The sequence below is a fragment of the Xiphophorus couchianus genome, chromosome 17, assembly GCF_001444195.1.
Source record: "Xiphophorus couchianus chromosome 17, X_couchianus-1.0, whole genome shotgun sequence".
NCBI lineage: Eukaryota > Metazoa > Chordata > Actinopteri > Cyprinodontiformes > Poeciliidae > Xiphophorus > Xiphophorus couchianus.
The window spans coordinates 12,691,845-12,972,218 of NC_040244.1; the positions used below are offsets into that span (position 1 = coordinate 12,691,845).

A 280,374-nucleotide genomic window follows, 5' to 3' on the forward strand; every position below is an offset into this window, starting at 1 on the left:
GCTCTTTCAGTGAAGCCATTTGATCCGGATCCCCCCCCAAAATCCGTAATTCCCATAACACCAAAACCACAGTACTTGAACCCTGCAGCGCAGCTGGAATTTGCCGCTACGGTGTCCCATTAAGGACAAACTACGCATTAAAGTCAGCAGCTTTAAATTAATCAATTTCCTACACACGTATATGGGGGGGTGGAGAAGCGGGCATAGCTGGGTAACCGGCAAAAATGAATAAGAGACCGACAAAAACAGATTAAAGGAAAGAAAGACATTAGTACAGGAGGCTGCCAAATGTGAAAGACTCACAGACATATCTTCCAACAAACTCTAGAGGCATTTGGGAGATATAATGTTAGGTCTAATTTAAGTACAATATTAGTCATGAAGCTAACAGTCCATTATGCTACTAATTATTACCCGGGCATTTAAATGCCTATCTGCATATTATTCTAAGCAGAGGTAATTGAGCAAGTTTTTGGACAAGTTTGTTGTTCTGGTCTTAATTTCTCTCTGCGAATTCTCCTGAGACATTTGAAGGTGACAAAGATACAATAACCTATATATTGTCAATAGTTTTGAAAATAAATCTATCTATCTATCTATCTATCTATCTATCTATCTATATTCTTATTTGGAGAAGTGTTTTTTTTCTGGTGTGATTTTATATTTTGTAATTGTTTGTTTTTACATTTTTGTTTTAAAAATATTTGTCTGTGAAATACAAAACTTTCCACATATGCTTTTAGTCCTTCTGACATAATTTAAGAATATTAAATTAGATGCTCTGATCAGTTATTCGGAAATTGAGTAGCATTTCAAGTTGTTTCTTGGGTGGATACTTATTATTGATGTAAAATATATTGAAGTAGTGATACTCTATTTTGTGGATACTACATTCTGGTCCTAATGTAATTTTCAAAGCATTGCATGCTTTAAAATGTCGACATTTGTTAAAATCGTTATTGTATTTGTTTATTTGAAAGCCTTCAAATCCCACTGCATTCAAATCGATGTACCAGTTACATTTTCTAATAAAAGTTTTACTGATAATGCCTCTTATTTACATACAATTGTAGCAGAGTACAGTTTTTATAATTGCTTCTACCTTGGTAGTCCTTAATGTAATTAATACAGGTCGAGTTTGAGGTTCGGCGAACGTAAAAATCCAGATGAAATTGAACAAATTGCCGGTTGGTGTGTATGTCAGCAAACGGACCTCCAACGTCCGCAAGCACCGTTCAGCGGACGTTAAATTCTTTCCATGGCTTTTCTTTTCTTTTCATTTTACTTTCATCGTTCAGTTTCATTCATTTCGTTTCATTTGGACCCTCTGGCGAACGTTCGTGGCAACAATCGGGTGACTGAACGTTCAACGCGAGCTGGGCGTGTCCCGTCTGCTTAGGAAGTGTGTCAGATACTTCAGGTTTATCAAGTCTGTTTGTGCAGGGGGAGGCTGTCCGCCCCGTCTGGGAGGAGTTATTTGCCTGATCACAAGAGGAGGAAAAACTACTCGGCAGTTAGTGTGATTGGCACACCATTGTTGAAGGCTGTAGCTCTAGAAACGGTGTTCAGCAAACCCATTGGTCAAATATGGCACTGACACCCCAAAAACACTCAATTCCTTTGAGTGATGGAAACAGCATACCTTTGATTGGACTGGGTACCTATTCGAATCCTCAAAACGTAAGATTGTTATGTTGTCGGACAGTTTAACGCCATGATGCTTTCTTGGAGACTGTGTACTCAAGGAGGATACATTTATTGACAGACTCCCAAAGGAACCGCCTTGGCAGCTGTCAAACGGGCCATTGAGGTAGGATACAGACACATTGATGGAGCCTTGATCTATTGCAATGAAGACGAAGTGGGTCAAGCAATCCGAGAGAAAATTGCAGATGGCACTGTAAAGAGAGAGGACATCTTCTACTGTGGAAAGGTTTGCCTGTTTGTGAATTGACCGTTGAACATTTTCCACCCTCAGGATAATGTTCATGGTCACAGAGATTACCTACTGAACACCTAACACCCTTTTTGTTTTTTTTGGGGGTCGCAATGATTTTTCACAGTTGTGGAACACATTCCATCCCCCTGAGTTGGCACGACCTGCTTTGGAGAAAACCCTGCAGGAATTACAGCTGGATTATGTGGACTTGTACATTATAGAAATGCCCACTGCTTTCAGGGTTCGGAACATGTTTTGTGACGTGTATAGAGTCAAAAATCTTATTTGTGAGTTGTTGTTTACCAAATTGAAAGTTTCTGTTCATTTTTGAAGCCAGGAGATACGTTCTACCCACAAGATGAGAATGGGAAGTGTGCTTATCACAAGTCAAACCTCTGTGCAACATGGGAGGTGAGAAATCCTTGTCATTTAAAACGTTTCATTCATACTTATGGTCCAAATTTGAGACTGTAAAAGACAATAGTTTATAGCACTTGCAAGTTAGAGATCCAAGGTCAAAGAAGTCACCAAACTTCTTTGTTTGATATCAAACAAAGAAGTTTGTCTTCAGGATTTATGATCTTTGTTTCTATAAAAATATTTATTTTACATCTTGTACAGGCTATGGAAGCTTGTAAGGACGCTGGGCTGGCAAAGTCAATCGGCGTGTCCAACTTCAACAAGCGCCAGCTGGAGCTGATCCTTAACAAACCTGGACTGAAACATAAACCAGTCATAAACCAGGTACTCCATCATAGCACTGATAATATAGTTAGAAATTTTTAAAGATGGGAAGAAAGAAATGACAAAGGTAGATCACATAATACTTGTCTGTTACCAGGACATTTCCAGATTAAAATATCTCTTGTAAAAGCTTAGAAAATAGTTAATAAACCTACAATAAATAAAAAGCATTACTTATGCTCTAAAAACTTGTAAGGTGACATTGTCACGACAGCTGCAAAGTTCAAGTAAAGCCATAAACATTGTTGAGTTATTAAATGTCATAGTCTTATGTCATATATAATTAATAAATAAGGAATAAACCACAAGCTACAAGTAGGCTGTAAATCCATATAAAATCTGTAATAAGATGCTACATCAGGTGCAGTTACATCATTTGGCTTCTGCCAGCTTTAGACTAAAACTAATTACCAAAACATGCCTTATAATTTGCAAAAATTAAATAACAGAACAGTCTTAATTAATAGAAACAAAAAACATCCTTCATAAGTTAATAAATAGTTCATAAACTACAAGAAACCAGTAGTAAGCAAATAGTTGATGTACATAAATCAACAAGTATCTACAGGCATTTGTTCTGTGCACTTTACACTATAGTCAGAGGCGGTTCTAGGAAGAAAAACGGCGAGTCACTGAGGGTCATTGCGCAAAACAGAAAACCTGTAAACTCTAGACACTAACAGGCACCATAGAATTGCACAAAAATCCGTGAGGGACGGCGAAGTCCCTGCTCGAAATTCTGTGAAAGAGGTGAACGGAACCTGGTGCCAGAAGCCCATTAAAATGCTGTCTGCATCGTTTTAAACTGTGTGATTGTGAGCGTGAGTGGGAATAAAAATAGCAACAGGTATTTTGCTCCATATAACACAATAGGAGTGTAACAGGTAAACCTTCTATGGATGCAAACTCGGCTAAAAACCCACCTGTTTAGGATTGTATTTGAAACATAATCAATTACAAATGTATTGATGGAACCTTGACTTAATGTCATGTTTTGATTGTTGATTCTATGTTGCTTTGTGTTTGATATGATGTGAAGCACTTTGAAACGCCTTGCTGCTGAAATGTGCTATACAAATAAAATTTGATTGATTGATTGATTCTAGCCTGCTTGGCACCCCACCTTTTCAAGCCCCCCCCCCACCAACTCCCTTAAAGTTGTTGACTGGGGGGTTAATGGTGCTTTGTTTGCATTAGGCACTGTTAACGTTCAGATCCTCCAGTTGTGAGAACAAGGAGTGGATGGAAGGTGGGAGGTTGAGGCATTTGAAGACCTGGCGCTCATTCTGCCAGGTGGCCATCATCGCCTATATCAGAAACCACCACATGCTACCTGCGTCATTCAAATAAAATAAGATGCTCTTCTGGAGATAAAAGGACAATTGACATCATGCATAGCAGCAACATTGACCATGTGTTTCCATTTACAAGAAGCAAGAAGAGACTTCTTATAAGGCGAATATCGAAGGGTTCAGGTCAGCAAGCAAGAGTGCGGTTGAGGGCAACAGGACCAATGAACTCAATCTGTTTTTAAATATATTTGACACACAGCCCCTGCACCTCCCACCCACACTTCCATCAATACCACTGCTGCTCTCCCCTCTCCCTCCTCAGTCCTTCATCCCCATGTGAGTCTCACCTTCATACCTCCCTCCCTCCACTCTTCAGCCGGCCACCTCTACGGTAAACATCACCCCTGAAGATGTTAGAAGGCAGCTGGTGAAACTCCACCCTGGCAAGCTTGTGCCATCCAGCTCTGTGGCGTCCTCCAGCACCTGCAGAGGGTCCCTGTGATGTAGCAAACACCCTGCATTGTTCCGCTGCCGAAGACACAGCGTCCTTGTGACTCCAAGGATTACATCCTGGAGAGATTCGTCCTGGAGCAGCTCCGGCCTCTGGTCCAACCACATCCTTGCAGTTTGCCTACCAGCTCAAGCTTGAAACGTAGGAAGCCATTATCTTCCTGCTCAACCGTGTATACACTCACCTGAACCAGCCTGCGAGCACTGAGAGAACGATGTTGTTTTGACTTCTCCAGTGCATTCAACACCATCTGTCCGGCTCTAATGGGTGAGAAGCTGACGGTGAGGCAGGTGGATCCTCTCCTTGTGTCCTGGATTGTGGACCATCTGACCGGCAGACCACAGTTTGTGCGCTTGCGACACTGTGTGTCAGAGAGTGTTGTCAGTAACACAGGGACTCCACAAGGGAACCTTCAACCTCTATACACCCAACTTCAGCTATTGCACTGAGTCCGCCTGTCGTCAATCTGTCCAATGCATAAATAAGTAATAAAATCAGTAATAAACAGTAATCACCCATTGAACTGTTACAAAAGAACATGCACATATTCAATGTACTACTAATGCCCGGTGCTATACCTTTGCATACTGCCGGCTGTTCTAATAAAACATTAAGCTAAAAAGGAAGCAAGCTTGTTTCTGAAGATACAAAGAATTAAATAACAAACATGTACCATACAGAACACTATATATTGGCAAGTCAGTACCATTTTATTATAAACCCCCTTTTATATGATAAATACATTGTAAATAACTAGTAATAAATAGTAATTAACCAGTAGATAGCCATTAATTAAGCTTTAAACAGTATTCATATTTAAGCAGTAACAGTGAATTACTCAAAAGTAGAGGCAGTATGTTGCTCTAATAGCTGCTTTACAAATACTTGAGTGTCAATAAGTGTACAGTCTAATACCAGGGTTACTAAGTAAAGTATTTTCTCATTTCCAAACAAAATGTATTTTTGCTCTTTCCAACACAGGTTGAATGTCACCCATATTTCACCCAGCCAAAGTTGCGTGAATACTGTCGGGAGAAGAACATCGTGATTGTTGGTTACAGCCCACTTGGGACAAATAGGGATCCATCGTGGTGAGAACTTTTAAAAAAATTATTATTTATGATAAAATGCATTGTTCTGTTTACCAAAAAAAAAAGAAAAGAAAGAAAACTAAGCTTGCCCCATAGATATATTTAAATTAATAAACAGATTTTCATTCATAAAGTGGGGATGAGAAACGACGTTCTAACTATCAGGTCAGTAGTGACAGCATTGCTCTGCCTACATCTCCCATGATGCTGTGCGGTTCTGGAGCGACACTGCCGGATCGGAGTGCGGTGAAATTATCGAATATTCCATCAGACGTATAATCTATCGATATTAATCACGTATCTATCGTCCACATGCCCACTTCATACTGTCTGGAACAGGTTTCTTATAGTATAGCTTCTTTTTTAAAAACAGGGTAAACTTAGAATGTCCCCCGATGTTAGAAGACAAGCTTCTGACCTCAATTGCCCAAAAGTACAAAAAGACCACAGCGCAGGTGTGCCTTAGGTTCAACATGCAGAGAGGAGTGGTGGTCATCCCAAAGAGCTTCAACCTTGATCGCATAAAGGACAACTTCCAGGTACACTTGCATTACGGCCCGTTTATTGACGAATCCAAACTGGTTAAAAACAAGATGCAAGAAATTAAGTTCTGGCTGATTTGTCAAAACTGCAGGTTTTCGACTTCTCTCTGTCAGAGGAGGAGATTAAGGCGATCGAGGGGCTGAACAAGAACATTCGCTTTGTGGTACTCCCCTTGTAAGTATATTATTAATTAAACTTATATTTTTGCCTTTTTTGAAAACGATATTCACATTTCTTTTTACTGACTCAACAGTTGGGCTGATCATCCAGAGTACCCCTTTCATGAGGAATACTGACATCCCAGACATTGAATAAAAATATTCAAAGCAGGATTATTGATTTCTAATCGATTCAGCTTTACTTGGGGATATTTTTTTCTTGCACAGTCAACACACAATTCCTTGTTCCTACTTTGCAAATGCAAATATATATATTTTCTGGAGCTCTTGCATAATTCAAGCGGTTCAAAATTGATAACCGAGAAAAACTATGTTTATCTTCCATTGTAGTGATGTTTTTTTCATTTACTGAGGCAAATGGTCTTACAAAATGCCCAAATCTCACAAATGTATTATCTAAGTCTTTATTTGTAATTTGGATCCGGTGTGGGAGATAACCTTGTGAGAATCCAATTCTTCTCTTTAACTTGGAAAAAGAAATGTACAAATAAATCAATAAAAGCCAAAAACAAATGCAGCTTCCAAATACATGATGTACCAATCACGTATTTACATGATACATGTAAATACACATTTATGCAAGACACACGGGACGCTTCACACAACTTTATTGTAGATTGTGTATAAATACACATGCACAATTCAAATGTAAACCCAAGTGAACTCAAGTGCAGCCAAACCTGGAAACCCCCATACATCATCATGCAAGAACATCTGAGTAATTTTTACAAAACAAAAAAAAGTCCCAAAAACAACAGGGCAAAAAAAAAAATCCTGTTTTAAAAAAATATTCCCTCCCTGGACAAGACTTTGCAAACTATTGTATAACTGAATGCCCCGACTCATCCGGGTCTTGCCAAGGTTTTAAATATATTGTCTGTTCATTATTAAATGCTTACATATAAATAAATAAACTTTATCAAATGTGCACTCACAGAGTGAACTCTTCTGTACAATATCATATAAGCCTATTGAAGCCATCGCGTCTCACTCAGTCCGGATGGGGTGAGTCGTCCTAAAGGACAAAAAAAAAAAAAAAGCGAGGCGGCCCGTTGAAGCCGAAGCACAAAGATGCTCGTAAAGGCGTGGTCTTCTACTCTGAGGCAAGAACAGGTGTGTGGATGTCGTCTGCAACAAAGCACTCGCGTCGCGAAGAACGGCTTCAACACGAGTCACATGGATGGACGATTATCCTGCCACGATATAATGTCACTGCATCATGGTCCTACAAGCCGAAAGGTGCGTTAGGCCGACTCACCCCACTGTTTTCAGTTGATTCCCCGCAACCCACCCGCCCACCTCCCCCGTTTCCCTGCTTCAAATCCAAGAAGCACACACACACACAGACACACGCGCGGAAATATTTTCCCAAAAAATTCATACAGCCAGCATCAAAGGCGGAGAATCTGTTAACGGAAAGCATGAGAGAGGGCCGGAAAAAAAACCTGGGGGAAAATTCGTAAACCGAAAGGCATCATTTCCATACGTGTGGTCTTTGTTCAGTTCGTTCAGTTCACGGTACATTCTGGCCCTCTTGTGGGTTAAAAAGACGAGACTTCGAGGCGATGCGTACGCGAGGCGGCAGCAAGCAAAAATCGAACGGACATTCGTCACGCGACGTTTTTGATGTGAGAAGTGGGAAGAGGGGGGTCGTCGTGTGAACAACAAGGCGACTGGTTTCACATTTCAAAGTTAAGGCCGAGGTGATTTCAACGACGGACGATGCATCGGATGTCTGTGAGAAAAAATGGATGAACGCAGGAAACGGACAATTATTCAGCACCGATTCTTTAGATGTCGGTAGCAAAAGAAAAGAAATGTTACTTTTTTTTTTGGTCAGTAAACACATCATGTGAAGTTATTCTTTAGTAGTTAGTTTGGTGTTTAAAGTTAAGAGGGAGCAAACGGATGTGTGACAAAGAGCAAGATAACAAGAATAAAGTTAGTTTGTTTGACCTTTTTGAGCTTCCATCCTCTAGGTAATGGATCATGCTTTATATGGAAATGTTACACATCCACAATCTATAGGGAATACACAGGAAGCGCTAGCCGTGCTAACTGCTAATATAAAAAGGCTAGAGACGGTTTAAAATGTCAACAGTGCAATCATTTTGTCCCCGTTTTAAATGAGTAAAACCTTGTTTTACAGCGCCTGCTCTCACACACGGTGTGACGTCACCTCTGCTCAATAATTAGCGTTAGCTCATGACAGGATGGAAGGAAAGAAATATTCTGAATCTTAAAATATTTAAAATCAGCCAGAATCACGTCTAAGCAAGGAAAAAATATCGGAAATCGGCCCAAAAATTGTGATCGGTGCGTCTCTGGTTCTTAGTCTCAGCACACCTTGAAGATGAAGACAGGAGAATACAGAAAAGGACTAAAGCTTCAGATAGATACATTTACGAAAAGATTGGCAGTGTGGAACTTTCTTTCTAGCAGAGGTTTACTGCAGAAGAATGCACAGTATTGGCTAACACAGGCTGCTTCATCTCTTAACAATGCAGCCAATCACGATGAGGAATACAATTATGGGCATCGCTTGTCTACGTAAAGCCTGGGTTATAGACCAGGAAGCCGGCTCGCTAAAAGCAGCTGCTGCAGTTTGTCTGGAGTTACCAGAAAATGGGAGAGGTTGTGTTTGTGCAAGTTCAAAAATGTTTCAGAGCATCGTGAAAACTCAATGCAATTCAGTGTTTTAAAATATTTACAAAATTGAAATAATACTAATACGATATGCAAAACAATTCACTACTCAAATGATAAAAAAAAGCGGAGATTCAGAGCGCGGCGCCTGCTGGAGTCGCCGTCATCGGTCTCACTTTGTTCTGTTCACACAGCAGATGTTCAATGAGTTAACGTGGCAACACACTCGCTCAAAAACACACACACACACACACACGCACGCACACAGTGATTCACCCACATGAGGGTCCTGATTTCTTAGAGTCGCGTATCGAGGCAGCTCCTCTCCCCGCCCCCCCCGCCGAACATTCGTCGTCCTGGCGGCGGTTCAGTCCGCGCCGTCGGGCAGGAGCGGCGGCGCCCGCTGCCACGCCATGCGTCCATATGGCTTTTTGATGGATAGATCCCTTTCTCTCTCTCTCTCTCCACTTGTTCCTGTAGGCATTTACCTCAGTTGGTTTTCATGGTAATGTCTCGATTGGATACCTGTTCCTCTTCCTCCTCTTCTTCTTCCTCCTCCTCTTCCTCTTGTTCTTCCTCCTGGTCGATGTCATTTTTACTGCTCTTGTTCTGGACTGGCTCCTCCTCCTCGTCGCTTTGCGCAACGGCGCAGGCACCCTGAGAAGACGAGACAGTCCTTTCTACCAGCTCTTCCGCTTCGTTCTCCTCATCATCCTCACCTTCCTCTTCCTCCTCCTCGCGGTCGAGAGCAAAGTAGCCGGTACCTTTAACAGTGTCCTGGCGCTGGTAGAACAACACATAGCCAGCTTTGGACTACACAAACACAGAACAGGGGACAGTTAACAAGAATGCCAAAAATGTAAAAGAAAAGACAAGAAAATTGTTAGCTTTTTCCTAGAAAAGAAGTTTCTGTAGTCTGCCTCTTAGGTTAGCAACATTTTGTGCACCAAAACTCCTGTTTGTTTTTTTTACCGTCCAGTTTTATGCCAAAAAGAACCAACATTATATTCTACAGTGGAAACTTCCTGCCTGTACGCAGAGGTTTTCCCCAAAACCAAAGTGACACCTAGTGGCAGAAATGAGGTAAGACATAAAACACAAATCGGCTGCTTCTCTGATTGACGCTCTTTTCCACCTAGTTTAGGTGGATGACCATGTGTTACCATTCTCTTTCCATTTTCATATGATATTTTGATCAGCGCGATGTTCAATGAGACGTTCATAGCACCCAAAGTAAAATTAAAGCATTTTTCAAGCATTTCAAAGTAAGTTGTCAAACTTTTCCTTTAAAAAAACTCCTCCAATTTTAGTAATCTTTAATTTTAACTACACATACCAATAAGTCACTGTGTCTTTAAGAATAATACATATTAGTCAATAATTGAAACAATATAAATAACTCGTGTTCAGGTAAATGACCTTCCTGCTCAAACAGAATATGCAAAGAAAGTTAGAAAACAAAATCTCTAAAATATGTTCATGCCAAGTTTTCTGGCATTTAGCAAATGGAAATAACTCACATAATTCAAATCAGGTAGGCGATTCAACCTAAGCTAAAACAATAGACGTTTGGTCTAATTTAACCTCAAGGAAAAAAAGTGGACGTTTTTTATTAGGTGTATGAAAATATCAGGTTTCAACTGTAAATCGTTTCCACGTTTTTATGTGAAATAAAGTGAAACTAAGGACACTCACCACTATTTGGTCTTCGCTGGCAGGAGACACACTACTGTCATCAAAGTTGTACCACTTCCCATCTTCCTTGTTCTTAGCATATGCAGTGTCTGGGAAGAAAAGCTAATCTTAAACTACAACGGAATAATATTACTAGACGCTAAAACATTTACCTGGCTTGACTTGTTATATTTTCCAGATTACACAAAACAACACAGTTCAGAGCAATTTCCTAATTTTTCCGGGATGTGGAAAAACTCTTAACTTGTTGAAATCTACAATACGAAGAAATCTGGACTGGGTTGTCCACAAATAAATGCAGAAACCTTAAAATGAGGTTTGATTCGGTAATATCTTTATCTCACTAAATTAAATAATAATAGAAAACCCAGATCAGGTCAATGAATTGAACATAAGACTCAAATTGTGAAATGCACCAAACAAAAGAAAGGTCATCATTTAAATAGAAAATGTTTTTTTATTTTTCCAGATTTTTTTCTTGCTTTCAGATAAAGAAGTGAGATCTCCAACTTTTCATTTTTCTACACCCAGAGTTTGGATCTGATTAAATGCACTAAGATTTTTACCCAATTCACTTTTACTTTTTCTCACTAGAATTTTTTTCAATTACATGTTTAAGAAGTAAACCTATTCTAAACACCTTCAAGTGGAGAACATTTCAAGAGTTTTTAATAAAACAACACATCTGTAGGGATTAAATTAAACAGAAATGATTGTTTTCATAAACCAACATTTTCACCATGTTTAACCTGGCAGTAATCAGATTTTTTTGTTATATTTATAATTCATGTCTAGGAACTGCCTAAATCGGCACAAACATCTTCACAGACAATCCTTCTACTTAAGTACATTGTTTGAGTACTTTCTCCACCACTGCTTAAAAGTGAGTTATGTTATAAAATAAACTATAAATCTGTAAATTTAAAAAGTAAATAAATAAATAATGCAAAGGAATTCAAACAGAAAACTGGGTGAAAGTCTTACAATGGCCGCCTCCCATCCCGCCATAGTGGTTGGACACGGCGATGAGGTCATAGCGACAGGGCCCGGCGTTGGGGTTGATCAGGAACTCTGACATGTCCAGATCTCTGAAAATAAAAAAAACAGCAAACAAACAGTTTTAACTGGTGACTGACAAGGGAATACAAAGCAGCTTCTGAGGTGTCATTTATTATCGTGTACGTCCAAAACAAGAAGAAACATCATCTAGAAATAGTATCATATTAAATAGGTGCAGGACTGGATGTGTGTGTGTGTGTGTGTGTGTGTGTGTGTGTGTGTGTGTGTGTGTGTGTGTGTGTGTACCTGAGTGGGAAGTCGACCAGCGAGTCCAGCTTGTCCCTCATGTAGCGACTGTAAGAGAAGCGCTTCAGATGGACCACAAGGACAGGCGGCAGAGACCACAAGTCCAGCTTCTTGGTGGCCTGCTGATGCTGCTTGCAGTTTGGACAGTACCTGTAACATCGGGACACAGGTCACCAAGCGGTTTCTGGACTATTATGGAAACACAAAGGTGCAAAAAATGGGTCAATTTAAAGATGAACAATAATTTGTTGCTGGCTTGTTTTTTCATTCAGTAATATATATATATATATATATATATATTTTACTTTTTACTTATGCAAACTATAGTGCTTTAATAGTTAGGTCTTCACATCAGCAGGTCTAAAGCCATGTGAGATGGCTCCGTGTTGGCCCCCAAATAATGCATTATTAGTAGGGGTGCAACTAAATTGATCAATTATTCTGACAATTAAGAGAATAAAAAATGGCACATTCTACAGACATCACATACGCCTTTTCATACAATATTAAAAAAAAACATTAAAACACAAAAATAAAATAAAAAAAATCAATTTTCTTTAAATAAGAAAAACATTTTATTGCCTAAAATGCAATAATATAGAATTCCTTCTGAACTGGATCAAGCTGCCACTTGAGGAGTTCTGGGTAGAACCGAACATGGATTTAAAATTATTTTCAATCCTCTGCTTATAGAAATGTGCTTTTGTGACTCCAACAAATATCATCTACCAGCATGAAGTCACTTAGGTTTTTAGTAATTTTTCACCCATTTATTGTAGTTTGTTCACAGTTCAGAACCACAATTAATGGAAATAGGGTGCAACATAAAATCTTCAGTAAATAATATGCAACAAAGCTGAAAATCATACTTTTACATTTCCACTAATCATCAAAAATATGAAAAAAAGGCGACCAATGGTTTAGTTGATGAATACATTGTGGTTTGTTTACTTGTACGAAATTAGGTAAAAACTAGTAAACAGAATATTACATATTTATGTTTGCTCCTGAATCTCTGCCAAAGCCAACCGCAAACAACGTAAAATTGAAGTTGGTTTACAAGTGATCAGTTTCATGGTTTCGCTTCTCACCAGGGATCCTCTGCTCCCAGTTTCTCCTTGGTAGTGAAAAGCTCGATGCAGTCCTTCAACTTGAAGAAGGCTTTCTTCTGAGGCTTGTACTCCATGCTCTCGTGCTTGTCATAGTCCTGCACAGATCCACAGGTTTACATAAAGATTTAGCACTAGAGAAATATCCACCCTACATTCCTGTTAATACATCTAAGAGGTGATATGAAGATGCATCAGGCGTAAAATCAGCCAGTAATGCTGGAGTCGGCCTGAACAGCAACAGAACGCTGAAGACAGCTTGCGTGTTCGCTACACGCCGCTGGAGGAACCGATTCTGATTACATAAGACACTTTGTGCACTGGGCTTGAAATTTAATTTGCCTGCACTGTAGGTGGCTGATGGAGTAGCGAGATGTGACGGCAAGTAAGCACACGCTGGTTAGAAAAGCTAGTTTGCATGTTTCTTTAAGGCCTTCAAAGTACAAACTTTCTCCACACTGCAAAAACACAAAATCCTACGTTTTTTTAAAAAATGTTTTATCTACTTTCTATTACCGTATTTTCCGCACTATAAGGCGCACCTAAAAACCTTCAATTTTCTCAAAAGCCGAGAGTGCGCCTTATAATCCGGTGCGCCTTATATATGGACCAATATTGAGCCACAACAGGTCTTGCAACTACGGTAAGCAGCTTCATTTTCCCCCGTAGAAGAAGAAGAAGCGCGCGGTGCACGCCGGGTTTTGTGTAAAGACCCCAAAATGGCTCCTATTAAGAGACACGCTTGCGACGCAGAGTTTAAGCTCAAGGCGATCAGTCAGTCAGTAGAACACGGGAACAGAGCAGCAGCCAGAGAATTTAACATGAACCAATCAACGGTGTGGAAGTGGATATATATTGTGATGGCACTAACGTTTGATTTACCGTAACAGCATCAGACTGTTTTTTACGTGTTTATTGAATCGAGGAAAAGTTCCCTTCCACTATATGTTACACCTTGCTGTTGTTAAAAGATAAACTGTGTCACGAAAATACCACGTCACTTACTTTACCTCGGGGAAAATAATAAAACGGCTGTTTATTCATTTTGGGAATGAACAGAGTTTTCAGAACGCTGGCTTGTAATCTATTAATAAAGTTTGACTGACCTATCCGACTATTTTGTCGACATTCCCTTTAGCGCAGCTCCATCTAATGGATGCATAACGTAACCCCAGCCTCTACTGTAGCGTCTATTCTATGCGCCTTATAATGCGGTGCGCCTTATATATGACAAAAGTTTTAAAATAGGCCATTCATTGAAGGTGCGCCTTATAGTGTGGTGAACCTTATAGTGCGGAAAATACGGTACAAATATCTTCGCACACTTCAAATAAACTCCTTTTCGGCATCAGAGCTCGTTTAAGTCAGTGACTCATTAATATTGTTAAGGGCTGCAACGATTAATTGTGTTAATCGTGACAATCAATTATTGAAATGATCAGCAACTAATTTAGCAATCGATTAGTCACTAATAAAAACCATATTAAGACAAACTGCACAAAAAATACATACATTTTGAACACCTTTGTCTATAAATATGTTTTAGCCTGAAATCCTCAAGCGTCACAGTTTTAGCTTTACCCAGTTCTGATTTACTAAAGGAATGCCATGATATTGCATTCTGGGTGATAAAATGTTGTATACAGAAGGGTTAAGCAGCTAAATGAAAATATGTCAAAAGTGCCATATTTTTTTATCTGATTAATTGTCAGAATAATCAATTGAATAATCGATTACCAACTAAATGTTAGCTGCAGCGCCAATATTGATTTTAAAAAGTATTAGTTCCACTGGCAGATTTTTTCTTATTTAAATAAGATATTTTCCCATGTTTTAAGTGAAAAAAATCTTCTTGTAAAACCAGTGTTTTTTTAATAATCATTATTACGGAATTATTGACTTAAAACAAACTCCTACATCTTACTGAAACGTTACTTGTAGGTTAGTTTCACCTTATTTCAAGTGTCCTACAAGATTTACATACGAAATTAGGCAAAAATACTTTTATGTTTTCATTTTGATTGAGCTTTTAAAAAAAAAAAAAGCTTTACCTCAACAACAGTCTCGTCAAAATACTTTTTCTTGATTTCTGGTTCCCAGTCCAAAGACAGGTATGAGCGGTCTGAAAATAGATGAAGATGTAAAAACCAGATAAATTCAAATAAACCCAAATAAACTCTGGGCTGTTTCCTACCGCTCAGTCTGAGGTGCCCCTCGTCAAAGCGGATCAGCTTGGTGTCCTCCTTGATGAGCGAGAAGTCCATTTTGCCCATGTTGTTGAACTGGAATGTGAAAAGCCTCTTTCTGTGGAGGCCGGCCGTTTGCTGGCCCTTAGTGGAGAGCTGTGGCGCGACCACGCCGTTCTCCAGCTCGTTGTCGCCTCCCACAGAATCTTCCGACTGGCTGTTCTCGTTCTCAGACGGCAGCTCCTGATCCTGGCTCGACTCGTCGTCCTGCTCGTCTGTCTCCATCTCGCCTGGAAAGGGGGATAACGTTTTGGATCAGTTTGCTTTTTGAACCGACACAAAACTGAAGTTAATTGTCTTTGGATCTAAACAGCAACAATCTAGAGTCATCACAAAGCTTCAGGTATTACAGTTAGAAACTGGTGATTAGACCCAAAATCTAGGTGTAGTGATGGACTTAGACCTGAACCTTCAGAATTACATACAGATGGTTACAAAGTCGGCCTTCTATGACTTGAATACCAAATCCAGGAAGGTAGAGCACATCACTACACTTCTTAAGTCCTTAAACTGGCTGCCAGTAGCTCAAGGAATAGACTTTGAAATATTTCTGTTAGTTTATAAATCGCTGAACAGCGTAGCAGCAGTTGTGGCATCAACCTTCCCGACCTCTCAGGTTTCTGGTTCTGCTCTGCAGCCCCAGATCCAAACAAGGAGAAGCAGCATTCAGCTTCTGTGCACCTCAAATCTGGAACAAACTCCCAGAAAACTGCGAAACGGTTGAAACCTTGACTTCCCTTAAATCAATGCTAAAAGCCTGCCTTTGATTAGCAGTAAGTAGAAGATTGGTCAACATATTTGATGTGCACTTGCTTGATAACTTTGATGATGGGATTTGATAGAACGTAATGTTTATTGCTTGTTTCATAATTGATGGCTGTATGATGTTTTCATGATGTAAAGCTTTGAACTGCCTTCTTGCTGAAATGTGCTATACAGATAAACTCACTTGGCGAGCCCTCCTCTAGCAGTCCGTTAGTGGCATTTCCGTTGATAGCGTGCTGTGTGGGCGGTTGCGTCTCTTCGCTGTCCTCCTCGTCTTCCTCTACAGGAGACCGTACGAACCGGCTGCAAGCAGAGAAGCGGATGGGATTGCAATCATTTGGGTCCCATCCTGGTTATCACTTGCGCTCGTTCATCTGAAAACCCACCAGAGACGAGAGAGGAGCATGTTGTAGAGTTTGTCTTCGCTTAGTGTTCTTGGGACGGCGATAAGGAAGGGCAGTCCGAACAGCGGCGTGCTGGTGTGGTTGTAGCCCGACTGCTTGTATTTTTCCCTCAAGTGCACGGGGATTACTACGTGATCGGCATCTTCGACTCTGTTCACTGCAACCTCGAAGCTACAGGGAGGAGAGGAAGTCTTAAAATCACACACAGTCAATGTTTTAAAGCTGTATTATAAGCAAAAAAAACCCCCAAAAAATATCGCTTTGAACGATGAAAGGTTAGTAACATGAATATAGGTACGTTTGTTAACTCGACACTAACACGTAAATATCGTCCCGCTCCATGATGCTGCTGAGGTTTTCGTTAGTGGCAAAGATCCGGTGGAAACGGTGGTTGTAGATGTCGGTTACAATCATCTGAGGGACAAAAACACAAAAATAGCAACATGATCGAGAGCATATAGACATATGAAACTCCTATTTTTATTCCATCAACATGATTTTTGAAGCCAACACGTCCAAAACTTTTAACACTCAAACTCGTCTTGAAATTAGCATGTTGTGTGACAATCGCTGTACCGAGTCGACGCAAGTGATTACTGCCACTATTACGTTCATTAAATATTCATATTCAGATAAGGAACGTTAGCAAAATGTAAAGTGGTTAAAACAACTGAGGCTATTTTGTCAATTTTGTTTCGAATTCTTAGCTAGAAATAGCCCAGAAAGTAAAAAATTGGTACAAATCTGTCTGCAGCTTTAAATGGAAAATGTATTGGTGGGGCGAGCAACAGGGTTGACAAATGGTTTTACTTTTTTACTCCTTGTCCTTTTTTACCATCTACAAGAAAAAGATTAGACCTGAAACGATTAATCATATTAATCATGATGAATTGATTATTGGAATAATTGTCAACCAATCCAGTAATCGTTAACTGGAGCAAACAGACTCAAAAAAACCCAACTTGCTGAAGAAACAACACACCCAGAGCAGCAACAAAGACTAAACTGTACAAAGAATTTGTACATTCAACCCATAACTCCTCAAGTGGCCTAGTTTTTGCTTCAAATACTGCAAAAAATATCTCTTATTAAGCACCCTTTGCTATTCAATTATTAAATAGTTAATTTAAAAAAAGAATCAACAAATAACTATTTGTTGATGTTAGGTCAAGCAGAAAGGGATGAGCTTTTCACATGTTAGACATATTTTTTTAGCTGCAGATGCATCAAGTGTTCAGTAAAGAAATGCTGCTACTGCATATTCATCAAATGTTTATTTTCTTTTGCAAATCAACAAATAATTCAGTTACTTTTTAAAATCTTTTAAAGTATTTCTAATACCATATAAAAAAAAGACAAAAATATCTGCAGAATGTGTGAATTTTTTTTAACCAAAAAAAAATAAATAAATTTGATGGGATTTTTATCGACTAATTGGATTAAAAAAAAAGTCTGATTAATAGATGTTTGGGATGCTTCCCAAATCAGACTGATTACCAACTATTGATTGATTTATTAATGTAGGTAAAGATGACATTTACCATGTTTTGACTGCTCAGAAAACAGCTGACAATGACGTCCATACCTTCTCAGCAGGCACGGCAGACAGGCTGGAGAGGGAGGTACAGAGGTCAGAGATGTAGCCGACCTTTGGCACGGTCAGCTTGTACTGAAAAGCAAGGAGCACGGGGTCAGAGCTCCGCATCGCTGCATGGTGTCATGACGCAGCGCTCAGCTTCTGAGTTCTGCTACCTGCGTAGGTTTAGCAACTGGGTCCAGTCTGACGAGGTACACCTCCAGAGTCCGCTCTTTCTTCATGGGAAGCGGCAGGGTCAAGTAGCAGAACGGGTCAAAGGTCACAGAGACCTTGGCGCACACGGGACAAACCAAAGTTGACTTGAAGAGACCGTGGAAGATGTCCACGATGATGGAGTCGTTCCTCTTGATGTGGTTCTCCCACGCTTCCTCGGCCACCACCTGGAATTTTAAGCCGGAATATGAGGATAAAAATCAGAATTAGGAATACAAGTTACCGATTCATCTTTTAATCTAAAGTTGGTCAAGCTTATCGGTCGACTAATGATTAATTGGTAAGCAGTTATTTTTGTAAAAACCTGCGTTAAATAATAATAATAAAACACATCACTCAATTTTAATATTTTTGTCAGCCTACCAAATGAACTGAAAATTGTGGTTTTCTCGCGTTATTAAACTTAGACCTATTAATGAAATATTACAAAACAGAAACCTATTAGGTTGCTGAATAAAAAAATAAAAGATAAGAACTGCTTTTTTCCCCACATTAACAGAGAAATGTTTATATAGAAGTAGTCCATGGTTGCTCGTGAAGGAATGTTAAAACTTCGCTCCATGAAGTTTAACTCACAACAGCATTCAAAATCAAACGTACTAATTGGCATGTTTTTTTTTTCCCTCCATCATGTTCCAATTTTTCTCAGTTATGCCCTCCACTTTTCTGACATTATTCTCGCCTTCGTAGCACATCAGTAATTTTTGAATGAGAAGTTGACGCAGCTCCGTTATGCTGCACGGTTTATATTTCAAAACAAAACCACACAAAGTGATTTTGCATCCCACGCGGGACTCTGTTTGGACCGTTTTCTCTTTCCTGTTCTGGTATGGCTCTGCCATCTTTAATTCTGTATCAGACGCTTTAAGTCTGACCAGCGGCGCCCTCTGCTGGATGGTGGACAAACTGTAACGCTAAAGCAAGGTCTAAGCAGACGTTGGTAGTTAATCGACTGAAACTCAATTGAACCTAGTACACCGCTAATCAACAATTCATCGTAGGTCGATTAATTCTCTGCATCAAAGATTTGGGAAGATGCACCATTTGCGAAATCCGACCTTGTCCGGACGTCCGTTGGCGTCCTTGAGCTGGATGTAGGGTTTCTTCCGGATGCGGTTCAGGTCCTCGTGAAGGCCGTCCAGGAGGAAGGCTAGGAGCTCGTGGGAGTCCTGCTGCTGGTATCCTGAGAACTGCGGGGCAAAGCGCCCCACTTGGGTCTGAAAAAGAAACAAAGAGTGACTTCTAGGCTAAAATAATTTGCTCTTTGCTCTGGGTTTGGTCAGTTTTCACTTGCTAATATGAATGCTGTATGAATACCAGAGACGCTATGAGAGTTAGCCATCTCAAGGCGGTTACCTTGAAGGGTCTCGGGGTGACGTAGCTGTATTTGCCCGACCACAGCTGCTTGATGAGCTCAGCGTAGGCTCTGGCGATCTCCCCTTTCATGCCCAGGGGGTTGTCTTCATTCAGCTCGTCTCGGTACTTGTCTTTGAGGAAGTACTCCGTCAGGGGGGTGATATTGCTTAAACACTGTGGGGAGGAGCAGGAAATGAGAAACTCCGGACAAAGACGTGGCTGTGAGAGGCGACCGATGGCCGATACCTGCACTGCAGAGTTCATGAAGCAGGTGTTTCCCAGGTTGGAGAGCCCACAGAGGCCTGAGCGCTCACTCTGCCGGCTCTGTTCTGAATAGTCATAGCTGTTGCTGTAGGTTGGGTACGAGGAGGGCAGACTGTAGCTGGAGTTCTTAACACTGCAGAGTAAAAACATGCAGATACCTATCACACGAAGTTCAAAAGACATTTAAAAACGTCTGTACGATTTAGCGATTTTCCTGATCATTTAAACCACTGGAACATTTTTGCATTTTTTCCATGTTAAAAACCACAAAATTCTACGTGTTGCTTCAGGATTCGGCCCTATTAAATACAATCTAATCAAGAAGGTAGTGGCAGGGCCATGCTGTGGGGATGCTTTTTTGAGGAAGGTGGGTAATCCCAGAAGAAAGCCTTGAAATTGTTTAATCAAAGCAAGAATGTCAGAATGGCCTCGTCAAAGCATATATGTTTGAATACCTTTGTGAGTGGCTGGTATAAGCACATCCGGAAACACATGGATAGTCACAGCGAAAGGGGGTCCTATTGGATATAAATGCATGCCACACTTTTCAGATTTTCCTCTCTTTTTAAAAAATTAATGTAATGCCTTGCAATGTTTTTCCATCATGTTATGCCAATAAATTACATTGAACTTTATGTCTTTGGGTTTTATTTGCAAAGCACCACAAATACAAATATATTCACTATTTTAGTTCACTAAGGAAAAAAAAGTTTTACTTTTAGTACTGCAGTGTTTGCCATTTTTATGAAAACATCCTGCCCTACAAGCTTCCCTGAAAGTACACAACAACAAAAAAAGTAAAACTTTTAAGCAGAGCCTTTAAACCGCAGCGATCAGCAGACCTCTGGGAGGCGGGCAGCGCAACGTGAGACGTCTCCGGCTCCCACTGACCGAACGATGCTGTCGTGATGGTGGGGGACGTTGGGGCTTCGCAAGTTAGAACGCGGTGGTCCACCCTCCGGCTGTCCAGCTCCACCGCCTCAGACCTCAGGCACCACCAGCAACACAGGAGCATGACATCTCAGCCCCTCCCCATCCCATGCCGGCCCACATGTCAGCACGGAAACAAATCGGCTCGAGTCCAAAAGAAAAATAAAGAAAAATGTGCGAGTCGAGGTTTTTATAACCACAGGAAGGTAAAGTCCTGCTACTTCCTTCTGCTGTCGACTCCAAATGTTGATGTTATTCCTCTGAACTGATCGAGTCTTCTGTTTTCTGCGCGCATGCCCTTGTCTTGTTGTCCTCTGTACCTCGGATCTTCCTGGCTCTGTCCTGTCCACCGCTCCTCCCTTCTGCTGCTCTACGGGTCCCCGCAGATATTTATAGCAGCGACAGCAGCAAGGATGCTCAGGACTGCTACCGAAGCACGGGGGTGTACGGGAGAGAGGAAGAGGAAGGGAGGTGGGGAGGGAGTCAGGGGCTGACGGAAGAGAAACGAGATGAGCAAGGAGGGAAGCAGCTGATTCACTGCATTCAGCTGAGGCTGCAGTCTCACTCTCTTCTGCTATATTGCTCTCTGCAAAAAAATCTGAAGGTGGTTTTTCAATTCAATTCCCTCACGCTGTCCGACCCTTCCTTGCAAATCCCTTCCGTTTCTGTCATGTTTGTGTGACGAGTAAAAAAGAAAAAAAGAGGCCGCTAAGCAAATCTCTAAACTGCCCGATCAGTATGCGGGAGCAAACTCTGACGACGAGAAGACCGAGCGGATGAAAAGGCGCGCTGAAGGTCGGCGAGACTGCAGAAGGTGCGGTAAAGACACCGAAAGGAGGAGGCAGAGAGGGGTGGAGGTGACGTGGGGAGGTGGGGGAGAAACTTGCTGCCGGGACTTGAGCAGGACCGCAAAGTCAGGGAGACGGATAGCACGCAACACGGGAGCGCTTGATATGAAAAATAGAGGCCGCATGCATAATTAAGAGGAAACCACAGCGCTGAGTGGAGTGAATCAGGGATAGGAGAGCTGCTGAGAGCGAAGATCCGATTTCTCCAAGTCATCCCGTTTGTGTCTTTAACGGCAAGCAGAAAAAAGCCCCCCAAAAAACGCAGCTTCGGATGCACACAATGCAGAGCTGAAACAGGACGATTTATGGCCACCGTCTAAGTACGGAGCATAACAAAAACCTTCTCTGTTTATCACTATTGATCTCTTCTGAGAGTTTTTATGCGTTTCTACCTGCCAAGCAAAGCACAGATACAAACACGCCCTGAAATGTGCAATATATCTCACATGAGTCCGGTCAAAGGTCAAAAAGCTCTGGCAAACAGCTCATTCAGCCTGTGGTTGCCGATTTGCAACTAATCTTCAAAGCAGGTCAGAAGTTTACATACACTCATGGTGGCCAGAAATACATTTTAATATTTAAAAGTTTATGATGAAGCACTTGGACTTCTCTTTATTTCCAACGTGGAATAAAAAATAAAACATGCATCTTAAACGAATCAAAGTGTTTGTGACAAAAATGTTCTACTTTCAAGTTTGAGCGCCGGTAGAGTTATGCCTTTCACAATAACAAATTTTGCTAGATGAAAAATTCTTCCAGTAATAACTGCAATTAATGATAATATATTAATAATGGCATAATAATGCTGGTTGTATATAACATCCAAAATAAAATGACAATAAAACGTAAATAAAATACACACACAATCCGAAACAATAAATAAAACCAATCATGAAGTCGCCATAAACTGAATTGCAGTTCAAAAAAATATTAATCATCACAATTAAAATGATCAAGCTCATCTTAATTTATCATGTGATTAAATGATTAAACTTTTAATGCGACAGGCTTAGACGGAGTTTAGGTTCAGGCTCAAGTTACGCCTGCCGTATCCAATCATAAACTATAACTGATGTGTGTTTGTGATCATCGTCTCACTGGAACCTCCAACTGTGTCCAGCTGCTCAACCAAAAAGCTGTACGTCAGAAGATATAGCTTAGATATTCGGGTGTAGTCTCCCTTATTTTGGCTCCATCAACTTTACTCCAGTACCACCAGGATTTATGATTCACCGCATTCTGAAATTCCTCATGCAACTCTGTAAAGTCACGTTTAGGCATTGTTCTGTAGCGGAGATTTTACAGGAGGGGAGAATAGAGAACCGTAGCAGATTCAACATCCAAACACCCAAAAATCCCACCCACCCAAAAACATCTCCCAGCTATTCAACCCGCAACTATGCCTTACTTCCTGCTGTTGAAGCTGCTGTTATGATTGTTTGTGAGAGATGAAGGCGAGATCTTTGGCAAAGCAGAGAGATTGGAAGCGCCAGATGACCTTCAAAAGATAAAAGAATAGATCATGAGTTAGAGCAGAAAAAGAAGGTGTGCGCGTGTCAATCAAATTAAACTGGAATGAATTGGAAGCAGAGGGGGTGTGTCAGCAACAAAGGGTCAAGCAAAGGGAGGCAGGGAAACTTTGGAAGATGGTGCACTGGCATTAGATGAGCAGCTTAGAGCTGAAAGCTTCGTAAAACAGGAGAGAATAGCAAGGATGAGGCCATTTTGTTATTGAACGGCTGCAAACAGGCCATTCAATAACACTTAATCTGCTGTTATCTGCACATCGCAGTGCAGGTACCTGCAATCTGTTTTGCTGGAATATTCACTTTAAAAAAAAAAAAAAAAAAAAGCTGAGGTTTGTGTTCTTTACTCACTTGGACGCCATGGAGCCTCGGGGCCACGTGCCATCCTCGTTCTTCTGTTCTATTACGAGCACCTGTGGGAGACGATCCACAGAAGAAGAATAAAAGGTTCTCCATCTGTTGGTTTGAAGGTACTAAATGTTTAACTATCTGCTGTTAAGCTGAGGATGTCTATCCTCAGCTTAACATATGGCGCCATATGTCTTTCTAAGCAAAGAAAGACATATGGCGCCATGACAAAAGGACTCCACACAGATTTTGTATTTTTGTGTTGTGTTTTGTTTTTTTTAGCCTATTTCCTGTTGCCGGGCAGGATTTATTTCAATCAGAAATCAGAAGTGGGCGTGGCTGGTAGGGGTGGGCACTTCATTTTATCAATTGTCATTTATAGTGAAAAATTTCTTAACCTGACCTGATGAGAAGTTTGATTTATTAGTGTCTTGATGAATTTCTATCAATGATGTTAAAGAAAAAAACTAAAATAAAGGTATTATCGCAACATAATTTTCTCCACAAAAGCTGCAATAAATTCAAAACTATGATTTACAGCGTGCAGCTTACTGATGCAAATCACACGTCTTTTATCAGTGGCGCCTTAAGGAAGCCTGTGATTGGGAAGGTTTTTCAAGAGCTGCATTAAATTCACTGCCATACAGTTATCTAAAACAAAAAAGTAGTAAAAGTTTTTTAATTCTAATTTGTATAATTTCAGTAGAGTGCCACAAATGTTTTGCAATAAAATTCCAAGTACATATTGCCCACCACCTTGTGGCTAATAAAGTTGAACCAACCTTGTGGTTAATCTCAGGAAATTCAAAACTCAACATAAAAATTCACGCAGTGCTTGGTTGGTTTGGAAAGCTTTTTTCTCTTAATCATGTAATCATTTGAAAAACTGCTTTCTGTATTCTAGACCAATCTGCTCTGATGTTAAACTAAGTTTATCTGAGATCTACAAAGTGCTCATTCAAACTACGCGTCTACCTGTAAACATTAAAATGACCTTATTCCTCTAGTAAATGATGCAAAATAGCAAAATGATCTTAAACCTTCTCTACAGCAAACTGTGGGAAGTTTCTAGCAGAGAGCCACTGATCCAATATTAATATTGGTATCGGTCCCAATATTGAAAAAAATTCCAGATCAGGTATTGGTGACACTGTGCCCGGCCATAAGGGCAGATCTATTCAGTATATTTCTATGCTCTCTGCTCTGAGCGATGTTATGCTTTGTTATTTCTTTTAAATCATATTTAAAAACCCCAATTACACTTTCTGAACCATTTGGAAAAAAAGTTTGTTGCAGTTTATACTACGGTAGTCAACCTTTTGCTTTGGCCAGTTTCAATTTCTTTGTCATTTATTTTACATTTGCTGTTATGCTCATAATTGCACTAACTGAGGACATTAAAGTTGTGTTGTTTTTACATATCTGACCAATCTTGTGTATTTAAATGTGCTGTACTGCTGCAGAGTTACCAAATAAATTTGTAATTCAGTACATTCATGTCTGTATTTAAAAGAAAAAGATAGGTTTTCAGTCAACTCAGCATCGTTTTTCTGTATCGGATCGCTATCGACCGATACTAAACCTCACATATCGGTATTGGAAGTGAAAAAAGTGGATCGGTACATACATCCCCAGTCTCTAGTACAGTGGAGAAGCTCCTACCTGTCCTTGATAGAGGCCGGCGTCCTGGATGGTGCTGTCAGGCTTGTTGAGCGGCTCGAAGGTGTTGCTCATGTACCTGTTCCACAGCCTCGTCTCCTTCTCATCAGGGATGCTGAACAGTTTCCGCATCTCCTTCTCTATCATGTCTGCAACATCACAACAGTTCTTTGATGTAAAAGGATCCCAGTTGGGTTCTTATTTGACCATATCATTCTGAAAACTAAAGAAATACTCAAACTAAGGTGTTATTTGTTGTCTTTTTTTAAATATATATAAATACTCTAAAACCCAACAGAATAAAATTGGAAACATTGAAGCACAGCAAGTAAACTTAACTAGAATGTTTCTTATCGCCATAATTCAAAGTCTTGTTGTCTAGAAGAGCATTTTGTAAAAATTTTAGTTAGTGTCCACAGATGACCCACATATGAAGAACTCCAAAATCCAACCACTTTAGGGCAAAACTACATTTTTGTCATGAAAACCTAGTTGCATTTTTTTAGTTTAATAAACTACCTAAACATACGAAAGATTATTTTTCTTTTTAATAAATAAAAAACACGAGAAACTTCCAGTATATTCGGGTCGTTTTGCACCTGTTTGTCAACTGATGATTCAAAAACATTTTCAGAAATGTGCACATATAAACAATAAATATCAAAAAGCCGTTGGTCTGAGCTGATTTGGTTTAATTAGCTGCCAAAATCTTGACGTTTTAAATGAGTGAGTTTATTATGGAACAAGTGCTTTACTTGTTACATTCAAACATTGTTTTATTGAAAATGTGCTCACCTCAGTGAGCATTGCAAAAATACCCATCTTTATGGTTGAGCTTTGTAAGAAAGAAAAGTGTTTTACATGAAAATTTTGTTATGAGACTGTTACAATCTAAATAATCCAGAAATTAGAGATTTATAGAAGTCTTTTTAAATGGATTCTTTACAGGGAAATCAGAATAGGTTAAGATCGGCTTCAGCAGAAACACCGAGGATCGCCACCGCCGCTTCTTTAGCAACTTAACCCTGAGCAAAGTGATTATTGGAGCCGCAGATACTCCAGACAGGATAACCACTGGGACTGTAATGAGTGATTCAAACTGATCAACTCTGAAAATGTTTAAAAAAAAAAAAAAACTCCAAATAAAAATACAAAACAAACAATAAAACATCTGGCCACCATTTTCAGATGACTTTGTTTGAAAAAGAAAAAAAAATCTAACAAAACAGATCAAAGTATATCTATGTGCTGAAACGGCCCTGTCAAAACCCAAATTTGAATAAATTACAATCAGGGATATGGAGCACAACTGAATAAAAAATGTGTTGGAACATAAATAGCAGCTTGCAGAAGTATTCATATCCTTTGAATCATTCATAGTTTGTCAAAAGTGACAACAGCCTAAACATTCCCACTGTAAAACATGGTGGTGGCAGCATTATACTGAGGACGCTTTACTTCAGTGGGGACAGGAAAGCTGGTCAAACGACCCTAAACGTCAGCCAACAATGCAGGGGTTCAAATCTGTGTATACATTTCAATGGCCTAGTCAAAGTCCAGACTAAAATCCAATTAGAATCTGTGGTCAGTCTAGAAATGAAGCTCTCCATATAATCTGACTGAGCTTTTGAGCTGCTTTGGAAAGAGGAATCAAAGCTCGACTGGTGGAGACAAACCCTCAAAACTGTTCTGCAAACCATTCAGGACAGAATACAAGTTAATAACAAAATTCCTTCCACTTCAAAATAACTGAAAATATGCACAGAAATCTGAGGTAAGAAGACAAAACGTCAAATAGTTCAGTAGCTACACATCTGCAAGGCGCTGTAAAAACACATTCAAAAAAGCTGAAATTCAGTTTAATGGTGACCCGGAGGATCCTGATGCGTACCTATTGTGTCGGCTTTACTGAAACGTCTGGTGATCACGTTGTCCATGTTGCTGTCTTCACAAAGCTTCAGCTCTGTCAGGTACACCTCCACTTTGCAGTGCTTCACGAACATACCCTGTTCCACCACCTGCAAACAAACAAAACGCAAACACATGATTATATCCAGAAGACTGGAAACTTTATCTTCTTTTTTGCAACAAATCCAGCATCTTGTTTGTTCCTATGTAGACCGCTGGGTTAAGAACTAGGATTTCTCCGCTAAACTGAACAGATAAGTTGTTTTTTTTGTCTCTCAAGCAACTCGTCTTGCACAATGAAGCGAAATCTGCTGCCCTGGTTGAAACCTATCATTGCTTTGACAGAATCAGAGTCGAATGCTTAATTTAGCTGCACCTCGCGGAAACAGCTGAGGAGTCCCAGCCTATTTATTTCACCGCTGAGCCCCCTCTCTAACACACGCATGCATAAACACACGCAGTACGAAGTTCACAAATGTCACCGGGGCCGGCAACACGCAGCTTGGGTTCTCTCCACAAACCCAGAGATATTTTAGATAACTGAATCGGGGTACAACCGCTGTACGTCTGAGAGTTTGGGTCGACCAAACTTCTGGCCCGAACTCGGGCCAAAACAACTGGTCTCGCCCTCCTTCACTCCACCAACCCCCCACCCATCCCCTCGAAGTGGTTATGCCTCTTCTGCACTCCTCTTGAAAGCTTTCTCTCAGTGTGACCTCAGCTGGCATTCCTCCACTTCAAAAAAGAACAACAAGGACGCAGCAGCTCTCCGCCGGTGTTGGCAGTCAAACCAGTAGAGGACTGCGTAACGGACCTCAGAGCCAAACCTCTGACCACGGCCCTCCTGAGACTTTGTCACCCACTTATGCTGCCTTCTCCCCACAACGCAGGAACACAAACCAAACAAAATCAGAGAGAGAGAAAGAGAGGGAGAAAAAAAAAAAACTAATGATGAACCTCCTGCATGTTGTGTCTTGTAGCCCGCTCCATGTAGCGTTTCTGTCACCCAGAACCGTTGCCTGAAAATAGAAACCCTGCGGCCACCCGATATGAGCCGTGGCATACATGGGAAAAGGGGGAGGGTCAATGGATGGGGGAGAGAAAATGAAAGAGAAAAATACATGAGAGAGGTGACAGCAGATAGGACCTCATCCGGGGGGGATAATGATGCCACGATTAGCGAGATTTATAGGGAACAACTTGAAGACAGAATAAAATGAATGAGGTCAGCATACTTCCAAAAAATAAAAAAATAAACTGAAGGAGGAAGCACTAAACGAAGGATATATTTAAGAATTTTTTTAGAAGACATTTTAACAGCCTGCTAAAACAAATACTGCATTTTGTGCTAGAAAGCACCTTTTTTCCTGAACCACACAAGCTGTCATGGTTTTCGGACAACTGACAGAAAGTCTACCTTGCGTGCGATTGGCTCCTGGCCTTCTGTCAGCCCGTACCAGCCGACAAGCTTGTTCCAGCCCTCTGTTGGGACCAGGATGTAGTCGAGCTCGTCGATGAGGTGCTCCTTGATTGCCAGCACGTCCCCATCTAGCGAGGAACAAACGGGCAGACAGACAGCACATTTAGTGAGGGACCCTTACATCACAGATCCAGCGAAACAAAGCAAAGAAAAGAGGGCATGCTGGAGAGCTTTCTATGAATCCACCACTAAAAAGGCTACTTTGAAAACTCAGACAATGTTCTCTGCATTTCCAGAATGATGACACTGGCTGCAGGTTTTATTTTAACCGTCAAAATATCAAAAGTCGAGATGCAACGAGAAATCGGCTACAAGATAAGAGAAGGCGCCGTACCAAAGCGATACCAAGTCATGCTAATGACAACCCTCTTTGGTGAAGAAGTGGTGGTTGAAGGAAGAATATTCCAAGTTAGCCTTTCTCTGACTATAAAATGATGCAACAGGAAGCACAGAGATGAAAGAAGCTATTTAAAAAGAAAATCACTTTTGCCAAAACATGCTTGCAATTCAGTCAAACCTTGAGAGGAAGTAAAATTTCCAACAGGTAGCAGGAATAGTGAATAGGAAATAGTACAGTTCCTCTGATTTGTCCTTCTGAGGGTTCAGCCTCATTCTGCCATGGAACATGTCACACCGGGGAAATGTTTTGCAGGCATTTGGGAATCTCAGGTAATGATCTACACAGTCTCTTAAATTTCAAAATAACATGATGCTAATGCAAAAACGTTCACCAAATTGGTTTAATAAGACAAATGGCATATTTATTAAGAATATACATAGATCAGCTGTGCTTGTTAATATAGCCTGTTTAAGTGTTTGGAGCAATGTTTGGATAATCCAAGCAGTGATAGTCGAGGTCACTCGGCTATCTGTCACTGATTTGGGAAGCATTGCTATGGGGACAAACTCTTGTTTACTCTCCCCATCCTAATAGCTAATATACAATGCTATAGATAGTTGAAAACACTCTCTAATCATATTGTACATTTTAAATATCAGCAAACCCTGATTTATAGGTAACTCATCTCTCACACACAGAAAGTTGCCTCTGATACTAATATGAATTATCAATTCACAGCAAGGAGTAAAGGAAAAAATATTCTCATTGTTGTTCTTATACACCAATCAAACGGGTGCAGATAAATATTGATGATTTTACCTACTGATTAACAGTAGGGATCACCTGATTATCTGATGAATTTTTTTAAATAGAAATTTATTGTTCCATATTCAAAAAAATGTATAACAACTATAAACTCAAACTATTCTTAAACACATAAGTCAACACCATGTACTTCCCCTACTGATGCAGGTTTTAATTATTACAGTAAGGCACATTTTTGTTATGCACCTTTAAACGAAATTGAATTAGTCAAATATGGAGATGGCAGCTCAGACCTCAAGGAAACCCCGAAATCAGGATCGACCAGAAAATATTCTTACGTTGCAGCTTTTAGAGAGCAATCGGAGTGCGCTACCTTTGAGGAGACCAGAGTTGTCCACCGGTCCTGGGTAGACATTCTGATCTCCCATTTGGTACTTATCCCAGCTGTCGAATCCCACATATTTCTTCCACTGTTTGAACCAGCGACTGTCCGCAAGATACCTGGATAGAAAGCACAATCTACTGTTATAAGATGACCGACAGAGCGTCGAAAGTTTCCTGTCTTTGCCATACTTTAAAAAAAAAAGAAGCTTCTTTAAGAGGCTTAAAAACTGTAGCAGCAGCCTTGTGGACACAGGTCTCAGTTCAGGTTGCTGCGAGCCCGGCCAGCTGGCTTCGACACTTTGACAGGTGCTTGTTTTCCGACTCCGCCCTGCTAAAGTAGTCTGAGGAACCCTCTGACTGGAAAACCACTCGGAACGACGGTTGCTAACCAATTAGCTATTAGCTTTCTACTTAGCCGGAGAAAAGCAGCCGGCTCTAAACTGTATGAGAACGTGTTAGCCAAAATAAGACAAACGGGTGGGGGTTTTTTTTTTCAGCGTTTAATATGACAACACAGGCCCGTCATTTAATAGTTATGCGTGAGTTTAGTCGTTCTTCATTTAAGTGTACCAGCCAGGCTCCCGTTAGCTCCCTTGGATTCAGCTCACTGTCAACACGGCCCGTTGGCTTTCTCGCACCCTTCGAGGCGTTGTCAGCCCCAGCCGGGCCTGCAGGCGGCCGCGCAGCAACACCAAATGCGATTTAACTTGAGTCTTACCAAGTGTCTCCCTTCCGTAACTGTGTTTTCAGCAGCGCCGCAATCTCTCCTCTCTGGGTATCCAGATCAGCCGCTCCGCCTTCCGCCATCTTTCCTCGGACATGACGCGTCGCATGGTAGGGAAAGCGTGGGGGCGTCACTGAGGCACGCACGGGGAGACGCTGCGGGCAACAGCCAATCCGGGAGCTCGGCGGACGAAAATGAGAATTCTAGAACATTGGTTCAAAACTGCTCTATCATTATGGCAAGCAATTGTATCATATAAATGTAAACCCGATAATACCATTCATTGCTGTCAAAATTACGTTGAGGTCAATCGCCATTGGCGGGGGGTGCAAGCAGGAGTATAACTAACACTAAAAACGCTGCACAAAATATTTAGGAACAGCAGCAAGAATGCTGTTTGTCCTGTCCTCACTTATTTAAACCATCCAAAACATGACTTTAAAGGCATCTACAGTGCAAATATTTCGACACATAGTCATATTTTATGAGTTACACTATTAAAGGTTCTTTTTTGCGGTAACTTCATCACTTAGTGAGATATGCTTACAACACATTAGAGTGAATATTAAATCAAACCACATTTTGATGATTATCAGTGTAAAGTCAGTTTGTTGTTTAGGTCATATTTGAAATGAATACAAAAGCAGAGTTGGTAATAATTAGTTATATTTATTCAGTCAAATTTACTCGAGTAACCTTTTGGAAAAACGTATACTTTTAGGAATATCTTTACTATGTTGTGCTTTGTACTTTTACATGAGAAATTTTATTATGAAGTATTGCAACTCTTACTTGAGTAATACTTCTGGATACTCGACCCATTACTTGTTCTTCATTCATGCTTCACTGACTGAAGAACAAGTTTGACTTAACCAAAAATTAATCGAATACAGACACACACCCGCAGTTTTTCTTAAAGTTTCATAAGTATTACATTGGAAGAAATTGATTATTTCTTTGCCTGATTTTGTTACTTTATAATATTTTATAATTATGTCCATTTTGGTCCTAGCCAATTCCAAAATTTCCACAGCAAGTTACTCAGTAGCTGAGAACCTTTTTATTTGAGTAATTTATTGGACTGCTACTTTTTTTTATTTTTGCTTGAGTAAAAATATCTTGAAATAGTGCTGCTCTTACTTAAGTATAGTTTTGGGTACTTTACCCACCTCTGACCAAAAGCATCGTGAAAAGTATAAAATCAGAGTTAAAGCCAATACAAAATATATATATTTTTAGAGGCTCAACAGATACTACTTGAAATGTGAAAGTTTACTACATTAGTCCAATTCAACATTTTTATGTTTCTGACACAATTGGATTTAAGCGCAAATTTAGGTTTTTACAATTTGCCACAGCGTAAAGAAACATCTTTAGCAGAATATTGTTATTGCTAAACAGTGAACTCTAACTACTCTATGCTTTCAAAACAGTAATACTGGTTTTAATTTACATTTTTTTAAAATAAATATCTGACAGCCATCTTCGATTTTTTCACAATTGTTTTTCTGAAGAGATTTTTATAGTATCTAATAAAAGTTATACATTTTATTTGATCTCCCCCTATAGGACGAGAGGGAGAACAGCAGCCAGAAAATCCCCGTTCCTGATAACTAATAAGAAAACCTGATTTTAGCCTGGCTGAAAATAAAAGCAGGGTGTGTGTTTTACCAAAAATATAACCAACATTTACAAAAAGAAAAAAGAAACGGTCAAAGACAAGTTTATTTAACACCATACTTACAGAATTCATATTTTTTGCACAGTCAACATATGTTATGTTATAAAAACAAAGCTACAGTTTATGCCTCGTGTTAGCCTTGTGCGACGTTGCAATAGAATAATGTCTATAGCTACTTTATATTTGTGTTTATACCCATTTCTACAACAAAGGATAAACTAACTCTAAATAGTTCAAACGCCGCAGAATGACTACTGCAAGCATATTTTAAATTAGATAAAAGATATAAAGATTATCCAATATAAAATAACATTATGATGTTTACTTTATCAATCCAATATGTTGTCAATATTTCTTTCAATTTAAATAATTTAAAAATGGCACATTGCTTTTAAAAAATTATTTTCATCCCTACTTTTACTGTCAGTGAACAAATACACCAAACCCAGCGCTGAACTTCCTCTGTGTCTCCTGAATCCTTAATTTCACTTTTAGGCATGATTTTGAGTAAAGATGGTGACGTTTTTCCTTCTTCTTCTACTTAATGCTTCTGCATTTGTGAGGAGAAGCAAAGAACTCTTTGTTGTTCTTAGTTATTTTTCGTTAAGACAAGGTGCTTACGAAGCACCTATGGGACTTCACAAGGTGGAATCGCTCTCTGACACAGGAAAGTAGCCGTTTGTCGTTGCGGTCGAGTCGTCCTCGGGAACAAAGATAGCCAGTAACCTCTCCTGCTCCCTTTTGGTTTTAGGTAAATCATCGGATGGTGTGACGAGTGCCTGGATGCGCTGCAGATAAATCAATAAATAAATCAAATGATACATCAAATAGCAACTCAGAAACCACTGAGAATCTTTGGCTATCTTACAAAGATGTATGAGGAATTTTTTTTCCTAGTTCTGCAAAGAAAGAGGCAGATTTTCCACGTAGCCCATATGGGCATATGCCCAGGGCGACATCTGAAAGGGGGAACAAAAGTACCATATATAAAAAATATATCTAAAAAAAAAAAAAAAGGAGTCCCCACCCTTGGTGCCATTCAGACAAAAAATTAGGTATGGATGATACGGATTTATAATTTTACCACAGTATATTTCGATACTATTATAACAACAAAAGTGTTATTTATCAAATCTTTTTAGGTAGCTGTACGGCAGTGACTGCAAGCCATCGCCTTCATATTACCACAAACATGGCTCTTGAAAAACAAATATTTTTGAAATAAGCTTCTTTTGTACGCCGCTTACATAAAGAAGCATGATTTATGTGGCGACCCACAGAGACTTCCATTAATCATATTTTTGAATTTACTGATATTTATTGACGCTCTTCTGGAGAAAAAAAAAACAAAACAGGGGGATAGGTAGCAAGAATAGCACTGTAGTCAGCTTTTTTCAACATTAACTGAAATTTATGGAAATCAAAATTTGTATCATGATAAGAAATTTTTCACGAAACATGATAAAACAATACGATAAATGCCGACGCCAACAAGAGACGTAACCCAAAAAGACTTAAGAGGGTCGGTGAACGACTCAGGAGGGCTGAAGACAAACGCATGTCACTTTTTTTTTAGATTTTTATTTGCAAAAAGAGCGTAATTACTTTTGCAAGACACTTTCGAGTTAGTTTAATCTTAAAATAAACGCATCAAGAGAACCTGCATACCTCTTTGAGTGTTCCCTGTGCAGTGCTGATCTTGTAAGCCATCCATAAAGGAATGCAGACCATGGAGGAAAGGGCAAGCAGCCAGCCTATGAAGTATCCCCACCACGGATACACGTACACATTGTTGTACTTCAGAGGAGTGTATTTTATGAGGGAGAAGGCAAATGTCCCCTGTAGAGGCAAAAAGACAAGAATTTCAAATGTGACGCTGGAAAATCGAAAAATCCCAGCAATTTGAAAGTTTCCTCAGCAATGATCCTCACAATGCACGTGGCTGGGGTGAAGAACAACCAGCAGTACTTGATGTAAGGTCCCGGGCGGTAGCCAATCATGTCCTCAATGTTGTCATAGAAACGGTCCGCACCTGCAAAGATGCGATGAGGACGCAAGTCGCAACACACGGCGTTAAATCTCTAAGCATCGAGTCTCCAGAGACTAGTTTGTTGGTTGCTTACCATAAACCCAGGCGATACAGACGGTTTCAAAGATGGACATGAGGAGAAGACACATCCCGCTGGCTGCATAGTAATCAAACAGCTGGAAAACATACATTCCTCCCTGGAAATAAATACAGCCGCGGGTCACCTTGTGACAGATTTATCTTTCGGAAGGCATACAAAGAAAAAACGTTGAAGAACTAAAATTTAATTTTGAATTCATTTCCGTGATAAGGAACCTTATTTGCAATACATGTCAAGGTCAATGGATTTCCCTCATTGCCGCTTTCAGAATCTCCTGCTTTTTCTGAAACTCCGTCTCCATGAAGTCATCGCAACATCGCGCCGTTTTGAACCATTTAACAACATTTTTAACCTGAGAAGTAGGTCGTGTAGTGAACTCAGCTGATGCACAGTTCCACCAGGTGTCTGCTAATTGCTGCTTGCTAGTCTGAAGGAGCAGGTGAGTCATAGGAGATTCAAGAATTCGTCAAACACGCATGAAAGAATCAAAGCAACACCCCAGGGAATGTTTTTGATGAGGGAAACCCATTATAACATGATGCAGTGCTCAAAAAAGTACATTTTAAACAATAATTACCCTTTAAGATATAATAGTTTAAGACATACAATGTACAGAATATAGTCATTGTTCACGTGAATGCATTTGTTAGCCCCGCCCCTACCTCCATCAGCATGATGAGGCCCATCAGGAAAGAGAAGAGGACCACCCCTAGCAGGAACAGTTCCCTGCGATTCTTGCGCCGGAACACAGTGGGGTACATGTCAACGATGGCCGTTACCAGGCTTTCCACACACACAAACTGTTAAATAACCAAACAATCAGTAAGTATGCAAGAAACCGAGGAGCCCCTTTTGTCACGGCGGAAGAAAAAAGTGCAAAGTTGCCTACCTGGCTGTCCAGACCCAGAAAAACTATCATGACGAAGAAGAGCCCGGCCCACAAGGAAGAGAAGGGCATCATGGAGACGGCACGGGGGTAGGCGATGAAGGCCAGGCCGGGTCCTTTTCAAAAGACAGAAAAACATACTAATACATCGTCAACTTTTTGTTGAGATTTCATGCAAAAAGTTGACTCTTTTTGCATGAAATCTACTGGAGTGGTCCTTGGTCTTCTACACAGGCAGAAAAAATCTGTAAACTCTGAAGGCAATGGCTTGAGTTGGATTTTTTTTTTTTTTAGCGTTATCAGAGTAAAACGGGCTGAATACAAAAGGACACCTATTATTTCAGACTTTTGTTTGTAAAGAATTTTGAAAATGTGGAAAACTTTCTGTTTTAATTTGTGGTTGCAAGCGCGATTAGGGCGTGGAGGTTCGCTGTGGCTGAAGCGCAGAACGAAATGCCCGTCGATGCTCCGGTGCCGTGTTTCTAGTCTCACCGGACTCTGCCACTTCGGAGATGGGAACATTTTGCTCGTAGGACATGAAGCCCAGGATGGAGAAGATGGCAAAGCCTGCCACGAAGCTGGTGCTGCTGTTCAGGAAGCACAGAGCCAGGCAATCTCTGCCAAAACACACACGTTTGCATCATCACAAATCTTCACAGCGATAACACGTTTGAGATGGGAAATGAGAATATTTGCTGTGAAATTTATGAAATAAATTTTAGTACAAGTCGAGACACCTGTAGCAGTTGTTGTTATATTTGTTGTAGCTCCCCAGAGCAGTCAAGGAGCCGAGGCAGATGGCGTAGGAGAAGAAGATCTGGGTCCCGGCATCCATCCACACCTATCAGCAATTTCATTTTAACGTGCAACGGAAATTCATGAACTTATCTTAAACATAAATTATTATCAACAGCTTGACCGAACCTAGACTTTTTGGTAGTGCAAAAAACCCCAAAAAACAACAAAAACAAACAACTCTTGATTAAATTCAAAGCCACATTATTTTACACTAAATTAATAAAAACGTAATATATTTGTTCTAACTATAATAGATTTTTACAATAGAAAATGCATATTCTTTTGTTGATGACCAATGAAGAGGAAACTCTTCATCTGATTTTTTTTTTCCCTTTAACATTTGACACTGTAAGTAAAATATCTAAAATGTGTGAGTTATGCTACTAGCAAAGCAAAGGATCAAAAATGATTCCAGAAGAAACAAAAACAAAATTTAGCAGATTGAATTCTCCAGCTGAGATCTTTTCAAAAGAAATTATCTTTTCAAAGATAATGAAGTACCGATGCTCCGACTTTTTCCTTTATTTTTTTCTTTTGTCAAACTGCAAAGGACTGAAGATTTGTTATATGTCTCGTGAAAAGTAGCTCATCTTTGGCTAAATAATTGGCTACCAAATGAGGATGGAAATCAACACAATAAACACCAAAGAACAAGACAAAACACCTCATGTCTTAATCATTGACCCATTATGCCTTAAAACAAATCTTACTAATCTTGTCTCAGCAGAATCTTTGCTTCCCAGCTGAGAATCATGGGATGTATTTATCAATCTGATTAGAGGGTTTTTCAAACGGATTAATGACACGTTTCTTTCTCGAACCGTACCTGTGGATCAGCCAGTCGGCCCAGATCGGGGTACAGATAGAACTGAATGCCAATCCCGGCACCAGGCAGAGTGAGTCCTCTGACTAACAGCACAACCAGCATCAGATAAGGAAAGGTCGCGGTGAAGTAGACCACCTATAACGGCGAGGGACATGAGGGTAAGAGACATGCAAACACGAGTCCTTCCAAAACAAACAGCAGATGTTTCCCTTGACGTGCCTCCCAGCCCCTCAAAGGCACATCTGCGTCTTGTAGTCGAGTTCAGATTGGGACAGTGCTTCATTTTCTGTTCCCGACCAACCTTTCCTGTGGATTTCACCCCCTTCCAGATGCAGAAGTAGCACATGACCCATGCGATGAGCAGACACAGCGCCATGTCCCAGTTCAGAGAGCCCATTTGGTCGATGCCGGAGGAGATCCTCAGCGCTCTCCTCCTGCACGGTCGGGAACATTCAGATGAGAAACAATCGACGAGAAAGAGTCGTCCGGAACGGACCCGGAAGCAGCAGCTCAACAACTCACTCCCAGAACTCCATGACAGCAGAAGTCGTGTTCAGGTTGACCTCTTCGGCGACGGAGGCGTTTCTCCTCTGGAACTCGACGCAGTTTTCTGCGAGGGGGAAAGGTCTAGAAATGATGGCAACTCGATGCTACGAATGGGGCATTCGAGGCGGTTTCCCCCACATTCCTTACCTGTGTTCCATGTGTTGTTGCAGGACGACCAAGGCAGGTCCCAAGAAAAGGAGTAGTAGAGGTAGAAAATCCCCCAGGCCAGGACAATGATGTAGTAGAAGTTCAGCAGAGTCACAATCACCTGAGTACCGTAGCCAAGACCTGCGGAAAGGACGATCAAGTAAATGGATCAGCAGGCATGTCTAGAATGGTCCAGTCAAAGTCCAGGGCTAGAAATTGAAAGAATACAAAGTCTACAACATATCTCAAAAAAATTATTGTTCACAGATGGGCAAAGAATCCAGAAGTGCAGAGCTTGTAGAGACAGATTTGTATTACATAAAGTCCCAATAAAATAAACTTGTTTTTGCAACTGTAATCTGAGAAAATCGTCGGGAAGTTCCCCGCTCTTTCCTTACCTTCGAACAGGGGACTGATTTTTCTCCAGCAGGTGATTCCTCCCTGGCTGGTGTACTGACCCAGCGCGACCTCCAGGAAGAAGACGGGAACGCCGCAGGTGAAGAGGAAGATCAGGTACGGGATTAGAAACGCACCTGAGCGTAGCAGACAGGAGGAGCTGGATTATTTATTGCACACGTTGCCTTAATGTTGCAATGTTGTCTTTGTACTGAAACTTTATGTATAAAAAAAAAAGGAGGAAGGTTGGAGGTTACATTTTTTTTCCCTCTACAAAACTTTGGGTGTGCTCAGATTTCCGGCTCTCTGTGGGAACAGCTGCTGTGAAAGCGAGGGGCAACAACAGCTGTCTGACCCCGCTTTATCCTGAACTCTGACCCTTCCTGCCGCCCCGTGGAGGGACAGAGAGACAGGAGGGGCGTGAGGGGCAGGGAGGAGGCGGTGTCCAGTTCGGCAGCTACACGAACAATCTCAACCAACAATTTCTTAAACTAAAGAGGAAAATTTGCCCTTCTTCAACTTCTTTTAGTTTCAATGCCAGTTGTTGACCCTTAACCTTTTCCTCAAAGCCCGCGTCGTGCAGTAGGTGTCTCTACTCACCTCCTCCGTTCTTGTAGCAGAGGTAGGGGAAGCGCCACATGTTGCCCAGGCCGATGATGGAGCCGGCCACGGACAGGACGAACTCCAGCTTGTTGCCCCACTGACCCCGCTCCTCCATCTTCTCCTCCGAGGCCGGAAGCACCTCCTTGACGCGGTTGCTGCGGTTCGGATGGGCTGCCTTTGCTCCTGTGAGACCAACAGAAACCGACGGAGAAAAGCTGATTCAGGTTGGGAAAAAAAAAATCAAATAATAATAAAAGAATGTCTACCTTTCATTGCGGCGTCACCTCTGCAGCGTCTCTGGGGGTTGAGGGCGTTTGAAGATCTTTATCCAGAAAAGCTCAACGTTTTAGTATTTAACGTGGCTGGGAAAAGGCGCGGGGGGGGCGGGGCTTTGTAACGCTAAACCCGAGGCTGGCCTTACACTCTCTTTCCCCTCCATCTGCCCCCCTTGGGTGCAAAGTACATCGCCGACCACATCTCGACAGTTAAAATAAGGCGCAACATAAGAGTCAGACAGGGCGACCTTTGACCCCGCCCGGTCTCCTGTGTCTGTTTCAGCTGCAGCGCACCTCCGCTGAATAAACGTGTTATGAAAGAAATTGGAAATGATGGAAATTTGCAGAGAACAACCACGTTTTAACTGGGCTTGGTGCTTTGGATGGGAACTGGTGAAGGGTGGTGACATAAGCAAAGGTTGGGCATTCTTATTGTTTATCACATGGACGATTCCTCCTGTCAGTACATTGACAGAGGTGAAACCGTTCACACGGAGGAGGACAGAAGCAGCTGAGGTCAGTTTCCGCCGGATTGGACTCGGATGAGTCGGCGCCGGCACAATCATCAGGCTCCATCTAAAACTGTGTGTTGTGTTCTTTCAAAAAGTGACACTTGCGGCTCTACGCAACTTTTATTTTAATTGTATTAGTATTTTGAAGCTACTGAAGGTATAAAAGAAATAACTTGCTTGTGACCATGCGGATAGGTTGTGACCTTTGACATAGTTTAGTGTCTTTATAATTTTTTTTGATGCAAACAAACCACAAACCATTGATAGCATCATGTTTCACACTGGTGTTATACTGAGGTGCAGAAAGAGGAAAGCAAATGTGTACGATTTGACTAGGAATCGTTTATTAAAAGGTGAGAAAACAAAAAGCCACAAACCATTTTTTTTTAACCGTTTAAAAGTTATATACATTATAAATAATTCCCACTACATTTTAACCGTTTGTTTCCTCCTAGTCTCGAGTCCTACATACTGACATGTTTTTTTTTTCTTTTTTAAATCAGAGAGTCAGAGGGCAACAGTGAGCGGGACAGAATGTCCCAGGATTGGGAACATGTTCATCTCTTCTGACTAAACCAAGCAGCTCGAGGAAATGTGTGAGTGCTTCACTGTAAATTCATGAAACCAGAGTACTATTTAACCCTCCTGCAGTGTTAGCGCCATGTTCCGGAAGAGCGCAGTGGATATCACAGCTCCGTCAGTTCCTGAAACCACAAGAGGAAAAAAAAAAAATCCTAAAAGCGAGCGTGGGGTCCACTCGACCTCTCTTAGGGCTGCGGGAAGGTTAAGGGAGGAAGTGTTGTTGTAGACCGACACCTTTTACAGGAGGAGGAGCATCACCACATCTCAGACGTCAGAGAGAACCTTTTTCTTATTAAGCCATGGAGAATTCATCATTTCCTGTGCTTCATAATCCATACGGTACCAGAAATCCTCCGAACAAGCCTCTACGAAGAGTTCTTCTAGTCGTGCACGCCCCAGCTTTAGCGCTAGCTGTCCTGCCGAGGCTCCTGCTGTTGGTGTGAAGCCGCCGGATTTAAGAGGGACACGGCGGACCACGGAGCCATGGCCGCCGCCGTGCCGCACGGAGACAAGACCACGATGCTCTCCCCTGCCACGTCCTCCAGGGCAACTCCGTCGACCGCGCCCGCCGCCTTCTCAGAGCAGTCCACGCAAATGTAGTCCTCGTTTTCCGCCATTTCGCACGACACGCCCACGCAGACCTGGTGGAACCACTCGTCACAGCCGCCGTCGCACTGCACCCAGTCCACCTGGAGACGAATAGAAACGCAACTAGGATGTTTGGATAAAAATTTTAAAAAGGAGGAAATAAAAGAAACATTTTTTCTCCCAGCATGTGTGGATTGAAATAAATATATACTGTATATATATAAAAACGTAGTAGGCTAGCTGTGATTGGCTGATTCAATGAATTTATTGAGCTTTCTTGAGAAAGAAAACCAGAGAGAATGAAAAAAAACAAAAAAACGAGAAAAGACAAAACGAAAACAAGAAAGAGGAAGAAAACAAGACAGCAAAGACAGAAAACAAGAAGGGAAAAACAGAACACTAGGAAGTACAGAACTTAAATGACCTACTCTTTTATAAATTCTTGCATATTAATATTTATTGAAGGAGTTTGTATTCATAAGCAGAGCTTCAGTTTTATTGAGCCTGCCCTGTCTGCCCTCTGAGCTCCCTGTCTATCAATCATCTATGTTTCCCTGTTGTGCCACTTTCTCAGCAGGACGGGTCTGGATCCACAGCAAGGGAAGTGACCTTGTCCTCACCTTGTCTTTACACGGCCTCTGGCAGTTCTTCGCCGCGCACACCGCGTTCTCATCGTTGGAGTCCTCGGCGCCCGACCAGTCGTATTTGGACGGGATGTCCAGGATCTTCTTCTCCTTCCTCTTCTCCAGGACGTCCTTGATGGCCTCGGCTTTTGCGGCTGCCTTCTCCTTCCTCTTCCTCTCCTTCTCCTCCTTGGCCAACCGCTTAGCCAGCTGTTTCATCTCCCGGTTCTTTTCCAGGTTGAGCTTCAGCTTCTTCTTCTTGGGCTTGCTGCCGAGGCCGAGCTCCAGGCCGACCCGTTTCAGCTCCTTGGACTTCTGCAGCCTCATGTCTCCCATGGCGGCGGCGCCACCGGCGGCGGCCATCAGCAGGTGGTGCTGCTCGGCTCTCTCCAGCTTCCGCTTTCGCTTCTTTTCGGAATCTTTAAATTTGATTTTGAGCGGTTTCTCCAGCAGCGAGTTGTCAGGCTGCAAAAAGGGATGGAGGGGAAAAAAGGTTCAGTATTCTGCCAAAGTTTGACTTGCAGAAGTAGCCACGCCCCTAAAACTGCTCCACATTTGGTCTCGTTCCAAATACATACTGGAGTGTAGCTTATTTGCGTTCTATATTCTGACCAGCCAACAGAACGTAGATCATAATTATAACATAGAAAAGTATCAGCGATATTTCGAAATGTTTTACTAATAAATATTAGAGCAGCAAACTAATGATTATTTTAGTAATCAACTATCCTGACAATTAATCCATTAATCGTATATATAAAAAAATTTGAATGTTCTGCAGATTTTCCATTTAATCACTTAAGCCTCTATACACAAAATTAGAAATAAACTAAAAGATGCAAATAAGCAATTACTTTTTTGAATAAGAAATAAAAATATATATATGACCACCAAGGATGCATCCCTGGCAAAAAAAAACAAACAAAAAAACTCCACTTTATATTAGTCTGTTGAATATCTTTTGGATGAATAAACGGTTCGCAAAATATGATTAATATGAGATTTGTTTTTTATTTACAAAATTTGAAACTGAGGAGTTCTGGTTAGAATATATTGACAGATAATACAGACTGTATATATTTGTTGTACAGTTTAGGCTGACTTACTGCCCACACTGTGTTGCTCTTTCAACAAATGACCACTTTTAGAGTCCGCATACTTCAGTTCACAATTAATCGATTACTAAATTAGTTGACAATTATTTCAGTCGCTGATGAATCACAATTCATTCCATTAATCATTTCAGCCCGAATAAAAATCTGAAAATGTATCGTGCATTTATAGCTCAAGACGTACGGAAGTGCACATAAAGAATTTCAATTCGTTCACACACAACCCCAGCACTCTCCCCCGAATATTCCTCCATTTTTAAGTTGTTGCAACTATTTGCACAATCGATGCGCTCCCTTACCTCCATGACCTGCAGGAATCTCTCCTCAGAGGGAGGGTGCGTGGCTTGCAGAATCCTCCAGATGTGCTGGGTTTCATCCAGGGACACCTCCAGCAGGTCTCCCAGCATCATCAGGTCCTCCAGCTGCGCCTTAGCCTGCAGGGACAGTTCCAGCACCGGGGGTTCCAGGCTCCGGGGCACCAGGGGGGTCTTCCGCGGTTGCTTTCTGGGTGTGCCGAGGTCTGAAGGGCAAAATATTTGGAAGTGAGACAAACTAGGCCTCTGAATGTAAGGAAAATGTGTGTAGAAAAAAAAAAAAAAAAGCGAGCACTCACTTTGCACGCAGGACTTGGAAGCTGACGAGTAGGCGTGTTCGGCGCAGAATGAAGGCGTGGCGGCGGGCCACATGTGACTGACCACCTCCTCAGACTTCACGGGGATCTCTTCATCGCAAAACAGGTAGGGCTTCACCTCACCTGGGTCCTGGACAAGCACACGTCACAATTACAGAGGAACTTCGGGACCGTTTGAAGGCAACTCGGGGTTCTGACATGCTTTCCACAAATTACACACTCCACTTTCCAGAGTTCTCGGTCCTTCCTGTTCGTTTTATAGCATAAAACAAATAAAGTTCATATTTAAAGTTATGGCAAACTGTAAAAAAAAATAGAGCCGGCCTGTGACAACAAAGAAAAAAGAAAGAGAGGAGGAAACAAAAGAAAAAAATTAAAGGTAGAAAGTAAAAGGAAGAAAGAAACAACGGAATAAATAAAGAAACTTATTTTCTTCTTTTAAAAGAAAGAGTAACGAAGAAACAAAAATAAAGGAACAAAGAAAAAGATACACAGGAACAAAGAGCAAGACAGAGAGAAAGAAAGGAACAAATAAAGAAAGGAAGGTTTGAAACAAGAAGAAAACAAACAAGGAAGTAAAGGACACATCTAGACAACATTACATGCAGTCTGGAAATACAAATATCTTCTGTATTTCCAGACCAAGAAAGTAAGTAATTATCTTACTTTCTTTTGCCATACTTTTCCACAACTGGAAAATACTGAGATCATATTCCAGACCTTTTCAGGCGGTGTAGGAAATCTTTCACCCCTCACTTACCTTCATGTCGTAACCATAAGTCTCCCTGATGTCCTCATCTGAATCCGTTTCCTCGTCATCGTAGTCCACAGACGGCCGTGGTGAAGCCGCTCGGCTGAAACCGGACTGCTGAAAGGTCTGGATGTGACCCTGCAGAACGGAGAAGGTCACAGAGTCTGGTTTCAGTTCAAAGCCGGAAAACTCAGCTGCATTTCAAATCAATTAATCGCATGATAAATTAAAATGAGGTCAATAACTTCCATTCTGACGATTATTATTTTTTTAATGGTATTGATGTTTAGATATTTCATCGATTTCATTTATGGTTTTGGTTGTGGTTTTTAATTTCCATTTTATTTATTGTTCTTGGTTAAAAAGCTTAACCAAACAGCGGTGACGTCTTCACAGACGTTAAAGGGTTTTAAAGGCTCACCTGGAGGTCAGGGTTGGCGGCCGCTTTCAGCAGCTCGGCGTTGATGATCTTCTCGGTTTTCTCCCTCGCCGCCTGCTCCACCATGCGCTGGCTGAGCACGGAAAGCTTCGCCAGAGCCGAGGACAGCTCTTCGGTAGCCAGAGCTTGACGTGCTCGATCCTGAAAAGGCAATTGGGCGAAAAGATGCAGGTTAATCTGAAAGCCAACACTAAAAAAAAAAAAAAGAGAAGGAAAAACAAACAAAAAACAAAAAAACGTAGAAGGAGAAGAGTTTGGCGTGAATACCTGCCAGCTCATGGCCCGCTCCGTTAAACACTGCAGCGCCTCTCCTTCCGGCAGACGCACCGGCAGCTTCTGCAGAGAGACCAACAGGGACAGGATGGTCTCCAGTCTCGGCCTCCTTGACCTCTGGCACAGCGGACACAGGAACTTGGAGTCTTTGCTGTTGCTCTGCCAGCTGACGCCCACTTTCTTCTGCGTCCCCGTCTTGGGCAGAGGGACGCAGGCACCGTGGAACCAGTCCTTGCACAGCTCGCACTGCAGCATGAAGCCGCTGGCCGTCTTCCGGCACAGGCAGAACTTGACTTCCTCGATGTGGTCCGCCATGGCCATCTTGGCTAAGTTGGCGGCGCGGAGCGAGTGGATGGCCTCCACTTCCTTCTGCTCCTTGGCTTTGAAGGCGGCCACCACGGCCGAGGGGTCTCGGGCCTCCTCCAGGTTTTCCTCCAGGTCGCTGAGGGCGTCGGGGTCGTAGCCGCTCCGCTCCTTCTCCATGAGCTCCTTGACGCGCTTCCGCTTGCTCTTGCTGTTGCTGTACACGCCGATGTCCACACGAGGACTGAGAACCTTCAAAAAGTAAAAAATAAATAAGAGAATATTTTATTTTGTACCCCATAATCACACCGGATGTAACCTGCTTTTTATAGTTTAAAAACACACTGAGAAAAATATCAAAATATTGATCATTTTTGTTGAGAATTCTATATGATGAATAAATAAATCCAGGTACACAATATTTAAAGAGGCAGTATTATGTATTTTTCAGGCACATAGTGCTATTTTACAGCACAATAAAGTAACCAGAACACCTTCAGCTGTTTTAAAAATGCTATGACTTACAGGAAATTTGACTTCATCTTGAAATTGTTTAAGAAACTCCTCTGGAAACGGCTCCTTTAGGGACTCATCACAATTTAGCTCCTGTATTAAACCTTTGACGTCAGCGACGTACTCAGCAATGTACTGAGAAATATTCCAGCAGATACGCAGTTCTACCCGGTGTTTGCTAATTGCTGTTGGCTAGTCTGAAGGAGCTAGATGGGGGCTGCTCTGCGAGGAGGAAGCTCAGAACCTGCAGCTTAGAGGAGGAGCTGCACCTCGAAGGCATGGCTAGCTTCAGCCAGGCAGTTTGCACAGCTGAACAGTTGCCACGGGAGACTCCAAGTATGCTTTTGATGGGGGAATAAAATGATGTAAAGCTCAAAAAAGGTCAAATTTACATATACTGCCCCTAAGAGGACTAACATTTATAAAGACCATCACACTCATTAACATCATAGTAAATGTCTTAGAATGGCCTAGTTGAAGTACATATCTAAAATAGATGAACTTGAAAATAGATCTTTTTTTTTTTAATGACTGAGCTTGAGCTCGTTTATTTTGAGCTAAATTTTCTGCCGTTTGATGCGCAAAGAAATAACCCAAGAGTCAGGAAGTTCGTTCTACATCGTGTTCCAAATTATTATACAAATTGGATTTAAGTGTCATAAAGATAAATTTTTTGTTGTGTTAGTAATTTTATAGATGATATTGTGTGTCAGGGCTCTTTGAATCACTATAATTAATATCAGAGAGCTGGGTTGATTAGTTTGTCTGGTAAGCTCAATTAAAGGAAATCTACTGAAGAAGGATGTTCCACATTATTAAGCAGGCCACAGGTTTCAAGCAATATGGGAAAGAGAAAGAATCTCTGCTGAAGAAAATCATCAGATAGTGTAGTGCCGTATGAAAACATTAGATATTTAACTAAAACTGAAGCCTTATAGTACTGTGAAGAGATTTGTGGCTGATTCAGAACAAAGATGGTTTCTACAGATAAAGGCATAATGAGGAAGATTTCTGTTAGACAAATTCATGGGATTAAGAGAGCAGCTGTTAAAATGCCCTTACAAAGCAGCAAACAGTTATTTGAAGCTGCTGGTGCCTCTGGAACCTCAAGGTGGAGGATCCTCCAGAGGTTTGCGGTGCATGAACCTACTATTGGGCCCCTAACCAGAGCTCACAAGCAGAAACGGCCGCAGTGGGCCCAGCCGTACATGAAGATTAATTTTCAAACAGACTTGTTCACTGATTACTGCTGTGCAACCTAGGATGGTCCAGATGGATGCAGTAGTGGATTGGTGGTGGATGGCGACCACGTCCCAAAACGGCTGTGACGTCAGCAAGGAGGTGGTGGAGTCATGCTTTGGGCCGAAATCATGGGGAGAGAATCATTGGTCGGCCCCTTCAGAGTCCATGAAGGTGTGAAAATGACCTCAGCAAAGTATATGGACTTTCTGACTGATCACTTTCTTTATGGTTCAAAAGGAAGAGCCGTACCTTCCATAGCAAAACCATGTTTATGCATGATAATGCACCATCTCATGCTGCAAGGAATACCACTGTGTCAGTGGCTGCTATAGGCATGAAAGGGGATAAACTCATGGTGTGGTCACCATCCTCTGACCTCAACCCTACTGAGAACCTTTGGAGTTTCCTCAAGCAGAAGATCTGAGGGTGGAATGCAGTTCATATCAAAACAGCAGCTCTGGGAAGGTTTTCTGACATCATGCAAAGAAATTCAAGCAGAAATTTTCCACAAACTCACAAGTTCGATGGAAGCAAGAATTGTGCTGGTGATATCAAAGAAGGGGTCCTACGTTAACATGTAACTCGATCTGTTAAGTTGTTTTTGATTGAAATAGCTTTTGATTTTAGTACATGTGACCATTTAATGCTGCACATTCAAAGAATGACCGTTTGCAGTTCTTTATAGTCCATAAAATGTTTAGAAAACCTACTGTGCATAATAATTTGGCATTTTGAGTTTTTATTTTTGAATAAAATACTGTTCTCATGGGGAGTTTTGTTCAGTAAAATTTGATTTATACTGTAATAGTTCATGACTTGAAAATTGCATTGACCATTTAAGAAAATCTGAGAAAATATCACTTGCATAATAATTTGGAACCAGGTGTATTATCACCGTATCAACTGAAGAGGGTTGAACACAATGCATTGAACACTTTTTATAAAAACAAATCATAAATATTCAACAGAATTTTCCTTCCACTCCTCACTTTAAACAGAAATGTGAAAAAGTTCAGAGGTAGGGAATCCCAGGGTTTCCCTCCCTACCTGCAGCAGAGTGTAGGTGGAGTTCTTCTTGAGGAAGGTGCGGGCGGTCCGCTCCCTCCAGGCTCGAGCCGAGGCCACCTGAGACTCCACTTGTCCAAGCGGATCGAGCCGCACGGGGATGGAGCGGCCTCTGGCCAGCAGGCTCTCCAGCTGCTCCAGGTAGGCGTAGCTGCTTCCGCTGTGGATGGCCTCCACCTTACAGGTCCAGTCCTTGGCTTTCTGCAGGGCCTCTTCCAGAGCCAGAACATTAGGCAGATATGCTGGGATGTTCCTTGCCTCCAGCACAATGTTCTCCAGCGTCACCATGCTGTGGCGAGGCCTGGGTTTACAAGAGGACACACAGGCAGAGGGGCGGTGTTCTATATCGCTTCGCTTCAACATCCGAACATCAGGAATTCAAAGAAGTATTTTAGGATGGAAATCGTTACCTAGCCTGCAGGCAGGCCCGTGCTTTATCCTCCCATCTCTCTGAGACGGTGAGGACTTCCTGTAGCTCTGCCATTGCTTTCTCCACAGCGTGATGCGGCGCTAAGCCGACTCCAGAGTCTATCAGCCGCTTCATTAGCTCCAGAGTGACGCGGTGCGGCTCAGCAAGGGTGCCACGGACCTTCGGTTTCAGAAAGATGACAGAAGAAGCAAAAAAAACAAAGCAAAGAAAAATGCTTAGTTTGTTTTAAGTTATAAAAATATTGCACGACTCTGTCACTGCTAGCAATCAAAAAGAAGCATCTCCCCTCAGACACTTAGTTTCTGCAGGTTTCAAAAACTCAAATTTAAGACTTTTAAAAGCCATTGTGAGTAGAATGTCAGTACACTGGTGATGAATTTCCATTTAACCATGATAGATGCAAAATACAAAAGAGGTTCTCCTAATTAAATTCATGTTCATTTGATCGATGGTCTTAATTATGCTATTTGGGACAGAGGGCTACAAGCTGAAGATATTACTCTTGACAGACTTTTAATTTTTGTTTTATTAAATTCATCATAATATAGAACGGTCTCGCTGGAACCACAAGCTAAGTTTGGATTTATATTTGTTAATTTTGCTTACAACAGTTAAGCTAAGAGCTAACTAGCAAGGGTGTTTTAGCCACTAGTTAGCGGTGGCCTCAACGTCTCCAGTCACAGAATGCAATGAGGATTTCTGAGTGCGACTCTAACTTTTGCCTGACAGAAAAGTCCCACAAGAAAAAAAAACAAAACAACATTAAATGGTTCGGTCAAGAAAAAATCTTAGATATTAAAGGCCAACTTACTTTCTTAAATTAATTTAAGACATTTTAAGGCCATAGTTTTAGATACATACATATAAGACTGTTTTAAGATGCGTTGACACCCTGTGACAGAATCAAACCCTTTTCCAAACAGTATATGCCACATTAATGATTAGCAACACCAGGGGTTAAGCACAACCCACTTAAAGTGGCCTTAGTCCTCGACGCCGCTGTCGCAGGTTCAATTTCCGATCTGGTGACCTTTGCCGTTTGAATTCCCCCTCTCTTTCCTGTACTTAATACTTTCCTGTCTTAACATTTTCAAATAAAGGTCACTAGAGGCAAAAAACAACCTTAAAAAACATTAGCACCACCAGCCCACCTCATCAAGCCAGCGTGCCTGCTGCAGCTCCTGCTTTAGCTTGGGCAGCTCAGGAAGCTCCACATCCAGGCCGCTGCCCAGGTCCAAAAGCTCCTGCAGCTTGGAGGAGTCGGGCATCTCGTCGGATAGAGCCACCTGGGCTCGCTCGTGGAAGTCCTCCACCGTCTCCAGCAACTCCTGGAGACACGGAGAGCATTAAAAAACCCCCCCCAAAATAACAGGTGTTCGATGCTGCTGAATGAGAAGGAGGAAGGTTAAAGGATTTGAGACGAACTTTGACTTGTCGCGCCTGGCTGATGATGCAGGGCAGCCGGAAGAGCTGCTCCACAAAAGCTTTGAGCTCGTCCACAGTCAGCTTGGTGCGGTTGCGGCTACTGTCAGAACGAAGGCGGCTGCTGCAAAATCACAGAGAAAACTCCCGGTTCTCATTTAAAGCAGATGAATACATAACTAAACACGAGATAAATAAATTTAAAAAAAAAAGTCAACAACGCAGCACTTTCTTGATACAAATGTGACTAACCAAAGTAGATGTGATTACACAGAAACATCTTTACTGATGGATTCCATGAAAGTATGAATACAAAGTTTCACTCTGAGGGAATGGCAGATATTTTTTTTACATTGATCACAAAGTGAAAGAACCTGCAAAAAATAAACTGAGGGGAAGAAAGAAAAAGGGAAAGAGAATGAGGGATGGAATTAGGACCACTGAAAAAAAAAACTGAATTTAATCCTCTGAGACCAAAACACCAAGAAAAAAAAAATAATTAAAAGAAAAATTAGATTTTTTTTGTTTCAGTGGCCCTAATCATCTTCTGTATGGACAGACGAGAGGATGGATGGGTGAAAACGATAGATGGACTGAGGGTGGAATGGATGGAATAAAGCCTAGAAATAAAAACAAATAGTTTTCAGTGATTCTCATTTTCTTCAAAACACTTCAGACTCAGAGTTTTCTCAACCTTTGCCGTTTTGGAGCCCTGCTGGGAACCAACCTGTGCCTTTGCTTGCGGCTGAGCAGCAGCTGGGCCACAGAGGAACACGTCTCTGCCTCCTTCACCATCTCCCTCAGGCGGCGGAACAAAACGTTTTCGGGATACTTCCTGTCCTCGGCGTCCTCCAGCAAAACCTTCAGCTCTATTAGATCTACCACAGAGGAAGAAGGAGCGAGAAACCAATCAGTCTGGAAATCAGTTTACTGGTGTTAATTAAACTCTCATGCACCTCTGATTTTAATTTTTTTATACATATAAAAATATTCCAAGAAGGCTCCTGTTCTGCGAGAAACACTAAAATCAAATTCCGGTCTTTTCTAGACTCTACAGAAACCCTATAATATCCATTTTATCATCATGTGGATGTGTTTTTACAGCTGAATTCGGGTCTACCTTTCTTGTTTTTCTGGTCTGCTGCTAGCGCCTCTGCGACCCGCTTGGCCCAGGTGTCGTAGGACTGTGCCCGCGTCTTCACACCGTACAGCATGGACGGAAACTCCTCCAGACCATAACGGTACCTGAAAGAAACCACGCATTTATCCAGTAAGCTGAAGTTCCACAAAACCCATGCTGAGCCGTCGTGCAGGAACAGAAGAGGATCTCACCGGAGACACTTGCTGCCGAGGGGACAGTCGCAGAGGTCCTTAGCGTGATGGAGACAAACGAGCCTATCGGGGCTGCAGGAGCACGTCAGCGCAGACAGGAAACACGTCGTCTTACACTTGTAGCACTGGCGCTCGTCGTCTGGAACGAGTTCGAAAACCTCCTGCTCCGATGAGAGCACTCCCTTTGAGGAGAGACAACAGAGCGGACGATGACTGCATTCATGTCTGACGATTTAGCGTTCAGCTAACCAGAAAGAAAAGACTCACCATCTCCTGGACAGCCTGCCTCAGTTTCGTTTCCTCATCTATCATATCGTCCATTTCTTTGAAGACGGCCGCCGCCAGCTCCACGTCGAGGTTCTCGGGATCGGCCACCATTTTGCACAAGAGCTCCTCGTGGGAGAAGACGCAGTAACGGTGGAGGCGGCGGTAGTGGGCGACACACTGACGGCCCAACGGCAGCTAGGAAAGCAGAGAGGGTGTAAGCGCGTTTCCAAACAATGAATAGAAATAAAACCTACAAGAGGAGTTTTTGTTTTCCTAACCCAGTCTGCGGTGCAGAAGTTCACAGCTTCCGCAAAGTTGTAGCCCTGGTTGAAGCCGCTGTGGTAGGCCCTCGGGAAGGTTACCACGAACTCCCCTGCACACTGATTGGTTCGGTAGACCTGGAGTAAGAGATTTTTTTTATTCACACGAGACGACCCAGACACCTCATCGAGTCAAATATTTAGACTTCAGGTGTTTGGGTTACTTACGGGGACGCCGTGATCCATGAGGACGTTCGGATTCATGATGGTGACCAGCTGATGCAGGAGGTCTGGCTGAGAGTCAAAAAGCTCTGGAGCTAGCTTTTTCATGACAGCCTCTAGTTTCTCTGCTGCAGAGGCCGGCACTCCATACCAGGTTTTGGGTTCTCCCCTGGAGGAAAGATGAAGAAAAGCAACAGATTAATAAAAAATAAAAATAGAGAGAAAAAACATATAGTTTATTGAACAGTTATATTGCTTGTATTTTAAACGCACACTGAGATTAAAATAATTCCCACCAGATTCCCAGGCAGCCAATGAGGCTAAACAACTGCATTGTTGTCAAAAGCAATCCACAAACACCACAAATGATATCTAAAGGCGTTCCACAAGGAGCTATTTTAGTTCCCATTTTGTTGTTTATTTTTGAAAATGACTTAGAAAGTACAGATTGCAAACGAAGTCAATTTATTTGCCGATTATGCATTCATACATGTTTCCAAACTCAAATTTTTGACTTTTAATCATAAATTTTTTTTTAACTTCATTTAAAAATGTCTCCCCTCCGAAACGCCGCTCCAATGCAATAACGGTCACCTCTAAATCAAAAGTCTCTCACCAGTGAAGGAAATTGATAGAGTAGCTCCAGTGGTCCTCGATGTGCCAGCAGAACGAGGAGAAACACATGCCCACGTACAGCCAGGGCACCTTCATGCCTGATATGTCAACATTAATGTGTGTGAGAACGGACTGCTCCAGTACTGGCATGTTGTTCAAGTTCCAGCCCGAGTTTGCATATTCCTGTCAGAAGAGGAAACGAGGACTTCTTTACTAGTGGGTCAATATACACCGCCACTTTTTTTCTCTTCTTTGCCCAAAGTGATTTTGGAGAAAAAAAATTTAATTATCATCTTTTTCTTTCCAAAAGATGTTTTGAGCAAAAAAAAACAAAAACAAAAAAACAACACTTAGAAATTACTTATTTTAGCAAGGTGGCATTATTACAATTATATATTTTTTTCATCATAACTGATTATTGTTATAGAATAATAATTAACGTAACAGGATGAGAAATTAACAAAGTTGAACATATAACTTACGAGGAAAAACAGATTACATTTTTGTTTAAGCACAAAGCTTATAGTAATGCAGTGCCTTAAAATGAATCAGAATTTCCCTTCATTAAGTGGATTACATTGAAATATGCATTTTGTTATTTCTATTAGTTATTTTGTCATTACATCAAATTGAAACTAATTTGATCAAAAAAAATGTGTTACAGTGAAACAAGTTATAGCGCTTGCATGTGTTTATTGTTGACATTACTGCCGCCTAGTGGCTAAGAATGAATATTTCAGCAGTTTTTGTTAAACAGGTCAGGGATGATTTTTTTTTTTTTTTTTTAAATAGCAACTGAAACATATTAATTACATAATTCAAAGACCAAGGTCACGTACGAGTGTTCTCACCTCTTCATCTCCCAGAAGCCTCCTCTTGCCGTCCTTTATAGGAAAACCACTGCCCACGTCCTTGGAGCTGATGTCAGCGCCGTACTCTACGATGACGTCCTCCTCAATGCTGCTGACCAGGCGCCAGAACTCCTTCTCGACCAACTCTGTCGGAACCATCTAATAACACGCGGAGGACTTTGTTGAGCTTTCAGATTTGAGGTGCAAACTGCCGTGACTCCATTTCCTCACCAACGGGTCAAACACGCTAGCTCAAAACGTTTGTTCTACTCACGTGAACTGGCATGTTGAAATAGTCGGACTTAAAGTGGTCGGCCATTTCGCCAAAACTCTGCAGAGTGTACTCCCTCACAGCCTGCTCAAAGCCAAAAGCCTCTCGGGGCTTACTGCACTCCTGTGAGGGAAACAGAAATGCGCATGAATTTGAAACAAAATACACAACAGAAGACATTAAAAGTGCCCAGCAACACAAAACTCTGGTTCTGACACACAAAACTGGCTCAAATCTTATTTGGCAGACAGGAACTACTTTGTTTCATTTGGTAATTATAGTTCTGGCCAAAAAAAGAGAGAAAAAAGTCAATTGTGAGGTTCCCCAAGGGTTCATTGTTGGTTCATAGTTCTATCTCACACCAATATGACTTCATATCTCTGTGTCACCTCATAACCCTAGTCCTCTATGCTCACTGATATAATGTGTCCATAATATAAATGAGGCTCAGTGGGTTTACAGAACACAGAACTTGCAAGAGACCTGACAGTAAAAACACGTTGCCCTGCTAAATAAACACTTCATAGCAATTTTAATGGCTCTGGAGATCAGATGATTATTAAGTAAAATGGTTTTCTCTATAATTCAGTTAGTTTTTCTTGATGTAAAAGAGTCATTTTAAAATAGTTTTGGGTCATTATGTAACGACTGATCAGAGTAAATTAGAGTCGTCCCTGTTTTTTGGATCCAGTCTGAAAAAAGAAGCGTAATGAAAAGAAAAATAACTTTTGCTGGATGATAAATTGTCCAAAAAGTTATTGCGATAAATGATAGTATTGTTGTTTTTAGACCATTTTCAAGTAATATAATGGAAATGGCATAATAATGATAGAAACCATTCTCAAAAGATCAATAAACTTTAAATTCTAATGAACATTTAACACAGGAACTGGAAGACATTTTAAATATTCAAAATAAATAGAAGAACAGAAACAACAAATACAATGAATCACAAAGTCTCTGTAAACAAAATTGTTCTTAAAGAAAACAATAAATCATGCATATGGAAATCAATGAAGTGGTTTTAATTCATCATGCGATTAAATAATTTATTGATAATTGCGTCAGGGCCAGTTCTATAGCAGTAAGAGAGCACAAAAAAAACAATCCATACAGTGATAGCATACGAAATGTAAAAGGTCTAGTTGAAGGTTTGAACTTGTCAGTGTGTCTTGTAGCCTACCTCAGCGACACACTTCGGGCACCTCCAGTCTCCTTTGGGCACGTCCTGCAGGGGTGGAATGAGGCAGAAAGTGTGGTAGCTGTCGTCACAGCCGTCACACAGCAGCAGCCGGTCTTCCTCGTCGCCTCGTCCGCACACCAGGCAGAAATAAAGATCAATCTGGGGGAAGTAAAGAGGGCACAAGAGATATAAAGACTGTCACAGCTCATCTAAATAAAAAACAAAACAAGACTCAGATTTTGAGCAAAGATGACTGAAACTCTTACAAAGTTGACCTCCAGAGTCTCCTTGCGTGGCCTCATCTTAATGGCGAAGGCCTGGGCTTTGAGATGCCGCTGCTTCTTAATGAATCCATCGTCTGCGTAGATCGAGAGCAGTGCAAAAACAGATGAGTCCGCCTGATGTTTGCAAGTTGTATTTAAAAAAAAAAAATAAAAAATTTACCAGCTGATACAATCTCCAATCCGACCATCTTGGGACTCGTTCCGAAGATTTTGAGGCTTGTGGGCTCCTTGTTTTCCCTCTGTGGGGACAAAATCAGCAGAAAACTGTAAAACAGATGGATTCCAATGGAAGGCAGGAGCTTAGTACAACTTATACTGTATAGTGATTTACATTTTATCATCACAAGGAAGAGCAGCAAACATATAGTAGGTGAGTGAGATCATGATTTTCTGTAACTGGTCTATGTGATTGATGTAAACTGTCGCTTTGCCTGCTACCTCCGATTTTAGTCGTCTGGATCGCCTCTCTGAAGGAAGCTGATCTTTGGTTTGAGTCATGTCACCCTCTTTGTCTTTCTCCTTGTCGTTTTCATCCTCCTCTTCTTGCTCATCTTCCTCCATCGCCTCCTCCCCGACACCCTCATCCACTTCTTCCCCATCTGCTCCCTCGTCGTACAGCCGCTGGACGCCCTGATTTAAAGCAATAGGCAGAAACGAAGCAACGTCGTTTTCAGGTCCTAGGTGACCACTTGTGTTTTTAAACAAAACTACATCCGTAGAACGACGGGCGCCACTTACGGTAAGGGTAGCTCCAGACTGGAAGAGCTCATAAGGGTAAAGGAATCTCTCATAATGCGAACGTAGAAGAGAACCGGTGCCTTTTCCCGGTGGGAAGCCCATCCGAGTCGCCACTTTGGACCATCTCTTCTCTTTGCACACCGTCTCAAATCCGCCTTCAGACGACACAATCTGAAAGGGATGCAAGCGTCCAACATGAGGAGATTAAGTTATTTGAACGTGTCCAGTAACTTTTAGCTGTGTTCATTGTACCCGCTGAGTGCAGAAACAACTGTCTACTTAAAAAAGGCAGAAAATCTGGCTTCACCTTGCTGAGCTGATAGAGGTCCAAAATCTTTCTCTCTACATGAGGGAAACGAATTTTGGATCCTTGCAGCTCCCAGAACTTTGCGATCTGATCCAGGAAGTTCAGTTTTACTCGAGTGAGTGCCTGTAAAAAACAAAAAAATAAGTGATTAGAAATATAGACTAAAGAGAGAGTGTTTTATATAAAACTGGTGTAGACGTCCAGCTAGTTATAAAAGGCTTTAGCGGAGTGTTTCTGCTGACCCGAATTTTAACAAGGACAGTATAAATCTTCATATAATGTTCCCATCAATGGATGTGAGCTTTAGCATCTCAGCCACTACCAAACATTATATTTAGCGAGGACATTAAAGTTAATTTGATTTCATCTAACTGGCCAAATATATCCTCAATTTGCAAAACTGCCAAAAAAAAAAAACAAGAACAAACACTCACCTCAAGTTCATTGAGTCTCTGCACTCTGGGTGTGAAGCGAAAGTTGCGAACATCACAGGCAAACGGAGGCTGCCAGTCCTGACAGACAGAAGGGAAATAGTAGGTACTCCCAGAACTACTTGAGGAAAGAGGAAATGGAAACAATCCAAAATGGATCTAATGCTCAAAGCAGTAACGATTAAAAAATTAAATAATAATAATAATAAAAAAAACTTTAAGATACAAGGTTTCCCCCAGAAAACTTGCTAAGCCCGGTGGTTGGGTGGTAGGGCAGTCACTCATCCAGCGGCCCGTCGTGTTTTTGAGTTAAAAAAATGTTTTAAGTTCACAGGAAATTTGAAAATATCACTTGATAATGATGTATTATTGGAAGATTAATATCTGAACACCAACTATAAAGTCTTAAAAATATAACATAAAAAACATTAAAAAAAAAAAACTTAAATAAGAAATGCTAAGCCTGGTGGGGGCACAATTAAAGCCTGGTGGCCCGCCAGGCTTATAATACACAGGGGGAAACCCTGTTATAATAATAGCTATACACCCAATTTACAAGCGTCACACTGTGCATTTTATTGGAATGTTTGGTTGAGTTTGAATGAAATTAAAAGTAAAATCCTGGAGTAGCAGTTTCAAAATATGTAAAGCCATAAGAGCTGTCACTATTTCTGAGTTGACATGAGCATTAGGCCTGTATTTCCTCCAATGTCATCATCGACATTATTGATCTATAACTTAGTCGTCAGGACAACAAAAACAAAACATTAAATGCAGTAGCTGCATAAAGCTCTTTTTAAACAGTTTTCATGACAAAATACGGAAAGCAGACAAATGACACAAAGGGCTAAGAAATTAAGCTCTGTTTGACCTTTGTTAGAGCAGCCAACTAGTAGTTGAGTTACAAAATTCAAGCAGGCCTACAGTAAACCTCAGCTGCGCACTTTTGATATCATCACAAAGGATAAACCCGTGCAGATTTTCAAATAGAAGGCTTTTCTCGTGCTCAAATGGAAGAGTTTACCTGGGGAGGTCTGATCTTGCAGATGCCCGTTTTCTCTGCAATCGGTCGGATCTTGTTGATGAATCCTAAAGGATCCGAGAATTCCTCCCAACTCGGCTCAAACACCGGGCACTCGGGAGGGGGAACGAACTCGGCGAACGCAGCCATGTCGAAGTGAATCCGGGGGAAACAAGTCATTCACACACAAAAGAAAATACGCTCAAAAATAAAAGAGTTGACATCAAGGATCCATGATTTAACAGCAACCGTCTTCTTGGGGAAGTTCCTCCGCGTCCATGATTATTCTGCAAATCTTCCCTCGATGAGAAATGTATCACATAGCAGTGATCATGTCTTGATTCATAATGAGGCTTGTGAGAAAATCCAAAACACAGAAAAAGGTAGCAGCTAGTGATGAGTGTACACCCATCCTACGCAAACAGTAGGGTAGGCCTGGCCGGGAAGTGTTCACCTGAGATGTAGGGCAGGGTCAGTCCGACACGTTATCATCTTTCTTCCTTCGGGTTTGTGTGTTTCCAACAAAGTTATCAGCGCCTAGCTCACACTTTGCTTCTTCTTATTAAGAATACCACCCAAACTGGACGCTAATAGTAAGCTCGCGTAGCCGGGTGATGTATTCACTCTGTCCAACAACTCGTACTCAAAGGGGCAACAAGCAGGAAGCTAATTAAATCGGTGCTAGCTTAGCTTTAGCTGTCTGTTGCGCACCTAAACGTTACCGTTAGACGAATAAAGTCGCCTAAGCGAGCTATTCTTCTATTATGCAGTCTTGTTAAATTAACATACATTTTGAAAGCACAGACACATTTGTTTTATGCTTTAAAACGTTTAAGGGTGGTAGGTTTGCGCATAAATGAACGTCGTCTACGAGTAAGATAGCTGCATTAGCAGACATGCTAACTAGCACTAGCAAGGAAGAGAGAGCCGTTGTGATGCCTCCAGAGAAACTCGGAAAAAACATTTTGAGCACTAGTACTGATAAAGTTGATAACGAAAACATATAACTGAAGGTATTTTATCAATTTAAGTTCCAACACGTTTTTCTTTAAAAAAAAAAAAGATTATTTATTATTATTTTTTGGCCTTGCTGCGTATGCAAACGCTATACTGGGTCTGGATGTTGATTTTAAATGACAGAAATTCCGAAACAACACAGTGCAAACTGAGAAATAATATTGATTAAAAGAGACATATTAATAGGAAGAGCAGCTGTTTAATCCGGGACTAGAGATGCAGGAGTGCTATTATTGCTGTATTACATTTTGTTCTAGGGTTGTTTGACAAGACAAAACTAAATATTGTTTTGGCAGTACAAAAAAAATAAATTAGTTCCAAGTAGAGCTGAACTGTGCCATGGTGGGTTAGGAACATGCATCCTTATACATTTACCTTCTTTTAAAGAAAATGCAATTATAAGAAAAGCTACAATTATAAATAAATTTTAAATAAATACAAGAAAGTAGGCGGAGATATTGTTCTTGCTGAAAAGTTGACTATCAAATTAACAGAAGCTTTCGGTCATTTTTTTTCCTCTCTTCCATTGTTCTGTTTTGTTCGACTTGTACCTCACTTTTTCAGGTAAGAAATTAAGTTTATAGTGGCTTACATAGAACTATATCGGATTTCATAGCCTCGAAACCTATGGAGTACAGATGTATTTTATAGAAGTGACCAGCAGATGGCGCTCGCGGACAGTTTTCCCTCTCGGCTGGTGTTTGGAGGCTCTCAACAAGCCCACCCCTCACCTCACAGTCCTCAAACCTGTGACGTTCCCCGCGAACTTCATCCAGTAGCACTCCGCCACATCCGCCCATTCACAGCTGCACCGAGGATGCGGAGGGAAAACTCATTGTCACGTCTTCATGGTTTTGGTCGCATTTGGGCGTTTAGGTTCGCATGGACTTGGTGCTCTATCTGATGCAGACTACAAATCAAACTCTTGATGCAGCTGCAAAGGCGAAGACCTGGAAAGGATGATTCATTTGTAGACATGGATATGAGACATTTTGTGTCAAAACTCATTGAGCAAAGACTGTGCATTTTGTGCAAGGATTTATTTTTTTCCTCCCTCCTTTTTTGTTGGATTCAAGCATGCGTAATTATACTTAATATCTGCAGGGTGTAACATCGTCTCGCTCTCTTGGCACGCCTTGTTTCTTGTGCGCTTTTACGCACGGACGCAGATTAAAACTGGCGCAGGTTGAGGTAGTAGTTTGTGCTGTTGGCCGGGGCGACGTGCTGCCCCACATGGAGATGACTGCGCAATCTACTGCCTTGCCGGCGCCGGTGACTCGCTGCAGAGAAGACTGGAGACTTATTTGAACTACAATCTGAACTCGGGTTTTTTAAAAGATAAATATGTGATTATGGCGGGGTACAGAAGCGCCATTCTCGGTTAACTGGTGTAAAACTTGCACTAATTTCCCTTAGTAGTTATTTTCTTTGAGTTTTGGTCCTAATAATAAATAGTAATATTAAAAAAAAATATCCAAATGTTAAAACAGAAAAATGAACTTGTATTTTTGCACCTTCTGAAATAGTGGGGAACCAACAAGTTGGTGTGGAGAGATTAGAATAAGAACTACACCAAAAGGGTTTTTACACTTTACCTGTGATGGACATAAAAAAATGTCAATAGTGTTTTTTGTTTGTTTGATTATCTTTCCTTTTCTATTTTTTCAGCATTTTCCAACCTGCTGTTATGAATTTGTTCAATGTAATCATGCATGTGTTTGGTCAGCTACTTGCCTTTATAACAGTATAAAGTGAAATCCAGCTTAGCAGTGTTAGGCCCCTTCTGGAAAAGCATATTTGAACTGTCTGAAATTAATAAACAAAGTTTTGAGTAACACAATTTATGAACAAGTTTTCAAAGAGTACTTTTATGTTTACCCCGCTCTTTATTTGACACCTGCTCGATGACTTAAGACAGACCTAAAATAACTAGTTTTGCATGGATAAAGTCAACTGCAGTAGAGAAGTTTGTGGTCAAACGCACACATTCCTCTTGTGATTGAAGTTAAGAGAATCACTTTTAAACTTTAATCTTTAAAAGCTCTACATGGTAGTTCAGAGTGTTCTTCTGCAGAGGCCTGAATTGTAAATGAACGTAATTTCTTGTGATATTAACTCGACGTGCTTTACGCTGGAGTCACATTTACTGAATTGCACTTTCAGAGGAGGAGGAAGCTGGAACTGAACCAACAACGCCGCTCCGCCATCTTTCCAATCACTTTAACGGGGAGATGACATTTTAAGTGGATCTTCCCCGTGCACTGGAGAAGCTAAATGCCAGATTACTGGCACAGAGATTAGTTTCCCCCTTTCAAATTCAGATGTTTACATACCTTTCCTGAAATTACCTTCAAACTGTAAAGCTTGGGTCAAACATTTTGAATATTGTTCCTCAAGCTAGCACCTCTAAACACTAGCTAGCAGCAGATAAATCTATAGCATAAACTGCATCAGTAATGTACTGCACCTCCTTTGTGCTTGTTCTTTCTGAGACTGCCTGCAGCTGAAAGCAGGACAGATTTTAGCAACTCATTCTGATTAGTAGCTTTTAGTATTCAATTATCTGAATGAGACGAATTGTATTTTTTGACATGGATCTTTATTGTCTTTTTTTTTTTGATTCCTGGGTAAGAAACACTGAAGGTAAACATTGCTTGTCTCCTTCCGACGTCAAGCTTGTGCGAGGAGACATCAAAATAGTAGTTTATCACTCGATGAGGTCGTGTTCCTTTATAAAATCACATCTCACATTCACATTGAAGAAAGGGTAGCATGATAGTTAGCTAACAACAACCCCCAACTAGGCCTCAAAGTTGATCTTTGCTACAAAAAAAAATCCCCCTCAGCTTCACAAGTTTCCTAACCTGGTAGTGTCACGTAGGAAAATACAGAACAGCGATTATAGTACAGTAAAAACGACAACAATCAGGTAGATGGTACTGGATTAAAGACTTCATGTACAGCTAGTCGTGAACGACTGCATTCAGAAAACCAAACGTAGGTAAATCATGGCTGAACCTGAGCCGATGTGCAAAAGTTGGGTGATGACAAATAAATCGTACTTCACATTCTTCTAAGAAAGGGTCTCAATCACGTTCGGATGACTCGGGATGTAATACAAACACGTCATTAATTAGCAAATGAGATTTTCTTCAACGGAAGGTACAAGAGGAGCACAGCACCACATCATCTGCAGGAAATAAGAAAAACAGCTGCTGCTCTGATGTAATGCAGATGGTTTCAGTTATGTTGGGGAAAAAATGTCCACGATGGTTAACTTCAGAGGAACAAATATCTGACAGCAGAAGGAGTATGAACTGTTGGTAGTAAGTGCATTCATAAGAAATTAAATAAACCTTTAGTGTATTTCAGACATCAATAAATAGTTTAATTTTGATTTACCCAAATCTTAAGTCTTAACGAAGTTGAATGAGCTAAAATAAGCTATGCTAAGACATTTTAAGCTAAGCATCTGATTGTTTTATGGTGATAATGTTTTCAGTTTATTGTTCAGACACAATACAACTTTGAAAATACACTTCTGAGTTTAAAGTTCTGTTCATTTCAAAGACTATAAAGAGTTTGGCTTAGCCTCATCTTAATCTTAGGCCCAAACTATGGTTAATTAGCTAAAATGAGCTAAGCTAAGCTACACTGAGCTAAGTAGCAGCTTGCTGAAACTTTCTTTATAGTTGTAGGTTTTACAATACATTTTTGGAGATAATTCAATTTTGAAAATACACTTTGGATCTAAAATCTAACATTTTAATGCATTTCAAATAAGCTCAGTATTATTTGTTGTTTATTTACCCTTTCTCGCTCCAAGGGTTATACATTATTTATCTAAATAAGAAACTAAACAGTGTTATTCTGCTACAATATTTAGAGGCAATATTACACCTTGTATCATTACACTTTTTAACAGATGAGGAACAGGACGAAAAAGTTTATTTCAAGGTTGCAACCTTCCCCGATCTCAGGGCAAAACTAAGTTAAAATAGCTGATCTAAGCTACATCAAGAGAAACGTCTGCTTGTTGACATTTTAGTCAAAAGTTCTGTTTAATGACGATGAGAAACAATAGTACTTATTTAGCGTATATCGATGCTTTAGCTTCAGCAGGGTAACCATCAACGATTTAACAAAAATCCATCAAAAAGGCCTTTTTTTAACTCCTTATCTTTTAGCTGCTAATGCTATCAGCTTCATAGCCTTATTGCTTTCATATGTTTTATTCTCTGCAGATGCGCTCTAACATTCAGATTTATTCAACAATTTTTATTTTTTTCTTAGAATGGTTATTCATTTGAAGTTTATTTAACTGTTTAAAAAACATTTTTCTCATTTTTTTTGAAAAATAAGCTCATTTTAAAACTTAGCAATTATCTTTTTTTTTTGCTAATGGATGCTTCTCTTATCTCCGACTACACTCTTTAGACTCAGTTCTCCTTTTAAAGCCCAGTAAATAAACTCAAACTGACACAAGCATGCAAAAATTGTCTATATTAGGATTGCACAAATCCATAAGCAATTTTTTATGTCATCCTGTAGCTTTTGCAAGAAATTTCTGGATGCTTCCAAAGCTAGGAAATCCAACGGTCTTATAAACATCTTGTTCGGACATTCACAACAGAAATTACGAGATACATTACATAAATAAAAAGCCCATAAAAAAGAAACAGCAAAATTAAACCATTGCACCGTCGCTCATCCCAGGCCTAATATAAATTACTGCATATACTAAAACTACATCCACACATCGAGATACTTTCAGCCGAGGCAGTTAGTGTCGACCTAAAGCTTCTGAAAACATAAAACAGAACAAAACAGGGGAAAAAAAGCTTTTACGTATTTTAAGAATGATTATAATTTAGGTTCAGTTATTTATTACATTCTATCTGCTGCAGGGAATATTTTCCTCCTCGCTTTTCATATCTTGGCTCTTGAATGCAACTACACTGGCACACAAGTCATTCAGTCCAACATTGAGTCTTTGTAGGGATTTATATACCGATGGAAATTCGATGCGACGACTTTTGGATGGCTTAGATTGGCACGGAACAAAAAAGTGCATTTGTATGACGGATTTTGAAATGTACAAAAACTTCACTCTTTGTAGTTTTTGTAGTCATAAAATTAAAACTTGCCTAAAGTTTTAATTAGCATGTTTTTAACCAGTGATTCATGGGATTTCTTTTGAGCTTTTTCTATACAAGCGAACTCTGAATCATTCTAGCATGCTAAAAAGCTCAATGTTCACTGGCTTAATCGGACAGAACCAAAAACGTGGTACGTATAAATAGATCAGGCATCGGACCGATAATGATTGAATAGCCGACCAACAAAAATCAAAAAATCTTTGAAAGACTCTTAGGAAGCATGGAAAGCTTCAGTCCTAAATCACTTTGAAAGGTAACAAGAAAATCCGACGCTTGGGAAGGAAAAATACAAAAAATGAGGAGTAACAGTTCAGGTTAAAAAAAAAAAGTTTTTTTGCAAGACTCTGATTTTGGATCAAAAGTATTCATACATTGTTTTGGTTAATTTTGTACTAAAAAGGAGCTGAAGATGGAAGCTTACAAATAGTAAAAGGATGGAAGAGTACAAATGCATGCCATGGCGAAACATAGTAGTGGCAGCATGATGCTGTGGGGATGCTTTAATCCACAGGGGACATGGAAATGTTTCCTATTGAAAGGCTCAATCCAAGTCCAGACTCAAATCTAGTACAGAAACCACAGCTAAATTTTACTTCTTTTTCCCCCCTCACCCTAAACACACCATTCCCATGGTAAAACATGGTGGTGGCAGCATCATTGTAACAAACAACGACTTTGTGTTGGTCTGTTAAATAAAAGCCCATCCAAATGCAGAGAAGTTTGTTGTTGCAACATGAGAAAATGGGAAAAAGCTTAAAGTGCTTGGGATACTTTAACAAAGCGATGAAAAGCAAATAAGAAATATGATTTTTTTTGTAAAAAGTGCATTGTTAAAGAACATTAACTCATGTCAGATAGTGCGCAACACAGTGAAAAGATAAAACCGTAGACAAATTAAATACTAACCAAACTTTATATGAGCCCAGCAGTGTAAACTTTAGAACCAACTTTAGCACATAATGTTCCAAATGTTGGTTCAGGAGGTTTTATCTTCAACCAGGTTGCCTTCAACGATCGCGCCGTTTGTCCCAGGACGCCGTTCGTCCCAGGACGCCGTTCGTCCCAGGACGCCGTTTGTCCCAGTACGCCGTTCGTCCCAGTACGCCGTTCGTCCCAGGACGCCGTTCGTCCCAGTACGCCGTTCGTCCCAGTACGCCGTTCGTCCCAGTACGCCGTTCGTCCCAGGACGCCGTTCGTCCCAGGACGCCGTTTGTCCCAGTACGCCGTTTGTCCCAGTACGCCGTTCGTCCCAGGACGCCGTTCGTCCCAGTACGCCGTTTGTCCCAGTACGCCGTTCGTCCCAGGACGCCGTTCATCAGCAACTGAGCCTTCAAATGCCACATTGTGGCAAAACGGAGAGAAAAAGAAAAAAAAAAAGCAGCCGACCTGTCAGCCGGGTCCAAGTTCAGACGACGGTGGCATGATTCTTGAAATAAGATCGGCCAAACAGGACGGAAGAGAAAGAAAGGGCGAGAAAAGTAGGACAAGAAAGAAGTTTTTCTTCCCCTATTCCCTTATTTCACATAGTCCGGATGTAGTCGTTTGCATCGCCGCCTTTTAAAACCTTCAAACATCAGTTTCTTCAATTTTAAACCGATTCTGAGAAACGAAGCACCGGCAGAGTATGTTTATGTTTTTTTTTTCTCCTTCATTTTTTTTCTCCTTTTTTTTTTCTTTAAAAGGGAAATAAATAAAATAGGTAATCAGAAGGAGTTTTCAGTGTTCGGGACTTATCGATCCGGTTCGTTCATGTTTACGGGCCGCCCTGCGGGGACCGGGTCAGGGCTGCCGGTTGCCATACATCAAGGGGATGATGAAGACGGAGATGTCGTCTCCGGAGCCCAGCCGCTCGTTGGTGATCCTCCAGCCTCTGTCTCTCAGCACGCCCCGCGCTCGCATCACCAGGTCTTGCGCCGCCATCGTGTACCTACGAGCAGAATTACCGTTCGGACTCATTTCCGCATGGGAGAAGTGGGCAGAGAGGAAAAGGTAAAAGCCGAAACCACGCGGAGGAAAGCGGGAATCCTCACCTGTGCAGGTCGTCGGGGTCGCAGTTGGACAGGAAAGTGCTGACGGCTTCGGTTACCTCCTCATTGGTCAGGACGTCCCAGAGGCCGTCGGTTCCCATCACCATGACGTCGTCGGTCCCGTGTTCGTGCTGCGTCAGGTTGTACACCTTCACCTGTGGAACACCGCACGTCTTTGGTGAGTCCATGTCTTCGAATGATTTTGGATTTTTATCGAAGTAATTTAGACGCTGGAAGACTCACTCACTTCTGCCACCGTCCGCATCCCCGACGGTTCCCGTCAAATAAATCGAGTTAAAGCGATGTTGTTTTTTGTGAGATTGTAACTTGAAAGCCACGTTTTAAATCAAACGAGTTGTCCAAGAATTTTTAATATGTAATTAATGGCCTACTGTTCCCCCAAAGATATAAAAACAGGGCTCCCACGCATTTGTTACAGAGTCCTTTTCGTGAAAAAGGTAATATATAACTTAAAGGAATTTGTGTAGAGAGCAAACTTTACATAAACCCCATACCCAGAGGAAAAATGCAAGAACGGATGGACAGAAGGACACAAGAAATTAAATGAGAAATTAAGGGGAGAAGGAAGATAAAAAAAGACACAAAGGACAGAAGGAAATAAGGAAGGAAACAAGAAATTAACTGTGGAAGGGGAGGCGGGGAAATAAAGACACCAAAAATGAGGACGATTAACAAATTAAAAGGTGCAAAAAGATAATGAGAAAGATATGAAGGAAACACAGACGGGAAGAAGGAATTACATAAGGAAGGATACAAGAAAGAGAAGGAAGGAATAATCCAAGGGAGGGAGGATGGATTGAAGAAAAGAAAAGACAGATCAATCAGTGGAAGATAAAAGTGAGATGTTCTAAACTCGTGCCAAAAACTAGCAAATTGTATCACCAAAATGTTTTTTTTTTGTTGTTGTTTGCTTTTATCTTGTTTCTTATACAAACTAACTCCCTGTGTGTTTCCAAAGTGCCCGGTCCTCCACACGCCGCTTTGTTCTGGATGCTTCCATGACTTAAGGAATTGAACGGCGTTATCATAGCATCCCGATACAAACAACACACAGGAGGCTCCGCTGAGCGCCGCGTTAGAGAGTGCAGGAGGAGGCAGGAGGTTTGACGTGAACCCGCCGTGAACCCTGGTGATAATGAATTAAAGATCAAGCGCAGAGCTCAAGAGAGGGAAAAAGAAAACTCAATAAGATGAACTACTTCGGGAGATGAAAGCGCTTTGAATCCAGCGCCAGACGGTTCAGACAGGTGAGTTCAAGTTCTCCGGCGGCAGAGAAGCAGCGTGATGAGAGCGGTGCATATAGAGGAGGACGTCGTGCCTCCTGTACGGCGAGACATAAAATAAATACACAACTCTGCACGAGCAACTGGAGCAGAGCAGTATGGACCGGCGAGGACTGATCTCTGGAAGCAGATTCAGCTTCTCAGAAATCTTCCTTTCCTCCTTTTTCTCTTTTGGAGTTAAATAACAGAGGGGTGTTTGCTCTGACCTCAGGAATACAGGACAGGAACGGCTTGATGTAAATGTTGGAGTCGTGAACTTTGAGGTCGTGGTCACCGAGCCCCCGGGTCACTCCGATGGTTGCCAGGACCCGCGCCTGATAAACAAAACACGTGAATGATTGACTTTAGGCGCCCAGATTTCTGCCAATCATGTGAAATGTGAAAGCTCCGGGCATTTAAATATGAAAACTAAAATATGTGCAAGTCTAATATCTGCTTCTGAAGCCCTGGATCGACTCCTCTATGATGTGCTGACATCTTCTTTTGAAAATAGCAGCTTTCATTGGAAATGAGGCAAACTGGTTCATGCAATGTTTGCACTGGAGAGGTGACTGAGTTCATGTCTGGCTGCAGACTGCGCCGTCTAAAACTCGCCGTTAAAACCTCTTCCTGCGTCAAAAGTTCTGAAATGCAGCCTTAGGTTCATGAATTAAGTGGACAGAACTTTCCAAGATGGAAAATTGTACAATTTTTGAATATGAATCAACTCTGTTTGAGAAAAAGAAAAATCTTGTATGATCAAGTTTGGATCATCTGATGCCTGTTTACATAATTACCCCAATTTCTCTAAATTTCAAATCAAACTAGATAATATTTTCTTAACCTGAACCCTACTATGCTTGTTGATTCATACCTGGTTAAAATTATTTAAGAGTGATAAAATGTGTGGAAATTACTATAGTAAATATGTAGTAAATTAGAATACATCTGCTGATGAGTTTGTCAGACTAAATGTTTTGACAATAACAGACTTTTAGCAGCTATTAAACAGCCCAAGTTTTTAAAAATATATTTTTAACTGGCCTGATGTAATATACCAATGTTAAATGATTTGTTTTCATTAGGTGTTGGCAGAAAATCATTGTGACTAAGAGAAGTAAAGTTGTTAGACTGTCCCTCTTTGTCTAATTAATCTATGTAATGTGATGGAGTTACTGAAATGCATAAATGTGCAAAAATAGTCTTTTTTTTTTTTCTTTTTTACAGATCTGCATCTAAAATATTCAAGAAAAAACGCAATTGGAAAAGCTGACATATCCGGTTGCAATGCTACTTGGCCGGTGTTTAAAAGCAGAGTCAGTGAGTGAGTGGTAGGCATGCCACACTTTCCAGATTTCTATTTATTAAAAAAGGAGGAACTCGGTAGAGAATTTTGCCTCCACCTAACAATTATTACTACTTTGTGCATGTTGGTCATAAAAACATAAAGGCTAAAGAACCAGTTACCTTTTTGCCTTCGCCGTAAATAAGAGGAAACTTGAGATCTTCATCCTCAACAGTCTTGTAGGCCCTTGAAGATAATAAAAAAGACTTTTAAGTGAAGCATAACCTGCCATCCTTCATTAATGGAAGGTCAACAAATACAATATGGTTCAAATTTGAATTAATCTAAAGGCAAAGATAAAAAGGATGACTTATGTTGTCTGAAATCAATGCGTTTTCAGACAAGTAGAATTCTGATAAACATTTGAGACTAATTGATATGTTGGTTATAAATTAATGTAAGTTGGCATAGCTAAGTTATGACAAGTTATGCTACAAATATAATGATGGAGACACATAGCTAACTTATAAAAATGAAGTAAGATGATTGACTAAAAATTAGCATCAAACAAATGAGGTCAGCTTCAACAATATTAGCAACATGTCAGGAACAGCAGTACTTTAAACAGATGACAGAGTCATTTAATGAAGTTAAAGTTTATGGTGAACGTAAAGTATTCAACAAAAAAATAGACACAGCTTTTTTTGTTTTGTTTTCAAGCTAATAAAAAAGAGCTAATAGCGTCAAGGAATAGTATTTACAATATAGCATTTCTGCTATGACTAGTCTTTTAAATAGGAGCTAACCAAAAATTAGCAACACAAACATTTAAAACTAGTGACTATTTTACAACAAAAGGGACATTTATTGATCAAATGGGTAAAGACCAAAAACAGAACAAAAATATTTTATGCATGTATAAATGCTAGCTGAAAATTTAAAGGAAAAAGTAGCATTTGAAGCTTTTCATGCTAGCCCAAAGCTAACCCGTAGCTGTCTGACCACAACACACCTTTTTTACACGCCATTTCAAGTTCATCAGTCCTCTTTTTTTTTAAATATGTTCATTTTCAACACCTTTTTGAATTGAAAATGAACCAAAATGTGTTGAAAATGTGACTTTAAAATCTGTCAATTTTGTCCAATTTAGCCTAAACAAAGACCGATTAGCTCACTTAATACATCACTTTAGACGTTTATTTAGACTTCTATGTTTAGATGAGGTACTTGGAAAAAGAATATAAACTATAGGTCTCCTAGAGAAAGGTATGTATAAAAAGTTTTACTACAATTTTTTCCTGACAGCAACAAAATTACTATATATATATATATATATTATTCCAGCTTTTTTGACCATAAATTAATTCCTGCATACAGAAAACAAACATTTCGCAATTATTAAATATGCTTCACAACAACTTTTATTTTCGTTAGTGCAAATATGCTGCTAATGATATTTCCCATCCTCATTTTATACAAAAAATGAATAGATTGTTATATTAGGCTTGCTTTTTTTGGTCAGATTGTCAACAACTACAACAAAGGTCAGAGGAATTTGGTCAAATGAATACAAATAACACTTAATTCAGTTTCCCTTTAAAAAAACACCTTTGTTTGCAGAAAAAGACAATACTGAGAACAAGAGGCTGGGAGAGTATGAAGCGTTCAAAGCACAAATTCAAAGAGCAAGTCTGAAAAAACAGATTTAATACTTTGATGTCGGCTTCAAAAACCTCATAGCCGCTTGCTGATGTGCTTCAACCAATGAGATCAGATTTGGCACCAAAAGTCAGAGGAAAACATTAATAACTTCAAACGGCTTCACATCCACCCAGAGTTGCCGCTCTCTGTCAGACTGTGCTTCTGTCTGGCCATTAATCTTTCTTCGACGCAAGCGGTGAACTTTTCATGACCTCCCCGCGCTCAGAGCAGCAGATTCTGTCTGTCTTTCTTTTTTTGTGCCTTTAAGCAAGAAAGTGTGAAACACCAGCATCAGCAGTCCTCCCACCCCTTCTCGTTCAGCCTCTCGTCACACTCTGAGTTGTCTTCCTAGTCTTTAAAATAATCCCTGAGCACAATCCCGCTCTCGACAACGACACATCTTGTTTAAAACGCGTCATCTGTCTGTTGGCTTCTGCTGCGTGGACCGTATGGAACCGCATAAGAAAAAAAAAAAGAAAAGAAAAGTCACAACCAGACCTGAAAGAACTCCAGCTTGTTCTATGGGGGTGATGCAAATCTTAGCCCAAACATGCAACACTTGCAATGCTCAGAGTTTACTCCTCATTACGGAGAGGAGCTAGCTTGAAAACGGCAGCACTCTGCAGAGCCTTGTGGAAGAGCTCTGCGACGGAGGAAACTCACCATCCGTTCATGGTGAAGTCCCTGTAGAGCATCCGCTTGCCCACCTCCTTCCTCTGAACCCTGCGGGGGAACTCCAAATGCGTGAACTCGTTCCCCAACAGCTGCGGCTGCATGTAGCCCTGCAGGACGGACAACGACGACGCATCGAGTCAGGCAGAGAAACTTCATCCGCACTTTCAAACAACTCAGATTTTCTCGTTTAAACTTTTTCCACATTTTGTCGACCGCAAAGTACTTTATGTGACAGACTAACAAAAAGAAGTGCAAAGGAAATTCCTGAAAGTTTCTGAAGAGCATGGTGTGCATTTCTTAACCTTCATTTCCCCCAATGCCCCTAAATAAAATTTAGGAAAAAAATAATATAACACAAGAACCTTCATTTCCAAAGTGGGAAATGTGAATGTTGCATAAGACATAAAAGATATGCTCACAAAAAAATTATAAACAAAATTAATAAAAATCAATGTACCGTATTTTTCGGACTATAAGGCGCACATAAAATCCCTATATTTGCAAAGAAATTGGCAATGCGCCTTATATTCCGGTGCGCCTTATGTATGAACAGTGTACTGTATGTTTTATTACGACTTTGGTAAGCGACGAAGCCACTCCCCTTGATTGTCGAAGCATAATCGCTGCTGGTCAGAAACCTCGTGGAGTCAGCTTCCTATGCTGTCTAGACAGAATTGTTTTGGGGTGGGGAACCACTTTTCCTGATACGTATGGTGCTTCAATCGTCAATGAACAGCCAAGCAACAGCAACGAGACTGAATCGGATGATGACGAGAGGGATCCGGGCTTGCTTGATGCCGCTATCGCCCAACTGTTAAATTCCGACACCGAAGACGAGGAATTTGATGGATTCGTAGAAGATGAACGATTGAAAAAGTGAGTGTATTTTTTGTGTAATATTGACAGTTGTTGTTAATGATTTGAATAAAGTCTGACCTATCCGACTACCGCATTTTGTTTTGCTTTATGCGTCTTATAATCCGATGCGCCGTATAGTCCGAAAAATACGGTATACATAATATGCCGAAAATTTTATTTCTGCTCAAGTTACATTTGATTTAACTTAACACTGCAAGCTTGTGCTAAAAAAGTAAACGACGGTCTCACCAACTCCACTGTGAAATATGGTGGTGGCAGGATCATGCTTTGGAATTTTTTATACATAAAAAGAACCTTAAAAGTGTAGTATGGATTAATATACATTTATTCTGATGCCCCAAAATAAAATCTGGGCTAAACATCTGGAAATTTCAGGAGAAAACATACAAGACTTTTTCCTTCCCCTTTACAAATAATGCACTACTTCCCCCATAAAATACATTAAAAGTTTGTGTTTGTAATGTGACAATGTGTGGAAACGCTAACGGGTTGTAGGTACACTGAATTTACCACGTATAACAAAATATTCCATGTGTTTTGAAAAGAAGAATCAAGTATAAAAAACCACAACTGTCCAACCAGGAACTGCAGTCGCTGGCGTTCTGACTCTGGCGTGAACTCCGTCGACATGGAGACGATCTCGTTGCTTCTAATGATGATGGCCCTGCAGGACGCGGCGTGGAAGTTTTGCGATGAGAAACGACAGAAGCTTCTCAGTCATCAAAGAGGCTTTGACTTCACAGTCAAGTCTGAAACGTACCTGCTGTCGCCTGCGTTCCCGACGTACAACTTCCCCAGCAGGTAAACCACGGTGAGCGCCGTGCATCCGCCGCTGATGCTGTACACTTGCTTCTCCCTCTCGAGCTGGGCGTCCTGAGAAAAAGGAAACCAGCAGACGGTTTGATGACACACAGCATAAGAAGACAATCAGAAAGTCTCCAACGTCCACCCAAGCTCATGTAGACAGCAGGGGGGGGAACAAGTTTCTATTTTTGGCAGAATAAACCTTATATTTGATTCAAAATGTCCTGGAATTTCAAAAGGGTTTTCTGCCACAAAGTTCCCAGAATCATCTTTCGCTTCACAATAGATCCAACAGATGAGTTTGTTGCTAAAAAAACCCCTAAATGTAACCAAATGAGCTAAACTGACATGTGACTGCAGGACAGAAAAACATTCTCCTCTGTATAACATTGTCAAATTTATGTGAGTGGTAATTTTCTTCAACAGCAACATAAATAATTCAGATAATATATTTTATAAAGGTTTCCATTTTAAATATAAGAGCTTCTTTTAACTGTAAGAATAGCAGAAATGGGGGTTTAACTTAAAAGAAGCTTCACATTGATTTTATTTTCTGAGCCTCAGCTTGCAAAGCCTACCACTGCCATCTAGTGGACACACAGCAGAAATTCACCCCAACGCCTTAAAAAAAATCCCTCAACGTCTTAAAAAAAGGAACTCGCTAGTCGTTGTTTTAATGAGAAAATAAATATTTGAAACATCTGAAAAACCCCTTTTCCATGGAAGGAGAAGTGAGTGAGTGATGCAGCACCAGTAACGGAAACATGAGACATCTCGTGTTTGGGGTTTGCTTCGTACTCATAATTTGGAATACCGTCACAAATAAAGATTGGGGTCGCAATTTTCCAGCGAGGCTAACTCTTCCCAAAACCCAGGGACGTTTATGTGAATTTTCCCGCTTGATAGCACAAGACAAAACAGATAGTGAAATGTCAAAAGCTGCAGGGGCCATTCTCAAGAAGAGAGGAGATACACGAGAAAGTCAACACACTGACTGTTTTCTATGACAACGAAAACAGGGAGAGGTCACCGTAGTTCAGGGCTCAGAGATTGATTTAAAAAATAAAAAAGCTATGACAAAGAAGTGTCGGTCAAAACTGTAAATCTAGACTCCTTCAAAGGAACTGGCAAAAAAAAAAAAAACAACGTAATTTTCTTTTCGAAACTGCAAAAAGAGCTTTAATTTAAGTTAGGGAGCAGTATTTATCATGTCGCTGATCATCTAAATACATTTTTTTAGAAGGTTTTGATTTAGTGTTGTCACAATAAAGTCCAATTACTGATGCTGAAAACCCCTAAAACTCTCTGTATTGTCAGAGATTATAATTTTTTTTACTATTTTTCTAAACTGTTTGTTTTGATAAATATCAGTAAACTTGAAAATATGATTAAATGCAGCCACAGTGCATTTTAGAGATACAAATCACAACTGTTGATGTGACTGGTGTACTACAGAAGAGTATCATTTATTTTATTTTATTTTTCCTTTATTTAACCAGGTAAACCCCATTGAGATCTGGATCTCATTTTCAAGAGGGACCTGGGCAGAAGTCTGCAATACATAGCAACCTGGTTACAAAATTATAAATGGAAATGAGTTTTTAGAGCGTGATTTGTGTTTGTGTGGCTATCGTTGCTGTTCCATGCAATCACAGCAGTAATAAACAGTCTGTATCGTCGCTTTTTATCGCCGATAATATCGTGATAAAACCTGAAGTCCGTATTTCTAATCATTTGAGTTCCCTGAATGCCTCCAAAGCCTTGTCCTCCATCACGCACCATCTCCTTGAAGGCGTTCTCTATTGCTCCGATCACCAGGCTCTCGTGTTGGACCTTCTTCTCCATGTAGAAGCGCGGCGGAGGCGGAGTGCTGCTCGGCGAGCTCGGGGCGCCGGCGGCCCCCCGCAGCGAGGCGGCCCGCGTCAGGGCGCGGTGCGGCCCCGGGGGGTTCCCCTGCAGGTAGGGGCTGCTGTCGGGCTCCTCGCCCAGCATGGTGGGGGGCGGCGAATGGAGGTTGCGCAGGATCTCTATGACGGCTTGAAGCTGGCAGGCGATGTGGTGCTGCAGCAGGCGGGAGGCGACGACCGCCGCGCCTGAGCCGGCGTGACCGTCGAACAAAGCCCAGTAGTGGAACACCAGCCCTTCGCTCTCCTGCAGATGAAACGTGGACATGTAAAACTCTGTGCGATGGAAGCCTAACAATATAACTCACCATTGCTATAATGATATGTAGTGGAAAAATTTAGGATATGAAAGGTCGGGCACTTATCGTATTGTATTGTTTACATTTCATAGAAATTTTGAGTTATTGTTGCCACAAGAAATTCCAGTTAATTATGTTTCAAACTCCTCTAAAGTGACCCTATTATGGATAGCTTTGCTATTTTCCCTGCTGTTTGTTCAATGAAAGCAATCAATAAATACCAATAAATTTGAAAATAGAGGTACCCTGTGAAATGTACTCATACAAATCACTCTTATTTATACATTACAAATGGGAACGTTTTTCAAGAGAATTATTTGTGTTTGTGGGGCTGTAATTGCTGTGACACACATTCACAAAGTTACCTAACAAAGACGTAATAAAGACTTCTTATCGTCACGTTTATCGTTATAGCAACAGTTTTGTAAAATACTGTGATAATACTTTAAGCCCCTTTCGCCCATTCCTCCGCTGTACTCAGCCTGAGCAATTTTCAAGGTTTTGGCAAGTTTCAGTAGGTTCAATTTGAGACTTTTAAAAATCTTTTGGATTTAAATTTAAGATTGAAATGTAATAATTGATCTTAGGTTTGAACTATTTGATAGGTTAAATACAACTTTGTCAACCTTCACTGTTGCTTTTGTTTGTTCCGGCAGCCTGCTTCTGTATTTTACACCTAGATTTACTAACATCAGACTCTGGGGAGCCTCAGGATAGTTCCTGAAGCAGGGTTATATCGAAATATTACACCCTTCATTTCAAGGCAGCTGTAGACTTTCCCATGGTGACGGAGCTGTCAGAGAAAATGTAGCAAGATCATGTGCAAAACTGATAAGAGAATACCACCAAAACTCTTGCAAAAGGGTGACGAAAAGGGTGGTTCTACTAAACATTGATTTATAAACGATCATAACATTTTTATGACTTATTTTAAAAAATTTTGAAAACATTGCTTCATTTCTCTTCCACCTCAAAATCCAGCCCCATTTGAAACCACAGCGAAATATAAAGCAGTCTGTGATTGTGAAGTGACGTTTGCAACACACTTTTTGTAGGTAAATGGGACAAAATCATACCAGTAAATGTGAGCTTGTGTAATGGCAACGTTACGCAGAATTCCTCTGGGCTGTGGCTGCTAATCTCCCTATAATGTCATCGTTAGCAGCGTTGGAGGAGGTTGTAACCGATGACTAACGCTGGCTGGCTGGCGTTGCTGTGCAAGGAGACCCGCCATGACTCCTGCTTTCCAGCAGTGAGGGAGCCGGTGAGGTCAAATCTCCATGTAGGAGCCGTCATCATTTCTGCTCAGTGTTATCGGGCCGTCACAGAACAGAATCCCGTTTTTTTTTTTTCTGTCTGTGATTTCAGGGTGGAAGCAGGGTGTAGATGTCTGTGTTTTATCTCTGTTTGGATGAATCCTTGACTCCTACGTCTCTGTTGCTCCTATTACAAACACAAAGTGGGATTCAGGAAACGCTGCTAATTCGTCACAGTTCGGTTAACCGAATATCTGGAGAAGGTCAATGAACTCAGTCGCCTGCATTCTACCCCTATTAGGCTGGTTAAATCATAACTAAACTTTGAAGCGTAATGACTAAAATATGATGACGCGTTTATGTGATCAAAACATTTTTTAGAATATCAGAGTTTACTGTACTGTTGCACTTTGCTCAATTTTCAAAAAACCGCAACTATTTTTGTGTCATCTGACTCGCTCTGCGTACTTTTACACCCTACAGCGGATGTCTGTGAGCGAGAGATTTCCAGTACTCTGTCAATTTTATGACGTTCAAACAAAAGCATGAGAACCAACTTTTTCTGTAGGTATTAGAACTGCACTGGAATGAGTTAAGAACTGGATTATCAACAAGTCACATCAGAACAGAGAGTAAACATGTCAACGTCAGCCTAGCATTTTAGCAAAACATCGTTAGCAGGATCAAGAGTTGATTGAATGTCTTGCGTTGCGACAGATAGGTGGCATTTTAGGTGATCTATTGCCGGAAGCAAGTACAAATTTTTATAAAGCACTTTTCACAGACAATGTCACAAAGCGCTGTGCAACACAAGTCAAAGTTATACAAAGTATTTGGTTAAAAGCTGACCCAGATAATCAGGAGGCTGGCCATTCATAGTCTTGTAGGCGAATACAAGAACTTTGAAACAAATTCTAAAATACACAGAGCTGGTATAGGACCGGGGAGATATAAGTGACACAAACAGATACAACAGGATATCATCGGCGTAGATGTGATAAGGAATGTCACAAAAAGATTGAATAATTCAAGCAGGATGAGGAATCTTGAAAGAAAATAATAATGGGCCAAGAACCGAGTCTTGTGGAACCCCACAGATTAGAGCAGAGCAATCCAGCATCATATAGCGATCAAAATATTAAAGTGTCACTTAGATGAAATCAGTGTAACTTCAAGACACTTTCGAGAATTTAAGTGATAGTGATTTTTTTCACTTTAATGTATTAACCGATTGTTACCCAGTGAGGCACAATTTCCTCTTTGCCTTACCAAAGGAATATCACAACCACCTTTGAAATACTCGCTAACTCAGTCATTCTGCTTACAGATTCGTTTGAGGTCACATTAAAGCTGCATTTCATGCATCACTACATATCAGTAACGTGGCGTCATGTTAAGTGCCTATAATATCAAACAAGGGAAGCACATTAGAGTGGTATCTGTCTGTCTTTTTTGAAAGAGAACTACTTGTTCTCTGGTTTGCAACCATGTTCCTACCTCGCCCATCATGTGTTCCACGCGGAGGCCCAGGGCCTCGCCGTTGGGGAGCGAGTTGCGTCTCTTGGCCGTCGGGGTCTTGCTGGGCGTGGACGGGGGACAGTAGCTCATCGGTCTCCTTCTGGCCACGACCACCTCGCAGCAGGCCTGGTCCTCGTTCAACGCGCTCTTACCAGCATTGATCACCCTGAAAAAAGAAAGTAGAGGTTCTCAGGCGATATTTAACTGGAGGCTCGCCCTCCGCTCTTTCAGAAGGAGTTTAGAACATATTTTAGTACCCAGGTTTGCGCCACAGATCCCAGGTGGCTGTTTGTGGATCACTGCAAGGTCACAGCAATTACAACCGCTACATTTATCGGAAGCAGCTGCCTCTGCCAGTTTTTTTGTTTATAATCTAAATCAAACTGTTAGTCTGTGCTATTGCTCTGACTAGAAAGCTCTTCCTCATAGCTACTGCTGAAGTGGCCTGCAGAATCATGCATTTTCACCTGCACTGTAAATATTTGTGTGTCATGCTTAGATTAATATGTCTAATATTTGGAACTACACAGCTGTGACTAAGCCTGCCGCAATAGCCAATTAATTGCATGATAAATTAAAAGGTCAATAATTTCCATCCTGATGATGATACTTTTTGAAGGGCAATTTTGTTTACAAACTTCCTAATCAATTTCATTTATGGTTTCTGTTATGTTTGGGTTTTTGTTTCCTTTCTGTTTATTGTGTTGGGCCATTTATTTTTCTTTAAATTATTTAAAATATCTTCCAGTTTCTGCGTTAAATGTTCTGTACAAAATGTAGTGTTTATTGATCTGTTAGAGGGCAAACTTTGATTATTGTGCTGTTATTAACATATTACTTGAAAATGGTCTTGAAACAACAATGTTGCAATAATTTCTGGGACAATTTATCATTCAGTAAAATTTGCCACTGTGACTGTGGCCAGCCTCCTGATTTTCTGGGTCAGCTTTTAACCAAATACTTTGTATAACTTTAATGCACTTTGTTTAACTAGATATGATTTGCTTATCTAATAATATGTTTTATGGGAGGAAATGAAGCACATTGTGTGCCTGACTGTAACAAAGTAGTTAAATATTCATTAGCTTAATTATTCGGAACATAGATTAGAGGGCGCTCCTGTTGGAGGCACTTCAGGCACTTAGCTTGTTGATATTAGCGAATCTTCATCGGTACAGACAGAGCATCTGCATAGTGTTACATGACACTAAATATTATTATCAGTTAACTTACCACAGTCAGTTAAACTTCGTACTTTACACTAAGTACACTTATTCACTCCAGGATTGCATGGTGGAGCAGCAGCCCTGATGTGTTATCTCTTACTTCCACAATTTAAAAATATATTTTTAGAAATAATATACTGCTAAATCCTATTACCAAGGTTTCCCCCAGAAAACTTGCTAAGCCCGGTGGTTGGGTGCTAGGGCAGTCATTCGTCCAGTGGCTTTTTGTGTTTTTGAGTTAAAAATGTTTAAAGTTCACAGGAAATTTGAAAATATCACTTGATAATTATGTGTTATTGGAAGATTAATATCGGAACACCAACTATTAAATCTTAAAAAAATGCAAACATAAAAAACCCCCCAAACTTAAATAAGCAATGCTAAGCCTGGTGGGGGCACAAGTAAAGCCTGGTGGCCCACCAGGCTTATAATACGCTGGGGGAAACCTTGTAAGAAAAAAGGTAAAAGGTTATACACCAAGACATAAAAAATATATATTTAGTTGAAAGGTACAAAAAACACAGTCCTTCTGATTGTTGCATTGCAAAGCGTTCCTAACATACACCCTGCATAAATTTGTTTTAGCTACCCTCTCAATGTCATTAAACTTGTTGAAAAGCAGTTCAAAATAGCCAGTTTAATTAGACTCAAGAAAACAGAGGGGAAAAAAAAGAAAAAAGTAAGGCCGGTGTGTCTGACAGACGTATCTGGAGGCTGTTGTCAAAGTGTGATTGTGTGAAATTGGCAGGTCTATTAATAGACTCAAACTGTGGGCTGTTTTCTGCTCGGCGGCGTCCATCTCTGCTCCTCAACCCCAAAGATCTGTTAGCTTCAGATAGAAATAGAGATAACAGGAGGCAGAGGGCTTGGAAACCAACATCACTTAATTAATTTAATTCTGAGGTTTAACAGTTTTACACAATTAAAGGAGTTTCAGGTTTGATGTGAGTGCAAAGACTAAAAAAAAAGACTAAAAAGACGTGTAACTTGGTGGTGAAGATGGTCACTGTGTTTCTTGTGTGGCTGTATCAAAAATGTTGCCAACAATTTAAAGTGGGCGTGGCTACTGCACTGAAGTACGTTCTGTTGATAAAACTGGTGGCCTATCGCACTTATGGATGGAATATTTAGCGCTATAATAAGATCTCTCTTGGTGTTTTGTCAACCTTTTTAATTATTGTAGTAATTTGTTGTGTCACTCAGAGCATAAAAGCCTTCAGATATGAGAAACTGAGCACAATGACTCAGCCTGGCTGTCAAAACAACATGGACCAGGCTTTCTGATTTCTACCCTATTATCTGCTGTGCACACTTTGCACGTCTAAACGCTGAGTGCAAAATGGCTCTTCCCGTATACGCCGATGGTATATTGTCTCAGCTGTGTTGCACTGAGGCTGCAGCTGGTGCCTCTGTTTGCATTGGAAGTGCTCCCACAACTCATTTTGTCCTGACTTCAACATTGGCAGAAAGAAAGACTTCACTGCCCTAACCAGTCAAATTTTTAGTTTTACTCAAACCTGCCATTGTGAAACGCATCTCATTTTCTGCGCTATTGTAAGGCCTGTCATGCTTTTCTTTTTTAAGCAAAAGATTCGATGTAAAAGTTATTTTAGGCAAACCAGTAGGCTGTAAGATACAAAATCCACAAATACAGTTCTTATGAAATTAGGACATCTAGCCAAAGTATGTATGTTTTTTCTAAAGTATGTGGATATTTAACTTTAAGTAGCAGAAATAAATAATAACAGATTAGAAAAAAAATATTTTAACATATGCTTCTGGGAAATAATAATAAAATAAAAACTAACTTTTACCCACTTAAAATGACCATACAACATCTAAAATAAACTTAATTAGCAAAACAATCTTAATTTATGTTGTTTAAACTGATTGAATTCACTTCAATAAAAAAACAGGGTCCCACTGTGCCAGGTAGTGAGTAATATAGCAATCCCCTCAAATGTACACTGTGTGATAGCATTATAAAACAGCTTCTCGCGAGAACAACTTCAGTTCAGATGAGACGCTGACTTTTAACTTCTTTGTATTTTATTATCAGCTGGAAGGATATTAAAGTCCAATGTGCCTCCAGAGGCAAAATGGTTCCTGTAATGAGAAGAAAAGGGGCTTTAATTACAGATAAACGCTGATCTGAGCTGAACTCATTACCTCCAACAATCCGCTCGAGACCCTCCGTCTCTTTTCTGAGGATTACTGCGAGATGAGTGCGCGATAAATTAAAGAACAGACGGAAAGACGCTTGGTATTTTAGCATCAGGCAATTTAGGTTATTTCTCAAGGTTAGCAAACTTTGTTGCGTTATGCTACAAAAACATCCTTTTGATAGTTGGAAATAACCCCCCAAGCTTGTTAAAAGTAAGTGCAGGTCAGGAGTTGGCAGAGTTTTGTCTCCCAAGACTCCAGGTGTTCAAGAATAGTGTTTAAGATAAATTTGAAATTAGTGTTCACTACAATAATTTTCTGCCTGTTTTTATTTTTATTTTAAACCACATGGCCATAGTTAATAGATAAATCACTTATAATGGCAAAAATGATTAAGCAATGCCTTCAAAAATTAGAATTTTTTTTTTTATGGAAACTTTTATAGCTTCCTGCTGCAGGCAGCTGCAAACCGTTGGAGAAGTTGGACAGGCCAAAACAAAAGGAACAAGGAGGTGAACTGGAAGAAAAGTGACAAATGTTAAATAAATGTGAATTCATTTGTGATGTGCACATCAAATTGTGTCGAAAAATTCTCACACCTGTGGAGGTTTGCAGCTCCTCCAGAGTTACATTGGGGCAACTGATTAATGATAGATTGTCTTCCTGAATTGCTCCATTTATCTTCTCATTAAGCCTGACCAGTTTAAGTGTCTTTGCTTACAAGCATCATCACATTTGGAAAGATTTATTAGGCTGCAAAAATGCTTCCAAAGCCAATTTGACCGACGAAAAAAAAAAAAGACAAAACAGAATTTTTTTGACCACTCCCTAAATTTGTATTTTTTGTAGGATTTCAAACCTAACTTAACCTAAAACCTTAACTACCAGAATATTCAATAATTTTACTTAACTCCAATCCAAAACAGCACAGATTTCTGGGGGATGTAGGCAAAGGAAAGGTTTGAGACCCCAACCTCTATGCAAGGTTAGGTGGCACCAACTCCCTCACTCACTCTTTGGTTACCTAGCAGCAACCTGTTGAGTAAGGCAGCAGCAATTTCATGTGCCTAATAACTGCTTAAAAATAAAATCAACGTTGATGAGTGAAAACTGGGTAAAACAGAAAAGGTAACGTCACCATTGCGGCGGTATTTCGGACATTTAAAATAATAATCATTATTGATATCAGCCCATTATTAATATCGTCCCGATTGTACGTTTTTTTTTTCCAGCCATATCGTCCGACCCAAACTGATATTTGCAGGAGAAAAAGCATCACCAATCTGCACGTGAAAACTCAAGCATATGCTCAGAGGACTGTGGTCCTTTGGATGCGCTGCACCCAGCCAAAGGCTGCGTGGATGTGGGTCACAACAGGTGCAACCTGAGCCCCTGCAGCTTTACGTTCCCCTGGGGCCTCCAACAGCCAGCGCACAGCTCACATATTCAGTAAGATTCGCACAAAGAACACGGGAGCTGCTTTGAGGTCAGCTGCATTACTTACTCAGCGTATCCGGTGGCCCACGGTAATCTCCTGGTTTCCTTCAGGATGAGGATGGGCCGGGCTATGTGGTCCGCGGAGCACTCGATTTCATCCGCGGACAGTCCCAGGAACTCAGGTCTCATGTAGGGAAATTTCAGCGGCAAATCCGAAGACGAATTCCCGGCCCCACCGGAGCTCCCCCCGGTCATGATCCCACCCATGAACCCGGCCACGGCCGTCTTGACCCGGGTGAGCATGTTGTTGTTGCCGCCGCCGCGCCGCGCCGCTGTGTCCGTCGGCCGGTGCGCGGCGCCGCGGCTCCCTTTCCCCGGATTCCCCCCCAGCTCGTCCGCGCTGCTGCTCGACGACAGGGCTCGAAAGGAAGCGGTGGCTGCTGGGGGGATGAGGATGAGGATGAGATGGAGGAAGCTCCTCTGGTAGTTAAGGTCTCATTGATTCAGAGCAGACAACAGTCAGCCGCCACCGTGCAGGGCGATGATAACAACAGCAGCGACGCCGCTGCTGGTGTACCTCCATAAAGAGTCATTGATAACGGCGTGAACGCGGAAATACGGTGGCAGATTAAGGGGTCACGTGACGCATCCATGGATGAGCGCTGCAAAAAAACAAACAAAAAAAAAAACACACAGCCTGCACCACGCATAAACTGCAGGCGTTAGAGTTTTAATGCAAAAACGCACTATATAACCTACATTTTGACTCGCCACTTAAAATTTGATTTAATTATTCATAACAGATTAAAAAAAAACAAAAAACATCTTCAGTAGTTGACAATGATAATAAATCCCATTATTTATATTGCTCCCACAGCAGTGAGGTTTCAAAGCGTGTTGAATCCTCTCTGTGGTTAGACTTAAAGGCTATTTTTTGCAGTGCAGAGTGAGCAGCTTAAGGGACTTGACAGAAGGTCAAAGGTAAATCAGTCCCTGACAACCAGAGAGATCTGAGAGGACTCCCACTGCTGCCACTCATCGGATGATCTGAAAAACGTTGGCTGGTCACATCATGAATACGTGTAAACAGGATTTTATGAGGCCGGTATAAAACAGCGTGCAATTGTTAGTTGGTAGAGGTTATAGCAATATTTTTGTTAGAATAATTATCTAAGTTCATTTACTTGTGAGTTTATTTGAAAGGTTATGTTTTCATATTATTATTTTGTGTGTAGTTTAGTTGACTTCTTTTCTTCTGTGAAATACTATTAACCATTTGTAGGATGTTTGCCTGGAGGCTAGAGACTTTGACATTCCTGTGGTATCAGCTTCCATCTGTAATTGATTAGTTGTGGTCAGTTGCATGCCCTTGTAAGGGCATGTCCACAGGCGGTGCCAGAATGTAAAGACGGTTGGTCAATTCTCTGTGTGAAGAAGCCCAACCTCCTTTTTCTATACAATAAAGAGAAATGCAGAGAAAGATCTAGCAGAGTTGATCCAAGACAGTGTTTTACAGCGATTTGTCGCGTCTCGGATCTTCCCTCATTTTCTGCAGAAAAGACAATTGCCTTGGTCTGAATCTTTGCTAGATAGGAATTAAAATAAACCTATCAATTTTCCTTCAGAATCCGTTTTTAAATATGACTTCCAGACATTTCTGGCAGTTTTGATGTCATTGTGGACATTTGTGTACTAGACATTGCACTCATTTAGTTAGGTCAAAAATCACCTGTCCATATTTACATACATATAAAAACGGCGAGAATTAAAATGCTGCCAGTAATGATCAGATTTTGTATTTTTTCAGCATAAAGCAGGCAACCTAGTATTCACCAGCAAGCTCGTTGAAAGGACAAACAGATGAGATACATGTATTCTTTTTCTGGTTCTCGGGTGTCCCGCTCCCATCTAATGTCGCCCTGGGCAACCGTCACATCAAGAACCGCCACCAGTGATTAATAAAGCCAGCTCACACTTTGGGTGGATCCAAGTGACTTAAAAGCAAAATCCATTTATCGTCGCTAAAACATCCATTTGTCTGACTGATTGGAGCCACAATTTAAAACATCTATTCAGAAAATGTGTTTGAAATTTAGATTTAGTATCTTATATACCATAAATATTGAGAAAAGTGAGAACTTTATTTCAATTCCCACATTAGCTTTGGGGATAGAAGCAAAAGACGCCATATGAGCTCCTTCATTAATAGTTAACTTTAACTTTTAAGCAACTGCTTTCAAAGACATTCTTTTTTTAAGTCAGTATCTGGAAGCTACAATATATAATAATTATAAAAGATTCAGTGGTAAAAAAAAACCCTTTACATTTATAAATACTGTGTTGTTAATAAAAGATTTGTGCAAGCAAAATGTTTTCACTACATATTCCTTTTTGGAGCGGCACACTTTCTGCAGTACGCCCCAATTCCTTTAGAGGGCGCTCTAACAACAAGGTGCAGAGGGAAATTCAATATTAACCTTTCAGGGACAGTCGAGGGGCTTTCACAGCGTGTTTCCAGGAAAAGCTTCAGCCTCTTCTGTGAAACACTACAATAAAGAGGTCTTCCCTCAACCCTCCAGTCCGTCTGCTATGTTGTCTCAACAATTTATCAAATTTTTGGCTCTGAGCCAAATGAATAATGGTTTTTGTTTTGTTTGTTTTGTCCATTTAATCATGTTTGGAAAAACTGCCAGGTCTGTCTTGCGTTGTGGGCTTTCAGGCTTTCATCTTGTTCTGACATCATTGTTTTCACCACTATTATTAGAGCCACATGTGACTGGATTGCGTCTTTGTCATTGTATTTAAAAACTTTTTTTCCCCACACCCTCTGGGTAATGAAATGGTGAGAATGTAGCAATCTAGATAATTAGTTCCAGTGAAGCTTGTGATGGCCATTTATGATCTTTGGCTAGATTTAAAACACAAACAGCAGCTTCTGCTCCCACAGGTTTTTACCATGACCCATATTTCTTTTCATAAACTGATAACATGACTGTTTAATAATCTTTGATTACCCTGAAAGTGTTGGGTGCAACGTGTCACACTTCCTTTCCAGCATCAGGTTCGTGTGAGGATCGAGACAACTTGTGGTGGTTCCTTTCTCAAGTGCGGGAAAATACGGGCTTTGTGAGAGAATGGGGACATGATGTATTGCACACATCGAGGAAGGAGCATACGAGGGAGTTCTTTAAAGGCACAAGCATCTTTAAAAGATTTATAGCGAGGACATGAAGTGGCGTGACGCCCATTATGGTAATTTTAAGATTTATTCAAGGGGAAATGTCGGATATTATTGGCGATAATCAAAAATGACGTTCATGTGATTACTGTTTGAGTTGATGACATCATAATAGGTGGAAACAGAGGACCAGATAGGTATGCAAAAGTGAATACTATGGCCACTTTCATGTATTTCATATTTCAAGGAGGTATTTGATGAATCAATAATAAGATATCATTAGAAATATGTGTATAATAAAGTTTTTTTTTTTTTTTTAGGGAGATCAAATTGAAAGGCTGCTCACAAAATGTTGCATTTAAGGTGAAAAACTCTATCTAAAGGGACTTTGATTGAATAGTCTGGCTTGTAGTTTTAAAGGAGCATTTACAGGATAATTCACTTACCAACTGTTCAAAGGGAGCCTTTGAAGTATTTTGAGCATTGTTTTTCCATATCTCAGAAAGTAGAAGAGCGTCGAGCTGAAGAGGAAGCGGATTTCTTGACATTCATAGGGAGTTGCCAGAGGCAGCAGCTCTGACTAAAAGATGGAAAGGTTACATGTGGTTTGAAAAATTATCTTTTGATGGTAACCAAAGCAACACACTCTGAGATGTTTTTTTTAACCTTTAGGCAGTATACAGGAAATATGTCTCTTTGTACAGCGGCTGCTTTGCCCCGTGGCTTTGGGAAAGGTTTGCAACAATGAGCTCATCGTATCTGAACGTTTTGTCTCTGACAAGTATTTTATTGCATTCTTTTCTATGAGGTAATAGCTATATATATATATATATATATATATATATATATATATATATACACTGTATATATAAATAAACACAAACGAAGGTAAGTTATTGTGCTAAACCTAAATATTAAAATGACTTCTAACATTAAGATAATGAAAGACTGTTGAAGATTAAACCCTCACCTAGCTTACTAAAGCAGTAATATTTAGGTTTAAATCAAATTATTTGCAAGTTTATTCAAGCAGTATCAAAGAAATTGACTTCATACTAAAATGGTTGTCAACACAGCCCAATATTAACATAATTCTGTTTTTTTTTAAAGTTATTTTTAAACACAACTGGGTTACAATTTTTGACCCACTGTTTGTTTAAAGCTGCCCCACTTACCTTGTATTTGACGTAATAAACCATCAATTTTTCTGGTCAAATGTAGCTAACACTAGGTCATGCTAACCATTCTGCAAATAAAAGGCAATTTCTCTCCCTTTAATTTCACTCTGGGATCAAAAAGGTATTTTTGAATTCATAAATGTGTTAGCTTTAGCCAACACTTAACAAACCGTGTTTCCTGCTTTAGAACTTTAGTTCTTAGCAAAACCATCTGACATTAGGGTCATTACAGAGCATCATTTTACTGTTTTCCCAAGGCTGGGTGCGATTTCTGGTCCAGTATGTGGTTCAAACTAGCTAACCTTGTTTCTAGAAACATTAACTCAAAGCAACAACATATTTGTGTATGCTAATGTGAAGTACAGCTTGTCATCTTTGCTAAAATGGACAACTTTCTCCAGAGAGCCAATAGTAAAATTCCTAAGTTACAACAGGTTTACAACCTAATGATTAAAGGTTAGAGGATGTAGTGCAGTGGAGCCCCGCCTCCTCTCTAGCTGTCACTTCTTCATGTGCTCACCCACGCTCCAAGCACAGATGATATCCCCATCCTGCTGCCTAGCAGACCTCGCAGACCTCACAGACCTCGCAGACCTCGCCCAGTTGTGGATCCCGGCTTGACAGCACGTTTAAAAAGGAGCAGCAGTTCAAATCTAAAAAGATATGATTCACTGGATTGCCTTGTTGATTTCCTTCTGCTGCTTGAATGGAGCTGCAGCAGAAAGCCCTCGGCTGGAGAGAATCAAGAGATGTCAGACCAGGTGTTCTCAGGTAAAGCCTTGCTCTCAATTACTCTCATGCTGTCACCTGTTAACTAGCTACAATTAAGCCTCCATCTGCTGCTCAGTTCACTTAGAAAACAAAGAGATTTCCAGTAAAACTTATCCTTGTGTAGTTTCTCTTCCCTCTGTGGTCATACAGATACTGCTTGCTTTGGTTTTCGGGGATGTTTGCTTTACTTTCAGTAAATCTTTCTGTGGAGTTTGTAAGCGTTGAGGTAAGCACTGTGAAGTAGGGATAACCTTTCAGTGCTCTCAGTGACAGTAAGGAAAAGGATAATAATGAAAGAGCATAGTTGGAAGGTGACTTCCCCAAAACTGAGTCACTTGGGATAACAAAGACATTCTCATGAGGCAGCATACTGGGAAACATACCCAGGTGTTTAGGGAAATTGAGTTTGCTTACGAGTAGATAAAAAAGAAAAAAAAGAAAAGAAACAGCTGACCCGTGTCTGTGTTTACTTCTTTTCATTCTCCCTTCACTGGTGCTGTTTCAGCTCGCTCTTAAAACAACTTTTATGGGCTGTGCAAGTTTTATCTTGTGAGTTGCATCTTTAATCTTTCTTACATCACTGTTGATGTCTTCCTGAAATATGCAGCAAGCAATTCCCACAAAACGTTCAAACATTGTGACGTTTCATAACCCCGTAGGCTGACATCATCCTCCTGTCATCCACCCAAAGTGTGTGACTTACTTCACGTAAACCGCTGTTGGACGTTTGAATGAAGTTCAGACAGGTGCTGGTTGTTTAGTATCTCTGTGGTTTTCATTGTAGGAAGGACCTGTCTCTGACCCTTCGTTGTTTCGTAATTTCGTAGTTGTCGTATAAAAAGAATGAAAACATGTTTTTTGTTCTGACCACCCACCAGTTTTGGGTTTCTGTATGACTGACCTTTTTGGGTACACGAGTGCTGGTCGTTTTGCAACTTTTTCCAGTTTTGTAGCAGTTCTTTTTCCGAAAATACATTGATTCACTTTTTACTTGGCCTTTTTGTGGTAATTTAGAGCTTACTGCTTTTCCATGACAACTCTTTCCTGCCAGAAGTGATGCTTTCTGTGTACTTACTTTGATTTAAAGAACATAATCTGCACTTGGTTCACCATAGGAACATGTGGTTATATGACTTGAATAAATAAAAATTTAATAACGTCTCCTGTCGTAGGTCATAATCTGTCACGTTTTATGGGACTAGACTCACCCAGAGAGGGATCAGAAGTAAAACAAATCAATCTCCATAATTTATAAAACTGCTTAACCACCAAGAGGGAGAAACTGTTATCTAACGGTTTAGGTACATGCAAAAAAAAAAAAAGGCAAAAAAGTTTCAGGTCCAAAATAGGAGACCAAAAATGGGAATATCTACGTACTAAATGAAGGCATAAATCGTCAATGGGGTGACTTCACCAAGAGTCAGAATTTGGTGACTCTTGGTCAGAATTTCCAGAGGTCAAAACTCTCATGTCTCTGTTGATTTAGCCGACTTGTCACACATGAGTCGAGATGATAAAATTTTATTCCAGTCAATAAACACAGTCTGTCAAAACATCTGTGGCCAAAACAAAACAAAAGCATTTCCAGTCCGATCACTTCCCTGGGATGACAGAGTCAGGAGGTTTTTTTTTTAATTTATTGTACGTCCTCAGTACTACTCACTGATTTACCCCATTAGTAATCCAAAGCCGTCCTGTCACAGAAAAAGAACAAAAGCAGAAGGAGGCACCGGGCCAAAATTAGAGACATTTAAAATAAACATCTTCCTGGTTAGATTTTTACAAAAGCTGCGCACGTGTCCACACCTTAAAGGAATGAGGATGCGGAAAAACCCTTCTTCAGGTCACTATTTTTGTTGGCTCTACTGCTCACAATAATAATGGCAAAGGATTTCACCTGACCGCCTCCCTTTCTTTTTTTTCTCTTTTTTCCTCCGCAGGGACTCAGCTGCAGGACCCGTCCAGATTGTGAGTATGAATGACGCGTGCGCAAGCATCGTAAACGTTTCTGTACAACACCTCAAGACAACATCTCAATCTGTTGAGCAACAAAAGACTGTTGTTCTTTTGTACTCTGATTTATCCAGAGTACAAAATGATCCCAGTCATTTTACTAGGATCGCAACATCACCAAAGTTTCACTTGTATGCCAAATATGTCCTCCAAAGCATCCGACTCAGCGTCCTCGTCTCTGGCTTCAACAGATTGGTTCGCGCCTGCGTGTCACGACCCCGATGAGGGCCTCAACATCACCAGCGTGATCCACAACGTGAGCATCTCCACCGTCATGAAGTGCGAGGACAAGCAACAGTGCAGACTCCACCTGAAAATCCGCACGGTTGTGCAACTTATGGGTAGGTAGCGCCGACGACTACATTGACATCAACTTTGCCTATGCAAAGTTTGCCAAGTTCTGACGTAGCTTCCACATAAGCTGCGCACAACGCCTCTGAGAGGTGTTTATGTCCTTTGACCTTTTCAGGGTTCTGCAACGTTTCAACCACTACAACTCTGATGCAACTTACCTGGTTAGACAAACCGTGTTCTTTCGTGCGTTTCGGGAACAATCGACACTTTTGAGTGGGAGGCAAAGGAGAAAAGAAGCAGCAGAGTCATTCCTTTCATCCACAACAAACCCCAAACATACGGCCAGTACTATAAAGCATAGTCATGTGTGGTGGAGGGATCAGACCAGAATGCACACAGGGAAGTGGAAGTCTTGTGATAACCAAATTAAGGAATAGCTTCAGCAAAACTCTTCCAGTAACGCTCAACGAGAGAGAAAACCAGATGAACACAGGTAACATGGGGGAAAGTCTGATAAGGACGAAGGGTGGGCGTGCAGAAGCAACAGCTGGAGGAGCGATGAGGAGATAGAAAACAGCTGCGCTGAGAGGCAGGCCGAGCGACGGAACATAACCAGAGCGGAAGAAAGGAGAAAATAGACCTAAACGAAGGGAAAACGATGAAACTAACAAACGGTGACGCGAAGAAACTATGGCTGTAACGTCGTCGTTCAATCTTTGTTTCCGTCTCTCCTCAAATGTAGGTCTGTATGTAGGTCAAGCAAAAGGTGAAAGATAAGTAATAAAAAGAAAACAGGAAATGCTAATTTAATTCCCGGAATGAAGCCATAAAAGTTAAATATGGTAAAAACTCTTCGCTTTATTTGAACTATCCCGAGGGTCAGTTCCTGCTGACATTTAGCCAAAATCAGGAGGCCATAAATGGCCTGACGTAAAGTCGCCTTAGGTAACATTTGCCACAGATTTGACCTCCATGTAGGAGACAAATTGTGGCTGGATCTCAGAGAAGCACCTCCAAACAAGCCAGTTTTAATTAAGCCCCTTGGGCTGAGTTTAAATTCCCAGTCAGGTCAGCGTGCCTGCCACACTCCATGTTGCTACATGTGATGCATGCAGCAAAGATCCACTTAAGACGTTTGCATTGACTATAGAATTGGGCAAATTGAAATTCTGAAAATAAATATGCTTAATGGAAACACGGCCATTTTGAAACAGAAAAACCTCATGTTTTAGCGCTGCGATGAAGTGGTTTTTCCAGGAATATCGAAATAGATGGTCTGCAATGGAAAGACTATTGGCAAAAACCACAAAGAAGGCGAGAGGAGGTAGTCTTCTTTGTGGTTTGTAGTTTGTTTTTTCCCCCCAGACAATATAAAGCATTCCAACATGTTGAATCCCCTAAAAACGCTGCATGCAGTTCCAAGTAAAGCGGGGGCTTGTCGCTCCAACGCCCGAATAAGACGCTAACGTCTGATTCATCAGCTAGCATCGCATGCTAGCGCCATGGCTGAATGATGAATATATCTCACATAGCTGTTTAAATCCGTCGCTGCCGTGATTCTTAATGACTCAATGCGAGAACAGGCTTACTCAAGTGTGATTTTAATTTTATTTTTTATGTAATGGAAACACAGCAATTGCGAAATTTTGTGTCTTTGACATTAGCAGGACACAGACAAAGGTTTGTGGCCATTTGTGTTGAAAACGCAGCTCGTGAGTCGAGCTTGTAGCGTAACTGTGATCTTCCTGGAGAGTGGCTCTGTTCTTGAATTTCTTTATTGCTTTTCGAGATATTTTTGCCTGCTTCCTGCTGTCTGACAGGTTCTTTTAAGTGATTTCTGGCTGAAATCAGGCCCAGATGTGGCCAGTCAAATTGAAATATGTGATTCCTGACATGAATCGTTGATATGAATCGCATAAAGCGAGAATATTTTCCATCTAGCAAAATAAACAACCCTCTTCACTCGTCAGTATTTTTTTTCTTATTATAATTGGTGAAGCATGTTTTTATCAGTGTTATGAGTAGAAAGCCTTATGCATACAGTTGCAGTCATTGGAGCAAAAAAAAAATAAAAAAATTAATTAGCTGTTGACATTAATACATCTAATCATATCCTGATGACAACCAACTCAACTGCCATGTCTTGTTTTTCATTTTTATTCATCCTAAACAAAGACAAAGGTGTGGTGGAATATCAATCACCAGCTGGGATGATGGACTTTTAAAATAATGCCGAGTTCCTATGCACCACGTTCAGCTGCCGAAGCACACAGTTGAGTGAGAATATGCCTTTTGCACCCGGAATAGGCCCATCTCTTCTTATATAACCCGAGGAGGAAGTTGTAAGAGTAATTCATAGGCTGTAGTCAGGCAAGCCTGGAGATTAGTCAGGTTATGAACACATTTGGATGCAGGGGAGTGGAGGAAGTCTCCCCTGCGAAACCCGTCGCGCTCCAATAAAAATGGCCTTTGAAGGACAAAACAGGCCAAATTGACATTTCATGTTTCTGGCAGCACTAATAGTGTAAACAATAAGGTCAGATTCTTCTTCCTTTTTTTTTGTATTAAAAAGGGCACATGCAGACATATGCATTACATCCTTGTTTGTGTAAGAGACATCCTGCAAAGTTCTTCCCTGTTTGGACGGAAGTGGGGAAGTCCCTCAGGTTGGACTGAGTGTGCAGTCCAGTCATCCAGTCACTTGCCAAGGCTTAATAGTTTTCAACAGTTCGCTGACTAGTGAGCATTTTCTTTGTCATAACCGAGTTGTTTTTTCACTGACTTGTTTCCTTCTTCGTTTTGGATCCAGACTCCGTCAGCGGCGTTTCCATTTGCACCAGCACTGCTGGGATGATGACAAAATGCCAAATCGTGCAATTCACCAAAGCATCGAGGAGATCAATGTCTGGACTGCCGGTAATGTTTGCAGACACTTATGCTGCTCTGCAGTACATTTTTAATAACATACAGCATCCTCCAGGGTCCAAAAAGAAGCCTTGCGGTAAATCGTTGCTTCATCATAGCAACATGATGTTACAGAAAAGCATTTAAAAAGCCAACGTTTAAAGTACATTTTTCACATTAGCCTCACTTGAACGCCTTAGTTACTGCCCTACCATCACAAAAGTAAAATATTTATTGGAATTTTGTGTGCTTTATTCATACAAATCAGATTTTGACTGCAAAAAAGTTGAGTCGGATGGGTGTGAATGAATCGAAAGCTCAGCATGTAAAAAAGCACCTTGTCTCCATTGTTAAGTGCAGATGAGGACAGCTCCTCAGCAAAGTTTCATATGCAAGACAAATTGAAAGTTAAATGTGTTTTGCGAAGGGTTCGCATCTCGTTGCTCATTTAATGCCAGGAGATAGCAACACTCAAATTTCTATTTTGCATCGCATTCACATGAGAATAGCTGTATTCAAAAGATGGTGAAGTCACTGAAGCGTGACATGCATGTCATAACCGGAGTTTGTTTGTTTATTTTTTCCTCCCCATCTTTTGCCTGTAGGTGACAGTTGAGAATGACTACACTGAAGTGTCTCCAAACCAGCACCTACAAGTAACGGTGAAAACAGTCCCAAGTTACTGTGGCATAACTTGGGCTAGCAAGTACCGTACCCCTGGTAAGAAGAAAAAAACAAAACACCTCTTCCTCTTGGTTAGCCAAACTATAGCAACACAGAAATACTTGCAGGCATCCAACTGGAAGTGCAGATTACATTTCATTAAAACAAAGGTAAATGAGGTTCCAAGTATTTCCTTTATGTCACAAATGGAAACAGGAACTAGCACACTAAGAGTTAGTCAATTGGTAACCATGACTGAACATAACTAATTTGTAAAAATGAACAGGGGTGAATATAAGTTAGCCAAAAACATCACAACCAACTGAGCAATGACCGCTTTGGTGCCTCTTTTTGTTTTTTTTGCAACCTTTTTGTAATCTTATTTTGGTATGAGTGTTAACTGAGTATGCCGAATACTCCACATTGTTTGGTGTTGAGTCATTTGCGATATGATGTTCCTCAGAAGGGTTTGAGATTGTCCTGATAGAGTAAACCACAAAACACTGGCGTGGAAGAGTTGTTTTACATGTTGCACCATCTCTTCCGCTCTCATTTCATAGCTTTGTTTTTCTTTTTCCACAGAATGCTCGCATGAAGATTTGAGAAAAAATGTTCCTGAATGCATCAGTGAGTACATATCCTGGTTTTCTCTGAGTCTACAGAACATTTTATGTTTGCAGGATCCATCTATCCTCCCACTATTGTACACTTCATTCAGTTGTTGACGCAACAGGTCATGAAAGGAAACCTCGACGTCTCTCTCCCCCAGCAGTCTTCTTCAATTTATTCTGCTAGGCAATAAGGCATTTCTAAGCCATAAGGGACATGAACAGTTCATCTAGAGAGTTCTTGGTCTATTTTGGTCTCTCCACCGAGTTCAAAACCATTTCACCCATTCTCTAAGGCTGAATCCAACAGACCACCCTACCCAGAACAATCATTTCTTCAGACCATAGCAAGGGTTGTCTTCTTTTGCTCAAGATCCATATCTTCTTGGGAAAGTTGATTGTTGAAATAGAGACAGGCTGGTGAATCAAGAGCTTCTTATCTCGTTTTGCCATGACAGACAGGAGCAGCTCCCAGGTTACTGCAGTCACTGACCTCAAGATACTTGAAGAAATCCTCCTGACCCAGGAGGAGTGATTCATCTTTTTATGCATCCTTTGTGGACCACATTGTTGGAATTCCTTTTCCACAACATCTCAAAAGAGTAAATTTTCTTTACAAATTTTCCCCACACGACACTGACTCTACAGTGCAAAGGCAAAAAGTCGTAGGGTGTGTTAAGATGCAATTCTAAGAAAAAGAATTGCTTGATTGTTCCCATACAGCGGAGTCTTGAAGCCAAGAGTTTCTTTCAACAAGTACGGGCCATCTCTCACTGTCAGGGTCAATAGGTGGTGACAGAGTTGAAAGACTGAAATGTAGACTTCAAAGGCAGTGAGGCTACAGGCTGAGCAGGCGTCTCTTAACAAAACAAGTATGAAGGTTCTGCAGAAAGCAAGGACTTTGAAAATCCCAAACACTTAGCAGAGTATGCAAGTTGGACGTCCAGATGTTTCCAGATTTCGCCATATTGAGGAACAAAATCATCACTTTGTGTGATGACAGAGTGGCAGAGGAGATGGGATCTCAAGCGGAATATGGGGAAGAATGACTAACTGTGGAGCTGAGTAACGACCAGAGACAAAGTCATGTGTTGAGGAAAACTTCTTAATAAAAAACCCAGGAAACAAACAAGACACAAAACAATTACATCAAAGAAAGAGCAAGAAAATACCTTGTTGCATTTATTTTCTATGACTGAAGTGGATATTTGCTACATTTAAAGGTGCCGCTTAAACAAGCCCGTAAACATCTACGAAATACCAGCTGTGCAACTGAGTGTTCTTAACGTACTTAAAATGCAAAGACAGTGATTGAGTCTATATGTCAGGAAGGAATTACAGCAAGAAGTGACTTATCTCTGATCCTACAACCAGTACGTCATTTCTTCATCGCTATTTGTTTGACTAAAGCCGTGATCGCTGCAACCAGGCATATATTTGCTTGGAAGTACAAGACTGCACTGCAGATTTCACAGACCATCTTCACAAACAGCGTGGAATAGAAGGGTGGAGCTAAGTGGCTTGGTTTGTTCCAGCCTTTGTAAGAAAGTTGTTTTCTAATGATATTTTGACCAATGTGGGTTTTTGACATAGTCAATCGCGCTCATGTTCCAGAAAAGCACAACCTTGGGTGTACTCGATTAATTGTTGTGCGGGGGAAAAAAAACAGGTTTTCTACTGCTTTGTTGCATGTCTCATCAATGTCTTTGAATGCAAAAATTACTATTTCGTGTTTCAGAAAAGGGTTATTTTACTGTTGGCTGAGGAATCATTTCTTGCTCAAAATCCTAAAGTGCTGAGCTCTGTCACCTGAACTGGGGTTTTCAGGACTGCACATTCTTTAAAACACGGTTTGAGATGTATCCTATTTATGAAAACAGAAACAAAAACCATGTAGAATGCTTTCCTTGGCATTAGCAAAACATTTTATTATTGCTGGAGCAGAAAAGGCGGCTGGTGGAAGGCACCAGTCGAGCAATAACCTCCTCCTCATGCCAGGAAGATTACAGGAATTCAACCCCACACTTTCTATTCTCATTGCCAGCTTCGGTTTCTGATTGTTGCTTTGTTTTGTCTCTTTTAGCTGGCAAGCTGGCTTACACTGCAAACCCAGAAAAGAAGGAGCTGGCAGTCAGTGTGTCGGACATGCTTGAAGGTTACGACTACCATCTCCGACTCTGCCTCAAGGATTTCATCTGCTCTGGCACGGGAGCTTACACTCTGGTTAGAAACTATGACTTGTGTTGTCAAAACTAAGGGCAGCAAACCTTAAAAATCACTGCACGATGCTCTTATTAAAGAGTTAACAACTGACAGAATCACAATACACTGTTGGATAGCTTACCTGAACACAAAATGTGTTGTCGGATAGTCTGCAAACCTGCTTTTGTTGTGAAGTCATTCCTACCTACCTCACCACGCCTACATTTAAAATAGCAACTTAACTTTTTTAAGTTCTACTTTAGACTATCCTGTATTACTTGAATCTCTTCTTGTGACTCATCGCTCATACACTTTCCATACCTCTACTCTGACTCACTTTAATCAATGAACAAAGGTTAATGCCGCACTCACCGCACTGTTACAGCCCTCATAAGAAGTGCTTGGTAGAAACTACTTTATTGGACTTAAAGGGAAGAAAAAACAAAGACGGATTTTCTTCCTTTTCAGATAAAAAAGGAGCAACCCCTCGAGACAGCTGTCCTTCAATATTCCAGACCTTTGCCTTGTCTTTGTATTGAGGTAACTTCCTTACCAGCAATCCGGCCTTTGGATCGATGAGTAATCGCTTTCATGAAAGGATGCCAACTTTTATTACTCATTATGTAATTCCTTGTAGGGCTGGTCGGCTTTTATGGATGCCCCGAGAGTCCAGGTCTGCCCATTCAAAGACCGTGAGTCGAAAAACAATGGTGTTACTCATGCGTTATTATTTCATCGTGTCGCTGAGACCTTATTATACGCTTGACCCGATTTCCCTGCAGGTCTAGAAGAATTGTGGTTTGGAATCACCTTTGATCCGCTGGAGGAGGCGTTGATATGGGAACCAGCTTGTCCCGTCGCAGCTGTGGCTGGTTTATGTGAGAAACGAGAGGATGGCGTCTGCGTGGATCTGCCCGATTCATCACAGAATGTCAGCAGAGATAAGGTATAAGATACACATCGTTGTGCTCATGTTGGTGTACCACTACAGTTCAAGACAAACATTGAATTAAACATGACAGACATATCCTGAGATGGTTAAAACTTTCAGAATGACGGTTTTCTCATCAATGACAAGTTTGTGACGGCTTCTCTTCAAACGGGCAACAGCAAGGGGTCAGAAATGTGGACGTGGAGGAATACTGGTTCGCTAATGTAAAAATGGAGCATGATGTCAACATTCACACTACACTGTAAACAGTTTCCCTCTTGCCGAGCATTCTGGATTTCTCAAACCGAGCGGCTTTCAACAAGAACTGTTTACGTGTTGTAGTAAACTGCGTCACTTTGCACTTTACGAGGTTTCTATAAAGTAATGAGTTTATCCCGACATTCACTTTCAACCTACAAACGCTGTAAACACTGCAGCCACCTGTGTAGCCACAGGAAAGCCGGAGAACCAATCTTCTTTGGCTTAAAGCCCCAGGCGTGTCATTTGAGTTTCACATTCTGTATTTGCTATAAAAATAGCCAATGAAACAGAAAGTCCTGTTGGAAATTTGAGTAAAACAACCTAATTATCTAAGATGAAACTTAAGGTAAATGACCTTTGCATTCACCAATGTTTTTCAGATCACATTTGCTAAAGTGGATCCCCACCCTCAGCTGTGCATGAAGGTAAGGATTTCTATCTCTTCAGGCGTTTTTACACGACATAAATAAACGACATCATTGTTGCAATACCTCTTAAGTCAATATATACATGAACATCTTTCTGGTTGTTTAGTGAGCAAGTCCTTCTCTTTATTTGGCCCAGACAAATATGGAATGAAATGTTAAAAACTTGTCAGGCTAACAAAGTTAACCTAAACAAACATGTTTAAAGTCGGGCCTGGTTTGAGTCACTTGGGCTTACCAAACGTAAGCTAGTCTTTGAAATTCAGGCTTAGTTACTAACCAAGCTAGCTAACCAAATTTATCCCGACTTCATCAACTAACCTCCAGCCCGCCCCCGAATTTCTCCAAACTGTGGCTAAATGCCCTTTTATCTTTAGCTCAACCGGTGGATGGAGTTGGAAACTTTGAAACTAGAAACTGTGCGGAATTGGAACAATTAAGTTAATTTGGTTCTTTCCCAAAAAACAGTCAAATTGCTTCCATCAGGGTTTGGAGCTTGTTGAGGACATCAGGAATTTATTAGTGAGAGGAAGCATGCGATACTCATTAGCAATGACACCGAGCTGAAGTGCAAGGTGAAGCCTTCAACTGACAGCAGCCTGTTTTACAACTTTGTTAGTATCGCTGAAAAAAAATGAGATTCTAAATAAAACCAGAAGGGATTAGCCTGAGTTTTGGAAATTTCTAGGAAAATCTAAGTGAACTGGAGCCAAAGCTACCTGGTAATTCATTATCAATAAACCACATAAGGGAGATTTTTCTCAGCTTTCCAAAGCAATTTACTCCAAATGTTTTATGTAGTTACAAAAGTCTGAAATATTTTAAGAATATCATATTAAATGACACACACATGCAGGAGACTATTAAAATGTTTCAGAATTCTGTCTGCAATTAGCCACAACAGCTAGCTGGAAACAAAGCAGAAATAATGTTATTTCCTTTCAAATGTTTTCCATGTGTAGCGGAAATATTTTAGGACTTTTCCTGCATGTTTTTAACATTTCAAATCTATCAGTTCACGGCAGGCTCTCAGTCCTGGATCCGATGCCCCTTTGCTGACAGCATCAAAGGTGCGTTTTTGTTTCATATCATGATGCTGATGAAAATAAAAATGTTTCCGAATGAACTTCTGCATTAGGCCACATTTCAGGAACTCACTGTAACCTCTTTTATTTTGTTTTTTCATTTTTCTCTAGTCTGGGACGTGATCGTGTCGAGCCAACATGGCTATGAAGAATTGCAGATTCTATCACGAGTTACGGCGAAGTTCTCCGTGGAGCCGTGGGGGACGTCTGCAGAATCACCACTGGACCAGACGACCTACACAATACTTGTAGACGTTGTGAGTATCATCAAGTTATATGAATTTAGTGAACTCTTGTCCTGTTCTTCTTTTTGTTTTTTTACTAAACATGCTTGGACTTGTCTTTCCTGCAAGTCAATGTTTGTGTGTTGCTCCAAATGTCCTACATATGTTGCTAGGAAGCAATAGATTTTCTCTCGAGTGTCTCCGTTATCAACAGATCCATAAAAGTAATTACGCTTCCAAGATCGTGTTATGATGTGTTTCTGTCAACACGCCAGCCACGTAGAATATGCAGGAAGTTGTGGCATGAAGTGTAAAATTACATCTCATTTCCATGCAGAACACTGGCATGGATAATTATTATCGTGTCATTACTTATTATCGTGTCATTGACTCTAGGCTTTTGACCTCACTTCCAGGAGACATCGGAGAGATGTAAAGGTTAATCATAACAATAAGGAAATGTGTAGTTTAGATGTTGATCTGGGAAGTCTTGTTTTGGTTCAGGAGGAGAGAAGATAGATTTGAGCATTCGCAGATCTTAAAGTGCTCCAGCAGAGAGAAAACAGCAACACAAACAACCCCAAAGTCTGCCATAAAAAGGAAATACCCCCTCCCCCAGCAATTATGGGAACCTTTAAATCCCCTACAGGATCCGATTGTAATGTTTTTATTGTTTTCTTGTCTTTTAGGAGAAACTGAAACCTGTTGACTTACAGCTACGAGGCAAACAGTGCAATCTTTGTCAACAGGTTCGTTCAAGCTCTTAAAGATTCTTAAAAAGGAACGGTTTTTTCTGCGCCTTCCATCAGGCAACGGCGCTGAATGCTCCTTTTGTATTCGTACAGGTGAAGAGGATTGATGTGAAGTATGCCGCCACAGTCGTTCACTGCACCAAGCGCTGCAGTAAGTACGGCTTTTGTTACTGCCTGTCTCAGACCGTCAAAGAACCTGTCCATCTCTATTCATGGGTGGATTTTCTCTTTTCCTTTTAATATGAGGAAATGCTCCAGTTTGACATGCAAGTTGCTCCCAGAACTTATTTTTCAGGCATTCATTTCCATCTGATCTTGACGCTTTTTGAGAGCAATTACAAAAGCATGAGCCCCCAAATCTTTTTTCTTTGGTTGTTTTTGACTAAATAGAAGCAGGACGTACTGTACCCGAAGGTACTGGCGGAACATCTTGTTTTGATATTCTTCTTCACTTCGTAGTTGTAAAGAGCAGAATGTGCACAGTGTCTTCTTGCAAGAATTGAAATATATGCAAGAGTTTATTGGCATTATGGCCAGTAGTGTAGCTTAAAGAAGAAGTTCCTCAAAGCTTATTCCCTACACAGCTGATTCTCATTCGTTCAGTGTCAGCATTAAAAACACGGATCGTGACATCATGCACTAATTAGCTTGTTGATTATATCACTACGTAACAGTTGCAACTTTTGTTAATCTTCTCTTTGCTTACAAAAAACTGGGTTTTAATTATTATTACTTTTTGTCTAAATCAGTTTTTGGTAATAAAGTCATGGTGTTTTTTATGTTATGTCCCCCCCCCAAAACTAACTTACTCAAAAAAAAAAAAAAGAACAAAAAAAGGCTTAGGCCATTATTTTAGGAAGCCTGGTGGTTGGGGTGTTAGGGTTATCATTTAAAAAATGTTTAAAAAAGTGAAAAAATGTTTAAAGTCGACTGGAAATTTTTAAATATAACTTGATAATTACGTCTTTTTGGAAGATAATGCTTGAATACAGACTATAAAGTCTTAAAAAATGCAAAGATTAAAAACAAACCTAAAATAAATAAGCAATGTTTAGCCTGGTGGGGGCCCAAGTAAAGCCTGGTGGCCTGCCAGGCTTATAATACACTGGGGGAAACCCTGATACTATATAAAGTTTACTGGCTGTAAATTTGGGAAAACCAAAGACAGATTATAAGGAAAACAGCTGGATGGACGAAGACGTAGACAGGTGTGTTGGTGGATGAATTAAGTATGAAAATGATGTACGTCATCAACTTCTTCCAGATTTTAAACAAATTCCACAAAATACAATTGGTACTCTTTAATAAAATCCTAATTCCGTTTTTGCTTCTCAGCTGACAGAATCTCACTCGTGCAAAAAAAAAAAAAAAGGAAAAAAGAAGCAGTGAACTGTTGTTTCAGCTAATCTCTACTGAGGTGAGGGAGCAAAGTTAGAAAATACAAAACTTAGCTGCATTTTCATTCGTCCAGATTCATTTCCTTTGTCATTACAACCAGGATGCAGACACATCCTCACACACACGCCCACACACACACACACACCGCCCTACTGAGATTTGGACTTTAAAGGGGAACACTGCATATATTTTCCATGTGAAAACCGAAAAGTAAGCTGCATCATTTAAGTCATACACGGACATAAAATCTAGTCTTGCTAATTTCAAAAAGATAAAAAAAAACACGTGTCATATCAAGCTCAATTTCTCGTTCCAGTGTCCAAATTGTCTTCCCCGGCTCCTCCTTATGACTTGACACAGATTATTCTACCAGCTGCCGCTTGCCTCTCTGGCATCATCATCATCACTCTGGTGCTCTGGTTACTGCTTCGAGGTAAGTGCGTAGAACAAATGTTGCCGTTTGTGTTATCAGTTCTGCTGACACATCGCAGTAGGAGCGCTGTATTGGTTTGGGCTCGGCTCCAAATTCGCAACCTTGCAAAGTCATTAATCTTTTTCTTTTTTTTTTTTCTTTTTTCTGCTTGGTCACAATGAATGTACAAAAACTCAGCAACTCAAACAGCTCAAAGTTGTTGTTTGTGTACACCGGCGCTCTCCTTGCCAACCTTGTGAAATATTTGTATGCACATAATTGACTTCCTTTTTAAAAAAGGGTGGGTTGGCGGACGACTTAAAATCACCTCTATTTAGGTCAGCGTTCATTATAGCATGCACAGGTTTGTTCATCCAGCTCACCTGCTTTCTTCTCTGCTTCCCCCCCTGTGTGCTTTAGTTTATCGCAGTAGAAAAGGAAGAACAGGCGTCTCCCTCTCCGAAAAAACAGGTAACACTTTATTTGGTCAAAACCTTCAAAAGGTCAAGCTTCGCCTAAAGCGCATCTCTTCTCTCTCCCTCGCGTCGCTGCAGGCGCCGACGTGTTTGATGTACAGACGCAGCTCCCGGTCAGTCGGAGGGTCCTCAAAACGAGCGAGGCGAAGAGCGGAAACAACGAGAAGGCCAACTTGCTCCTGAACTGACCCCAGAACGGCGCTTGGGTCTGAAGCACCGGTTGCACTGTGCAGTATAGCAGATGTTACAAAAAAAAAACTGCCGAAGTTCTCCATTGAATCCATTTGTGTTCCTTCTTCCAACATTTCATGTTTTTCCACTGTAAATATGCTCAGTAGCTTGCTTGTTGTAGTTCACTGCCGTTTTATACTCGTACTTATCTATTTTTGTGCTCTGCTGTTTGTTTTGGTGAAAATGAACTGAACGCTAATGTCTTAAGTTAAAACCCGTCAAGAGGAAATGCATATTTTTTTTTGTCCTTATTTAAGAGTTTATTTTCAATAAAATGTTGAAATGCGTAAAAACGAACAAATTTGATTTTTACGAGAGGTTTTGTGCAAACTGTGGGAAAAAAACACAACACAAAAACTGGAGAAACACCTGGTCATATTCAGCATGTTCTCGAATTTCATGGAAGGTACGCTTCGTTTGTGCAGGTGTGAAAACGTAATTGAACTCTGATGGGGACCAAAAAAATTAATAATTAAGTCTGAGTATCGCTGCGGTCGAGTCCAGCACGATTCGAATTCACAAGCTCACGCAGACAGACCGGACAGACCGCTCCAAAAGCAGCAAACAAACTATATATAGTGTGCAGGACATTCTGGGTAAATACAACCAAAACAAACGCGCCCGCACTAGCAGAAGAACTCCCTCGTGGTCTTTTACAACCACTGCAGTCTGACGCCACTCCCTTTGTTGTTTACATTTTGTCAAGAAGGAAGTTGAGGCCACATCTTCTTCAGACGCTTTCTGTGATCTTCTGCAGATGTCGGAGAGCGTTTCTGCATAAAACCTGGCAACAAACCTTCGGCCAATCACACAACCCTTCAGACAAAGCGTTGTCAAAATAGTTCGACCCAGGCGTGAAGAGCTTTTCCGCACTTTTGTTGAAGTCAGTGCGAGGTTTAACACGCAACACATCAACAATAGAACAACACTTCCCACAGTGAAACATAGCAGTGGCAGAGTCATGCCGTTCCTCTTCTCTGGCTTGGACGGTGGTTGGTTGCTACGGCAGCTGCACTCGGAATAAAAAGGTCATCAGACAGATAGACTTTGTACAGCCTTAAAAAAAACAACCTTTGTGCGGTAAACTTTCCAGTTTCCTGGTAAAAGTTTCCATGTGTGTTTGTTAGGCTCTTGCTACTGTTTGAAGTGCCTCCCTTTTGATGCCTTTTGTCTTTACCCAACTCCCGTGCAACTGAATTTATGGAAAAAAACCCACATGAATCAGAAGACTCAGAAAGCCATTAGGAACATTGTTAAGTGGCACAAAGCAGATTTATGCCGTCATGCTGCTCAGATCCACCCCTCTCCCAAAAAACAAACTGAGTAATGTAGATTGGCAGGGGAGGAAACGTTTACACCCAAGGACGAAGACTGTCGCCACTCTTAAGTAATTCCTGAAGAACATGTTCTAAATTGCACACAACACAATGTTTCAGATGATCCACTTCTCCTTTCATCGCTGCTTTATTCTGCCTGCGCCTGCAGCGGCTCTGAAGAAAAGCTTTAATAAAAGACGCCCGAACAGACATGCACACGCGAAGTTGGACCTGTTCAGGTTTTTTTTGTGTGCCTGCAACAAAAGGAGCATCCTGGACGTGTTTTCTTGCTTTCTTCTATAGCCGTTAAACAGCACATTAAAAACAAACGCGGACTGATTCGTTTTTCCAAACGCACATCAAGACGGAAGAAACGCTTGTGCACAAACAACCATGACCTTCAAGCTGCAAACCCAGTAGAAACTGGGATGCGATGGAAATGAGTGCACCGACTCAGAACCGTGTCTGAATGCAGTTTTCTAGAGAACAAGCAGAACCAGGACCACCCAGTGTGTCTTCCCCCCCACGTAGGCAGTTTATGCATATTACTGCTATTGGTGCTCAAATGATTTTCCAGCTTATGAAACTCAAAACGCGTTCTCTTTTTATTTAACTTTAACAATAGGCTAAATATGACTTCCCCCCCCCTTTTTTTAATACTTTATTTTTGTCATTTTAGCAGTTTTAGAGATACACATACGTACATTGAACAGTTAGAGCCCCCTCTAACAAAAACGACAGAGCCACTAGTTTGACAGGAGCAGTTGAGTAATAATCAACAAAAAAAAAGACAAAAAAGAAATAAAAATAGGTAATTACATTAATTATGCCGTTGGTGTCAAGCTCCGATGAGTGTTCCATTTTTTCCAGTATTTATTGTTGTTATAAGTGGCAAGTCTTAATGAAAAAGTCAGTCTTTCCAGTCCAAACATGATGGCGGTTCCACCTCAAGCCACCTGCGAGTTATAGCTTTCTTTGAACCCGCTAATAATATTAGTAGGAGGTATCTATCAGACTTCTGCAGTTCCTGAGGTGAATTACCCAGGAAAACCACAGTAAAGTCACAGCGTAAATTTAAGTCCATTTTAGTATTGATTTCTTTTATCACTTCTGACCAACAGGGTGCGATCTCAACACATTCCCAGAAGACATGAAAATGTCCTGCAGACACATTCCCACAGTTCCGCGAACATTTTGCCTTTGCAGTATCGTTACAATGTTTATTTTTAATGTTAGGCGTAACAAAAACACACACCATACATTTCCAGGAAAATTCCTTCCACAGGCCAGAACTTGACGTGTGAATCACAGAATTGCATATATTTAACCAAACATCGTCAGTTATTGTTATTTTGGCCACTTCTTCCCATTTAACCTTAATATATGTTGTATAAAAAATTTTTGGGAGGTCTTCTGTTGCTTGAATCTAATAGGATTTTAAGTATACCTGTCTCGTCCTCCAAGAATTTTATACTTTTATTGTAATGTTGTCTTAGCTGGAGGTAACTAAAAAAGTCACATTTTTCCAGGTTATAGTTATCTTGAAGTTGTTTAAAACTTTTTAATTCGCTATTGCTTGTAATCTTCCAGTAACTTGTTATGCCTTTTTGTGACCACTGGGCTTTTTTTTTTTTTTTTTTTTAAAGTGGAAATCGCTGCAATACCAAGTATTTTGGTCTAGTTTCTAGTGCAAATATCCAAGTACAGTTGAAATAAGACAAACGTAACTTGTAAGCAGGAAATAGAAGCATGTTGTAAGTCAATAATTTCTTAATATTTATTTTAAAAAGTATTAGTTCCATTGTCAAATAATCTGCCAACTGATATTACATTTCCATGATATTACATTACATTACATTAATATTACATTTCCGTTAATATTAGGGAACTATTGACTTAAAACAAGCTCCTACTTCTTGCTGTACAGTTGCTTGTAAGTCAGTTTTATCGGTAACACTTTCTTTGTGTGCATAACACTGTCATAAATATAATATAACACCTGTTATGAACATAAAGATGAATGGTTATGGGTGTTGTCATGAAGTGTCATTCAGTAACTAATGACATTTTTAATGGACTTTTAATACACGTTTTAGTACCACTTTGCGGTAAATGTGTCCTTATTTTCCGACTTACACTTCATGACAACATTCATAAAGACTCCATGTTCATAACAGACGTTATGTCACGCTTATGACAGTGTCATGTCAGTCTTATGCACACCCCTTCAAAAAACGTGTTACCGTTTTATCTTATTTCAACTGTATTAAGATATTTTCAATAGAAACTAGACCAAAATACTTGGCAACATTTTGTATTTTTGCATTGAAAAACACATTAGGTTGACTGAATACTGTAAAACTGGCTTCAGATACGAGTGTGTTTGTTTGCTGTCGCTTGACCTGTGCATACCCTTAAACCAATCAATCATCCAATTTTATTTATAAAGCACCTTTTACGCAGCTCAAAGGGATGTACAGATCAATAAAAACAAACAATTACCCAACAAAATCCCACATGGAGAAACACACAACTGTATGGAAAATGCACAAAGTATGCAGAACTGATCCAATTCAGGGAATGCAGTTAAAAAGATGGCTCCTCAGCCTGCTCTTAAAGACAACAGTTTCTGCGGCCCTCAGGACTGGATGACTTGAAGTTGCTGCAGCTCCAAATAAAACGGACGTAGCACAAGTTCACATGTGTGTCCAGGCAAATGAGTAAAATATTCTCGTAACAGTGTGTCCATCCTGGGCACACGAGCTGCTGATGACGCTTGCTGTGAGTAAATAAGGAAGTAAGCACGAGCTTGCAATACAAGTTTCTTGGGAAAGTAAAGTCAACATCCGGAAAAAGGTCAGACCGCTTTATCTCGAAAATTTCCGTTCTGTTTACAATATGCAAATCAGGCTATCTTGTGAACGAACAGAAGCCTGTTCGTTCAGACAGATAGACGGCCGCCACACACTCAGTGCAGCCAATCGTGTCCCCATGCAGGCTCTCTGCACACAAGGAACTCTGATACTGAAAATGTTTGACTAGGCCTGTGTCCTCCATACGGCCACAAAAAACCCATTTCCTTGTCTGATTTATTGTAAAATTTATGGCGAGATAGCGTTGTGTTGGAGACGAAACAAGCCTGATGAGAAATTGCGGCCTGCTCAATGCCACAAGGAGAGTGAGACGCCCCACAAAGCACACACACTAGTTTAAAAATAACCATCGGATCACAAAGCAACATTTGTTTCATTCAGCATTTGAACAGGGAAGACTTCCTCCTGAAAATATTCCACTGAGTGTTGAAGAAAAACTGGACAGAGATTTATCTAGAACCGCTCCGCTTGCTTTCCAAGCAGATAACTTTGTGAGGAAATGGCAGAAATGTATCTGATCAGAATCAGGAGAAAAACAAAACAAAGAACATCCACAGCAAGTGGCAAGAATGTTCAAGTCGTTTTTCCAACTCAAGTCTGGAGCTTCTAGTACATGGAAAGAAATTTCTCATAATCGTTGAATTTCCTCTACTTTGACTGCACTGCGTTGCTGATAAATGTTAGTCCCCCACTGTTTTATTCATAAAATGCACAAAGTCGTTAAATACTGAATTTTGGAGACATCCAGGTGATCATAAGTGCAAAGATGCAGCTAACAAAAATAGATTTTTCTAAGCTAGCAGTAGCTCATGTTTGTGGCTGATCAAGATTGCTCAAAGGACTCAAGTCTGAGTCAAAATGCAATAAATATGTCATCTATGAGTCTGCAGAGCTTGAAATCAAATCATATCACGCCATAAAGTCTCTGGTCCAAGTCAAGTTATGTAAATATGTAAAGCACAAGTTAAAGTCACAAATGTCTAAAGCAGGACTGCAAGTCAAGAGACAAAATATCTAAAAGGACAAGTCCAAGTCAAGCAATGACAATCCAAGATTCAAATGAAGGTAAAGTCCTGAGCGCAAGTCAAGCCGTGATGCTTTGGAGCAAGACTGCAACTTAGGATGGACCGATTCGCAATTAGCGAAAAGTTGCGAGAGCATTCGTGAAAAGAAGCTGGTTTGGGGATTAAATCCAGATTGTTTTTCCAATTGATAGCATTCCTCTACCCAATGCACCTAAATATGTAAATCTGAGCGCTAGTCCTCTTATTTACACACCACTTTTGATGTGATTAAAGAGGTGAAGCAACCAGAACATGGTGAGGATGCACGGCTAACCTTCGTGTCATCATTAATTAACATTATTAATGCGGAGAGGCCCGGCCTCAACCCAACTTCAACTGTCTCAAGTTTGGACTTGACAGAGGGAAGAAGAAGCTCCATAAGTGGTAAACAACTGGTTTTCATGCATAATTCGAACACACGATCACCAAGTAAGATGTTACTCTGTAATTAGCTCCACCTGAGCCAAGTCAGACTTGTGCGAAAAAAAGCAATTTCCCCTGGCAGTGAGTCATGTCGACATATAGTGGAGAAACTTTAACCCAGAAATATTTAGTTTCAGCCTCAGGGGGGAGGTTTTGAGTCTGAACGGCTCGTTTGATATCATGCCGCAACGACTTAATCAAAAAAATCTTTCCCTGTACTTTGACTAAGCCACTTTAAAATACTAATTTAGTTTTTTTTTTTTTTTTTTTAAACATTCAGAAGTGGTTTTGCTTATGTGTTTTGGTCCTAGTGATCTTTCCAGGTGTGATTGAGGTTGGATTAAGGTCACAACCTGAAGGTTGGGAATTTTCCATCAGAATATGATAAATTACAGAATTGCTGCTCCTCCCAAGGTATCGCTCGGGCAAAAATGGCTTCCCACACTTTGGGATGCCAGTGAGTTCATTTCTAATCGTTTCCTGACTGACCTCTGAGCAGAATGCGCTGCTTCCCAACGACGTCATGTTCTCAGACAGATTATATTTAGGAGACTTGATTCAAAAGTAGTAATCCAGCCCGGGCATGGTGGGTGACATTCAACTCGACTTTCTGAAAATGCTTAGTCACAGTTAAAGTGGGAATTAACTTTCAGCCTGAAATCATCCCTTGAAAACTGAATCTCTCTGACATTTTGATACTAAATTGAAGTGTTGGGAAGGGGAAAAAAAAAAAACATTTGGAGAAAATTCAGCTCTGCGAAAGAATTCACACCCCTTTTACTTTGTCAAATGTAAATTTAGTTTTATATACAGTATATGCCATTCTTTTCAAAAATATGGCTCAAGCACAGTCAGTGTGGATTTGCTTTAGGTCAGGACTTTGACTGGGACACATTCTCCCACTTGAGCTATGGATCCCTGCTGTTTCTCCAGAGTCACTATTCTGGCTTATCAGGCTAGTAGGCGGGTGCCACACTTTTCAGATATTTCTTCTTCTTTTTTTTTAAAAGTTGAAAATATAAATTTTGCCGATGCACAAGTGCAAACATCAGTCCGTTTTTTGATATTCACCGCAGGATTTCTTTTTCTCTTTACTTCCTTGTGAGTAATTTAAGACTTCATTGTCAAGAAGAAGGAACTTAAGGAAACAAAAAAATTAAAAACAGCCCGCAGCAAAGCTTTCAACAACACTGAATTTACGTTCCTTGGCAAGATGCCATGCCAAGCCTACATCAGTCAGTTGGCAACTGCCAGGATACACCAGCTTAAAAGTGCAACCATTAATTGCTAATTAAGTTCAGGTTGGTGTACCACAATTCTTATGTGTTCTGAAAATGAACAAAAGGTGTCTTGTTGCAATGTTTTTTTTTCGCAGCTTGTGTGGAGAACCCTTACGCAGTCATTGTCAATCAGGTGTGATGCAGTTTGAGGAGCCAAGTTCGCTTGACGTTCAGGAAAGGGCGACCGAAAAGGGAAGATTTTGTTTTGAAACAACTGGTTCAACAAGCCGAATATACAGAGGAGAAACGTCGAAGAGGAATCAGCCGAGATATCGGGACGAAAACTGTGGAGGTCCGCCCGAAAGCGTCACATCGAAATGGTCGCCGTCGTGCCCTGCAGCAAGGAAGCGGGAACCGAGGGGGAGAAATGTGTGAATCAATCAGACGACAAAAGGAAATCCGTGAAGATTCTGGCGGAAGCTGGAAAGAAAGCATCACTATTCACCTGAAAGGGCCCGAAAAGACTGCGGTATGCAAATGCACTCGCCGACAAAAGAAATAAATCTTTTGAAAATGATTTCCTGCAATTCGTTTAAGCTCAAATTAAACTGTCATGATCACCGTTGTTACATCACAAAAATGGGGAAGTGGCACACAAGCCTGAGAAAATCAACTTAGCCTTAAATTTATGGGGGTGGCAGCATCATGTTATGGGATGATGACGGTGCGAATTGATGATATCATGGCAACACCAGGAAAGAACATGATGGAAATATCACAGCAACATCTCAAAGTCAGGCAGGAAGTTAAGGCTCAGGCAGAAATTCGTCTTCCAAAGTGGAAAATGCCTCTAAGCACGCCAGGAAATGAGTAAAGTGACTTGAGGACAAGTGACGTCAACATTTCAGAGTGACCATGGAGTCTTGCATTTGCAGGAAGAGCTGTGAAGGTGTGAGTCAGCAATGTGACCAACAAGCCTGACTCGGTTCCTCCAGTTCTGAGGAATTGGCCAAAATCCCAGCAAACTAATGGGAGGCGCTTGTGGAAAGAAACATTCGACGCCGTACGGTTTACCAGGCAATTCAGTGAAATGTCACGGAATTTGTTTTTTTGCAAACTTCCGAAATTTAAAAAAGCAAAACAATCCCTAATTTTTGTTCTGATATTTAGTAATTTGGGGGAAAAAACGGATGATCCTAAAACAGGAAAAGTTCAGTTTAATTGAAGCCTCATTTAATTTATTTTTTAAATAAATTTTATGTATAAAATGTTTTCCGCCAAATGTTCTTGTAGTTTAGGCAAAAGTTGTTGACTTTAAATATTACATTTCTTCCCATTGGCAAGTATTTAGATTTAATCCTCCAGATCTTTATTTTTGCACTGACTTTTCATAAAATGCTTAATTTCCTATTTTGTTTTGCATGTTTTTCACACTTACAGTTTTCAGAACATCAAACCAATTTAAATATCCGTCAAAGACGACACAAGTGAACATAAAATACAGTTTTTAAATGAAGTGCTTCTTACTAAGGGATAACAAAAAGTCCAAACCTTCATGGTTGTGTGTGAAAAGGTGTTTGCGATAACTTGCATCGAGTCTTTTCCAGCCCATCTTTGCAGAACAGTTTTAAATTTGGAGAGTTTGGAGAACTTTTTAAGGTGATGCCCTTTTTCATGCCACAGTGTATTTTTCTTATGCTAGTCAGTCTTCACCAATTGTTGTGTCCTTCAAGCCTGTACTTGACAAAAAATGTGGACTGAGGAGCAATTATTTCATTGTTTGATCTTAAGTTTGTTTGTTTTGCAAGCGAAGTGACAGGTTTTCAGTGACTGAACAGTTTCGTTCGGGTGACTGGCTGCCTTACGCTCCCGTAGGACTGATGCTGTGTTCTGTCTTTGTCTCTGTTTTCTGTTTTTTATGAGCAGCGTGCGTCGGCGTGCCCCGCTTGTCATAATAGTTGTGGACTCACAAGCAATATCTGAAGTGTAACTGCCTGAGTTTCAAGTGTGGCCCCGAGCAATCACTGCAGATTGTGTAAGCAAACTTGCCCAACTAGGGGTGTGTGTCCATACGGTGGGAATGCTTCAAGAAATTCCTGGTAAATGCAAATATACCATCTCAGCTTTTTTCTCCCCACGCCCAATTATTTCATTTGACAGCATGAATGCAAAAAACAAGCTATTAGCAAAGCATGTAAAATGATGAATGTTGATAGATTTGCTATGCAGGTCATGGAGATAAAGAGGCAATTACGGATTTGTTGTGACACGCCAACTGCACTTGTGTACCAACACTTAAAACAAATGTGGTGTTGAGGTGTGTGTACTGTGTTTCTGGATGCAACCCAGGCATCTTGTTTCTTCATTTTAGGATACGACATTAAATGTATGTGTTGTGGTGACAGCAGTCAGCACAACACGTTTGTTTCTTTTTTAAAAAGTGGCAAGCATGCATAAAACTTTCAGTTTGTGGCTTATGTTTTCTAAGTATGTTGGTTGTAGTGGTTGTCCTCGGGTTGTAGAGCAAAGGTGTCAAACCCGGTTACATGACAGGTTTTCCCCCAGTGTATTAAAAGCCTGGTGGGCCACCAGGCTTTACTTAGGCCCCCACCAGGCTAAGATTGCTTATTTCTTTAAGTTTTTTTTTTAAATGTTTGCATTTTTTAAGACTTTATAGTTGGTGTTCCGGTATTAATCTTCCAATCATACACAATTATCAAATGATATTTTCAAATTTCCTGTCGACTTTAAACATTTTTTAACTCAGAAACATGACAGGCCGCTGGATGAATGACTGCCCTAGGGAAACCTTGCATAAGGTGCAGAAATTAGAAATGTTCTGATTCGAAGCCTTCATTTGATCAATCTAGATGTTAGACATAAAAATTTGAGAGAGAGAAAAAAAAGGATAAGCCTTACTATTGAGGGGTAAGGATTCCTAACTATTTCCTCAGATGGAAAATCCAGTTTTTTAAATTGTGCTATTACATCACTTTCCTTCCAAGACATAAACCCCCAAAATAAGACTAGACATAAATGTGTCAACACTTCTTAGTCAAGTCCCATTATAGTATTTAATAGCCTATTAAATACTATGAATTCTTGTGCAACGCTTTAAAATACTTTTTTTGGAAGTAAAACAGCAAGTAGCTCCTCTTTTGATCTGTGGCGTTGGCTGACCACAAAGGCTGTCTGAAAGCATTCAGTTCCAAAGCATTGAGGAAGCCTCCACCCATTCATGTGGCAGCATTTGGATACTACAAAATAAATATAAATAATGAGAGTGGCAGACAAGATACCAAGCAATAATGGCCTTTAGCAAGAACTAATGCTAGAGCTAGTCTTGTTAGCACACTATCAGAGCTAATGGTTGTTCTGTGGACTATGTTTAATCCTCCGGATGTTTGCACTGATTCTTTTATTAAATACAAAGGTCTGTAGTTTCATTACAAGTCTTCACTTCTTATTGTGGCCATCAAGCCTGGGCTTGACAAGAATGGGGGCTTATCCGGGATCAGATCAACTGTACCTTTTGATCTTTAGTTTGTCTTAAAATCTGACTAATCCAAATAAATACTTTGGTATGCATTACATTCAAACCTGAGCCGAACTATTTTACACTTTGGAATTTGTGAAGCCTTTAATCAATTTGTATGAACAAATATTGAACGTGGAATCTTAGTTTTCCCAAAAATACTGGTGCAATTTCAACTCGTCCAGTTTTTGTTTCTTAGATGTCAGTCCTAATAATTGGATTCACCATGTGGTCATTATTATCATTTCATTCTATGAATACTTCTCAACATTTTTATGTTCATAAAACCTATGTCGTTATAGTCTTATAGCGCCATCAGTGAAAATTCAGACTCGCATGACAAATTTCACCTTTATGTTAAACATTTTGTTTTATGCCTTTTCTGTTGCTATAATCATAATATCTGCCACTTGGTTGTTGATGTACTTTCTGCATTGATGATTGAATTTAAGGTTGCGATGACTCCTAGTGTGATGTTTTGTTTTCTTATTACAGAGAAAGGTTGCTCACTTATGTTCAGCTGAACATAAATTGTCGCAGATGTTTGCTGCTATAATACACAGCAATATTTTTAAACACAGCTTGGTTTTTTGCAAGGATTAAAAGATGATGCATAATGCAGTCCACCTTTCTTTGATTTATCTCTTCTGCAAAAGCAGCCTTCCTTTTAAGATTTGAATCTTTCAGACCAAACTTGTTCAACAGCAAGATCCTTAGTTTTATACAAACTGTTTTTATTAGTTTCGCCTTAAAAGAACAGATTATCTGCAATGATTTTGCCTTTCCAGGGAAGATTCCTAAACCTGAATCAAGGCCTTAGCGCGATATCCGATCTGGACTTCCAAACATTAAATCGATCTTTTGTGTCAGGATTTCATTATTGTGTAAGAAAACAGAATTAGTCCAACTCCCACATGCTGGGTCAGCCACTCCAAGAACTTCAGTTAATCTTCATCAATGCAGATAGAGCATCTGCATAGTGCAACATGTACCTGCAATGTACATACTTATGGATTTGTTGCTAAAACTTTTGGGTTGCATTCACCTAAATTCCATAACATTTGCATATTGGTGTGATATATGTTGCTTCTCTTAGTTGCAACATTCTTGCTATGTCATAGTTTTGGCAAGAGCAAAGAGTATGTTTGGAAAACATGGAGAACCACTAAGATGTCATTCAATTTGTTAGATAAAGAAGCAAGGAGATGCTTAAAAGACTAATTTGAGGCTTTTAAAATGGCTGTTTATGGTTTTACTTTGAACACGAGTCTGGCACGTTTCTACTGAACTTTAAATGTAATACAAGGAAATGATTGATGCAGAGAAAACTGTGTAAAATTAAACTTGACCTACAGTTGTTTCCACATCATCCTGAGCCCATAATTGTTTTGGACAAGTTCAGAGTTGTTTTACTCTGAGCTTTAATGTAGTTAATGTTGACACCACTCACTGACTCAAAAGGTTTTACAGCATTGTTGTGTGGATTTCCACAGACACAATGTGGAGGCAAATGGGAAAAAAACAAGAACGTGGAAAAACCCCACATTCCCTTTTTTCTTCATGTTGGATTTAAAGTCGGGCTAAATTTACCCATTGTGAATCAGTTACGCAAATAAAATTATCTCTATTTGAGAAGTAGAATGAGAGATGCATTCCTTTTTACTTCATTGAGATTCAGAAACTAACATATTTCTGAATTTGAAGATTTCGAAATATGTTGTTTAGCCAAACACTTGAGATAATTTTGAATTTCTCCGGTGAGTTGTTTATTTACGCCCAAACTTTTATTCATAAACTGTTGTCTGGAGATGCAGATTCAACATTTCCACATGAGGTTCCTTGTGATGTCATCTGTTTTTTTTTCCAAGCACATCAGTTGACACCCACACAGGATGATGCTTCCTCCCTCGTACTTTACAGTTGCTAGATTCCCACCCTTTTCTACAAATTAACAATGATCGTTTAGACCAAACACTGCACCTGCAAGGATCTGAAAATTATGCCCAAGGATAAACTTAACATGTGGTGATCCACAACCGTAAATATTTGAAGTCATAGTAATCTTATCATATAAATTTCCTCAATGTAAATGAAGTAAATAGAAAACGTTCCCTTTCATTATCCTGGCATTCTGCGTACAAATAATTTTGATAAATCTAACTGACCTAAAACACTAAAATTTGATTTATCTCAAGTAGTATAATATTTATTTTTTCGTTTTGGCTCTTTTTTGTTTTAAATAGCTGATAGTTTCAACTGTATTTACTGTCTATGTTGTCTCAATTGTTGAGAATAAAAGGTCCACCATGTGTTTTACCAATTTTCTTTGCAGCTGGATTTTAGTTTTGCAGTCCCAGAGGCCCAACCATTATTCATTTATTTTACCGCAACACCCTTACAAGCATACGTTTATTATTAAAAGTCCAAAAAGTTATAACTACCTTTAACTACTCCTTTTCTCTCTGGGTTTGTTTTTGTTCTTTATTTTTATTTATTTCGAACATGACAGGAGCATAAAAATCACACACATGAACAAGAAATGCAAAAGACATATTTTTGTAGCACAGCAATCTTAACATGCTTGAAACGGAATAGGAAGTAATAAGAAACTTATGAACTCCTACCCCGTAAACTCGTACTATATTTTCAGATGGCCCCTCATTATTAAATAAAAAAATAAAAATAAAAACATAGGTTAATTAATTTTCTATTTTATCTGGGTTTACATATGTCTAATATATACATCCATACCCACATGCGTTAGCCTGAATTTACAAATACACATTAGTGCTATCTCTCATACATATTTCTATATCTTGTGAAAATGACAACCTTATATTTCCTTTTAAATTGTATTAAATTTTGACTTTGCTTTAACGCTTCCATTTAATTTTACACCATAAATTGAAACACAAATGCAACACTGCTGAGTACTGGCCTGTTAAGTCATCCCATGTTTTTTTAGGTTTTGATTTTCAAACTGTGAATCGCTAAATATCTGTGAGCATCATCTCTGGAGTAGGCCGGATAGACAACAGAAAACATATTTTACAGAGCGTTTATGGAAAAATCCCATAAACGTGGAAACTCAGGCAGGAAAGAGGGCCTACGATGACGGCTCGTCACTCTGCACACGAGATTAAAGATGACATTGAATGTAGTCCATTTGAATGCCTTTTGGATTTAGAGTAAAGGATGTTACTGATTAGGCAACTTGATCTGATAGCTACAGAGATGTAAACACAGTTTGGTCGCTGCCTGCTGGCACAGGAAGGAGTGTCTTCCCTGTCTTAAATTAAAAAGCAAAATAAAGACTTCAAGCTAACAAAATGCAGAACTGTAGCTGCAGCCGCAGACAATATTTACATTTCTGCAACAGGAATACACCACCACTTCTAGAAATGGTAGATTTAATACAGACATGTTGAACTGCCCCCTTCTGGCTAAAGGAATAAATGTTTTAAAAAGGTTTATTCTCCATGTTTATATCGTCACCTTCCTGAAATAATACGTGATGGCCTGAGTCTTTTTTTTTTTTTGGCAGAAAAAGTATTTGGAAAAAAAATAAAAATAAATAAATAGCCACCTATTTCTTTCCAAAAGATGATTTAGGCAAAAACAAATAAACAAAAAAAAAAAAGAAAGAAAAACACTTTCACCAAAAAATGACTTACGTCATTATTTTAGGAAGGTGGCAATATGATATCAGCTTTTATTACAAATAGCAATATTTTTCTTTTTGAAGCCGTTCCCAATAATTTAAGCATGCTGAAATTATGTTCTTGCAAATCATAATAAAGATTTTTTTCATGCCACGAACGCTAGAGGGTTTGAAATACATTACATACGTGTACAAAGTCGGAAGAAAGATTGATCCAGGAGCACTTACTACGTTCAATAAAATGTAGAGTTAAGGAAGAAGCTTTTTTAGGGGGTTCATCTGGGACAAACTGCTGAACAGACGAGCTTTGAGCCACACTTGATGAAGCACACAGTCACAATTACAGCTTTTTCAATTGTTTTGTCTAGTAGAAAGACTGAATTAAACATCAAAAGACAATCATGTGCATCACCTAAGGGAAGATGAGCAGTTATTAGCTGACAGCAAATATTTAAAAGCAAAATTAACAACAGATAAAGTGAAACTGGAGAGTAGGAAAACGTAGCAGAGTGAGAAAGAATGCATCTTCAGCTTACAGCCTACGTTTAGAGCAGCATAGCTACAGAGATTCTTTAATCTTTCTGAAAAAGGAATGTTTTAGTAAACAAAAACGGGAAATTATCCGTATGCTAACAGACATGTTCTCCAATTGGAAAACTGCACCGAGCCAATCCAAGCTGTCACGTAAAAAGAGTAACAGGGTGCAATAGCCGAAGATGAACTACTGCTGCTTAGTCGAAACTGTTACGCCTTCATGATTTATGTAGCTACATGCACTTAGCTTCCTCCATGAGCGTTGCCCTATAACAACTATTTATAAACGCAGCTGGGTTTCCCCCGCTAAAGCTTATCTGAGATGGACAGACGAAGAAAAACATGTTTATTGACCTCGGCTGTAAATGCTAAAGATCGGAAAGATGTCCAGGACCATTGCTGTAAAATCATCAAGAAAAAGGAAATGCCTGCAGTGGTTTGACACTGGGTAACTTACAGATATTGGACAGACGGGGATTTGTAAAAGCTACTTATATCCAAGTCAAGTGTATTTGTGTGGCAGGATTTTAGCAGCAAGAACATTCACAGAGCTTTATATGATAAAAACATCACTAAACCATCAACAAACGTTAGATTTGATCAAATACCATTGTCAAAATCATCAAAAGTAATTTTTAACAAATATGGATAATTCAAAATCCCTTTGCAAAAAAATTTGCAAAGTGGGCCACAACTATGTATAACGGTCAAATATGTATAAGATCCTGATCCCTTCCAGTGACACTGAATTTGTATTTATTTAAAGAGGAGTGAATAACATTTTTGCTTTCTTTATTAGCCGTTTGTGTTGATCTATCAGAATACAGTGAATTGATTCTTTAAAGAAAAGTAAGACGACATTTTCTGACACCTTCAGGAACTTTATCCTGGGTCGTAACTTTGCTGCCGAGTTCATAAGGTGGAGTCCGGCTGGTGTTCTTTTGGACGTCAGATATTTGATTCAAAAGATATTTATGGATTCGGTTATGAAATACACACTGGGTGCTTTTTATGGGCAATTTGATGGTGACGGAGAGAATTTACTCTAGAGTTTTATTGGAAATCATTGTACGATGATTGCAATTGTACAAAGATTTACTGGAAATTTTTTGTACAATTGGATTTAGGCAGTTGTGATGCAATACTTTTGCTTAAAAAAAATTTAAAATTGTAGTTTCGCAGAAGTAACCACAAGATGGCGACAGGACCCAAGGCTGGTGAAGCGCTCAGCTACAGCTTTTGTTTGGATAGTAACTTGATGCCACAATAATACCATTCATCTGGCCTTAAAGAAAGGAGCCAGCATGAATGTACAAGAGTACAACTAAGACCATTCTAATCTTCATGCCAATCTAATCTGCAGGTGCAGTTTTCACCTGTTGGGATTTTGTGAACTCTTCATTCTAATGGCCATTTTTAGTTCTATTGCTAAAAACTGAGCTCGACGCGTGAAGTCAAAACTGACATCAGTGGTTGCTGATTGTATGTTTTTCTCTATTAGTCACCAGTTGGGCAACTGGATGCTGCAGGAAACAAAGTGTGATCACATCCTGTAGTGGGATGTGAACATTGACTGTTTTTGTAATTAGTGTCAATTTTTACATATATATTTGTTTATATTTTAAGGATATGTTTCCATGTTACCCATTTGAACAGCACTTTAACTAGATATCTGAGTCTTCGTTTAGTTCAGCAGATTATAAAAATATTTTTTTATTGCTCTTGATTTGATTGATTGTATACCACTGAAGTATATTTTATTGCTGATGGCATATCCTGTAAAGGATATTAGTGGCTTATGGGTATTTCATAATGTTCAATAGAAGTACACTGTATGGTTTTGTAATTGGTTCTTCTACATGGATCAATGCAGTTTGTACAGCATGTCTAAACCACTACTAAAGGACAGAATGGATCGATACTTTCATGGTGGTTATGTTGAATTTTAACCCAACCATTTGAATGATGCTACTGAAATAAAGAGTTATTAGATCAGGGAATGTATTTCCAATGTGTTTAACTTTTGGTGAGCCTATATGAACTCTAGCCTCGTATCTTTTTTTCCACCTGACAGCAGTGGGACTAGGTGAGGTCTTCTGCTGCTGTAGCCCATCTGCATCAAGGCTCAATCAAAACACTACTCTGTATGCCTTGGTTTTAGCTCTGGCTGCCCAGTAGATTGACAATTTCTGAAATTACATATTAGAAAAGATTGTAGCTGCATTTTCATCGACCATATAATTACACAATGTGTGATTTTGAAAGTAAGCTTGCTTAATGGAACCACGCCAATATAGGGGGAAAAAAAAAAAAATCTTTCTTTGATACTTTTTCTGCTAGGATGAGTTGATTTTCTGGCTGTATCAAAAGAGGCTAATTTAAAAAAAATAATAATTGAAACACTTTTCACATCACGCAAGTCACATGACCAACAACCGGATGTTGGTCGGCACTGGCGCAAACCTCAAAGAAGAAGACGGGAAGCAGTTGGATGTTTTTTAATGACTTATCACGTGAGCAAACTTATTCATGTGCGATTTTAATTGCGTTTCTTATTTAATAAGAACACAGCAATTGCCAAATTGTGCTTTTTCGACATTAGCGGACTACTGACAAAGTTTTGCGTACATTTCTAAGGGAAACACAGATTGTGCCTTACTCAAACTCACTTTAGTTCCCTTTCCTCCGTGGCCCAATGCTTGGTTTGACCTTCAACAAGTCATTTTCATGACATTTAGGTACATTTAGGTTCTTTGAGATGGTTCAGATTCTCTACACTTATATTTAAGAAAGTGGCTGGCAACATCCTCTCATGCTTTGGATTTATTCTTCCAATCATTTGACAACAATGCCATGCAGTCTAAGCTTGACTGGGTATTTCTGGGAGAGAAAATGCTTTGGTTCAGAGCCAGCAGCTGTTTGTGGTAAAACTTTCTTTTAGAGTTAGATCCTTCAGGCGAAGCATTACCTTTCTGTTACGCCTTATTATGTCTGTCTATCTCCGGCTGCTCATCTCTGCCATCGTTTAAGCCCGAGCGATGAAAGAATGACAAACACGGGAGACCAGAGACAACAGACGGGGATGAGCTAATCCTTGTTGTGTAAAATTCCAGACATTCCGATGGGATGTTGTTCCCTGAGAGGGCTAATCGGTGCGCGCCGGCGCTGCACTTGTGCCAGGGCTTTGCTCTGAACAAACAAATACGGGGCCTCCCCGTTGTTGTATGGAAATTTTAGATGTCAAAAGCGACGAGAACCGCTAAAGCGATTCTCCCACCCTTAAGTATACGTGGAAAGATACATGAACGGACACGTGCGTGGAAACAAAGAGGGGAGCGCTGGGAAAATAGAGCAAAGGTGAAAGGTTCAAAAGCGCAAACAAGGACTTTAGATAGAGCCATGTCAAGACTAAACATCTTCGTAACAAGACTTTAGACTATAAAGTCTTGTTACGAAGATGTTTCTATAAAGTTTATAGAGTCTAAACCTTGATGCTACAATGCTACGAAGTGTTGAGTAAAGTTTTAAGTGTGTGTTTAGGAAAAAGGAAGGGAGAGAGAGATAAGAAGAGGAGGAAAAGGTGAAGAGTCTGAGTGATGACAGATGACGGGGTGAAGGAACTCCTGTTGTTGAAAACATAATAGACGGGGCTTTGTCAGGCTGAGATGACAAGCCGGGAGAGAGAAGACAGCAACTTGTCGGGAGGGTTGTGGAGGTGGGATGGTGGGGGGGGACAGGAGAGCTTTCGAAGGAAAAACAAAGTAAAGTGCATGACGGTGGGTCCTGCTGATCAGAACAGGAAAAGCTCTGCCGCTCACAGAGGCCTCTTTGTGCCTTTTGTGAGTCACTGTAGAAAAGGCCACAGCTGTAAACAGTCGAGATCAGTCCATTAGGCCCCGAGGTACCGGAGCTCCAGTGTTGACTGTGTATCCGGAAAAGGAATGGCAAGCTTGAGTCATCAATAAACAGAGCAGTCGGACGAGTGTGTGACAGTGTGTGAGTTGGGTAGGATAATGGGAGGCTAGAGAGAGGAGGAGCGCAGGGTTTAGGGGGATAATGGTGCAGAGTAGCACGGTGCTATGATCTCATGCCTCTTGCAGCTGGCACACGTCGCCATTTCCATGGACTCCTATCTCTATGTCACCCCGACACTCCATTAGTAAGTCTTCCCCTTTTTGTTGGATATTTGTTCTTATGCCCCTTAAGCCTCCTTTAAGAGATCATTCTGGATTCATAAGTGAGATTCCTTTAAAATGTAGTAAATAACCTGCTTGGCATCTTAATTTAGTACTAGTTTGCCCCAGACGCTAAAGCTAGTCCAAGCTAGGCCAACGCCAGACAGACCGTCTTAAAACAACTCCAGCATCCAAACATAACAAAGGCTCATTCTAACATTTTATAAACCTTGGAACTGTTGCCAAGTTTGCATTGGGGAGTTATTTACAATTATTTTACAGAGGAAAAGAAGGAATAGTTGGGTCGCAACCTGTAGCATGTTCAAAATGTGTAACGCATTTCAAATGAGAGCAACCAGCACAAATATATATATATAAAAAAGCACCATAGCAGTTCAAGTAAAGGCTGTTTGATTTTAATGTTACTTCAGTTCCAGGCCAGAAAACACTTTAAATCTCACAGGAAGCTCAAAAGATTTACGTATTTAGAAGGAAACTATATTTTCCACAACAGTGTCAGACAAATTAGACATATTTGAGACTTAAGAGTAAATAACAGAAGGACTGAAGACTTACAGCAAAGTTCCTCCGCTTCACCTTTTTAAACTTTCAACCTGGATTTGGAAAAGTTAGCAGCCATTTGGAAACCTCCAACGCAACATCTAAAGCGAATACGCAGAGAGCATTACGTTTAGCACCGTAACGCTAGACGGTGTTAGCATGACACCGTTTTCGTAATGCTAGTGGATGTCAAACAAAGTTTAAGAATTTACTTCATTAAATTACTAAACAACTGTTTTGCAGTGAGTTCTTTCTCACTCAGTGTCATCGTGCTTCTACCTCTAATATGTAAATAATTAATGAAAAGTGCATGAAATATTTTGACTGATCTACTTTTTGGTGAATTTGGAATTCGCCAAAACTGGAGATCAGAAATTAACCACAAAACTCTGATTGCTGCCTCACCAAAGTGGATAACTATCCATCCCCCCTCTATATACGTAGCAACATTATTGCATCTAATTAAATCCAAGCTGTACATATACCTTCTGCTTCTTAATTAGAAAGACCCCCCTCATGCCCCACCGCCAGTCAGCAGGAGGTGTAGGGGGAGATCTAATTATCAGGGATTCAACAATAAATGCAGGTTTATGGTGCAGAGCTACATTTAGAGGTTCTGAGTAGTCAGAAAATAAATCCCGGGCCTGTGGTCTCAGCGGAGTCATTGGCTTTTGTCAGCTTTGCTGACCTTTAACCTGTCACGACCCAGGCACACGCCAACCTGCAACCTCCCAGTTCCCTAACTGGCTTTTGTTTCATGTCAACTCCTTATTTTCTTCACTTCTTCAGAGCCACGATGCAAGTCATTTTCAACAAGCCTTTGTTGGGGCCAACAAAGGCTTGCTTTTCTGCACAAAATGCTCTCCAAAAACACAAATCTGTCAAAAACCTGACCCTGAAAACTTTACTATGTGAGGTTGGACTATGAGCCGACAGGTCAGCTGTGGAGCGTCCAAGTGAGACACTGGGAGGGTCATCCGGACTTACCGGTGGGCAGCAATAAAGGCAACAACACAAAGACAAAGACCACAGTGGGACACAATGAGCTCACTCAGCAACCACATTGTTGCACAAATTGGAGCCAAACGTGTCGGGTGGGTAACATGAAGACTTTCTGCAGGGTTCCAATTAACGGATTTTCCAAGTCGGAATAAGCGTAGAAATAGAAATAAAGAACGTTGAAGTGAATTTACATATTTTATTTCCTTCTAAATACAATACCCTGAATACTACAAATATAAAAGGCTTCTATTTAAATATATTTAGTTATGGTCTTCTCTGTTGGATTTGAAATGCAAAACTCTTGTTCTGATTGTTTTGGGTGTTAATTTACTGACAGAACTCACATCTACTTTTAAATAAAGAGACATTTCAGATATCTTGAAAACCTTCTAAGACTAGGATGTTCAAACTTCAACTTCTTTATGTTGAACCGTGAATCCTAACCTTGAGCAGTTCTTTGGATGTGTTGAGTTTGTATGATGAAATCTAGACAACCCTGTTTCTGAGATATGTTACCGATTCTTCTTTCATTTCTGTCAAAGAGAAAATAATGAGGCTTTTATTGTTATTGTAAGGAGAGATACATGATATTATTGGCATAGTATCGGTATTGGCTGTAAAATTTAGTATCGGACATTATTTTTTAGCATTTTAGCATTTAGCATAGCAGGCTCAGTTCACAAAGATAATGCAGCATTTTAATTCCACAGCAGAGAAAGCCATATAGTTTCAGTAAGCAGGTGTCGGAAAAAAATATCGATAACGTCCTAGTGTTTCGTCATTGTGACATTTAACAAAGAACAACGCAGCTGAGGTGTGTTGCGTGTGTCAGACCGCTAATGCTTTGATTTGCTTGAGAAGTCTCTCTCAGAGTAAAAGCTCTGCTACGATTGGTCCGGGGCGGGGGGAATAAAAAGTTAGGATGGCATGTAAATGAAATACAGAAGCTGCGTTTCTGCAGGGGATGCGTGTGTGAGTGTGTGTTTACTGCCCTCCCGCTGCGCACTAAGCAGAGTGGGTTGGGGGAAGAGGCCCCGTGGGTGGATGCGTGCCAGGGCCTTCCCTGCGAGTTCTCTAAGCTCGTCACTTGACGGGCTTTGCTTGATAATCACCGATGTGCCTCGTTGTATGCGCCTGGCAGAGGAGCTGGCACGGCTTCAGAGGGATCGCCGAGCCATCGTGGCATTTGTTGAAACGGCCCCGTTGCTCCGCACGGCAATCGCTCCGAAAGCGCGACAGCAGGACCTCATAAAAGAAGAATGAGTGTTTGATAACAGAAAGTGGACGTTAAGTCTGGGTAATTAAAAGAGAAAGAAAGGAGAAGAAAAGAAAAAAGGCTCGATACAGACGCAAATTAATTGTTTCAAAAGTCCGGGCGAAGAAATGAAAGAAAAGCAGAAATGAAGCAAAAATCACATGCTGAGAAACGGTTGACGATAAAAAAAAATGACACTGAATTTTTCAGACAAACCCACGACTTACACTACATACAGTGTATTGCAAAAGTATTTACACCCTTTGAACTTTTTCTTTCACGTTGGGTCCATATGGGATTTCATGAGCACAACTGTAAAATAGATACATGGTTTTCAATTTAAGTTTGGTTGGGAAACTGAAAATCTCCCCCAAAATGATACTTTGCTCAACTTCTTTACAAAATAGACATTTTTTGCACTACAAAGTGTCTGAAAATAAATTTTCAAGTCATTTTACATTTTTCCAAGTCATTTTAGGCATGGACTATGTGCCATTAAGACACATGAATTTATTTTAATTTAAACCAGTCCACTGTAGCAGTGTATTTCAGAGTGGACTATATGCAATAATTAGGTGAATTTTGAAGTTAAGTATTTCTGCTGGATTTTATTTAGAGGTATCACAGTAAAAATGGGGCTTACTACAAATGCATGCCATTTATTTAATTTGTCACATGAAATCTGATAAAACATACTGGAGTTTGAGGTTGTAATATGACAAAACACAAAGTTAATATGCTGTGAGACGTTTTACACAACACTGTAGGTGTGTCTTCCTAGTTTTACGAATGAATTTGAAGCAAAGCAAAACATTTCACTGCTGATGTTCACATATTTCACTCAGATATAGAACCTTCTATAAGCTGAACACGTGCTGAAATCATCATATGTACTTTATGATCAACATCCCATAATATTTGCTCCAGGGTTTTATCATTTGTGTATTTACGGCTTGTTTTGAAAAGCTAGCTTAAATGCTAGCTCTGGATCAGTACCAGTATTAGCATGCAAGTTTCCTGTTGTATCATGACGTGTTGAAGGTGGACCCAAAACCAGCAGGCAAAAAGCATAGAATGATCGTGAGTATTTAATGAAACGAAATCAGAATCCAACTACAAAAAGGAAACGTCCAAAGGAGCACAAACTAACCCAAAGCCAAATCCAAAATTGCAAATACGTAGATAGAGAGGAACATAAAGGGAGTGACGAGACAGACTGGTGAGTTGTGATGGAGATAGAGGAGCTTAAATACTTGGAGGTAGCAAATGACTTAAATAACCTAACTAGAATTACTAAAGGAAGATGGACATGGATGCAGACATAACAGAACTTAACCCAAAGTAACCAGTTAAGAAAAGCTAGAAACACAAGGACTAAAAGAAATAACCTAACTAGAACCACTAATGAAAGGTATACCTAGACTCAGACATGTAAGGATATCTGAACCTGGGGTGATGAAATAACTAAGAAATAAACATAACTAGAAACACTACAGGGAGGCTGAAATAAGGAATAACTGGAAGGATTAAAGAAAAATAACAATAATAATAATAAGTAATAACTATAATCACTAAAGAAAGCTAGACATATAACAGAACCTAGGGTAACTAAAAAATAAACCTAAATAGAAACACTATGAAGGACTGAAAATAAGGAAATAAGACAATAATAACCACAATAAATAACCTCAAATAATAAAACTAAAATGACCATGAAGGGCTAAACTAAAGTGAACTAAAACCCTTTAGAAAACCAAACCAAACCCAAACACCTGACATGTTAAGGAATTAGACATTTCATAGTTCAAAGGTACGTAATATGAACTATTGAGCTTCTTTTACCCTTGAGTTCTTTATTCACTGTGCTGGCATTTCATTCCATGTCACTAATAATGTTTAGAGTGTCCGTGGACACAGAACGCTACATCAGCAAAGCATCCTTTTACTCTGCAAACACCAGTCGCCGTAGCAGCGGTGGAAGGACGGGCGAACTCACTGGCCTTTTTGTACTACGTGATAGGGTTGCAGGAAAAAAAAAAAAAAAAAGGGTAGAACAGCAGCATTGTTTAGGGCTGCACACTTTATACCTCCGCAGCAATGTCTCCCATCACCTCGGTGCATCCAGATGGATGGCCTGTATTCCAGCTTGTGTCCTTTCAAACACAGAGCCCCCATGGGAATTCAGTTCAGCTGTAATAATAATGGTAACATCCTCCCACCTCGTGAGCCGCACAATCCACGCCAAGCCGTTATTATTACTGTCACCTCAGGGCCCGGATGTCTCCCTGCTGGTCCTTGAACTGTTCCATCTCGTTGAAGAACCTTAATAAAGCCGCTAATTCACTGCGCCGTATGCACATGCGATATGCACGGCGTTCTTTACGTGCATTTTGTTTTTGTAGCCGTGTTCCACCCTCCCCCCCGTAGCGATCAGTTTTGCCTTAAACATGTAATATTTTTTTTAAATGGTGTAAGACGCCCCTCTCCCTCTGTGCGGACATCAGAGTGGCCCTCAGGCTGAATGCCCTGTGATTATACAACAGCACCCAGGGGACATGGAGCAAACCCATTAATTTCAGAGCTCTGATGTAGTGGTGGTTATTACTTCTTCTTCTTTTTTTCTTTTTTTTTGCACCGCTTTATGAAGAGAAACAGAACAAATACCTTCAGCTAACTGAACTCATGGTATCATTTACTGAAAAATGCATAATTTTTGGTCTCTGGGAAGTTTTCTTTTGACATACAGGAGATAAAATGTTGAAATTAAGCATGTTTATTTCTTTTTTATATGTAGAACATATATTTTATTGAATTACTGACATGAAATTTACATGTCAGTATGTGAGGCAACCAAAGGAATACTCAAATACTAACTAAACAAACAAAATTATGTTGAGTTATGTATAATTACGCATGCAAGGAATAGCTAGCCAACTCAATCACATTTATGGAATAACTGAAAAACATGCTCTCTCTTTTTCTTTAGACTCTTATTAAGAATTTTCTGTGCTAAAACAGTCCTGATGTTTAAACTTTCAAAAACATTTTTCTTCAGCAGTGGAGTCTTGTGCAGGGAGCTTGCATAAAGATCACTGTAGCTAAGTGCACCAGTTCGGCTTTCTGCTAATTCCAGGTCTCTGTTTTGGATAAAGGTTTCTGATTATTTAGCAGATTTCAGCCATTTTCTAGTATTTTCTGCCACATTTACACCTGATTTTCTTCCTCTTTTCAATACTTGTCCTTTGTAATTTATTTATTTATTTATTTTTACTTTTTCACCTAATTTAAAAACCCATTTGCTTTGATTTCTTTGTGAGCACGGACAGCCTCATCAAATTTTGCCTCTGTAAGTTTAGTGGAACTTTAAAAGACAATATAAGTTTTTAGAGCTTCGCATAAAAATCTTTGCACGGCCCATTCGAGCAGGCTTCCAATCACGAGTTCAGTTCGTGAGGGTGTGAACCTCCTGTGAGTTGACTGCATTCAAATCGATGGGAAAAGAAAGAGGAAACTAATAAGAGCAAAGTAGAAAGATAAACACAGGAGGAATGGTGGCTGGAAATGCACCTGCCTGCTATAAATTTTCCAGATGATTTCTTCAAAACACATGTGGAATTAATCAGACAATTACCGAGGCTTTGTACTCTGCAGTGGGTAAAGTCTGCTGAATGTCCACTCAGAGTGATTCTGACATTTGCTTTGCCATACGCAGCTCCTCTGGTTAATGTCTACATCATTTGAAGCGCTGAAGAAAGACAATCTTCCCCCCGGTCTGTGGCTCAGGGGCCGACTGTAGCGACAAAGTGATTTTAAGAGTTTATGAAATAAAACCTGCTTTTAATGCCTTCAATCATAATTAAAAGCTAAAATAAGCCCAGTTATCTTTTATACAAACTATCTTTCGGTCTGGTAAAACATTGCCTAAATAACTCATGTTGTCATGACTTCTCTTAGCCAGTATGTTCCCAACAAACTTGTCGACACCAAAGATTACGCTTTTTACATTAATCATCATCACAGATAACAAAAAAACACAATTGTTAATCTTTGGAAATTCAGCAGATTTGAAACAAGTCACATTGACAACCTCATGTCAATAATGGTGAGTAGCTGCTCTGTAATGGAACACACACGTGTGGACAAAAACACACACACACACGCCCCCACACACACACACATTTGCGTGGCTATCTTTGTGGGGACTTTCCATTGACTTCCATTCATTTCTACAGCCTAAACCTTACCCTTATCCTTACTTTAACCCTAACATTATATACCTAACCCTAACCAAAACTCAATTCACACTTTAGTCCTAAATCTGACCCCTGACCCAAAAACAGCGTTTCTTCCTTGTGGGGACCGAAGACTGGTCCCCACAACGTAGTATGCATCAGGAAAATGGTCCCCACAAGGTATTACAAACAAACACACACACACACACACACACACACATGCACACAGCAGGATGGCTTATTTTCAAGCCAATCCACAATTCGTCTAGGTGTCAATCACAAGTCACGACAGGCTGTCTCCTTCCACAACTGGAACAATAAATCAAGACACAAAGACAGACACTTGTTACCACTCTCACTGAGGAGGAGCCAGGCTTCGTCTCTTTCTGTTTCACCATCTTTTCTCCTTCTCATCCCATCGCTCTCGACTGTGTGCTCATCAGCCGAAGCAGTGATTTCTTTTTCTATAATTCTCACAAATCCACACTAAGTATTCCCTCCAAACCTTCCACCTCAGCCAACAGGCTGCGCGACATGCATGTGACTGATGCATGTCGTTTTGGATTTTCTATTTATTTATTTTTTTGTACATGTCTGTCAGCGCGCTTGTTATGACCTCGCTGAGGCACACGCTCCCCCGTACATGGTCGCAAAGCGTGCAAACGCAATTAGAGGGAGGCGCGAAGGTGGCGGCAGAGAGCACACGCTTGCGTGCGTAAGAGAAACATATGCGCATGTGACGACTTCTGCTCCCTGCAGAAATAAAGGAGCCAATCGGCCCCGAGGTGCTTTGGAAAAAGGCGGGAGACATCGCAGCGCGGCTAACAGAGGACGGTGGGGCGCTGTGAAGAGGTGGAGGAGGGGGCTGGTCAGGAGTCAGAGCAGATGGCAGACTGGGCTGCTAACACCCCCACCTCCTTGCCCTCTTTCTTTCTCTCCCCCTCCGTCCTTCTGAAGGCGTCTCAGCAGGTTATGGAGCGGGGGCAATTAGCGACAGTCACTACCACGTGCGTGTGCGCGTGTTTGCCACAGAGGACCGCTCCATCAAGATGCACCCCCACTTATTCCACCTCCCTCCTTCATGACTCCATTAGTGATGCTGGAGACAGGTGGTAAATAAAAATTAAAAAAATGAACGCTTGACACGTGTCAATCAATAATTCCATTTTCTAAACCCAGATCAGCATTTAAAGTGCCTTGCAAAAGGGCACATTTTCTCGTGTTTCAAACCGCAGACGTTAGTCGGGATTTTAAATGGCTAAAGTCTAACGCATCAGTTTTGAGGAGGCACAAAGATTTTAGAGTACTTTTGTAATGAATGCATGTTTCAAAGTATAAAACCGAAGCGTGTCGTTTTAATGTTCTTACATTTTTACGAATGTGTGCAACACTCAAATACAGGCGTGTCAAACTCATTTTCATTATGAGCCACATCAAGATCATGAATGTCCTCAAAGGTCCAGCTGTCCCAAATTGTAACAATAAAATCAATTAAAATCATTAAAAAAAAAACAAAAAAAAACATGCTTTGCAATTCAGTTGTTCTTAAACTGAATTAAAATTGAACCTCGTTTCACACTTATATAATCTGGCAGCTTACAGATAAAAACTACTTTGATTTGATAAAGTTATATTTATGCACACGACTGATCTTCTAGAGCACGGGGGTCCAAACTTTTTGCCAAGTGGGCTAAAATTGTAGAATCAGAAATAGTCACAAGTCAAAAATAAACAAAATTTCTGAAAAATGTAAAACTTTTCTAGAAAATGTTTGACATTTGAAATTGAGACATTTCCATGTTTTTGGGGGGGAAATCAGATTTTTTTTTTCTAGAAAATTTCTGATATTTCTTCCAGAAAATTACTACTTACTACTACTTTAATGCTGCATGTTTGTTGTATTGAAAGAAAAAAATTAATCATGCTTTCAGTTTCTTTTGGGCTCGATCGAATAAATGTATTTTTGGCTTTCTTTCAAAACGTTAGCTATGTTTAGCCAAGTTTAAGACGGAATAAAAGTTGATTTGGGTGAAGAGAAGTTGGCTTTCACTAAAAGTCTCTGGATTAACTGGTTTATTGAAACTTGTTCATAAAAAACAAATACTTTGAGTTGTACTTTACATTGTCCTGTGTAAGAAAATCATGTTGGTAACTAATTTTACCCTGATTACAAATTAAAAGTCTCCATCTGCATGCACGGGCCAAATTTGTATCATTTTTAAATTGCAGTTGGGGGCCATATAAAATCAGTCCGTGGGCCACAAATGGGCCCCGGGCCGCACTTTGGACACCCCTGCTCTATTGTGCTCAAATATTTGAAAATTGTAATACTGCTTGGGACCAACCTGGAGCCATCATGATGAAATTGCTGATGTCCAGGGGACGTTACCCTTCTTTTTAAATGTATCTAGATGTGGACTTAAGAGATTTCCAGACTGGATTGCAATCCTGCGAAAAAAATACTTGCCGCAACATAACATGTGGAAACATACTGGGGTATGTGAACAGCATTCCAGACTCACATAAACTGCTTATTTCACAGAATAACAAGTCATCTTCAGTCGGGAAGCGTTCTCTTTATCCTGTTTGAGCACTTTCCTGGAAAAACGGCACAAGCTCTAAAATCTCCGAGCTTCAGAATGACTGGCAATAACCCCATTAGGCGGGCAATCAGCTGCAAAAGCAGACTTCAGCCACCTTTCCCCCCTTCCTCCCTCCTCCCCCTCTCGCTCATCCTTCCTCCTTCCCTCCCAGTGGCTCGGCCTGTCATGTTCAGCCTATGATTAGAATAATAAGACTAATTAAATCCATATCGCTGATGCTCTCAAGCACAGCAGCGTGCGAGTGTGTCGGCGTGTGGGTGTGTGTCGCTGCCCCGGGTCCTGCCGTTCGAGCTTGGCTCCACGCATGACAGTGGGGTTACTGTGGAAAGCCCTTTTAAAACATAAACAGACCATTATAAATGCTCAGCTGTTGAATGGAGCTCTTTGGGGCTTCACAAACAGACAAGCACGTATAGACTTTCCATTTAAGGCCGCATCCAAGAGTGGGAGACTCTCGAAAAGAGCCAAGAGAGGGAACAGTAATACAGTGTATAAATAGCAAGTCGCAGAGAAAGCGCCGCGAAGGCCAGGAGGGAGAATGGCAACACTGTGCATCAGCAGGAGGAGGAGGAAACAGAACGCCTGGGATGGAAAAGCGTGAAAACAGGCCAGAGGGGTGTAGGGAGTGTGTGGACGCAGGAACTTCGCTTCCAGCTTAGAGATCTGTTTGAATTTATATGTTTTTCACCGCGTCATAAATGGCGACCGATGTGTTGGTAAAATGAGCTGTGCTCGTAAAGCCGAGAAGGTGTGTGGGAACGCCACGGATCTGAGAGCATTTCCCACACAACTGGTGACCTTCACAACAAAAACTTTTTCTAGAGTTGCTTTTATATGCTTCTGTTTGTTGACTGTCACAATATTGACGGCGACATCAATATTGTGGGGTGAGGCTTCTACTTTGACTAGGTCAGGGTATCTTAATTCTTTTCTTTTCCAGTCATTTTGCTGTAGATTAGCTGTTGTGTTTTGGGATCATTGTCTTGCTGATGACCCAATCCGATCGTCTTGGAGGTCTTGTGGTTTATTCATATGCAACAAGCCGTCGTTTTGTAATTTTGCTGTTATGAACCAACATGCCAATTCTAGTCTGTTGGGTCTGATAGAGATAATATTATCTTTCTATTGCTGTTTCTTTTCAACTTTTGAATCCACTTGATGGGCAGTTAAAGGTAATTTGATAAAAATGTTGCATAAAAGTGAACGCAAAGTCAGATCAATCGGAAAAAACCCCCAAACATACTGGACTCAAAGAAATGCATTTATTGAATATACTAGAGTTGAAGTTTAATTTGTTCTTTTTTTATTCCCTTTTATTGAAATCTCTTCAAAGTTTACTTTCAATATATTTTCCCCACAATGATAAACCCAATCATTTGGAATTGGGGGGGAAAAAAAAGAAGCTACTTTTTCAATTTTGGAGAATAAAAAAAAAAGATCAGAATCAGAGTTGCAAAATAAATAAATTTCTACAAATAAATGCATTTATAAGAATAGAAAATAATAGCTCAAATTAAGATTTAAACATTCAAAGAATGTTATGAGTGGAGATGACAAAACCTAATATTGACATTTATAAAAATAAAAAAAGGAAAAACTAAATTCATAAATAATATTTATATAGAAGTAGTTGCAGATGTGTTGATGGTGCAACTTAGTTTCACTTTGCAGAGAAGAAGAAGAGAAAAAAACTGGATCAATGTTGCTGCTAATGTTGCTCTTGCAAACCCAACACCTCCAAACTTCAACTTGCATATTTTGGGCTGGGAAATGATAAACTTCTAAAAAATGGCATTTAAGGGTTAAAATTCTGAACAATTGCATATATGATTTCACGCTATACATGATTTTTAAAGACTGATCATGGTATTCATGAAATACCTTACGGAGAAAAACGACTAACACTTCACATTTCATTGGTAATTTTGTGTCCAAAGGACAGAGGTTAAAGAAAAACAGATTTCGATGTTCTGAACCAGTTTCCGTTGTATATCGATGTCACATTTTGACTTGCTTTGCTTTTCCTTGCACGTCTTTCTCTGTATTAATCAACCCAAGTGTAGCAACAAACAAAAACTGTATTTCCAGGCTGTAAAAGTCGATTTATTTGAGGATCACCTTGCATGACCTCTCCGTCTCCGTGCCTCCACAAGGCAAACTGGTAACGAGCTCATAAAGTCGAGTTAAGTTTAAATTTCTTTCTTATCGCTCACGCGGACGAGGACAAGGAGACCGACTTAAAGTCCTGAGCTCTGGAGAACAGAGGAGTCTTTCTGCTCCAAGAGAAAAGCTCAACTCTCCCTCTTTACTGGCCCTTGTTCCCTGTTTGGAAGAGTTTACATTTTCTATCAGCCGTGTGGTGCAGACAGGGGCAGCTCGGGGGATCCCCCTACCTGATACAGGACGCAGACACACACACACAGACACACACACACACACACAGTAGCGTTCTGTCAGTGTTGCAGACTGTCTGTCTCCTTGTCGATCCGGCGGTGACTGTAACTAGGTGTAATGGCCAGCCTGTGGTTTGAGACTCTATGGCTCTATTCACCACTCCTCCCCAACCCAACCGTCTTCCCCCTTACACACACACACAATCACTGTTTACAGTGGTGTATTTGGACGGAGCTGATAATTGAAACATTTCTTTTTCCATCCAAAAGAGTAAAAGGGCATCCCATTTTTTCCACTGCATGTGTTTTAAACTCGGCTCCCGTGTCCACTTTGGCCACGGGCCAGAAACATTACCGCAGAACTCCAAAGGGCACGGCACCTCAAATCTCTGCCAGATTATTAGAGCTACATGACTCGCTGTGACTCACACTCAGGTAAAAAAAAAAAAATTTGCTCCTTTATACCTTGCTGGAGTCTTTAAATGTATTATGCATTATTTTCCTGGCGAGTCAGTATTTACGTATGGTTCCCACTTATTCCCACAGTGCCTCATGTGAAACGGCCTGTGAGGCCAACGGTGCGCCACTGGCAAAGGCCTTGGAAACCTTTTGTAACTTCAGGGTGAAAAATAAGAAGAAGCACGTCAGAAGTAAATGTGTTTCTGTTGTTCTGGGGGAGATAGCCGAAGGAGAGCGTTCCTTGAGGCGTAGGAGGTCGAACAGAATTCAGTCGGGACGAAGACAATAGCTGCATTTTTTCATTGCAAATGTGTGCAGATCTTTCTTAATATTTCGCTAATGTAAAAAAAAAAAAACAAAACCAAAAAACAAAGAAAAACAACACAACACAATTTTGCAACTGTGGCATTTCTATTAAATAAAACGTAATTGAAATCACACTTGAATATGTTTGCGCGATAAGTAATTAATAAACATGCTGCACCATCATCCTCCAACTGCTTCCCGTCGTCATCTTTGTGGTTTGCGCCAGTGGCAACATGGTTCTTGATCGTTGACTCATTTGATGCAAAAGAACCAAAACGTATTTCAATTGCAGTTTTGAACGTAGGGTACAGTGAAGGAGGGGAGGAAAGAGGAGACAAGGAAAGAGAGAGAATCCAATGAAGAAATGACAAAGGGACAGAAGAGCGGAAGGACATAACGAATATAACATAAAGGACATAAAAGACGGAAGGATAGAAGATAACAGAGTAGAAGAAGGTAAGAATGGACAATAGAAAGAATGGAAGGAAGGATACAAAGAAGGAAGAATAGCCACATGGAGGAAAGTGAGAAAAGAAAGGCACATCGGAGCAATGAAGGACATATGGAAGGATACAAGGAATGAAGGACAGTAGGACAAAAGACAATGGAGGGAAGGTGGGAAGAAGAAAGGACACAACTGTTGTCTAGATATCTTAGAGATAATCAGGAGTTTAATCTATTACGCAATTGGCTAATGCATCACTATTAACACAAACCCTCATTTTATTGCTTGCAGTCAGTGAGATCATTCCAGGCCAAAAGGGAACGATTCTTTCCTCGTCTCCGCAACCTTCCCGCTGACCCCAATTTCACTTTTCCCGAACCAAAACCCGGAGTCCTCCGGCCCAGGCAGGGCGACCCAGTCATCCGCTACATCAAAGGTGTCAGATGAAGCAGAGTTAGAAGGTTGGGAGGGAAAGTTGATGCATTGCAAATCTTTTGAAAAGGTTCCTTTGGGTCACTCCTGCTACATCTGTCTTTCACCTCACATTGGCATGATAAGGCTTGATGGACACGGCGTATTTACGTGAGAGCGAGCCCTCTGCCCTGCAGCGTCCAGAGGGCGAGATAAGAGGAAGATGGATGGATTTTTAAATTTCCTTTTTTAGGAAGGAGGGGAAGATTAAACCAGTTTTCTGTACCGGAGAGCGAGTATAGAAATGAGGAGGGTGGTCTCCCTGTAAGGGCCTAAATCAAGGGTGTAAATCAAGAGAGGTTAAAAAAGCAGAGAGAAATACTGGCATTATTTTGACTAAACTAGAGTTAAAGTTAATGATTTAAGTCTTGCAAGAACAGAGCTTTAACTTTTTTTTGACTCAATCGTTCAATCGTCATATGGACATCACCTCAGGAAATATGTGAAACAGCAAAGTGACAAAATGCTTCATATCGTGCAGAAAGAGCTACAACCAGTAGCTGACAATATCTTTACAAAAACCAAAATATTCATCTACGATTTTGCAGAGAAAGGATCAAAACACGTGAAACAAAAAGACTCGTAGTTGGTTTTTACAAAATCAGCTGCTGAGTAAATGTGACTTAGAGGTATCAGTAAAGCAAAAATAGTGTTTTGCGCTACTGCATGACTAATAGGAGTTACGCCTGAGCTGACCCCTTCCTTCAGGTCAGCCCAGAGTCATTTTAAATGAGGAATGATGTTCTAGAATAGGATAAAACAGTGCAACAGAGCAGAGCTAGTTTCTATACTCTGCAGCAAGTATGGGACTCCTGTTCAACACCAGAGATACCACTTCTCCATTAACTGGATAGCCATTAAAAGTTGCTTTCTTTTATGCCTAACACTTTTAAATAGCTTTTTGTTATATCCACTGTGTTTTTAATAGTTTCCAGGCCTTCACACAGTGGATACAATCTCTATTGAACACCTCAATAATTTTCAGTTTGAATATTTTTAGTGAGCCACTGAGATAAAACTTTCACCAGATGTCGATGACAACTCAAATTCAAGTAAAGACTAAATCTACTTCAAATTCAAATAAACATGTTGATAACACTTTAAAAAATGGACTTGAAATCTAAATCTACCAATGGTATGAGTTACTTCTGGTTACACGTGGCGATTACGCAGGTTAAGGTTGTCGTTTCTGAGATAACAATAAAGTCAGTGGCTTAGTTTATATCATGTGTGGCAAAATGGATGACTTTGTTTCTTCCACTTAACTGATTGCGTTTATGTTGATGTTATCTGATGCGGTAAGCATGAAAAATGCTAGACACCTGTACCAGCCACTGCTTTAACAGTATGAAGGTCGTCCAAAAGAAGATCATTTATGAGATGCAATTTAGGCTTTTAAGACTATTTACAGTTTATTCCTCTCACAGTCTTTCTATGTGAAAGGAATAAAAAGGATAAATAAAAAGGAGCCATTGGTAGCGTTTTTTTTGTTTTTTTTAAGTCGGGGATAAGCCGAAGTCAATCCAGCCCTCCCAGGACTGATCTGCAGTTGGGTCAGTGTCCACATAATCCTATTAGTAGTGGGTGATTTATTCAGATGCAACCTGGGGGAGCAAAGGCAAATAAAGACCGATTTACTCGACCTGAGGATTTTCTCTCGGAGATCTCCTGTAAATATTACACACAGAGCTCTGTGGGAAGATATCATCATGCATTTTCAGCCTCGTTTTACCTTTTAAAGCACAACACTTGCACCAATATGTTCCATTTACCTTCAACCGTCAAGTTAATTCTTAAAACTAAGGCGTCATCTGAATTTTTCTTGTATTTGGATTCCAAAAGCCGAGTGAAAATTAATTTGATACAGACTTCCCTCTCTGTTATGGCGTACGGTTAGTCGCCCTTAGCACCCCCACGTGCAAAACGTGGAGCAGTAATTGAAAGTCGTGATGGTGCCAACCAGATTAAAATCTTCCACAAAGGAAGCACAAATGGAATTGCCATTTTTGTCCTTGAATGGGTAAATTTTATCCCACCTGCGGACAAGACTGTAATTGTGACATCACCCACTGGGAATATTTTGATGGGAAGGGATCACAAAGACGGATAAAATAGAGCAAGGTTTGGTTTTAAAGTGACAATCTGTGACTTCTGCCCCAGTTTGATGTTCCCATTCTGCCCAATTTTCCCAAGGTTTGGCCTACTTCAGCGCCAAAATTTGGAGTCACACTTTTGAAGTAATATTTGGGAATTAAGATTAGTCAGATACATAAAAATCTCGTTGATGCCTATGAATACGGTTGGGGAATTCGACCTTAACCAAATTGCTGTTCTTTAGAAAGTTGCATTTTGTATAATCAGTCCACCATGATATAAGCATAAATTAATCAGTCAATCAAATCCGATATTCATGACCTTGCAAAATGTATATAAATAGCTGGATGTCACTAAATCACAGACAGAAGGTGTAAAATGCAACATGAACAGGGAGAAGAAGAAGGCCCTGTTCTGAGAAAGGAGGCCAACGTCCGACAGCTGCATGTGAGGAACTGTTCACTGAAGAAGAGCAGCTATGGGCCGTGTTTGTGGGACCAGCTTCAGTGGAGGCCTTTTGTGTGCTCAGGACTTTCTTCCACATGTTGATACTCTTAGAAACTCTCGCTCTTTTTCTCTCTCGGACAGTCAACGCTTACAGCTGTTGTCTGCAGGACAGGCGACAGGAGGAAGACGAGAAGATCATAGTTTTCTCCTTAAAGCAGAGCTTACACCTCAAACAATTAAATATTTTGTGATTGGTCCATCAGTGACAGACTTGATGGTATCATAGCTTGTGTGACCGGCCACCAAAATGACCAGAAGGAAGGAAAAAACTACCATTTTTCATCTTACAAAAAAATTGTGAAAATGGCAAACTCTCACCAAAATGACCAACTCTATTAGTACTGAAACAATTAGCAGAAGCTAACGTGATACCAACACGAAGCAAAGCTAAAGGGACGGTCCTGTTGCTGAAAAAACAATATATGGTAGAAACAATCATTTTTGAAAGTCACTAGGGCGTTGAACAACTGCCAAATATAGATAATGTTGCCAAGTTATGAAACGCTGCATCACCTCCAATCATATCCTCTGAACATTTATTCTAATTGTATGGGTTCTACAGATGCTTGCAATGTACAAGCCTTGAGTATCACCCATTTATTGTGTGATAATTTTGTTTTTATATTATCAAAATAAAAATATTGCAAATGCCTTCAAGATAAAATATTGTTCTCAATTTTTGCCAAACTTTTGGGGCAGTTTTAGCTCCATAGACATTCTTTAAGGCTTTTCTTTTACTCAAAATCCACTCTGGCCAGTCTGATGAGATTTTAAATTCTCTATAGATTTCACTCAGCATCCAAGTTACCAATCTGAAATGAGAACGTTTGTTTTTTGTGATAACCAGAACAACAAGAATTCAATGTGGTGAACCAATGCTACATCTATACTGACATGCCAAGCTGGACGGAAGGCAAATCTCACCACCCGCACATGCGCATTTCATCCATGTACTTGCTGTGCCTCCATAATTCAAATTCATCAGGTATATCTAATGTGCAGCAGGCATGCATGGAAAGACACACACAGCCACTGTGTATCCACAAATTAAATCAGGCGAGACCTCAACAGCAACCTGCATGCTAGGATGCACATGCAGCTGCTTACTGTGTTGTGATCAGCTGACCAAACAGGCAGCTGCTCACAGGTTCCCAATCATTTACAGTAAAGTAAACAATCAGTTTGTACCGATATGATTGCTGCTCATTTTCGGTCGTTCCCCCCCACCCAACACTTGGGTCGCTCGCTGCGGAGCTGATTGCTCGCCTTTTCTTTAACCTCGCCGTCCGTCTTCACCTTTGTTTACTGCTGCTGTGATCTGGAGAACATGGTGTTCCCATCAAAGTGTAGGTGTTTACCACTCAGAAATTATGTAAACGCTTGATGTGGCCTACGTTGGGAAATTGACCAGTAATTTTCCGGCAAATTGAACCGCAGGCAACTGCCTGAATAAAAAAGACACAACGGCGTGTACTGGAGGGGCGGGACTGAACAAAAAAATCTTCTCCTTTTCTTTCCTGCAAATTTGGTGAAGCGAAACATCGGTACATGCTCAATACATAATACACTGTAGATTAATTTATGACAAAAAACACAATCATTCAAGTCAAAAATTGCTGCAGCCATGGCTTTCTAAGAAAGCAATATTCTTAGAAAGAATGTCTACAAAATAGTATTCATTAAAATCACAGGAAACAATGAAGGTTAAATCATAATAAAAAAAAAAAAGAAGCAACACTCTTTTCTAGAAATGTTGGTACCCCTGTCCACCTTGAAGTAAAAACTATCATTTTTAGCACAAGGCAGATACTACTAGTACATTTTGGGAAGAACTTGGTCACAAAAAATAAAACATTTTTATTGTTGTTGCTGAAATAGGTACTGAAATCAGGAAGTAGAAGAGGTTGTCTCCAAACAAAGTGCTAGTTTTACCAGGTAAAACATTTGAAGGACCAGATGTTGCCTCCAATAAACAAATGTTGTTAAATTCAAACCCCTGTTTGCATGTGGATGAATTAAAATACTCCTATATGTCCTTTTATTTTCCACATATTTCACAGAGTTCGCAACTTCTTCATCGGATGAAGTATTTTGAAAAGGTGTTGATTAGTGAAATCTTGATCCAAGATGATAATGGCTGACAGCAGGGTGAAAATGGGGCCACCCAATCCATCAATGTGTCGCCATTATCTTGGCAGGAAAACCAAAGGGAGCCATCTTTTGGGTTTCATGTGCTAAAAGATCTATAGTGTCACATTTTTTTTGCATCCATTAGAGAACAAAAGCTTGGCAAATCCCTTTGCCTGTGTGTGTAATATGTGTTAACGTGTTTAAGCGTGGCCGGTGTGAGGATAGGCGGGCAGATGGGCGGGTTGTCAGTCTAACTGATGGACATGAGCGCGCTGATTGATTAATAGATGGTGCCTTTGAGGGGTGGAGAGGGGGGTTGAGTTCAGCACTCTCTTACAGCTGTTCACTTCCACAATGTTAACAAAACGAATAAATAACAAACACTCAGTGGGGATTAGAGACGTTCACCGTCATGTCTGCACAATGTTTTCAGTAATTGACGTATTTCCCCATACAATATGCAGCAGCTCTGTGTTTACACTGGACAGTCGACTGATCAATACGTTCATAAAATGCTTTCACCTGATGACGCCTATAGTAATCACATGGGGGGTCTGGCGGGGAGAGGTCTCATCTGCATCTGTGGAATAACAACTACCCCTCTCTGATAGTTGATCAGATTCACAACCATCAGTGTGGGGAACCTCCCCCTCGCAAACACAAACGCATAACCGGACGCACAACGTGACCCTTGACCAAGATGTAATAAGGTCATATTAGTGTAGTGGGAATAGGCCGTAAATGCCAGCGAGTGCGGACATTCCCCTCCTCGGAGAGGCTACCATAAAAAAGGAAACGGGAGGAGAGGGGGCGATTTAGAGGGAGAGATAGCAAATGGCAGAAAGTGATGGATGGGTAGATAAATGGATCGACGAACGGAAGGAAGGAATTAAAAAATGGTTCAGACCTTTTAACCTATTGAAATGTTGCTGACAGCAGCTACTTCTTGCTGCAAACTAGTAGTATCCCAGTTTTCGCTTTAACATTCCCTACGTTCAATACCAAGATCATCAGCATCTGTTAAACTGCCATTGAAACCATTGAAGCCCTAAAATAAAAAATAAAAAAATAAAAAAACTAACCCAGCATGTCAGTGATTCATTTGATGTTTTAAGTAAACGCTCTCAGTGGAGTGTGCATCTGCATGAATGTGAGAAAGTGCAGAGAGCTTACCAAAGGCTAATCTAGCCTGCTAGATTAGATAGATAGCAAGCTAGTTAGCTAGCTAGTCCTTGTGGGTCCAACCGGGCCTACACCCATATCACTTGCCTCAACCCTCGCAGGCACAAGGTTAAATTAGATAGATAGGAAGGTAGTTAGCTAGCTAGATTGACTAACTAGATAGCTAGCAAGCTAGATAAATTGCTAAATAGAAATTCAAAGCAAAAGAAATTTAGAACGACAATGGGAGCATCCTTAGTTAAAATAAATGAAAAACTATTACAATAATCCATGCAATTTAAAACAAAAAGACAGATCTTCAGCAGTGTGAAGGAAAGAGGTCATCCTTCAATGACAACATGGTGGTGGCAGGATGATGCTATGGAGATGCTTTTCTTCAACAGGTACAGGTTAGCTGGTTGATGGGAAAATGCCTGATGCTATAAATACAGGGGCTATAGAAACAGTAGCTGTGCATAGTACTGACTGAGAGCTGCATGCCACGCGTTATAATTTTTTATTTTAAATACAATCGCAAAAAACTGAAATAAAATATATTGAGGTCTATTGTTAAAACAGCACAACATGTGAAAAAATTGAAAATTTCCGCTTCAGTCAAGAACAGTTGAGAATCCTCCGCTGCCGCTAAGTGACAGACTGCGTCTGGTTAGCTCAGCAGGAGGAAGAGCAGCGATGGACACCCGTATCTCACTGGCTGCAGTCCACACCGCAGGAGTCATCTGCTGCAATAAGCTCCAACCACATGCATGCTGGAAGCAAAGCCTGTCCACGTGCGCCCGCACACACACGCCCACACAGAACCGCGCTCACACAGATTTCCAGCAGCTAGCATATGCATATGGCTAAAGGCAAAAATGCATGGAAGAAAACCTCTTGACGCATGGAGCCGCTGTACATTTAACAAGGGCGCCGACTGTTATGACACACTCACTAACATTTAGAAACGCACGCTCCGCGGGGACTGTCTAGTGTAATAAAGGCTCAGTCACGCTATAGAGTGGCTACCGCAGTGTTTGGATTAGAGCGTGCTCATATGGTAGGATCAGGGTCTTAACTGAAATGACTTAGACTTAAGAAAAAGAACATTAAGATGGCCTTATAAGGACAAAACAAGCTAAGCTAATGGACCCTCCCGTCCATCAGTGGAGACATTTGAGGTTTATATATGGAGCTGTTTGATCTTCAGACATGAGTCACCCAGAGTGGTTATCTAGTCTTGGCAGGTCAAAAGTTCATTATTGCTCTCTTTGTTCTCTTCTCTTCTCGTTATCCCTCGTTTTTATCTTTAATGCCGATCTGTAAATCTCAGAAATGGTTGGAAAGTTTCCAAGAATGTGACATTTAGCTGTAAATTACAGTGGCTAAAACAAAACTCAATAAGGATTGCTCCTGCTCTCTCCATACCAGGGGTCAGTCTCTGCCTTAATGCCTCAGTTGGAGGAGACCTGTTGTCTTGATCGCATGTATTACAGGTTGGAGTGGGAGATGGACAGGCAGTTGTCTGTCGTAACACGATCACTGCTCCTGTATTTAGTGGCAGGGAAAAAGTGGAGCTCAAATACTCTTCCATCCATCCATCCATCTTCTTCCGCTTATCCGAGGTCGGGTCGCGGGGGTAGCAGCTTCAGAAGGGAGGCCCAGACTTCCCTCTCCCCAGCCACTTCTGCTAGCTCCTCCGGGGGAATCCCGAGGCGTTCCCAGGCCAGCCGAGAGACATAGTCCCTCCAGCGTGTCCTGGGTCTTCCCCGGGGCCTCCTCCCGGTGGGACGTGCCCGGAACACCTCACCAGGGAGGCGTCCAGGAGGCATCCTGACCAGATGCCCAAGCCACCTCAACTGGCTCCTCTCGATGTGAAGGAGCAGCGGCTCTACTCTGAGTCCCTCCCGGATGACTGAGCTTCTCACCCTATCTCTAAGGGAGAGCCCAGCCACCCTACGGAGAAAACCCATTTCGGCCGCTTGTATCCGCGATCTCGTTCTTTCGGTCATGACCCAAAGCTCATGACCATAGATGAGGGTGGGAACGTAGATCGACCGGTAAATCGAGAGCTTCGCTTTTTGGCTCAGCTCTCTCTTCACCACGACGGACCGGTACAGCGCCCGCTTGACAGCAGACGCTGCACCAATCCGCCTGTCGATCTCCCGCTCCCTTCTTCCCCCATTCGTGAACAAGATCCCGAGATACTTAAACTCCTCCACTTGGGGCAGGGCTGCCACCTTATCGTGGTGGAGGGGTTTGAGTGCCCCAATGATCCTAGGAGCTATGCTGTCTGGGGCTTCATGCCCCTGGTAGGGTCACCCAAGGCAGACAGGTCCTAGGTGAGGGACCAGACAAAGTGCAGCCCGAAGACCCCAATGATGAAGGAAAACCTTGGACTTGGTGTTCCCTCGCCCGGACGCGGGTCACCGGGGCCCCACTCTGGAGCCAGGCCTGGAGGGGGGGCACGATGGCGAGCGTCTGGTGGCCGGGCTTTTACCCATGGAGCCCGGCCGGGCTCAGCCCGAAGAGGAAACATGGGCCCCCCCTCCCATGGGCCCACCACCCGTGGGAGGGGCCAAAGGGGTCGGGTGCACTGTGTGATGGGTGGCGGCCAAGGGAGGGGACCCTGGCGGTCCGATCCTCGGTTGCAGAAACTGGCTCTTGGGACGTGGAATGTCACCTCAAATACTCTTGATTTTTGGATTTTGGAACCCTCACATGTAGCTCGTGACCGAACAAACAAATTCCCAGACGCAAGTAGACATTTCATTTCAAGCTTCTGATGGTGATGCATCCAGACCTAGAACCTGCTGGTGGAACTCCACCATTAGCGTAGGAAAAACTTCGGATTCCTCTGAATAGGCTGGAGGTTCCACTCCTAAACCAATCTCTAATAAGCAAATGACAATGGATAGAATAATGGATTGATTGATGGAACGGATTATCATTAGCAGGCTTTTTTGGGGGGGAGGGCTGATCTTCTCCAAGTTTGTTGCCTCAAAGTCGTGCAAGAAACGTTGCGCTGGTGAGAAAATTACATGAGCCATTTGATGGTGGTGTGTAGGACATCAATCTTTGAGGACTCTAGCCTTCGTTTGAAACACCCAAACAGCAGGGGTGTCAAACTAAACAAAACCGCTCTTGCAAAATTTCAGCAGAAAGGTACAAAAAATACAAAAGGAGAAGTTTCTAGAGAAAAAATTTGCAACACTGACATCGCCTGTTTCCGAGGAAGGTTACTTGTGTCATCAGATACAAAGTTCTGATGAAATCAAATGTTTGATCAGATAGGAGACACATTTAAGTCATTGTGTTTTGAGTGTTTATTTTCTGCCAGAAAGGCTGTATATTTTGACCTGTGCGCTTTAGGTCTAGATCGCCCTCTGTTTGGAATTTAGGGTGTATAGTTTAGTCGTTTAGTCCGAAACTTTAGTTTGCTTGCCTAGAAATTCTCTCTTGGTTTTGGTCGTGTGAATGCGCAATCTAACTCTGATGAAAAAAGCAAACTCTGGTCCTTCTTGGTTCGCTTGACGTAATTTGTGCGATTCAAATGCATATGTGAATGCCAAGCAGACCGGAGACCTGCTCCAAGATCAGGAAGTGGACTATAGCGCAAGGTATTCTGGGTAAGTACAACAAAAAACATCTGGTGGGAGACAAATCCTACAACCACTAAAATCTGACGCAGCTCCATTTTTGTTTACATTTTGTGAAGGAGGAACTTGCGCATGTGTCTTTGTATGTTTTCCTTCAGTGGTTCTTGGTGCAGCGCCACCACAGGCGAGGGGTGGAACAGGCTTTTCACAGGACGTGGCTCGTTTGACAGTGCAGTGTGAAAGAGAACCGCGCCAGCTGAAAATTGTACAAACATTGCAATTTTGGTCCCTACTGGACTATCCGGTGTGAAAACACAGTCAGTGTTGCACTCCATTTCAAGCGTCAGGCTCATACAAACACCTCTAAATATGCAGGGAGTTTGCAAAAGGCTGACCTGCTTTTTCTGTTTACAATTAAGAGCCTTATTTATTTTTCATGCAACCTTTGCTTAACAAGGCGGCCCCATCCGAGAACAAATTCTTATTGGAACAGACAGCCTGGGAAGGGAAACAAGCAGGCATGAGAGAGAGAAGAGACTTTTTTTTTTTGGCCGGGGGTGACGAAAAAGAAGAGAGCGCAGAGGATGGGGAGGAGAAGAGAGGGAAGAAGAGAGGAGTCGTGACCAACACATTAGTGAAATGCCACAGAGTGACAGTGGATGTGTAAAGCACTGCTGGGCTTTGGGAGGCAAAGGAAGTGGCTAATTTTTTTGTTGTTGTTTTAGATCATTTTGTGTATTGTTAATCCATTCACAGAACCCGTTTGAGATAGGATCAGCAGCGCACTTCAAAGTAAACGCTGCGTTTTACCTGGTAGCCTCACCTATGAAGCTTTTATTTTACTGGAACTCCCAGTACATAATCAGAACCAAAGACTAATATTTATTTTGCAGCACCATAAATGACTCATTGCACCAAAATGATCAGGATGTGCCTCTTCACTGTCTGTCTTCTGAAGCAGAGAAACAAGTTTAGACTAAAGCTTCTTTATATAATTCCAGGAAGAGATTTATTCAGAAGGAATGTGTTTCCTGAAAACTTTTGCTCACCTTCTCCTTTCCTGGAACTCCTCAAACTTTTTTTTTTTTGATTGATCCTGTGCAGAAAAGTGCGTCTATACACGTGGTTGTCGTGGCAACCGAGCTCAGCTGAGAGTTTTTGTTCGGGATGAATGTGGCGATGTAACCAAAGATGAGGAAATAGTTTTGTGAATGAAGGAACATTTAATTTTCTTTTTCATAACAAGAAACAAAGATCAGACTGTGATGAAAGGATTCAGAGAACTCTTCAGATTCTGTGAATAGCGCAGCTGTCGAACGGGTCGTCCAAACTTGCACCGTTAATATTTTCAGCTGCGTTGAAGAGAGAAGACTCTGGGGGAAAAAAAGTGTGCGAGGATGCAAGATGATCGGGGTTGACATTTTACGTTGGTCTGGAACAGGACCTGCGAATATTTCCTGTTTCTAGAAATGCAGACTGGAATACCGATGGAAATGTGACTCCTGTGCAATGAATCTAAAAAAAAAGAGGAATAAAACCGTGATTTTGATGATTACGCTCATAACTCCAAGCACGGAGTTTCTACAGAAAATCAGTGGCAGTTCTCTACTAATTATTACTAATAATTAGCTGCAGCCGCAACTTGGTTTTTCTCGGTGTGTGAGCCATCAAACCCAGGATTTAAACCTTTAAGTGAGCACGACTGACCTTCTGAAATTCAGTTCTTGTGGGACATGAAATTTCCGGGCCAGAAAGACCTTCATATTGTTATTTTCACCATCAAATTTCTCTGTTCTTGCAGGAATTTGCTGGACATTAAGCCATCGTGTGTAAAAGGAGAACTGATTATGTGCTTAAAAGTGAGACTTTCAGCTGCTTCCATTCACAGTTGCTACTTTGCGCAATTACACAATAAAGAATACCATTCTGGTTGCAGCACAGCATACGGACACGGTCGGGCATAATGTGCAAGTCCACACGTTTACAAGGTCGCACTTCATACCAGGGGTCACCGGATCGGTTATGGTGCAAAGGTCACCACTTTGTCTCAAGAATGAAAAAGAATCTAGTCTGTTGTGGATATTCACTTCTTACTCTGATACCACTAAATTAAAATGGCATGATTTTTAAAAATGTAGAAAAGATGACAATATTGCTGTAATTGCGTCATTTTTCGGTCAGCAGACCTTTAGTTTTTATTTCATATTGAACAGAATGGGTGCATACAGGGACAGTCTAGTTTCCCCTGCTGCTTGCAGTTCTCCTCAAATAACCTCCCTCCCTCCTCTGCTGCATATTGAACAGAAGGACTCAGATCACCTTGTGTAGAGCAATTAAATTTAAAAACAGCGTCTCTGTGCTAAAGTCACTAAATTTGTTATATGTGCGACAGAACATGCGGGGGGCAGCTGCTGCATGTTGGGTAGAGCAACATGCATATTTGCATAAAGCCTCAGCCGTCTGCATGTGCTGATTAGACAGAGATAAACAGGTAAATGAAAGCCTCACTTGTGTAAATGGGTGAATTAGCAGCCAAATTGACTCAGCTGATAATCTGGGGGAACTTTGAGCTCGATACCGACGCTGCATTTCCCTCTGTATCGTTTCATCATTTAAGTGTGCGAGGTGATGTCTCAGGGACAAAAAAAAAAGTTTGGACTGCATTGGGGTTGTCTGTCTCCTTCCGCCCTCTGCATCCTCCACATCCTTCGCTCCTCTCTCATCCACCGCTTCACTTCTCTTTAATTCCGGCGAAGGCATTTCCTTTTTCTCCTTAAGTGATCTATTCATGACTTTGAAGTGGCAACTTATCTCTATTTTTCGCAACCTTTTGAGGTCAAACGGTTGCATTAACTTTTTTCCCCCCCAAAATATTAAAACCCCACAAAACTTCTCATTAAACTATAATCCATCACATGTGACTTTGGTGAAAGAAGTTTAAGCAATTCCTGCTGGGACCCACAAATATGGATATGCCAATTTTATGCTTGATGCCTGGTTGTATCTTTGTCTGTGCTACCCTGTTGTGCCAGAAAGGTTATCACTACTCATTTGTGTGGCAGTATTTTGGATACGTCGCAGATAGATACTGTAGGTTATAGAGGAAAACCATTTCTTTCTGCTTTCTTCAAATTTAAAAGTTGACCTGCACTAAATCAGCTAAGATATCAGGAAACATAGTTTGGAAACCCGAAAGTCTGGTTCATTCCACGGTACAAATTGATTTGTTGAAGCAATTATGCCCGAGAAAGACTACCATGGAAAAATCCAGCCATGCTATTCAGGAAGTAGACAGGTTCAATGAACCAAGGATGAATGTCTTTCATTGCGAAATGTGTGTATTAATCCAAAAAGAAAAGAAAGAAACCATTTGAAAATGTTTGATTGATCTCGTCTCATCATCCACAGCGAAACGTGTCCTGTGCCACCATGGACTGAAAGGCCGCTTGGTTAGGAAGAGGCCTTTGCCCCAAAAATATAAGTCAAGTAAGAGTTTGTGACTTGGCACAAAGCAGAGGTCTGCATAAGCAAATAAGTTCCAAATTTTTAAAGAAAACAACAAGAAATGGATCCTGTCATTCATTCTAATGCATCTTTTAAACAGTGTTTAAATCTCTGCTTTCAACCCCTTGTGCAAAGTTTGATAATAAATTTGAGACACATTGTTGAGCTTTTTACTGCAGTGTGTGTGTGTGTGTGTGTTCAATTGCTTGTCTGCAGACTGTGTACCCTGCATGTTGTGTGTGATGGTGCCAGTGTGGAGGGGTGTGTGGGTGTGTGTGTGTGTGTGGGTGTGTGTGTGTGTGTGTGTGCCAGAGAGAGAAACAGACAGTGCAAACGTGACTGGAGTGTCAGGAACACAGAGTTCAGACATCGACGCCGTGTCTCTCTTCCATTTCTTCCTCTCCTTTTCTTTCATTTGTTCCCCCGTCTTTCCTCCCACCACCCTCCCTCATCCTTTTCTCCTACCGTCTTTCCCTTTATCTCCCCTCCTCTTTGTCTCTCCCTCTCTTTCCTTCATATGCAGCAACCCACTCAGACGTCGATGAATAATTCAGTCTGTGTTGCACTGCAGGTTTCCCCCTCTCCCCATTCCTTCCCATTTTGCCGCCTCCCCTCTTTTCTCTCCTCCACTGCACCATCCCTCCTTCCTCGGCGTCAATCCTTTCGCGATCAAAAAGTGACCTGATAATCTACATCTCGGTTCAACAGTCGGTGTTGACGTGCATTAAAAGCAGAGCAGAGGTACTCCGTGTGTTTAGTATTCCGCAGCCGAAGCTACGGGGGGATTTCTGTGCGTCTCTCCCGCCGCCCCTCCCATCAGCCTCTCCATCAGCATCACTCCCCTCTCTGATTTGCGATCAGAAAGATCCACCAGAAGCCCGTGTCGGAAGGGGTGAGTCACCGGCAAAGTCCGCTTGGCAACCGAGAAGCTGGTCACGCTGCGGGCTTCCAGGAAGTCATTTGACATTTCACAGTCTCTCCAAAACAGTTCAGACTCATCCCACCTGCTTTCCATGGAGGAAAAGAAAGGGAGAAAAGAAAGAAAGAAAGAAAAAGACCCCAGTCATGAGACTCTGACACATCTCTGCATGTCTAAAACACGGCAACAGTCGTCACAGCAGCTCATTAGCGCTGACCTGCAGGTACAAAGCTAATCTCTTATGTAACTTCTTCTATAATGAGTGATTTACTAGACGAGTTCTGATTAATCCTGATGTGGAAAATTCTCCAAAGTGAGGGGCTGGCGAGTGGAAAGAACGGCTGACCTTTCCGTACGAGGTGCCGTCTGCAGGCCTGGTGGTCCGCTGCGTTTCAAACACATTCGATGAGTTACTGCTCCTCTTCACGTGGGGCGCTCTGCCCAAAAATGGCAACAAAATACAAAGAAAAGAGAAAAAGAAAAAAGGGACGGGTTTAAATTTGGGGAACGGGACTCCGGGTTGTCGAGTCTGCTTGACAGAAACGATGAGGCTGGGAATTGCCATTAAAATTGTGATGGATTTGGGGAGGCAGTGGTGAAAGCACAACCCACATAAGGAGGCCGTAGTCCTCGGTGCGGCCGTTGCAGGTTTGATTCCCAGCCTGGTGACCTTTTCCTGTCAATTCCCTATCATATGAAGGCCAACAGAGCCAATCACTAGAGCCGTGCATTAAAATGGACGGGGAGTCTAACAAAAACACAACTGGAAGACAAACGTCTAAGACGAAGGATGGGCTTGATCAAAGCGGATCAGATGAAGAGTAAAAGATGTGGCTATGGGGGCGGGGGGAAGAAATAGGTGTATTTACATGAAGTTCCCCCTAGCGCGGAGGTAGTTGCCATGGAGACCGAGCCTAGGCGTCCGAATACCCACTTTGGAGGGGAAGAGACGGGCTGAGCAGTGGGGGGAGTGCGCCCTAGCAGCCAATGGGAACGCTCGGCTGGGCTGTCACACATTTCCCACACGCAGAGCTCCGGCATTAGAGGTTGCACAACACTCTGTCCGCCGGAAAACACGGCATCACAGCCTACTTCCTCCAGCTGGGCGCGCGTGAGTTGAATTCAGGGTGGAATTCGGCAAAATAAAAACGGAACGGAGGGGGTGTGTGTGTGTGTGTGTGTGTGTGTGTGTGTGTGTGCAGACTGTTTGATCCAGCAGAATATAAAGCGACAGGCCGCCGTAATTACTCGCCCGACGGAGCAGGCCCGAGGCTGTTGTGTACACAGAGCGCTGGAATGTTCCGAGTCTCACCCAAACACATCATATGACCAGCAAAAACAAAATCCTGCCCAGCCCCCCTTATTGTTCTGAGGAAGAGACACCTGGAGCATGAGAACGATGAGGAGTTTGGAGACAGACAGTGATGTGCATCAGTGTGTTCTCATTATTTCACTGTAAATGTGCTGCAGTCGGTAATTTACGCCTAGCTGCCAGAAATAATGCGGAGTCTATCTTTTCATTTGGGCAAATTAGTTGTATTGATGAAGCACAACTCCCGGTCAGCAGAGGAACTGCATCGTTATTTGTTGCCACAGCATTTTGTGCCTCCCACCCAAAAATATGCTTATCATCAGTGTGGCAAAGTTTGGACAAGATTTGTAGCAGATTTCCTCTTGCAACTCAATTTGTGTTCAATAATTGTGAACAGATCTTTGGATCACTGCAACTCCTCATTAGGTGATTATAGATGTATTGTAAGAAACTATTATCTAGTAAATTAAGAGCATGAGAAACAATTTTTTAATGTATTTCAAGGAATCAGAGTCAGTGGGCAAAGTTAAGCAGGGAAAGATTGTGCGAAGTTTGAATTTTGACCCTCCAAAGTTCATGAGTGACCAATGAATTTGTCAATCTTTGATCCAGACTAACTTTTCAGAGGCCTCTAATTAGAGGAAAAACATGGACTTTAAATAGCTGACAATGACGCAGCAAATAAAAGTTTGTCATGTTCGGTTGTGTTTTGTAGTTTTGTGAATTCTGTGACAAAAGTAGTATGTCAACTTTGCAACCTGCAGACTGCATTTAAAACAATAAAAAAAAAAATCTATGCTCAGTGAAGAATAATACAACTGGGAAGCACAACATTTTAAATATTTTTGATTTTCTGTTGGTTACTAGGTCTTAATGACAAAAAACTCCCCAAAACAATTACCATTTATCGTGTTGTTTCTGTCTCACTGTCATGTTTTCTCCGCCACAAACCAAAGACGAAAGCTTCCAAATCTTTATATGTAGAGGCTGACTGTGGGACGTTCCATTTTTAAGGAGAATTATTATGCCATCTGACTCGATTACCTGGCCAAGATGACGTCTTTATTAACCACCATCTAAAAAAAAAAAAAAATGTTTTGAGAAAAAGGGCCCCAAACTCCTCAAAGGCTGCGTTCACAAAGATATTGATGCTCAATTCCAATTTGCTGCTGAAATCCATTTTTTTTCCTTCTGTGTGGAACAGAATCGGATTTCTGTGTGAACAGATGCGTAGGAGAAGAATGTCGACGTCACACAGCAGCTCGTCGTTTACGGGAGTGGGAATGGGTGCCGTGTCTATGGATCAGTTTTAAAATTGAGTAATGGGAGCCAACAATATCACCACATGATCATAAGATGAAGGAAGCCAAGAAAAAGAATGAACTACTGATAGAAATGAAGGAGCACCGACTGCTATTTCTGTTAAGTCTGTTTGGATGCGTAGTTGGAACCAGGAGTAGTGTGATTGTGATGTGATGGACTTTTCACAATTTAAGAATTTTCAGAAAATATAATTTCCAGTCTTGGTTTGCCTCCGGACTTACCACACCCAACTACTTCTGGTGACAATGAATGTCTCAGGTTGATGTAAAAATCAGAAAAAATGCAATATGACCGATCAGATTGTGAACTCCTTGAAAATGAACCACAGGTGGAAATGATAAACCTTTTTTTTTTTGGGAGGGGGGTGTGGAAGGTGGGGGTAAAAAGATCAGACTTGGACGATTCAGACTGCTATGAATAATTCACGGCGGTCTGAGTGGCGGGATGCGTATTTCTGCTGTGTGAATGTAGACAAACTGTCCTCGTCTTGCAAATGTCTCCTTCAAAACACCAAAGTAAAATAATTAGATCTTTTGTAGGACTCTGCAGAACTTGATAAAACGCTGAGGAGACAATCCAACCTTTCGACTCAAGCAAGTTGGACAAAGAAGAAGCCTAAAAGTTGCAAGGAGCACTTGAGTTTGACAGCCCTGTTGTAGAATAATCTACAAATCACCAAGTAAAACAAAGACTTGTAAGGTGTTTCCTAGAGAAGCAGTGAATGGGTTTGCCAGCTTCAAAGAAATTTGCTTGATTCACTGCTGTTGTATTTTAGTCACAAGACTAGGACATACTCAAGGTCACAATGAGTTTGTCTTTAATCCGAACTGGAAAAACTCCAAGTCATTCCTCTGATAAACATGTGAACAATTAGACAGCGTAGCTCCTACGACTGATAAAGTCCTAAAAACAGGTGTGGTAAGAAGTAGAATAAAAATAAGCAGGTTGGTTTTTTTTTTTTAAACTACATTGGTCAAAAACCATCTTTTCTGTCTGTATAATGCTAGACTTGAACTGAAGTTACATTCAAATTGAAGTTGTTAGTCTTTTCACACTCGTCTTTTGCATGGCGGTTGATAGTAAAATCCCATTTTACATGTTTTTTTGAATGCTGATTTCTTGTAGAATATGTCGGCCCGAACAGGAAGGCAAACTACATACATTTGCAAAAGTTTCCAAATCAGCGATAGTTACCACATCAGAATAGAAGTACTTTATTCATCCCAGCAGGGAAATTACTTCGCAGTTACAGCATAGCGACAAGACAAGACAGTATTGTGTATTTTATTGAGATTTTGTACAAGTGACAAACTACAAAGTATCACATACTGCAATTGTGAAACGCCTCCATATATATCTATTTATTAATTCTGGCTTCTGAAAGCTTAATTAGGTGAGCTGTTGAAGTTTATCAAAAATAAATAAGTAAAGGAAAATATGATCCAGCTGTTTTCACATTCTTTAGGGATTTTGTAAAACATTTTCCTTTCACTGCATCATCACACTCTGCTTTTTAAAAATTTTTCTAATCACATAAGCCCCCCTGTTCCTCACAAAATACATTGAAGTTTGTGGTTGCACCATAAACGTGGAAGAGTTCAAGGGGTGTGAAGACTTTTGGAAGGCACAAACATCACTGAATGCAAAACGTTGTGATGATTCCCACAAGGATTCTCCAGCAACAAAGAAATCCACTCATGTGCCCACTGAATCCACGCCGGATGACAGCAGCAAAGAGACCCACATGAATTTTTTTTTTTTTTTCTTGGTTTTGACAACTAGTCGCATGTGATAATGAACGAGGCTGAGCGGTGCTCGGCAGATAAATGAAAGTGATGCGTGAAAGCTGCGCCCCTGTGGTGTAAAAATAGAAAATATGCAAAAATAAGAAATCAGAGGGTCTAAAATAGACTTTTCAGGTGGGATTAAAAGGAATGCTTTCTTTGCCTTATTTATTCTTTTTTTGCTTTTAAAGTGGATTCCTTGACAGCACTGCTTTTATTTTCCGATTTTGCAAGCAAGATTGTTTCAGGAGATGGAAAATGCAACTGGACATCCACTCGCGCAAATGATGACTTCTGAACCTCAGCAAGAGCGGCAACGAGGGCGCATGCCGACACACGACTCTCTCCAGATAACCTCGGGATTAAAAAGAAGGGAAAGAAAAAAAAGAAAGACGTCCTTATTGCCAGTCGACCAGTGAAAGGCTAATCCGTTTGGCGCTGGAGTTCATCCAACAGTTGACGGATTAACCCACTGGTTACGGTCGCACGCATTCTCTGTCGCTACCGCCGGTCATGAGTCTAATGACGCGGCGTTACCGGAACAAACCGGATAGATGTGGCGCCGGGCTGTAAGACAGGAATGATTCTGAACGTGTGCACGGTCAGATCCTAATCTCATGGTACTGTTAGCTACCAGCTAAAACAGAAAATGGCTTTAATACTGAAGCATTTATTGGTACGTAGTCGAAACTTTAAACAGATGTAAGAATACAAACGATTAATCGAGATTAATCAAATATCAAAATAATCGTCAACTAATTTGGTCATTGATTAATCGTTAACTGGAGCACACAGACTCGAAAAGGATCAATTGCTGAGAGAGCAACATATTCAGAGCAGTAATTCAGCCAAAACAACAACAACAACAAAAAAACCACATTTTGCATTTAAGATATAAAGAAAATGTGTCTGTAAGTATTTTCTACTTAGAAGTTCTTAAGTTGTAGTTTTAGCTTCAAATTATTTTGAAAGAAAAATAAAAGAACTAGGCACTTTTTCCCATCCAGTTATTTATCAGCCCTACACTGTATTGACAAAGCAGAAATACAGTGATTGACAAAGCATTGATAAAGATTTTCACATGATGTTAGAAGTTTTTCCTTTTTTAGATGCAGATGATCAAGGATTCACTAAAGAAATCCTATGTTATTGCTTTTTAAGCAATAAAATGTTAATTTTCTTATTTGAAATTTGCACCTTTTAGTGCATCTTTAGTATTATAGAAAAAAAATTCCTTAAATGTACCATTACAAAAAAAAATCAAATTAATCATCAGAATAAATGGACAGATTAATCGACAATTCAAATAATCATTAGTTGCAGGCCTAATCCAGAGTGATTTCTTGCACTGATGCTCTCCTCTCCTCTGTGATTCCGTGTGTGGCCACTAGAGGCTCCCTGGCGTTTGTGCAGCAGCCCTGAGGAGGGGCGCGGCTCTGCGCTCTGATTCAGGTCAATGAGTTCCTTGTGGTGAGAAGGGAGAGGAATGGGGGGGCAGAGGGGGGGACAGTAAGCCTCCATGCCAAGCGATGCGCACATGCAGCACACACACACACGCACGCACGCACGCACGCACGCACGCACGCACGCAGACGGACAGGCAGGAAAACAGTGTGACAGCACATTCGCTGGTGTTATTATTAGCAGCTGTAATATTTTCAGAGCCCCCTTACAAGCTCTGATACGTGGCTCAGCCAATTGGATGGAGGGAAGCACTCGCCAACGTATGAGGACAGGATGTACAGTACATACGCTGTGACCCACTGTAAGCACCGGCGTGAATATTTGACGTGAGCGTTGGAAAAGAACAAGAAACGAAAAAGTGATTTACCTCACAAGACCCAACTAGGAAGTCCGTGTGCATCTGTGCCAAAACATGAGAGGCTCCATGCATGTGTGCATGCAGGCGTGTGAGTTTGAACCGGGGTTAGTTTCAGCGAGGGCCGCTGTGCAGCAGCGAGGATTCAGTTACATGTATTAAGTGCAGGGTGGAGATCCAGAAGCTGTGAGCTACGGGCACTGCTTGTGACTGCAACACACACACACACACACACACACCAGGTTGGGGAAAACGAGGTCGGCTTGGCGCTTTGTCAAATTTCTCCCTGCCGCCCTGCTCTCTCGCCAAATGCCGCATAGGATGCTACGCTCCGACGCAGAGGGGCCCGGCTCCTGCTGCAGCGTTTTAAGAAGGGCTAGAAGTGCACAGCGTGTTCCACACGCTGCAAAAAATTGAAGAATGAACCAAAACAAACCCTGAACTGGTGGAATAAATGAGGACATGTTAATCACACTCAGAGAATTCAACCTCATCGAGGGAGAATTCAGCACAACCTTAGCTCCGAAGCATCGGTATCGATTTTGCATAAGTATACCTCTCAAAACATTATCACACTTTGTCGTGTTACAACTGAAATCTTCACTGTATTTTAACGGGATTTTGTGTGATTGACCTACAAACAGTAGCGCACAAGTGTGACGTAAGGAAATGGGATGGCGTTCAAAACCATGTACGAATAAAAATCTAAAACATCCGTATCAGGGGACCCTCTTTCCCCCTGATACTCTTACATAAAATCCACAGTCCATCTGTGTTTAGTTCATCCTCAGTATATCCCCAGGTCTTCTGATGAGGTGTTCAGAGATTTCTTAGTGAACAAGCGGCAGCACAAAGACCCAGGAACACATCCAGTCGTGAAAACATTTCTGTAGAAGTTAAAAGAAGAACTAGGACTCTGGGGGAGCTGCAGAGACCCACAGCTCAGGTAAGTTAGACTCTACAAATCCAGCCTTTATGTTTAGTTGGTACAAAGAAAAACCACAAATCAACCTGCTTATAGTTTGCTACTCAGGTCGGATACGTCCCAAACAGAACTTTTACAGCCAAAACACTATTAGTGGTAGGAAACTAACACTGTGGTGGTGTCATCATACTACTGGGGATGATTATATTCAACTGGGAAACTAGTTGGAAGAAGTAAACTTTGCATTTTCTACCCAAAAATCTGATTTTCCAGAACAAGAAGGCCTCCTGATGTTGAAATTCTGCATATTTATCTAAATATCAATACCAAGGTGAGTATTGGTATTAGATCAGTACTAGCGTGATGAGATTGACACTTTCATTTGCAGTTTCTCTTTGGCCAGAAAATTACTCAACTCCAACCGTGACCCCCCACCGACAGAGTCTCAGCAAGAGGCGTTTCAATCAAAATCAGGAATATCCAGGTAATCTCAATCATAATACAAAACAATCAGAAATGAAGCTTCAGCAGAGAAAAAAAAAAAAAAAACTTACTGGAACTCAAACATTATACACTTATGTAAAGATACATACCTCAAAACTGAAATACGACTGTGCCTGAATGTAGAAACCAAAGGAGGTTACAGTTACAGACTCAGTTATTGTCATAATTGTGTGTGGTAGAAAGTAATCAGGTAATTTTAGTTCTATACTGCTACATTGTTTTATGTTATAGTTGATAAAAAAAAAAAAAACACGTCGAAAACATTTGTACTGTATGCTATTCATAATTAACTAACTGAAGTCAAATCAAGATCAATGATTGGATGACGTTTTGAGAAAAACGTGTTACCATCTGTGATAACAGCCCAGTGTTTATTTGGTATCAGATCAATAGCAAAAGTTCCAGTTGTAACTGTGATGTTGCACATGCCAGTGTTAACGAGATGTGATAAATTTGGCATTTACAGCTAAAGTTATCATGGAAAACATAGGCAAATTTGAGCTGCAATTGAACGGGGAAGCTGAAGGCAAAATCATGTATTCCAGGTTTCTACTTTTACTTTGTGCCACCTCACATTACCAACGCTAATATGTGTCGTAGTATCATATAAAACACCAGTAACACGAACTGAAGCGCAGTATATATAGCACAAGTCACAACTTCATCTGGTTCCGATTTGTAGGCAATTTGTAACTCGTAGTATTCCATGTCAGAATAATGCACTCCAGGATTTCACTCATTTCTCTCGTCATAGCGCAGGAGCCTCTTATTCCCCGAACAACTCAGTTCCTCTTCTGATGTGGCTTTCAGTCTTTTTTGGCGACGCCCCCATCCTGACAGCTCTGACGCTAAAGGAAAGAGGAAACGGAGGCTGTGTAGACTTCCAGTCCTTACAGTCAGATTGATGAAACCATCAAACCCAGTGTGAGTGACATTTAGCTGCTGTGTGTTTTACAGCTTCTTGGACACGCGCTGCCATTTTCACCTTGACAGCAGTGTTCATGTCGACTCCTCCACCTTTTTTATTGCTCTATCCTGTGTCCTAACTGCTTTGTTGCAATAATAAATCATCTTTCTTGTATTTTGAAAAGAAAACTTATTTAGTTTGTCATAGATGAGTGAACTTTATTGGGCTAATAACCTAGATGGGACTAGATGAGCTTAGCCCACCAGGTTAAGCATTACTTATTCATTTAAGTCTTATTAAAATGTTTGCATTTTTAAGACTTTATAGCTGCTGTTCATCTATTTAACTTCCAATATTTCCAATAACACACAGTTATCCCATTAAGGTATTTTTTAAAAACGTTTTGAGAATCTGGCTAAATCCAATTCCCAATCTCTGCTCTCCGTATTTTTTTAAGACAGTATTCAAGACATATCCAGTTTAAATGAAGACGAGGACTAGCGCTTGCATGGACGTCTAGTGTTCAAAGAAAATCTTCTTGGATTTAACTACGTGGCTCGCTTATTGCCATTTGACAGCTCTGTGAACCGCACTAAGGACGCCCTGCTTACCCAATCTGCTTTGATTTTACACCCCATTACAAAGAGGAAGAGATGCGTAAAGTAATGCCAGTTGCCCTTTGGTGACCTTTTCACTGTTGACATTTTACTGCTTCCAGTTTGGGTCGTGTTGAAATAAAAGTGTACGTGTGTGTGCGCGCGCGCGCGTGTGTATGTTTCTGCGAGCAAACTGTAGTTTACTATTGACCCCAAACACTGAGCGGTGAACATGAAAGCAAAACTGAAAGATGCTAATAGCAGGATTTTTAACTTGCAATGTGTGCAAAAAACCCCCCATAAAAAACACAACTTTGAATCAACTGTCAGTGCAAACAAAATAGACTGTAAAAGTTCTAAATCGTAAATGTAATTAAAATTTATCTACAGAAATTTCTTCATAGGAAATAACCTTTTAACAATAGGTGCGGTTTTTACAGCATTTTAAATCATGTCTTTTACAAGAGATGGTTGATCTACACCGCATTAGTGAATTTCTGACCAATCATTAAATACCAGGACAAGAAAAATGATTTACTATTTAGAGTTTATAAGCATTATAGCCCTAAATATTATCATTTTCTGCAAGGAGCAAATAGGTAAACTACATTTATGTAAAATTATCCTTAAAATCAGAGTTTCTGCACCTAAGAGGACTTTTAAAGGTGCTTTTCATGTTGGGACCGGACGCCAACATGAAGAAATTATTTAGGTAAATTCAAGTTCTGTCACTCTTCAGCAAAGTAGTAGTTGTGTTCAGTAGGAATACACAATCTCATAGGAAACTCTCATTCATCCCCATGTTGCTTTTGACACATTAGCACGGCCATCTATCAGACGTGGATTTTTTTTTTTAATGGCAAAAATGATGTGTAAAGAAAACATGCCCTGCTGGAGAGTCAACGTAACTGCAGTTCAAATAAAACGCATGACAATGTTAAGGCTAATTAAAGCGTTTTACACCATTCATTACTGTGGATACACATCAACATGCCAGATGCTAAAGACTCAGAGCTGCACTCTCTCCTGTTTGGAAAGTTATGACATGGAAAAACAGGAGTACTCTGCTTCACTGGGTTAAGGAATTACTTTTTGAATGTTCATTCAGAGTTTAACTAGTGACTACAGCTAGTTTCTAGTTAGTGATAGCTAAAATACCAGTTATTTATAGTCATTTGAGGACCCACTAAACAACAAAGGCTTTAAAGGGGTTATGAAACAGTCTTTAAGTCTTAAAACATCCTAAATGTGAATAGATTTTCCACTCTAGATTAGGAAAAAATCATTGCGGACTAAGCCTCAAATTTGTACGTTTTTTTTCATTCATTGCTTCTTCCTTCATCTTTTTGTTTTTTGTTTCAGTGAGATAGCAGCACTGGTTGATAACTCTGTGGCTGAGTAATTCAGTTGTTGTCACGCTGTGACAAAATAAATCATTTGATTAGAGATACAGTCAGCCAAAGATCAGCATTGGACAATTCTCCCTTTGGGTCTCATATAGTGTTCGATAAACAACATTTTCTTTAGAACTTCGATCATTTTAAGAGGGTATTTATTTTTGCACTGTCCTTGAGGATTACATCGCTGTGTAAATCTGTAAAAAAAATATATATATACATAGATGCTCCATAGTACAGAGGACCTGGACTCTCGGCTATTGAGAAACAATTAAAATTTTACCCAATAGCTAACATTTCCCCATGCTGGCGTGTAATGCCCCAGTTTGACTCTCTGAACCTTACGAGAAATTGCCTACACTGTAAACTACCATCTTCCACTGCAAAGAGAGAAGTGCCGAGTCAAACAAGATGCCTGTTAATGCTATCTCAATATTTGGAAGCGTGGCCAACGTGGACTAAATGGCTTTCTTCATTTCTTCTGCTGCCGTTGCTAAAACCAAAGACAGATTACAAAACTAAACAGAGCAGAAAATTGACGTCATCATTCGCAACTTCTTCTGTTCGCTGATTGGGCTGGCTGACATTCTACCAGAGGAATCCAAGTCAATGGGAGAAAGTGAAGACAAAGAATTTGAAGCGAGATTAGAATTGAGCGGATTTGCAATGACCTATTGTAGTCAATCAACTTTTTTATTGAAATACTTACGTTTTAAACATAGCTAAATGCTCCGCTTTTGTTCTGATCAAGCCATTAAACAACGTCAAACCCAGGAGGCCTCGTCCATAAACACCAAAGCGTCCGCTTGCCTTTTCTCCGGGGTCACGGTGCGAAGGGGCTCCCTGTAATTTACCTTCTGTTGGGGCACGCAGGGCCGTTTGCCCGGCATTCCTCCGCTGCCCACCACAACACATGAAAGCCTCAGCCGCAGCCGTTATAGATGGGGAGAAAATGAGTCCCAGATGGCAAAGTGTCTCGTGCGCGCGCATGTGTCCATGTCTCCTGCCACATGAAACGCTGCTTTTACTGTACAAGTGGCTTGGGTCGCATCCCCAGGGTAATGTGGGGAAGACTATTGCGGGATGGTGGAGAGCGTGTGGGTGGATGCGAAAGCATGCTGGCTGTCCGCAGAGCAGCTGGTTCATAGAGGACCTGCTCTCCTGCTTTTACATGAACGACATACCTGCGCTTTTAGTTTGCTGAATTCTTTGTGGTTTTTTACGTCAGAATCCAGGAATTGCTGCCATTGAAAACCCAATACGGCTCAAAAGCTATTGATTGAGATATTGCAACCACTATCCACCCTGCTGCTACATTATGCCTGTCAAGCCATAGAAGACACCCACTAAATGATGAGATGATCCTAATGGTGTGAGACGGCTAAACAACTTTCTGTTGCTTATCGAGCCTCATTTGCTAATTCTTCATCTTTGTTCACATACATGTACACACAAGGATGTATGTTGCTACAAAATGTCTCTAGTCAAAATTTGGAAGGAAGGAAACGTAGGAACCCTAATCTACCACAGAAATCTCATGCAACAGAAAATCACTGCTGTTCACAACAGTATTGAGCTTCAACAACCAATAGTTATAAATAAATCACAATAAACTGCACTCAAAGTGAACAGGCTTGTATTTTATATTTTGAAATGATTTTTTTTTTTTTACAACTAGCTGTATGCGTCATCACACTGAAAAGAATCAGAGGGTCAATGATTTCTTTTCTCTGTGAGAACGTTTCATGCGTGGGTGAAGAGCTCCACTACTGAAAGGTGTTTGCACAAAATTAGATAACCCTTTTATAAGCTGCATGTGTATAATTTTCCGTGGGTTCTGCAGATAATGTTAACAGTTTTCCGTCTAAATCGAAGCCTTTGATTATGTTTGTGCTGATTGTAGAACAGTGTTGCATTCAACACTTATTGAATGCAACACTGTAATATCACCAGAACTCTGACAGTGATGAGGTACTTTTTTTTTGTTGTTGATTTTACAAAGGTGATTTCTGGCTATTTAAAACCAGTTTCTTTTAAAAATTCCTTTTATACCAAGTCATTGAACAACGACGACAAACATTTTTGGCTGGCCAGTGAAAAACTTTTGTGTGAATTTTGGGGGAAATCTGAGCAGAGTGCTTTTGAAATCCTTATCATAAGGAACTACAATAGTTAAAGAAAACCTTCAGTGTTTGACATATGCTTATTGCAAGTCAGTTGCCATTGCCTGACGTGACATACATCTAGAAAGGTGGAAGTTTGTTTGTATCTTGATCACCAAAGAAATGGGCCAAAATGAATCTTTGACCCATTAACTGCTTCTCCTACAGCCTGATTTATTTGTTACTGTATAAAAACAAAAAGTAATGAAGCAAACAAATTCTTCAAAAGCAGATAAACGACGCAATGAATGAAAACAAAATTACAAATGTAAAATGCTAAAGAAATTAAACCATAGAATGGAAAATCCTGGCACACATGCATAAAATCGCAAGCTATATCTTAGATTTTTTTTAAGACCCTCACTTTAGTGGACCCTCAGTTAACTGTATATCTCAGAAAACAATATTACGAGCAAAGTTATCAAAGAGTGGTATCAAAACAGAGTGTAGTTAACTGTTAGCTTGCTAATTCAGCGAGCTGCTTCTTAAACAAAGATCTCTAGTAGAAATATATCTCACAAAACAGCAAAGAACTTATGCTTTTGTTATTTAAATCAAATTTCTTTAAGCTATTTTGCAAATGAATTGTTTAAGTTGTTTACATAACTATAGTATTTTGAAAAACACAACAACTAAAGAACAAAATTTGTGGGAGAGCAACAAGAATGTGTTACCAATTCAGAGTAATTGTGACAAATAATGACGAGTATCATTATACCCATTACTGTTGTGTTAGCTATTGTTACTAACCTTGGTTTGAAAGTCTTACAATGTCCCGTTTCATAAGATATCTATATATCGCTACCAACCATTACAAGGACATCTGGGTTATTGTAATGTGAGTCATGCATGAATCTCTGCTGCTGCATGTCTTTAATACTGGGCCAGAGTTCACGCCACATGAGCTTTTCCCCTCACAACCCACAGTACAGAGGTCATTTGTTTTCATCTTAAAAAGGAAGCAAAGAACACCAAGTATGACTTCCAACATGATATGGATGTCAAAGGTCACTGCTGTGCTCAGACTGAGAAAGGGAAATTGGTGAAATTGCAGCATGTTGTTGAAAGCCGTCTGCTAGAGTTAGGTAAGAAGGTGAAAGTTCACATCTTGAACTCTAATGTCTGGGTGAGAACCTAAATAGGAAAGACTGGAGCCTGATAAAGAATGTGTGGTTGATTAATTTCCTCGCAAAAAGCACGGCTGAGTCACTTTCCTGTGACTGTGCAACATATTTTAAACTTCAAAACCTTCATCATACTCTGTATGTTCAGCTAACAAATACAAGCGGATATATGCGCGTTTCAAGATAGCGTCAAGGTTATCTTAAATTTTTCTGAAGATTTATTACAAAAAAAAAAGCATGAAAGCTTTTAAATCTTCTTTAGGTGAGTTAGCAAGTAGAGGCCTCTCGGGTGTCTTCTATACTCCTTTGATTTAAGAGGATTTTCTTTAAAGGCTGTAAATCTGTTGGTACTTAAACCTCCCTCTGTTCCATCTGTGTGAAAACCTCCACTCGTATGTAAATGTCCCCAACATTTACATTTTTAAGTGAGTAAACTGAACCTTAAGTTACCCCCAGGGTGTCATACACTCACTGACCTTAAAGGGATAGCTCAGTATTTCAAAAGGTTATAAGCAGTTAATTTCTCACCTGCGGTGAAAAACTCTGTATTTAGCGGAAATCCAGATTAGCTGGTTCTAAAAGCGACACAGTTAGTGGGCTTCCAACATCTTAAACTTACATCCGTTTCCCAAAGAGAACAAAACAAAAAAATTGCAAGGGTTAAGAAAACACTTCCTAGGAAATATCTAAACTGTTACATGCAAAATTAGGATACAAAATAAACTCTAAACGGCCAATGTTGGTAAGTTAGACACCAAATATACTCTAACATGCATCGATACACACAGTAGAAACTGACTCAGCACAACAGCAGAAGCTACAGTTTCCCTTATCTAAGCTTGGGGGGAACAGTGCCAAGAGAAACGAATGCAGTTCTGGGATTGGCTGCTTTGCAAATGCCAGCCAATAGCATGCCAAGAAGCGTTGCACCTTGATTTATCAGTTTCCTTAGCAGCATTTGCTGTTATTGTAAAATGAATAAAGAAACTGAAACGCACAAAGCATAGAATTGGACCGAATAGATGTGCTCTTATGGCTTGGACAGATACTCGAGCTAGAACTTTTTTCCCCCCAAAATCGGGGCCAATAATATCGGATCAGTACATCTCTAAAAGCAAGATATAGGGCTGTTTCAACTTTTCTTTTCAATCTTAAAAGTTTCAAGGTGGACATCTTGTACTTTGAAAAAAATTAAGTTAAGAAACTGGATAAATTTAAATCTGGGAATGTGTGGAACTTTGAAACTACAAATGTGGAGGAATCCTGAGACTAAAAAAAGGAACTCGTAACCTTTATGAAACCTTCTGGTACTCTGACTTTCCGCCCCATGACCTGTGTGTAAGAAAGACCCTGCTTGTTCAGGTCTGGAGAATTCGGACAGCCAGGCGCCAGGCTCGCGGCTTGTGTGTCTAGATTCAGCCGACGAGCCCCCGTCTTCTCTGCTCTATAAAACACGGGGTGAGAAATAAAGCGCCGCTGCATATGCTGCGCTCATATGTGGTGATGTCACCTTGATGCTGCCAAGAGACCAGCAACTCGAAAGAGAACCCCCCACCCTCCCAAAAAAAAACAACTTCGGATCGTTTACCCTCATGTTGTTAATTCCTTCCTCTTCCGTTTCTGTCTTTTTGTCTTTCTCAATTACTTTTGGTTTTATCTGCACTTGTCACCCCAGAGCAAACACACACACACACGCGCGCACACACCATGCACAGTGTGGAGAAAGAGGCCTCTGTTTTGCAGAGACAAAAGCGCCTCTTTCTCCAGAGAGGGGGCCGACCTTCCGGTTGGGGCTCACTGTGTCAAAGGGGAGAGGAAGGGCAGACGACAGGCCAAGAATTTGATACGTAGCAAAGCGAATACATGTAGCATGTTGGCCTGAAATGTGCATCTCTACGTTTAGTGATGTTCTGATCGTGCGTGCCAGGTGTGGGAGCCTAAAAACAGGGGGAAAAAATGTCAATCTAGCAATGCGGTCATGTTCTCAAGGCATATTTTCTAGACAGTGTGTTGTGCGGGTGGTCCCTCGGCGGGGTGAGGGCACTGAGTTTGTGTCAGCCTGGTGTGAACCAGTTAACCAACTCCTCTGCCCCCTCGCAGTCCTTCCTCCAGTTAGAATGATTGGTGGCCAGGGAGCCGATTAAAGCCAAGGCTCTCTGCCTCTCCTCTCCTCCCTCACACATTCATTCAAGTCTTTAACTTCCAGACAGGAAGCTTGTCCTCTTCAGTCATTTCTCATCGCTCCTTCTTGTTTTCGACTCTCTACAGGGTTCCTGGACGTTTTCCCCCCATCTCAGAACTCCAGAGTCAAATTTCAGGATTTAATTTTTTCTTGGCAAACGTTTAGAACACACTTAACATTTAGAAGAAATTATGTCTCCGTTTTGGTGTTTCGTTAACTGTACATTCTGATTCTGCCTTTTGATTCAGCTTAGTGATAAAGGACTATTTCTCTACTTTTTGGGGCTCAATGTAGATCAGCTTCTTACCAGAACACACAACACTGAAAATCTGGACGGGATTATTCTACACCAAGTGCAGATTTTGTGAAAACAGCTTGTGATCTTTGACATCCGTTATTCTATTTTTTAACCTGAAATATTTCCAGCCTCAAATTTTAAGAATTCTCTAGTAGTTTGTCTAGTGAATTTGTACTTAAATAGTAAACATTTACTTAGACAACGCTTTAACAGTTGTCAAATTTTATTCATTTAAATCACAAATCAAGGAGCAACCAATGGCTGAAGATAACTTAATTGGGTAGCATGGGAAAGGGCTATTCCAGAAGTTTTAAAAACTAATTCAGATTATTATCTATATGGCAATCTTGTGTCAGAATACATTTGAACATATGGGTATTCAATACCAATTGAAACTGTCAACTGAGATCACCCCTCAATCTGGTATTTCAAGAAAAAGAAGAAGTTTAGAATATTTACTTAAGCAGCACATTGAATATTTTTGCCAACTCTGCCCTTTATGGAAGTGGATCATTTACTCTGTAAGCTCGGCTTTCTGTATTGGAATTGCATTCAGCATTCGGAGCAACAATTAACCCTGATCAAGGATCTGATCGGGTCAAGTATTATTAGTTATCGATATGAAGACATAGGATAATCAATTCTGACCACAACGGTGGAATATATATCGGTCTGCTGGTGTAACACACATACATACAGAGTTACAGTGTTTGGAAATGAAAATAACAGATTAGATATTTATACATTTTTATATATTACAGCCAAAAACTTACATTCATTCTCCTTGTTAAAGCTAAAACGTAAAACTTGAGGTAGATTTGTATTTAGTCACTCACCCCCATTCACCTTTTGGCTAAAGAAGCCTCCTAATTAGTAAATAGTGTTAGTTGTATTAAAGTCCACAAGTGTCTATTTTTCAAGCACTCGGAGTGACGTGAAGATGTACATCGTTTAAAGAGAATCCTAAGACGTCCTGCTTAACGTTTACAACAAGAAATACATGGAACCAAATGCGGCACGTTACCCTGAAATCCTCAAGAAGTTTCTGCAAACAGGGGAACCTCAAAAGGTTCTTTAAAGAGTATCGACTCAGAAGTATTGACTGTTCCATTCCCAAATTTGCTCTAAATACATAGCTCTAATAAAATAGAAAAAAAGCGTATAATTGTATCATGACAAATGTAAAAACAAATCCTGCATGTAAACATGTTTCTAGAGCCAACATGCATCAAACACACAACCAGGTGAAGAAGTGGACATAAACACACATTTTCCTTCCTGCTTTCTCTCCTCAAAGCCCCCCCTCCCCTCCGTATTGATCTTTGTCTGACGCGTTGAATAAATCTGCCGAGGGAGGATTGCAGGTGGCCTACCTTGCACAAACACAACCCGGCAAACCTAAATCAATGGGTCTAATATCAAGCCAATACATGTGTAAGAAAATAACACTCAAGAGGCTGTTGAATTGTTTCCAAATTAACACTTGGAAGGGAGACAATCAATAGCATCACCGCGCAAAGGTGCTTGCATGTAGATGTGCTGCTCTCTGCGGCGCCGCATGTTTTGCCGTGTGTCTGCGTTTTCGCCGTACGTCGTGTTCTCATCTGTTTACATTCACATGGCACGTACAAGTACACTTCATCCAGAGTGCTCACTCTGGATCTAAATGCATGCACATATAGGCCCTCCAGTGTTTCATACTCATCCGTGAAACACACGTGTACAGTTTGCTCCCACACAGTCAAGCAGACAGGCAGAGAGAAAGAGAGAGAGGGAAGCAAGCGGTACATCATGTTCTGTGTACTCTATGTTCTGTGCATCATAAGCCCTGTGGCTCTATTCAAATTCTCTTCTTTCACTCAAAGTAGAAAAAAAAAACACCTGGAAAAAACTTTTTGATCACATCTCACAACTGCTACCACCGTCTTTGAAAAAGAACCTTCAACGAACCTAACATTCGGCCAAACTCTGTGAAAATAGATGATCTTAAGGTCAGCTCCGTAGACTGGTAGCTTACATGATCCTGCTAAAGTTTCTATGCATTCAAAGGATGTTCGTACATTGGCTTGACTTAAATTGAGATTCTGCATTTATATGATTACAGAGTGGACATCATGCCTCGTGTTTTTAAACACAAAACAAGCAGGAACTCTTTCAAGAACTCGAAGTTAGACAAGAGAAGACGGCACAAAGGATGCAAATTAGACAGAATGACTGAAGAGGTACGTTGACAAAATAAAAGAAGTACTTTTGAAAAAAAAGATGGATTAGCAGGTAAAATTATTTTCTCAGATGCCACAGATTTTCAACTTTCCAAACATAATAAGAAAGAAACTATAACTCTGGAACAAGGATTCAATTCCAGCATTGGTCTTCCTAATGCCACTAAAAACACAGTTTCTTTCTTTGCTAAGCCGTTTAGCTGTAAAGTGTAACGATTCAGAAACAAGTTATTGCAGCAATGAATTGTGCACCACAAATAAAATATGCTTGATGGGGAAAAAGTGACTTAGTTAGGAAAGGTGGTGCGTGAGGGGTGCGGTTTAGTTGGGGAGGGAGATGGAGGGTTTCGGGAGACGTTGAGCCGCATCCGTAGACAAGTTTCTTTGGAACAAAATCCAGGAATACATACAGATATACAAGAGCTAGAAACAAAACTAAGGTTGCCTTGAGTAGTGATCATATGAAAAACCTCACCCCAGTTGACGCTACAGCACAGCAGAGGCGGAGAAAGAAAATAGAAATGAAATGCCTATAAATTAAAGTTTATACCATGAAAAGGTCAAGTTTCTGCAGTTTGACTACAAGCCATTCTAGACCCTCTCAGCGCCTCAAACGAAAATGTGATTCAACAACCCTCGGTTTGTTTGACAAGCCGTCTTGTGAAAACATTTGCTTTACTTTTAAATATAAGATTCATCAACCTCATTCAAACTGAGTCCTTAATGGTACAGCATTTACAAACTGTTAGCACCTACAGCTTGTAGATGCTAACGGAGTAGTTTTGTTCAGTGTTTTTCGAGGAGCTGCCTCAGCTCTTCAAACTTTTAACTGTATGGTTGAAGAAACTAAAGTGTACATCGGTGTGCAAAATTGTTCCTAATGACTTCAGTAAGAGTTACTGAAGCTTAAAAAGTTTTCATTGCACAATGCCAAGCCAACATGTATTAAACTGCACATCATTTGTGGAAGCAAGGAAATGTAATTCAATGTCAATATCTATTTGTGGGGAAAACAGCTGCAGATGACCTTTACCTTGGTTTCAAAAGGACATAAAAATCTAAATTGCTCATTATTGCCAATTATTCCTTCAACAAAACAAACAAAAAAAAAAAACTCAACGCATCTGGATGTATTGCATGCGGCGCCACTATTTGCACACACTTGACTGTAGATCTTCAGGGTTGTTATATGAACGGGATCCATGTGGGACGTCTCTGTTGTGCATGGCTGGGCGAAGGAACCTGTGTAGTCAGCCAGGTTGGAGGGAAGTGGTGCGTTAAAGCGAGGCTAATTTGTTTGTGATTGAGAGTGAATGAAGTCGGTCTCCGGAGAGCCGTGAACACACACACACACACACACACCCACACACACACCTACATACGCTACACACAGTGATTTTGTCAGAAGTTGTCTCATGTCTTATCAGTTGTCTTCCATAAAGAAAAAAATATTTGTGAATTTGCTTTTTGTTTTTTTTCCTTACAGTGAAATAATAGAGTGCATTAATAATGTAAACAAATCAAAAAATGTGCAATTGTCCTGCAAATTTTAAGAAATTTGTGAAATTGTTGCTTTGGAAAAGTTTTTGACTTCCTGCAAAACAATAAAAGATGATATTCCCTTTGGAGTGTTTGAAATAAGATGAATGTTTAGAATTTAGCTGCTGAACAAATACTGAGCACCAAGAAGTGCTAAACAAAGGGGCCATTGTCAATCTTTAAACTCTAAACCTAAACATCAAACTTTATGAAAATATTTTCTTAAGTCCCCTAATCAAAAGTGTGAACAAGTTAACTTTCCCAGCGTAGGGGAAGAAAATCTTTCAATAGAAGCCATTAACAGGGAAATGCGTGACTTGGTTTCCACAGCAATGACTTGTCAAAACAACACAAAGTTGTTCGTTTTAAGTCGAGGAATCCTGCGAAAATTGTAGGTGAGAAAAATACAGTGATAAAAATAACGTTTTGATTGACAGAAAAAACATTTCCCGGAAAGTTATGTATTGTTCACACTGGGAATAAAAATACATATTTGATTTTAACATGCTACATGAAGAGTTGACTTTTTTTGTCTTTTACTTTTCTTAAATTTCTGAGAAATCTCTTGACAAAGGAGAAATTGTTCAAATCAATTATGTTATTTTTTATTATTTTATTTTTGTAGCAAAAACACATTTCTGATGTCATTTTCATTTTCCAATACTCTTCACGTGCATCAAATTAATTTCACTGTATTTTTCATTTTACTGTGGGACCATCTGAAATATGACTTAAGGATCAATCCTTTATAATATGAGTCCAAACTTTTGACACATCGGAGCTGCTACAATTTTGATTTGCATAAAGTGGATTGCATAAGCGTTCATACACGTAGAACTTTTAAATTTTGTCCAAATTTTAGAACCACAAGCTTTCCTGTACTTTACTGAGATTACTCATAATTAACCAAGACTAAGTAGTTGGAGAGACTAATTCAAATGGAAGACAAACGTAAGCTTTCTCCTGAAAAGTGTGGCTTTTGTATTCAGTCCGTTTCACCCTCATACCCCAAAATAAAATTGACTCCTCCCCATTGCCTTTAGAAGTTATTTAGTTGGCAAACAAAACCACTGGTGAAACTGACTCCTGACTCTCTTTCTAACAGATGAAGATGATTTCTCCCTGTTTGGAGTCATCGTCCTGCTGGAAAAAGAACCTAAGAGGTCTGAATCCATTTGACTGGCACTGTAAAACCTAAGAATAACCTAGGCAACGACAACAAAACAAACCCCTCCTGAAATATTTTATGAGTGCAACAATAGGTGTCAGCAGAAAGTTGGAGCTCTCTGCATCCATCTGATCACATTTGCATGAAAGCGCTCCATTTGGGTGTTTGGCAGATTTCATCACCTGTTCACCGTCTCTGTAAGTCAGATTTCAGTCTATTGACACAGAACTTTTCTTTCCACATATTTTTGTCTGTTGCGCCGTGTTTGCGTCGCCCCGTCTGCGCCGCGTGTTGAGGCAAGACGACCGAGTGCTGATGCAAGCAGATCTTGCTATGGCAACCTGTGCCACGCGTGTACAAAGCAATAATGATGCAACATCCGACGGTGTGGACTTGTGATACTGCGCTCGTTCACCCATCTGCAACCTTAGGAGCCCCGCTGAAGTCTTCCGCTTCTTCTACTCTTGTGAACAGAGTATCAGACGCTCGGTCCACAGAGAGGAGTCGGGGCCGTGATATTGGGTGCGGCTCACGCGAACACGTATCATATTAACCCCGCTTCGCTCTGAACCTTCTCCATTAGCAGCAACAAAGCTCTCATCACTGCCTGCCATCCTCGCTGCGCCCCCTCCTCCTCTCTTTTGATCTGTGTTTTCCACATTGGTTGGGGGAGGGATTTTTGTCTCCTCGCTTAACCTATAACTTGGGCACTAAGGGATCATGCACCGAGATGAAGAGGAGGGGGGAAAAAAGCATTGCACTATATTCTGCAAGCTTTGTATGAGAGCTATTGGGCCGTAAGGAAATTTTAAAAGGTTTACATTCTGGATCAAAGGTGACTACTATACAGGATAAAGCATCAGTTCAAAAAATGACATTCGTAGTTGTTTTTTACTGGTAATATATGAGATTATCAAACTAGACATGCAATCCAAGTTCATACAAATTCTTTGAAGATGTCTGCTTTACATAGTTATGTTAACATGGACTGAAAGATTTACTGGAAAAACCAGCTTTAATGATGTATTTACAAAAAAAAACAAAAACTACTGCACTCAATGATTCCAGAATTCCTTATTTCAACTCTTTGAGTTAAAATAAGGAATGCCAAGTAGGATAAATTGCGCCCCTGGATTGGCTGGGTTTTTTTTAAAAGTATAAACTCCTGTATTACTTTAAGAGTGATTAAGATTCTACAATCTTAATCCCGATCAGTTGAGGACTCCACCAGTTACGGTATAAAAACTCCTGACTCGCCGTTTTCCCGAACAGTTAAGAATTGTGTTAATTTTTCTTCCATATTGTTTCCATCAGTCATGCACAAAGCAGAAGACTAAGATGGATTAAAAAAATTATGAAATTAATTTCTCTGATTTGTCTCTACTATGTTCTTACTCATAAGAGAAATAGAACCAAGTCTCTCATTGTTCTGCATATATTAACTGTGTGAAGTCTTTTTGTTGATGATAAAAGATCCTGGTGTTGTAATATGACAACATACACAATGTAGGCTATGCTGCATACCGTTGCATACATTTTTGGCTTATCAGGGTAATTTATTTTCTACGCATATGTTTCTATAATAAATACTTTAGGAATTAAGAAAATGAAAGAATGTATAGTAGCTCACGGTTGCTGGTTTTATCTCTTAGAAAGACAGCCGTTTTTGTGCTATTGGCAGCTTTTTGTGTGCAGATTTTGCTTTATGTCAGTGAGAAGTTGATTGTTCAACCAGCCGTCATTAACTAATCAGGTTCAAAAGGTGTGAAATTACTTTTTTCACCACCATTTAATCCAGCAAGACCCGAGGCCTGCTGCACGTCTTGATGGGTTAAACATGACTAATCACACATGTTGCCTTTTTTCCTTCTTGCTCTCACAACTGTTTTTCCAAACTGGCCAATTTGCTGTTGATATCCATTTTTCCTTCGGTAAATTAAAACATAATTTGAAAACTGCTTCTCGTTTTACACGGGTTGTTGTTGTCTGGTATTGAAATGATCTGAAATTAAAGCGCGACAAAACAGCGAAAACGGAAGAAATCTGTAAATGGAGGAGGTACTTTTTTACGGCTCAGTGCATCAGCCCGTTCCTCCCTCACCGTCTTGTTTCGGTTGCACTTCACCTGCCTTGATTTCATCCCCCCCTCAGGCTACCCATGCAACAATCATGTCTCCAGTCGCAAGATTGTCTCGCATTTTAACTTTTTCACAATGGCAAATTGAACTTGAATACTGCATTGACATCTGGCATACGAGGAATGTCTGCATGTTCTATTTCCTGTTAAACAAACAAGCAGGCAATGTTCTCAAAAAACACCATGCAACTGTGTGAAAGCGTGTACTAGCATGTCTGCTCGATTGCGATGCTGCAGCATGATGCAATATTTACAATTTCATTATAAAAAATAAAAATCAGCTCCACAACAGCACTTACAGCTGCAGAGTCAGCATGGACACAGATTTATAGCCTGGTATGAACCCACTATATAATTTTAATAATGGACCAATAAAAGGGAACTGTGCAATAACAGGAGGTGTGTTTAAGTCCCTCGCTATTAAAAGACATTAGGAAACACATGTCAGTGTAAAGTGACAGATGCAGCAAGGATCCAATAAAACCGTTAGCCAAGTAGTCCACGGGTGATGCTTAAAACCTAAGAACAGGAAGAAAATCGACCCGGAAGTTTAGGTTTCCAAGAGACGAATTTAGGAATTTTCCACATCGGATCACCACAGGAGCCAATACATAAAAAAATTCAAAAGGAGAATATACAGATATTCAAACATTAGAAGATACAGAAAAAGCCACATGGTTCCATTAGACAGCGAGATGGTGCTGCTCTGTCCACCACACTGAAAAATGGCCACAAAACATTGTTCCCTACAGCGATTTGGACACCCAGTCACTCCACAGAGTGTGTGTATGCTAAGCCTTTAGGGTACATGCACCTTTGCAACAGGTAGAATGACATGAGTTATTTGTTGGTTAGAGTGTCACTCACTTCACATGTCAAAGTGTAGTGCTCTTGAAATGACTCAGTGTTTTACAGATGTATATTTCTGAAAAGCATCAGGAACTTCGAGTGTAAAAATGAGACCAAATCTATGTTTTTAATCATACTCTGGTTAATTGCTGAAAGAAAACTTTAGATACAACATGGTGTGGCCCAATCAAGTTTCTGAAAATCAAAAATAAACTGAATTATCGAGAAAATAAGACAAGGATACCTCTTCAATCACACAGCATCCCGAAGAGAGGGAATCTTAACCAGTACGCTCCGAGCATTTATAGTGCTGTATGCGCTTGTCCAGATTCATCAGGTTGTTGCTGTGACATTTCTATAGCATTTATGTAAATTAAAGGCTGCACATTATGAGAAAAACCAAATTATATGATGTCAAGCTTGTGTTTTGCTTATGACGGTGACTTGTGGTGCAGAAGTAAATTTGCTACAGCCAATCAAAGCATTCGGCTTGCCACAGTATGTGAATCTTGACCAATGCAGACAGTGTATAATGAGAGTAAATAACGTTATACCCAGGTTGTTGCATTGATATTTGCACCGTATTTACCTAGATTACATGGCAGCAGAATTTTTATACTGTAAATACTGCATCTCCTAGTTGTGACGTGTGCAGGAATGTTGCAAACATCTAAAGAAACGTGATGGGCCGGGCTCAACTTGAGATCAAGTTATGCTGGTAATGTTTCACATAAAAAGCTGATGGTGGAGCATAAATATACTTAACGTTGTGCATCTTTGTAAGCTATTAAAAATCACGGTTGATCTGTTAGGATGAGTCTCTCGTTCCCATTAGTTACTGCTCTGGACAGAAAGTTGAAGTTTTTTTCTTCTACAGTTCAGTGGGGGGTTTTTTAGCTCCAAGTCTGTTGATTTTTGTGGAGGTGGCATTTTACTTGTCCAAAAACAGATTTGTGACGTTGTTGGGCAATGAAAAATTAAATGCCTCCAATAAATATTGCTCAGTTACACGTCTGCCTGTCGACACTACTATCAAAAGGACTTTTTTTTCTCCTTGCATCAGAATGCCTCATTTTCATCTCTAGTTGTTTCTAATCAATAAATCTGTGACTCTTTATTTTCCCACCTGTCTGCCCCTCAGTGGCAGCTACCTTCCTTCTGTCTCCTCTGTTTCTCTTCAGAGAAGGGGACATCCCTTCAGGAAAGCATTATTGAAGCTCTGTCCAATCTCAACCTGTCTGTCTTCAGGGCGAACGGCTTGTGATGGCGCTTAATGCACTATTGATCCTTTTCACCCCACATAACGTACTTGCTGATGCACACAGCACTCAGATAAAACCTGAAGAAATCGGATATCGCAAGTATGAATTCCTTGGACATGTCAGGATGTGTTTGATTCACACCAGTACGTAATATCGGAGCCGTTGACTGGTTTCGTTCTGTTTCAAGACGCCAATCCAGACCCGCCAATAAAGCCAATTTGGAGTAAATCACAACATGCACAGAGGGAATTCATGTAAAGTCACAGGACAAAAGTTTAAAAAAAATTTGAAACAGAGTTTCAGTTGGGAAAGTTAAGGCGAATTTCATGATCCAATAATGGATCAATGCTCCTTTTCTCATATTTACGTAAAACCAATTCAGAGGTTTGGAAACATTTCCAGGTATGAAAACATGGACAAGCATGTCGCAAAAACGGACATCCCTCATTGCCCTTCGACTCTGTTTCCAATGTATTAGTGTTCGATTCAAAGTCGGATTTGGGCCAAAGGAATTACACTTTGTTTTTTTTTCAAAAATCTTGATGTCAATATTTTATTTTTGCTCCAGTTAATCAAACTGTGGGATCTCCTACCAGCCCTTGTCTAATATAACCTGCCATCAGAAGGTTTCTCCAAAAATGACTCACAGTGGATCAAAAGGGAGGATCAGTATTTTCCCAAGCATCTCCTGCTTGAAAGAAGGGCTATCCTTATATGCACACAAACACAAATGTTTGATTGCGAGGTGTACGTTTGTTTACACGTCCATTTTGGATGTTTGTGCTCTGATGCCGCCTGTCGCTTCCTGGCGATGAGGGAGTGGCGGGAAAAAGTACGCCGTGGATGTTTGCACTGCAGCGTCCGTGAGTTCCAGCAAACATCTGGAACGCACAAGGGGTTCCTAAACATGTACAGGGCAATTAATACGCACACGGTGCTCAGACGGCGCCCTGACGGTCCGCTCCAGGTTGTTTGGTTTTCATCTCAGAGGAAATGCGTTTGAAATGCGGAGCGGGTCGGATCGTTTAGGTATGCGCACATTCATACAGAGGTGAGAAAAAGTGTGTGAATATAGATCTAAATACGCGCAGGCAGACCGCTTTGACATGTTCAGTACATATACATGCCTATCCTGCATGAAACGTGGAGTATTTTTTAATAAATTGATCCTGTAAATCACATGTGTCAAACTCAAGGCCCGTGGGCCAAATCCAGCCCATCATAGTTTTTTATGTGGCCCTCTAGATTCTAGACTAAACACTGAGTGTGCTTAAATATTATGTTAGCAATCAAATCAATGCAGCTTTTAACTGTTTACTGTCAATTTATATCAATCGGTGCCTCCAGTTTCTTGAGAATTATTGTGGAAATTCACACAAAAATCAACAAAACCCCGCTGTTTTTTTTTTTGTACTAACAATTGGGAGTTTATTGGAGATTTTTTTCAAAAGTTGTCAAAACCTTTACTTGTACTAAACAGCTGCCTTGGCCTTAATTGATGTCAGATTATAATCCATGATCTATACAGCCAGTAATAAATCGTTGCATTTACCATAATAAATAAACATCGCAAATATTTCCAAATTAGTACCGCAAACACTTTGATGTTTATTGCAAAAAAAAAAAAATCAAATAAAAAAATCCCAAAAAGAATCCCAAAATTCTGGAGGGACTGAAAAGATGTTAAAATAATATTTCATTTTAAGAGTTTATTGATCTTTTAACAGTTTGTGAACAGGTTTTATCAAAACATTCTGGCACAACCGGGCCAGACATAATTTCAAAACAATTACCAAGAGTGGATTTTAAATGTTCAGTCTTTTATATGTGTGTTTAAGATAATCTTGTCCATTGTAGAGTGACAGAAGTATTTGCTCCCTTAAAGTTTTTTTTTTTTTTTTTTTTTGCAATGAAATCTTTCAGATCAAACAAAGTATAATATAATACAAAGTTAACCTGAGTAAACAAAAGCAGATGTTATTTAAATAGAACGAACCTATCCAAAAAAGCTCTCAATGGACATTGCTTATCTGAAACCATGTTCAGCAAAAATCAATGGTGCTGCTATTTTGGCAGCTTTCAAACAAGAATTTCTGGAGTAAAGATTTGTAACCGATGGTGGACTTAGGGGAAGATTACATGAATTAATATCTGGTTTTTCCCCCTTCTTTTGTGCTGATGTCTTTCTAGTTTATTAATATGTTTAAAAGGAGTTTGAAATGTGTTGAACAGATGTTGAATATTAATCCAAACCCAAATGAGAAAGAAACAGCAAAGCACTGTAACCTCATTTGAAAGAAATTCAAAACTAGATGAGAAACAGTAAATAACATCTATGAGTCTGGAAAAGGTTACAACACCATTTCTAAGGGTTCCAGACTCCCTGGAATCAATGAGAGTCATTATCCAAAACTGCAGCGCACAAAGAAAAGAGGTGAACCCTTCCACGGGATCACAAGAAAACAAAAAACTAAAGAACATATAAAGCACTGCAGACCTCACTGCCCTTAGTTAAGGTCAGTGTTTGTGATTCCTCAATAACAAAATGGCCTTGGAACTCTCCCCATGGATGCGAGTTTTGTCCAAACACCAGTGCTGACCAAAAAGAACACCAAGGTCCATCTGATGTTTGCAAAAAAATAAAAAAATAAAAATTCTTGACGATGCCCAGGTCTTTTGGGTAAATATTCTGTGGACTGATGAGACATAGGCTTTAATTTTTATTTTTTTTTAAACCAACAGCATTTAAGAAACAGAACATCATTCCAGTAAAAATCAAAACACGGCAGTGGTAGAGTGATTGTCTGCTTTTCCCCCTCAATCAGGAAGTTTCTAATAGGAAATCACATTTTTAAAGGGATAATTAAAAATGTAAAAGGAGAGTCAATAGTGGAAAAAACACTTTTATAATTATTTATAAATTTCTTAATCATAAAAAGTGAATTCCAGCAATCAAACACTAAATTTCTCTTGATTTATCTTTTTGCAGGTTGGAAGCCCTCTTTGCCTTTATCCTAATCTTTGAAATGCTTCTCCTCAAGTCAAGACTAAACATAAGTTGGGATTTAGTCCCATCCCTGCAAACTTTCATGTTTTGCACTCTGGATAGAGCAATGACACAATGTTTGAACCTTTACAGATTTTTTTTCTTTGGAGCATGCACAGATTCTCCATCCAATTCAAGTCGAGACTCTGGCCGAAAACTTAAATTTGATTTGTGTTTTTTTTTTGCTTTTTTTTGGGGGGGGGGGGGTGTTAAAAAAATGAGATATCTGTAAGGGGCAAATACTTTTTCAGAGCAAGTGTTTCTGTTCGAGTTGTTTTCTTAATGAACTTTCCCATCTTTTCTCAAAGAAAACATCTCACTGAAAGATCTGGAAGGTCCCATCTCAAGGGACATCCTGGTAAAAAAAGAAAAATAAATAAGGTAAATATATATTAAAAAAATGTCTGCACTATTTTTCTTTGCTTCTGCTTCAAAACATTCACTTTAAACGTTCATTTCATACACGTGTGTACTGTATACTGGATTCTATGATGAACTGGATGAGTATTTGTGCTGTTTGTTTATTTGTACCTCCTGGATGCCTACAGGAACTGTATGCCCAGCTTTGATATTATGCCAGTAAAACTTTGTGCTTCTGTTCAAGCACAATATGTTTTGCACAGCATGCTTGCCAGTAAAAGTTGACCTCAGCTTGGGTGTTTGCCCACATGTGCGTGGGCTGAGGTGACTGTGTTACTGACCTGTGGGAGACTGAATGTCGGGAGCTTCTACCCTCCCCTGGGACACCCACTGCTGATGTTACGGTGACCCTCACCTCCTCTGTCCTGTTATCGAACGTCGCCTTGCTACGCCTTTTTTTTTCTTCTCCTGGTCCCTTTAACTTGTTTTTCTCAAAAACTAAATTGCATTTTTTCCCTTTATTTCCTCTGGGTTTTCTTTCTTTTTTTTGTTTTACTTCATCTACTTTCTCCTTCCCTACACTGAGGACGGTTTCTGATAAGCTTTGGCCTCCTCTCTTTCATCTCCAACAATCGCCAAACAAAAGAAGCAACAGACAAACATTACTGAGCTGATAGGGAGCCTGATCGAATCTTTTTGGCCCATTACTGTTTATTCAGGCGCTGCCAAACTGACCTCATCAGTCTAACACACACACACACACACGCCCGCCACCGTACGCATACAACAACACCACACACACAGTTACAGGAATCAGTTTGATAAGAGTCTACTGGGTCACTTTTCACTTCTGCTCCATGTAAACACCCATGTAATCCCATTATATCTAGTCTGTTACATGACTACTCTTAAATAACCTGCACACAAACACACGCTCATAGGCACAACAGTGTTTCTTTTTTTTTCCCCCCTTTTTTTTGACAACATACTGCTCCATTGTTATGAAGACACAAGCTGCTGTGAACTCTGTGAACCAGAAAAAAAAAAAACAATTGGCTCCGACTTCCTGCTGGCTTCCTCTGTAGTGAGGGGGGCCGATATCACTACTACTCTATCCCCCTCCCTCCGACCTCCGCGCCCGCCTTCCTGCTCTGACATCCACACACAGAGAGTGTCAAGGTGGCATGCTCCTCCATCTTCTTGCCATCCTGTTTTCTAGCCCGAGCTTATTTTGGTCATGTGCCGGATCCACGCAGTAAGGAAAAGTCTCGTTTCGTGTGTGTGCGCTCGGAAAGTTCAGGACGAAATTCCTTTCCGAGGTATTAACAACAAAGCGTATTTGGGGACTATTGTGGCAGAAGGAATGTTTGTTTCCAACTTTAGATCCATGTTCTGAAAAGTTTGTGTTTATTGTACCTCAAGGTGGTACATTTGGTCCCGTTTTTTTTTTAGTGTGTATATTGACTTTTCTGAATTTTCTCCGCCTCATGTTACACTAATACACTCGTATTATGCATTTACTTGCAAAACAATCCAACAACTACCTGCAGAAGAATAATAAGTGCATGCAAATGTTTTTATTTAGTTTTTTTAATAAGTTCACAGCTTACTTTTGAAACATGATTAGAAGGTATTAAAATAATTATTTTGATTCATTTTAGAAAAAAAATACAATACAAGCAGCAGATAATGAAAAGAAATTTAGAAACTGGTTATACATCATCCAGTTTACATATCATTGCAGGGTTTTAGTTAATTGTTCTGTTTGGGAAAACAGGATTACTTAAATGCTTATTGTCGTGCTTAGTAAGATCTTGAACTCAATAAATCAAGTAGATTCAAAATGTTTGTGGACTTTAACTTAGACATAATTAGGTGTCTACAACATCAGCCGTGAATAAAATTTTTTTTTAAAAAGAGAAAAACTTCTGTCATTCGCAGTATTGTCAAAAGGCAGTGGGTGCTTCCCAAAGCACTCGCATGCGGCCCGGTCCTCTCACAGCTGCAATTTAAGAGGCAATCAACGCAAATTCTGTACTTTTTCCAAATATGTTGGGAATCGGAATCAGCTTACAGAAACAGTGTTTGTATGCAACCGTTATGACTACAACAGCTGATATTGAAGCACCCTCTCATGTTACATGAACTGTGAGTTTCCGTTCCTTTTCCATTCACTCACTCACATGACTACGACTTTATGCTGATTCCTCTGCCGGAGGGCTACAGCAGTGTTTGTATTGAAGCAAAAATGACTAAGAGACACATACACTGAAACCCTTCTGTCTTTTATCATGACTCAGCACTTAGTCAATATTGAGAATGATTCATGCACAGAGCAACACGGTCTGTGTTTGTTTGATGCCCTTCCTGCTGAGCGCCGCTGACTCTCGGTGCCCAATTAGCAGAGAGAGCTCTGAATAGGCTGTGAAGATTTTATGTAAGGAAAGCACCACGTTGTCAGCCTTGTGTTTGCCACAAGCTGCGACCGCAGACTAAAACGTTCCTTCCCCCATTTTTTTTTAAAGACTAAGCAGTTTTGTCATAGATGTAATTCTTGGTGCACTCCTAAGTGTGTTCACACTCGGTACATGGAATTTGTAATGTCTGTCAGCAACGTGTTTAATACAAAGCCTTAAAAGGTAGAACAAAGCATTGATTAATTGTTATACAACTGATGACAAACCATTACTGTTAAGCAGTTTTGCCTGCATCTTATTGAAAAAAAAAATTGTCATCAAAGTTCTTTAATAAGTGCTTAACACTGTGGTGATTTGTTTTTTAGTAGCAACATTTATATATTGGGTAAAACCTTGGCATACTAACTAAGGTTGTCTGAGTGTCAGTAAACAAACAACATTCAACATTCAGTAATATTCAAAAAAAAAAAAAAGTCTGATCATTGTATAATTACCCTTATCATGTTTGTATTAATTAACTTGCATTAGAGATGGTCAAGTACAGTTCAGACTAATTAAAATACAGGTTTAGCTTAGCTCTAATAGAAAACTACAAATTTGATGCTAGCGTTGTTAGCTTCTAATGGAGAAGCCTTTATTAACTGAGTTTCAAACATCAACATTTATTCCAATCTGGCTCATAACATTAGTTTAGACTCATTTCAGCAGATGAAGTCACATAGTGACAACAAAGTACCACTTAGACTTTGATGAAAAATATTGTGCCTTTTAAATCAGACTTTGATACACCCCTCATAAACACAGTCTGAGAACACAATCTTTTTTTTTTTTTATGTTTGGCCTTGCAGACCTTCGACCATGTCTTTTGTTGATGCAGCTAATTTCGTGGGAATTGCCACCAATAACAATAGCTTGATTTTTGGATTCTCAAAGGCTGCAGGTACAGGTTTAATGCTGGATGAATATTTACACTTTGTTGTTGTGTTGTTGAGGAAAGACGAAGAGGTTAGTGCTACTCGGGTCTGTAATCTGAGATTTGTGGGGAGTTTAGATTAAAGATCTGTGAGCGATACAAAAGTCTCACAAAGCTACATAATTAGCTACACAACATTTCAAAACTGCAGCATCTGTTTACATGAAAGGAGTCGCTGACAACTGATTGCGCAACATCTTCATGGATGGGTTTCTCCATTTTATTGCCGAACATCACACTCACTTCTCCTTAAGGCTTTAAATTAAGGGCCAAGAAGAAACTTGAACTCTCGGGGTAAGGTAACAGTATATGGGATTACACCTAATAGGCTTGTAAACGATTGCTACACGGAGACCGTTTGGGTAATATCTACTGTGAATGCTCAGTCTTCATCACTGCTTTGGAGCGTAGTCATTCAGGGGGAAATATTGGTGTGATCCACTCAGGCTTAGCTGCTCCATGGATGGGCAGTCAGTGGTGTGCTGACCTCATGCCATGCTCCATTTCCTGTTTTCCCCTGAGCCTTTGTCAGTACTGGCAAGTGGGATACAACTGTACTGGCATGCTAGGGTCCTGCTGTGCTTTATAAAACCCTAATGTTGAAAGAAACAAGACTAACACACACACACAAACCAATCTAGCTTAAGCCAAGTGTTATATACTCCCTGAAAATCAAATGGAGCATAAGTAGATGGGGTTATAAGAGATGCAGTTGTCAAACCAGTTCCTTGATGTCCACAGTGACTGAACAAGAGTTTGGTGTTAATTTGCTGCATGTACTAATGCAAAACCCAGCTGTTAACTCGCAAATTCCAGTGGAGCATTCTGGAGTAGTAACCTTTGTTTTCATGAAGCGGGAGGGTCAGAGGGCCACCAAGGTCAGCTAAGAGTTCAGCTCGCACACGCACACGCACACCAACCCACCCCAACACACGCCACCTCAAAGCCGGCTCACCTTGTTGTGCACTTGATGTGTTTTCCTCCCTTCCTTTGGCTTCCCGACAACCGCTTGGGTTGCAAACGCAAATACAGACTTGCACAAACCCGAGGACAGAGTGAACAGTAAATAGGATAGACATTTCCCGGTGTTGCTGCGTCCAAAAATGTCCGGGGTTATGCAACAGAAAATTAAGACACATGTAAATGAAGAACACAGCGATGTTTCAGGGTCTTCGGCTCGCCTTGGAGAGGCGCCCTGCTGATGGTAATCAGCTGTTTTTCTCTTTTTTTTTTTCCAACCCCCCCATGCCGTCAGCACCATTCATGTCAGATTATTCAAGGTAAATGGAGGCAACAAGGCTCCGACGTCTCTGGGTGGCCTTGAGGTTTAACTTTAGCAACATTTCTTAGAATGAGGAATTCATCTGGACTTAATGACGTGTAAACGTTTGACTTTTTAAACCCAAACCTTGAGTTAAAAGTGTGATAATGGAACCTAGTGACACACATGGATTTAAAAAACAGAAGGGTCCAAAAGAAAAAGAAAGAAAAAAAAAGATAAAATGCCTCAAGGACGCAGAACCGCTTGATTTTCATTTAAGGAAAAATAAGGAGTTATGTATATTTTCTGACTTCAACAAGAACTTAAGATGTTCGCTTTTAACACTCAAGCAAAGGCAATTTTCAGCAAACATCACGGAGCGACTGAGATTCAGACTAATCCATCAATTCAACCCAACTTAACATTACAATTTTTTTTTCCCTCTCTCAACACTTCTCTAATAACTTGCAGATGTCAATAGTGAGTAATGTGCAGGTGAAATTGCTGCAACTTTTAAAAGATTGCACACAAAAGCTAAATATTTTCTTGGCTCTGAAATGTCTCATCTTGCGAAGTGCTGCTTTGAGATTTAGAATCTCCTATCTTTCCTTTAAAAGGTGGAAGTGCCCATTGTTGCACAGGTAGGAGCTTCAGAGTGATCCTTGAAATCTGATTGGATATAATGTTTAACAGTGAAATTATTTGCTAAAGCTGTAACATGACAATAAATGTCTGTCCAGTGCATGCCAATAATAAAATACGTGCATTATCAGGCATGAACTAGCTACAATCACAACTCAATATGTACGCAATACGTGCATATAACGTAGGTGTCCGATGCTTGACTTAGAAAAGCGTGGGTACAGCAAACAAAGCTAACACTTGTATCCACAAATAGCACACTCGTTGGATCTTTGAGAACAGCTCGTGCTTACAGTGAATGTGTTTGATAAAAAGGCTGATTTTTCTCATTTTAGAACGCACAATCACACTTCTATTTAAGTGGCTCTGAGTGAACGCGGCACGTCAAAAAATAGCCTCTTTTGTCAGAGCGTCCTTGTGGGAGAATCTGACTCAGTGCCTGTGAAGCTGCAAGTAGCTGCTGCCGTAGTTGAAACGAGTCAGCTTAAGGTTTAAACACGCTCAAGAGATGTCAAGTGATTAGCATCAGTTGGGTTTTTACCCCTGTACTTTTACGCTCTGGTGCATATTCCATAAGATGAAGTACAACTAGTTGAACATGCAGCTGTAATTGCAACAAAAGATGGTTCTATTAAGTCCAGACAGAGGGGTTGAAGACGTGTGCACACCCAACTATATTTTTGTAGAAGAATAAGATACTTATTTTCTCTCCATTTCACAAATTTTAAGTTACTTTTTGTTGGTCTGTCCCATAAAAATCAGTTTTGCAAGGCGCCACAATTGTTAGTTTTTCCTATATTGACACATTCTGGCAAAAGGCTGATTTTAGTCACTGGGCAAACATGTGGACTAAAGGAAAGAGTTCAGCAGGGTGGACTGATAAGAACTGAGACGCATAAATAATTGTGTAATTTTGGAGCAGTGTTTGGCAACCCCGACTGTCTCAGAAGCTCGACCTAAAACTATTTCAATCATGAATGGGTCTGAATAAGAAAATACAGTCAGAAGAAAATTTCTTGTTCTGAATGCCATGCCAAAATGCACAGACACACACACAGTTTATGTTGGATAGCATTGATCGGGTCGGTGGTTCAGACCCTGAAAAGTCCCATTGGGTTGCTATAGTAACTGGAGCCAAAATGCTGCAGCCGTCGAGACGGCTTTAGCTGGCACGCCTTCAGTTCACGCACCCCCAGCAAACAGCAACAGACACAACATAAATCCCATTTTAGAGTGCTGAAGGAGAGCGGAGAGCTCTGGTGCACAAGCATACACTGAGCACCAGATGATGGTGGTGTGGCCTGGTGAACCCCCATTTTCTCCCTCCCGTTAGGCCTGTTTTATGTTCCAGAGAAGACACATTGGCAGCTGGAACTTCCACACAAAGATGCTCTGCCCAGGTACAGCTGGCACTCCTCACGCTGCCGTATTCCCACCAACTCCCTGTTTTTTGCGTGTCTGTCGCCCATGCCAAAGGGGCACACAGGCCGGCTGTTCCTAGCAACACACTGGGAACACTGGGGCCTGCTCCTCCTTTCCCTCAGGGTCTTAGCTTGGAGCTCAGTGTGGGAGAGGGAGAGCATCTCTGCAGTTTCAAGCTGGCGCTCGGGACGATTGCAGAGATAACCAAACCTCAGTGGCGAGCTGTGGCCAAATAGTGACAGCACCAACAGCAGTGGCAGGTCTGAATGATTGAAGAATGTCCCTTTATTGTGTCATCGCTGATGGGCAAGGGGCACATTAAGTAGGGAAGCTTTATAAGTCTGAAGGAGCAGCAGAGATCTACAGCTCAGGTGGGATAATTTATTAACAGAACATCTTTTCGTCACGCGTCCTTCAAATCAGGCTTCAATGGAACTCAGGAAAGAGGAAAGAATTTGTCCGAATTATAAAATGTTTATTTTTGCACATATTTATGTCGGTTTTGTGAACGTTAGTACAAAGTGGTCTAGGATGAGTTTCACATATATTTTGTCTTTGATTTGAAAAATAATTTTTTTTAATCAACCACGGTCTTGGCAAAACGCTCAGGAGGAGCACGGCAGACAGCAGGGAAGCGGGTGGGGATTGTCCCGTCAGACCGTCAGTTCCCGAAACCACATGCACTCAAAAATAAAAACAGAAAAACAACAACTTGTAACTGCACACATGGTGTCAGTGCAACCCCAAACAGAATAAAACACTTGTGGGGTCCAAATGACCCCATCTATAAGACCGCGGGAGGATTAAAACTAAAACCTAATAACTCAGTATTTACTGATGAGTATTCATTTTCCTTTCAACTAAATGCACAGACTCTTTTTACTGTGGTTTGGAAATAATGTCCAAAGCACTTAAATGCATTCTTTTACAGCGACTGCACAAGTTTCCAAGTTATCAAAGAGAAGTAGACTATACATACCAGCCCACAGTTACACAGAGCATTGGCTGCTGCATATTCATTTATCATAATCTAAACATTTTGGTCACAGCTGTGGGAAGAGGTGGTGAGAGTCAAACAGACCTTCTGAGTCATTTGTGAATTTACATTTCAAGCAGACGGTATGATTCAGAGCAGCGTGGCACACAAAGCCAAACAGACCGATTTTGTTTGTTTTGGTTTGGTTTTTAGATGTAACCATTCACACTTTTACCTTCATTAGGTGAGGTTCTAGAGTCACACGTGAGTAAAACTGAACCATGCAGGCCTCACGTATTTCAACATGTTATCTGGCTTTGCTATGAGGATGGATTAGCTGGAACACATGCTGCAATTCTGATTATAAAATGTTACTGGACCTCCAGAACACAAAGACGTTTTTGTCTTTCCACATAACAAAACATAACAATACTCTGAAACCTTTTACAGTTACATGACTGACTACCTGAGCACCAAGAAATGAAACCAAGTCAAAAACCTGAGAAGATTGTGTTAATCCTCACAGATCTGATGCTGAGGAAATTGCCAACTTGTGGAATAAGAGGGTTTCCTCTATGTTGGTTAAAAAGAAAATAGACCATACAGTTTCACGGTTACTAGGCTTTCATATGGTGTTTCCCCAAGGTAAAATACCATGATCAATATTTTGTTATATACATGACATTTGTACAGTTTTTAAAATACCATAGTTTGGACTGTTTGCTGATGATGCCATCACATTTTGTTGCAAAAATGACTTAGAATAGACCTAAATCTTTCTTACCTAATTATGTACTTTCAATCTAAAAACTAAATTTATTATTTTTATGCCATTTTGTGATGATGAATGTATGAATCTGATGTTTAATGCACAAATCAATATTGGACATGCACAAATTGTTCTTCCATACTGCTAATTGTTGAGAACTAAGACCATAAAAACAGACTTTTCGCTAAATGTTTGACCTTTTGTTGTATCGTGAATTTCTGCAGAATATTCCTGCACAGAAAACCCAATTTTTCTCCTGTTAGCTCTGCAAAACTCAATATCTATACCTCTCAATATCACTAGCCACTGCACACAATGACAACCAGCGTTGCCAAACTTTCATTGAGATGGAGGCAAGAGTTACACAAACGCTATGTCAAGTAGGAATCATAATGTAAAGTTAACCTTTTAACATCAACTCCAAAACATCTAAGAAAAATGTGAATATTATCCAAATTAAAACAGATTCAGTTAACCAAACCAGAAGATTTTGCTCCCTCTCAAATTCATTGAAACAATTTTGTAATTATTGAAGTTGAATTTCATTTTTTTTTACACTGGATTTCTTTTTTTTTATGGTTCACTTATGTTCAAGTTTGATGATGATACACAAAACCATACTTTTCTTTTCTTGTTTTTTTTTTTGTTTGTTTTTAGTCCAGCCCATCTAGGCTTTCTACAAAGTGGCTACTTGAAGTCTGTATAAACACAATATGTAAAATGCAGGAGACATTAATGTCAAGCTTTTCAGCTTCTGCAAAGACAATCAAGTAGCAAGTCTGTAAAAAAAAAAGCTCCCAAGAGAGCTTTTCGTTGTAGCTCAGCAGTCCTGTTCCTGCTCTCAGAGCCTTGACAACCGCATACACACATGCTTTCTAGGTAACAAGCGCACTTTCTAAGAAGAGCGATGAATATTCATGGATATACTCCAGAGATAGTCGCACAGACATGGCATGAGTGTCTCATTACATGTGTGTTTACATGACTAAATCGTTAAAACAATATTCTTTCATGGTTGCCAATTCCAGGCTATAAAAAAGGCTTGAAACCCTTTTCTCACTCATTTACATGCTTGAGGAACTTGTAAAGAGTCCCACCACCCCCTTCCTCAACAGCACACGTGCACGCACCCCCCCCACCCACACAGAGAGTGTAACACAAAGTAGTTGTCCCTCTAGGTTGGGTAACTTCATGACTCCAGTAAACAATCTGTTCCAGCTTCCATGGTTGCCAATAAACACACACAGCAGCCAAAACCCAAAAGTTCACCGCTGTATAAACCTTCTGCTACTGATGGTGTAAAGCCCACATGTGCTTCGTTTAGACGGCTGCTGCTCTGTGGATACTCTGCTTCAGAGCATGCACTCTGCAAATCTCAGTGTGTATTAAACTTGTCATTTCCATTGGCAGCAGCACTTACACCCGTCCATGCTGCTGATTGATACAGTAATCGTTAACATATAAATGGATCCCCAGAGATGGACCAGAGGAAGCACCGATTACTCCTCCAAAGCATGCTGAGAGCAAATCAGGCCGATGGTCAAAACACGATGAGGTCCAATTTGCTTGCCGTTTCAACATTTTGTAGTCTTAATTTTAACTATAAAAGTGTCACTACAGTACAGCCGTAGGGAAAATGTGCAAAACGCCTTTGAATAAACTTCATAGGGTCCCTTTGTCATTGAGGGGGGAAGTAAATACAGGCTCTTAAAATTTTTATAAAATGGATGAAACAAAATATCTTGTCAATATTTTTCTTTATATTGAATCTTTTTTTAGACAAAGTCATATTTCTGATAGGAACGACAAGAAAACGCGCTGGTAAAGTAAGCATGTGCGTGAAAGTAACTATAAACTCCTGTGAAAACTACTTGAACAAACGAATGAGTTTCACTGACACTCGTGTATGAAATAAAGTAAATATAAACTGCAAGACATAAAACGTTTCTACAATTAAAAGGCTAATAAACATGAAAAATGAAGGGAAATATTAAGAGTTGCATAACAATACATGTATAAAAAAAATCCCTACACAAAAGTCTGAATTTTTTTTTATAATGAGAGCTTTTACAGATGATGAAATGTTTGGTTAGTAAAAAATTACGAGCAAGTGATGAACACTTGCTTGACTGATGTCTAAGTATATTTCAGGTTGGGCAATAGTCTCTCACTGTACTTATAAAATGGTGATTATCAGCTTTCTCTTCATTTGTCAAAGTTAGGCTGTCAACCAGTTTTAAAAAAAACCCAACTGGTTCATTTTAATGTCACTGGCACAAATAGAGATGTCATGAAAGATTAAACTGTAAAATAAAAATTTTAATGGACCGAGTAATGAACCTTGGGGAACCCCACAGGCTAGAGAAGCGCTCACAGAAGAGGACTTAGCTTTTACAGAGAAACTGACTATCCTGCAGTCAGCAAAACTGACTGATGTAAAATCCAACACAGTTACTATCAGATCAACTTTTGGAAATGTTTAGGGCTTAAAATGTCAAAGCATAATCCAATTCCAGTAAAGAAAAAAAAAATTAAAATCTATAAATTATTCATCCATGACTTTAATTTCTTTAGGAAATGCAAGAGTTTTAAGCTAAATGAAATCGCTATGAAGTTACATGTAGTCAGTTACCATGGTCACCTGAGAAAATGTAGACTAAAAAACTCTTAATACGAGTTTCCCACCATTCACATGTGCTTGACCGTGCAACATCACACTTATGCACGTCCCCCCTGGGGTCAAATGAAGCATTGATAAATACTTTACACCACGTCGAGGCCCTTCCAAATGTAATGGCCAGTTGTGCCCAATGCAGCGGGGAGGGAACTGGTTTGATGAGGCCGCAGCCTGCTGGGACCAGCGGGGACTCGGGTCAATTTCTCACCAATGGCCTCTCAACCAGTGGCTCTAATGATAAAAGATGAGCCACAGTGGCTGAACAGATAAGAAAAAAGGTCGACAATGTGATGTCAGTTAATGACGAACATGAAATTATTTCTACATGAACGCATGTTTACTGTGTCTTCTACAGTCTTCTGTGTGTTCACTGCTCTATTTGCTTTTGTTCTCCATGTCCAGTCAGCCAGTCTGTAAGAAGTGAGGCTCTCTGGGCTCTGAAATTGTTGTGGAGGAAGCATGCATGGGATTCATCTCATCTTTGTCATTCCCTAACAGAAGCGCATGAAATGTGTTTGAATTTTTGAATGAATTGTACAGCGCATTCATAGACCATGCCATGTGATGTTATAGTAGGCATTTGAATCAAACAGAGAAGCAGCAAAGAGAACCATGGCAACTCTGTAGGAACAGCAGAGATTCTCCGCTCACGTGCCAGAGCATGCAGGACAAATATTAGTCATGCACTCCACAAATATATGGTTTTAATATGAGAGTGGCAACAGTAAAACTATAAATTTTCAGCAAGAAGGACTTAACCTAAGTGCATGCCACTCTTATTTGGAAAAACGTTGGAAAACATGCGTCGTTTTTCTTGCGATTTGTGGTTGTAAAGTGACAACGTGAAAAGTACTTTTCCAGTGCATTCGTGTTATATGAATCAAGATGGCTTTTCTCCAAAATAAATGCTTATTTTTATGTCTGCATGACTTTCTTACTCTTTCATGTCGCAACTGTAAATACAAATTTGCTCTTAGTCATCTCGGCTTGTTGAATAAGGCCTTTTTTTGTCTCAGCCATCACATGGTACATTATCATTATCGTGTTGCAAAACACGGATAATCATCTTTGCCACAGCTCTTGTATGCATACACTTATGTTGTCAACAAACTGCTCACTATCCCACATCCAAGGTTATCATAAATTTGACAGAAAATGGGAGCAATTACAAAGACAAGGAGGAGGGCTCTTGTACTATGTTAGGAGGCTAACAGGTGATAAATTCATCAGCTGAAAAAGCAAGCTTGTGATGATAATAGGCTGATGCCACAGTTAACATTGGAATCATGATAGGACTTTTTGTCCTTATGTCCTCTACACCAGTGGTCCTCAACCCCCGGACCGGCCCGTGGACCAATTGGTGCCGGGCCGCACAAGAAATAATTAATGTTATAATAATTAAATATTTCCGTTTCAGGTATTATGTGAGTCTGGAGGATCTTTTATTGTGAAAATCCTTTAACCGGATTCTCTCGGTTCTTGCACGCCAACATTGACCCCACAAGCAGCAAAATGAGTAAGAAACGGATCAGATGTCTTTGGAGAGTTTCTTTGCGAGGGGGAAAGGCCCAGAGAAGAGACAGGAGAATGGATTTATCCCGGTAGGTGATTCCCACATTCCAAGCTCTGCATGATATGGTGACCGGCTCGTTAGAAACCAAGCACGCTGTGCATAAATAGTAAAAATGGTAAATGGACTGAAAGGTTGGAGACCACTGCTCTACACCATCCATTTCCATAAAACAAGGCTCAAGTCAAGCTTACTGACTGGAAGATAATTCCTAAGTTTCGCACACTTGCTGTGAATCCAGTGGAAAAAACTGTTCTAAGTTCCCTCTCTCAGATTCACATGAAGTAATTTAAAAATTATTCAAATTGCCATTAGTTGCACAACAGAATCTAGGTTTCATGTTATTAATCAGATTTATAGTCGAGATTAACTCCTTCCATGTTTTCCGATGTGCCGCAGGGCTCTGTACTCAGTTCTATTTTATTTATGTTTAGCTGCTTTTTGCCATTTTACCTTTATGTATTACACTGCCCAATTAACACCAATCCTAGAAATTAGGGATGACAAAAATAACATAAGCACACTTCCCTCAGGACAAGTTATGAATCTTTGGGGATCCCAGCTGGCAGTTATTTTACAGAGTATATCCTACAACCTCTGTTATCCAGAGTAAACCAACTATTTACTTTGCACTTTGAAATTTTTAACCTTTTTAATATGACTTCTAAATTCATTCAAATTTTAAAAGCACAGACAAGTGAACACATTTAAACCTGCAATGCAAAATGTTTATAGTTTGAGGTTTATGCACTTTAATACAACATTTAATGATTAAAGTCATAAAATGTTAATGTTTTGGATGCTTTTGTCCGAGCTTGGATCGCATAACTGTAAATAAAGCACATGAAGTATTTGGCCCCCAACTTCAACCCTATGGAGTCTTTAATAAAACACTGTGCAGCAGACGCGAAAGCATTAGCAAACGAGTTGAAGAAAAACCAAAGTCTCCGCATTTCAAACAGCAAATCTAGCCAAATCACCACTGGCCAAGTAGTTACATTTAAAATAAGTTGTCTTAAGTTCACAAAGTACAACAATTAAACTACTGTGTGGCATAATCAAATAAAATCTGCTTAAGCTCCCATTTTGATCTTGGGATTCGCTTTGCTCTCAAACTTGTGGGTCTTAACCCGATACGTTGCGCACAAATCCAACACTATGGAGCAAACTACCACCATTCTTACTCATTAATGCTTACATTGTTGGCATATTTTTCTAAAGAATAAGGTATGAAACAGACATGACGTTTTAATGTTTAGAAGCAGGAATTAATCATCGTTTTATTATTTCTGAAAAATTCCAAAGAGAGAACAAAGACTTTTTAAAAGAACAAACCGTACCTGAACTCGGACACTGGAGTGTCTGGAGTTCAGTATGTTCGGGGGAAAAAAGAAAAAACACAAACACTTGCAGCATTGCGTCATTTGAAACATCCACAACAAAGCCCCTGGTAAAACCAAGTCTCCTGATGTTTTGTCTTAGGGATAAAGTGCTACAAAGTTACAACAACCAGTACATACAGTGCATGCATCTAAAGGGTAATCTTCCTAGCTGAAGCGACTGATAAGAGCTGCTATTCTGATATTAGCATGACAAAAACTTTCTAGAAAGGTACAGTACAGATTGCACAACCAAATCTGAACCTGCCGCAGTGGGTCAGCCACGGTCAGATTGCAAGATTGCGCTCAGACAACTGGACAGTGAGACCTTTTAGAAAGGTCAGAAGTTGAACTGAGGTGGCTAAAGATAAACACACACACACACACGCCTATGATCCTTATGAAAGTAGAACTGCTGAGTCACAGAGAGAGAGCAAAGGTAAGATATTCCTGGCTGCTTTAACAATCACGTGCTACACACGCACTTCGCTTGCATTCCTCCACGTGCACAGCTGTGAGCCTTAACTTCTGACTGCCATAGAGGTCACTGTCCTCAATAACAATGATTGAACTGTTGTGTTCCAGCAGCTCCAAACTATTGTGACCTCTGTGCACAGTGTGCAATCCAGATACGCAACTAATCACTTCTTAGCTACAAATTGTAGCTTTAAGGTCAGTTGATAGTTTTTTAGTAGCGTATGGCATTATGATCCAAAGCACACTTACGTTCTCCTGTTAGTTCTGCTCATCTGGATAAGATTGTTTTTACCAGTGAAAGCTCTGGTATTTTGAGTCACATCTTTACTAAATGAAACTTCAGTTCCTGGTTAGTCCGTTTTTATCAAACTAGTTTGATTGTCTATAGAAAGTCCAGTTCTTTTGGGGAGGCATGAATGCTCAACCGAACTCTGATGCGGACCAAAACTGCAAAGTCTGGTCCGCCTAAAAACTTAAGTCTCAGTTTTGTTAAAGTGAACTTTTGCTAGGTTCAAATGCACAAGTGGATGCAAGAGTAGCCTACTGAAGACCGCTCTAAAAGCAGGAAGCGGATTATAGTGCAGGACCTTCTGGGTAAATACAACCAAAACAAACGCGAGACTCTAGCATTAGCAGGTATTAGTATGTCTTAAATAGTTCCTTTTCAAGTAGGAGCTAAACAACCGGTGCTAGACACAACCATACATTGCCCTTTCACCCCCAAAATACCCTGTGAGGAACAGTTTAGGGTCTACAGAAAACGTGTAGAAGAAGGTGTTCTGGTCACATGACATCAAATGAAACATTTTGGCCCACATGTAAGTTGTTTTGTATGGAGGAAAACTAGCACCTTTAACAAACCTCACAGTAAAACACTTTAGATGCAGGTTTGAGCTTCTCTCTTGCAGAAAAGGAAGGTTGGTCAGAATTGATGGATACCATCTCTGTCTGACAATACATCCATTTATAGAGTCGGAGCAACCCTTTCTTTCCACAAAGCAAAGAATGTTTGAGAACCCTAATCCACTCTCTTCACCTTAAGTGATCTTGCAACACTTTATGGTACAAGGGTTTACACATTGTTACATGTGAGAGCTTCAAATAGCTGCTTTATTTACATTCTTAAGGTGATTAGGGGTGTTTGTTCTTAACTGGGTGCTGCCTGCTTTGCTTAACAATGGGTAATCCCGTTTTCTGTGGTACACATGTGCATGTGGGAGTGTGTATGTGCTTGCTTTTGAGTGGCGGCGTGTGCAAGCTTATGTGTTGTAAGAGCCCTCACATGATAAAGTTGTGCTAGTGCATCCGCATGCCCAATCACATTCCCATCATAGTTTGCATTTATAATGGATGATTATCAAAGAATGCTGTTTTTTGTTATTGGCGGAAGCACGTGACCTGAAAGTAAGTAAGCTCATGTGTTGACCGAGGACGACTGATCAAGCAGTGGCATGATGCGGCTTTGAGTAAATGCTTTAGAAAAATATTGTGGTTTAGCTTTGCCAAGGGCCATCAATGCATTTCTCCACCGACACAGCTGATTCAAATGGCTCATTACCCCAGCGTTTATTTACGTTTTGCACATACCCAAAGTTTTCCGCCATTCATTTGACTCTGAATCAGATTTTTTATCTGGTGCAGTTAAACCACATAAAGATCTAAGGAATGCGGCTCATTGCACATTGGCGAATGGACCTGGACTTCACTGGTTTTAACTTACTAAAGCCTTGGGATCAGATGGTTCGCTCTTGATTCACTCAGCGGAGTCTCGACGGGTGATTTTCAGCGTTTTTACTTTGTCTTTGATGCAGATCGTCATAATCACCATGATGATCACCTCAGTCTCCGTGAAAAATAAAACGTATACAAACATTAGAATACAAAATATGGACTTACAGTGCTGACGACAAAACAAAACGTACCTCACTGCTTACATTGGGGAGCGCTAAGCATTTGTTTCTTTAAGCGCCAAACACTTGAATATTCCTCAATGTTGTTTTCAAGCCAATCATTGGTATAACTAATTGCTGCCAGCTTTTATAAGGCCTGCCCTCTTTGGCTACGGCAGCCCGTGAGGTATGTACAAAATAAAAGCAAACATTACAAAGTACATTAAACAAAACAAAATATAAACCACCAACAGTGTTGATCGAAAAAAACATCTATAAACAATCTGCAACATATGGAAATTCATTTCAAATACTTCAGAAAATTCATTTTTAATAATTTACAAATTCGCCTTAAATAGTTTACAAATTTTAAATAATGTACACAATTTATTTCAAATAATTTACTGTCCGTTACACTTTTTATAGCGTAAAAAGTGTAACGGACTACTTCTACTGCTAATTCAACCCAGTAAATGATAGAGAAAACCCAAAATACATTTATTCTTCGATCAAAGTTATGTTGGTCCACAAGATGAAAAAATCTTTAGAAGCATCACGCCCCTCATCAACAAACAGATAAGGATAGTCACACACAGCATGCTTCTGTGCATTGCTTTGGTATTCACGTGCCTAGTTTGAACACAACCTGTGTTTCGTTGTGTGTGTGGGCGTGGGTGTGCGTGTGTGTTGGCTCGACTGGGGTGAGTAAGCCCCATGACGCTCAACGCGGTCATAAGACACAAGTGCAATGGCAGCGATGGGTGAGTTGACAGAGGAGGGGTGGGGGGGGCATGTGCGATCTGAGGCTGTAGGATTTGACAGGAGAGGAAATGGGGCCACAGGTGGTCAAGTGGAGAAGAGATGAAGCGGAAAAGGGAGGGTGTGTGTGGGGGGGGCAGAACAGCCGTTTGGAGGCGAACCGGGAGGAATGAGGCAAGAATGACGGTGAAATAATAATTTTTTTTTTTTTTTTGCGAGGCTGAATAAGAAACCACTTTCAAATTGATCAGGATGATCAAGTTGGGCAGATTGATACCATGGAAGTAGGGCAGCATATGAGAACAGGAGGCAAGTGATGAGGTAATTGGGTAGGGGGGGGAGGTGAAGAAAGCATGGGCTGTGAATTTCTTTTGAAAACATTCCTCTATAATGTCATAAGGTAGGAATCTGGCAGTGGATGTGGTCAGCGTCCCAGAGGCCCATGATGTATGAGGCAGCATGTGAGGGGTTTCTTCTTTTAGAGGCGTAACCTTATACTGTATGTGTTGTTAGCAGCTTGATTTATGGACTATGTGAGACCCAGCAAGCTCAGCTTTGATGTCTGATGCAGCTGTCTGGCTCTGTCAGTCGGTGTCCCAGTCTTTATATCCTTTACGCCTCCAGCTCTACCTCGTGATTCCTAAATAGAGCTTGAACTTTGTCCTGAGCGAGAGGTTCTGGGGGCTTCTGCACAGTTGAGTAGGAAGGCAATTAAAGGAGGAGCGCCGGTAAATACAAGTTTGATGTAATTCGGTGTGCTTTGAATATTGAAATGTATTACTTTTCCAGAGAAAATGTGCAAAATTCTCATTTAACTCATCAGTCCAAGTATAAATAAAAAACATCCTCATTAATTTATTGAAAAAAAAAAAAAAATAGCTTTACATATGAAGAAAAAAAATAAAATACAAATATTTTCAGAGTAAAGGTTGCATTGAATCTGTATTGACTTACACATGGGGATAAAATTGTATCCCCACCATTAAGGATCAAAAATCCCACAATTGTCACTTAAATAACTTGAAACAGACAAAAGCAATAATAAATAAAAAAATTTGCTGAAAATTAACCAGTGAAAATCAAACACTGCTTTTGAATTGTGGTTAAAAAAGGTCATTAAAAAAATGATAATGAAGCGGGCCTGGACAAAAATGATGTGTTTTTTTTTTCCATTTTTTTTCTCCGAAGAGTTTTTGCGGCGCTAGTGGCTCGTATTTTTTGTACAGTAGGCAGACAGGAAGGAGGGTGAGGAGAGGGGGGAAGACATGCGGCAAAGGTCGTCGGGACCGGGAGTCGAACCCGCGACGTCTGCGTCGAGGACTAAGGCCTCCAAACATGGGGCGTGCTAACCCCCTGCGCCACCACAGCACGCTCCCAAAAATGACGTTTTAACAGTGCATTGTTAGGTCTGGTGTTTATCTTCGTTTTGACAAGACTCCAAAGATTCTTAGTGCCGTTTAGGTCAGGTCCGTTTGCAGGCCAGTGAGTGATTCGATGTTTATTAAACCACGTTCTGGTAGTTTTGGCACCGTGTTGATCCCTATCGTTTTTGTTTATCCAACTACACTTTTTCCCTTCACAAAGCTTTCTGATAATAAATTTGAGTGAAGCAATCTAAACAGCCAACTTCTTTAGCCATGACTTTTAGTGGTTTATCAATCTTATGCAGGGTGTAAATAACTGCGTGCAGTACAACTGTAAAGTCAGCAGACTTCCAAGGTTGTGTAGGCAGTAACATAAAAGTTCTTTAATCTTTAATAGTTGGTCTTCTGATTTACAGAGAAACTGAAACACAAGGTAAATGCTTAGGAGTGTAATAAATCCATAACTGTTTTGAAACAAAAATTCTTGAAACAAACTCAAAGATGTGCACCCTATGGCTGGTTTAAATCCCAGTTTATTTTCTTGTTTTTCTCAGGCCTCCTCTTGTTGAGTCCAGGTGACACCGTGAAGTAGTTTGCGCTTTATTATTAAGATTTTCTCATTGTAAAACGATCAATGTAAAGAGAAGGAAAAAAATGGAGGACAATGATAAGATGTGAAAAGTAATAAGGGAAAGAAATCCGTATGCTACAAACGAGAAGAGAGAGGAAGGAGCAAAAAAAGGGAGATGGTGGGTGATGTGGCGAGTTGGGGTGGGGATGCAGTCGGAGCTGACAGGGTAGTGTGACATTTTCCTGTGAGGACAAATTGTTCACGAAAATCAACAAAGCAGTAAAAGAGAGACGGCGTGACACTGCAGCAGAGAGTCAGCTGCAGCGTCCATCGTTTATTCTGTTGTTTGACTGCTGAGCTCTGCAGCCGCCTCAAAAGCTGCAGCCTAATCAAAGATTTACTAATTGGCTCAAAAGCGCCACACTTCATACATGTCTGTTCGGCGCTGCGCTAAAGCCATCATATGTGCTGGATTTGTCCAGACGAGATTAAAAGAAATAAAAAAATCCCCGCCATCTGTCCATCGCCATATCTCGGTTAATCTGCTATTTTCGTCCTCCGAGCTCATAATGTGAAACTGCGGCGACGTAAGAAGGTGGTTATCCACTTTCGGCTGGTTTACTAACCTCTTTTCCCAGCCATGCGGCACTACTCATCCTCTCCTCCTATCCCTGCCTCTCCCGGTGTCCACTCCCTCTGAGGGTTTCTAAGGACACGCTGTACTCAGTGACCTTCCGTCGCGGCTCCTCGCTCATCTCCTCCCCCCCACTCGATTTTGCTTCACTTTCTGTTTCATCCCCCTCCCCTGCATCCCCTGCTACTCTTTTCACCTGCACTGTGATTCCAGCTTTCCTGCACACCTCTTTTCTATCAGCCTGCGGCACCGTAATGCAAAGCGGCATTGCATAGCTGGCATGCCATAGCCGAACATCTGGTTTCCAGAAGAAGAAAAAAAAAGAAAGAGGTGCTTCTCTTTCTCGTAAAGATTAACAACAAAGAGGAGCGAGAAGGTGAGTAGGGCCTTGCACAAAGGTGTGAGCGGGAATCTCTGTGTGCATATATGCACACACCCATATGTGCACTTGTTTGTGCAGCCGAGGGGATAAATTAGACACTGCTCTCATACAGGTGTATGTTTAGCCATGAATTCAGCTCTTGGCACCAGCCGGTATTTGGCATCTTCCTGACAGAAAAATCCCAAGAGGAGGTCAACTCTCTCTCACACACACACACACACACACACATGGTGGTATCAGGGTGGACGGAATGCAACAAAGGGAAAAATTTGATTCCTGTAAAAAAGATTTTTGATTTTTTTGCACCAGATTCTTCTGTTATGTCATTCAGTTGAAAGCTTTGAAGCACAAATAAAACACATGTTCTATTTTGAACATGCTGAACTTCCAATAAAAGCCAGATATGGTAAATCTGGACAGGATGGCTGAAAATTAAAATCATGAAAGGTCAGTGAATCACAATCCCATCACTCTTTCTTGTTCCAACTGCGCATCCAAACAGACGTCTCCACAGACGTTGCACTCAATGCTTCACCAAAGGCCGTTGCCATCAGCTGTGCTTTCTATTTTTTATTAGGTCCCTTCATGTTACGGTCTTGTGACGACGCTGTCGGCTCCCACCGCTGAATAAACTTTAAGATTGATCCATAAACGGCTCCATCTATTATTACTTCCATAAACAGCTGCTGTGTGACGTCAACGTTCTTCTTCTGCGTATATGCTGGTTGCTTTGGGGTTGTAAATCGCTCACACACACAAGGAGTCTGATTGTGACCACATTTAAGTCTGAACGACCATGCAAAAAAAAAAAAAATTTAAGTCACAATTGTTCCACGATCCCGTATTATCCTTTACCGTTCGTAGTGGTTACCCGATGGATCTGGGGTGTAATATTGACAGGTCAAAGGTTGATGTTAAAGTGGCTAAGTTTAAACTTTTTAGCTTGGTTGGGCTAAAGAAAAAGCAAGATGCTTCTGTTGTAAAGGTTACTAAGCAAAGTTTGGACTATGAAGCTAGATTTTACGTTGTATTGCTTGAACAACACTGAATCCTTAAGTACTTTTACATTTTTGTTAGCTTAATATCAAAATTCAATTGTTTTTTGGTTGAAAAGCTGTGCAGGGTATTTAACTGGATTTTCATTTTACGTTCCTTCCATTAAGCTGAAAACCAAAGCAGGCGTTGCTCTGGGAGTTTGTTTGTGTTGTGGCTGGCATACACGCCGACTTTCAGCCCCTCTGACAAGGAGAGCCTGTCTATCAAATCTCCAAATTTTATGCACACTTGTCTGCATGATTGGCGGATGCTGAGTGAAGAGCAGAGGTGGGCTGACGAGTGTCACGTTATGAGGGCCTTTGGGATTTTTCACAGGAGTGGGATTTGGACTCGAGAGCTGAAATCAGAAAAGGAGCCGACAATCAAAAGCAGAGGAATGAGGGGACGCTTAGAGGAAAGGGGTCTACAGAAAGATGAGCAAGACGAATCTGGGTAATAACATAGTCGGTGATCCACTGTGCTGCATGGTTTGACGCAGCCCCCCTGAGAACCATTTCTACAACTTGCGCGTACAGTCTGACAGACGTATGCAGCATGTTATGAATATTGCTTCACATTGTGGTAGCTGTTATGCTGATGTATGCCAATTACTCAGCCTCCGATGGCAAAAGGGCGTTTGCAGTTGCAGAGGAAAAACGGCAAGACTCAAAACTATGGATCTAAACCTCAGCTTCCTAAGTACGGATGTGCATTTGGTGTCAACTCTGAAGTCGTTTTTTGCAACTTAAGTGTGACCCTGTTAAGATCCCCCTTCACTTTCAAACCCTGTTCAGATCCGCTTCTGCCACAATATGTAAATCAGTTGGTACACTGTAAAAAGCAAAATCTTATCAAGTCGTTTTGGCCTAGTTTCTAGTAAAAATCTTTTTGTACACTTGAAATAAAATAAAACAAAGATTTTTTGCATTAGAAACTGGACCAAAAGTACTTGGTAAGATTTTGTGTAGTGTAAATCAGTGGAGGGGGGAGGAACCGTCAGATAATGCTTCTGCATGTTGGTGTTCCCGCTAAGGCTTTTGTGATCTTTGTTTCTGTTAGGGAATGCAGAGTCAAACATACCTGCACAATTTTAGAAATGTAAAATAAGTATCCGTTTAAAAAATATACATGTATATCATTTAAAGGCCATTTCTAAACATGCAAGTATCTTTTCTGTGTTTTTATTTAACTGAAAATGCAATCTAGCCCTCTATGGAGACAGAGGGCTAGATTTCATTAAGCGGGCTGGGCCGCACCTGCAAAAAACAAGAAACAACAAAGAAAAAAAACATGCCCACATACACATCCACTGATTCCCCTTCAAGTGATATTACTCTGCAATATTCCCATGTCGCCCATTTAGTCTTGAGTGCGCTTATTAGGAATTGGGGAGTATATACATGAAAGCAGGTAAAGAATGCCAGCAAAATGCACTACAGAAGCTTAATGCTTTCTCAGAAAGCACACTAGGTTTACCTTGCATATTTAGATTGCCCCTTTTATAGAGCATTTACGCTGCAGACATGCAATAATGTATGTAGTTTGATGGGTGGTGATGTCTTCTGCCTCTAACCATGATTAGAATTGAGTATGCCACAGCTGTGGTAAACCCCAATGACTGACAGAACGATGTCATTTGGCAGAGGGTGTGCGCATTTGCATGTACGTACCGTGTTCTCGCAACATTAAAAGCCTTAAAGGGACTTCACGTTGCAAAAGTACAGTACTTGTGCTGGTTGTGTTTGAAATGCATGTCATCAAGTTCAGATGGCAGCGATGTTGCCTGCTTTTAACATCGGTATTTGTGTTTTTGTCTCTCTCTTTCTCAGTCTTGCTGATAGTCTGAGTCGAGCCCTCCACCCCCATCTGACAGCTTTGGCAGCTCGTCAGGTCGGCTCCGTGAACACGCCAATCAAACCCCCGTCCAGGCAAATAAGCAATTAATCATTAGTATCCGCGAGCAGCCGATGCAATGAAGCCAAGGAGCTGGGGGAGGGAAGGGGAAGAAAGAGGTATCAGGGTTCACTGGGTTTGTTGGAGACCACGCCCTCTTCTGTCTCTCTCTCCCTCACACACACACACCCACACGCACGCAGAGTTCCCTGGTGAAGTCTGCTCTGGTGACTGTGTAACAAGGGGATTATCGTCTTAATAAGTCAAAGGATGTATTATGGAAATGAGCGAGAACTGGGCAGCATATGTTGATTAACGCAGCAAACTAGTTCCTTTAGGCTCTCCTCTCCACTCACAGTAACGCCGGTTAGTTGACTAATCTATGAGTAAAAGATTATTTCTTTAATAAAAACAAAACACGTTAAATTCTGCCATTGAAACCAACTGCAGTCACTGCTTAGCATTCGTTTCTCGCCAAATATCCGCTTTAAAGGTTACCTCTGACAACTGAGCTGCTGTTATCTTGATGAAAACCGACAACCAGGAAGACTCCAGGATGTCTTCGCTCGAGGCCACGTCACACACATCGCCCCCAAGTCTTCATTCCCTGTGTAATTTTGTCACCCTTTGTGGATTAAGCAAATGAGTCAGAATATTTGACTTAATTAGTTTTACCTTTAGACCGAGCCGACCTTGCCTTTCAAGTATTGGATCAATCTTTCCATGTTGCATTCAACTGGACTGGTGAGGCCTCCCCACTGGAGAACAGATCATGGAGAGATTTGGCCATGCAATATTGTTTTTAGTTGTGTTTAACCTGAATTTAGCTCCACCTATGGGTAAAATAAAGATTTTTGCAGAATGATGTTACATACACATTTCACTGTAGAGATAGTGTTTGGTGGGATGTGTGTTGGTAGCTTTTCAACACCAGTGCTGGACCGCCCTAAATGGATTATAGCAAACAGACAAGAAAATCCAACTGATTAATTTGTCTTATACTTAGCCATGTAGAAGGGTTTCCATATTTTAGAACAAGTCATTCATGTTTTGACATTACCCTGTAGTTTTACTTGCCCTTTACTACCTCTAAGTAGTCTCCTTGAAAAGCTCACGAGTGTTGCATCTTCCTTTTTCAATCTACGCATTTAGTTCCATCCAACTCTGAGCACGCTCCCATCATCTCCTACGATTCACAGTTGGGTTGTTGTGTTCAGGGTAACTAACATACAGCAATGCTTTTCTACCAAACACTGTTCTTTACATGAAGGTCGAAAGTTAGTCTCAGTAGACCAGAATAACTTCCACATGATGTTCATGTTCCCTAAAAGTCTTGAGGCAAAATATTTAACCAAAATAACTTTAGACTTGATTAAAATATTCATTAACCAACAAAGACAAGCCGCCTCAGAGTTCCCTCTGAAAATTCAAAAATAAGTGTACAAAAACCAAGCTAGCAGAGCAGGACAACTGGAGATTTCATTTGCTTCCTAAGTCTCCACATACCATTATTTTCAACTCTTTGTAATCAAGTGAAGGCTTCAAGTTTACAATATCTAACCTCATAACACATTGGGTCCTACTCTTGACTGGTTGCAAATGACCATGTCATCAACGTGTCACTCCAACCCTTGAAGAACAAACCAGCCAAGGAAGGATTGTGACTACCACACTTGGCAACGGAACGTAACGGGTGTGTTGACTTTTATCTTCCTCACCACATCCGTCCTATCACAAAACACTGGAGACGCCAAAACAGAACCTTAATCCCGCCTTTACGTGTTTTAGCCACTTAAAAGCTAAAAGTGTTGGACCAATCTGTTTAACTGGTGGACGTTTACCTAACACAGTCATTTTTCTCTCTCTTTGTTGGGGTGGGGGTTTGAGCAGAATAGTTTATGTGTTTTGAAACTTTCATCTCAACCGTCTCAACTTCCAAAGAACAAACTTCCAGTTTGTACAAACACCTGTGTGGGCGTTTATGCATTTTACTATCTTCACTCATGTCTTACAATCAAATTTTATACCCCCTTATCATTTCCGCTCTCTGTTTACACACGGCCAGATGGAGATAACGGGTTTAGTGATATCATCTCTCCTTCCTGGCGTGTCTTGTAACCGGTCCAGAAGGGTGGATTCTCCTTACTTGCCATCCCCGGATCCTCTTTCAGTAGCTGAGGTGCCCAGGTCAGCCTCAGACCACTCTTAGAGATAATGTCACATATCCAATTACATTCAGGATGACTCCATTTAATCCTATTGGGAATTTGATTATGACAGTAGGGGGGAGGGGTAATATTTTTCTGTTGTGACTGGAGACAAAGAGGTTAATAAAGTCGGCTTAAGATGAGGGCTTTTAACTGGATTAAGTCCAGAAAACCATTGGAGAGAAACAGGTTGCTCTGGCAAAAAAAAAAACAACTATATGAATTGAGTAAATATTGGGAAATACTTTATACACAGGATCACGAAAAAAGTGTTTATGTCCACTAAACTTTTCTTTACCACTTTCTCTCATTACAACCAAAACCATATTGGGATTTTACTTGGTAGAATTGTATAAAATGTGCACCAAGAAGGTGCATCAGAAAGTGCAGGGTTACAAATAGAAATACAGCTGCAAACGTGTTGGACCATGACTACCAGGTTTGCACATCTTAGACTGAGGTGTTTCTTCTTTGCGAAACATCTCAGTGAAAGTCAGAATGCGTTGTGGGATATTAATTAAGGTCTTGTCAGAAATTCTTGATCAGATTTAGATTTTGACTGGGCCATTCAAACACATCAATATGGAATGCATTGTAGCTCTGGATTTCTGTCCCAGTGTGACCAAGAACCAACCGTTGGTGACTCTACAAAACTCACTGAGATTTCCTAATAAAGAAATACCCCTTCCTAGTATGCAACAATGCACCCATCTATGTCATAAACGGTGATAGATGACAGCTGCTGCATACATATACAATAGTAGAAGCCAAACATGAAGGGTTTTGCTTCTAAAAGGAGGTGGCAGATTCATTTCTCCTTTGGGGATTATCTAAACAGTGGGAGGGGAGTTCTATGTGTGTGCCAAGTTCTGTTCTAACCTCCCCCCCACACCTCTTCTCTAAAAAAACAGCAGCATTGTTACGAGCGTGTGCGTACCCTCCGTGTTTTACACCCCAGCAGTGAGTTGCAACAATGCACCCATCAAATGCATGTCACCTTTTCTCTAAACGTCCCGATAGGCATCACTTTATCTGAACGGCAGGGGCGGCTCCTGCAGATGCTGAAGAACGACAGCAGGCTCTACCTGCCGTAAAACGCAACACTACTCCCAAGTCCTCGGAGTAGGAATATCTACTCTATCAACACAGACTTTTGCCTGCATAGACACAGAGGCATGCAAAGAATGAGGCTTTGACAGACAGACAGACGGCCTCTGGTTGATATCAGATATATGGCGATGAAGCCTGTAGATAAGGTGTGGCATTTCTGGCTGGATGTGGGACAAAGCCTTGCTAAATTCCAATCAGGCTGCAGGGACCTATTAGAACAACTTGTGATGAAAATTAGAGGCTCCCTATGAGTTTTTAATCTTAGAAGAATACAGTTTGATTCTTTTATATTGTGTTGATCCAAATCATCTCTGTCAAATTCAATGGATCATTTAATGCCAGCTGCTAAAAAGCATCTTATCCTGATAAAACATGGCGACAGTAAGGACTAATGCTCTCTCAACAAAACCAAACGGGGAAAAAACCACCATGAGCAGAACAAGGTTCAGCATGAGCGGTCATCGTTTTTTGGGTGTTGAAAGAACAGAAAGCAGACTGAAAAAACCCCCAAAAAGAAAACAGAAGCACTGGGCAAGGTATGCTTTCTATAAAAATACATATATATATAAAAGACATTAAAACTACTGCTTGCAATAGCTAATTAATGCATTAATGGAGAGAAGAAAGAGTAAAAGCACAGTAAAAAGTGGTGGGTACTGCATGTCCTCCAGCAACCTAAACCAAATGGAGCCAATTATGCAGTTTTGCAGCTTGTATACAAATTTTAGGATTTTTTTTAATTTTTTTTTTTTACACTGCACAACTCACTCTGGGTATAATTGACAATCTCGCAGTTCACAAGCAGGTTTTATTAGAGTCGAGCCAAAACTGAGACCAGGACGTCTTATCTGCGACTTCAGTCTGAAACAAAGTGTAATTCAAATAACCAAAACTGATTAAATACGTCACTCAAATTGTGACTAAGATACTTAAAAAGGTGCTATAAAAGGAAATCCAAAATGTCATTTGCGTTTTCTAGAATCTGCCACTGCCGGTTGGCTTGGCTGCAGGATCGTTTTAAATTTTTGTGGTAATAAACATGATTAGATAAGTGCTTCATAAATATCTGGTCATGCTTTTTATCCTCAGATCCACACACAGTTTTAATCAGAGTATCATTCCTGATGAAAAAAAACCTTAGTCATGTTAAACCCAAATGATCCCTAAACAACCAGTGACAAAGTAGAAACAAAGGTCAGATAGTGGCTCATCGATTCCCTTATCAATACAAGAAAGATGAAAGAAGTAGTGACTGAAGAAGAAAAAAAACAAAAAAAACACATTTCGCCCTCACCGCCCACAGAGTAAAGTTTAGATTTGTTTGCCGGCTTCCGGAGGTACTTTGCTCTTTGAGATCACAACACGTCAGGCTGTCATCTGAAGGTTACAACACCATATCCGAGTTATGTTTTTGTTTTTATTGAACACTTTGAGCTGTGACACATCAGGGACAGCTATGGCCTTCGACTCAGGATTGTAGAGCCACTCCCTAATGTGTTGACGCTCTCGGTGTGTCCGTCTCTGGATCTGCAGCGTTCGCCTGCGGCCACAGGGTGCAGAAATTAAAATGCGTATTATGATATACTTCAAATTCAAAAAGGAGGAAATTCAGGTGAATCCCCTCCCTGTATTTGATCTTTTCTACATGTATTTTTTTCTCTCTTCTCCACTCTGCTGCTCTTTGTCTCCCCGGAGCAAAGGGGACAGCTGCTTATGCCTGATAAACGCCTGGCATTTGGCACGGCGAGAGATGGGAGACAGGGAGCAAAGAGGAATAAAAAAAAAAAAAAAAAAAAGGCAAGAAGTGTGGCACATCGATCGAAACAAGGAGGTAGTGAGGATTAAAGAGCAAGGTTTTTTGTTTTTTTCTTTCTTGGCAGTAACCGCCACGAGAAGCAGAGAGGAGGGAGGAGAGAAGATGAGGTCTAATCGTGACCTAGATTCCTAGACGCCCAGACATAATGGCCGGGCCCTTACCCCATGTGAACCCCCCCTCTCTCTCCCGTGAACTCCACCTCAGTCAAAACAATAACAGAGAAATGAGGGAGCTGTTGGAGGAGACGAGGGGGCCCCAGTTTGGGGCCGGTTCCAACCCACCGACCCTCAGATCTCCTCCGCACATGCACAGCACTCGGCCGCCCTGTCATTAACTCCCAGCAGCTGTTGAGACCCAAACTTCTGGAAATTCCTGGAAAGGCGACTCGAGGAATGCTGGGCCAAATGTTTGATTTAGCTTCTACTGGGGGCTTTTGAAGTGTGTCGAACTTTATTCAATTGTGTAGCGTCTCCTTTTCCAGGAGGAGTAGAAGCCTCCAGGTACAAAGTGTGGCTACAAAATGTGGTTTCACTCACAATTTAGGTAAAGCTAAAAGGCGGACATTTCTGTCAAATCAGTGAAACTCCCTTTGGATGTTCTTTTTTCTTCATTTTCACAACTTTTATTAATATATATAAATCTTAAAGGCACATAAAAACCTAGTGGAAAAAACTGCAGAAAAGTGATGATTTTGCATCTGGAATGTAAAATTCTGTCCTCAACACATTAAAGTGAAACTATGTACAACAAATGTGTCCACACATTTGTTGAAACTGTCACTGTGTCGTGACAATACGAGAATCCGCAGCAAATTCAGATCCTCTGCCTTTTCTAGAAATGAGAAACAACCAATCAAGAGCCAGGAGGAGGGTCTTAATGCTGTCAATCATACATGTGTATTGTGCAGCTAATCTCCCCACGCTCCTCAAGTTCTTCCTGATAGCCGAGACTAGTTAGCATAGCCACCGATCACAGCAGATAAACAGTTGTCCTGGGACAGTAAGTTGTTTCTCCCCTATTAGCACAGAGCAGCCCATACAGGAGGATGATTGACAGCACTGAGGTGCTCCTCCTGGCACTGATTGGTTGTTTTTGACCAGGAGCGGTCAAAAACAACATACAGTGGCATTTAAAGGCATTCTGTGGTGAGAATTCAATTTTGACAACCTATAATTTGAAACACTAGAAATGTTCCAGCTTTCAGATAAGATGGACACTGGAATTTCTGCTCACTATTTTATGTCCATATTCTCCATTTTGCAATTCATTAGCTGTGCTTTTACTGTCAGTAGACATTTACAAGTGAGAAAAATCATGTTCATAAAAAATATTTTTTAAAATAAACATTCAACTTTGCTACACTGGCAATCGATTTATGTTTTACAAATTCATGTTGACCAATTAAGTCATGTGCTATAAGGGAGATTTTCCTTGGTGACTTTGCATGTTTGTTTATTTTCCTCCAAGTTCGCTCTCTAACTTTATTCAAAATTCAGACTGCTTATCTGTGTGTCAAGAGCAAAGTTTTGCCTGCGTCTGGTTTTGTTTCACCTTTCTGTGTTCTTGTTGTCGTCTCCATCTTATCTTGTACCTGCCGCGGCGCTGGCAGTGTCCGATCCAGACAGTTTGATGGGCGATGTCTCACTGGGACAAAACACGTGACTCGAGGCCGTCGCTGAGATTTCTCTTACTGTCCCTGGCGGAGACACAAATACACATCCAGTGCAACACATTAAATAACCATTTTAGAGCCATTTTGCTTTTTGTTATAGAATTAGCTCTTCTTGTTGAGGTTAATTTCAACAGCAAATGCGAATGAATTAGAGACTGTTTTGATGCTTGTTATACAAACTCATTTAAAAATGTGTGCCCAACATACTTTAGCTTTATCTTTACATTTTTATGAATAATACAAGTCTATAACCTGGTCAGGCATAACTTTATGACCACCAAAAGGTGGTCAAAGTGATTTCCACAACAGTTTTACATTCCTGTTTACTTAATATTTATACATAAAACAGGAGAAAAAAATGAAAGTGGGATGTAAATATAAATTAAATGATAAAGGAAAAAAATTTAATGGTAAATAAAAATGGACTAAAACTCCAATAAATGGTTGTCCGCATTGCCTGTGCAGTTATTAGTAAAGGAAATTATGCGAATCACAAAAACAATTTTAAAATTTAGAGTTAAGGTATAAATATAACCAACAGGACTCAAGAAGAAAAACAAAATATGTAAAAAGCAGATAGGTTTAAATATGAAAGCATGATTTTACTAACACCTTCAGTAAAAGTAGTCTTTATACATCAAACCATTTACCATGTTGTTCTCGGTTCTAAGGTCTACATAAAGGTAGTATGGAAAACAATTTGTGCCAAGTTAAAGGCTCTCAAACTGCAGCATGTCCCATAATTCAAGAAACAACGACGTTAATCTCAACACTTCAGTACCGTGTTGTTCAAACGACTAATTGCAGTTTACAAATGGCCTAAAACAGATGGGAAATGGGCAGATCACAGGGATATTTGAGAACCCAAAGTCAGCGGGTTGATTCGAGTTAAACAGAGTTTAGTTGGGGAGTTAGTGAGTGCAAGCGTGGGAGGTTTGTGGGTTCACTGTGCAGCAAAAAAGAAGAAAAAAAAAAAGATTGTGGGAAAGGGAGGCTCATCCCATAGCCACCAGCGACAGTGACCAGCCATTGGATGTGCAAACTGCAATCATTTCAAATAGATGCTGTGCATCCATAATAAGCATTTTGCACTCACACAAAGTGACAATTTGCACGTAAATACCACCGCTGGACAATATGGTGGTCTATTTTTATTTCTGGCTACACAGGGGAAAGGCCGAATTGTTGAAAAAAAAAAAAGGATAAGTATGGAGAGAGGAGCTTTATTGCTCCATACTTGGTCAGACTTTCAAATCCAAGTCTGGTTGAAAAATAAAATGGTCAGCAGTACAGAAATTGTGCTCCAACTTGATCAAGACACTATGCTTTTATATATACACAAGAGACTGGCTATTAGAAAGTACAGGAGAGTAATAAATAGAGGGAAGAGAGGAGGGAAACAGTCAAGCTGATTGTACTGTGAGAACATACAATTACCCTGCAGCTCATGTGTTCACCCAAGGCCCAGGGATTGTTGGTGTGCTCCAAAACAGCCGAATCCTCCCAGTCAGATGGCGTAACAGCTCTAAATCTGGCTAAAAAGAAACTAATATAACCTAAGTGCTAAATATAACACAATACAGCTGGGATATAAATAATCCACTTCCTCTCTTTGTTCTATGGAGAGAAGAGGAGTGAGTAAAGAGCGAGGGAGACGGAAAGGAAACGTGGGGCGGGATTGCATTAAATAAATTGGAGAGAGACACTGTGGTCGGTCAAAAACAAAGAGCGTCGGAGTTCTGACACGCACACACACACACACACACACACATACACTTTCTCACAGCATAATGATGTGGTCCTGCCATGGAGGAGAGGAATGTGACAACTTTCCCTGCGACAAAAAGACAAGTAGCTTGAGGCCAACAAGGCCAAGCGGACACTTTAATTACACGCAACAAAGTAATGACAGAGCCAGGGAGACTTGATGTTTGTTTGCTCAGGAGACAATATGATTGTCTATACAGGCTATTTGTGGTGTAAGAGGGAGAAGAGAAAAATAAGTATTGCTGTTGGTGCAAAAAAGAAACAAAGAATTTAATAACCGAGCATTTCTATCCGTTCACGTCAAAGTGTTATGAAGCCAGCAAACATGAGGAAGTCAGATGATATTGTAGTTTGCCCCCGTTAGAAAATACGCCGTTTGGTGACAAATGTAGCTCCAGAATAAAAATCAAGCAGGTCTAAAAATATGATTCCGCTGACTGCTTTGGGTCTTAACAGCAGTCTTTGGAGTGGCACTTAAAAGCAATCCACTCTTTGCTAAACTGGGCCACCGATCGAAAATGCCAAAACTCATTGCATGTGGGGAAACTAAGGTTTTCCTTTCTGTAAATGAGGAAAGAAAAAAAAAAGAAGCTTGGCTTTGATCTACTTGGGCCCACACTTGGAAGCCACTCAGGTCTATGACATGGCTTGAGATGGGGTTATAGTACTCTCTGTCATTACAGAGCTGCAGCTTGCATGGGCCGCTATTTCTGAAACAGAGGCTGGCTGGTCGTATAGTCGATGATAAATAACTGGATGCAGATTTTTCCTTTTCTTTGTAGATGAAATAGGCATTTTGTAAATAAGGGCCTGGTCAGTACTCACAAAAGTGTGATTTGTAAAATGTTTCTTACCGATGGAAAGGACATTTCCATCGGTAAATGTCCATAACCAGGTACCCTGTCCAGGGTATATATCATTTTTACGCATTCTTTTTGTCCTTTGCTCAGGTTTGTAGGTCCAAATCAAGGAAATGCCAGGGAGCTGAGAACACATATGAAGGCTAGCAAAGAGCGATGATGCCATGTCTGAAAGAGTGACCTCAACACAATAAATAGTCTCCAGCTTGGATACAAGTTCATAAAGTGAACATTTCTACGGTTAGCTAGGCAGTAAAAAAGGAGAGTCAGAAGACATTTCTGAGTGCAAGAGCTAGGAGACTTAACAAACTAGCACCTTAGAAGGCGATTTAAAAGTTCTCTGTGGCAAGCCCAGTAAACGTCGTGAAAAACCCTGGGACCATTCAGTGTAAATGTTAAATTCTCTGCTCCACTTCTAACCTTCATTATTACTCAGATGGCCACAGATGTCAGCCCTCCCATTTTTCAAAGCAATTTCATAACCAGAATATTTTATACTAACACCCAAGGTTTCCCCCAGAAACTTGCTAAGCCCGGTGGTTGGGTGCTAGGGCAGTCATTCATCCAGCGGCCCATCGTGTTTTTGAATTAAAAGATGTTTAAAGTGGACAGGAAATTTGAAAATATCACTTCATAATCATGTGTTACTAAAACATTGGAAGAGAACTACCTGAACACCAACTATAAAGTCTTAAAAACTGCAATCTTTTTAAAAATACTTAAATAAATAAGCAATGTTTAGCATGGTGGGGGCATAAGTAAAGCCTGGTGGCCCGCCAGGCTCATAATACACTGGGGGAAAACCTGCATTGATTGACTGATCATCTGGGGAAAAGTGAGACTGCAGACGAGCCCTGATTTGTGTCACTGTGAATGGAATTAATAAATCCCAACATATACGTCCAAATACACATTCATTTTCTTCACCTTAAATCATTCATAAGCTTTTGAGTGGCCTAGCCCAATGTCCAGAACTAAATTGGGGACATCTAAGAACCTAGACACATGGGGCTATCTGAAGAGGACAGTGGACAAGAGTTGTACTCAGTCTGAATAGTTTGGAAAACTTTTGCAAGGTACAGTGCACAAGTATTACCAAATAAAGATGACTATTTAGACTTCCGAGTACTAAAATAAACTCAAAAAGCATTTTTTTCTCTTCATTTATTTTAGATAAACAAATGAAATAAATGTCTTACCAAATGAAGCCTATGAGCAAAGGGGGTCCTCATATGTCGCTGTCAAGTCAGTTTTTGCCCCCATCTCCTAAGCACACACACCCAAACACCCTAAATGTATGCGCACAGATTTGCTTTGACAGCCACTGATCGACGGCCAGCAACAGGTGCAGCTGGCTGATGGAGGGAAACATGTACATGTGTGTTTGCTCATGTGAAATAGAAAACAAGCCCGCTTTTTAACCACTGGAGGCACGGAGCCACAGTAATGTGCCTTTTCCTCAACCCTTACATTAGCAGCTTTAAATCGGGCGCAGGGGGCGAATCACTCGGCTGGCTTGCAGGAGAACCCACCCCCGCGTCAATCCACCACATCAAGAGGAGGAAGAAAGACGGCAGAAATATGATAAAAATGGGTTCAGCTTCGAATACTTTCTTTTGGCAAGTCAATCATATGAATAAACATATAATTTCTTTGCTATCACAATGGATTTTGAAATTTTATTTGTCAACTTAAAAAGCAGAAATGTCCTCAAATGCTGGGGTTTCTGAGCTAAAAAAAAAAAAGGCTGAGTGATTCATGTGCGTCTCTTTTAGCCTTCAATAATCTCTTGGTTTCGTCAGGCGCTGCGAGACGCCGGAGTCTGCTGCGTGTGAAAGCTGAGCAGCAGAGATATGACCAGGCATCTGTCTCCATGCATGTCTTGCAACACAGCCAGCACAACCTGAACCTTTGGGTATGTAAAGACTGTCCCACCCCTGAGCCTACCCCTTCGCCCAGCCACGCAAATAAACCGGCAGTGATGCTGCCTTTGAAACGTCATGGAAGCCAAAGGCTGTTGACCCGAGCTGGGGATACGAAATGTGTAAAGAGTTGTGAGTGTGGAATTTTTGTATTTTGCAGATGGATGCAAGTATGTATTTCTAGATTTCGTTCCACATCCATTTATCTAAAAAGTGAATCCACCTAAATATTTGTGTGTCCAACCATCCACTGATTGGGTATTTTATATATATATATATATAATATATGAAAAATAAACAAAAAGCTTTGAAGATTTCAGTTCCAAAGATTATAAAATGTTAAAATGTGTATAAACTATGTAGTGCATCATTTTATATAGCTTTAAGAGCATAACCGAGAGTTGGCTGCCTTTAGAAATGGGGAACAGTTAAATACTCAGTAAGTTTAATTACAACAAATGGGTTTGTACAGCACCTCTAAAGCAAAGGTCACCAACATGGTGCCCTCAAACACATAAGTACTCCACAGACCTATTCCAAAATTAGATAGAGCATTATGTGATAAAATTAAAAGTAAACTATGTGTATCAATTTGGTAACTGTTTAGGTCACATAGTGCCCTTGAAGTAGCTCTCGGTTACAAAACGGTTGATGACTCCTGCCGTAAAGGAATATTGAAGGAAAAATAAACTTTATTATGCTCACTTTAGGAGCTCCGTATATTTTAGACTTTGTACCTAAATATAAATTACTTAAAAGCAATTTCGTAATGTTTTATGCTCGATAATTTTATCATTTTAAACAGTAAACTACAATTGAAAAGGTTTTCCAAAAGGCAACAGGAATACAGCATTTGTGTATCTGCCCACGAATAGCTGAGAGCTGCGAATACTTGAGATGCCCCCTTTAAAAATGCTTATAGTAGCCTATTTTTATAGTTCAAAACACCAAATATATGTTCATTCGTATTTGTAACCACGGTGGAAGCCATCTTGGCACTACCGCAGAAGCTAACCTCCTCTCCGCTCTGAGTACAGCCAATCAGGAGCAAGGAATTATCATAATTCATAGAAAAATCAGCCAATAGGTGAATCTGTGAATACGGAACAGTGACCAGGCAGCATATGACGTCTTACATGCGTCATATATTACATGTAAAGGTACTAAGCTGTATGCTAGCTTCTGCTTGCTAACGAAGACATGGATAGCTAACGAGAATGTTTTACTTCGCTATACAAAATAAACAATAACTTTGCTATTTTCAGGGAAAAATACTGTTAAAATTAGCTCACCTTTCACTCATTCTTGTAACTCAGAGCAGGCTAACGTCAAATGGTGGGACGGGGAAAGGCCTTACAAAAACGCCAGACATCTCTGTCCTCAAGTGGTGAAGAGCAGGATCCAAACGCATGGAGGTGAAAACAAACAATTTTACTTAAATAAATAAATAAAAACTTAAAAATACTGGTTGGAATCCCGGGATGATCTGCCCAGCTGAGCTGAAACAGGAAGCAGGTGGTTGATTAAAAGCAAATGTAGTCCACACTCCTTACCGGTTGGTGGCGGTAATGCTTGCCTAACCGCCAATAATTCTTAAGAAGAAGATTAAAAGCAAGGGGGTACCCGTGAGAGAAGGGAGGAATGGCCGTTGGACAACACAAAAAACCAAGAAAGCAGAATGTGAATTTATCTGAAAGAACAAAATAAAAAATAAAGCAAAACACAAACCCGAAGAACATTGACATTATCTCGGACAGAAACCAGGCTAAACGTGTTGAGTTTTTAACATTTTTTATTATTATTCCTAGCCACTTGAAAGGCTTTGAGACAAGTAAGTCAGGGGACAAAAAGGAAATTACAACCCGGGGATTGCTGCATGGCTATAAAACAAATATGAGGAGCACAAATAGGGATATAGAGCCAGTCTGGTTGCTGAGAGTTTGAATACAAAAACAAATCAGTGTTGCACTTTTGAAATTTAAATTTAGAGACGACGATGTAGTGGTCAACATGGTTACATCTGGTGACAATTTTTATTAAGCTGTGAATGTATCCAGTTAAGACTTAAGCATAGTGAGAGGTTAGAAAGAAAAATAAAATGAAACAAATCTTGCGTTCCATAAGTATTTCAGCCCTTTTTTTATTATTATTATTTTGTGTTGGAGTTCCCTGTGAGAGGTTAAAGGATCACTTTGACATTATGTCAGTGTGCACCTGCATCTGAGAGCTAATGACCCTCCTGTGTGTATGTGTAGTGTCAGGTCGACCCGTGCTGTGTGTTTACTGTTAAAACAACGGTGCCCTGCCCGCTGTCACCGAAACCAGATCCATTTCATGACGCTCCGGCTTGTGTTCCTACTCCAGGTTCTTGTTGATGACAGAAACATGTAAATAAATGGAACGACGTTACATTTCCCAAAATGAAATGCGCTCAATTCTAAGGGCCGGGCTTAAAGGATGCTAGGTTTTCTTCATGTAGCGTCTTCGCAAAGTGTGCACACCACTTGAAATTTCCGCATTTTGTCGTGTTACAGCAATAAACTTTAAAAATATTTATTGGGATTTTGTGTGATGGAGCACCAAAAGGTGGGAGAGGTTGAAGAGGAAAATACTAAATTTGCATATTTTATTTAAAATAAATAAATAAATAAAACCTGACGTGTTCAGCTCTCCTCGATTTTCCGTCTGTGTTTCACTATGGGTCTTTTGGACTACCGTATATTTTCTACAAAGTTTGCACACGTTGAAACTGAACGGCTTCCCTATTTGTATTCGCTGTCAGACTGGGCTCAGATCACCTTTGAGGATTAAGTCTCACTAGATTCTCAGTTAGATGGAGATCTGGACTTTGACTGGATACTCCCATAGCATACTTCCGCCTCCACCGTGGTTCACCCTGGATACGGTGAGTTCAGGGTGACGTGTAGTGTTGGTTTTCTGCTTCACATGCCCTTTCATAAGTGTAAATTAATAAGCTTAACTTGGTCTCATCTGGTCACATGTTTAATGTGTCGCTTGCAAACAGCAAATTAAACTCTCTGTGATTTTCTTTCAGTGGATTGTGTTCAAATTTCCTTTATGATTGTTTTTGCACATCATCAGGGCAGAGGTTTGGGTAGTTCTAGGTCAAAGCTTATCAATTAGCTAGAGGTTTGATTTGAAAAACATACACTGCTGAAAACATTTGCAATAAATAAAATCTACACATCGTCAGTTTTATTGTTTTAGGCGGGCTAGATACTGTTCAATTCTGATGAGTTGTATATTTTGACAGGGATCTTGACAAAGCACTACTAGCACCAGCTGTTAAACAAATAAAGGAAAATCGTTACCCTGCTAGTAATAAGTTTATCCACTTCACTGACATCAAGAAGTTGTCAAATATGTTTGGCAGTCCAAAAACTCATTGTGAATTCAGACAGTAGCTGCTCTTCGGCGTCTGGTGTGGGTCAACTCAATTAAATTGCGCTAGGTTTAATCCAAGGCTATAGGAGTGAAAGCGGGTCAAAACAGATGGACCTTACACCTTACAGATTTAAATTTGCAGCAAAAAAAATTGTCTGTTTTCCGTTCCTCTCTCCTCCGTCCTTGGATGCAGAAATTCTTGAAGATTCCTGCAGAAAGCGCCGACCGGTGCTTCCTCTGCCTCTGCCAAATAATCAGGATGTTACATTAATATAATGGAGCTTCATGCAGCGAGGAGTGACATCAGGCTCTGCCTCGCTTTCACTTACCTGGGCTGCACGGATGAAGCCATGCAGCCCCGTGAGTGAGTGATTGATGTTGATTGAAAGTCATTACTTTATCACCCACCTGAACTCCTGACCCCACAACGAGGGGAGGCAGGGTGGGGGGGGATGTAAAGACCCCCAGTGCAAGGTCACAAACAGCTTGTGGTTCATCACCCAAATGAGTTCCCTCCATACAGGCGCCTATGTGCAGGCGAGTCTTGCACAAAAAGAAAGTACACACACTCGCTCCAAAGAGGATTCAATATCATATGCCATAATCGGCCTCTAAGCCCGAACAGAGGGGGTCTCTGCGATAGATGAGCTTAGAGCGCTTCAATCCCGTTTTATCTGCTTATATTTCCTGCGCTCATAACTTTTGGGACTTAAAATGAGCCTGGGTCAAGGTAAGGTCAACCTCTCGTTGACCCTGAAAAGGTATGTAATAGTTATGCTGTACTAGAGTAATACCACAAGGTTGTATTCAACCCCCTCCCCCCCTCGCCTCCTCTCTCTCTCGTTGTCAACTTTGTGGGAAAAGGATCTGTCAGCTTGGGATTTTCAGTCATCTGTGTGGAATAACGCACAATGAAAAAGGAAAAAAAAAGAAATTCCTCACGACCACATACAAACACATTATGCCCACAGAGATCCTATTTACACACCAAGCTGCACCGTCTCCTGGGAGCCTGTTTAAACAAGCAATGAACATAACAGAGGTGAAAAGGAAAAGCTGAAAATTGGATCACAACATCTCAGGCGTCGCCTCCAATAACCCCCCCCCCCCCCACCACCACCACCACCTCCCACCCCCTGACACCCAGCCACCTCTCAAGACTCTCTTCACATTAGATGGTGTTTCTCCTCTTGCTGCCTTCTAGGAAATGTGAGATTTCAACTGTGGGCTCCCAGGAGGAGATTGTTGGAATTTGGGCTTTTGTGCCTACCCCACCAGGGCAGTGGGGTAGGCACGATGCCTTCAGAAGAGGGGAAAAAGAGACTGAAGGCGGGGGGAAGAGGGGGGATCTTGTTGCTATTTTATTAAAGCCTTTCAGTTGCATTTTGCTGTAAAAAATACCAGTGCATTGGAAAAACATGAATTCCCCTAGAACCTTTTTCCCGGTTTGCCGCGTTATTACCACACACTCATTTAATTGGACTTTATTGTAGGTTCGCCACTGTAACAAATTTGGCTGGATGATAAATTGTTCCAGAAATTATTGCGATAAATGATAGTATTGTTGTTCTGAACTGTTTTCAGATATATACTGATAAAAAAATAAAAAAAACATAAAAAGGAAATAAGAAACACACCCAACCAAAACCATAAATAACAAAGATGATAAAGTCTCTGTAAAACTTCCCTTTGAAAAAAATGGACTCAGTTGATAAATTGATTTATTAACTGCTTGTTACGACAGGCTATTACTGGGGCTTTATTCGATAGATCAACAATAAGTGGTCAATCTGTCTTATTTGATGATTAAATCCCATTTCTGAGAGAAAACCCGTCGAGATGGAGCTTTTAGACCACCGGGGTCAGATGGGTCGAAATCCAAGTTAAGTCAAAAGGACTCATGAAGCAAAAATAAATAAATAAAAGTAATTTTTTTCACTGCTCAACAATAAACTAAATAATTTGAATTAAACAGGTTTTGAAGTTGATTTTTTTTTTTTTTTTTTTTAAGGAACGTGAAGTTTAAATAATTGTAGATCCAAAGAAATTAAAGAATTTTTTTTACATTATTTAAAATAAAGATCTCCAGCTTTCAGATTATTTTGGGCTCCAATGAAAAAAGAAAGAGAGAGAGAAAAACATTCCACCTTTTCTCAGCAATAAGATCAGGATTGGGGTCTCTCTCGCTTCAGAAGGTGTTGCTGTGTTACAGATTTTGGGTTATCTAAGGAATATTTCTAAGTAGAGGTTAGCTGATAAATGTGAGCATATTTACTGTAAGATAAAAGAGAAAGAAAAAAAAAAGCATGGTTGTTAAAAGACATATTGTGTTGTACTTCAGATTTTTCTTTACAGGACATTTTCACTTGCTCTAATTTAAAAACCAATAGAAAGTCTTCGTCAGACAAGGGGGCCGTTTTGGTGTAAAACATCCTGGATTTGGAAAAACCACATTTGATTATTTTTGGATCGGCGTATCCACAAACAACCCCGATGTTTTCTTTTCTTCTTTCGGTCGTTAAGTGATGAAAATTCAACCAAATAAATTGAGGGGTATAAGTGCCGTTGCAAGGCACCGTGTCTCCCCGATGTAGTTAGCACATCTTTATTTGGCCGCTTCGCTTTCCAACATAAGCATTAGGTAATTTCTGGCACTCCCACACAGAGACTCAAATACACATCCACGTGCAGCGTTACGGTTAGATACAGTAACGGCGGCTCGCTTCGCTCCCCCCTCGGGGACCTTCTCGCGACCTTATATGGGGCATGAGGCATGCTTTCTGTCATGCACCGGGCTAAACAAATTGCTCCCAATACGTATTTCCCGGCAACGCCAGACACAAACCAGATGTGAATGCAGCATGAATAAATCACAGGTACAACAGCATGAATATTTAAGGGCAAGCATGCAAGGAGGCCGGTTTGAGAAATGCCGCTTCATCTGTCAGGAGACATCCAGGAGCAGAGCGCTCTCCAAGAATTTTCTTTTGTCACTTTCACCTTTTAAGATATCTTTTTCTTTTGAGTAAAAGAATAGAAAATGCCTCATCTTTTCTTTTCTAACTGCTACATCTTAGTGTCCTTCTAACAAGAGAAGGGCCTAATCCTGAGCTACAACAACATAGGCTGAGAGGAGGTTGGGGGGCAGGGCAGGGCAGGGGAGGCAGAGGAGACAGATACAGGAAGAGAAAAAAGGTGGCGAGATGTTAAAAGATCGAGAAACACAAAGAAACCGACGATATAAAGACCAGAAAAGCCCGAGACCTTAAGAACGATCTTAGAAGCTTCAAGCGACACACACACACACACAACTTCTGGTGACGAGGGAAAGACAGCGGAGATAGCGGTGAACTCATTAAAGGCTTATGCAGCAGGAATAAGCCCGAACGGCAACCTGGGTGAGGCAGGGTTAACTAATGTGAGCCACAGCTCCTCTGCTGGGATCTGGAGCGCACACGTTGCTCCGCACAGAACTACTGGCGCTAATAAGATTGCAGGTGATTTCTTTCCCCGCTTCACACTCTCTCTCTCACCGTTACATACAAGACGGGGTCAGGTTCCAGTGCTGCCCTTAGGAGAGCTGCCGGCCGGTCAGGCTGGAGTTGAAGATTTTTGAGCTCTAAAAGCAAATTCGGATAGGCTTAAGCCACTGGTATACGATCGTAAAGAGTTCCCTTTTAAACAACCAACTGGTAAATTCTAAAAAGAAAATAAAAAAAAATCTTGATATGACTCTCTTTTGCCTGATACTGTCATTTTGACTGCTTTTCTTGACTTATTTGTTGATTGGACTATAAAGTTAGAATTTGTGCTCAAAGTTAATGCCAGGATCATTTTTCTTTTATTTATAAATTATGTGTTAGTTTGTGCTGATCTCTCAAATAAAAGCTAAAATATGAATCTTCAAGCACTATTAATCATTTTTACCAGGCTGTAAACTCTGCCTGGATTTTTCACTCCATCATATTATCCATTTGTTTCCAAGGTTCATGCCTACATCTCGTTGCTTGTACTTGTGACAGTGCAATGACAATAAAGTTGAATTCTATTCTATTCTATATGTAAAAGAAACTTTACTGTCAGTTATATCATGCCAACTACTCTATCACATTTCCATATTTTGAATTCAAATTCCACTATCTGTTCTGACGTCTCCTGAATGCTGAGTTTAGGCAGGTTTTTTTGAGCTCTAATTATGAGCTGAACTCTAAAAACTCAGTTCAAACGTGGGTTTCCTCTTAAAGATTTAAGACAAGTTGAGATGTTTCTTTAATGACGCACTTCCAGCAGAGTCTGTATGCGGTTAAACTTTTGAGGAAACCCCCCGAGGCAAAAAAAAAAAAGATAGATTTATCTCCTTGTCATGTATTGTATTCCTTCCCGTCCTCTTCTTTTAAATTTCTTTCACATCCACCTTACGTGATTGTGTCAATGATTATTTACATCCTTTGTTTTCGTCCCTTTTTCCCACTTGGTCAGTTTCACTCGGCCTCTTTTTTTGTTTATGTCTTCCTTTCTCACTGTCTCTTTCTCTCAGTGTTTCCAGACAGTAGTCTTTACTACATGTTGTCATTCCTTCTCCGCCTTGCTTAACCCATAATTGGCTGTCTGAATTCATCCTTTACACACACACACACGCACGCACGCACGCACACGCGCGCGCGCGGGCATAGACACACGAGAGCGTGAACAGCCAGACGCAGGGAGGGAGCCAGAAAGGCGGGGAGAAAAAGGGAGAAAGGGAAGGGGAGTGGCAGATGCCGGCGCCTGTGTCTGGTCAGTGTCTGCCGTTGATCGCGGTTATAGTGATATTTAGTTTAAACACCAGTGGACTACTGCATGTAAATGTCAGACCACCTTAAATGGGCACTGTGCAGTGTTATCAAAAAGCAGATGGATGCAGATGTGGGAGCATTACACAAATGCAAACTGCTGTATACACACACACACGCGCACGCACACACACCCCTACAGTCAGAACATCATTACCCTGACGCACTGTTTGAGCTGAAGACATTTGGAACTTTTTTATTTTATTTTATTTTTTTAAAACTTTTTGTCACATTTTAAACACAAAGTCGTTCAATTAATTAATAGATATGTGATAGAAATTTAAACAGTTAAAAAAAAAATACTTTTATAAAAGCGAAAAGTGCGCTACGCGTTTGCACGCAGCCACTTCGCGAGTCTGAACTTTGCAGGTCGACCTTACGCTTTTTGGGCAGATCTACGCGTCTAGGAGCTGTACAGGATCGGTTGCGGAGCAATTTTCAAGCCTTGCCATCATAATTGGACTTGGACTGGGCCATTCAAACAGATGGGTATTCTTTTTACCTAAAGCATTTCAGCTCTGACTGTACGTTTAGAGTCACAGTCCTGTTGAGAGATGAAGTCTCAACTGAACTCATATGTCCTGTCCAGAAAAACATTCCCCTATGCATAATGCTACCACCACCATGCTCTACAGTTGAGTAAGTGTTAGTTTGCAGTCCCAAACAGCTTCTTGCAATTAGGCCAAAATGTATCGTACAGGATTCGTAGCCATTTGCAAACAGAACCTTGTATGGCTTTATCCTCTTGCCACTTTTCTATAAATGCCACATTTGTGCAGTGCATGGCTAATAATTGTGCTTTGGATATTATTTTATGACCTAACCACTAATGTGCTACACAACTTTAACTGAACTGGACACATCAGATAAAGCACGAGAGGAAACGCAAAGCAAATGCCCCTTTATAACGATCCCTGCCGTGGAAGCCGATTGGTAAATAAATGTTTCTGTTTGTAATAGACTGACATGTCATGTAAACATCATCTTCAGTATTTTGCATGCGCTGCATGTAATCATTTGAACCTAAACCCAGTCACCCTTAAACTTCCAATTTAACTGGCTTTGCATTGTAATCCCTTTATCGGTCCCAGAGAGATTTTTCTTTTCTTTCTTTTCTTTTTTTTTTTTCTGCTGAATTCCTCGTCTTCCGTGTGGAAAAGAAAGTTCCACAATCTAGGGCAACAGCCTCTTGGAGGGGAAGAAAGGAGGGGGGGTGGTTAATGGGAACATAATGATATCAGCGCAGATTTACCTGGGCAGAGGCCTGCAGATAAATGGGTCAGAGGGATGTGAAGATGATGGTGCCACTCAGCAGGAGGAAGATAAAACTCACATATTTTTATTGTAAGTACTCTAAACAGACGGCTACACAGGCAGCCACACTGGCTTGTAATATAATGTCCAGAAACATCTTTACTGGAATATTCTTCTCTGTTCATTGAAAATGCTACTAGAATTATAGCTTTGTTTACCTGAATTGTGCTTTTTTTTTTTTTTGTCGATGTTACCGTTAATTGTTTTTTTTTAGTCACTGGCTTCAATCGTAGAATGCGTCTTGTGTCGATTCTTTGCGCCTTAGAAGTAGATTGTAATCAACATTCTTTGGTCGTATCACCAAGTAGCTAGCATGCTTGTTTAGTTTAGTTAGCGCATTTGGTAGCGTGTTTACCCAACCTGCTAAAATCCACTGCAAATGTTTCACTTCTTTGATGTGATTCTGTGCATTACTTTCATGGACAGAATTTCTAGGCGCAGCCAAGTGTTGAGGGGATCCGTTTTGGTGGCCTTAGGATCACGTCTCTGCTTTTTGCGGACGATGTGGTCCTATTGGCTTCACCAGGCCGTGATCTGCAGCTCTCGCTGGAGCGGTTCGTGGCCGAGTGTGAAGCGGCCGGGATGAGGATCAGTACCTCCTAATCTGAGGCCATGGTCTTGAGCCGGAAAAGGGTAGAATGCCCTCTTCGGGTCGGGAGGGGGCGTCCTGCCCCACGTGGAGAAGTTCAGGTATCTTAGGATCTTGTTCACAAATGGGGGAAAAAGGGAGCAGGAGATCGACAGGCGGATTGGCGCAGTGAAGCGGGCGCTGTACCGGTCCGTCGTGGTGAAGAGAGAGCTGAGTCTAATAGCGAAGCTCTCGATTTACCGGTCGATCTACGTTCCCACCCCCTCATCTATGGTCATGAGCTTCAGATCATGACCGAAAGAACGAGATCATGGCTACAAGCGGCCGAAATGGGTTTTCTCCGTAGGGTGTCTGGGCTCTCCCTTAGAGGTAGGGTGAGAGGCTCAGTTATCCGGGAGAGACTCAGAGTAGAGCCGCTGCTCCTTCACATCGAGAGGAGCCAGTTGAGGTGGCTTGGGCATCTGGTCAGGATGCCTCCTGGACACTCTAGTTATGTGTGTGAGTACAAATGAGACACCTGATAGGAAAAGTGTGTTACTTTGCGAGGGGGAGGAGGTAGAAAAATGTAAGCTAGAAGACTAAGCATCTAACACTGTAATAAACATGATTTTGAATCTTACAACCCTGTTTAACTTCCCCCCCAAAAGAATCCTTGCATCAGCTTGTTTTGGAGCTTTGGCTCTTAAAATTTTGATTTGATTCGTCTCAGTTCGGCTCCGATCCATTCCGCCTTCAAAACCAGCCAAAGATAGCTGTTTGGTTACTGAATGCAAGCTGCACCACACAGGGGGTCATTTATGCAACACAATGACAGCCTCTGACATGTCGGCGCGCCTGTAAAGCAGTCGGTCCATCTGTGCTTGGCCTAGTTTTTGGGTTATGTGGTGCATTTCTAAACCCCATTCTCAAAGGGGACAGACAGAGGCGCTGAGTGTGTCTCTGTCTGGTCTGTCACTGGATAAATATAGCCATGACATTCAACCAGCCCGTAGTTTAGTTTGTCAATTCATTGTGGGAGGCACAGCATAATTAAATGCCCCAGTAGGGAATAAACTCACAAGCCAGAGTCTGAATGAAAAAAAAAAGAAAAAGAAAAACAGGAGCGTTGCACAATTGCGTTAGCTTGCATAGCGAAGAAGGTGCACACGCATAGTTTGCATTTACTTAGACACAGCAGGCATGAACATGCCTTGAGTCAACATGCTAATTGTTGTTCTCAGAAGAAAAGAAAATGAAGAAAAAGAGGAAGAAAAAAAAAACTGGCATCCTTTAACTTCACTCGCAGCTCCGAGGTGTCGGCTCAAACAAGTGCGTAATGGCTACCAGCAAACTTGGCTAATTTGGCACAAGAAGACAGGGGAAATCTCTGGCATCTGAATTTTTATTAGGGAGGGAACATTAACGAGTTATTTGTGCGAGTACAAATGAGACACCTGATAGGAAAAGCGTGTTACTTTGGCGAGGGGGAGGAGGTAGAGAGTGCTCAGAGGTTTGAAAAAGAGAGGGTATCCTCTGACACACTTTACTGGGTGCATAGTACATGCTCCCCTTGCACATTACCAGTGGAGAATGCACTGGTTTTCAATCTTGCTATGGGCGTATCTCGCTTGTTTGTTTGTGTACTGTGGTGACATGTTCCAACATGCGTTTACTAAATAAGGTTTTCCTTGTTTGTCCTTTAATTAAGAGTTAAAGAATGCATCATTTTTGGGTATAATTAGCTCTTGTGCCGCAAGATGTCATAATAAAGTATTACCATTAGTCCCTTCATCGCAAAGAAGTTTTCGATTGCTTGAGGAAATGACTTCCTCTGGTAACATGAGTCTCGGATACAAAGGCGAGCCAACATTATATCTATGTTTGCGACTTTTATTCTGATGTAAAAAACGAAAGCGGCTCCTCAGTTCCTCCATTGACTTACTGTTAAATCTATAGTAATGAAACCGGAACAGGTTTCCTTTTCAATAAAGAAACTTGGTCTTCATTTGCAATAATAAGTTGGTATTCTGATCAATTTTATATGAAAATAAAATAAATCGGATCGAGGTGTCGGATAAAGTAAAGCACTTGGTTATGACGGAGCGGAACACTGTGAACTCCGCACTGTGGTTTCAGTATATTCAGAATGGAAACAAATCTATTGGTGAAACCCCGAAAATGAATTGCTAATGCTTATTAGGCATTGAAAACACATACGAGGTAGCCAAACCTACAAGCAACAATACTTTGACCAGGCATAACATTATGACCATTAAAAAATGACGTACAAAGAAGGTATGGGCAAGCCCAAGGAATTTCAGCTAATATGATAATGGCCAAAATACCAAATCGTGATGATTTTATCACTTGGTAGGAACGTCGTCTAAACTGTAGATCTTGTGGGATGATCCTGGTCTGCAGTTGACACCAACTATTAAAACTGATCCAAGGATCCAGCGGTGAACCGGAAAATTGATGGTGGTCCGATCCAACAGACAAGCTGCTGTAACTCAAAAAGTCAGAGCTGGTTTTGATAGAAAGGTGTCAAAATGCAAATTATATCTCAGTTTGTTGCATATGGAACTGCATAGACTTGACTTGACCTCCAACTTCAAGCCTTTGTGCGATGTGCTAGACAAACAATCCTGATTCACGGAGGCCCCACTAAGTAATTTGTGGACTTTCTGCTAACATTTCAGTGCCAGCCAGCACTTTTCCAGGGATCTGTTGGAGTCTATGTCGCAAGAAGTCAGGGATGTTTTGGCATCAAAAGGCGACCAACACTTCAAAATAACTTTTTTAACCTCTAATATTATTCTCACAGTTTATAATTTGTGGTATATCCGAAATCTTGCCTTGTCTCATCCTCATAAAGCCAAATTATTAAATATTTCACATATCAGTAAATGAAAAGTCTTGGGTGACAAAAAAATAAAAAAAAGAGTTGAGGAACTGGTTTTTTGTTGTTGTTACGTAACTGGAAGCAACTACACCACAGGGGATTCATAACCATTTAAATCAATCCAGTTATCTAATCTTTCTGCTTGTGCATAAATTACTCCAAAACAAATCCTTCCACTCACAAGCTTGCGGTGTAAAACTGTCACAGAGTGCTGAAAAGTAGAATTTAGGTTAGCGTGTTCACCTGAGGGCAGGACAGCCTCTCTGTACCTGCTGCTGCTGCTGCTGCCACTGCAGCTTGTGTAAGCTGTGCTGTGAATGAATGCGTAACATGTAAGGCGAGCGGTCTGGGCCGGATTGATGCGGCTGAGTAGGGCATGAATAATGGAAGCTGAAGCAGAGCGAACAGGGCCGTAGAAAAAGCTGGGGCTTTTCTTGGGGGATGCCCCGGTGTTTCCAAAACCTGCATAAAGGGAGAAAAAATAAATAAAAATCTCTTTATACGATATTTAAACTCTGCTGCTGATTCGAACTACTCGGCTAATGAATCACTGACGATTTGCATTCGCTTTGGAAATGTGTACTCTGGTGTGTCATTGTTGAAAAAGAAACCATAGCGACAGTGCATGGTGTGAGTCAGAGTCAACATGACTATGTTTAAAATGTTAAGGTTGCTGTTGTGTGTTTGTGCAGCTTAGGAGAACACCAGACAGCGATATCCCTGGGAATCTGGACACTCCTTGGACCAACTTCGACTATGAACTTAACCTCTTAACTTCGTCTCTGTTTATCCCTGGACAGATTAACCGATCACACCCTCCGAACTCACTCTCTGACGGCTCACTCTTGGACGTTACTACAGACTATTACGCTTGCATGCAAAAAAAAAAAAAAAAAAAAGGAGAGAAAAAAAGTTATATTTAATTGTAGTATTAATCACCAAATCATCTGGGTGGATCCCTCAGTGCAAGTCTAGACATTATTACTTTGGACTTAAGAGAGAAGCTGGTTTTTGACCTCAGACAAAGCAGCTTGTGCATCCATACACTTATAACATTCAAAGTGCATACAACAGTTTTCTTATAAATAAAAATAAAATCTGATTATTTCCTAGTTGAAACCAAATAGGTACAAAGACTTCTTTCCTCACTCTCTGAAGTTAAATCCGAATAAGTCATATATTTTAATTGCTAGTTATTCCGGATACTGACCCAAATGTCTGTAAGACAGTGAGAAGAAAAGTGTATTTGTGTCTTTTTATGTGTGTGTAAATATTTGGTTTCAGCTAAATGTCACAAAAACCATTAATTTATTTCTCTTGGCAAATTACAATAAAAGCCGGATGCAAATATTTATAATTTGATTGAATTGTGCCGCGTAAGTCATCCACTGCTTGTAATTCCGATCCCAGTCTGGCCCAGTTATTATGAATTATGACAGATTATTACGTTTGTTTAATAATCCATAATGGGCCACATCAGGCTGGATGTTCAAAGCAATTCAGTTAAATACAAATTCATGAAACGGTTGAGTGGTGCCACTTTTAATTAGAATTTTTATTAGAATTTTAACAAATGGAACTAATTAATATATTTTTACTAAGCATAAAAACTAACATATGTCCTTAACTGAATATAAAAATGTGCATGGTTACTGTAAGCAAAGAGCTAGTTAGCATGAATTTCATATCTGGAATGCAGTTCTGAGTACAGGAGCTCCCACTTCTTGTTTCTTATAGAAAACATTTTAAGATTTGGCTCTGGAAAAGAAAAGAAAAAAAAAAATCAACCTGACTATGTTTAAACTATTAAGTTCTTATACAAATTTTACTGCATAGTCTTGCTTTTCTTTGTTCTTTTTCTGATTTTTTGTGTTCGAGATTATTTTTTGTAATCTCATGTAATTCTATGCTAATGTTTTATTAATGTGTATAGTCCCGTTTAAAAAAAAACATTTTTTTTAATCAAACTGACCTGAACTCTCCTGCAAAGATATTTGACAAATGGCTATTTTCCATGAAAACAGAAGTGAAAATGTACGGTGAAAGGTTGAAATAAACAGCAACAGCTTGTTCCACTTACTTGTTTATGCTTGCCACACAAAGAATTGGGAAACATCAGACCAAAGGATTATGTTTTGGTTTATGCGTACTCCATAAAGCTAATGCGTCATGCATAACCCATCAGCCAGTGAAGGTGTTAAATCGGTCAGTTTGGGCTTCCACCTATGCAGGTATCAAAAATGATCACATTTGTATTTAAGTGCAACGTTGTCAACAATAACTCCACTGAGAAGGTCACACGGGACTGTTTGGTCTGCATCGGTTATCGTAACCTATGCCTACTCCCCAACTGTGTTTGTTGCCATATCAGAGTGTGGATTGCGTCGTATTGACATTCAACAAGACACACTGTGGCCACTTGTCAACAGCGGAAGATTCCTCGGAGGGCGAAGGCTAGAAGTGACATGGGAAGGTGTCAGGGTGGAGCTTTGGTGTTACCATTTCCCAACCAAATAGTGACAGGCTTCATTTATGCATCTCCAGCAGATACGTGTTCTTCCAGTTATGCTGAAAATAAAAAAGATACCTCCGTGATGCCTTTGTCTATTTTGACTTTCATCACCTCCTTTGCTATGTAAATCATCTGTTGTTTCTGGCCCCAACACCCTTGTCACTCTCTCTCCTGGAACGCTTTGTGCTCTCGCTAGAGGATATCATTCCCTTGAGGGCACAAGAGGTACAGTAGCATGGACATGCTGCGGCGGTACTTTGTCTTCCCCATATCGCAGTTTAAATACTTGACATTGTTTTTTGGCTGTTTAAAAATTCAGAAAGTTTGGGTCGAGTAATTTATGGGTTGTCAGGGAGCTCGGAAAGCGGTTTCATGGTAGGCCACAGCCGTTGTCTCTTTAAGTAATTACGGTCTCTGGGAGCACAAATTTAACAAACTGACACGTACAGCAAAGGGCCTTTTTGTTAGTGAGTCAATCACTTTCAACAGCTGTTGAGTACGTATGTAAACTGGAAGAGGAGTCGGTAAAATTTGCTGTCATGGAAGATTTTGTTTTTAATTATTATTACCAAATCCGTTGTAGTTCTTTTGAGAATAGGTGAGAAGCTCTTTCAATTCAGCCGACACTCTTACTTTTAGGTGATTATACTTTACAAATGCATCCATTTAATTGAGACAATCCATACCCACCAGGGAGAGGTTTTGTACTGACTTTGACAATGGAGGATTTAATTACCGTAAAATAAAGGGTGAATGGTCTCAATTGAAGGCCACGACCATGATGGGGTGTAAAATCAAGTTATCAAGAAAATACGAAATTTGAATTAGATTTACTATCGTCTCTATGATTCATGACAATACATATCTACAAAAACAATGCTACAGATGTCCAACAAGTATAATGAATAATGACCAGCATGGTCCCGAAACATGTCGGTCTCTTCTACCTATTCCAAAGTGAGTAAAATTTTCGGTCTTGTATTGTTTTTTTTCTGAATGTACTGCAACTTCATGTAGATCAAGTGATAAGCTGCTGCATTGGCGCTCGGATGGCGGTGTCAAATCCCTACCTCGGTCATAATGTCAGAGTACTGGAAGTCATCCCTTGCAAAATGGAAAGATGCATTGAAAAACTTACTTTAAAGTCACTAATCCCTGTTTTAGTACATAAGTGGAACAATTTATTTGCAGCACAAAGCCAAAGTCCTGACTTCACCCCCTGTTGAGGCGTGGGAACGGTTCAAAGTGAAATTTAATAGTAAGAGAGTACCTGTCAGTTATCAGGTGTCAGAAGTTGGCCAGAGGCGAAGCAATCTTGTGGAATCCCGCCAGCGTGCGAAGACCAAAGCATACCTTCGAAAAGTTCTTTCAGCTTGATCTCAGAAGTATGTTATTAATTCGGCTTAAGGTTGAATTTCATAAAGCTGCTTGGCTTGGTAAGCTTCAGGTGTAGCATTCAGATCCTGATCCGCAACATTAATAGAGTAGTAGAACTTTAATTCTTTTTTTTTTTTTGTATTTTGAGATGCAAAATTCTCAAGCTTCTTATACTTAAAACCGTTGACAGGGTTACATACAAAAAGCAAAGAAGTTGAGGCTGCAGAAGTTAACTATTGTTACTGAATAAAAATAGCACCACAAGTAAATCAAACAGATTTTCAAGCTAGGAAAAAGGAAATGCTCAAATTGGGTGTGATATCGTTCTCATATTTGAACTCTGACTTTTAAGGAAAAAAATGAAAGAACTATGAATCCCATTCGACCCAGTATAATGTCTGTAAGTATAATTCTGACATTTCCTTTTGCTTCCACTCACTTTCTGGTTTATATTTAAATATTACTATTTCATTGTTTAGATGTTCTCTGTTGGAGAAGCCACAACGGCAGGACTTAAATAGAAAGCTATTTAGATAACTTTGCTTTTTACTGTCATTAGTAGAGAGTTAGAAGCCACCTACTGACATGGAATGGGTATTTCACCATTCTCGTTGAAAATGGACAGCATTTGGACGACATTATGACAAGGCACACTGTTTCTAAGTTCAAGAAACTGCATCGATGACAAAATGTATGGACTTTTCTCACTTCAAACCTAAGCTGAAGAAAGTTACGTATGTCTAATCTTGTGTAACCAGTTCCCAACATACTATGCACTCACAAAGACTCAGACACTACAGCCTGTAGACACTAGTAATTATTTGACCTCATGAGACCACTGTGCATAAAACCTTCAGCCCAAGAAGGTCCGGTGATCATTTGGCACGAAAAGACATGAAATGAGCAAAACTGTGCTACTCACACCCATAACTATCTAGTGAATGTTTTAATCTTGGTGACTAACTTCCATTGTGCCATCCTGGAGGGCCTCACATGTGCCCAGGTAGTCCGCGATGACAAAGGCCAGCTGCTGATGGGAGCAAAGGCACACCAAGTAAACAAACCGTTCAACAGCACGCGCATTTAACTGTCAGTCATTCACATCCGGACGATCACCTCTCAGCCAGTCGGAAATTTCACACCTTTGAGCGTGAACTTTGTGTCAACTCTGTCATGACGGCAACAGCCGGAGCGCACTGATATAGACAGAATGTGTGTTTGTGTGTGCTTCAGGGGCAAGAGAGGGGGAAGAAGGTGTTTCCATACTCAATCACATGTTGACACCAGGGACTGTTGAGGTGCTATGCAATTCACCTCAGCAGTCATAGATGCCAGCTTAAGATGAAAGAGAAAGGTACAGCAGACTGCTAAAACATTTATTGGCCCAATTTATTGACATAAAATCTATTTATTTAAGCAAATAACGAATATTAACTACCATAAATATTTTAGAATGGGAAAGATTTGAGATCATTTCTGTTGAAAGTACATTTAAAGATTTTTCTTTTTGTTGTCACGCAATAATATCATCAAGAACAAGGATGGAATGTACAGAGAGCCATGATGCGTAGTGGCGATGGAGGAACCAAATGCAGCAAGGCAGTGAAGTTTGAAGTTTTAATTGAAACATAACAATTAGAACCAAAACAAATATGAACGTCACAGGGAACAGAGGGAGCCAGAGCAGAACAAAAATCACAGGAGCCAGGGAAGAACAAGGAAGCAGCAGGATTTAACGGGAGGAACAGGCAGGGGGTGACTGAGAAAAGGTTGTATGTATACTGGGGAGAGAAAGAGAGATAGAATGGTACAGTGGCCTGAGGAAGAGTACACAAACTGGGTAACAAGGAATATGAATCTAACACTAACAAAGAGACAAGGAACAAAATAAAAAAAACTAAAGCAACTAAAGAACAGAAACAACGCTGATCTATTCAAAGAATGAGGCTAAGAAACACATACTACTACTACTACTAATAAAACTAGACTCAATCCCCCAAAAAACTCTAAACCACCCAGGACCTGGCAAAGAGTTCAGAACTCGGACAGATAAATATGAGTAAGTACAACCACAAACTTCAGCATCATTGTTTTTGTGCTGTAAGAAATAGACAAACCCAAATAGCTTTAGAATTCCAAAGCCGAAAGAAAACAGTACATGGTTTAAAATTTTTCTTTTGAATGAAAATAGCAGCCAAGAATCGGTTGCATTCCTCAAAACTGAGACCCATGAGTGTGAACCATCAGTAAAGGAATCCCATAAGAAATTATGTTTCCAGTTTGCCTCACAGTAAACATGAAAGAAATGGGAAAAAAATCTTAAACTGCACTTTTGGGAATAGGGGCAAAAATGTTTGGAACCATAGTGGTGCGTTAAACAATTATTGTTCTACACTCAAACATTTTTGGAACATGCTTTGGCTTAAGTATGCATGACATTTTGTTTTGTCTGAAAACAAATTTCACAACAAGTCGGAAGGCTATGTAAAAAGGTGATGTACGGAATTGTGAAACGGCCTAAAAAGTGAAAGATGACACTTTGCAAATGGTGTGGTTGCAAGGACGAGACAAAAGGTGTAAAAATTTCACTCAATCTAAACCTAAACATTTGTCTGGCCTAATGGGTGAGGGAGTTGCTTAAACCAAAAATCTGAGTCTTGCTTTTTCTTTCTCTCTGTGTTGACAAAGCCCAACGTCAAACAGCTAGAAGTTAAGCAATTTCATCTCCAGTAAAAGGAAGCAAACATTCAAGGAACACTTCACTTTTTTGGTACAAAATGAAGGAGGAAATGCAGATTTCGCAACTTATTGAAATAACACCTCTCAACTCAACTCAACCTAACTGCGTGAGGCAGTTTGATATTTGCACCAGTACAGAGCGCAGTCGGAGTTCACATTTATGGAAAATCCCTCAAATGTAAAAGAAACCAAAACATTAAACTCTACATCTCAAATAAATTAGTCATTTATTTAAAGTCTTCGTCTAAAAAATGGTAAATGTATTTTATTAGCTAACTGAAAATACCTTCCATGGATGTAAAAACTTGACCAAAGAAGTAGCTAAATTAAACCACATTGCACAATTTCGTCCTGGTAAACACAGTCAAGCATTTGCAGACAGGAACAGAGCTTTATAAATAGCACAGAATTTGTGGGAACCCATGACACTTTTTATGGTGTATGATATCAAAACTGAAACCTCACAATATGAAAAAAAACCCAACAACAACAAAAAAAACCCAAGCTGACTCTTACATCAGTAAGAAGACCACTACTGATGTCTACACATGATCAAAAGGTAGTTCGGGGACAATCAGACGAGTCACATTTTCAGTAAATTCTTCTGGGTTGAATAACGACAAAAACGTCCAGATATGAAAACAAGATGTCCATGGATGTCCACTGTTTGGAAGGCTGTCTTAAACCTTATTAAGTGCAGTTGCTGTTTGCTGCTTTAAACCTAGCCAGACACGCTTGAGGGCATTGGACCTTGCTAGGGTCTCTTTCCTCCCGTGTTCCCACTAGTCTGGTGTAGAGGAGAGGGCGAGGAGGTGAGGGGGGGTTGGCTTACCCTCTGTGGATGAAGAAACCCAAACCTCAACAGGCCCTTTTGTGCCGCAGCTTCAAAAGGAGCGGCGGTACGGCGTGGGGGCTTTGATCACGGGGCTAACACAAGAGGGGAAAGGGGTTGGTTTTGGGAAACGGGGAGGAGTAGACACCCCTGCTCGTGAGCTAATAAAATGACAAAAACGCACAGGTGCAGAGAATTTTGGGAAAAAGCGCGGACCCATTGTGCACACACAGACGTTTGTAGTCTCATGTACGCATTGTCACATGACTGACAAATGATGGCTGCCTCTTTGATGCCCACCTGTGTTTGTACCTGAGGGCAAAGTCGCACAATTATTCTGTGTTCTGGTTGCGGCTTTGCGGTCTAATGTTTCACTGCGCATGCCTCTGAAGACTGAATGGATCTGGCTCTGCTGGAATTTAGGAGTTTTGTCCTAATGTATGCCAAAGTGAGTGTGCACACACTCATTCATGCTGAAAGTTAAACCAACGAGCAAGATCTTTTCACCAGACATGGCAAATTATGCTTGGCGGTTGCATCAACGTCATTTTTATGTCTTTTACATTTAAAAATAAAAATCTGCCTCTGTAAATCCATTGTAGTAAGGCAATACTTTGCCCCCACTTAGCGGCGGTGAGCGAAGGTAGAGTGTCTGCCATATTTAACCAGCCATATTTGACCCAGTCGTCCGGGGTTTGATTCTAGATTCTGGGATCTTTCTCTCTACCCAATTTTCTGTCCTATTTCCTGCAAGAAAGTAACATTTTAAGCGCAGGAAACCAAGTGAGAACCACTGGAAAACACAGAAGCGTGGTAGTGTGGTGGTTTGGGGGCAATTACGTCTTGCCGTAATGAATGAAAGCATGAGCTTTGCTCGCTACTGAAAAGGAGATTGTCTGGCCGCCATTTTCTTAAACCTTAAGTACACTTGAATTGATAAGCAAGACAACAACCCAAAGCACACAGCTGCTCCAAAGAATGGCGAAAAAACACAAAAGTATTGCTTCATTTGCTTAAATCTCACAGATTGAAGGTTGCTCATGCTCATAAACCTTCAAAACGATGAGTGGGCAGGAGAAAATTCCTCCACAGTGACAACCTTTTGGCCAAGATCGGCCCAGTCCATAGGGTTAGGGTGGAATTATCAGCAACTTTGTTTTTGCTTATGTTATCTCAGCCTGACAATACAATTTAATGATCCAACACATTTAAGCCAAACAAACAACAACAACAAAAAAACACAAATATGGGGATTTTCACAGCACTGTAAGCATATGAAGTGACAATAGATCAAGAGATCTAAATGGGGATTACAATTTATTTACCTTAAACTAGTCTGTATTATGCAGCGATTTACTGATGGATGTTTTGGTAATTCAACAGACCCCAGCGAGTTTTTAAAAAAATGTCTGATGACTTTTTTGCCAGCAGTGACTTTCTCTGGGAAATCTCTTATGGTATTTTTCATCTATCAACTGCCTCCCAGGCCCCCTTCTGCAGCATGCCGAGCTAATCCCTGCTCAGATGCACACTGGTTTATGTTACTGCTACCGGCTAATGGGAAAGAGGTGACCAGCACAGCAGTGTACAGTCACAACAGGTCTTAATAAGGACGGGAGTGAAAGGGGGCCGTCGGGGGGGCGTAAATACTCCAAACACAAGAAGGCGAAAGAAGGTTATGAATTGCTAAGGTTTTCGCTGTAGTTTTCCACAGACAAGAGGGCAAAGCGAGTTCTTGAAAAGACAGAGAACACAAACAGTCTGCTGGCTTCCTGAAACCGACCAAGTGACAGGATCAGAAGAATGCTCTGTTAATGATTGCACCGCTCAAACAAAGAGGCAAAAAAAAATGCCTGCGGACAAATAAAAGTTTGCGTGGTGAAATTTAGGTGTCCTGTTTTATGCCCGCGACAGTCACATGTGGCGGGTTTCCCAGCGGGGAAAAAGATCAGAGGGAGAGAGCTGGACAGTCCGCAAAAACAAGCCGGTGGTCGCCTCGCAGCAGAATGGTCAAACAACGGAAAGTCGCAGCCTGTCTTCATCGGGGGGGTTAATTCTGTTCGCTGATAAGAGGTCAAAGAGTGGATTGGCACCAAAATTAGCCCGGCGATAAGAGCTTAGAAATAGTTGAAACTTTCAGTGGTTTACAAACTTTCCTTAAATCTTTCTTTTTTTCCCACATTAAATCCAGAACGTTCCGTTTATTTCATGTGACACACCAACTCAAAGTGATGTCAAGTGAAAGGGAAATTGTTGGGGGTTTTTTTTTGTTTGAAACGTGTTCCAAGGAATTCATATTCAGCACCCTAAATAAAATACAGTGGAAATATTCAAAACCACATTTGGATGATAACATTCAGCCAGACGCAGCGGCGTGGTTTAGATCCGGCATGTGGGCCAAAATCGTTGAAGGCCACAAAAATCTGATTTTATTTGAAAATTTAAAGAAAAAGAAAATGGAAAGGTTAATTTTTTTTGTTTAAAGATCTATTAGTCATATTGATCCAACGTTTAGTTTGATGGTAAAAATATTTTATCGTCTGCATCAAACAACCAGATTAGCTTTATTCCTTAGCTGTGGTAGGGGAAATTGAACACCTCTCATTTAGATCAAAACATATTCATGTGTTAGGATGGTGTAGTCAAAGTCCAGACGTGAATCCAACATGGGAAACATTTAAAAAATAGATGTTTTTGGCACTTTCCATCAAATGTGGGCTGGCTCGAGCTATTTTTGCAAAGAGCAATATGTTAAGAAATTTACATCTCTCATTTCATAATTGAGTTTATAAATAAAATGAAACATCCCCATCACTTAACAATTATGGACTAATTTGTGTTGGCCCGTCACAAGAAATCTCTCGTAAAACCCAAATAAAGTTTGCGGTTGCATCTTTATGAAATATCGCATTCTTGCATCTCCCAGACATCAAGGCTGGCTCCAGGCTTCACAACACTCCTTGCTCTGTTTGGAAACTGCCAGCTGGAAATGGCAGACCGCGCAGAGGAACGTGACTCGGGGACTGTTTGCACACAAGCTCCGCGTTGATGAAGGACAAAATCCGACCAATGAGAAGTCGAGGTGTTCTCCCTGTTGTGGAAAGTTTAGGATAACTGCAATCATAGTTTCCTAATCAGCTGACAGACACGGCGGCTCTTGGAAACAGTTGGCTGTGTGGTCACACCCCGTGGGATGGCGTGCGTGTGTGTGTGTGTGTGTGTGTGTGTGTGTGTGTTGAGACATGTGTGTTTAAGGGTCTTTGGAGCAGCACAGGCAGGGGTTTTGTTGATGAACTATACAAAATAAGAGAGAGAATGCGCCCAGCGTGCTCTACCTATCAGGAGAGTTGCTGGACAATGTCAGTTGGCCTCTCGTTAGTTCACACATTCGGTTTTATCGCCAGTAGGAGACAAAAACAGGATGAAACAAATTGTAAAAGTGTCCCGAGAAAAATTACAGTTGTTAAATTACCTGATGTAGTCACACAAAAAGGCGGAAGACCCCTTTAACGTCCTAATCTCCCACTTTGTGGTGAATTTCAGCTCTTTCTTCAGACAGCAGATGGAAAGCAGAGGACTCAGGTAATAATTTAGATAAACCTAATGTGTAATTATTTTATATTGGTACGTATTCTGACATTTCACACTCTTTCCGTTGTTTTGCCAATGCTGCAGTGTGATTGTCTGCTTACGGGGACAATGACAAAGCAGTACAGATACCAATACTGATGCACAATAACGCTCTCTGATGCTTGCAGAAAACATCATTCAAATTTAAGTGCGACTGATTTTTATCAGCCACTATTCATTCACTCAAGCCTCACTTCCAGGGAAACCGTTCTATTTAACTTGCAAAAACGTTTCCTTTAAAAGCAGCTAGTGGCCATTTGGCGGCCATCTTTGCCATTCAAATGCGTGACTTTCTTTGACTTTGTGTTGTTTAAGTTCTTATGTAGGAGCTCAGGGTTGACTAGCTTGTGTTTCGGTTAGTCTGGTCTCAGCCGCGGGGTCCACGTAAAAGGTTTTAAATGATTGTCTTTGTTTGTGACACTGCAGGAATTGGAAGATGTCACAAAAAAAAAAAAAAAAAAAAAAACTGGTCAGCCTGGCTCAGACTGCTGTTGACTTTTCCAGGATGAGGTGTTCTCACGAAAACCTTAGGAATTGAAGAACAAATCAAAGCAATCCATCTTTGGAAAAAAAAAATAAAACCGCCACAGGGCCGATGTTATAAAAGAAAAATACACATGAAGAGGCAGTAGTGTTTTTTCTTTTTTTTCACTTCCCCATTTGGTTTTATTAGTTTGTTGTTTCCTGGTTGTCAGACGTCCAGAGAACCAACGCTTTATTTTGTTTTTCCACCAGTGTCCACATGATCGCAGGTTTTGTAAAGGTCATTTGACATAACTTTCTTTCTTCCTTTTTTTTTTTCTGAAAACATGTTCTGTTTCAAAACAGGTATGGGTAGAACAGAAAATGTTCCAAAGTTAAATGCCTGCACAACCGATAACCTGGTTTTGCTTGATTCGAGATGCCATCTTGTAGACTGATGCAAATTTGTGAAATCTCTCAGAAAATCTAAATTGTAGATTTATAAAATTTGACTTTTTTTTTTGAGAACTCAAGTAAAACAAAAAGCAAATCACTTTAACAACTTGCGAGTTGGCGGCCAAGAATGTAAGTTTAGGCCACCGTAACTTTAATTAGTTTATACTTTCTTTCAGGCTCACTGTACATGCAATCAGCCGGTAGGTGCTGCTGTTTGCAAATCTGGAAAATAATGTTTAATTGCATTCATTAAAGGTCCGTTGAACGGCCCAAAAAAAAAAAAAAAGAATCCGACCTCGCCTCTGGGAGTTACACCACTTTTCCTTTTGGTTGGCAACGGATTGGCAAAGACTAAAATCCAAACAAGTTTGAAACCCTTAAAATCCCTATAAAGAGCTCATGTGAAAAAATAGTGGCCTCGATCCAACATGGTCGACTTTCTGTTGAGCTTCGGGCAAACCTCCAAGAGTCTTTATTGTCTTTTTTGGAGAGTTCATCATGTACCGAGCTTTATGACTTTGGAAGACACGGTTTCAAGGTCCTTCGGTCTTCTTCATCGCAGTGATCAATGTGTGTGGACAGTTTCATGAGCTTATGGCGATGATCAGGCCTCCAGAAATGCAATTAACTTGGAAGAAAAAGAGCAGAAGTCAGAAACTGAATTATGATAAACATTTACATTTCATTGGGCCTGCGCACTCTTTATTTTCTCGAGCCTAATTAATTACAGCTTTGAAGACTTTCACATACTTGTGGCAGTGAAGAAAAAAAAGAAAAGTTAAGAAAAACGCAATTGAAGCATTGCTGCTTTTATGGGATTTCAGATGGAAGAGTAGCAGCTAGGTGCTGCTAATTAAATGCCTTCGCCTCTATAAAATGGACAGTTTGTCTCTTCGGAGCGCAGAGGTTTGTGTTAGCGCCCTGCCCAGAATAAAATACGTAAAAACAACCCGATGGTTTACCAGCACAAACAGCTTGTGCTAACGCTCAGCCGTGGTAATAATTTGTTTTGAAGTGGGACGTTGCTAGCTTGTAGTCAGTGAGTTGAAAATAAACCCGCGCGTACACCAAAGTGCTTCTGGGGTCAAATGTGTCTTTCCAACTGCTCAGGCTTGGCTGAAATTAGATCACTGACAGGAGAATTATTCTGAACATGGCAGCCAAATCGACAACAGAATGACTGAAAAAGGAAAGAATCAGGGCCCAGTCACTGTTTATGCGCCAACCTAAAACTGAGAAGAACTGCACAGATACAAATTCATACAAACTTGAGTGCACCAAGCACAGTTTGATCTTCGCTGTCAATGTACAACTAGCATAGAGAGCCTCAACAAAACACTGCCGTGTAAACGTAAATTTAGATTGCTAGCAAAGGAATGCTAACGGCCTGATGCCGCAAATCAGTCAATAATTCAATCACGTTTATTTGTGTAGCACATTTCAGCAGCGAGGCAGTTCAAAGTGCGTTACACCATAAAAACGCAAAGTTGTAAAGAAAACACCATACGGTCAACAACTGCAAAAATATCAAATTTTGATGAGTGATTTCACCAAAATCATGCATATCAAATATGTTTTGTTTACTATGGTTCAAAAGCAACTCTAAATAGGTGGGGGTTTTATTTTGGAGTAAAGGAACTCAGTGTTTCAGCTGTTTAGCAGTTTTCTGGACGTTTGTTCCAAATTTGTGCTGCAAAGAGGCATCATTTACACGCTGAAAACATGGAAATGCTGCGTAAAAACAGCCCCGTCGATATTCAAATGTTGGATTTTCTTTCGCTAAAGTAATAGCATGAATCACTCCGCAGCCTGTCAGCAGACAAATTTTCATCATCCCTGCTTATTTCCCTCCGTTAACAACTGTTTTCCGCTTTTACTAGGGTCTCCTGTTGACTTTTCCAGGATGAGGTGTTGAGAATGTGAGAATGAGAATGTGGCGGAGCGTGGAAGAAAAAAAAAAAGAAAGAACGCTTTTTGTGTGAAACAGACTGACAGACAGAAGCAGCAGTAGAAATAAAATGGCTTCTCCTCACAGGTTTCCTCTCCTTTGAAGAGGGGATTCCTCCCTCGTTTTCTGAGAATGAAAATGATTAACGCCTTCATTGTTGCCATGCCGACACACGGTCTCTGGGAGCATTCCTGCCCACAGATCAAGGCGACCCTGTAATTACCGACAATGTATCCACACTTCCATTAGTGAGACAGCGACTGAAAAATAGCAAAATAAAAATAATAAACAAAGGGGATCTGGCAGTTATTTGCACTGTTTTTTCTCCCAATATGGCACTTAGATCTGGAAGATCACACATATTTAACAAACTCACATATGTGACAAACTCTTACTGAGAGCAACGCCGTGACATTTCTTGTTACTTTACTAATACTCTTTATTTCACACCTATGGATTAGGTTTATTTCAGTTTAAAAGTAGAATCAATTCCAGCATAGTTGCAAAAAAATTGGCAGAATCCTTTTTTTTTTTTGTTGCTTTTTTCTTTGTAGGAAATGAACCATAAGTCTAGTTTTATTCTGCCTACAAAAATAAATACAAAAATGCCATTTGGAAATGTTTAATTTAAATCAGCTTCTTCAAAATGCATCAGTTTGCAAAAAATTTCATCTTCAAACCCAAATATATAAAATGAAACATATTTCATATTTATTTATTTGATTTGATTTTTTTTTTTTTTTGTCCCAGATGAGGTTGACTTAAAATCAGTTTCAATAAAATCCAATTTTATGGCCTAATTGACATCCATTTTAATTCCAATTGCAATAAAATACAGCCAAAGTCAGTTTCTTACTAGCTAAACCTCTATAGTTAACCCCAGCTCTATGCACCGATCCATAGTATTAATTCAATGCAAACTCACTCATGTTCAGTAGATTAAACTTCAGGTTAAGAGTTGGGATTTTGAGTTGAACTAAAACCAAACACTCAAGCCTTGTATTTCAAACCGCTGATAATGCAAAAGACTATTGACTCGCAATTAGTCTGGCTTTTGTTGGGAGGCACGCCATCGCTGATGCTTCGTGATTAATTCTCATTATCCTTCCAACTTACACTTGTGTGTGTTTGTAAGTGTAGTTTTTGCAAGTATAATACAAAAAGGTGTGTGACTTTTCAATGCACTGGGTCGTTATGGTAACTAGTATCACTACAGAACGACTTTGGGGGTTTTTTTTTGTTCCTTCTTTGTTTAAAAATGACCCTTCAGGGAAGATTTCTCCACATTTTTAAAGGAACTGAACCCCCGCATCCCTTCCTTTTCGGTGATGATGAGCTGCCAATCACAACTCGTCCTGACTGTTCTCATGCAAAGCCATATAGAGGTCCTGATGGCACAGACTCGCATCTCTATTTTCTTATTGTTTCATTTCAGTGTGAGCGCTCAGGTGTAGAGAAATTGAGCCTCGAAAGCCTGGCTGGGCTTTTTATTGTTTGCGTGCGTGTGTGTGTGTGTGTGTGTGTGTGTGTGTGCGTGTGTGTGTGTGTGTGTGTGCTGGTGTCACAGGTGATGTGGCAGACAGGTCTGAAGCTGCCTCTCCATCCTTTGTCAAAGCGTCCCAACATCAGGACCTATGGATTAGGGTTCGCTTTCTGCACAATGTGGCCGTGACGTGCGGCTATAAGTATGCTGCTGAATAAGTCATGACGCGGCCACATGCAGAGATGCAGAAAGAAGTATCATCGTGCTGTGAACTGCACAGATGCAAGGATGTGGGGCATGAATCAGCAGTGCAATTAGATTTGGAGCCGCATATTAGCCTATCGCAAGATTGGTATAGACATACAGTTTCTTTTTTAATTGCTGTGCTATGTTGAAGAGTGTGCTTGTGTGTTGTGTGTGCGGGGGTGTGCGTGCATGTGTTTGTGGGTGCAGACTGCTGACCAGGCAGCATTATGCCAGAACCAGGGCCCTCAAAGACACAAAGTCAGCACAATGTCTGTCACAGCAGCCAGCCAATCAGAAGCCTTAAAGCACGGGGAAAGAGTGTAGGCAGGAACCAATAGCTGACAGAGCGTCCGCTGTGGTTCAAATCAGCCGTGGTTTCCAACAGATGCAAATGGATTGCTTTTGTTGTTTTGTTTTGTTTTTTGCTGGAATTTATTTGATTCATTTATTTTATTTATTTATTTTTTCCTTTTTTGCACTGAAAGAAATACAGAAAAAGCCTGGGGTTAACATCAAAAATCACACTGTGATCTAAAAACAGCAGCTGACAAAGATCAACTCGGATTTCGCAATTACTTCACTTCCGAATTGAGAGCCCTAACCCTATTCCCTTGGGTTAGGGTCTCGTTCCAAGTCGTAAAGCTCGGTTTTCTAGAGGCATGTTGGCCATCTTGGTCCGACTTACGCTACATTTGATTTGCTTCAGATTTTGGCACTCAGGTCCAGGAATCGCATCCTAAAACCTGAGCGTCTTTTACCATCGAGTCAGAAAACCATAAAGACAACATGTAGTAAAAAACCATCAAAAGAAGTGCTAATGTCTAATTTAGACCTGAATCCATTCACAACATTGCACATGAACTACAACCATGTTGGGAACTGAATTCAGGAAGGGTTTTTTCTTAGCGATATGCAACTTCACAGGGTGATCTTATCTTCGTGCACTCTTGGTTTGACTAATACTGCATTCATGAAAAGCTATATACATCACTTACCACTGACTGACCATGCAAAAAACCAATGTGAAGATTATTTAGGAAGTAAATAACAAATAACTTTATTTCCCAAGTGCTTGTGGCAACCCCATGCCCATGGCGTCCTGAGTGGTGAGCCATATCCTCTGCATCAAATCTACAAACCTTCATTTTTATTTTTCAAACCACGGCGTGTGTTTGTGTTTCATTTCCCAAAGTCAAAATGAGCCTCCAACTGTTTATTTGTTTATTTCACGCTTAAACACTCATCACTGTTTGTCCAACTTAAGAATATAAATATATATATTTATATATATGAAAATGAATCATCCACCAGTTCAAATTACATGTAGCTCTACACCACAGCCTTCTTTAGTATCCACAAATCTTTGAATATTCAAATTGTTCTTTGTTTCTACAGTCACGATTTGGCTGCAACACAATTTAAAACACTGTAAAAAAAAAAAAAAGAAAAAACACTCACACGCAACCAGGAGAGGTGAATGTTTAGAATGGATGACTCAGACATCGAATCAAATCCAGAGAACAACTTCCATGACACTGCATACATTTCATAACACAACCGGATTCTGCTGCTGACAGAGGTTGTTCCTCTTTAGGACGTTAATGAATGAATGCCACACATAATGCTGCAACCGTAAAATAGTGCAATAGTGCTCACTAACCACCTGTGTTACTTTCTTCTGCAACATGAAAACACATTTAAAGGAACAACTTTAAAGTGGAGTGCCGAGTTCTTCTTATCAGAATCACTCAACGTAATGCGTAACTTGGACTCGTTGGACAATCTCTTGCCCTGCTGTGCCACCACCCGGGGTCATCGGCCCGGGGGTGGGGATTTAAGGCTTATGTCACAGTATCCTCTTAAGACAGGAACGGGCAGTTAAAAGGATCAACTCATTGGAGGGAAGTGGAGTGCTTAAGCTAAAAACTTCCATACGTACAATGCAAGGAGAGAATACGAGGCAGCTTTGTTCGTGAGGATTAGCCAAAAACGTAGCCGCCCGAAAGCCAGACTTCAAACAGAACTGACCAACACACTTTGAATGTGGTTATTGACCATTAAATAACAGTCCCTTAATAAGGCATTCAAGTCACTGGTTAAGTAAAACTTGCAGTTTTGCTTTGATAGCACAAATTGTAACCAGACTGCGGCATGAGGAGGCCCCATTAATGCCGAAAGCAGTGAGTAAAAAGCACCTGTTTTGAATTTTCCATCAAAAATGTGCTAATCTCTCCTACCGCAAAATGTTTTACTGGCTTAGCTGTGAGCGGCATGCAGCTTTTATTTCTGCATGCTTGTTCTCAAAGGGCCAACCCATGCGCACAACCTGAACTAATGCAATAAATACTTCTTCCTACCCAAAACGTTGGGGGGGGGGGGGGGGGGGGGGGGGGGGGAGTTTTTTATTTTATTTTTTATTGTGAAATCTCCCTCTCAAGCCCCGCAGCATGTTCTGTACCGTCTTGCAGTGTTTTATGTGAACACCCCCACATGCACACCCCCCCCCCCCAACGCACACACACACACACACTGCAAAACACACTGACCGGAGTGAATGCAGATACGACAGACGAAGGCATAAAATTAAAAGCTTAAAAGTGGCTGCAGAAATTCTGTGCGGAGTGTGATTTGGAACCAAAAGTAACACAACAATGTTTTTGAAATTCATAGATTTGGTGAGGCTACTAGCTAGCCAGCACAGCTAGCTAATGGACGAGTGAATGCAATCTCATTATCAACTAGATATAATTTTGGAGAACTAAGATTGAATTCCTGATAAGATTTCTATGGTGAAATGTGACACATATGTATGTATAGTGGATTGCAAATAAAAAGCTGTTGGTCAATATGTTAGCAATATACTCGTACAAAGATACATCCAGATGCATATATTAAGGTTTTTCAGGAACCTTCATTAATTCAGCTGATTAAAAAAGGGCTAATAATGGGGCATGCTGTGGTGGCGTAGGGGACAGCGCGACCCACGCTTGGAGTCCTCGAAGCGGCTGTCTGCTGGTTCGATTCCCGATACCCGGCGACATTTGCCTCCTGTCTTCCTCCCCCTTTCCTGTCAGCCTACTTTCCTATAAGGGCCCACAAAAAAAACCCTGGAGGGGAGAAGAAAAAAAAAAGGCTAATAATTATATTTATCAGGGATGTCGCAAAAATTATGCAAGATTATTTAATCAAAATTGCAGCGCTGTTAAAATTGAAATTAAGCAAACTCCAAATATGTTCCAAATACACACCACCATGTTTGGATTATTTCACTTTATATATATATAATATTATCCTGATTAATTATTTAAGTTTCTTTAAAGTAGCTAAACCAGGTCTGCAAACTGCAGCTCCAAAGCTAAAAATATATACATACTGTATATATATATATATATATATATATATATATATACTGTATATATATAGTTAAACCGTAGCAGGCTCTTCTTATCAGATCCAATCTCTCTTTTACCTTAAGCTAAAGTGGGGAACGTTTCTGGCCTGGTAGATACCCAACAGTCACGCAATTTCACTCATCCGCATTCGTTTGCATGTGTGACCCCGGCGCCACGCAACCACGTGGGCGCCCAGAGCAGAACATTAGGAGACACATATTTACTGAGCAAATTGAACGCAACAGCGTTAAGGTGCGAGGGAATGTGGAGAGGGAGGTCATGGACAGTTATGCAATGTGGCTGCCAGATTAGCAGACTGACTGGAGACCTGACATTGTTACATAACGCAGAGTCCAGACACTAATCCACAAGGCAACCTGGCTGGGAGGCTGCAAACACGACTAGTGACCGAAACCTGTGGAGAACAAGGAGCTCTGATGAAATAAGCGTATTTGACAAGTTTAACCTGTTTCCCAAAGTTTCCCTGATACCTCCATGGAAGTTTCTTTCACACCTCCTCAAAGACCAAGAGAGACTACTTCACGCAACGCACAAGGCATCTTCTCGCAAGGCCAGCCACATTTGCATTAGCACCCTGCCACGGAAAGCATGATTGCAGGGAACTTGATACAAACGCGCCCCACTCACAGGTTTAGGGATGCAACCACAGCACGAGGCTCGACAAATTTGGTTCCTCACATTTCCCTGGCAGGGAGAGAGTCGCTTATCCGAGCCAGATCGATTTCAATCGGCCGCTCACCAAAATGATGTGGCTGCCAACGGGGCTATCGCAATGGAGCTATAAATACCCCCCGCAGGCTATGTTGCGGCCACGTACGCAATGGTGAGTCCAGCTTCACGTGTCCCCGATGAAATCAAATTACTGACGCAAAAGCGGAGGCGTAGCCCTTATCAAAACTCTTCCCACTTGCTGACACAGTTTTGTAAGGCAGCAATTAGAGCAAAAGGAAGATGTGGGGCATCCGGGGCATGCAGGAAAGAAAAACTGAAATCCCAAAAATGAAGAAAGAGAAAAAGGAAAAGAAAAAACTAACTTGGGCGGATAGAGTTAGCTCATCAATAGGCCCACAAGCCACATGTCTTTTGAATTATCCACTTGATCGCTTTCTTTTTTCCAAATGAGTAGTGAGGAATTCCCACGGGATTTGAGAGCAACTGCATGACCCATGCTCGTGTCAAAACGACGTCAAAACAGCTGCCTGAGTAGCCCCTCAAGTATTTCACCAACAATCATTATTGATCAAGTCAACCCTGATCAAAGGCAAAGTCTTACATTCTGTTGATTGTTAGAGGCTGTGAAAGATTGATACTGGAGCACAGTTTAGATAATGTAGTCTTAGACGACGGCTCAGTCAAAGCCCATATCTTAATCCAATTAAAAAGTGTTGGGGCAAAAACATTCAAATCGTTGCTTATTACGTCACAAAGTCGTTGCATGACTAGAAGTTGCAGAGGAAGATTAATGCAACTAGGTACTGTCTGAGGTGAATGCAGACTCATTATTGGGGCAAATTCAAAAGGTCTGAAGCGCCTTTATATGAAATAGCAAGGAGGTAGGTGAAGGAGCAGAGGGGCGCCTGATCAGTTATTGAACAAATCATTTGAATATGCAGAAACAGTTGTCACTATTAAATACAGAAAATGCCGACTTGGAATCAATTTCCTGCCATCGTTTTGGCGCCCTCTCTAGCATGGCGCCCCCATGCATCACATATAGGGCATATCTACTTGTTGAGTCAATGTGTAATGAAAAAGACTAAATATCTTTCAACCTGGTTCATTCTTATCTGGTTTCTCTCTATGAATTTGCATGACTCCAGACACACCCAATGAAAGTATTTCGTTCCACCTGTTGGACATGTCTGTGGTGGAATGCGCCAGGCGTACTCCACGCGTTTCACTGTGATCCAGGCTTCTTCCAGCCCAGCGACTTTATGGAAAACTCAAATGAGCCGGTAACCCAGAACAACGTAGTAGTTCCAGTTCACCTGTTCTCACTCGTTTGGACCGTAGGAGGCCATGCGTGAAAAGGTTTTCAGAGTTCAAGGGTGCGGAAGAGTTTAAAAACCCTTAGAGAAGAGGAATACTTTCGAATAAAACTGAGTCTTTTAACCAATTACTATTAGTAGGATCTTTATCATGGAAGGACGCTGCAGGACAGGTGGTAGATGTACAGTATATCTGCTTGAAATAGGCTGTTGCCAGCATCGGTGCAGGCTGGGCATATTGCCTTTGAAGCACAATCCATTAAACCTTTGAACATCTTTATGCAAATGTATCATAAAATAAAAGCAAACAAACCCCTGAGGTTCCGTCATATATCCCTACATAATCTGCATGCACATAGTAGTATATCCCAGAACATGCAAATGAAGAAAATACTGTACATATATGGTGAGACTGCTCACCAAGGCAACCTAGAGACCAAAATAATGCAAATACTATCCCAAAGTTATGCTTGCAGTACACACATGAGTTACAGATCAACTGTTTAATGTGGATCGCTGCAGTTCAACATATAGGCTGTTAATCTGCTCTCAAAGTGTGTGTGGGTGTGTGTGTGTGTGTGTGTGTGTGTGTGGGTGCACATTTACATAACATTCCAGCCGTATAGAGAGATAGCGTTCCCTGGAACTCCCTGATGCTACTGTTTGGCTAGCGAGTGGCACACGCCCACACACACACACACACACACACACAACTTCATGCAGAGAGGGCATCAAAGGTACCACAAGATAAAAAGTGGAAAGTTCACGGAGAAGCAAGGCCACGTGCAATGTTTGACATTAAAACTGGAAAGTTTACTTGCCGGAATGGACCAGCTGGCTCCTCGAGCGCTCTGATTACATTCCCATGTGCTTGCGCTTATTGTTATGATGCTGTGAGCCGCTGGTGTGTTTTCATACTCCTGCCTCTGAACGGCGCGGCGTTCTCCTGCAGCATCCCTAAAAATGCCAAGTAGCGCATTAAAGATTCATCCATAAATATTCGAAAGGAACACACATGAATCGACGGGAAATGACGGTGCGTTGTAGCAGAGAAATTGAGAAAATTGGAATTTGATATCAAAGACAACAGAAGAATGAATATACCTCAGTTTTATGCTTCTTTTTGTACTTTCTAATACTATGCAATTAATATTTAACGATACTAATCACAAAAAATAAAACGTAACTAACAAAAACTAAATAAAATCTAATTAATAGAAAATATGCCCTCACACTTGTTAAGACAGTTTAATAATGTCTAAACTTTCGATTAATCTCAAAACTCAAAGTGCAGTTCCAGTCAATGGAATGTAAACACAAACAGCCGTAGTGAGCGTCAGCAGATCTACCTTCACAGCTACAACACATACAGCAAGCTGCCATAGTTTGTGTTGTGCGTCTTCCTGCTGCAGAGCACAGAGGAAAGGAGAAGGGAGGGACGGAGGGAGAGATGGAGAGAAATTGCCGCCACGTGCGCTCAAACGACTCCTTTATTATGAAAACTTTTTCTGGATTGGTCGAGATACGAAACACTGTATTTATAGACGCTATCTAATTGGCTGTCTCCTCCGAGTCGATAGGATAACATAGCGCGCAGCCTCCAGACAAGGGATTCTTGGGCGTCTCGTACTATGAGAAAGTAGTGCGTCTGAAAAATACATATTTCGAAGGAATATTTCCTTAAAAATCTATTAAGACCTATGAAAATTCACATATAGTCAATTTTAAATTTTATTCGCCAAATATTTTCAAGCTGTGTTTTAAAATTTGGGTGGAAGTATTTGTTGTTGGAGCGGAGGGATACCAAGCCTCTTGGTTACGCGTCAAAATATTGGCTTGGGAAGACCGCGCCAAAGCACAGACAGCGGCCACTCTCCGGGATAATAACACACCGCAGCGGCCCCTTTAAACTCACTGTACACTTTGTACTCTCATGCTACACGTCTCTCCACACGGACTTTCTCTTGATTTACAAGGCGGCTTGTTTTTTGTTGGGAATACTTGACGTCGAGACACAGGAGTCGGAATTGATGCCGGTTTTCGGGAAATAGTGTGCGACTTAACGGTCGTGACACGACTTTCTCGTCGGGCACCGCGTGCGGCGGAGTTGGCGCACAGCTTGGACTGGACTGCTCGCGCGGTCCGCAGCGCCGTTTCTGAGCCCATCGCTGTTCTTGCTTCTGGTGACTTTTTAGAACAAGCCGAACAGGAGTCGTTTGCGCCGGCATCGTTCAGCTCGAATATGCTGCTGTCAAAGTTTGGTTCATTTTCGCACATTTGCACTCCCTCGAGTATGGACCACCTACCAGTGAAGATCCAGCTCCCGCCCGGTATGTCGCCGCTTCGCTTTCCATATTGGATTTCTCCTACCAAGAAATAATTATTTAAGCGAATCTGATTCACTTTCAACCGATCAATAGGTGGAAATTATTCTCATTTCCCCCCCTTTTTTTACTTGCAGTCAAAGTGGAGAAGGAGCCTTTCGAGAAAGTTTACCAAGTGGGCTCGGTGCTCGGCAGCGGAGGGTTCGGGACGGTGTACGCCGGCAGCCGGATTTCTGACGGCGCACCGGTGAGGATTTCACGACGGGATTTTAGCGCAGATAACGTGGATTTGAATGTGCACTTTTTAATGTGTGGGCTTTCGTGTTTTTCCAGGTCGCTGTGAAACATGTCGCGAAGGAGCGAGTAACAGAGTGGGGCACAATTGTAAGTGTGTGGTTTGTTTTGGTTCCCCCACCCCACCCCCGCCTTGTGTTGCAGCTGGGTGCGGGCGTTAATGTTGTTATTATTACCTGTGTTGTACTATTGTTATTAAACGACGCCATTTTTCTTTCTTTTTTTTTCTTCTCTTATTGCAGAACGGAGCTATGGTGCCGCTGGAAATCCTGCTGCTGAAGAAGGTCAGCTCGTCTTTTCGGGGAGTTATAAAGCTGCTGGACTATTATGAGCGTGCGGACGGCTGGCTCATCGTCATGGAGAGGCCGGAGCTGGTGAAGGACCTGTTCGACTTCATCACCGAGAAGGGAGCCCTGGACGAAGACACGGCGCGGGGCTTTTTCTGCCAGGTTCTGGAGGCGGTCAGGCACTGCTACAGCTGCGGAGTAGTACACAGAGACATCAAAGATGAAAACCTGCTGGTGGACCTACGCACCGGGGAGCTCAAGCTTATTGATTTTGGCTCAGGGGCGATTCTCAAGGACACGGTCTACACTGATTTCGACGGTAAGCGACGCTTGTTACTATTACGGGATGTCACGGTGCTTATCCGTGGTGGGATTTCATGAATATAATTATTTTTTTATGCCTCCGTGTGGGCCGAGTTGTGTTTTTGCCCTTGATGCTCCGGCCGTGCTATATTCAGACGCGGAGGCGGTAACGAGGCTGTGACGCAGTGATCCGTTTTTGGTCGAGGGTCTTCCTCGCCAAAATCCCCTCGTGCGCATTAATATTAGAAATGCAAACCGGATGATGATGATGATGATGCTGCTGCTGCTCCAGACAAATCTCAGTGAATATTTACAGAGGTGACTCATCGATATTTTTTTTTTTCATGTTTTTTTTTTTTAATCGGTGACGCATTAATCTCTCATGAGCCGGATTGTACTTTAATGTTTCCGGTCATGATGTTGTCATGGCAGCCTGAGTCACGGTGTGTAGTGGTGTTGTGGATCTAAGGTCAGTGCCACCTAACATCTGTTTGTTGTGAAACTAGAGTCGAGGCTTCACGTGATGGGCTCACGTTGCTTTAGTTTTTTCCAAGCGCGCCACAAGGGGGTGGCACAAGGGGAATGGCCACCCCTAGGAATTTGCATAATATATTTTTTAAACGGAATTTAAGAGATTAAGGTGAGATTACGCTTCAGAAAGCTGCAGTTTATACATGCCACAGCTTGTCAGTTTTTATTCCACTCACCCAAAATCCTGTCATTGCTTGCGCTGCTGCCTCTTTTTTTTTTGGGTGTGTGTGTGCGCGTGTATGCACACTGTGATTCTGTTTTGTGGTTTTTGTGAGCCGACACTTTGCTTACGCTACTCCTCATTCAATCCCCAGGTACAAGAGTCTACAGCCCGCCAGAGTGGATCCGCTTCCACAGATACCACGGCAGGTCGGCAACGGTGTGGTCGCTAGGCGTGCTGCTCTACGACATGGTGTGCGGAGACATCCCCTTCGAGCAAGACGATGAGATCCTCAAGGGGAGGCTTTACTTCAGGAGAAGGATCTCAGCTGGTGAGTGTATACAAGTGCATAGGTGGACTCTGTTGCCCTCTAGCATTATTTAGTGGTATAGCAGTCTACTACATATTATAGATCCATCCATTCAAAGGTTAATAATGACAGCCCTCTTTCTTCAACAAGAGAATTACTTTTTTTTCTTTTTTCTTTTTTTTTAGAAGTTTCTCCATACATTTCAATAATGCAACATCTGCTTTGAAGAATCTATAATCAGTCTAAAATTCAATTCAGATATGACCAGTCTAATTAGAACCATTTAAGTCCAATGTATAAGTAAAGCATTTATTCCATTGGGAACTTATTATTGAAGGCAGTTCAGACTCATTTAAAATTGAAATAAACCTTAAGTGGGGAAACAGGAATTTTCTTACAGTTCTCCCCATAAAGTGGACACACCAGTAAGCAAAAAAACAGTCATTTCGGTTGCCTCTCACTGACACAGTGGCGCCCTAGGTGAAGAGCCACGCAGTAAATTGCTAGTAACTTTTCCACAAGCTTATGTTGAACTCAGCTGATGTTTCCTCTTGCAGAGTGCCAGCAGCTGATCAAATGGTGCCTGGCCCTGCGGCCCTCCGACCGGCCCACTCTGGAGCAGATCTGCGACCACCCCTGGATGAGGAACGCGGAGGAGTCGCCCAAGTCGCCAGAGGAGCCCGCGGCGGGAGAAATCCGCCTCAGAACCATCGACACGGACTCTTCGTCAAGCACAAGCTCGAGCAAGGAAAGCCTCTGAGCGCGGCTCTGATGGGACTCAGTGGACTTTGTGAAGAAATAAAGGGGAGATGGGGGGTGAGGGGGGTGAAAAGAGGGGACAGACAAGGCCTTCTGCCCACCCAGAACTGTCAGCGGCCATGTGCTTCACTCATCTGGCCCAGAGAGAAAACAACAGGAAATAAGAATACTTTCATTTTTTTTCCTCTTTTGTAGGGAATTTCTTATTTATTTTTGTTGGTTACACTTTATCTTATTTGTCCCCATCCCCCCCTTTTTTGTTTCAATTCAGTTCATTATACTTGTTTCCAAATGGGGAACATTTTGCTGTTTGGGTGGTCTTACCAGCACTATTTATTTTCCCTCCCTTTCTTTATATTACTAGGCAGATATATATGTATATGTATGTATATTGATACATACATATACATATATAGAGCTGGCAAGGCCCTCCTATTCAGACTGCTCTCATAGAGCTTCGAGAAGAGTTTTTATTTAAATGTTTTAATTTTGGAGTGCCTTTTTTTTGGAAAGCTGCTTTTCTTGGGGGACTTTTTTTGTCAACAACCAACAGTGAGGGTATGGGGGGGGGTTACGGCCTGTGGCGTGGTGGTTAGATTGTCTGTGCTGTGATGGAAGAGGCTTCAAGAAGTATATATTTTTTTTATTATTATTATTTTATGTGACATTTTTGACCCCCCCTTCTCTTCATCACTGTAAGCCAACGCCTCCTGATCTGAGAGGCGGAGGTGGAGTTTAAGTGGAGAGAGGATTGGGTGGGGTTCTTGAGGGGTTGCAGAAGGGGGGGGGTGGACTGTTTCTTACAACAAAATACTTGAAAGCACCTCTTGTCGATCTCTGTAAACGCTGCTTATTCACGCTATAGCCTGAACAGGTGTTTTGTAAACCGAATCCTGTCTTTTCTGAATGTCTACGAAATGTCAATATACACCTTCGTTCTCTCCCCTCCTGCCCCCCGCGCTCCATCTTTTCCCTCCCCCATGCCTGTTGCAGGGCGAAGATGGGGAGGGGTGCTGGTACTTCTTTTTGCCTCCCACCATCTCACTGCTTGACACCACGTGCCCACCTTCCTCCCGCCCCTCCACGCCCCGGGCCTCCCTAAGGGTTTGGGGGGTTTAGATGCACAATCAATGCAATATTCATGGGTTCAATTGTTTTTCTTTTTTTTTTTTCCATCAAATATTGTACAGAGTATTTTTATTTTATTTTACCATCCTCTTTTTTTTTTTTTTGTGTGCGTGTAAAAAATTTTTCTCTCTCTTCATTTGCATTTAATTTATTCATAAACATGTAGACATTCCACACTCTGTGGCTATTTATTTATTTATTGTCTATGCTTAAAAATCCTCCCTGCCCCTCCACAAACACACAAAGATTTGCATAACCCACTTGGCCTTTGGTTTGCATTCCTATAACCTATTTTTACATTTCAACTTTTTTTTTTTTTTTTCTGAGATGTTGAGGATGCACTGAAGCAGAATAAAAAGACGTTTACTTAAATTTAAGCAGAGCATTTGAATGTTATTTAATTTACTTTAAAGGAATAAAAGTCTGTTGGTAATGTTAAATGACTACGTATCAGAGTAATAAATCTGGTTTGTGTACTGTCCAGGTTAATTTAAGTTCTATGGCAAACTAAACAATAGGCAGAGCATTTTTTTTTGTTTTGTCACATAGCCTATAAATGAGACATTTCACTTTAGCTGTGTGACCTGTGTGAAGGATGGATATTGCTATTTTTTGATACAGAAGTTTCAATTAAACACCCATTTTTATGTACAGAAATCGGTCTGGTGTCTTGCTGTTTTCTTCCCAAACCAAAAATTTGTTTTGTCTCCTGTTTCTTTTATACGTGACTATTAGATTCTGTTGAACATACATTGCTGGTTACATTTACTAGCAACCACTCAGGTAGAAAAATGGCCTTAAAATAAAATTACCTTGTCATACAGTTGAATAATCGCACACTGAAAAGTAGATTTGTATATATATTTACACTTTTATCAGTGTCTAGAGATGTTTTATTTGATCATTTATTGCAGAGTTGTTGTTTTTTAAGTTTAAATATGAACTGACATGGGACAATTTCTCTTTGCTGCTCTACCAAAAAAAAAAAGTAAGACAAGTGAACAAATCATTAGATGTTTTCAAGATATTTTCAAGCATGGAAATGTCTACAATAAAATATTTACATCCATAGACCAGCTCATATCTATAGACTACACCAACACATAAGATAAAAAGATGTGTAACTGGAAACTTAACAGGAAGTGTGTGATTCAGAAGATGGGACTAAAGATTTGACATAAACAAAAAAAAAAATGTGGAAAATGTCCTCATTTTCACTGTTGGGTATTATGCTGTGGGCCTGTTTTTCTTCCAAATGACATAGAAACCACACTGGACGGCATTCTGAGGTTTGAATTAAAATTATTATGAGTCAACTCTCATAGCATGTAAATGATATCCTTACCACCGATTTCTTTTTCTTTAAATCCAAAAAATATGGAGAGAAAATAAAAATAGGCATGTATAAAAATGGATGGATGTCTCAGACGGATAGATGGATGGCTTAATGGGCTTAGATGTGGATGAGAGAGTATCTATGTAACAGTTTTTCCATTTAATGCCTTCTGCATTTCTGCCTGCTGCCCACAAAGAAAGCACATGTCATAATAACCCGGACTCTATGAGTAAGAGGCCGATGAGTGGGATTTCCAGGAAGCAGGAGTGAAAGTGAAATGTTTATTGTTTTTTTGTGACCTCTGGTAAATTCGCGATGTCATGTTACACCTTCATCTTGCTTCTGGGAAATAATCTTAACCCCTCCTCCTCCCCACAACCATCACCCCATTTCCAGCACTTTGTCTCACTTCCTTGATTTCCCACAGGAAATGATCATCTTTGCTTACAGGAGCAGTCTGAAGCGCCCTCCTTGACGCATTTGCATCCGTTTGACTCCTTCCTATTCAGCCGGAGTGAAGACATATTGGTGTTTGAGGACTTGACAAGACGGCTGGTGCTCCAATCTTCGCAGGCGTCTGACTCTCGGCGGAGTGTTGGTTTCATGTATAGATAAGAAGTACGGTTTCTTTCAAAATTACCACTTGGACCATACACATGGATGTAGAAAACGCCACTTAACACTACCTTCCAGTGCACTTCGCCTAATTGTATGTTCTCTGGAGTTCTAATGAGCTGCCTTTACTCAAGAAGGAGAGGAGAATATAAAGATTGTGGGCATGAATGTTGACAATTTGAGGCTTTAACTCTGGCCTGATAGTTCATCATTAGTCTTCCCAGAAGTAACAGACCAAAAATACATTTCTTTTTTATCCAGGTCGTCACAGTTTGCTGGAATTTTGACCACTTCCTCCTGACAGAACATTTGGATTGTCCCTGGCGGTAAATTCAGGAAAAGTTTTAATTATGGAACTTTTTCCTTCAATCTTTATTATTTATTCTTGCATGAATGCCATCCAATGTAAGCCCCTCTCCCAACCAATCAAAATGCAGCAACTCATCTGAGGTAGAATAATATGCAGTGGACACTCACAAAAGTCTCAACAACAAGCATTGATTGCATGTGGCATGCATAAAAATAGAACATTTGTTCAGGGCATAACTGAAATAACCTATTCCATCTGGTAGACATCTGCGCCCCTTTGTAATGCCACCCTGAGCAACTGCCCACATGGCTCACATTAAAAACTGATACTGTTTACATTTAACATCATAGAGGTAAAAACAAATCAAACAAACCACGTGGAATATAGCATTATTTCCCTTTCAAAGACGGCATATTGACTAAGAAAAGTGAGCCTCCGTAAATTAAGGCATAAAAATGCAGCCATGGCAACATATGTCTTTTTCCATTCAATGTGCACGATGTCTTCCAAGCATGTATGTCTTTCGATGTCTTTCGTCACCCTGTGACGAAAATCAGCCGGAGTACGTTAACATCTGTGTTTCTATATGCATCCCCACTAATCCTCCATTGTCTTTGAGTCTTGGGGCTTATTGACATGCAAATGAGTGGCAACTTTTCTTCATTACAAAACCCTCTTCTCTCTACTGAAGGCTGCCGCAGGTCCTCACCGTGGAATCCTCATTAAATGTGGCGGGGCTTATTCCTCATGGTTGTCTCCATTAGGGGAGCATCATTAGTCTCTGGTACATTAGTCATGGCACCAAGGGGGGTATTTGAAAAGTTTACGTCAAAAATTCTTGCTTTATTTCTTATGTATTGCATCAAGGTAAAGGAAATTATTTATTCAGTCATTTTCACTCGACTCCACCTGTCCTTATGCAGTGCCTTGCATTTGTCAACCATAAACTTTGATGTAATTCAACAGGATGAATTAAGACCAACACAAAAATGTGCAAAAATGATAAAGTACAGGAATTACAGGTTTGGGTTTCAATATCTGAAGGGTCTATCTATTACAGGGCGCTCTGCGTTTCTGCTGACTCGAGGTTGGCCAGTGTAGTTCAAGTTTAGTAATTTTTCCCGTTCTGCTCTTTTCATGTGCACTGACCGACTGAATTGTGGACTCAGGGAGCCTTCAATGAGCGACAGAAATGACCACTTATTGAGAAATAGCTTGTGGAAATCCCGGTGAGTGAATAACTTAGCTTAGCTCGATAGCTTGTGGCTAATATATATAAGATTAAACAACCTAATGCAGAGATATGTCTCTAAGTAAACTATTCTGGAGTTTGTCGAAATTTATTTTAATGTTTTAAATGCTTTGGTGTGTTTTACGTCATGTACCGTCAGAAATAAGAGTAGAAATGCTACTGGCGCTAACACTACTGCTAGCACTAGCCACGGTGCTAATGCTAAAGGCCCGTATCATTTTTCACAAGGCTAAAATTAGCTCTACAATCACAGAATGCTTTTGGTATCGGTTCATTAAAAGTGCACACAGTAATAGTCAAGCCATATTAAAACTACTATAAGTTGGTTTGTTTAAAATAATATGCTGAAGTGTTAAAAATTTATTAATCAACATATTAGAAGCAATTAGAAGGTAAAATGTTTCATATCCCTGGTTTGTAAATCATCCTAAAATTGATTTTGATTAGTTACAAGTACCGTAATGCATTGCATGTTTACATTGTCAGTATGTTTTTAGTTTAACATTCTAAATAATTAGAATGTTAATTCTAATTATTTAGAATTAACATTTAATATTTAGCTTTGCTAAACTTAACAGTTTAGCAAAGCTAAAGTATATAAGGAAAAAAATATGTCAATTAATGCTCTTGAAAGCAAGCATATGAAATCTGTAACAACTGAATGGAAATAGAATGACTTACTTTCTGCTCTTTATACAGATTGGTTTTGATTGTGATGCCGAGCCGCCCCTGTGGACTGTGGACGGGTGTAAGCGGTGTGGCCAGCCGGGACATCAGAAGAACCTTCACAATGTGGAAACTCCATTTTGGGTTACAGATAAGATTCCATACACAGCACGACCCGGTAGCAACGTTGCTACAGAACTGAAATCAATTTTTATTTTATTTTTTCAAGAAGGGAAAAATAAAATAACATTTGTAAACAGAGCCATCATAGCATTCGGTTAGTGTAACATATCATTACTCTTGGCAGAGCCCAGTAGATGTCTAGTGGCTGTCCCAATACTGGTTCACTTTAAGTGTGCTACATAACCAATTGTCTTCAGAGGTCAATTGAAAATGACCAAGGTTGGTATCTGTAATTGGTGCATTTTGGCGCAGTAAGTCTACAACAGACTACTGTGGATGATTTCTTCAGCAATAGTTTCTACTGTAAGATACTTTCATAGGTTTTCTGTCCTGAAGTTCAAACTATCCGAAATGAGAACCAGTCGTCAGAATGTCATCTAGATTCCAATGTCAAAAATTCCTTGAAGGACTGGGTTCAGTAAGTTGAAATTTCAAGCATTCAATTATGTATCTCTGCATTCTCAGAGAAACCATAATCCATTTTTATCCATACTTCATCAAAGGGCAGCTAAATGACAAATACAAACACAATTAAGTGACAAAATATGTAACTGTTATGTCAATTCTGATTAAAAGAATACTTTCTGCCATATTTTAACCAAAAGGTATGGCTAATAAGATCATCTGTAAATGTTCTTATATTGAAGTTTACAAAATATGAGGATAGAAGTTGCAAGCACCTAGATTTAGCAGGAAGAAGCTACATTTCCAAGTATTTTGCTTAGGACTCTATTTTAAATTTAGTCAACAACACAAGTAAAGAACTTCCTGAAGGAATTACAAATAGCTATCTGGTGAAAGACGTCCCAAGATGACCTTAAGATGACAACAAAATGTCCCTAAAGACATTATAAAATGGCACATGGTTTGTACCAATTGCCTCTGTAGAGGGTACCAATTTAAACATTGTTAGCACAACATGTCCCCAGACTTCAGGTTACAGAGAGGGCACATGGTTAATAAGAAACATCCAAAATGGCAGGTTCAGGATAACTCCGAACGAAGTGTATCGTAACCTATCTTGGGTACAATAGAGCCCCAAGGTGGGTTTGAAATAGCTCACAGTAATAACAAAATGGTGCCAAGAAATGTTCAAGATCACTGATTCTTAGTACAAAATGTCATTGAGGAGGGTGGAAAATGACACATGCTTGGTTTGAGGTGTCCCAAGACAGAAAGCTCGTTTTTATACCCAAGAGCTGTGGATCAGAATTTTTTTTTTTTTCCAAAAGTTTGAAATGGCGAGGGGGTGAAATGACAAACGCCCCTCTGGAATGCTGCTGAACTGGTAACTGGACTTCCAGGAACTCCTGTAAATAAAAAAGAACTATAAATTTAGTAGAAAAATGCATAGAATTTTTTTTTCTCTTGCAAAAGTACATTTAAAGTGCACCTACACAAAGAACGAAAGACATATTTGATAGCTAAGCAGTTTCCTGGCCTTTCTAGTCTGTTATTTACAAAAAGTTACTGATAATTCTATGAACATGCTTGTCTTACAGACATAGAGTTGTATAAAGTTACTTTAAAACTTTAAAATCCATTCTAATTCCTTAAGAAACTGTGGCTCTTTGAGCTCAGTTTAAAATGTGCGTAAAGTACTCCAACTTGTCAGCTGTGTCTGAGGTCACTGTTTCAATGGCTTCTATGTTGTATTTGGTACCGTCTGAACAACACTCCTACATATTAAAGCTGTCAGTGGTGGCTGGGGTAGGTGACAACTTGCTAGACAGTAGTGGAAGACGCCAGATGGACTTTGGGCCTGAGGGCCCGGATGGGCACAGATGGGTGGGTGGGTGGCACCCACACAGCCATCAACGCTGCCAGTGCCAGACTAAGACAAGGGGAAAAAAAAGAAAAATGATCAGACCATTGCTACTGATACTATCCGCTCATGACACTTTTTTCTATGAATGTGTGTTCACAAATGTGACCTTTAAGTAAGAAAGAGGAACGTGTTTGGAAGTCCACTCTTTGTAAGATTAGGAACTTTCTTATATACTTTTGGGTTTTAAATGTGTCTTGCTGTAAAATGGATGATTTCAATTAGTCTGGAAATGGCAATTCCTGTATGTGTGCTTCCATTGCAAATGTGCGCAAAACTTTATCGATATTACGCTAATGTAAAACGTAAACACAATTTCGCAATTGTGGTGTTTCAAATTAAATCACATTAAAATCACATGTGAATGACTTTATAATTGACTAAATAATTGACATCCCGCACCATCATCCTCTTATGACTTCCTGTTGTCTTCTTTGTTTTTTCTGCCAATAGCGACATCCGGTTGTTGATTACATGACTCGTGTGATGCAAAAACAGTGTTTCCATTGTAGTCTCGCAAAATAAGCGAATTTCGATATTCAATATTGTTCAAAAATTTTGCTCGTTCAAAAATGCTATGTTTCTACTAAGCAACTTTATTTTCGGAATTCCAATTTGTGCAATTATATGGTCAATGGGAAGGCAGCTACTGAAATCCTTCTGAGGTTGATGAGCAGCATCACTTACTTTTCCAAGCCTATTGCTGATGACTTTCCTCCGTGACATTGTGATAATACATGCACCTGTACACTCCAGATCAGGAAGCTGTGGACTCACAAGTTTACGATCTGCTACTCAAGTGCTCTAGCTGCTGCCTTCTCTCCTGAATTCATAGAAACAGCAATGGGAAACTTACCTTTTCTCAGGACTTCTTGTTTTTTGACGACTTTGCATATTATGGCCCCCTTTCTGCCATGTGAACACTTTGTCCTCAACTGCATGTGCTTTTTGGCGATTTGCATGTTGCAAAACGTCTTGCTGCCTTCTCCGGAGGTCTCCTGCTTCGTTACCCTGAGCAGAGCCTCCACGGGGACTTTCCACAACTCGGGCACGGAGTTCATTAAAACGCTGCGCCCGTGCCAGAGAGGAGAACCTGGCCACCCGGCTGGTGGGAACCTGCAGCCACTGCCGCGCGCCGTGAAGGCACTCATTGTTCTCGGCTAACAGGACACGGTGTAAACATAGGAACAGAGTGTGTTTTAGGAAAGGAGAGTCAAGTGGAGACTTTCACACGAGCGGGCGAACATACACACACACACACACACACACACACACACACACACACACACACACACACACACATTCAACTCGTCTCAGAATCTGAGACACACAAACAGATTCCAGAGATGAAACAGAAACCAGGCAACAAAGTCCGAGTCGAGCCTGAGCACTCGGCTGCTGTTGCCAAGATCCCAAACAACAACAACAACTGCAGATCACGGCAGGTGAATCGAGGTGACTGCAAGTGGACTCTCAAAGTCAGTGATGAACAATTTGTCCATCACGTCTGATTATGAGTGGTTGTGGAAAGGGGAGGGAAGGCAAGAATGTGAGAGACAGAGAAAGGTGAAAGGAATGAAGGGACTAAAAGGGGATGAAAGAGAGTTTTCACGGTTGCATGCTGCAGGAAAACAAGATGGAAATCTTAATTGCCAAAATCTTGTAATGTGATCAAAAGAATCATTGACCCGGTGCTTATTTTCCCCTGCAGCTGTTATCTGTTTCTCCAGCAGCATGAGAGAAGGCTCTTCTGCTGATGAACTGAGACCCCGTCTTCAAAAATATTTGTCTGAAACCGGCAAAGCTTGTTGTTTCAGGTTGGACTGTAACAAGAGTCATCGGGTTAAGCTGTCCGCCCATGTTTGGAACAAATTTGTACAAAATGAAGCAAATTCTGACCCAGTTATATGACAGCAAAAATAACAAAAAAGAAGAAATTTCTTTAAAAAAAATGAAATTACCCCTATTGGAACAACTTTGCACTCCTCATCCCTCATGTGAAATTAGGTCACTCCTGCCAATGAAGCTCCCCATTTACACGTCCATCTATGTCTCAACCTTCACCTACTGCTGCAGTTTAATAACTTGGAAAAATCAGAAGATGGCATATTATATACAATTTTTCTGCAGGGCAAGACATATTTCACACATTTAGTTCTGTTAAATTCGGTAGATATGGCTCACAGCACATTAGGGCTGTTGTAAACGAATATTTTAGTAATCGAGTAATCTATCGATTATTCTTACGATTAATTGAGTAATTGGATTTTTTTTTAAAATTGGTAAATCTAACAGCAGTATTACTATTGCATATCAACATGAGTCTAATTTTTCCACATTTGAGCGTCCATAACAGTAACTTTTATGTAGTTTAAAAAATGAACTTGTAACAATAACAGCTCACTTTCTAAGTTAACCTGAAGAAAAGTTATACAAAAATCTGAAATTATATTCAATTTACTAATAAAGAGGCAGGTTCACAAATACGCTTATAAAACAATATCTATACTCCAGCTTTTGGTTTATGTATTCATCTTCAGTGAGTTTAATTGATGAACTCTCACCTTGCCCAGACATTTATAGCTTTGTGTTCAGCAATAATAGAGATGGGATTTGGCACCTTCGTTCATCACACACAGAAACACATGTAATGCAACCCATTAGTAGCGATTGGAATGATATGAAATTTATTTTTCGGTTCGTCCGTAAAGTTACGCAACTAAAGCACAAGCTCAGTGTTCAGTCTATCTGCTCACCTGTATAAATAATCCCGCCGTGCTCGTCCCCGCCATTCGCTCTGAACCAGCAGCTCCCGGAGGAGAAAGGCTGCCGTACTCCAAGCATGGCTCCCGCCATTTTAAGGATGCTTTGCCGAAAAACGACAAAGACCCGGACATTATCATGAATCAATAAAATCCTCCCAGGCCAACCTTATGCTGCTAACACTTAGCTTTCGTCAACAACTCAGGCGGAAGTGAGAGCGCTTGCACAACGCAAGTAATAACCCGGCCGGAACACGATGCGCTAAATAATAAAATATAACTTAACGAAGCTTCAAAGCAGATAGATTTTCCTCGAGGAACTTTAATAATCGAGGTACTCGAATCACTCGAGGAATCTTTTCAGCCCTACAGCACATAAAAGTTAATAATTGGACAGTTGTCCAGCAGAAAGTGAACATCCTCTAGAACGAGGGCAAGCTACGAAAGTCCATTGCTTAAGTGGATTTCTGTTCACAAAGGGATGCTATCTACAAATAGTGGAAAATTAGCCTTGGCTGCAATCTTCCGATTCACCTTTTAATTCATAGAAATTTATTTCATTAGGTCTGGAAACACTTTTGAGAAGCTGGTGATGGAGAGAGTTAATCAATTCTGTTCTTCTGAGGTATCTAGTTAAAGCCTGATCGTCTGGTGATTGTTAACGATGGAGGAAAAAACCCTTCAAAAATATGACTGGCAACCTCACAGTAAAATAACTCCCTATTGACGCAGTAGCACAATGCAACATTTACACCCTTTTGCCAATGCCCAACCACTACACAAAACTAAGAGGATTTCCTACACCCATATTTAATGGGTAAAACTAGCTGAGCGCATCTGTGTCAGTGCTAGTACAATTTGTTATGACACTGCAGGTTTCACCTTGTTAGAACAACATGAACGGGATTCAGTGCTCTGAAACTGAAACTGCTTAGATGTAAGGCTCTTTGTTTGGTTTACAGAATCTCATCCGGGTGGGATTGTGAGAATTTTTGGAAAGCAAATATGGGGTTTAGTTTTCTTGAAATCTACCGTGATAATAAATGAAAGGTACAACAATTGTAAATATCTAGTGCACTGCAAGGTCCACCGACAATGGACTAAGCACTGATTTAACACGTTGCAGCTGCGTTGGAAAGGTAAATGGTAGGACAAATTAGTGGGGTTTCTTATTTACTGCTCTCCACAAGCCTATCTATATTGTTACTGCTACCTACGTCATTACTAAAGAAAGCAATGCAAATTTGTGATGCTTAGACACACAAATCCAATCTGATCTCTTGCAAATCCCAATGCAGAAAGTTTGCCCTCGAGATTAGATTTGACAAACAAAAGCTGATTTGCCTGCTGTCTGCACACAGCCAGACACCTACCTGTTTCTTATGTTTATCAGTAGGCCATTTTGTTAACTCGTGTCTTTTCCTGATAGCTTTGTTTTTGAATGTCGTACTGTTCCACTCACTCAATCCCTTTGTCAACTCCTGTTCTTTCTTGAGTGCCATGTGCAACAAAACAAATTCAAATACATTGCATGTTTTGGTTATGCCCTATGGTGCCCATATTGACTTTTTGCCAGATTGTCGTATGTTCTTGTCTTGTGTGTCAGCGGAAAAATCCTTGGCTTTAGCCCTTGTGGGTTGGTTTCTCAACTCGCACTCTCCCAGGCTTCTATCGAACCATCCACAAACTATCAGGTTATACCGAATAGAATAAAATGGGACTCCCATGTTGGGCATTACTCGGATTCCTGTCTCAGCACTCTGCGCAGTGGGATAGGCTCCAGCCTCCTATGAACTTACAATAAACGGGTGATGAGAATTGTTCTGTGCTCTCGTGATGGAGAGTGCTACAGGAGGTCATTTTCAGTCAGGTTTGGTTTCAGGCATACCCTTAAAATGAAGGCAAACATGGCCTCAGTAGATATCAAAACTTCATGAACCATTTCTGATCATATTTCAACTGTCCTAACATTAAGTGTAGCTACCAAGTTTTAGGCATTTCATCCAATTTTTTGCCTTCAATCTCTTACCGGCTTCTCAGACTAATGACCTTTCTTCATTCATTTCAATGTGAAAAAGATGAAGCCCATTTTGTGAAACGTCACATCTATGCTGATTTGTGTCTTACATATACAGCTATGGCAAAAATTAAGAGACCACTTAAAAGAATCAGTTTCTCTGATTTTACCCCTTTTTTTTAGGTATACGTTTGAGTAAAATGAACATTGTTCTTTTATTCTATGAATTACTGACATGTCTCCAAAATTCCAAGCAAAATATTAGTATTTATTTGCAGAAAATGAGAAATGGTCAAAATAACGAAAAAGATGCAGTGCTTCCAGACCTCAAATAATGCAAAGAAAACAAGTTAATATTTGTTTAGAAACAATAATACTAATGTTTTAACTCAGGAAGAGTTCAGAAATCATTATTTGGTGCAGTAGTCTCTTCATTTTTTTCAGCGCTGTATCTGTTATGCTGTTGTTAAATCTGTAAAAAGCTAATTTGAAGTACATATAGGAGAAATTCAGTTATCTCAATTATTATTGTAAAAGTGCATTCTAAGTGAGTTATTTACATAATAAATTTCTTCACTTGGTTTCAAACTATGCTATTGAATTAAGATAGTCTTCATTCCTGTATACTCTTGCTTTCAGGCCTATAATGTATGTTTATGTTTACTGATGCTTCTCTATTTAGTATATTATGTGTATATCAGGATAATACTTGTGAAAGTTTAGTGCGCTAAGGCATCAGGACAGAGTAAATTACATTTTGCGTTTATTGCGATGTAATGTAATGTTTTGTTTGTTGATGCTTAATGACTACAGAACCATCTCGGACTGAAATTTCAAGACTCTGTGCAAAGTCTATGAGTGCCCAAAAGTGGTCAAGCAAATATTAGCTGAATTAAGTGGGAAATTAGTTGGAAACGGAAACATTTTGTGGATATGGCATGCTAATGTGTTTGGACTTCTTTCAGTGCAGACAGAACATCTGCACATTATAACATAAGATTGTGGTCACTACATTGGTCATTTCTGTGACATCTATGCAAATTATGTGACGGTGGCCCATATTTGACGTCTCTAAGATGTGATATTAATATTGTGAAATCTTTGAACCGGTCCAAAAATATCAAATGACATTTGTGGCATCATCAGATACATAGAAAGGCTATGCTTGAACGTTGTTTGCTTAAGGTTATGTATTATTGATTTCTAGTGAAAAACAAGGTATATAGTGTGACAGGGAGCATAGCACTTTTTTCTCATTTATATTTGTTTGCTTTTGGTTTACAGCTAGCCCTGGCAGGCCTGTTCCCCATTTTATTCCCTCCTGTTTTCTCTTTTGCTTCCTGGTTTGAATGTCTGCGCCATAAACAAACCAGTTGTATTTTCGTGAGTCGTGCATTTAAATCCAACCTACTGAGACTTCAAAAAAGCTGTGTAGCTTTATTTCTACAACCCATGCCAAATTGCCCTAGCTCTCACACATGTCCATTAAATGGCCACATAGGTCCATAAAACATTAAAATATATAACAACTGGGCAAGCTGCTCTCTTTGCTATTTAATATTTGAACTCTCTTGTGCTGCTTCAAGCTGTTTCAGCTAAAGAGATGGCAACAAAAAACTTTCTTTGCCACGCATCCAACAGAGTGTAGCTGACATACCAAGTTGCATATATTAGCACTGACTGTTAGTTTGCAACGATGCCAGTCAGGTTAACTTTGGTTATTTAATGCTTGATTTATCTGTAGAGTAAGACATAACTTTTGGACTTTTTTCTTGTACAATGGCATGTTTTAAAAGAAGGATTTCAATTAATTTTATTCAAAGGTATCAAAATGACCGGTGTCGAATACAAATGCATCCTTTACTTCTCAGATTTTTATTTGTAAAAAGAAAAATGTAAAGTCCTTATTTTATTTTCACTCAATACTTTTGTGTCCATTAGGTACAAATCCTATGTAAGCGTTCATTTACATTGTCCTCATATTTGAAGTGAATGCTTACTTGGAGCTTCAGATAATTGTTATCCAAGGTATTTTCACTCTTGATAGACCGGCAGACCCGGTTCGGTTGGGGACATGTAAAATTTTTAGCCGGTTCAATTCGATTTTATATGACGCAAAACAAAGTCTTTGAAAAACCTCTTCCCCTCTTCGCCTGTGGTGGCACTGCACCAAGAATCACTGAACAGGAAAACCTACGTAGAATACATTAGTGCAACTTCCTTCTGAGCAAAAATGGAGCAGCATCAGATTTTAGCGGTTGTAACATTTTTTGCTTTTGTCTTTGATAAAAGACCTTGTGCCATTTTTCCACCTAGCATTAGACTCTCGCATTTGTTTTGGGTATATTTACTCGGAATACTGTGCTTTGTAGTCCACTTCCAGCTTTCTGAGCTGTCTCCGGTCCACTTAGCGTTCACATATGCATTTGAACTACACCAGAGTTGACTTCAGTCGAGCCGAGACCTCAGTTTTTAGGCGGACAGGAGTTCGTTTTTTTCGGTCTGCATCAGAGTTCGATTGTGCATTCACACCTCCCCAAACGAATCAGACGTTTTAGGCAAACAAACTACAGTTTGATTAAACCGGACTAAACAGGGCCAGTGTGAACGCACCCTCAAAGACAATTCCTGAGTATTATACAAATCCAGAAAGCCAAGTGCTTGACACGAGGAAGTAGGAGCATAATAACAGTTCTACTTCACAATTCTTTCAGCTGAGTAAACACGACTATATGGTAGATTTGGACAGTTTACACAGGCAAAGCTTCAGTAATAAACTGTGAGAATGGCAGTGCATCTATCCTCCCACCCAGCACTGTCACAAGTCTCCGGCACGGCTCCACGATGACTATGATTAAAGGGCACGTGCTGGCCACAGGTATGTGACAACCACTTCAAGCCGAGGTTAGCTCCCCTCGTTCCAACAGGAATGTATGGGAGCTGCTCCGAGAGGGGAGAAAACTACCACTGTGTGGGGAAACTACCCATTCATTTGTGCCCCACCTCTGAGCTCCTCACCCAACCGCACACAGCAGACCATCGGGCTGTACTTTCATCACTTCGCTCAGCCTGCAAATATATGAGAGCACCATGGGAACTTTTGGGAAGAGAATAGAGGGAAATGTATAAAAAGGTACTGAAGTTTGGTTGGTTATGAAGATATGAGAATGACGTGATTGTGAAGAAGCTGGTATGTCTAGAATAGGCATCAGAGGGCTCACGTTGCTTCAGAGGTGGAGTAATGTTGCTACTGGCAGTTGCCAAAGCACACGACGATCAAAGCAGTCAGTGAAGATCACCGGACACAAAAAAGATGGGTTTGGTTGGATTAGTGGGAGTTGTAGGCGTTAGATTTGAGTGCCATTGTGCTTTGCATCAGGTCAGGTGGTTGTTTTAGACAATTACTACTCTGCACGTATAAAGCATATAAAAGTTTTACAAAGTTCTGGTTAAAACCACTTCGTTTTCCACTATATCTATCTTGCAATTAAAAATGGAATTAATTAGATGTCTTAGAGTCACTGAGTCAATATTTATTTTTCTTTTATCTTCTTTTTTTTGAGTGTGTGTGGATTGAGTGAAAGAGTTATATATATTTAGTATTTAGGTACTGTGCTAATTTTCTGATGTATTTGTTTCTGTCTGCTAACGCAGTATGGTCATTTTGACTTGATCCATTTCATGTATTTCATATATGTGTGTATAATTGGGTGTGTTCTAGGCCAATTATGTTAGTATGTTAATGGTACACTGTTAACTATATAATTATTGTACTGCCTTTACCTTGTACCTCATGTTAAAGCATAAATAAATTTTGTATATATATATGTATATGATTAGTGAAAGAATTTTGTGGCCTTTCTGGCGTTTTACTCTGATTTGAGAGGATATATTGTACTTGTGGACATCTTAACTTGACATGTTATGGGGTCCTAAGTGGTGAGGTTACTGACAGCAAAAGAAAACAAAAGACAGTGTTACTTTTGGTTTGTTTTTGCACATTTTGATGATGATAAGTTGGAATACTAAAATAAAAAATAAAAAAACAAAGAAAAACATAAAAACTAGCAGATGAAAGTTATTCACTTAAAATCCAAATGAACAATAAAATGTCCAAGCTATGTTGAACCTGTCCTTTAGCAGCTTCTGGTGACTTTTTTGGACAGCTAATAGCTACTTTCCTTACTGAAATGATAACAGTGATTGATTGTAGCTAGCAGCAACAGCAGGTGCAATTTTAGCCCAGTAACACGGATGACTTTCAGCTAAAAAACAAAGAAAGCAAAACATAACAATGGTGTCTTGCGAATTCGTAAATGATTATTATATACTTTTAGCCATGGATATAAATATTTTTGGTTTGAATCATGGAAAATTGCTAAAATTAGCTAATTTTGAAGCCTGGCTTCCTGTTGGCCTTCTTTACTTTTCTACAAACTCACTACAATATGAGTTCTGTGTTAAAGGCAATGAGAATATGATAACGTGACAGAAACTCACTTAAAAAATGATCACATTAACATATAAACACATTTTATTTTACATTTTGCAAACAGCTTAGCTCTCACAAAGTTCACCAACCAGAAAAAGAGAAGCTTTCCATAAAAAAAACCCTTGAGGAAACAAGACAATAATATGTCTTTCTTTAATATCTGTAATTCTAAAATATTCTTGACAGGAAACTCTTCCTATGAGTGGCATTTTAAAGTTTTATTTTAGTCTATCTGTATAAAAGGGGCTTCAGTTATAAAAGATTTTAAAAAATCTTTTGTTTGTCTTGATTACAAACAGAACTGCCAGTCTTACTTCTGCTCTCAACACACTGTCACAGCTTTCTGCCCTCTCCCTCTGTCGGAGCCGTCAAGGTGACCGTTCACCTGCACATCGGAGCGGTGTGACTCAGCACTGTCGCATGTCAGCACCACTTCCTTTAAAAAAACAAAAGGTCCGTCATGGAACAGCTCTGGAACAGAGTGACCCCAATGCAGTGCCAGCGTGTCACAGCTAAATCCCCCCAAGGAGCTGGCTCTGTGACAAACGCCGCCGCTTCCTCTGGCCTCTTGTCTTCACTGGAGCCCCGTTCATTTATCTGATTTTATTATTGTTTGCCCTCCCTCGTTCCTTCCCAACCTGCTCCACATCGACATCAGAAGCGAGGCCACTGAAACGTCTTGGAGCGCTTTTCGAAAAATCTCGACAGAAACATGAGCAGGCTCTCGCCCTCTGGTTATTTTATCAATGAGATCAATTGTTTCCTCAGACTCTCACTCACGCCCGAGATGGTTTACATAAGAGTTTCGCACGAGCATGAGAGGAGGATGAAAGGGAGAAATGTGCTTTTCTTCGGTTTTATGAAGAGTGTAAAATTCTTCTCTACTGTGTTATTGGATTTCTGCTTGAGTCACTTGGAAAGACAACAATACCTCAAATTTCACATTACAATCGCAAAGTTGAATTGAGATTTTATGTGACAAGCCAACAAGTGTAGCAACTTAAATTGAAACGGAATGTTGATTTGTTGGTTTTCATATTTTGTTATTGGAAAATGTGGCATGAACTTGTATTCAGCCCTCTCAGTCAATGGTCTATAGATCCAACTTTTACTCCAGATACAACAAAATTTATCTTGTATTTTTGGTCTAGTTTCTAGTTCAAATCAATTAGTACACAATAAGACAAAATTAACTTAGAATTAGCTTTTCAACAAGAAATAGTAGTGTGTTTTATAATTGATGAAAAATAACTTGTTCTGTAGGCAGATTATTTCACTTGCAACATAGGGAAAATAGCTTATTATTAATGAAATAATCAATTCAATGAAACTAGTACTAGGTGCATTTGTCATTTGACACCAAAACAGCCTACATAAAAACCACATGAACACAAAATCCCCATAACGAGACACAGTGGTGGTAGCATCATGCTGTGGGAAACCAGAGGAGCTAAATAGAAATGTATAAATGACCATTGGGATGCACAATATATTGCCGCTATCATCAATATCGGCCTGATAAAAAAGAAAAGCTGGGCCAACGATAACAACCAGTATTGGTAACGTGGTATTTATTTCCATCTTGTTACTGTTTGTTTCTGAAGGGAGTATGGAGGAGGTTGGTTATGTGGTACTTTTCTAGTCATGTGACATGTGACATAGTTATAATAATGCAACGCAGGATTGTGGGGAAGTTTCCTGAAGCAGTCGTGAAGACAGTAGTTTAGTTGTTTTTTTTTGTCAAGATGTAGAAAGTGCAGTGAAATTTATCAGTTTTCGGCCATGATGGCAGTTTAATATTGGGTAAATATCGGCCCGGATTTTCACATCTGTGCTTCCCTAAATTATATCTTACTCTACTGATCGTTGGTCTACGAGGTCCTAGTAAAATAGAGTGGAAAACTTTAAGGGGTATGAATACTTTTGCAAACCTCTGTCCTCATTCAACATCCTTCTTCTGGTCAGTGTTTATACTCGGCAAAGTCCTCCTTTCTCTCTATTATATTCCTAATTTTCCACTCCTTACCTGTTTTCCTCGACTCCTCACCACCGATACCCCTCCTCCTCCTTGTTTACCTGTAACCCTGTAGCCACGGTGATGGCTGCGGTTGTCACAGTGATCAGGTTACAACTAGGACAGCTAGTTCCGAGAAAGGGGAAACAAGGGATTCCCAATAATGAGCCACTATTGTTCCCAAAAGGCTCTTTCACTGCCACTCTTCTCCCATAGCACACACACCCACTCGCACACGCCCGCACACAAACGCACACACACAGATACTTTCAGAAAAGGACATCAGATAAACACTCTGCAAGAAGTTACACACATGTACACACTCAAGCTATACACAAACAAACTGGGACATGGTGTTACCTACGTAGCATGTATAGCACACGTACAGCTTTGCATGCGGAGCAGAACGTTCTCTGAAATGATGCACTGGGAGCATAAACGGCAAGCAATACGTTTAACTGTAGCAGAAAATTCTGTATTCAAAAACACATCAGTGCTTTTGGAAATTATATGAATGCAATCTAAATGTATTCAAATGAAATCTACTGGGATGAAAAGACCTACTTAGCAAAGTCTAAAGCAGTATTCTGTGCTCTGTGCTTTTAGAGGTACTTACTACCTACTGAGCAATTTATTGTTTAAATAATAGATGTAAACATGGCTTACATGCCCAGGCAAGTTTCTGCAAGATATCCAAGGTCAGAGTAAAAAGAAAGTACTCCCACTTTTAACTCTAGGGCTTTGATTAAATAATTACCAGCAAGCAAGACCACCTGCAGGAGTTTTGGGACTTTTCTGGTCAGAAGCATGATGATGGCGCGCGGTCGCACAATGCCAGGATGGAAAACCATCAGCATTGACCTTGGAGAATCAATTTAGAAAAAACTAAAACAATTGTGGGTTGTTTGGAGGGACTGATAGAAGAACGAGATTCACGAAACGTCTGGAATCAGGTTCTTTACCAGTTCACTACCTAACTTGCTGAAAAAAATGCAAACTAAAAAACAGACACCATCGCTAATCTTAGTTGAAGCAGCAACGTACAAAAGAATGTTAGCTTAGTTTTACAAAAATACAAGTTAGCTTAAACAATGTTAGCTATCAAAATGAAAATACAGAAAAGGAAAACTATATTGTTGATTTTGGCTAAAAACAGAAAATGCAAATGAGGAAAAGATAGCTTAGCCAATTTTAACAAAACAATAAAATAAAAACAAGAAACACAATCTTAGCTAAAAAAGAAAGAAAATACAAATACATCTAATCTCTGCTGACATTAGATAAAACAGGACATACAGACAAGGAAAACAACATCTTTGTTAGCTGTTCAGTATTCATGGATTTTCTTTTTTCAGCATATCTGAAATGTTTGAAGGAAAATGCAACTTTGGAATCTGAAATATCTATGCACTGCTACATAGCATTGATTGGTGCTTTGCAAAGCAGCCAATACAGGAGCACCATTTCTTTTTCTTGGTGTGGATTGGCTGTACCCTCAGGAGTGAAGATAAGAAAGACTAAATACTTGCTACTGAAACAGGGATCAGATGGTTCCCACTGGGCACATTAATGCATAGTAAGATATATTTAGTGTTTCAGCTATTAAAATAGGAATTTATATTGGATTTTGGAGGGGGTATAAAGTATTTGCGGATTGCCGACGAGGACTGTGACTACACTTCAACAAATTTAGAATCGTGTTTATTTTTTATTTTCTTTCAAAAAGGTTTTAAAAACCCCAACAATGATCACTGTTTTGTTCAAGTCATCCTCTTCCCAATTTCTAAAACAGAGGTTGCAGAGTTAGGAAGCGCCGCGAGACCCACATTTAAGGGAAACAGGGTGGAAACAAACAGGAATTATACTCAAAGTGTATCATTATGAAGCAGGGAGTATTGTTCTGGGACCAGTGTTGAGTGGTGGAGATGCACTCTCATCTGCAGCTGTGCACATATTCCCGCAGCCTCGTTTCTACCAAACAGCCTGCACTGCAGGATGCTGAGCTGGGTGCTCTGGTTTTAAGGAAAAGCAAATCAGTGCAATGCAGTACAACCTGCAGGCAACTGAGTCACTGGCCAAAAAGAAGTAGGTCATATCCAGCGTCACAACAGCCACGCGACTAGTTGTGCCCTACTTTTTGTCTCTTTTTGCAAACATGCTCATTTCAAAAGTTATAACAATCATAAAAGTGGTTTGACACGGAAAACGATGCCCTGATTTTATGCATGCATCTCTTTATTTAATGGAATAATAGTGTTATACAACATTACAGCTGATTCCCAGAGGCTCTCATTGTGAGGGACAGGAGCTTTAGATTTAAACCTCGACACTACCAACAAAACGTTGGTTTGTTCAAAAATAACTCTTCTGCTTCGTCCTGAGGAAAAAAACCTAAGGTCTGAAGGTGTCGACGTGCCTCGGCTGAACAGGATGAGAGACACAGCGAGCATGTAAGCTGAAAATAAGGTTTTTTGGTGATCTCTGCCAAGAAAAAAAAGAAGAAAAAAATACAGAAGACCAGAACGAGTTGAAGTAACAAGAAAAAGCACTGGAAGTTACCCAAAAAAAGATGCAGATGTAGGTGTTTTAGGTGGAAGTCAAAAATATCAGGAGATTTTGTTACCCAACGAGTTGTAATGCTGCCAGGGCTGTGGACCTTCCAAGCCCAAATTGATTATTTTTAAGATGAGAAAAAAAGAAATCCAGTACAGTGCCTTGAACTTTTCAGTATTCATATTACAACTAGGAACGTCAGTGCATGTCTTATTGCCATCTTCTGCAATAGACCAATGCGACGCTGCGTTATTGGGAGGCGAAAGCCTGAAAAACGGAACATTTTTCATTCTTTTAAAAACAAAAGTCTTAAACTCAAGTTTATATTGAGAAGGACAGCAATTGAACAGCAATTCTTCAAGTTTTGCCACAGATTTTTAATTTATTTCTGGGCCAATTTAACACTTGTCAACTTGTCATCCACTGTTTAAGCTTCTGCAGTTTTTTCTTTAATGACAGCACAGTATTTAGCTCCATCTATGAATAACTTTAGCTAAGTAGTGGGAATCTTGCAGAGCTTCTAAGTGTGTCAACAAATCCTACAATAAACTAAATTTCTATTATGTTTTCCAGATGACAAAGGGCTTGCATTGCCTTTTGGTTATCTGTGTGATTTAAACCAGAAGGCAATATCAGAGCTTATGAGTATCAGCTGCTGCATCTGTTGCAGCTTTTGTATCGAGCAGAAACAATAAAGTTAAACCGGTATTGCGTAAATCTGTGATGTCGGGGATGTTGCTTACGGGGCCAAATTAACATGAAATTAAATTAACTTTCTAGCTCTGTGACATTTAGCCTTAAACCACAAGATATAAACATCGCAGCATGATGTCAGTGAAAACACAGATAACTAGGAGTTCATTCATAAGCCTTCGCTACACGTACAATGCCTTGCAAAAAGACTCATGTCTCTTGAACCTTTCCTTATTTTATCACTTCTACAACCACAAACTTCAGTGTACGGTGATGTGAAAAAGTATTTACCCCCTTGCAGGTTTTCATGGTTTCTGCATTTTTGACTTTAGATAATCAAAAGTATTGTCAAAAGACTGCCATTGTAATTTTGCAGTAAAAATTTGAGGCAGACAATGTACGAAAACAGACAAGCTACTTCTTACAAAACATGAGTTTCAGGTTATTGTGGCAGATAAAAAGTTGTGCGCAGCCATGACGTGTAAGAAAACAGATGCATGGTTTTCAAAATGGTCTATAAATTAAAAAAAAGTGAAAAGCCTGCTTTTGTCAGATACCCCTCCAAAAATTTCAGTTGGCAAAATTGCTTTTAGAAGGCAGCTAATGAGAAAGTACAGTCCATCTCGGTGCCACTAAACCCTGCAAAATAATATTGATGGGCAAGATTGACTCTCACGACGCTATATGCATCACACTCCTTTTTAATTGTACCAAAAACACTTATTGTATTGTATCTGTCAAGTTTGCTGATTTCAACCACTTTTTGCTGCTTCGTTATTCAGCCTGACCAAGTGACGTCACTCCCAGTCACCCGTTGGTGAATGTTTGGTTTGCAAAGCTCTGCGCGTCAGTCCGAGTGCCCCAGGTGCCGTGGAGCGTACCGATGACATCACTCAAAAGCAAATCTCGTGTGCGTGCACTTTTAAGAGTGACTCCACGTTCCGTGTGTTGCACTTTTGAGCACACGCTGCACTCGCATTCACTTTTCATGACGCATTTAACATGCATAAAGCACACGCGCCCTCTTGCATGTGAGTACACAGGCTTTTCCCCAAATGACATCCTGCGTGAACTCTTGGAGAAAAAAGCATTCAGGATGTTTAGACATAGTGTGGCAGCGGTACTGGTAAAGGCTACTGAAGTGCAAGGGGACACATGTAATTGAAACAGACAAAGAAAGACACAGACGAATCCACTGACCCATTGTACATGTATATATATATATATATATATATATAAGATGCCTTCATGAAACCAATCCATTAATGGAGAGGATTCTTACCCAGGAGGCTTTGGTGGAGGGGTTCATTGCAAGGACAGAGTACCAAATGAAGGTCAGTACAGGCTTGAGGGAAAAGCCTATCTACTTTAGCAAAATCAAAATCTCTCTCACTTATGCATGCTATATTTATAGCATGGTAATTTGGATCCTCTTCGGATTGAATAATGCGTGTCCTAAGAAGAATTCATTTCACTGAAACTTAACAACTTAACATTAACATTAGGCTGTCGTGTTACTCCCCTCCTCACAAAAAGGGGGGGGGCTGTAACAGCTGTCCCAATAGATGTGCTTCCATCCCATTGTCATGTCAAATTTTAGCAAATTTTTACAATATCGCAAAAAAGAAAAAGTGAATTCGTTGTGTTTACCTGGTTTGGAGCGAATCATCCAGGCTATGCAAAGTGTAATTTATGTCTATGTCTGATGCTATATATGGCTGTAACAAACAAGATATAGAGGTTGCAAACTAGCATGGACTAAACATCTCAGAAATATTGTAAGCCTTTACCACCAAGCTGTTGGTTTAGACTTATACATTTTTCTATATTTCATGCTTCTGGTAAGTCACAGACTTGTGACACCACTCCCATCCCAGCCTACACTGCTTCTTGTCAGCCAGCCCAGGCTTTGAAATCGTTTCAAATTTCGTGCCTCTGCTAAGGAACAGACCCACTGGAGGATGAGAAAGTTTGCTACGTCAGAACCTAAATCAAATCAGAATCAAATCAAATTTTATTTGTGTAGCACATTTCAGCAGCAAGGCATTTCAAAGTGCTTTACATCATATCAAACACAGAAACACAATGCAACATAGAATCAACAATCAAAACACGACATTAAGTCAAGTTCCATCAATAAATTTGTAATTGTGTTTCCATCTCTTCTTTAGTGCATTAAGCCACTTCAATCTTTTGCAAAATTAAGTTATACCAAATTTTGCCATTTCCATGAACCTATGGAGACACAGCTGCTGATGTCTTTCCTTTACATTGTATTTATTTTTTTTTGCTCTAGAATATCTACCTGAGTCTTACTAAATTTCCCACCGGTTCCTCCACAAATCCCTAAGTCACTTCCTAGTTCAGACGATGTTGCTCACAAATGGGACCGATGGAGGCCTGGGCTGGTTCTTGTTCTGCATCAGACGCATTTTGCGGTCTGTAGCAAGTTCTTTTCCATGACTGTCCTGTATTTAGCTCTATTGGTCAACTCTGACAAGCTTCCTTGCTACGACATGTTAAGTAGCATTGCGCCCAGGGATTTCAGCTTCACAGGCTGCATTTTCTTTCATATATGTTCTCTACAAAAAGATTCACGACAAGGTTGATTTTATGTGAATAATTGTGAATTAGGTTCCACAGGAAAATTCCACGAAAATTGAGCCGTGAAGAGGCGGGGTTCCACTGATGTTCTCTAGCTTCAACTGTTACACCACATCATGCTTTGTGGTATCTAAGTAGTAGCGGCTGAAAACAATTGTATGTTGCACTTCTCAGATTTGAATTTGCAGAAAAACATTTTTTTTTACCGTAAAATGTCATAACAGGAAAAATTGGGAACAACTTTAAGCAATTTGAATCCCTTTCCAAGGCATTATAGTGTGGGAAAACCTTTAGTAGCCATCAAGTTTTTATACGTAAGAGTTTTGAAAGACGTCATATAGTTTTCTGCCTGTGTATAATTAACTTTGCGATAACATAATAAGCTCCATTCCTTTTAAAAAGCACCACATGTCTTCTCCTGAAACAATTATGACTTTGTGCTTTTTCACTGCTGGCTCTGAAACTTTGAGCGAGCTGCACGTGGCCGTCATCACGGCGAGCGCATCCTCTGTGCGTGCATCTCTGCACGGACATATACTGCAGGGGGGCGGGGGAGGGGGGGAGGGAACGGCCAAGTGTCCCAGAAATTAAAAAACAGAGGATTAGGTTTTCGTGTGAATGCATATGCTTGAATGTGAGCATCCATATGTTGGCGCGTTTGTCTGCCGGCTTGCGTGAGCGCTGCCTCTTACGTCGCACGGAGTCACGACCGGGCCCGTGTTGAGCATGCCAACTAAAAATAGTCTATTATTTATCGGCTCGGTGAACAGCTCAGCGCTGCTTAATTATTGAAGATCTGGAAAAGGCTGAGGACTGCCATTTTTCATCTCTTCCCCATCCCTCCCTGCCGCTCGCCGTGCTTTGTTTCCAGTACACGGAGTGCTGGCGTGATGTAAGAGCCTGCGTCACAGCTGACTGCGTGTCACTGTGTCATTCCCTCACTGCTGGAGGAGAATAATATTCCTGGCTTCTCCCCCTAATCACGCTGCGTGTGTGAGCATCCGCATTCCTACTGTTTATGAAGAACACCGGAGAGGGGAAGGCACAGTCATTAGCCAAACTCCCCCCTCTCTTACGGTTTACAGCTATAAGCAGTCGCCTTCAAACACACAATTATTACTGCTCTTTGGGAAATATTTATTTAGTCAGCGTTTGGTAATTGGATTGCCTTTCTGGGCAGGCTAAGAGCAATTCTTTGCTGCTCTTAAGACGTAAACAAGTTTTGCCGGTGAAACAAAATTTCATATTTTGCACTCAGTCCTTTGCAATGACCACATAAAAGTCAAGTTTATTCGATGTGTATAGCACATTTCAGCAACAAGACAGTTTACATCTTGTCAAATGCCGTCATCAAAATCATCCAGCAAATATACATCTAATATATTAATCAGTTGTTCAGATATTGTTAATCAAAGGGAATTCTAAACAGGTTTTAGCCTTGATTTAATGAAACTCTGTGTTTCAGCTGTTTTGCAGTTTTCTGGAAAACAGCAAAACCAGATTTGTGGTGCCTAGAAGCTGAATGCTGCTTCTCTGGTTTTGGTTCTGGGAATGCGTAATGGACTAGAACCAGAAGACCTGAGTGATCTGGAATGTTTATCTAATAACAACAGGTCTTTAACGTATGTTAATGCTAGAAAAAAAAAGTAATTTCAAGTCTATTCTCTGAGCTACAGTGAGCCAGTACAAGGATCTTACAGCTGTTGTGATGTGCTCTATTTTCCTGGTTTTGGTCAGAGTTGATGTGTTGATCAATCTTGACATCAACGTTGGCCAATCTGAAGACAAACCTCCCCTCAGCATGATTCAACCACCACCTTGGTATAGAGTAGGATTGTCAAACTCATTTTTGTTTTGAGCCATATTAAAATCCTGAAAGTTCTCAAATATCCAGTGGTGCCAGAATTTATTGATAAAACCCATTGGCAAATTATTAAGATATTAATAAATAGCTGTTTCTGCATTTAATAAGCACTACCATGTTTCACGGTGAGCATGGTACAATCAGGGTGATTTACAAAATATTGTATTTAAAAAGAAAATTAAAGGAAAGCAATTTTGCTTGATTTTTGTTGTTGTTGCAAACTGTATCACATTGCTTAGAAGCCTGAAATGTTTAAAGAATTTAGCCTTCATGATCATGAATATATTTTTTACTAAAACCACAGTAACTGTTGCTGTATGTGGGCTCACTCATGTATATTCTTTGTCGTTTCTTTCAAGTAAAATAACAGTAAAGTATTCAAAATTATTCTAGGGAACCATCTCCGGACCTTCAGCTAAATAACTTTGTAATTTCAGAGTATGTCTGAAGATGCACAAGGCAGAAAATGTCTATCCACTGCAACATAGCTGGGTGTTTTCAAGAATGCCACCCAATGCTTTTTATACAGCCATTAAACCCCACCAAATATTGCATGTATGTGTCAAAGGTATGAGAAAAAACAGCTTCCTTTACTGCACATAGGAAGAAAAGAGGAATACCGAAGGATGCTTTAGTGACGCTTATTGATGTCAGAGCATCCTTTGTAGCTTACATGTTTCATCTTTAGTGTCAGTCAGCTGTGTGAGAGGTCTTTGTTTGTGTTGGTGAATGTCTACAAACCTGTGTGGCATCCTGGCAGACTCTTTGTTCCCAAAGATTTAAACCTTTTTTTGAAGACGCAGTGGATCCATGTAGATCTGACTGATGCTTTGGTGTTAGGAGAGGCTACGGTAAAAACTGAAGTTATCCCCCTTCCGGATTTAGGTGTAAAATGATTTTCTTTCAAAAAGATAATAAGACAAATTATAAATAGTAGTTTTGAAAAAAAAAACAAAAAACGATATTTTATTACAAATTACACATCAAAAATATTTAAAAACTCAATAAATAATGGATCTTCATTGGCATTCTTATAGTTGCTATCTTGCTTTTTGCATTTTTCCCACTCATATTTGGACAGTATATGGAAATGACTTTAAAGTCTTTGTGTATGGAAGGTATCCTTGTCATCTCCCTGTCATATTCAGATCTGGACTTTGTCTGGACCTTCAACTAAAATCTGCCAGCTGCGTGAGCAATTTTGAGCTCAACTGCATGTGGATTTGTTTCTCAGTATGTACATTTCGGGAGTAATTGTGCACTCAACAAAATGTGGTCTGCCAGTGTTAACGCATTCAAAACAAGTCTCTGTTGTGGTCTGTCAATCAACGTTTTAGTTATACATGGAATACACAATGGATTTCAATTTGAAATGGTTCAAAAGGTGTGAAAACGTTTGCACAGCACTGTAAGTCAGTACGAGTTTACCCAACTTCATTGATACCACATGTACAGTAGATGCCATGATGAGCAAATAACACACTGTACATTTCAGTCCTAGAGTTCACTAAGTCCATTCAGCCATACACGACACATGGCCTCAATGACACACACACACTCATAAATGGATGAACTCCTCTGACCCCCTCTGCCACATAAACAGGCGAGCATGTCAGGAATGCCCACGTGCATTTACAGACAAGTTTTGTGCCAATGGTGGCATTTGTTTGGTTAATCGGTTGGAGAAGGCAGCAGGACCTTTTGTTATCATCTGGAGCACAGGGCGGAGCCTGTTGGCTGAAAGAACCTATGGGCATCAGCAACATTCAGCCGCTTTCATCAGGGAACACAGGACGCATTCATGCAACATGGAAGATTAGCGATGTGGAAAACGTCACCTGTGAGGTAAAGATTGAGAAAGCAGAGAGAAGCCTCGTTTTTCAAGATCTAAGCTTAACACTTCAGCTTAAAAGTAAAATGAATGGCTTCAGGGAAATAAAGAGTGTGTATTTGTAACACGTGGCGCTCGGTGCCGCAGTTTGTAGTGGTGTTGGAAAGCAGTAAGAAGGTTCTGGGTTCAAATTCCAAGACCTTTCCAACATTTCCTGAGCAAGTGTAACACGGGCAAAATCCCTACGCCGTCCACATGGACATGCTAATTGGGTACCGTCCTTACTTTAACAATTTCTTGCTGCAATGTCTGAGTACAAGTCCAGTTTAGAATTATTTTTGTTCCACAATGAGCCTCAACTTAGATATCTCACACATTTCTAAGGAAAAGAGGTTGACTTAATTGGCAAAAGCTTCCAGAATGATTTCCATGCTTTTGGTGTTATATTTCAACGACGCAAATACATTTTGATCTAAATTGTGAAAATCATTTTGTTTTGGCCCATCACATGAAAATGTCAAAGAATGCAAGTTATAGAGACACTTACAAGGCAAACAGACCAAACACAGCTATACGCAATTCCTATTGCCTGAGCCAGATGGAACCAAAGGTTTGAGATTTTAAACAATCTGCGTCACCAACACTTTGAAGTTACACGAGAGTGGGTAAGGTCAGATGATTCTTAAGTGAGATGAGGACAAAATTTCTTCACGAAGCCAGGAACAAATAGGATAAATTTCATTCAAGAGAGATGCAGCAACTAGACCCCCCCATGACCAGCAGTCAGAGGTCTGACTCTTACATCTAACCGTGAACAACATAAAGGAGCCATTGTTTAGAGTGCAATTACCATCCGAGATGATTGTAAAACTCTCACAAGCAGCCACAAACAAGGTGAGAGAGAGGGACGACAAGAAAACATTGTCTGAGCGTTAGTGCCTGCTCAACAACACCATTGTATTGGCTTTCGTTTGATGGGTCCAGGTAGGGGGAGGTAGACGGACAAAGAGGGAAAATCCACTTCTAACAGCAATTTACCATGTCATGCGCTTGACAAAATCCACATTGTTCAACATTTAGACAGCTCTTAGAGATGAACTACAGAGAAAAAGAGAGAGAGAGTAGATTGACAAGGAATTGAGTTTGATGTTCTAATGGGTCTCAAAGGTGGCCATAGCTACTGGTGGGGTGGCAGAAAGTAACGCCGAACACGCAGTTTAGATCCAAATCCAGAGGGCTGATAGCCTCCCTCACTAAACCTGTTGTTTAACTTAGCAAAACTACGAGGAGAAATGGGGAAAAAATTGACAGAAACCATGGCGTAAGGGAAGAACATGAGTCACCGAAGAT

The 280,374-nt window shown here is 40.5% G+C and overlaps 7 protein-coding genes and 2 long non-coding RNA genes across 20 annotated transcripts; 5 read left to right on the plus strand and 4 right to left on the minus strand.

Moving 5' to 3' along the window:
• Positions 1 to 1,094: 1,094 nt before the first annotated feature.
• LOC114160926 (3-oxo-5-beta-steroid 4-dehydrogenase-like) lies at positions 1,095 to 7,337 on the plus strand. Of its 3 annotated transcripts, XM_028043864.1 has the most exons (10): positions 1,095 to 1,354; positions 1,444 to 1,680; positions 1,766 to 1,933; positions 2,064 to 2,180; positions 2,273 to 2,350; positions 2,561 to 2,683; positions 5,468 to 5,577; positions 5,951 to 6,116; positions 6,212 to 6,294; positions 6,374 to 7,337. In XM_028043864.1, exons 2-10 carry the CDS (start codon positions 1,588 to 1,590, stop codon positions 6,414 to 6,416), a joined length of 981 nt encoding a protein of 326 aa, XP_027899665.1. In that variant the 5' UTR covers positions 1,095 to 1,354; positions 1,444 to 1,587; the 3' UTR covers positions 6,417 to 7,337. The 3 variants fall into 3 exon arrangements, with proteins under 3 accessions (XP_027899665.1, XP_027899664.1, XP_027899666.1); XM_028043863.1 differs by having other exon boundaries at positions 1,209 to 1,680; XM_028043865.1 differs by lacking the exon at positions 2,064 to 2,180 and having other exon boundaries at positions 1,209 to 1,680.
• Positions 3,700 to 5,443, plus strand: LOC114160927 (uncharacterized). The gene is made up of 2 exons (XR_003598897.1): positions 3,700 to 4,627; positions 4,722 to 5,443. It is a non-coding gene; the product is annotated as an uncharacterized LOC114160927 (long non-coding RNA).
• Positions 6,892 to 30,950, minus strand: usp15 (ubiquitin specific peptidase 15). Of its 6 annotated transcripts, XM_028043857.1 has the most exons (22): positions 30,806 to 30,950; positions 30,077 to 30,204; positions 28,536 to 28,666; positions 27,102 to 27,228; positions 25,214 to 25,359; positions 23,555 to 23,616; positions 23,086 to 23,175; positions 19,882 to 20,032; positions 19,636 to 19,809; positions 19,338 to 19,496; positions 18,222 to 18,446; positions 18,055 to 18,138; positions 16,789 to 16,883; positions 16,452 to 16,640; positions 16,250 to 16,368; positions 15,249 to 15,530; positions 15,106 to 15,176; positions 13,037 to 13,152; positions 11,946 to 12,095; positions 11,625 to 11,728; positions 10,641 to 10,729; positions 6,892 to 9,758 (listed from the first exon to the last, which is right to left on the minus strand). In XM_028043857.1, exons 1-22 carry the CDS (start codon positions 30,892 to 30,894, stop codon positions 9,435 to 9,437), a joined length of 3,105 nt encoding a protein of 1,034 aa, XP_027899658.1. In that variant the 5' UTR covers positions 30,895 to 30,950; the 3' UTR covers positions 6,892 to 9,434. The 6 variants fall into 6 exon arrangements, 5 of the variants coding, with proteins under 5 accessions (XP_027899658.1, XP_027899659.1, XP_027899660.1 ...); XM_028043858.1 differs by lacking the exon at positions 23,086 to 23,175; XM_028043860.1 differs by lacking the exons at positions 6,892 to 9,758; positions 10,641 to 10,729; positions 11,625 to 11,728 and having other exon boundaries at positions 12,025 to 12,134.
• A 1,568-nt stretch (positions 30,951 to 32,518) lies between these two features.
• LOC114160958 (sodium- and chloride-dependent GABA transporter 2-like) lies at positions 32,519 to 39,632 on the minus strand. The gene is made up of 15 exons (XM_028043921.1): positions 39,090 to 39,632; positions 38,821 to 39,006; positions 38,223 to 38,357; positions 37,825 to 37,965; positions 37,654 to 37,741; positions 37,433 to 37,565; positions 37,132 to 37,266; positions 36,245 to 36,348; positions 36,000 to 36,124; positions 35,511 to 35,623; positions 35,284 to 35,421; positions 34,616 to 34,718; positions 34,424 to 34,524; positions 34,161 to 34,331; positions 32,519 to 33,280 (listed from the first exon to the last, which is right to left on the minus strand). The coding sequence occupies exons 1-15, from the start codon at positions 39,094 to 39,096 to the stop codon at positions 33,131 to 33,133; spliced, it is 1,830 nt and encodes a 609-aa protein (XP_027899722.1). The 5' UTR covers positions 39,097 to 39,632; the 3' UTR covers positions 32,519 to 33,130.
• A 300-nt stretch (positions 39,633 to 39,932) lies between these two features.
• On the minus strand, positions 39,933 to 58,322 carry kdm5a (lysine demethylase 5A). Its single transcript, XM_028043920.1, has 28 exons — positions 57,370 to 58,322; positions 56,349 to 56,426; positions 55,915 to 56,037; positions 55,608 to 55,778; positions 55,308 to 55,499; positions 55,030 to 55,108; positions 54,852 to 54,943; positions 54,586 to 54,744; positions 53,406 to 53,525; positions 53,132 to 53,290; positions 52,282 to 52,463; positions 51,672 to 51,834; positions 51,462 to 51,581; positions 51,184 to 51,378; positions 50,917 to 51,098; positions 50,705 to 50,829; positions 50,312 to 50,462; positions 49,588 to 49,708; positions 49,314 to 49,490; positions 48,143 to 48,321; positions 47,715 to 48,033; positions 44,604 to 45,164; positions 44,319 to 44,477; positions 43,907 to 44,035; positions 43,129 to 43,276; positions 42,815 to 43,035; positions 41,401 to 41,868; positions 39,933 to 40,881 (listed from the first exon to the last, which is right to left on the minus strand). Exons 1-28 carry the CDS (start codon positions 57,544 to 57,546, stop codon positions 40,600 to 40,602), a joined length of 5,232 nt encoding a protein of 1,743 aa, XP_027899721.1. The 5' UTR covers positions 57,547 to 58,322; the 3' UTR covers positions 39,933 to 40,599.
• A 6,851-nt stretch (positions 58,323 to 65,173) lies between these two features.
• Positions 65,174 to 213,380, minus strand: LOC114160960 (protein phosphatase 1H-like). 5 transcript variants are annotated; one of them, XM_028043927.1, is made up of 12 exons: positions 213,358 to 213,380; positions 213,097 to 213,178; positions 207,135 to 207,279; positions 77,153 to 77,339; positions 73,976 to 74,347; positions 72,153 to 72,265; positions 71,972 to 72,056; positions 70,502 to 70,620; positions 68,320 to 68,383; positions 67,080 to 67,187; positions 65,573 to 65,724; positions 65,174 to 65,469 (listed from the first exon to the last, which is right to left on the minus strand). In XM_028043927.1, exons 4-12 carry the CDS (start codon positions 77,261 to 77,263, stop codon positions 65,322 to 65,324), a joined length of 1,272 nt encoding a protein of 423 aa, XP_027899728.1. In that variant the 5' UTR covers positions 77,264 to 77,339; positions 207,135 to 207,279; positions 213,097 to 213,178; positions 213,358 to 213,380; the 3' UTR covers positions 65,174 to 65,321. The 5 variants fall into 5 exon arrangements, with proteins under 5 accessions (XP_027899728.1, XP_027899727.1, XP_027899726.1 ...); XM_028043926.1 differs by having other exon boundaries at positions 213,097 to 213,183; positions 213,358 to 213,373; XM_028043925.1 differs by lacking the exon at positions 213,358 to 213,380 and having other exon boundaries at positions 213,097 to 213,246.
• On the plus strand, positions 86,130 to 102,049 carry il17rel (interleukin 17 receptor E-like). The gene is made up of 18 exons (XM_028043922.1): positions 86,130 to 87,126; positions 89,067 to 89,094; positions 89,331 to 89,480; positions 92,243 to 92,349; positions 92,943 to 93,057; positions 93,583 to 93,627; positions 95,692 to 95,831; positions 96,279 to 96,350; positions 96,448 to 96,502; positions 96,593 to 96,756; positions 97,383 to 97,427; positions 98,443 to 98,497; positions 98,624 to 98,769; positions 99,426 to 99,485; positions 99,582 to 99,639; positions 101,203 to 101,319; positions 101,719 to 101,769; positions 101,853 to 102,049. The coding sequence occupies exons 1-18, from the start codon at positions 87,019 to 87,021 to the stop codon at positions 101,960 to 101,962; spliced, it is 1,626 nt and encodes a 541-aa protein (XP_027899723.1). The 5' UTR covers positions 86,130 to 87,018; the 3' UTR covers positions 101,963 to 102,049.
• Positions 213,381 to 247,751: 34,371 nt separating the features above from the next.
• On the plus strand, positions 247,752 to 252,664 carry pim3 (Pim-3 proto-oncogene, serine/threonine kinase). The gene is made up of 6 exons (XM_028044032.1): positions 247,752 to 248,241; positions 248,373 to 248,482; positions 248,569 to 248,619; positions 248,772 to 249,135; positions 249,965 to 250,141; positions 250,678 to 252,664. The coding sequence occupies exons 1-6, from the start codon at positions 248,154 to 248,156 to the stop codon at positions 250,878 to 250,880; spliced, it is 993 nt and encodes a 330-aa protein (XP_027899833.1). The 5' UTR covers positions 247,752 to 248,153; the 3' UTR covers positions 250,881 to 252,664.
• Positions 252,665 to 255,047: 2,383 nt separating this feature from the next.
• Positions 255,048 to 258,531, plus strand: LOC114160712 (uncharacterized). The gene is made up of 3 exons (XR_003598837.1): positions 255,048 to 255,290; positions 255,438 to 255,497; positions 256,220 to 258,531. It is a non-coding gene; the product is annotated as an uncharacterized LOC114160712 (long non-coding RNA).
• The last annotated feature ends 21,843 nt before the right edge of the window (positions 258,532 to 280,374 follow it).

Coding starts and splice junctions, on each gene's coding strand:
- LOC114160926 (XM_028043864.1), top strand. CDS start 1,588: ATGGCACTGACACCCCAAAAACACTCAATTCCTTTGAGTGATGGAAAC. Junction 2,181..2,272: donor AAATGCCCACTGCTTTCAGG/GTTCGGAACATG, acceptor TCATTTTTGAAG/CCAGGAGATACGTTCTACCC. Junction 6,295..6,373: donor CGCTTTGTGGTACTCCCCTT/GTAAGTATATTA, acceptor CTGACTCAACAG/TTGGGCTGATCATCCAGAGT.
- usp15 (XM_028043857.1), bottom strand. CDS start 30,894: ATGGCGGAAGGCGGAGCGGCTGATCTGGATACCCAGAGAGGAGAGATT. Junction 16,641..16,788: donor GAGCGGGACGATATTTACGT/GTTAGTGTCGAG, acceptor TCCTCCCTGTAG/CTTCGAGGTTGCAGTGAACA. Junction 11,729..11,945: donor CTGGTCGACTTCCCACTCAG/GTACACACACAC, acceptor TTTTATTTTCAG/AGATCTGGACATGTCAGAGT.
- LOC114160958 (XM_028043921.1), bottom strand. Junction 37,966..38,222: donor AATCAGTCCCCTGTTCGAAG/GTAAGGAAAGAG, acceptor TCCTTTCCGCAG/GTCTTGGCTACGGTACTCAG. Junction 37,267..37,432: donor GGGTGAAATCCACAGGAAAG/GTTGGTCGGGAA, acceptor TCGCCGTTATAG/GTGGTCTACTTCACCGCGAC.
- kdm5a (XM_028043920.1), bottom strand. CDS start 57,546: ATGACTTGTTTCCCCCGGATTCACTTCGACATGGCTGCGTTCGCCGAG. Junction 51,379..51,461: donor ACTTCTGCACCGCAGACTGG/GTTAGGAAAACA, acceptor CTGCTTTCCTAG/CTGCCGTTGGGCCGTCAGTG. Junction 44,478..44,603: donor AGCGGGCCATGAGCTGGCAG/GTATTCACGCCA, acceptor TTGCCTTTTCAG/GATCGAGCACGTCAAGCTCT.
- LOC114160960 (XM_028043923.1), bottom strand. CDS start 82,302: ATGCTCACCCGGGTCAAGACGGCCGTGGCCGGGTTCATGGGTGGGATC. Junction 72,057..72,152: donor GGGAACGCAGGCGACAGCAG/GTACGTTTCAGA, acceptor CGCGTCCTGCAG/GGCCATCATCATTAGAAGCA. Junction 65,470..65,572: donor GACCCCGACGACCTGCACAG/GTGAGGATTCCC, acceptor TTCTGCTCGTAG/GTACACGATGGCGGCGCAAG.
- il17rel (XM_028043922.1), top strand. CDS start 87,019: ATGATTCACTGGATTGCCTTGTTGATTTCCTTCTGCTGCTTGAATGGA. Junction 87,127..89,066: donor GTCAGACCAGGTGTTCTCAG/GTAAAGCCTTGC, acceptor TTTCCTCCGCAG/GGACTCAGCTGCAGGACCCG. Junction 89,481..92,242: donor CACGGTTGTGCAACTTATGG/GTAGGTAGCGCC, acceptor TTTTGGATCCAG/ACTCCGTCAGCGGCGTTTCC.
- pim3 (XM_028044032.1), top strand. CDS start 248,154: ATGCTGCTGTCAAAGTTTGGTTCATTTTCGCACATTTGCACTCCCTCG. Junction 249,136..249,964: donor GGTCTACACTGATTTCGACG/GTAAGCGACGCT, acceptor TTCAATCCCCAG/GTACAAGAGTCTACAGCCCG. Junction 250,142..250,677: donor CAGGAGAAGGATCTCAGCTG/GTGAGTGTATAC, acceptor TTCCTCTTGCAG/AGTGCCAGCAGCTGATCAAA.